Raw genomic sequence first — 288,358 nt, 5'->3', positions numbered from 1 at the left:
CCTCCTGAAAACAACTTTCCATGCCATGAGGGTCCTTGATCTTCCATGTGAATGACAGCTTGAAGTTTGCCCGTGGTCCACTAGGCATTCCAAAAGTTTCAGTTTATCTAGAACATAAGCTCCTACCGGGGATCCAGTTCTGGACCTTTCAACATAAAATACAGGGTGTGATTTTGATGTTAAATCCAATCCCTTCCTCCTAAGAAACAGTAAAATATCTCTGTCCGTGTTCTTTCTTGGAGATTGCCATGCTGATTTTCTATCTTTTGCCAGTCCTCTTGTATTTTCACTCAGATATCAATCTGTTGCAAATTGGTCATTTCCTTAATCTCTGAAATTTTTATATTAATTGCAAAAAAAATTCTCAATCTCTCTGAACTTCAACTCTCTCTGAATTTTGCAGTCTGTGAAAGGTTTTGAAACCTCCTCCTTCACTGGCCAGCAAAGAGCAACTTTTAAGGCTGAATACAACCTGAAAAGAACTTTCCTACTGTTCAAAAATTATAGATCTATGATAAATTCTGAGTCATAACATCAATTATTTCCCAGGGCTGCAGCTCCCTGAGGATTTTCCTGTTTAACTGAAGTAAGTCTCAGGGAGATATGCTCTATATCCTGGTCTTTAAAACTCTGGGTCCAGAGCCATGAGAGTCCAGCTGATGAGACAACTCGATGAGATGTCCTCCTTTTGGAAAAAAAAAAAAAAAAAGAAAAATCCATCACTGAAAGTAACTCACATAAGTCCCTTGCTAAATCCAAGGGTCTGCATACTAGAATCAGTATATATATTTCTTAATTTTTTTCTCATGTTATAAATGTAATTCAGGTTTGTTGTGGGAAATTTAGAAAAAATGAGTTAGCAAAAAAGCCAATAGATGAATAAATAATAATTAATAATAATAATTATTTGTGATTCACCAGATATATTTAATTTTCATATATTCTTGCAGACATTTAAATATATTTTATATAATTATATTTAAATATTTAAATAAAAATAGGATCCTACTATTTGGTAATCTTTTCTCTTCTGTGGAATGAATAGTGTCTTCCTTGGATTTGAACATCAAACCTGAAGGTGAGAATTCTTACATTTTCTCCATAGTAAATAGACTTTTCCTAAAGTCAGATGAGAACATACCAGCAAATGCAATAGCTTATAGCCCAGGTTCTGTGCTTACTGCATTTCTTCCTTTCCTCATTTTGGTAAACAAAAGTGAACATGAGATGACAGAGAAAAAAAGAGGAACCTATGTCTGATCAGGTCATTGTGTTGTCTCTCTCTTTATTAGGTCTTGGGTTATTCATTTTTATTTTTATCAAAAAAGGTGCTTCCTCTGGCTGGCATGACAGGTCTTATGTAGTGTTGAAGAAGGAAAAATTTCTCCCTATTCCTCTTAGTTCTTTTGACTGGTTGAATGGCTAAAATGACAGAAAGTAAATTAAGAACAGAAAAACAAATTTAATTGTGTGTCTGGCAGGGAGCTCCATAAGAACATGAAACCCCCAGGCAGTCAGGCAGTGAGGCTTATATGCTATCCAGAGCTAAAGACAGGAGGGGAGAGGGATGCCTGGGTGGAGCAGCCTTAGGTTCAGCATCTGACTCTTATGGTTTCCCCTCAGGCTGTGATCTCAGGGTTGTGAGATGGAGCCCCACGTCTGGCTCTGCGCCCAGCATGGAGTCTGCTTGAGATTCTCTCTCCCATTCCCTGCCCCTCCTGCTTGCTTACATTCTCTCTCTCTCTCCCTCCCTCTCTCTCTAACAAATAAATAGTTCTCTAAAATTAAAAAAAAAATAAAAATAAAAAAGGAAAAGAGAGGAGGGGTCTGGAACTTCAAAGGGAATGAGACAGTTCACAGAAGTTGAAAAAGAGTAAATTGTTAAACAAATATTTGGGGGGCCATCCAGAAACTATGGGACACAGAGAGTAATTTTAACAAACAGACTTTTCTAGGCCCCTCCCTGTCTACTAGCCTAATTCCTATTGTACTGTAAGTATCTATGGTGTTAGCTTCCATATTGCAGCAGGTCTTCTATGTCAGTTCTTTTAGGCAGTTAGGAGAAGATCAAAGATTCTTTCTGAGCCGTCTATTTCTTAAAAATATCCAGCCTGAAATAATCCAAATGCCAAGGAGATTGGTAGTGGCAAATTTTGCTCTACAGTAACTATGAGTTCTTGGGCAGGCAACAGTTATATCACAGACGTAACTCTGTGATAGGAAGTGGTCCATAAAGTTGCCTTAAGTTGGAGTAACTTTTCTGAACTTGCAAACACTGCAATGAGTATGGTCATGATGGGAAAAGATGACCAGAAGCCCCAGCCAGAATGTGGATCCCATTCTCCAGACCCACTGAAATGGCCACTTCCACTTGCCTGCTCTGTCTGTTAGAACCCAAAACGGACAGAGCTTTTTCGGTAAGTATCTCAGTTTTTTAAATATTCTTTTCTACTATTGTCTTAGGCAGTTTATAGAAGTGAACTCGATATAATTTTTTATTTTATAATCATCACAGGTGATATTAAGAAATATTTCTACAGCTATACTGTATGAGACTGAACTTACCCTTATCTTAAAGGCTAATATTTTTAGGTAAAGTCATGACACATACAAATAAAAAATGAACACATGTCAAAGATTTCATTTAACTCATTAATTAATGAGAAAGGAAAAAAGATGTTACAACTGGTTCAAAGCAAATCCAGGACAGATGTATATATATCGTTTATATATATATATATAAACGATCAGAGAATATTGAAATAAATACATGAAAAACTGGTGAATACTCACCAGGGCAATAATCAACTGCATTCAAGTAGACACAATTTGTTTGTATTTCTATGGATAAGAATCATTTGTGTTGTCATTAGTTTTCTACCTTACAAAACTAGTTTTGTAAGTTTTCTAACTTACGAAAGTTAGTTTTCTAACTTACAAAACTGTAAACTAGCTCAAAGACAATGAAAGATGGAGATGACCCCTAGACAGGACACCCAGGAATCCTTTCTGCCCATTTCAAAATCTTTGACATTTTTAAAAAATATTTTATTTATTTATTCAAGAGAGAGGTAGAGACACAGGCAGAGGGAGAAGCAGGCTCCATGCAGGAAGCCTGATGTGGGACTCGATCCCAGAAATTGGGATCACGCCCTGAGCCAAGGGCAGACGCTCAACCGCTGAGTCACCCAGGCGTCTCTTACATTTCAAATTGAAGCCTGTGTCCCCTTTCTTAGCTGCAAGATTTGCTTCAGGCTAGCTGTGTGCTATTAGGCAACCCTGGTGCCCAGTGGGGAAGTTGCCCTTATGCTTATCCCTAGATAATCAACTATTTCATGGGTACCTCAGGGGAAGAAATAAAAGAAGTTGGCTTCTTGGGTGAGTTCCCTTAGTGGCAGCAAAATACCTGAGCATTCACCTGGGCCTCCAGAGAACATAGGAGACAGGAATCTGAAATGTGTTCCCTTGATCCTCTTGTTCCAACAGCCCTAGGGTTAGGGTCTCTTCTGATGGAGACAACTGTGATATCAGGGTCATCAATGAGACTGACACAGAGGGTGGCTGTGAGGGGAAATTGACCAAATTCACACCATTTCAGTGCACAATTTTTACAGCCTAAACAATTTAAACACTTTAAATATTTAAATCACTCCTGCCAGCATAAGCTTCACTGGGATTGTAACATCATCCAATTTTAACCACTACATTAAAAGTATCTTCAAACAGTCCTACCAATGCTAATTTAAATCATCTTGTGAAAATAATGGGTTCACAGAAGTACCCAGCCCTAATAAGTGGTCCCTGGAAACCATCGAAGGGGGAAGCAAAATGAAATTTCCTGTTAGCTCAAGCAAAGCACCCTCGAGGGAATTTCCCCGCTGGCCTGTTCACACCAGACCTCTGGGACGGAGGCAGAGTCCTCAGAAAGTACACTAGGCATTTGTTTTGGAGATACCCTGGATACTCACTAGGAATTTCCTCTAAGCTAGTTCAAGTCTAGCTTGGTTGAAATAAATCACTCTCTCCTGTATACTTTGCCTGAATGGGACTTAGGGGTCTCCAAGAAAAAGGTGGGGCAGGGAAGAACTCTTTTATGCTTCTGAAACCATGAAGTCCACTTTACCAGGAAGATGTAGGCTTAATGGAAGAGTTGAGCAAAAGCCTGGGTGGAGATATTAGACAGTTTCTCAGCAACCTATGAGTCAGGACATTATTGAGCACTTTCGTCATTTTGTTAGAAGGGAATTCCCAGGCCTCCAGCCCCACTCAAGATTCTTATGGTCACGCAGAATGCACTCCCAAATCAGAAACACGAGCATTGCGACATGGGACTTTCCACCCCTCTGCTTCTCCCTTTCTGCTAGTATCATTATAAGGTGTATGTTAGGCTATGCATTTATATCCTCTCGCATGTGGTTTGGTTCTCATACTAATTCAGTGGCTCAGTTAGGCCACGGGACCCTGGGCAAGTTTCCTCTTGACTCTAAATGTCAATGAACTCATCTGTGCCCTAGGAATAGGGGAACCAGATGCTCTCTCAAATCCTTCTGCCTCTCCATGGACATTTGCAATACTCCAAACTAAGTCAGGGTTCCTCCAGAAAGCTCGTCAAGAGTCCGTGCCTGGCTGAGCCCTTGGAGGACGATGGAATTGCACTTGATCCAGTTACGCAATTAAAACGAACCATTACGTATATAATTATTGATCCAGGGTCTGGTGTCCCTTTGCTAGACGTTAACATTCCAGGAGTCAGTATCTTTCTCACTTAGCACTATCTCCCCAGCACCTAGTACAGGGCCTGGCATAGTCTAAGCACCCGGTAAATATTTGTTGGACAAGTGAATGAGGGCACCAGAATCCAAGCCCCTGGTGCCCTCTGCAAAGGCAGTGAGGAATTAGGCAGGCTGACAAGCGTGGGGTTGGACAAGCGTCCTAAGCTGCTCCGACCTCAGGGGCAGGAGCAGCTTCCAGACAGCTGTCATCACCATGGGGGACCTCTTCCGACAGCCGAGGCCACAAAATCTGCAGTTCTCAGTCCCTACAGCCTGCCTGCCTGGGATGTCACAGTCAGGGATGGACGCGCAGGGCCTCAGGCTGTAGGATGCTGCGAGAGGGCCCGAGTGGGCTCCTCCCAGAATCCGGGGGGCCCAGGATTCAGCAGCCCGCCTCTCACCCCTCTGCTCAGGCTCGGGCCGGCCAGGCCATCCCAGAGCTCACCCTGTCTTCCAGGCGCTGGGTTTGCCCAGCCCCATCCCATGCACCTCAGTGAGTCAGAGGCGTAGGCCGAGGGCGCCCAGCCCGGGGGACAGGTGCGGTCTCCCCTCTGCCCAAGTTCCCCGCACCAGCGCCAGCCCTTCCCACGTGGGCTTTGTCCACCTTGAGGACTGTGGCTCTACCGAGCCGTGACCCAGAGGAGTACATTTTATTTATTTTTATTTCTTAATTTTTTTTGAGGAGTACATTTTAATACTTCACACCAAGGTAGCCCGACCAAGAAGCATCCTTTGTTTTCTTTTAACTCTAAAGAGTTAGGGCAGCCCTGGTGGCCCAGCGGTTTAGCGTCGCCTTCAGCCCAGGGCGTGATGCTGGAGACCGGGGATCGAGTCCCACGTCAGGCTCCCTGTGTGGGCCTGCTTCTCCCTCTGCCTGTGTCTCTGCCTCTCTCTGTGTCTGTCTCTCATGGATAAATAAATAAAAATAAAATTAAAAAAATAAAGAGCTAAATGTCCTGAGGACACTAGCCAGTTACTACCTGTGATCTAAGAGCGCGGGCTTGATCCTCATGAGAAGGGCACGACTTGCTGCGTCTACCTGTGCCGCTGAGTGGCCAGCCAGTTGGCAGGTTGACGTCCCTCCTTCTAGACTCAACTCAGGGGCGAGGGGGGATGGAGAGAAGGCCTGTGGTGGCTCCTTCCCTGTGTCTCGGGACAGCGCTGCACCCCGAGGCTCAGAGGCACAGACAGATCGAGTCCTCCCAGCAGCCCACAAAGCAAGACATTTTTTTTTTTTTTAAGATTCTATTTATTTGCATGTTGGCCATGTCTATGTCTTCCTCTGTGAGATTTCTGTTCATGTCTTTTGCCCATTTCATGATTGGATTGTTTGTTTCTTTGGTGTTGAGTTTAATAAGTTCTTTATAGATCTTGGAAACTAGCCCTTTATCTGATATGTCATTTGCAAATATCTTCTCCCATTCTGTAGGTTGTCTTTTATTCACGAGAGAGGCAGAGACACAGGCAGAGGGAGAAGCAGGCTCCATGCAGGGAGCCCGACATGGGACTCGATCCCAGGTCTCCAGGATCCCACCCGAGGCTGAAGGTGGCGCTAAACCGCTGAGCCACCCAGGCATCCCAAGCAAGACATTTTCATCTAACATCACAGTAGACTTAATATCAGTTTAAGCTGAAAAGCCTCCCTTAAGGTCTCCGCAAGCATTTCGTTTCACTCCTGAGGTCTGTGATCTCTGCAGAGGTTGCTCAATGTAACACTGGGGGTGTAGACTAGCAGCGGCTGGGGGCCTGGGGGGGGTGAGGTGGCAGGGACGAGGCTCAGCTGCACTAGAAACCCTGCCCCCAGATTAGGATCCCAGGCAGTGTGCCCTTACACGAGAAGGTGTGGAGGCAAATGCAGTTTCTTTTTTTTTTTTTTAAAGATTTTATTTATTTATTTATGATAGTCACACACAGAGAGAGAGAGAGAGAGAGAGAGAGAGAGAGGCAGAGACACAGGCAGAGGGAGAAGCAGGCTCCATGCACCGGGAGCCTGACGTGGGATTCGATCCCGGGTCTCCAGGATCGCCCCTGGGCCAAAGGCAGGCGCCAAACTGCTGCGCCACCCAGGGATCCCACAAATGCAGTTTCACCCTTACTTTTACCGACTCTCTTCCTAGACTCATAATCCCATCCCGGGGTAGGTGTGACGAGGTCGGCGGCCGTTTCCCAATGTCCCGCAGTTGACGCCCAGCCCCTGGGTGGGATGGAGGTGAACAAAATACATCTGTTTTGCAAAGTGCAGGACAGATGACTTGTGATTATAACAGGCCTCTGAAATTTGCCTTGAAGAATTTTTAGTCAGAACCTAGAGGGAAAGGAAAAAATCGGATTTTAAATGCACGTGTGTAGTGTGTGTGTGTGTGTGTGTGTGTGCATGCACACCCAGGTACTCACAGGCACGCAAAGTCTAGAAAGGATGAGGGAGGGCCAAAGGCCAAACGTGGCAGCAAGTGCTTCTCCTTTAATGAGAAGCCACGGGGAGATGAGCTGGTCTGGGAAGGCTTACGAGGAGGCCTCTTGCTAAGTCATCTGTCTGTGCGCTGATTTGCATAGTGTTGGGGCCACCGGGTCCCTGCCCGAGGTCCCCAGGGCCCCTTCCAGCCTGCCTTCCACCCCCCGGGACGGTGGCGATCATTAAGCCGGCGGAGAGATACCCAGAACAGAAGACGCAGTGGCAGGCGCTCAAAGTCACCTCTTCCTTTTAACTCTGGAAGGATCTGGGGACAGATGTGCCCTGTCAGCTTCTCAGGAGAAGAGTCAGACGTTATTTTCTCTCTTCCAGAAAGGAAACCCGTCCGAGGCACCGTGAATGTTCCTCTGTGTCTCAGGCTGAAGTTTAAATCTTTGCAAGCGCGCAGTTATTAAGATGCCAAGTTGCCTCATTTAATTGCAACCTTTATTATGGTATTGAATACGTTAAACGCGCGATTTATCACACCTGAAGAGCCGAGCCGGTCTACCTTAATGGACCACTCTCAGTGGGTCATCTATTGATTATCTTCTCTCCTGAATTAATTCCTAGTAATCGCCTAGTGAACAGTCATTAACCGCGCCTCCTGCGAGCGGGGCTGGGGCTGGGGCCTGCGTGGGGCCCTGCAGGCCTGGAGCAGCTCCTGCCCCCCACCCTCAACCCCAGGCCGCGGCTAATGAACACAGGCCTTGGGAGCAAGCTGGGCTCTTCACTGTAGAAAGGCTTGGGGGGCCGGTCGGGGGCAGCTCCAGACAATTCCCTTCTTCCCTCAAGATTGGCTTCTAACTGAGCCAATGGTACTCGAAGACCCCTCCCCACTTGGAAAACGCTGGTCTGTTCCAGAATGTCCAGCCCAGAGGAGCTGCTGCTCCTGGGAGTCTCTTCTGGGGCCTCCTTTCCCTGAATTTGATGCAGTTGTCCTTGGACAGGTGGCTGACGTCAAAGAATGTTTTCTTGGCCCCACATTGGGATGAGGTATGAGGGGTTCGGAGAGGCCGTCCAAGCAAACGAGGGTGGGTAGGTGGCTCGCTGCCTGGTGTCAAAGGGTGTTGAAGAAGACGGCCCGCTGGGAAGAGGGACGGAGCCGTGCCTCTGCCTTTCCCAGGTGGACGAAAGGGTTGCCCGCAGACCCGGCATCTCCTGGTGACCTCCGCTCTCTTGCCCCACACGTAGGGACCACGTACAGCAGTAGGCTGAGCCTGCTGTCACAGGCATGTCAGCCCTTTGTAAATCAACTGTTTCCTGAATTCATTTCCATGGCTGTACGCAGAGGCCAGCGCGGAGGCATGTTGACTAAGCTGAAGAGTGGCCGGCCTGGCTAGGCTCCCCAAACCTCCCTTTCCTGGTCCACACCAGACCCACTAGCGGGTTCCCTTTCTTGACCTCTTCTTCTAGAACCAGGTCACTCAAGGGGGCAGAGTGGGTGGGGCCTACAGTCAAAGATCAGGGCTGGACAAGCCTCCAGGTCGGGTTCTGGTCTACTGGGCCATGCTAGGCCTAACACAAAAGCCAGTGGAGTTGGATTTGGCCGCCCTAGAATGTCTCCAAGTGTGCGTTTATGATCTCCAGTCTCCCCCACTGCATTCCTTTCTCCCTGCGTGGTATCTAATAATAACAGCAATAATGATAATTAAAATAATAATACCTATCATCTATTAAATGCTTATTAAGGACCAAGCTCTATGCCTAGAGCGTACCATATGTTATCTCACACAATCCTGACAATAGGCTAATGAGTTAAGCGTGATAACCTCATTACTAATGAGAGTCTGTGTTTGGCAGCCCTAACTGCATATGGTGAGCACTGGGGAGTTTTTGTAAAATGTGGCCTCATGGAGATTGTTTTAGTTGCCCCGGGGCAGGGAAGGGGGGAGGGAAGCCTGAGAACTATTGGCTCTTAACAGTGGCTATGCATTGAAATCACCTGGAGAGCTTTAAAAGCATACTGATCCTTGGTCCCACCCCTACAGATTCTGATTTGGTTGGTCGGTCTGGCGTGACGCCTAGGTATTGGGATTTTAAAAGTGTCCCCGGATGAATTTAATGCACAGTTAAGGCTGAGATCCACTGCGCTGAGATGAATACTTTGCCCAAGATCTTCAGAGGTTGGGGACTGAAGGGACACCTGGGTGGCTCAGTCGGTTAAGTGTCTGGCTCTTGCTCAGGTCATGATCTCGGGGATGTGAGATCGAGCCCCATGTTGGGCTCCACGCCCAGTGGAAAGTCTGCTTGAGATTCTCTCTCCTTCTTCCTCTGCAGCCCCCCAATCTCTCTCTCTCTCTCTTGCTAAAATAAATAAATTAAAAAAGAAGTTGGGGATTGAAGTTGGGACTTGAACTGGCTGACCTCAATTTGCTCCTGAGGGTTGTACCTCTTCCTTTCATGGACCATTCCAATACCCAGTAGGGAGCCATTTGTTATTATATCTCCCAATGAATGTGCTCTAGGAGCAGTTTAAACTCCCCTTCATCTGTTTGAAGAAGGGAAAATAGCATATTCCATAAGCATTTATGGTCATGGGGGCAGGTGGGAGCACTTTGGAGGTTTGGGGACACAGGAGTCCTGCCTGCTTACTCTCCCAGCCCACATTTTTGCTATCACCGAATCTTAAGGCTTATGTGTCCCCTGGCAACTAGGACCAGAGCAGAGACTCAGTGTGGCCTGAGCCCCTTTCCCCTCCTCTTGTTCCAACATCATAGTTGCTCTCACTTTGCAACTTAATCCTTAGTCAAGGGGGAAAGAAAAGTTATTTTCAGTAGAGTTATACTTTTAAAAAAAGGTAAAAACACTCCAGTCTCAGTGTTTGATCTTTTGAGGCCTCCCCCACTGGGTGTGGATCCCCACTGGGTGTGGATCTGGACTATCTCTTTGGTTCTAAAATTTAGCCCCTGGCAATCGCTACCCTGGCCCCGCCAGGGGCTGTCCCAGTGGAGCTGCCAATCTTCTCCCTAGGTCTGAGTGGAGGGGGGCAGACAGAGAAATCGCCACACCACTGAAGACTCACAGAGTCTGGGCTTCCCTGGTGTTATTTCTAGTGCCAAATATAGGCTCCCTGGCCCAGCGTGCTTGCCATCATGGGTTTCTGGGAGTTCCCAGGGGGTGCCCTGAATTCACTCATAAATGAACCCAGTCTGACTTGTTTTTCTTTTTCTTGGTGGACCCCAGGTAGCCCTGCGGGGTGGTGGGGAGGAGGAGGCCAGTGCCACACCGACAGGAGGGCCCCATTGAGTCCAGCCCAAGTGGGGGGCCCTACAGAGATTTAGTGGAAACCCTTTCAGGCTTTATTCACATCTTTCTCTGTCTCAGGGACCCAGGCAGAAGTCAGTGGAAGTCCAGGCTGGGGAAGAGCGTGGGGGTCAGACATTGTACATGCTGATTCTGAAAGTTTCTCTCTCCCACTATTGGATTGTGGTCACTGCTCCGGTGACACATACTCTCTTTTCTCTCAGGGAAACTGCACTTCTGGGAAAATGCCTCAGTTCCTTACTAGTAATGAGACTCCTGTCTCTTGTCCCAATTCCCAGTGCCTTGGGTGCTCTGCAGGCCCGGGCTCAGGTTGATTGGAGCTTGGTGGTTCTGGGCCACTCTCTAGACACAACCTTGGAATTGCCCTTTTTTAGGACTGCCAGCCCATTGGTCACTGAGACTGTGTCTTTGTAATTCCAGGAAAATGAAAAGCTAGAGAATTCACTGAAAATAAATTAGATGAAAAAGACTTAGAAATGCCACCTTCATTCTCCCAGTTGTTCTTGACCAAATTTTCTCCTTCTCTCCCACCCCTCATTCTCCTGGCCAGCAATTCCCGCTACCTCTACTGCAGTAAGGCACCAGCATCTCTCACAAGAGCTCCTGACAGTTTCTTTTGTCTTCCATCTATGCTGTTTTGTGGTCTAATCAATGCAGCCAAGTGATGCATCTGAAGTTAAATTGGATCATATCACTCCTTTGCTTAAAACCTTCCCTCCAATGACTTCCTACCTCAAGTGGAGTAAAGCCAAAGTCTTCACAGAGGCTTCAAGGCCCTATAAAATCTGGCGCCCTGGGAACTTTCTGTATAATTTGTCTGAAATTTTCTTCTAATTCATTCCACTCTGGCCACAGGGCCTTTGCACTTGTTGCTTTCTTTGCCTGGGAAGCAACTCCCCAAAATACATGCATTAGTCACTGCTTGTTGAGCTTTACTCAAATCATTAATTGTTCAATGACTTTGCATCACATTGGATTCTAAATTCAGGTATTTGACCTTAAGCCTTTGCTTCTCATTAATCAGTTAACCCTATTTGTAAAACACATGGGGAAATTGGCCAGAATCTGCACAGGCAACTTTCTCTTGGCCCCTTTTTAAAAAAAGAAGCCCCCTGTCCTTGAGATCTGACGCTATTTCACACATGCGCACACACACACAATTTTGTATCTGAGCACATGGGGGCTATATATTACAGCATATGGAAGAAATCTGTCTGCTTGCTAATAAGTATATCTCGAAGGAATATCTAGATGAACCCTGGGCAAGTTCTGACAACCATTTATGACCACTGAGAATCAACTGAAGTGGGAATTTTGTTTGAAAAATAGCTATTAGTAATGAAAATGTCAAGGGAACTCTGACTTTCTGTAACCAGAGTAGATGGATTCACCTTTTTACAAAGCTTCAGCATGTAAAACAGGTTCCGATCTTTCACCAGGATAAAAACCTATTCAAGGCTATGGCTGGAAGCCCACGGTAGCAGGAGCTCAGAGAGGAATTTAATGGTTTTTATTTTTTTTTAATTTTTTTAATTTATTTTTATTTATTTACGATAGTCATCACACACAGAGAGAGAGAGAGAGAGAGAGAGGCAGAGACAAAGGCAGAGGGAGAAGCAGGCTCCATGCACTGGGAGCCCGACGTGGGATTCGATCAAGGGTCTCCAGGATCACGCCCTGGGCCAAAGGCAGGCGCCAAACCGCTGCGCCACCCAGGGATCCCTTAATGGTTTTTAAATTATGGTTTTGGGTGCCTCTAAATTATTCTCAGCTCCTGGACAGGGCCAGCCTGACCACTTGAATATACTCCTTTTCAAGTGAGACAATTCACAGGTTGGCTGTAACATGGAAATAAAATATTCATACACGTATGTGAAGTGTGCATTTCTGTGTCACCTCAAGTTGTGACTGTCTATATAGTGCATGGTACATCTATGACCAAGCAAGAAAAATTTAGAAAATACTAACTCACTGCCAGCTTGAATTATAGACTCCCAGTACAGACAGAGTTTAAAACTCAAAGTATCTTGGATCTAACCCACTTTTTACTCGGTAGTTGAATATTCCTGTATGTTTCTTTAATTATTTATGCTCTCTCCACATCTCCACAGACAAGTCTTCAGGAATTGGCGCCCAAATCTGAATCTATGTTGGTTTACTTTTATATACCAGGTGCAATTTAAAAAATAAAACAGTTCTGTATTAGGGTAGCCCGAGGCAATGAATAAACTCTTGAGTTAGCTTGTGCTCACCCAGTGGTACCCCCATGGTCACTCGGGTATTTAATTGTTCTTACAAAACCACAGTTTCAAGAGGAAGAAGATGTAAAAGGTTTCCACATTTGTTTCATATCCTAACTACCACACGGCTGATGTCCTCTGATGCTGCAGTCGTGCTGCCAACAGGGATTTCTTTGAGAAAGAAGTCATGCTGTCCTCTTTTGGATAAACTACATTAAATGAAAGGGCTAGCTGCTTGCCTCTGGAGTGAAGAAATTTAAATTGTAGTTATTTTTCTATTCTTATCTAACTATATTTCATCTCTTTTCTTTCCCCTGTATTTTTGGCTTTTCCCTATCTCTTCCAAATAGGGGTAAAAAACTAGGGAGGCTTGAAATAAGCTGCGAAATCAAAGGTACTGAAAATCTGAAACTTGAAAGGAGATTCTACATGTAAATACTCTTTTTAGTTGATTTCTAAATCATCTCCAGGTCCTTCTGTTTGCTTTTCTGTCAAATTCAGTTAGCATTATCTCATTTTTGTCATCTACTGTGTGGTTTGCCTACTTCTAGTCAGGGGAGATGTTCCAAAGATAGAGACCGGACCCCAGTCTCAAGAGGACTCATCATGACCTGGGGACATACATGTAAGTGATCATTACAACATGGCCAGTCACTGAAGACACACATACACGTGATTAAAACTCAGTTGTATTCCCAAAGCACTAAAAAGATCAATAGTAAGAGGTAAAATGACGATTTCAACCCTCTACTAAAAATTAAAAATCCTCAATGATTCCAGCCTTTTTCCAATGCATATATAAATAAAGCAATGTATTAGTGTGTTGGGGGTCCCCAAGACCACCCTCATGTTCCGTGATTTGCCAGGAGGACTCATGGGACATAGCATACAGTCATATTCACAGGATTTATTTACAGTGAAAAGATTTAGAGCAAGATCAACACAAGGAGAAGGCTCACAGGGTGAACTCTGGGAGGAGCCAGGCACAAGCTTCCCAGGGTCTCCCCTGGCGCACTCATGCAGGACATGTTTACTTCCACCAGCAAGGAGTTATGATGGCACATGTGAAATGTTGTCTGCAGAGGAAGCTCTTTAGAGACTCGGTGTCTAGGGTTATGGGGCTGGTCACACAGAGAGGCTCTAACTGATACATACCAAAATTTCTGACTCCCAGAAGGAAGCAGGAGGTCAGTATAAACCATGTTGGTTGTACAACCAGTTTAGGTGTAGGAAACCGCTTTTATCAGTTGGTATAGCAGGAATTCTCCTAAATTCCAACTTCCCGGATGCCAGCCAAGGCCCAGCCTGATAAGCAGAACTTTCAGAGGATTACAGTCAGGCCTGCTTTGTTAACTCTTTCCTACACAATTCATATTTACACTTTGTACAAAATGCTCCGTCTCTCTATATTCTACTGTGTGGCTTCCTATCTGCAACTTTTCTTTTGAAGGTAACACTATTGGGGACACCCTCCTATGCCAGTTCATGTAGGTCTACCCACTTCTTTGTCATAGTATTCCATTTTAGAGATAATTTATTTAATTTTTATATAGATTGATGTTTGGTTTGTTTGCAATTCTTTTTTGTTTTGAAGTTGGGAGAGAAAGAGGGGGGCAGTGAGAGAGAGCACGTGCTTGGGGGGGAAGGGCAGAGAGAGAGAGGGAGGGAGAGAGAATCTTAAGCAGGCTCCACACCCAGCATGAAGCCCGACGCAGGGCTCAATCTCAGGACCCCAGCTCATGACCTGACCTGAAATCAAGAGTCAGATGCTCAACTGACTGAGCCACCCAGGTGCCCCTGTTCGCAATTCTTCATATTACAAATTATGATGCAACATCATTGTTCATATACTTTTCATATATTCATGCCTGTTGTTTTTGTTACATAGGCTTCTAATTACTATTACCTATGTTTCTAGAAATGTTATTCCTGACGTCATTAGATTTAGAAAGAAAGATCACCAAAAAAAAAAAAAAAAAGAAGAAAGAAAGAAAGAAAGAAAGAAAGAAAGAAAGAAAGAAAGAAGAAAGGTCACTGTGTTGGAATGTTAGTGGATGTATTAAAATGAAGAGAGGATCCCTGGGTGGCGCAGCGGTTTGGCGCCTGCCTTTGGCCCAGGGCGTGATCCTGGAGACCCGGGATCGAATCCCACGTCGGGCTCCCGGTGCATGGAGCCTGCTTCTCCCTCTGCCTGTGTCTCTGCCTCTCTCTCTCTCTCTCTGTGACTATCATTAAAAAAAATAATAATAATAAATTTAAAAAAAATAAATAAAATGAAGAGAGTTTTTGGAAAGATGGCTATTAAAAAGTCCAGGTACAATTGATGAGAGCCGGAACTCAACTGTGGCAGGGAGTTTGGAGAGGGGGAGAAATGCTGTAGATTTAGTTTGAAGGTAACACAACAGCCCCTGACTGTGGATGGCTAGTGAAGCATGAGCTAGGAGTGGTAAAGATGACTCCCAGTTATACGATCTGGGGAACAGCAGCTAGGTGGTATGCAGGGAGAGCAATTAGGAAGCAGTTATAATTCAGGGAAGAAATGATGGGGGCTCAGATTTCCGAGTGTTCTTTCATTCATACATATTGAGCATCTACTAAGTATCCATCACTCCATTAGCTGTTAGCATTAGCGCTTTTCTTTCTTTCTTTCTTTCTTTCTTTCTTTCTTTCTTTCTTTCTTTCTTTCTTTCTTTTTTCCTTCCTTCCTTCCTTCCTTCCTTCCTTCCTTCCTTCCTTCCTTCCTTCCTTTCTTTCTTTCTTTTTTCTTTCTTTCTTCTCTTTCTTTCTTTCTTTCTTTCTTTCTTTTCTTCTTTCTTCTTTCTTTCTTTCTTTCTTTCTTTCTTTCTTTCTTTCTTTCTTTCTTTCTTCTTTTTGGTCAAAAACATTGAGATAGAAACTTGATGCAATCAATATAGATTCCAATAAACTTGGCCATTAATTAACTTCATTGCTATTCTTTTGTGAACAGCACAAAGCTTAATAAAAGCTGTAGAGAGTAATGGTGAATCACGACCCAGATGCTTGAATAATTTGCACACACTTTAGTGTAAAAATATGAAGAGGGAGGGGAAAAGGAATCATGAAAGCAAATAAGATCCCTTTTGTGTCTAGGTTTGTAGACAGACTCTCTCCCACGCTCCCATTTCAGACAAATGCCCTTAGCACGAACGGGAGCGGGTGATCCACCTCCTCACTGTGCCCAGAGAACATTCTCTCCTGCACAGTTCTGAGTATCACTTGTGTGGGCATCAAGTGTGATGTGAAAAAGAGAGACCAGTAAACAGTTCTTTTTATTCTTTTCACTGATTTGCTGTTCCCTTCGCATTTGCCCCTCCTCCCTAGTCCAGGAGCCTACAGTGCAACTTCCTATTGTCTGAAGACCAGACACATATAAATCGCAATTTGAATGACAAGGGGAATTTTATTTTTATAGGATTTTATGCTTCCTTCAATAGAAATTGATGTGCTTTTATGCATTTTGTTTCACAACTTGTTTGAATTTATATTGGAATCTGCTTTCCGATTAAGTCTATTTGACTAGGCAAAGTCCCATCTGCATTCATTTTCACTCAGTATACGTAAGGAATGTGATCTCACATATTCTTTAAAAAATTGTTTTTCATAGTCTCTGAAGCTTATATGGGGAGAGAGGTCCACTTTTTTTCTTTCTTCAGACGTAAGTGTCCTTATTCTCTTTTTAATTCCCGTAAAAAGTCGAGTGACATTCTTCAAAGAAGATATACAAATGGCTAATAGGCACATGAACAGATGTTCAACATCACTAATCATTAGAGAAATGCAAATCAAAAGCACAATGAGATACCACTTCGCACCCAAAAGGATAGCTATTATTTTTTTTAAAAATATAGAAAATAACATGTTAGCAAAGATGTAGAGAGGTTGGAAACTGCATTGCTGGTGGGAACGTCAAATGGAGCAGGTGCTGTGGAAAACTATATGGTGGTCCTTCAAGAAAAATTAAGCCTGGAATAACCACGTGATCCAACAAGTCTATTTTTAGGATTTTTCTACCCAAAAGAGTGGGAAACGGAGACATCTGTACATACAATGTACATACAATGTACATTTGTACATCAATGTTCATAGTGGAATTACTTGAAATAGCCAAAGATGGAAGCAACCAAGTGTCCATTGGCAAATGTGTAGATAAAGAACATAGGGTTCACGCATACAATGGAATATGTTATTTAGCCTGAATGTTGTTATTCAGACTTAACAAGAAGGAATGTCTGACACACGCTACGACATGGATGAACCCTGGCAGACACTGTGCTAAGTGGCAAAAGCCAGACACAAAAAGGCAAATCCTATGTGATCAACTTGTAGGTGGCTCCTAGGGTAGTAAAATTGATACAGACAGAAAGTAGATTCTACATGTAAATACTCTTTTTAGTTGATTTCTAAATCATCTCCATGTCCTTCTGTTTGCTTTTTTGTCAAATTCAGTTAGCATTATCTCATTTTTGTCATTACTGCTGGTCACGAGACATGCTCCAAAGATGGAGACTGGACCCCAGTCCCAGAAGGACTCATGACAGCTGGGGCCTTGGGGAGAGGGGACGGAGAGTCCTCGTATGATGTGGTATGGAGTTTCAGTTCGGTCAGATGTGCAAGTTCTGGAGATGGATGGCGGTGATGCTTTTACAACCACATGAATGTATTTAATGCCACAGAGCTGTGCACTTAAAAATGACTAAAATGATATATGTTATGTTAATGTTATGCATATTTTGCTGCAGCTTAAAAAATGAAAATAAGTCAAACTAGTTAGTACTATAGTATTAGTAGTATTACTACTAAATTTTAGTATTTAGTAGTATTTAGTAATATTACTACTAAATACTATTAATATTTAGTATTAGTATTTAGTATTAGTATTTGCATTACTACTAAATACTATTAGTAGTATTACTACTAAACTTTAGTATTACTACTAAAATTTACATGCTTTTCCCCAATGTTACTTTTTCCTCATTTTGAGGGATTTTCATTCGTTTCCCCGCCTTTGATCCAGCTCCCTCGCTCCGCCTTCATCCTGCTTGCACTCCTCTCCATCGTCCTCATTTACAAGACTCTCTTTAATGACAGATTCGAACACGATCAATGATCCCCCGAAGGTATTTAAGCCGATATGATAGCTCTCCCTGGTGTATTTTCATTTTAAGCCTTCAGTTGGGAATGTCAGGTGGTGTTTCCCATCGAGGAATACCTTCAGGGGACCCTAACATCTCCAAGCTTCAGGCACCTGTGCCCCCACAGAAGACTGATGTTCTGGTGGCAGATTCAGTCGAGAAGGTGGAAGTCATTGTAGGTATTTGGAGCAAAGAGGGATTTCATATGGGGAGTAAAGTTTCCAAGTTGTTGGGAGGGAAGGAGTGAAAGTGGGGGGTGGGAGGAGTCACATGCCCCTGGGGCCCAGCACTGCAGTCGGCCCCCCAGCCTCACGGCCCCCCCTGGGCCCACAGGCCTTGCCCCCCTACGGCCTCCATCCTGCCTGTGGGACCCCGCTGCTGCTAGGGCCGCCTCTACCATTGTTCTTAGACTCCTGCCATGCAAGCTGGAGCCAAAAATAGGATCCCTGCTCTCATGCCTGTGTCTCGCATGGGTGGCATCTGAACTGGAACCACGCCGGCAGGGGGTTCTGAGAGCCACAGTTCGCAGGTTTCTAGCCCTTGTGATTTGGGGAGCTTAGAAAGGTAGGTCCTGAGAACTGCAGGCACGCCCCAGCACGGACGTGGCATTGTGAGTCCTGAGCACCTTCACATGCCCGGCTGAGCCCTGCGTGAGGAGGGGCCTCGGGCTCCTGGGCCCTGAGATCATAGGTGGGGACAGCAACAGCCATCTGGAAGCCCCTCAGGAAGCCAAGCCATGCTTCAAACCTCCCATCAACAAGTCTGTGAGGTAGGTTTCCTCACTTCCATTCTACAGATGAAGAAACTGGAGGCGGGGTGGGAGGGAAGGAGAGGGGGGCTACAGGTACGCGGCCAGTGAATGGGGGAGGTAGGGTTCAAACCCAGGTGGCAGCAACTCCTCTCACAACTAACTCTGGGAGCTTCCATTTCCATCTCCCAGGCTTGCTGGGCTTTGATGAGAGGCTGGATGCGTCTATTCCTTAGCCTCGGGCCTGAGGCCTTCCCCTCTCTCCGGGTCCTGTGGAGAGCATGCGTGGAGTGGTCTCCTCAGCGCTGAAACCCCCCACGGGCTCTGCCCAGGGCGCGGGCTGCTCGCTCCATGCCTCCTGATCTGGCAAATGGACCTAGATCTGGACCAAAGAGGGAGGTCAGAAGAGTTGAAGTTGTTTCCTCCACTGGGTAACTTTGCCCTCTTCCCCCTGCACTAGTTTCCAATGGCTGCTGTAATCGATGGCCCCAATCATGGTGGCTTAAAACCGATAGAAATGGATTGTCTCACGGCTCTGGAGGCCCGGAGTCTGCAATCAAGGTGGCAGCAGGACCACGCGCCCTCCGGAAGCTCTAGGGGAGAATCCTTCCTTGCCTCATCCAGGTATGGAGGGTCCAGGCCTTCCTTTGCTTAAAGCCATGTGACTCCAATCTCTACCACCACCTCTCATGAACTTCTCTTCTGCATGACTCTTTAATCTCCCTTGGCCTCACTCTTGTGATGGCCTCATTCTGTGATGTCCCCCAGATGACCGGGGACAGTGATCTCCTCATCTCAAGATCCTTAACTTAGCCGTGTCCACAAAGACCCTTTTCCCAAATAAGGTAAGATGCACATGTTCCGGGGATTGGGATGTGGCCATATGTTTGAGGACACTGTTCAGCCTACTCTACCCGTCCCAAGGGAGGAAGGAAAAGCAAAGAGATATTTGCTCAGATCTGAGCCCTTCTTCATTCTGTAGCATCTTTCTTCCAGTACCTCCAGCCAGTACATGGAAAAAAATCAGAAATCTTGATGCACACACTAAACAGGTGGATATTTCCAGTTGCAGCTCTGTGGTCCTCTCTGGTTGGGCACAGTTAATAGACTCGATCAGGCCTTATTTCCAGTTCGGGCCAAACAACACCCCCATCAGCTCCATTGTCAAAAATTCACCCATGGTCCTCACCTCAAAGAGACTATTCATATTAGGCTCCCCCCTTTCTGATACTCTGGCCTACAAAAAAACAAAAACAACAAACAAACAAACAAACACAAGAGAGCCTTTTACAGCTAATTTATTCTTCTCTGGTTTCTTTTTCCTGGACTTTTATTTCATCAAAAACTTCTTCAGTACTCCGTGATTTCTGAATTGTGTCACATAAATCCAAGCTTTCTGTTTCTTTCATCCCAGACTGCCCTGCCTTGCCCACCACCCCCAACATTCACCACATTTGCACTTTGCCCTGGTTTCCCGGGCTGTCATGAATAAAAGCATAAAACACAAGCGTCAGACAGCTCGGTGATATGCTGCTGGCCCAGAAGAGAGGAGGTGATTGCTCTTAAATCTCACACAGAAATTGGTGGGATGGGGGTGGGGTGGGGGTGGGGGTCTCCACCCTGACTCTCTGAAAGCTCAGTGGAAAGATGAGCAGCAGGCCCAGCTCTCCGCTGTCACCACCTGGAGCAAAGGACAGGAGGCGGTCGGTCTACCTCTCCCTATGTGGGGTTGATTCCATGTGCAACAAGACCTTCCGGTTCTCACAGGTTGGCTCCCAAGCTGAAGTAGGGGTTCTTTGCTCTGTTCACCCTTTGGTAGATGTTGCCCTTCACTCTCCACTGGGGAGCTGGTCTTCTGATTCTCGTCCAGTCTTTGACCACCATTTGAAGAGCTTCCATTCGTGTAGCACTTCTAATTTTACAGAACTTGGCAACAGATTATTTGATCCTGACAACAAGCCAGTGGAGCAGTTAGCGGGATATTGCTGCTCTCGCTTTACAGATTAAGAGACTGTGGCTATGTGACCTGTACCAGGTCACCAACCTCTAAATGGCAAAGTGACCTGTAAGTGGGACCCCAGCACAGGAAGTCTGGTTATGAATGCAGTTTGCTTTCTGCTCCTGGCCTTTTCTTCTTACTCTTTTTTCTCTTTCTCTTTTTCCTTTCCCTCTTTCTTTTTTCATCTTCTCTATGCCCTCTGACTCAGTTCTCTACTATTCATCTTCTTCTCTATCGTGATTATTTCTGCCATTTTCCTAGACCTGAGTTTCTTTCTTTCTTTTTTTTTTTTTAATATTTTACTTATTTATTCATGAGAGACACATAGAGAGAGGCAGAGACATAGGCAGAGGGCTTCCCACAGGGAGCTTGATGTGGAACTCAATCCCAGGATCCTGGGATCTCGCCCTGAGCAAGATGCTCAACCACTGAGCCACCCAGGTGTCCCTAGACCTGAGTTTCTATACTGTATGATATATATATTTACATATAGATGTGTCTATATATGTATATATGTTTACATGTAAATATATATAAATATATATAAAATACATAAAAATATATAAAGCTCAGTGGAAAGATGAGCAGCAGGCTCAGCTCTCTGCTGTTGCCACCTGGAGCAAAGGACAGGAGGTGGTCGGTCTACCTCTCCCTATGTGGGGTTGATTCCATGTGCAACAAGATCTGGTTCTCACAGATTGGCTCCCAAGCTGAAGTAGGGGTTCTATTTACATGTAAATATATGTATATATATATAGAGAGAGAGAGAGACAGAGACAGAGACAGAAAAGGAGAGAGAGTAACTAATGATCTGACACTTGGTTGGTAGTCAGGAGACATTTTCTTTCTCTTTTTCAATAGTGTGGACACATGGCTGAGAGTGCACACTTTGCCCCCCATTCACCTGTGTCATCCTTATCATAGAGCTGTTGGGTTTGATTTAACAGGAGACCCTGGCTGTGCATCTGTGATGAGCCGTGGCCAAATGAGAAGAGCCTCATAGATGCGGCTGGAGTGATTAATAGCAGCCTGTCTCCAGAGCTCTGAGAGCGGTGAGTGAGACGCATCGCCCTGATTCCACTTCTAATTCTGCATTGTCATGGGCGTCTGTTTGGCCAAGTGGAGGCCCTGTGTCCACAGCACAGCATCTGGTGCGAGCCCTGGATTTCCTGGGTCACCAAGACAGATTCTTCGAGTGGAAAAGAAAAACATACGGGGTAGTGGTATTTATCCAGAGAAGGGTGTGCACGCAGGGTGCACGTCCAGCCCGACTTGCATCCCCAGCTGATCTCCTCGCTGGACAGAGCGTGAGCCACACAGGGTGCGGGAGAGCCATGCCTGGGGGTTTGCCCCCCATTCCTGCAGTGCCATTATCTTGTGCTTTCCCAGTGAGAAATTCATCACTGGGACAGCAGGCCTGTGCGTGGGAGAGCCGAGATAGGACTCGTTTTCAGACGTTCCAGTTACTGACCTTTACCCATCTTCTGCGAATGAGCTAGTGTTATTTTGCAAAGCCGGGTACTTACCTGCTTCGCTCCTGCAGATCTCTAACTGCCCCAGCATAAGGAGGCTTAGACAGAAAAAAATCTTGGGCTGTGTCATCGTTACTGACTGAAGTTAGGATTTTCTTCCCCCACTTACACGTCCTGAACATTGTTGTCAGGCTGGAAATAAATCTCGAGGCAGAGCATCCCCTGATTCCATTCAAGGGGGACACAACAGTGACTATGTCTCATTCTTTCCCGAGCCAGTTGCCAGTTTCTTACACACGATTTCCGGGGCTGCGACGGGCCAGGAAGCAGGAAGCTGGGGTCCCCGTCTGCTGGGCCAGTGTCCCTGATCTCAGCCTCCCTCTGCAGTTGGAGAAAACCCACGGTTCCTATTTGAAATTGGATAGCTGGATGATGTTTTTCTTGGCTCCAACTCTAAAGGCTGGTGCCCAGAGCCAATCCTTGGCAAGAGTGACAAGTATGAAGTTTGTTTTTCCCTCAGACACTCCCAGCATCCTTCTTCCTCCTCTTTGCTCCTGTTCCTTTCCAAGTGCCCAGGACTTTGTTCCTGTTGTACCTCATCCACATGTGGAGTCTGAAAGGATCTGAGGCACAGTTTCTGCATGTGCAGAGCAGAGCCTCATGACTTCAAAGTGTGGGCAAGTCTCCCACATTGTTAACTTGCGTGTTCTGGCTCAGCAGCTCTTGAGTGGGCTCGGAGGTTCTGCACGTCTAACAAGCTCCCCGTGACGCCAACGGGGCTGGTCCGTGGACCACACTTTGAGTACGCGTGGGAACAAACCTCCAGTCTCCCTCCCGTGTTTCTTCCTTACCCTGACACGACGATCACACTGACAATGCTTCTGACACCAGTTGTGTGGGTTTTCCCCACACCACTAAGCAGTTCTGCGATGCCAGCTGGTGTCCTACAGTTTAGCTCAATTCTGATGCTGTCTACCTGAAGATGGTGTTGTGTCCCCCAGGCTAGGAGCTCAGGCCCACGAGACTGTCCCCTCTCCCCACTTGAGATGGCAATCACAAGTAGTGGGTTCCCGGGTTAGCCACAAGTTCTGTCCAACTTGACTACAGACTGGAGATTCCCATGACCTCCTCCCCTTTGGATTCAACACTCTGCTAGAACAGCTCACAGAACTCAAGGAAACACTTACTTAAGTTTTCCACTTTATTAAAGGATTGCTAAAGGATATGAATGAACAGCCAGATGAAGAGATACAGAAGGTGAAGTCTGGGAACTTCTGGAGTGCAGGAGCTTCTGTCTCTGGGAAGCTGGGGGTGTATCACCCTCCTGGTACATAGATGTGTTCACCCACTTGGAAGCTCTCTGAACCCCACGCTTTTGGGTTTTTATGGAGGCTTCATTACATAGACATGATCAGTTATTAACCCCATTTCCAGCCATCCCCCTTTCTGAAGAATGGAGGATGGGGCTGAAAATCCCAAGCTTCTAATCACACCTTGATCTCTGCCGACCAGCCCCCATCCAGGAGCCCACCCAGAGTCACCTCACTAGAACAAGAGATGCTCCTCATGCTCTTGTTGCTTAGGAATTTATAAGGGTTTTGGGAGCTCCTGTCAGGAACTGGGGGCAGATATATATATTTCTTATAATTCTACAAGGAGCAAAGTCTTAAACCAACCCTAAGAGAAGAGAACAGGAATGGAAAAGTTTTCTCCTTTCCTTTCTGGTTTAGGGAAGTGTGTGTGTGTGTGTGTGTGTGTGTGTGTGTGTGTGTGTGTGCACGCAGTTCTCGTATTTCCTGGTCATTAGGTAAATCTTTGTGTTCTCTTTAGATCCTGTACAGTAATTGGTTTGCTTGATCAGAATTTTAAAATTAATTGCTCAGGTCGGTTCTCATTGATTTATACCCACGATGAATTTTTACCTTCAGAAATTTTTCTCAGAATACCCTGATCTCTGCTTTTGGTAAACATCAATCAAATTTAAATTAAGTTCCTTACAAATTTTGTTTCTCCTGTGTGTTCTAGGGGCAGGAGCAGGTAGGGAGCAGTCCAGAGATGGGGCCAGAGAAGATGGCCCAGCTGATGTCTACGTCTTAACCCACCACTGTGAGTCAACGTGTCCATTAATTGCCGGGTTAATGATTTGCCTGAGAAACAAAAGAGCCTGAAGATGGGAACTCATCTTAGAGGGCAGAACCCAGCCGTAAGCCAGACCCAGAACCAGAACCTTAATTCTCAGTAATACAGATGAGTCCTCATCCCAGCCTTTTACTGACTCAGTATTCAAGTCATTGGAGAGAGAAGACTGTGAGCAAACATAAAAAGCTGTTTTCATGAATTATTCTCTAAGAGATTAACTTGCTTAGGGACCCCTTCCCAGAATGGAATGCATAAAGGAGGAAGTCAACCTCAGGATCTCCGAGGGGATCCCCGCCGTCCTAGCAGGGGTACCCCGGAGGTGGAGCAGTGCCTGCGGTGGGCGGTGGAAGTGCCCGGCAGAGGCAGTGGCAATGCCTGTGCGGGTTAGGAGTACCCTGCCTGGAGCCCAGGAGGGCAGCAAGGGCAGGAGAGAGGGGAACAGAGTGGAGACAACACAATGGACTCATTGGGGAGATGAGCGATTTCAGTCTTGATCATATGAGAGAAACTCTCTGGAGCCTTCCAAGAATATTGGGAGAAGTGCCGGTGAACAGGGATTTGGCTGGAGGCCAAGGCTCTGCCCAACAGGAACAAAAGTCCAAGGGCCACTAACCAAATTTATTCAAAACCCCACATGTTTCTGCCTCCACTGTGCCAACTATAAAACCAGAACCTAAGACATGATGAGTGGTTGCGGTCTACACTCATGCTTTTGTCAGAGCAACTCTGTTCTTGTCTGTTCTTTTTTTATGGGGCATTCTGGTATGATTTCATTTGAAAAGGGAGTTCCTAAGCTCAAATCCCTGAACAGGGTGCTTTCCAAGGGCCCAGGCAGCATTAGGACCCTACAGCTCTTCATCTATGAATAAGAAAGGAACAGTGGATGCTGTGATGAGGACTTCTGTGGAGCCAAGGCCAGACCAGGGGAGGTTGTGGTCAGAAGAGATTTCCCAGAGTCTGAGCCATTCTTAGCTTAATGGCTCTACGTGTTGACAAAGTCCAATTCCCTGTAGGTCCGAAGCCATCCAGGACAGTTGTGGCAGTGTTTAGGGCTGGGGGAAGATCCTAGGGACAGGAGCTGAAATCCCTGGAGAAAATGAGGGTGGGCAAAGCCCCAGACCTCATAGGCCATTTTAAACCAAGAATTTAAAAGCTCTTGTTAGGGATCCCTGGGTGGCGCAGCGGTTTGGCGCCTGCCTTTGGCCCAGGGCATGATCCTGGAGACCTGGGATCGAGTCCCACATCGGGCTCCCAGTGCATGGAGCCTGCTTCTCCCTCTGCCTGTGTCTCTGCCTCTCTCCCTCTCTGTGTGACTATCATAAATAAATAAAAATTTAAAAAAAATATTAAAAAAAAAGCTCTTGTTAGGATGGGGGAAGAGGGTAATAGGGTAAGGGGCATAAAGGAGGGCACGTGATGTAATGAGCTTTGGGTGTTATATACAATGGATGAATCACTGAATGCTACCTTTGAAACTAATAATAACACTATATATTAATTAACTGAATTAAAAAAAAAAAAAAAGCTCTTGCTCACATTCCTAACTTTGCAGTGTTCAAATTCAGGCCTCATTGCCAGCTGGCCTCAGAAGCTCTGAATGTCCCCAGGGAAGGAGACCATTTCTAAATTAACAAGGATCCAAATCAGAGACCTTATTCCACCATGATTGAAATGTCCCGAGTAATAGGATTTTGGATAAATTAGTTATTCATCATGGAAGAGGTATTATAGATAAATACCATACCTCATTGCTATTCCAAGCTGTCCACCAGTCATCTCCTTTAAGGAGAGAAATAGAAGAATTAACGTGGTTCTGAACAGTGATCTGCCTAATGATTTCAAGGTTTTTATCTGGAGAGGATTTCAATAAACTAAAAGAAGTGGAAGCCAAAAAAAAAAAAAAAAAAAAAAAACCCAAAAAAGTGTGTGAAGGGCTTGTATAATTGCTGAAAGGTTGGTTCTCTAGGGCTAGAAATCAACGAAAAGGGTGAATGTTATGGAAAGATTTTTAAGTAGTTATTCAGGAGAAACTAAATAGAAAATCAATCAGGAAAATAAAAAATTCATAAATCCAATTGCTTCTAATTGGCTCTGAACATAGTGCAGAATTCAAAATGTTTGCCTATGAACAGCTCTGTCTCTTGAAATTATGACTCTTATCACAGGAAAGAGCATTTGGGTTACTTTTTTTTTTTCCCCATCAAAGAAAATTCATGAAGGCCAAAGCAATCTTGCAAATGGCTCAAGTTGAAAAACTCTTCATTATGGCTATTTATGGAGAAATTTCTACTACAGATTTACTCGAGCTAGGACGAATATATTTTCATTTCAAGTCTTTAAATGTTTATGAAGCCCCTAGAATGTACACAGGACTGAGTTGGGCCCTGTGGGAGATGCGCAAACCGATGAGCTGGGATTCCTGAGAATTTACAATTTCAAAGGGGAAACAGATGAACGCCCAGTTAACTTTAGGACCAGTATTAAGGCAACAAGGGTGTAATAATGGAAATATCACCCCACAGTATGGTGAGAGAGAGGGACACAAATGGTTTCTGACAAAGGAGATCTACAAAGTTTTCTTAAAGGAGACGAAATAAGAATTGAGAAGGTACTTTGCACAGAACACTTTGAACAAATGTCCAGTGGAAATGTGAGCTAGGCTTGCGGACCACAGAGTGTTTTACTATATCTTATAAGAGTTAGTACAAGTTCTGAAGAATATGGTATTTATATTTAGCACTGTATTCTCTCCCTCTCCATCTCAAACTTTGGTGGGTAGCCATAAATTGTATCCTTTCATTTCTCATTTCTTGGATGAAAATTTCCCAATTAACATATACACTCTTAAATGTTACTGACTTAATAGGTTACTCCTCCTGAGGAGTATTTGCTTTTTAAAACAATTTTAATTTTTTATTATGTATTTGTTGAAAGCATAGAAGAACTCAAGATTTGGAAGTATTCGTGATTTAAACAGCAAGAATGACTTTAAGAAGATTCTGGTCCCCTTTTTCTTATCGTGAGCATTTTCAACATTCCAAAGTTTGCTCAGTGTTTGTTTTTAAAATGAGAGCATGGGGAAAGAATCACATTCTCTTCCAAGGTATTATTTTTCCTCTGGTGGAGGAATTTCAGGCATCTGGGTGAAAATGGTATTTTCAGGTGGGAAGATTTACGTAAGATGGCCTCTCTGGGGGTTACCTTAGTATTGTGGTATAAGCACATGTTTTCCAGACAGAAAATCCTGTGTTTCAATTCCAGCTATGCCTCTTGTAATGTTGAGTCTGGGGCAGGCTCTGTTCCTCAGTAACTGAACTTCTACCTGGGCAAACTGGGAGTGATCTCTGGCCATTATCAAGTCCAGAGTGGGACACAACATCCCTGCAAATCACAGCAGCAAAGTCATCCCTATACAGGTGGAGCAGACATGAGGGGCCAAGGGAGCCCCCAGAAGAACTGCAAGTGTAGGCCTCGGGGACCTCGGAAAAGCTCCCATAGCCCTCTCCCACTGTCTTGCTTGAGCAAGTGTCTGTCCTAGCCTTCCTGTCCTAGCCAGTGTCTCCTAGCTGGGCTAGTCATCTTTCAGATCTCAGAGGAACGTTATTTCTTCCAGGAGGCTTTCTCTCATCTCCCAGACTCAGTCTCTTCTCACTCCTATGACAACTTCTAATCTACTGACATTTAGTGTCTACATTCCTTGCTTGACTGGAAGATTCATGAGCCTAAGTATCAGATCAGTATGGTTTACCTAACGCCTGGCCCACGGTAGATGGCCTTAAGTATTCTTTGGTGAATTAAGAAAGGAAAGGGCAAAGGAAAGAAGGAAGGAAAGAAGGAAGGAAGGAAGGAAGGAAGGAAGGAAGGAAGGAAGGAAGGAAGGAAGGATCCTCTTAAAATTCATTCCATTAAAATCAAACCATCTAGAGGACTAGAGGAGAGAGAGTGTGTTCAGGCAGCCACTGAGGAAGAGTTAGGAGTAACTCCTATTAATATGCTATGATCTTTCTGAGAGAACAAAAGGCAGCACTGGGGCCCACTCATTCTTACATATGTCAGCTTTGCTTTCAGTGCTATTCTTGCTAATGTTTAAATGCCAACATCATGACCCTGGGGCCTCGTGAACTGCACATGATAAATTCCCATGAACTGACACTCTTCTACTGCTCAGCAGAGAACTTCATAATGTCTTCTACCTGCTTTGTAAACTGGACCTCCTTTTAAGTACAGTCGAAGAATATTTTAAAAGAGTCTTTCAAGAAAATATAATAGGGCATTCCATCAGAAAACATTCTGCATCTGCTTGCAATTCAAAATATTTTATGGGGTGTAGGAATGGAAAATTTGGATTATTTCTTTCGTTCTTATCTTAACTTCAGCTAGAATTCTGATGATGAGAGTTATGTTAGAGAGAGGTTCGGGTGCAGTGATAAGAGCTTAGTGGGGGATTTAGTATTCAATTCAATGCAAGGAACATCTATTAAGGACTTCGTGGGTTGAGTGTTCAAAATAATACCAAGTGTCAGACGCTGCACTAATAATTAAAATGTTTCATGCAGTTATGATGTCAGATAATGAATTATCTCATTTAATCCTATTGGCTCTATAGTTGGTACTATACTACTGTTATCCCGACTTTATAGATGAAGATAAAGGCACAGATTAAAAATAAAAACAAAAAAATAAAAAAAAAAAAATAAAAATAAAAACAAACAAATATATATATATATATATATATATATATATACACACACATGCCCAGGGATACATAAACACTCAGTGGTGAGGCTAGGAATCCAACAGGGGCAGTTAATGCCTCCGTCTGTGTTCTTCACCACTACGGAAAGGGCCGGGAGTGGGGAGGGGGCGTGAATGAGAAGTGTTGAGGAGGAAAGATTTCACTCTACCCTTCAAGGTTCTTTTGACAGGTCTAAGAATTAAGTTGGCATGAGACAAATTAATGAGAGAAAATAAAATGTAACTGCCTATGTACAGGGTCCATGAGAATATGAAGCCCACAGATAGGCAACTGAGGCTTATATGCCATCCAGAGCTAAAGTGAAGGGAGGAGGAGTTTAGAACTTCGAAGAGAAGGAAGTCTACTCATAAGAAGATGAAAAAGAGTAAATGTTTGGCAAATAGATGCTTGCTGGGCCACTGAGAAACATTGAAATATAGAGAGGACTTGCCAGGTCCCTCCCTGTCTACCACCCCTAGTTCATAGCATAACGCAGGTCTCTATGGTGATAGCTCCCTCCCTGGAGCAGGTCCTCTATCTAAATTCTTTCCGGTGGCTAGGGGGAATGTCAATGGCTCTTCCTGAGCCTTCTGTTTCCTAAAAACTATCTGCATGCCAACCAGATACATTTTGGGGTAGCAAAGGTAGCTCCTTTATAGAGGGCAGAGATATTATGAGGAGACACAATCTCAATCATTGAGAGGCTTCCATCCATCAAGATGCCTCATAACAAAAACCTAGGTTCCAAAAAAAAAAAAAAAAAAAAACCTAGGTTCCATCATTTTTTTTTTTTTTAACACTTCTTTGTTAAAATCTTCCTTCTGGAGTTAGAGAGAAGTCTGCTTTGCAGTGTACCTTCTGTCCACACAGTGGCCTCTGTCCACCCAATCCTGCCACAGTGCCCATGGCTGATCAGAACGCAACTGCAAAGGAAGGGAACCACTTTCTAGGCAGAGAAAAGAGCCTCCGAGAAATCCCTGGTGTAGAATTTTCCAGGAACTGAGAAAAGAGTGATAAATAGAGAAAGAGAGAGGCAGGCAGAAAGAAAAACCAGAGGTGAGCAGGCCTGGACTGAAATGTGTTGTCTAGCCCCGCAGTCCAATACTTGGCACCGTCTAACACTTTGTTCTTTAAATATTTACTCAACATTTGTTTATATGAGAAGCTGAGCACTGGCTGGGAAAAGGGCAGAAGAGGCTGTGCTCATTTGCTCCCCTGTCACAATTTAGCTATGACCCCAAACATCACATCCGATTCAGCTAAACAGAGGTTTTATGGTAACTAGGATCTTCCTACTTCATGTTGTCCCTCTCAGCCAACCTCAGATCTCATTCTAGCCATCATCTGTTATTCCTCTAGCATACTCCTCGGGGGTCTTATCCTCTCCCGACCACCCCAGAGGGTCACAATCCCCCTAATCAGCTCCTGTCTGTTCAAGTATCCTAAGCTTTCCAAAAGCATGTAGTAATCTCTGAGAGGAGATATTTCTCTGGTAACAATTTGGTGCCTGGTTATATTTTGTTGTCTCTTAGAGAGGGTGCTCCAGTGGAATTGTTCCAAGCCTGTCCTTGTTTCTGAGATGAGGATAGTCTACGGCCATACCACCCTGAATGCGCCCGATCTCGTCTGAGATGAGGATAGATAGATTGGAGTGTCAAGTTCATGATCCCATGGGCATTGGTCCTAAGGGTATGGGGAATATGGGAGCATTTTAACTGCAGTGAAGTGGCTTGTGTTCCAAGGAAACTACCCTGGAGACAGTGGACAGAATCCTGTACACACTGTGCTTGGCGGGTCTGGAGAACTGAGGCTGGAGATGGCTGGAGGGGTCCAGATGAGCACTTCTCAATCTCAAGTCTGCCCACGTCCCCCATTCTTTCTTTTTCTTTTCTTAATAGTAGTTATTATTGTCATTGTGATCACCTTCATTATCATGGCCCAGTACAAAATAAAGATGCAGAGTCCCTTGTTTAAAAATTATTAAGAATTTTAAGACAAAGATAGCAAATTGGGGGATTTTCTGAGCCCAAGGCTATGAGACTGTGTAGGTCACACTTCTGTGAACCTGGCTATGCATCTCCTCTGTCTTTGTATTTTCTACAATTCAGCTACTTCCTGTTTCAACTTCTTCTTCGGCTCTTTACTGATTATACTGTTTTTTTTTTCTGTCTTATAGTTCCTATTTGCTGTCTTCTTTTACCTCATTTGGCTGTCTGTCCTGCTGCTGACTGATGATTTTCTCTGAATACCTGGTAGATACTGTCTAGTAGAGATTGTATTTGTTGGGAAGAGACCCATCACTAGTTAATCTCAAGGTCATAGGCTAACCTTGACTCAGGTGTCCACTCCTGGCCAGGCTGGCAGTGATAAGTGGACAGAAGGGAGTCCTGGGTAGGGCAGGCACAAGTGTCTGATAGATTCCCCTCCAATCAAAATGTAGGATTGAGTCCTTGTCCAAGATCTAGAACTATAAAGAATTCTAGGAACCATGCTAGAGTCTCTCTTCCTGCACTCACAGAGCTTATAAACTTATTGGAGGGAGAGGAGGTAAAAATCTAGATCAGGGCACCCGGGTGGCTCAATTCAGTGTCTGCCTCTTGATTTTGGCTCAGGTCATGATCTCAGGATCATGGCATTGAGCCCCATGTCAGCTTCCATGTTCAGTGAGGAGTCAGCTTGAGATTCTCTCTCTCTCCTTCTGCTCCTTCTCCCATTTATGTTCTCTCTCTCTCTCTCAAGTAAACAAATTAATCGTAAAAACAAACATCCAGATCACCTTCCAGGACTGTGATAAGAAATGCACCTCACTGGTTACTTGTGACTCCTTGTCCCTGCCCTCCCAGTGGTAGCAGGGAAGTCAGATTGCCTATATCATGCTCCCGGTCCTGCCACTTGGTTGTCATGTGTCTTTGGGCATGATCTTCTACTTCTCTGTGCTTCAATGTTCTCAATGGAAAAATTAGGACAATAAAAGTGCAGTCCCAATCTTGGAGAGTTCTGCAAGATTATGTAACATCATCTATTCCTGGTAAATAATTTGGCCTAATATTTTCTACCATGCATCTTTCTCTTCTTTTATTTCTAAATTTCTCCTCCCCTTCTTGGGCAGGCAAATCATATCCCTCTCTGTCCAGAGGGCCCAAGCTTTTTCCTGATCCTGTAATTTTGCTCAGAGCATTTCCACCAAGAGATCTATTCTCATAGACCAGCTGAAGTCCCAAGGAATTTTGCAACTTTTCTTGATTATTTCAACCCACATATGGAGACTCACAGAGCAGAACTGAGTGTTGAAAGGCCTTAGAACTGAGTGCGGCCTCTCTTTACAGCTCAGGAAATTGAGGCTGAATGAGCCAACCATTCTCTTTTCTAATCTCCATTACATCACTCCCCTCGGTCATCCATAGTTCTAGGACTTCAGCGTCTACTTCTTCTGCTCTTCCTGCTTCCTGGCTTAGCCTTTAGACTATACAGTGACTCTTCCTCAGCCTTCCTCTCCTCAGAATACATCAAGCCCACTGACTGTCTTTGGCAGAACTTCCTGGTCTTTCTCTTGGAGGTCTTCATCAGAAAGCAATTCAGGAGGTCCCTGGGTGGCTCAGTTGGTTAAGCATCAGACTCTTGATTTCGGCTCAGGTCATGATCTCAGAGCTCATGGGCTCTGAGCTCGGTGTGGAGCCTGCTTGTCCCTCCCCCTGTGCTCCTTCCCCTGCTCTCTCTCAGATAAATATATAAAATCTTTAAAAAAAAAAAAGCAAGCAAGCAATTCAGGAATTACTGCTATAGTTAATGGTTTAATGCCCGTCTCCTTCACTCCCTGGAATAAAAGCTTTTTTGTTTGTTTAATCAAATATTTGTTGTGTGCCTACTATGTGCATAGTAGTAAGCTGGCTGTTGGAGATTCAATGGTGAACCAGACAGATTTGGTCACTGCCTTCACGGGTTTTATATAAAGCTGCCAGACTGAGAAGTGAAAGGAGCTCCTAGAACTTTTGGGAGCTCTTGTGGACTATAAGCAGCTAAAGAAAATGAGCATTACTGGAAATTTTACCCCCACTAAGCCAAAGCAAAATAGCAAAATTATTTTTACAATCCAACTTAAGCTAATAGAAACATCTCAAGTGCTCCAAGTAGCACAACAAAGAACAACATTTTGAAAATGAAATACCACCTTCTTTAGTCTAGAATCCTTTTAAATGGCCAAGAGTCAACATTTACTCCAGTCTTAGTTGTCTAAACTACTCTAATGCTTTGTTTCTTCCAATGTTTGTTTTCTTTTTTTTCCATAAAACTAATCTAGTTCCTTGTTATACAAGAGGCATGAACCCTGAGCACCTGAGCGGTTATCTTTCTTTGTAAACTAATCTGAGTGCAAACAAAGCCCTTCATTTGAAGGTCAAGAGTTTCTTTTGTCCTTTAAATAAAAAGGGAATCAAATGCTTGTGAAATGGCACTGAATTGTAAGGGTGAGACCGGTAATTTCCCAGGCTTCAAATTGTCCACTTACGGAAACTGACTTCCGCTAGCCTGTTTGAAAATACTCGGAATTACAACGTTCACACCATCCTTTGAATGTTAGGTTTCAGTTGCCTAATGGGCATTTCTGCTTCACCATCTCATAGGCAACCCAATATCAACAAGTCCTAAATTGAATTATCATCTAGTAACTCTTTTTCTTAATATCTGTTAATGACATGTCTAAACTAGAAATCTGACATTCAGTCTCTCATTCAAATACAAATTCCCCATGTTTTACCTAAATGCTCCTTGAATTTGCCTCCCAATGCCCTCCGTCCTTGCCCTCCTGCCATCCCTCCTCCTGTTGCTACTGCTGGCTCGGGTCTTCACCTCTTCATCACATCTTCACTGTCCGTGGACTGTGGCCCCCTAATTTTTCTCAGGCCATTGGCCCCATCCTTCTGAATCTGACACTCCCATTGCACCACACGAGCCATCTGCACTTCCTGTCTGTGGTTTTGTATCATCACCAACAGTTTTTCTCAAGATGATATGACTCTTTTGAAAGTTTTGGAGGGACAAGAAATTTTTCATTGTGTTGGACAGTCCACTGACACTGGAGGACGTTAAGTGTCCTGGATGCAGGCTACTAAGTACCAGGAGAAACCCCCTGGTGGTTGTGACAAAGAAGGAATGCACAATGTACAATGCATTCAGACAAGCCCTGGTACTGCCCCAGTTGACAGTCCCCTGTAAGAGAGAAGTCTGCACCTCTTCATGTGGTCTAGAAAGCCTTCAGAGACCTGACCCCTCAAAGACCTAGACTTCTACTGTTCACTGGGTTCTCTGATAGTGATGGCTGTGCTGTGTCACCCATGTGACATCTCCTCAGGCTTCCTTACCCAGCTAATTCCTCATTCTTCAAGACTCGGTTAAGGGCCTCTCCTTCCTGGAGCCTTCCGTGAATATCTTCCTTTACCTGGTCTCTCTTTGCCCCTTCCTTTTGCCCCGCCCCCAAATTCCAGCACCAGTCAGACAAGTGCTTCTCCTGTGAGTACACTGCACACTCTGGGAAAACTATTCCAACACTTACCATTTCAAGTTACAATGAACTTTTCTTGTTTGACTGTTCCACTAATGTTTTTGTGGATGGAGTGGAAAGACATATACACTTTTCAGCTTCCTCTATGTTTGTGTCCTAAGGCTGCTGAGACAAATTCCCAAGGACTGGTTAGCTTACAGCAAGAGACACTTATTCTCTCGGACTACTGGAGGCCTGATGTCTGAAATCAAGGTGGCAGCTGGGCCAGACTCCTTCCAAAGACTCCAGGGGGAATCCTTCCTTGCCTCTTCCCCCTTTGGGGGGCTCCAGGTGTTCCTGGGCCAGTGGCTACATCACTAGCTGCTTCTATCTTTACATGATCTTCTCCTCTTCTCTGTCTCTTCTGCTCTTCTGTCGCTTGAGTGGACACTTGTCATTGGATATAGGGCCTACTGGGTAATCCAGGATGATCTCATCTCAAGGTCATTAACTTAATTACACATGCAAAGACTCTTTTTCCAAAGAAGATCATAACCACAGATTATGGGGTTTAGGAGGTGGTCATACCTCTTTTGGGGGGAGCCATTATTTATCCTACTACACTGTCCAACTTGTAGGAAGTCTGTTCAGCAAATAGCCTCCTGTTGTCAGCCTTTTCAGAGACTGAGGGATCAGCTCCAGAGGAGAATTATGTCAGAACTGATCATTCAAAATTGGGACGGGTCACTGAGAATTAGGCCACCTTGTCATGTGGCACTGATTGGAAATACCCCTAGTGAGACGTTGTTTTCTTTACTATAATTTCCTTATAGGGTAGTTCCCCTCACACCCCACCCTCCTGCAGTTTCACTTTCTGTGGTTTCAGTTACCCTGGTCACCATGGTCCCTAGGCAGATGATCTTCTTCTGAGGGATCATCAGAAGGTCTAGTCGTAGCCTAACACTACGGCAGGATGTCTGTGTCATTCACCTCACTTCACCTCATCATGAGGTGCCTTGTCATCTCATGTCATCATGAGAAGGATGAGTACAATACAATAAGGCATCTTTTTGAGAGAGGCCACATGTTCACAGAACTTTTATTACACTATATTGTTGTAATTGTTCAATTTTATTAGTTATTGTTGTTAATCTCTTGCTGTGCCTGATTTATAAAATCATAGGTGTGTATGTACAAGAAAAAACATAGTGTATACAGGATTGTACTACCTGTGGTTTCAGGCATCCACTGGGGGTCTTGGAATGTGTCCCCTCAGACAAGGGGGCTGCTGTATTTGTACTCACCACAACCCACTTTCTCTGAATGTCTCTCCATGCACGTATTTGTTGAGGACCTTCTATGCCCACCACAGAATGAGATGCGGAGGTTGCTACAGAAAAAACCTAATAGATCCCCTTGTCCTCTTGAGGTCAACCTTCCCATATCAGAGATGGGGAGCAGTAAGCACACAGGCACCTGATGAGTAAGTGCCATGAGGAATGGTAAAGAAAAGTGGTGGCTTCAGAGAGGGAGTGAGGTAGGGCTCCTCCAGCCTCAGTTCCCTGAGCTGTAAGAAGGGCTGCACTCTGAGGCCTAAGTCCTCTCCACACACGTTTCTGCTCTGTGAGTCTCCACATGCTGGTTAATATAATGGAGGACAGTTTTATAAGGGCCTTGGGACTACACTGGGCGGCCAACAATAGGTGGGGTTTAGACAAGGGGCAAGTGAAGGGAGGGCAGCCCAGACTGGATGGAAGGATGAGGGCAGGGGAAGCAGGGACAGGGGGAGGGGAGGCCACGCTTACCCTAGAGGAGGGGGAGACGTGACCTGGGAATGATAGACCAGGGCTTCAGAATGATAGACCAGAGGGCCACAAGGATGGGTATCAGGGCACCTGTGTGGGGGGCCCCAAAGGCCACTTGGCTGACACTGTGGAGCACAGAGCCATTGGAGGGGTTTCAGAAAAGAAAGAAATTGAGGTTAGAAAAGTTTTTTTTTTTCTTTTATGAATTCAGAACATGGGATAGGTGAGAACATGTGAGAGACCGAAACCAAGGCCAACTTAAGACACTGTTGGGGTTGCCCAGGTATATGACACAGGGGCATTTGGAGTTAAGGCAGCGGTCCTATTAGGAACCCAAATGAGTTGTTGGTTTATTCATTGGTATGAACTTCCAGGAGATGGGAATCTCAAACAATTCCAAAGTTAAGATCCTGGGCAACACCCAGAAATAAGAATGCCGGGGAGTCCAGATTTAAAAGACCCTGAGCTTGCTTTGGGACATGTGGAGTTGCGGTAATGTCAGGACATTCAAATAGAAATGTCCGGCTGTTTGTTAGAGATGCCTCCTTGCTGCCCTGTCACTGCTGCAGCATTGTCCTGTCACAGTCTGTCCTTATGGGCTGTCTCTCCATTGCTCCTGGGAAGACGGCCTCCTGTTACCTCCACAAAGGCATTATCTATCTTATCTTGAATGTGACCTTTCCCTTAATTTATGATATCTCCCCCTGCATCTTTTGGTGCTAGCATCCATTTCCCACTCTGTGGTGGCTGAAAAGAGGAAGAAGAAGGGGGGGTCAGGCAGCATCTATTTATTTGGCTGACAGTTATTTGCTGAACACCTACTCCGTGCTAGGCCCTGGGCATCTAAGAGGAGGAAAGCGAACCTGATTCACTTCATGGTGAAAACAGAGGTAAGTGAAGGTGATGAGGACAAGAAGGCAACTGCAGGATTCTTTGAGGTAAACCAGGAAGGCCCAGAGAGCCCTGAGAGGGTTATGAGCCACTTTAAAGGAGCCGCATTGAAGTGAAACCACAAAAGGTCCTTGGAAATTATTCACGCCAGGGCTGCACAACCCCAGGGGGCGTCTTTCACATCGTACTCTGTGTCTGTGGACCCGTGGAGATGTGCAAGGAAATGGCCCAGGATGAAAGTTGGGAGATGTGATGAGGGTGTGGGGCAGGTGGTGTGGCGGGAGTTTTTGGGGGCAGGGGGAAATCTTGGGGAATTTACTGTAGCTCAACTCTTGCAGGGGCCCCTAAGCATCAGATACCGACTCATGCTAACTAAACTCACAAGGCATTAATAAATATAAACCAGCAGAGCTGTTTGCTCATTTCCATGAGAAATGAGAGTGTGTATCTGTCACACAGACTGGAGATTGACAGCTTTGAGGTGCTGATTCATGCTAGCTAAACTCCCAAGGCATTAATATATGCAAGCCAGCATGCCAGTTTGTTAATTTTCTATGAGAAACAGAGTTGATCTGGCAAGCAGACCAGAGATTGACAGCTCATCCTCTCCCTGCGTGGGGGGCTCCCTGGGAAGCCCAATTATCCCAGGGTTTCATGGAGAGCCTAGGATCAGAGGAAAGAGCAGTTAGTTACACAACTTGAGGACTTAAGGGACCTTTGGCCCTGTGTCTGAAGGGTCCATTTCTTGTTGGGGACAGGCTCAATGGGTTTGTCAGGGGAGCGGGGCAAGGTGGGGGATCGGCCTGCCCTGACCTCTTTGTACCTCTCTGCTCCAAAGCTTATTAACCTTCCTGACCCTTACACTCTTCCTTCAAATGTGCGAATGCTAGCCGTAGCTTAGGATTAACCCATTTACTGCATAGCTTCAAAAAAAAATTTTTTTTAATCAACCTATTTTGCTGATCTCAGTAATATAACTATGGCATTCCCATTGTTCAGGCTCTTGGTGTCCCTTTACTGCTGTCCTAGGTCCACGTTTACAAGCTAATTTAGTATCTTGGACTGTTATTATAATAGCTCTAAGGTTTTAGGGTGAGCTGAATGCAAATCAACCTTGAATCAGGTGAAAAGCAGGGTAGCTTTGGCGTATAGTTGAAGTCACCCCTTCGCGATAAGAACGCATACCTGCTGACTTCTGCTCCCCCTCTTGCTGGTGCCTCTGCCATCTGGCTAAGCACTGACTGACACAGGCCCCTTCTCAGTCTGGATCCTCAGTGCAAAAGGCAGAATAATAGTATTCCTTCCCCCCGCCCCCCACCCCCCCCACACACACCAAAGATGTTCCTGTGACCATGGACCTCATACAGCCAGGGGACCGACATGACTGAGGACTTTGAGACAGGTGGTGGGTGGGTTGCTGTGGGTTATCAGAACCCAGTGTAATCACAAGGTCCTTATGGAGAAAATGGAAAGCCAGGGAAGTGAGGGAGAGATGCATTGACAGAGGCAAGGAGTCAGAGAAGGAGAGGGGTGGAAGATGCTACTCTGCAGGCTTTGAAGATGGAGGAAGGAGACACCAACCAAGGCAAGCGGCAGCCTCTAGAAGCTGGAAAAGTCAAGGAAACAGACTGTCCCATGGGGCCTTTAAAAGAAATACAACCCTGCCGACATCTTAATATTAGGATTTCTGACATACAGAACTATCAGATAATAAATTTGTGTGACACCACTAAGGTTGGGGTCATTTGTTGTAGCAGCAATAAGAAACTGATATATTCAGCTTTTCCTGCCTCCAGGACCTACCTGGCAATGTCCATAATATGGGACACCAGAATATGTAATTTTGGCATGTAGATGATTTTAAGCTGAAGGCAATCAAGTCCTGACAGACTCGGAAAGAGTTGGTTTTTTTCTTTCTCTCTCCCTCTCTCCCTCCCTCCCTTCTCTTGTCTTTTCTTCCTTTCTTCTTTCCTTCCTTCCTTCCCCTCTTCCTTGACTGCTTAAAAAATTTATATAGAGGGCCTGTGCCAGGAAGAGAACTATTTATTTCCAATTCTCAGAGAGGACTTATGTCAGAAAGACTCATCTACATGGCATGTGAGCATGTGTGTCCTAAGCATTTGCTCTTCCCAGCTTTCTGTGAATTGTCTTCCACCCCTTTGTTTTTGTTTTTTTTTTTTTTTAAGATTGATTGATTGATTGATTGATAGACAGAGAGAGAGAGGCAGAGACACAGGAGGAGGGAGAAGCAGGCTCCTTGCGGGGGGCCCGACATGGGACTCAATCCCGGGACTTCAGGATTGCGCCCTGGGCCAAAGGCAGGCACTAAACTGCTGAGCCACCCTTGGATCCCCATCTTCCACCCCTTTGAACTACCAGAACCCTAACCCCTTCTTCTTCTTAGGTCAGATTGCATATGAGCCTCAATTGCCTAAGAATCTCACATTTTTGGGGTTCCCATACATATGAAATTAACTTGTTTTTTTTTTTTTTTTTTTTTTCTGTTAATCTGTCAATTTAATTATTTGGCCAGTCAAAGAACCTAGAGGGGAAGAAGGAAAATGTTTTCCTCCCCTACAGCTGCATCAGTCCAGACATATCAGAGAGCCTGTTGGTGAGAGACAAGTACCCAGTGCTTGTGCAGGGTGACGGTTATGCTTCTTACCAAGAGTGGAGCATTGAAACCTCCATCTCCCTGCTGCCTGCGTGGAAGTGGTGGTCCTTGGCCTGGCCCCAAAATACAGCTACGCTGTCCCTGCCTGTGCTGACTCGGCCCTCCTCAGGTGCTGATGAAGACACTGGCTTCCTTTGCAGCTACTTTTTCAAATCAGCTCCATGGGGGCCTCAAGCAACATGAGAAATAGGTCCAAGATTCTCATCATGATGCAGGTTTTGTATCAAAAATGCACAATCAACCGACTGGAACAGGAAATAATTAATCAGGACATTACAGAGCAGTTAAGTATAATTAATTCATACAAAAGAATGTGAGTGTGCAGTTTTAGCTGCCAGAGTGATTTTATTTCCCTGCAAATTTAGTTCAAGATAAACAAACACCAGAATAATCTTTTCAGGTTTTTCATGACTCATGGGTTATTTCCTCATTTCTAGTTACAAAAACTATTATTAAACTCATCCACTAACACCTCTAGGTTGATCATATTCTGGAGAAAGAGCTCCCTGCTCCTAGAAAATAGGAAATTAACCCTGTCATAGAAATCCCTTCCTGCATTTGTGAGAATGTGTGTTGGGAGGTAGTGCTGAATAAAAGCCGGAGGGAAGTTTGATTTCTGCCCAAACATCTTAAAAGCTAAGCAGAATGCCTAAAAAATTTATGTTGTGAAAACACCATCTAAGAAAGTGACTAAATCTCAGGGGTAAACTTATTGATACCATGTGGGCTTTCCTTTCCTCTTATCCATTTTTCCCCTGGCTGGGAGTTCTTTATGAGAAAAGAGGTGAAAAATGTAAGGCAATGGGAGTTGGCTGCATGGAGTGTTATTGCTCTTCCAGTCAGTTCTCTTGTCATCATTGGGACATTAAAAAAGCCAAAAAGACAAGCCCTATAAGCAGGGTTTTATGTCGAGGGGGAAGAATTTATCATGCAGGGATATTGGAGGGAATATTTTCTCCCCCTTTGTGGCTCCAGAGGGCACAGTGTGCCTTGTCGAGCTAGAACAATAGAATTGGGTTCATGTGATGGATGCTTATTGTTTAGAAGTGCAGATCTGTCACAGAAGCAATCAGAAGCTGGGCTCCAGATGCTTGCAGGGGGCGGTGGGTGCTCGCCCTGATGAACTCACTCCCTCGATCAACCGGATCACAAATGACACCCAAAGAGCTGTGTCATCACCTAAGGTTGAAATAGTAGCGCCCTGTTATGAGACAGACATAAACCTGCTCTGGCTTCTGATCTAATTCACAGCGTAATGATACCCCAGTCTCCCAAGAGTCTAAATTCTTACATTTGGAATTGGTCTAGTTCCTGAGATCTTTATTTGTGACCTGCCTTGATTTCTACATTCGCTGCGGGGTATAGCCTTTCGAGATGAAAGTCCTGACCCATCAGCGGGTTTTGAAATAAATGTAATAGGCCACACCCAACGCTTTTTAAACAAAGGAATAGAATTTAAAAAATCAGAATACCTCACACAAAGCAAGGGTGAAGAGTGTGTGCAACTTTAGTCTGAATGATTGTATATGTGCGGAGCGGATGTGTGTGCATCTCTGTATCTAAATCACAGCACACACACCTACCTACACACCTACAGATTTGTGTGTACTTGATTATGATGAAAATTTATTAAATGGTGGTCAAAAAAGTTTGAGTCTGCTGTATGTATTGGCCATTCTAATGCCTGACTCGCTCACAGAGATATGCCGAGAATAAAGCATGACGAATCTAGTCCACACGGGGAAGAAAAGTGTACGGAGCCAAAAAGAACTGAACACATAGATGTGTACACTAATAGTGGCTACTCTGGTCCCAGCAGGTGTCTCGGCCCCAGACGATGCCCTGGGAGGTCTACTCCTACACCTGGCCCTAATCCTAACCCTAACCTGTAAGATCCTTAGGCTTCTTACTGCTTTGTGTGTCCACTGATGAATTTCATACAATATATGGAACACAATGTGACTAACCAGGGGACATATGCAGACTCTTATGACTAATATAGAAGTAGATCTTGTGGGCACAGGCAAGGATCTGTTGCTTAAAGGTCACAACCCTTTTGTTGGGTGACAGCGATGGAAATGTAGAAGTGCTGTGCTGGTGATGGCCTATGGCATGATACGACCAAGAGCTAGATGGAACCCCCTGCTGCATTTTTACCTGTACGTTTAAGTATCCCAGCTCTACACTTAAAGCTACAAACAATGTTCCGTTACAGTGATTTTTGGAATCCCCACCCCACCCCCATTTTTTTTTTTTTTTTAACAGAAACACAACTTTCCATAATGCTGTTTAGTTAAGGGAAATTTGCCTGGGTACACGGCTCTCACATGACTACAGACAACTGTGTTTCTGTTATTCGGGTCAACCATGTAATCCTTCCATGTAATCAGAAGGACCTAAAGCTGAACTGGAGCATATCCAACATCTCAGATTCATTATATTTTATGTAATATTTTTGAGGTAGTTTATGTAAATGGGGCAGTCATTTCAGAAGCACTGGTTTTGACTTAAGCAATCATCATCAATAGCCGATTATATCCAAAGATAGGGACAATCAGGAATTCTGTAACTCCTAATGCAAGTACAGAAAAACAAAACAAAAAATCCCCCCAAAAACCCAGTCAACTCACTAAGTTTGCCCAAACCTCCAGCTCTTTGTACCTCTTTACAGGAAATAGAGAAGAAAGGGAAGGTCATGAGGGTGTCATCAGTGAATCCAAACTGGGGGAAACACTTGGACAAAGAGGACTGGTCCCTTCAACAACAACAACAACACAGTAAATAGGGAAGAACAGCATGCACTTTATTTGGATCTTTAGCAAAGGAAATATGAAGAAATAAAAGAGAGCGAGAGTGAGTACAAGAGAGACTATAGGATAATCGGGGAAATGTAAATACTCAATGAATATTTGATCATATTAAGGACATATTAGTATTGATTTTAAGGGAGTATGATGATTTTTGAAGAGGTGTGATAATGCTGTCATCACTTTTTTTTTTTTTAAAGGGTGATCTTTTACGACATATGTGGGAACATTTAGCAATGAAATGCCCCACCATCTGGGATTTGCCTCAAAATGATCTGGGGCAAGGAGGGATAGAATAGGAAGCAAGACAGACCGGAAGTTGAAAATACTGCGGCTGGGTGATGGGAGTGCATTATAATGCGCTATGCTTTGTTATATGTTTGAAAATTTTCCTATTACTAAAGTCCAGTGCCTCTTTTATTGAGGTATTTGTTCTTTGAACAGCACATATTGAAATCATATCACACACACAGAGTATTAGGGATGTAAGAACAGATTGGTGTTCTTCTGGCCAAACTTCTTATCATTACCCTGTATTTTCTCTTTTCTAAGATGCCGTTGATTTTGAGACACACAATTGTTTGAATTGCAGCTTTTGAATTTGCCTGACTCAAAGGTCAGAGCTCACGTGGGGTGTGGGAGGAGAAGAGAAAAGATTGCCGTGTTAAAATCACACATTGATTTTAAGACCCACCTTGATTTCAGAGTCTCCAAACTATGTATCTTAAAGGTAGAATGGTGACTCTTATTTTCTTTTGCGTCTAGAGTAAATATTTGGTTGTAAAACCTGAAGGTTTCCTTTCTTGAGAGGATATTATTGTGTTCCGTGTAACTGTGGTTTTTGTCTTTTATGGACTTTTTTTTTAAGTGTGTCAGAATCCAGCCATCAAGTTGAAATAGGTTAATCTGGTCTTACCACCAGCAAGCATGTCTCAATCATCTGGAAGAAGAGACTGACACAAGAAGTAAACTACGGGTACTCTCTCTAGAAGCTATGCTGCTGGTTTAAAAGGTTTCCGGTGATTCAAGGTGAATTCAACAGTCTGAGACCAAAAAAGGTCTGTCCCACACGGCCTTCCCGGGCACAGCTGCAGAGACAGAGCTGGGGCTTTGAGCCAGAAAGAACTGGGTTGAAACCTGGCTCTATCAGTTACCAACCGGGTGACCTGGGATTGTTTCTTACCCTCTGTGAGCCTCCCACACCTCAGGAATAAAGTAAGCTGGAGAAACCTACTGTTGAGGGTTTCGAGATTTAAATGAGATAATGGCATATATAAGAGCACCTACGGCAGTGCTAGGACACAGTAGAAACTTAAGCTCTTACTGTTTTTCTAGAACCCAGTTCAGGCTCCACTAGCACACAGTCCAGGTGAAAGCTTTTGCTGCCTTTGATGGTATCTGGTCATCCTGCAAAGCTACCATCTGGTGGGCTCATTGCCAAAGGACTGAGTTTGGGTGATGTCCCATCAGCTGGGGCCGTTAGAACAAAATGCTAGAGACTGGGTGGCTTCACAACAGTTATTTCTCACAGTTCTGGAGGCTGGGAAGCTTAGGTTCTGGCAGCTTAGGTATCCTGCGAAAGCCCTCTTCTGATTTTGCTCTTCTCTTTTTATGAGGGCGTCACTCCTACCACGAGGGCCCCACCCTATTTCCTAATCTAACCCCACTCAGCTCCCAAAGGCCCTGCCTCCCACTACCATCACATCAGGGGGCTTCAGGGCTTCAGTGGATGAATTTGGGGAGCTACATTCAGTCTGTGGCAGCTGAATCAGCTGCTTCCACACTGACTTGGAACTGCAGCCATAAAAACCTCAGAACTTTCTCGGGATTTTCTCCAGATCTGACTCATGCTCAGCAAATATGCTCCTCTGTGGATCATGTGCCCTTGGCCAGGGACGCTGGGGAGCCTCTGTGCCTGTCTAGGAACGTAACACACAGCAGGTGCTTATCAAATACGGATTGAGTGAATGGGTCTGGAGAGTGGGCCCCCAGGATCCACAATCCAGGGCAGGACTTTTGTCCCACCAATGCCAGTGCGGTGGGTTTCTCTTTTTCCAGGGCGTTTCTATACCTTCCATGCCCCATCATATTACTGATCTTGTGTCTCTGCATCCTAGCAGAGTGGTCTCACTTCCATGTCAGAGCTCGGATGAATGTTTACCCCTTTCCCCAGGGAGCCAGGTAGCACTGGGCAGTCCTACTTAGAAAACTGGGGAGACCTTCTGACCCGTCCTTGGCCAGTGGAGCCAGTGCCCTGCTGAGGACTCCAGGTCCCCCGCTCTTCATAGTCAGGCTCGCTTGGCTGTGGCCACCCCCAGGCAGCAGGTCTCTGGCGGGCGGACACCAGCAGGCCCCTCTCCCTGCACTGCCCCATCTGCTAGATGAGGGGGGACTTCGGAGAGGGGTGGGGAGGAGCTGGCCAGCTGACCCCCCGAGGGCTGTGGGTGCATACTGCGCACAGCATGGGAGAGGGGGCAAGGGGCTTGCGGGGAAGGGCACCTTGCTGTCCTGGGGGAAAGGAGCAAGGAAACGTGCCCCCCTCCACATCCCTTCTAGTCCCACTGGTGCTGGCATTTCAGCTTTTCAGCAAGTTCACTATCTGTCTGAGCCCGAGTTTCCTCATCTGTGTGAAAGACAGAGAAGATCATAATAGAAATTCATGTTATCAGAACTTCCAGTAAACAAGCTAAATTAGCTTGCCAAATCCCACCTGCCTTGAGACTGCAGGATGAGGTTTAAGTTTGCTGCAGGTGGTGATGAAGCAAGCAAGGGCTAAGGACAACCGAACTCCTGCCAAGATTAGGAGCCAAGGCAATCCTGCCCTGACCTTGGATAATTCTAGAAGAGGAAAGGCTGGATAGAAGTCACAGGCTATCTGCGGATTTCCTTCTTCCTCATTCTCCAGGGAGAGAATGAGAATAAAACGCCTTTAAGACCCAGGCCAGGCAGTGCCAGGGAGTGGAGCATGCCGGGGATGTGCACGGAGAACCGCACATGCCCTTCCACACAGATGCATTCTCTACTTGCTGATAAAGCAAATGGTCCTCTGGGTACGTTTTATTTTCTCACTTTTCGTGGATTCATGAGCACAGAGCAATTATTTCTCTATTACAAGTAAAATACTAAAATGCAGGCTCAAGTAGCAGCTGCAGAAAGAGCTGTGAAGACCCGGGGAGTGCGAGCCCCACCCGGAAGGGCAGAGGCTGGGCAACCCCGGCTGATCCATGAGGCATCAGCTTGTGCACCCAGTGTGGCCACATCTTCCCCTTTAACAGCAGCCGAAGTCCAGATTTTTGAAAATGTAGACTCTCTGGTTTTTGCTGGAATTTTTTTCTTCTTTTCTTTTAATGGTGCACCTGTTGTTCAAAACTCTATATACACCGAATAAAACCCACCTGCCTGTGGGCCATCTGCATCACACCTTTCACATAGCATCGAATGTTGGAGGGTTCTTTTGTTTTGTTTTCGTTTTTGTTGGAGGGTTCTTGACAAATTAATCCAAATGTGGCATTCCAGGTGACCCTCCCGATGCAGCTGGGAGCCTTTGGAATCCTTGGTCACTGGGAGGGCCATGCCTTTGACCTTGACTTGGGCCTTGTGTCCTCAGGGAATCCCAGGGGGCTGGACAGAGGGGAAATCTCCTTACCTCAGCAGAATTTATTTCCTGGGGTATTTATGTCACCCTGGCATAGTTGTTGGGGCAACGGCTCCTTCTGTAAGCCACCTCCTGACCTCTCTTTGGGTGAAGATTAAAGAAGAAACACCTTGCTGTTGTCCTGACCAACTTCATGGCAGAGATGACAGGCCAGCAGTGCTGGGCCCTTGCAGCCTCTAGGCCAAGCCCCCAATTTTTACATATGTACAAGCTGAGATGCAGAAAGCCCAATCACCTGTTGGGGCCCCCAGTTCCTCAGGGACAGCTAAGGGGTGAGATCCTAGGCTTCCTGCCTCACTGTCAAACACTCCACCTACTAGAGCAAGCCATCTCTGCCCCCCCACTGAGCACACCTAGCTCCTCCAGGCCTTCTCAAGGCCAACTGGGCATTGGAATGGACGAAATGGCCAGACCTCAGAGCTGAGGCTGGGAGAGCTGGGGAAGGCCAGAAGGAAGACAGGTGGGGATTTTTGGAACATTCTCTTGTGGCTCTCTGCATGTGAGCAGCATTTGCCTGAGACCCATCCAGAGAAAAGGTATGTTGCTTATTTTCTCACCAGGATCTGGAGTCCCCCATGCCCCTTCAACCGTGCCAAGCAAATCTGGCTCGAGGGCAGGCCTGGTGGAGGCGGTTCGCGGGGTCTGCACAGGTTTCCACAGAGTTGCTCCCGCAGGTGGGTCAGAGAGGCAGGCTCAAGCTCTGCAGTCTGCGGCCCTCCCTCCATCCTCCACTCAGAGGGCTTCGAGCCTGCATGCTTCTCACTCTGGCCAAGGGTTCACTTCCTCTGATGGAAGGTTTCCTGGAGGGGGTGCGTGGCCTGAAGAGCTGCTCATCCTGTGGTTCCTAACCTATGATCTGCTATTTGATCCTAAATCACTCACTTTTTAAAATCAAGGGCTTAGGGACACCTGAGTGTCATAGTCGGTTAAGCATCTGACTCTTGGTTTCAACTCAAAGCTGATCTCCAGGTCATGAGATCAAGCCCCAGGTCGGAGGCTTTCCCCTTCTCCCCCTCCTCACCACCCCCCCGCAAATAAATAAATCTTTTTAAAAAGGGAAAAAAAACCCCAAGAGTTTCACCTCTATCCAACAACAATCTTTTTTAAAAAGGTATAAATAATCAAGAAATGGGGAATTGTTTGGATTAAGATTTTTTTCTTTAGCTGCTTATGATGGCGTGAGTAACATTAATGAAACCCTAGTTATATTCCAGTAAACACCCCTGTGTACCTTATTTCATGGAGTCCTCAAAACATGTCTGGAGGGAGGGATTCTTATTTTTTGTTTTTATTCTTTTTCCTATGGAACCGTTAGGGGAATCAAAGCTCAGAAACAGTACGAAGCTTACTAAATTACCCACCGCAGCTCAGGGGGTCTGTCTGTCTGATCCTGGCCACATCCCCAGGCCCTCGCATGGTGCCTGCACCGAGCAGGTGCTCATAGATAGTTGCTAATATGTTGTTATTTCCCAGGTTGAAGAGCAAGTGGGTGATGGACCTTTATGAAAGATGAACAAAGACCTCGTGGGATGAAGAAGGAAAGAAAGAGGTTTGCATAATTCATCATGAAGTAAGAAAGGACTTTGATTTATGTGTCACAACTCCTTTCTTCTAAAGGCTTTGAGGGGTCTGAGAGTTACCTGGCTTATCTGTCCACTGATCCTGACAGCATTCCTGGTGTGTGAGGAGACACGAGCCCAGTGTGCAACTCAAGGACCAGATGCAGTGGTCGCCTGCTTCGATTGCTCCCGGGACCCTGGAGTCTTCAGGCGCCCAGAGTGGGGGGGCCTCTGCCTCCCCGACCCCCCTCACTTCCTGGAAGCCGCCCTGACTGAACTCGGCGAGGAAGATGAATGAACTCAAATGTCACTTTGGGCTCTTAGTAGGTGGAGAGAAAACAACTTAAAATTGACCGTGGTAGGGTATGTAGACAAAGGACGAGGGAACAACTCCCCAAACCTGTCTTCCAATCAAAATCTGACCTTTGATGGATACTATGATTCCTAGAACACTGAAGGAAATTGAGCTGAAAAGAAGCAAAACCTCAAGTGCATGCTTTGCTACACATTTCTGTAAGACTTGTATTATCAGAAAAACTACAAACTTAACCATTTTAACCATAGCTATAGAGAGAAGCTTTGCTTATATTAGCCTGATATGGTACCTTTTTCATCAAAATCACAGGGTGAAAACAGGCGATGTGGCTTTAGAGTCACAAGACTCCCAGGAGATTTCTATACCAAATTGGAGATCTAGAGACCTATAGAAGGAAGCCGTGGGAAGTTCACAAGAGACTCCTACAGTCATCCTTGTGACGACCTGTCTTACAAATTTGGATGAGACACAGAAGTCTTGATTAAATGCAGGTGACAAGGTGTCCTGAGTTGGTTTTTCTCATTTAACATTAGACTTCCTTAATTTAAGCAGCTCAGCAAGAAACAAGATATAAGAGAGACTTGCTTTTAATTAAACATACCGATATATATTTATTTATTTACTAGTTTCACTGAGATATTGCTTCATTTCCATTAATGCTGTCAAAATTTTTTTTCTTTCTATAGAACACCATCCTTGTTAATCTTGCTTGGATGCAATTAGTTGTGCTGTGTTTATCTCCCCGGTTCCACAGTTAATTTCAGCGCAGAACCAATTTATTTATATTTTTCGCTGCTCAGAGCATCCTTCCCACTGAAAATTCATTGACCGTGCCACGATCCATGTTGTACTTTTCTTTGGGGTGGAAGGAAGTGAGGGATTGGTTTGGAGGAAGAAATGAGAGGGGGGTGACTGTAAAATGCTCCTCATCGGGTGGCGTGGAATGGCGATGGGCCTAAAGGAGGACACGGGCACCCACTCTTTGGTGTAAGTCTGGTGCTGTGATCGGCTCTCCGCATCACTATCTGTTCCCTCGGAAACAGACGACAGACTAAGAAAAGACTCCAGGATAGTTATTGCATTTCTAAACACCCAACAAACAAAAACAGCGAAGCATCTTTTAACAGACTGTGACATATTGATTCGCCACACATCTCTTGCCAAGTTTGGAGTCAGGAGCTGAAACATCGACATAGGACAGCTCAGATTCCCTCTCTATGGAGAGTGTATAATATTGTAAGCGTTAAAGGCTTAATAAAAAACCAGACCTTCAAATGTATTTGGGGCCTTTAATCAAGCACTCTTTAAAGCAAGGTTTCTGCACCCTGCACACAGGCAGGCCGCGTCACCTCCCCTGGCGTTTGATCCTCCCTTGAACTGGGCATCATCCGTGGCCATACGAGTAGGCGGAGAAGAAGGAAACAGAAGCTTCTTCCAATTCACAGCATATCTCCAGCTGCCTTTCTTTTCTTTCTTCTTTTTTTTTTTTCTTTCTACAGCCACCCAGGATGGAGCAAAGACTCTAATCATTTTAGAGAATGGGCTGATTACAGTATAACCTAAGCCTTATCAAAATCCCCCGACTGCAATACTTCCATTTGTGAAATGCTATTTACCAGGCCTCAATATTTCCAACATCCATCTTCACTCCTATATGTCTGGATTTAGTTTCTACTGGTTATTAGCCTGAAGGCAGCTCTAAGTTCTTAATCTAAGTATTCTATCTAGCGTGATTGGAGGGCCTGCTCTCAACACGTTTTGAGAAGTCTTGAGAAATCAGCCACTGACACGAATGCATAAATGGATGAGCTGAGTAAAGGTGGCAGAAATGGGGCTCCAAGACCCTCCTCATGCTACAAGGACAAGGTCCTCCTCTTCCGTCTTCTTTGCATTGTAGGACAGGGTAAAGAGGAGTATCTGATGCCTTTCTCTACTGTCCCCTCCTGTACTCTGGCTTCATTAGGGGAACCAGAAGGTGTCCTAACAACAAATTTTGCTGGGAATGCACACATAGCTGCACTTGTCATATCATTGTAGACTCCCAGTCCCATTCTATTTGCTTCTTTGGCAATAACCCTGCATAGGAAAATACATACATCACTTGATGTTACGTTCATCTCTAGACTGTCACACCAAGTTATTTTTTCCCCCCTCCTTCGCCAATGTTTATTAAAGAAGAGGAAAAAGAGAAATGGCTTATAGTTCCTGAGTGTTTACATTGGGTCAGGCGCTGTGCTGAGAACCTCAGGTGCTGGATCTCTTTCAATCCTCACGTTTAATCTTCATTTTACGGATGAAGACCCAGAGGCACAGAGAAAGTAGTTCACTTGCACGGGGTCACACAGCTGGGGTGCTCTGACTCTGTAATGCTGCCGCTCGTCTAAGTGTCTGCACTGAGAAGGCTCCAGGAGTTCCAGCAGCTGCTCAGATGAGATGGCATGTAGAAGCAGAGGAAGCATCTCTGCCCCATAGAAAAAGAAACTACCAGAAAGACTGAAACCTCTGTGGCCTTGTTTCAGGAGTAAGAATAAATGTGCTGAACTATGTACTTGAAGGCCCTAATAACTGGGCTGCTGAACAACGCCATGGCAAGTACTGTTTTCCAGGCTGACATGTGGCTGGTTCTCTCTCTTCTTTACTTTCAGGCTACTAATTAGATTTAAATCCCTGACAGGACTCTAACTTTAGTCACCCTGGGGGGTTCTAGATTTCTTTACTATTGCTTGCGAAGATTTCATTTTTAAAAAGCCCTTTGAAACCATAAGTAAGTTACATTCAGCAACAGCTTTAAAAAAAAAAATCTATTATCTGGTTGGGTCTTTTGAAGAACACATGCTGCTCTGTCTCTCCTCACCTTGAGATGTCAACCCTTATTTTTATCTCCAATTTGAAGAATAAAAATACCCGGGAGGACCAGGGAAGGCAGACTCCTAAAACGCTGCTTTCATCCACACCTGTATCTCTGCCAGGTTCATTTGGACTGCATCCAGGCACTTGGAATCTGTTGACTCAGGAATTTGGTTTTTTTTTCTATTGTGTTTTTTTTTTTTATAAATTCTGCATAGAGTACAAATTATTGTGGTGGCTTTGCTTCCCCGGGGGGAAAAAGAAAGAACTGCTCTTTACATGAATGAATTAGTCTCTTGGCCTCTGTGCCCACTTGCTTTGAGCAAGGCATTTAGAGGCACGGTCTTGCATAGAGCTGTTTACCCACCACCCGACACCCACGGCAATTTGTGGCAGCACCAAAGTGTGTGTGATCATAAAAGCAGCTTTTCTCTGCGTAGGGGTACCTGACCCAAGCGGGCATTCTGAGTCCTTTGAGGAGCAAGATGGAATCATAGAAGTAACTGGCTCAGGTGGGGATCGCCAGCCTCATTAACACACGTTAAAGCAACTGAGTAGCCTCCCCAGGGATCCGGTCACTCAGCAAAAACCTGTTCTGAGACCTTCCTGTTGTCACTGGATTATGGCTCCTTTGGAGGCTCCCAGCTGCTTTTGAGGAGAGAGCCTGTTGGGTCTCTCTACTAAGTCTAGTCCATTCGTACAACAAAGAAAAATAATTCTAGCCAGAGGGCCCAAGGATGAGGTTTGGTCATTCTTCCAGTCAAACCCTTCAGCCAAATGTTTTCCAAGGGATTGTATTTAATTCTTTGCCAGAAACATAAAAATACAAGAACATTCAATTTTTTTACTGTGATGTCTTTGAAAAAACAACTGAAAAATTGTGTGTAATTTCATTCACAATTTCCTTTAGGCAATTAAAAAATGCCCTACAATCAGCTCAAAGCATAAAGAAAAATTCCATGATTTTTTGACAACGGTTTCTGAGTGAAAGTGAGGACAATTTACACTTGTTGATGTTTTCAAATATATCTCTACGGAGGATCCAGAGTCATATTTTCTATTCCATTTAGTAATAGTTGTTACCAGAACCATCCCTGTTGATAGCCAGGCAGACAGCTAAAGATATGAGGAGATGTGGACTCTACTGAATCCAGGATAATCACATTTTTAAAAAATCCAAGATAGATACCCAACCAGTTCAACTGTGAGAATTAAATACTCGATAACATTGCAATAAAAAAAGGATTTTTCAGGTAACCAAATATATATGCACCCTCTCGCTTGCAAAAATGGGCCTTATGAACATTACATTCTAAAAATGTCTGGTTGAATTGGGGGTGGAAATTCCCTGGAGAGTGAGAAGCATTCCTTGGGGGTGGGTGTGGTAGGCCTGCCACCACAGGACTCTCACCCAAGGCAGTGAGGAACTGAGTCCTACGACGGTTAGGGAACGAGGTGTAGCAGTGGGAGGAGCAGAGTCAAGTACTTTCCAGTTGTCCTCAGCGTGAGAGAGATCTCCCCCCACAACCTTTTACATATCCCAAAAATGGCTAAATTACTATATATCTAAAAAGTAAATACGTAGAGAGGTTCCATGGAAGATATATTCCATATTTTAAGCAAATTACACTTAAATTTTACCGATGATCCATTTGTTTACGATGTCGATCAGCTTATGTATATTGTCGGTTTAATCTTGAGGAATTTTGCAGGCCCTCAAAGAAAATCAGAAAGTAAAACAATAGTTGTCTTTTCTGGAAGGCAGGTCTAAGATCCAAGAAGACTGTGTTGGGAGGAGGATCCTCGAGCCCCAACATCTAGAAGGGAACCGTAGCAGTTCCGCAGACCTGCTCATCTAGCACGCTCCCTGGCATCAACACTGACATCAGACTGCAGTTTTCAGACCTCTAAATCATTTCTCTCCAAACTGGACTCCTCAACAAGCATGTTTCATCATCCAGACCAGGAAGAGCTACTCGGTCCTCCAGAACTGCCTATTATCAGAGCTGAAATGCTGCCTTCGAGTCAAATGACTGCCAACAGGAACAGGGGGCTTCGAAAGTGCGGTTCCAAGGAGCAAGTCCACTGTCCCTTCCATGCAGTCAGCAGCGCTGTCTTCCCATTAACAATCATCCAATGATCTGTAACTCAGGGTTAAGCACCCACCACCCCCTCCCCTGCCACTTTGGGTGGATGGGTGCTTGAGCTTGAAGCTTAGCTACACCAAGTAAACGCTGGCTGGAGAGTCCTGGCACAGCCTCGCTGCTGCCACCAACAGTGTCAGGGGTGCTCAAGTCTCGGAGCTACTGGTGAAATCATGTCCTACATAGATGGTGTTACCATAATCCAGTGTTTTCTAAAGCTGTCAAACTTGAAGCCTTGAGCTGGAAAGGCGCCTCACAGAAATGAAATCCAGTTGCATCTGGAAGCCGCCGCCTCCGTGGGGGTCCTAATCAGGTTGAGTACAGCTCCGTGCTGCCCAGAGCAGCCTTCAGCGGAGGTAGGCCATTTAAATGCTTTCTGAACTCCATTAGTTACTCCTGCTGAGAGTGAAAAAGTCCTCATAAATGCATAAAAAACTAAATTGCCTATGTGGTAAGAAATGAGGTGGTACCTTGCTGCCAAATATTATTTTCCATCCAAATAGTCTACAATCACACATATAACACAGAATCACAGAGCACATACCTGCGAGGCATGCAGCGCTGACTGGGAATGCTGTGCTCGAAAATCTAATGACATCTCATCATCTGCTAACAATCCCGACTTGGCTTCAAGTTTACTTCTCCTCGGCTCCCACCCCCACCCGGGATGGCACCCACAATCTCCATTCCAGGCTAGATGAGGGCATCAGGCCAGCTCAGTGGGAGCAGAGAGATGCCTGGCATCGGTGAGTGAGACAGAGAGGCCCAGGGCCCAGTCACAGCACTGAGGTGCATATGGGGTGAACAGGACTACTGAGAGAGAGAGATGCACTCTTTTTTTCCTCCCATGTTTCCTGACCTTGGCAGCAGGTGCGCCTGGGACCGCAATTGTCTATTTTGCCATCACAGGCAACCTCAGAAGGCAGGCAAGAGCTAGCTTGAGAGCTGGGGAGACAATGGATCCTTAGGACACCGTTTTGAGGCCCAGGATCCAGTCATGCACCTGAATTTTCAGTTATATTAGCCACTAAATTCCATTTTTCTTAGATACAAGTTTTCTTTCACTCGTAATCAAAATAGTCCTAATTGACAACCAATTAAAATGGAGAACTATTTTAATTTACATTTTGGTCTTGGAAGAGGTTTCTCTTTACAGGTGAGGAGGGGCACCGAGATGCGGGGAGGTGCTGCTTGCCGAGGTTCTCTGCTAGTCAGCAGTATAGCCAGGACCAGAAACCCAGGGCTCTTGCCTTCTCATGTGATGTTGACATGAGACCATGGGAAAATTCAACACAACACGACGGACTTGTTTAAAACTTTGAGTTAAAACTTTGCTTCAATTTAAAGTTTACTTATTGGCTAATATACTTTAAAAAATAATTTACAAGTTAATATTTTTAGTGATGTTTTGCATTGTTACCTAGAATACGGACAACATGAAAATGAACTAAATTTCTTAGAAATGTGTTTGTGGTCTGCTTTGACAGCAATAGAAATAGCCCAACAAAATAGCTTAAAATGTTTTATTAAGTATATATAATATTACAGGGTAATATTTACAAAGTTATGTTTTTAAATAAAAAAAGTATCTTGGCAAAGATTGCAGATATTCAAAGCTTCAAACAGTGATAAATTGATTTAATACATATAAAAAAAACCTTTAACGGTAACACAGCTGTAAAACAACTTTGGTCTTTAAATCACTGCAAAAAATGGCTACTGACAAATAGCACACCTTTAATTGCTATGGAAAAAAGCCCCAAGAGAGGATCTTGCACATAGCAACACTGGAGTTTTCTTTATTTAGAATGGTTAATGGATATTTATATGATGTAGGACCTAAATCTCAACAATGGCTTTTTGTAAATAATGCTCCATTTAATAAAAACAGAAATGTTTCCTTCTCTCACCAACCCTGATAACAACACTTTTAAGATTCCACTGATGTTGCCTTATAGAGAAGCTTGTTGCAAATGCTTTTTTTTTTCAAAAGGCTAAATTTATGGGAAAGCTGGTCTTAAATGATAAGTAAGAGCTGTCAAAAGCCAAAGGCAGGAAACTTCCTATTCACTGCTTATCTCTTAAAAGTTACCTGGATTATCCCTATTAGCCATGGAAAATGACTAAACAAAGGACCCCAGTGGGTGATGGCAGTTAGTGATTTTGAAAATTTGACACATGTGAAACTAACATCTCTAAACAAACTCTCCATTAAATAAAACATAATAAAAAGATAAAGGGTTGCCCAACAATCATTTTTCCAGTTTCCGACGGTAGGTAAATAAAGGAGTATGTATTTCCATGAACACATTCCACAGATCTGTTTTTGAATATCCCTTTTAGGAAAAAAAATATCTAGAAGGTGATATAGACCTTGATTCTTAATTAATGAGATGGAGGAGTAGTAAACTTATCACTTTTGGAGCTTTAGTAACTCAAATCACAACTCGGCTGGCCATTTATTAAATTGACTGTAACATCCTGGAATGAGCAATACTCTCAAATTTTGGGATAGCCCTATTATTTTCGTTTTGACCTCAGAAATTTAAACAAAATGGACCTGGAGTTTCCAGGTGAAAAAAATCACCTTTTAAAGTTTTCAAATTTACATGAAATTTGCCAAAAAAGAAATCTAGATCACTCTACTGAAAATAGTGGGGAATCTGCATACAGTCAACTCTCAATCATCCAACTTATGTACCGAACACCTCATGTATGCAAAACACTGCAGGAAGAGAAAGATGGGGGGAGAAAAGCTCTTGCCATAACAGAATTTCAAAATTGAGAGAAGACAAGAAAACAAAAAAACAAAGCTGACAGAAGTCAGCAGACACACATGGTGGACTGAGTGAGAAAGGTGTTTGTAAGAGATGAGAGAGGCAGCTGCATGGGTGGGGGCAGGGCTACAGATGACAGCCAGGACGGGATGGAGGGATGGAGGGCAAGATTTTGTAGGAGATGGAAAATCGGATTTGGCCAAAAATGTAAAGATTGCTGCAAAAATGACAAGTGGCACCAGCAGATGTACCATAAATAGAATCCAGTGGGAGAGTTAATGGCAAAAATTGGGAGTAAACAGCAGGTTGTTGGAAGCTGGGGGGCAGAGACATGATGCTCAAGACATTGTTAACAGTTCTAATTTGATGTGACAAGAGACTGGGAGCCACTGCAAGTCTGATTTAGAGAGAAGGAACTGGCCCAGTGATGCCCAAGAAAGGGGGCTCCTGCTGATATGATCCCTTTTCCAGAGTAGCTGACAGCTTATAAGAGCAAGAGCTGATGTCACCTGGCATCTCACCTGCCATCTCTGTGCGTCGTCTAGGGCAGTGAGTGCCTCAAAAGACAGGCAGCATTAGAACACAAAGGGTGATGGGCAGGTCCCAAGCCTGAACCCCAAATAAATGAGAGCTTAATACATATTAAAAGGTACAACTTTAGTATATATAAAAAAGTTTACTATAAAGATTTTCATGCCTGACTTTTTTCTTAATAGAGAATAGGTATCTGGATCTTTTTCAAGTTCATCTGCTTTTCTCCTCCTTTCATCAAAATTGATTTCTAAAGTAACAAACAATATTAGTAAAATATAAATATTTTCAGAGGGAAAAAGAGCAGCAAGAGCCATCAGATTTATATAAAGGAATACAGTTCCCTCGACATAGGATAATATTTTGGACAGCAACACAATTAGGAAAGAAAATGTGTATTTTTTTTCCCAAGAAGGGCTGTCTTCATGGTTTGCTTAGTTTTCTGAGAAGCATCAGCAGGTCATAAATTGAGGCTTGCCACAGGCAAACCACTTGGTCCCAACATGAAATATGACAGTTAATTTGGCATAAAAGAGGCACATGGGAACATTCAGTGGACTAAGAAGTAACTATTAGTAATTTAACTACAGGTACAAAGGTCTTATTATTACACAGACAGGAAGAGTTACTAGTATTTTTAGAGGGTACTGTGAGCAGTCAAAAAGCTTGACAAATTACCTAGAAGTTTTTGAGGTTTTAAGTGATCAAATATTTGCATCAAATATAATCCCACTCAATAAAGATCTTTTTTAATGTTGTTACTAAAAGCATGAAATTACCATTTGCTCTCCTGTAGGTACCCCACTGTTGTCCATACAGAAGATGCATGTGCCTATCTTATACATGTGCACACACACACATACACACACACACACACACACAAAGGAGGAAAATGAGAGCTAATAATCTAAAAGTACTCCAGGCGATCACGACTGTCAGAATGTTAATTTTCTTCTAACAGGGATAGGAAATGGGGGGGGGAGGTTGTTTTACTTTCCAATCTTAGAGTAAGGGGTTTACGGAGGCAGGACTACAGGAGGGAGGGGATGAGTGTTTATCATGCAACACAGATACAACGCTAACGAAACCACCAACAAGGCGGGCTTGTTGGCCTGACGGTGACACACAGTATGTTGCCATGCAGGAGACTCATAGTTCAAATCTCAATCTTGGTTTTTCATGCCCCAGATCAGAAAAGAAGTGAAGAAACACTGTAGATTGTGCCTTCAAATCCGAGGAAGGAAATACATATGTTACAACCATCGCTATTTTTGCTGAAAAGTGTGAACATAGTTCTCTGAGAATAAGTCTGGCTCCTTTCTGCAATGATGTACCGTGTCACTGGACCATGTTCAAAGAGGAGAAAAGGTGCTACATCTTGTACAGCAGAAGCAAATAACAGGAGGACAAGACAGGGCTTAAAGGGTTGTGTGAATAAAAGAAAAACACATCCATCAGTAAAATTACCCTAAATCTGAAAAGGATTCATTACACTGTATGTCGAAGGAAGAATGTGTGAATGGCAACCCCCAAGAATGAAGACCATGATCTCCTACCGTATCGCATCACATGTAGGCGGCATTCAAGATGTTCCCAAGTAAATTCCTGTCTGTACTTAAATTTGCTATTTCCTTGACCCAGAACTGGTAGAAACTGTATTCAGCTAACACCAGCAGCTGTAACTGCCAAAGTGGCTGCGAACCTAACTTTGCTAAGGTTCAATGGAAGCCACTGTTGTTCCCAGACCTCTCTGGGAAACCACGAGGGCGTAGCACCAGGTAAGTCTCACCTGGAACCAATTTAAACTGGTGACCTAAAGTCAAGAGGCCCTAGGATCTGAAAGGCATCATTCTTGGAAGTTGGCCACTCTACTCTTGCCCCTAATTGACTAAAAATAACAACAAAAAACTGGATCTCAATTGGGCACACAACACAGATAATAATTCTTTTATTAACTAAGTTACAAATGCTTTGAATAAAAACTTAACTGTAACAATAATCATTTCAGGGTCAATGATTTACTTTCTCCCACAGAAGAGAACCAGTTATTTTTCTTGTTTTCTTCTCCTGAACAGTGAATCAAGGCCATGGTGCTCAAACACAATTGTATTCCTTTCACGTCTTACTACTTTCCAAATCAGAGTCCATCACTTCACTTCAGTTACTCTGGAAAATTGAAAACGAACATATAATTGTAATTTACGTCTATTTTCTATGCATTAACAAGTTGATGTATTTTTTTTTAAAAAACTGGAATTGTCACATATAAGGTATCTAAAAATAAAGAAAAAGTATTTAATCTTCGATTTGCAAAGGTCACAGACATAAAACTGGCAACTCATTAGCCCTTTTAGTTGTAGTAAGTAAAAGGCTAATGCCAAGTGAAAATAAAAGTCAACAGAGTCTGATAATCTCAGTTTGCTGGGTTAGCTGAGAAGCCAAGAGAAATTGATTTTTCAAAGCAAATGATACTGATCGCAGAATAATATTCTATCACATTCATTTCAGACCCGTATCATTCATTTGATATAAGTGAAATAAACACGTTGACTTGGTGTGAGTGGAAGAGAAAATGGCACTGTGATCACTAGAGTGGTAGTCTGAAACTTACTGACGAGGCAGATACACCGTGAGCATCAAGCCCACCAGAGACACAGGTTTTTGTTTTCTTTTTAAACCAACAAATTCTAAACAGCTAAATATTAGCAAAATTAAGGGAATTTTAAAGGTCGTCATAGATTTTGTGTGCTACAAACACACAAAAACTACTATATCTACTGATACAGTGGTTCCAAAAAGAAGAGGCATTCAAGGTTCTTACACCAGTTTTCTGAAAACAGAGAAAAGGAGTTTCATTTCTTCAAACTACTACAGAAGAGTGACACCACAGTAAGAAAAGGGCAAAGAAATTAAAAAATAAAACATGAGAATGTAAACATGGACAAACCCTGCGACAATTCCAGGTACCAGTTCTTTTTTTAAATGTCACTTAATTTATTCCTACCAACCACAGTTTTTTTTTTATTTTATTTCTTCTTTTAGGAGGGTTGTGGTGTGGTCAGCAAACAAAGCATACATTTTTGTGATAAACGCTGTGGCTACGACACAAACTTACAAAAGTGGAATTGTTCTGTGATTCCTCGTGAAATTTGGCCTAAGCATTGTTTTAAACTTTGTCCATCAACATATGATTGGTTATTTTTTAATCTTATGCAAAAACTAATTGCACTCAGGGGAATATAGCCTCTTGCACTCTGCCATTGAGGTGAGGAGGTGGGTCACAGATGTTACAACAGTAAAACAGCAAACTACATGATCAAAGAATAACTGCAAATATCACAGGTATGAAGAAATTTTTGATAAGATAAAAACATAGTTATTAAAATGTTAACAGAACTGAAGTATCGCAGCATCTTAAAGTAAAATCAAAATGAATACTTATAGTACTCAGTGTCTCAGGCTTTTAAAAATTAACAAACATGTCTTTGAAATATTCAGTAAAAATTAGAAATTAGCCCAGAGTTCCAAAACAAGAAGCAAAAGCTCGAGTGACAGAACATTTCTCTCTTTTAAAACTGCCCCCCAAAAGAACTGAATCCTGCTTTAGAAAAGCAGATAGTAAGTCCCTATGAATTAAATGCAACAAATTCCCAACACAAGCACCAGAGAAACTCTGTCACGATGATCAAGGTTGGTGCCAGATTATCTATGTGTCTTATAAAAAGCATTTAAAAGTTACAGTCACCAGATGCTGCTGCTGAAAAATGTTTTTTAAAAAGCACTAATTTCTCTTTGCTATGAGCAATGTGACTGGAGGGTCTGATTAGTGACACCCTACAGCTTTTAGAGCACTTGTTTTGAAACTCTTAAGAGTAGATTTAAGTTTTATAAATCAAGACATGCAGACCTTTAGAATTTTACAGTGTCCCTTTTACATATAAAAAAGAGCATACTTTCAAGAAGCCATTTGATTTCTTTTCAACGTTCATATTTTAACCAATCTATAATGTAGGTGCATTTTATACTTACCATCATTCATCATTCCTTTTGATTCTTTAAATGCTAAGAATTAGTAACAAGCCAAGCAGGCAGTTAGTAAGGTTCCACAATTAGAAATCATTTCTAAATAAATAAATATGCAGTAATATCATGCTAACTATTCCACAGCTATAAAGCCAAATTAATTTTAAGTCTATTACTTTATTACAGAAGCCTTCCTGTGGATCATACCCACAGACTCCACAAAGGAAACAAATTCAGTTGGGAACATAGATCTAGATTTAGGGAGAAAGAAAGTGAGATGCTTGGGTCTCACTCTGTGGTAACAGCCTGAATCTGAAACTTATAAATGAGAAACTGAAATTAATTGAGATTCTTCTCTCCTGGGGGTGTTATGCTTCATCTTGGCTAGTACAAGGCAATGGTCCCCTTGCTCAAATACTGCTTAGCCGGTGCAAACAACTACTGGAGGGATACTGAACAGTGCATTTTTCTCAGAGGTAAGAACATTACAATAGCAATACTCTGAACAATCAAGAAAAGAGGGGTCAAGGCAAGGGACAACATTCTAACTGCTTTGGGAGCCTGTTCAAATTATGATCTGGTAATGGATCAAGAAGAATATATAAGTTTGTAGTAACCACATACCATTAAGGGGCTCCTCTACAGCTTTCTGGAAAATATTTAAAATACATTTACATAAAATGGAACTTAGTTCATGTGCTCTTATACTAAAATTTATATACGCTAACATTTAAACTATAAAGAGTGAATCTTACAGTCTAAAAGCAAGGCAACAAAGATTAGAAAAACAAAACTTGCCAAGTTTACCTAATAGTTTAATAATAGCTGTATTAGTCTTAATATTTTTTCTATGCAGAAATTCCCATCCATTCTGCCTCTTTTAGTTCAAGAAATTCTAACTTCTCAAAAAAGTGCAAACATAAATAGCAACACAATAACAAATAAAAGAGTTAAGCAAGAGATGTGACCAAAACAGAATCATTTTCAAATCATGCAAAGTGAATTCAGTAACAAGGAAAGAAAATGTGTTAAGATTTAAGGGTTCAATGGTTGGATTATTTCCAACAGAGGCACTTTTAATACTGCTGGCTGTTGGTGACCACTGTAGCTATAGCACCAATCTTTTTAGGAAAAAAGGCATGTCTGCTGAGGCTCGTCAGGACTCAGGAGTATATGTAATCTCCACTTCCTGCCACAGACAGGAGTCTCCATTTTGGCATTCAGATAGAGCTACCATTATTCCTTTCTAGAAAGGTGACCTCTCCAGATCTTCTTTTTCTTTTTTTTTTTTTTAAGATTTTATTTATTTATTCATGAGAGACATGGAGAGAGAGAGGCAGAGACACAGGCAGAGGGAGAAGCAGGCTCCATGCGAGGAGCCTGACGTGGGACTCAATCCGGGGTCTCCAGGATCAGGCCCTGGACTGAAGGCGGCACTAAACCGCTGAGTCACCGGGTCTGCCCAACCTCTCCAGATCTTCTTTCCAGAAAATAGTTCTTACGCCTGTCACATGACGAGTCTCTACACAGGTTTTTTTTTTCATGTGCTCATTCATCCATTTCAGTGTATCTCCTAAATTTGCTCCTTTTCTTGGAATTTTCTTAGATAGCTTATTAAGGAATCCAAGGCAGAGTGAAAACTATAGTACTGTTTGGAGGAAGAAAAATACTTATAAAATGAGGGAAGAAGGGAAATAAATTATAATTCAGAACAGATATGTTTCAGTGAGATCTACATTCATTTTATAAATTATTTTCAATGAAATCAATTTCATATAAATCTCTCTCCCTCATTTTAAAGACTGAAATACCATTTTGTATATGCACATCAAATGGAGCCAACAGGTGAGGCAGTATATTGCAATCCGCTTCCTTCAGCAGAGATAATAACCATTATTCTTACACATGAACTTTCCAGTTCTGAGAAAGTAAGAAGTCACTTGAGGTATCAGCACAATCTTAAGGAATCACAGATTCTATCCTATTGCAACTAAAATGACCAAACATACGTTTTAAAATAGAGTTGGAACTATTCATGCAAAGTCATGAAATGACTTCCGTATTCTCTCAATCTGTGTTATGCCACTAAACAGAGAGCAAAAGGCTTCAATATCTCAATTACCATTCCTTACTCAAAACCATCAAGTGATCATTCCCAATTCATTTTAAGAAAGTTTAACTTACCCTAGGAGGTTGTATAGTCTTCTGATTGGAAGCTGATATAATTAAAAATTGAGAAAATGAACTGAATAAATTAAACAAATCAAGGCAATACAATGTTTCATTTCAATGACTACATAATGATTAATTTCAAATAATTATATGCACTGATAGAAAAAAATGATCAAATAATCCACCTACATAAAATAATAAACAGCTACATTCTCTCATTTGTATATGCTATATTTCCACCAAATCAGCCATCTGTTACATTTCTTAGTGAAATATGTTATGTATTCACCCCTCACTGTGGACTCTACACCCCTCCCTATTCAGCCCAATCAGAATGTAAACAGAATGTGGCAATGACCAATCTCCACCCTACTCCGTTGTCTGTCCTTAGCTGACTGTTCTGGTTCCTTGCAGCCCAGTCTTTTCTTTTGCTTCCATCTTTCCAGTTTTCAAAGCTTCAAATAGCTAACACACTAAAGAAAATATTCAGATCCTTCTGAGTTTAATGAATTATTCTAAGCAGCTAGTTTTAGCCACAATCACCCTCTTCTCTATGTATTCCTTCTCAGCTTTCCAAGTTACCCTTGGCACTGCTTCTGAATGGACTGGTTAATGGAGATTAAGGAATGTAGGGCATGAAGAAAGTGGCAAAGGGAAAAAATAGTACTGTAGTTGCATAGAAAAAAGAGAGAACTTCCTTACAAAAACCAAGGGAGGTCCCAGAGCAGCTCAAGCCAGTCTTAAATACAGAATGAGTCCTACATACACAAAAGCATCAACCAGCAACATTGTGTGAGCCGGTTGATAGGAGGGTGATGCTACAGGAGAGTCAATTATGCTGTCCTGTGGGTTGGAAGGAAGCCTCGGTTTGCTTGAGAGTAGACTCAGGCAAGCCCCTAGAACTGCTCTAGTGTTCTGTGTTCTTTACTTACTGCTACTCCTCCCCACCCACCCCTATCAAGTTTCCAAAGCTGATGGGCAATGGGAATGAGATCCTACACAAGGGCAGCCAATGTACAAACTAGTCAGAAACTGACAGGCTCTCTCAAACAGAGACCATAGTGACTGACTAGCCTGCAAAGTTTCTCTCCCCTTCTGGAGCCTGAAGGGGAGAAACCAAAAGAAGACCAGAAAGTTGGTGATAGAAAGGTGACCAGGAGACAGCAAACTGGGAGAAAAGCTCAAGGCTTAAAGACAAAGGTAAGACAAACTATCAGTGAGAAGACAAGAATAAAATACAAGATGAAGGCATAAAGAGGAGGATAAGCTTGTAGGGGAAGAACCAGAGAGGAATTCAATAACCAGCAGATGGGCACTGAGTAAAACTCCTATTAGAGGCAAGAAGATGGCTCAGTTCTTAGGCATTGGATCCTTCTGATTCCCAAACTGCTTACTGTTCCAGCCCCCATGAGGCCTGGCTGTGTCCCAGCTCTCAGGAGAGTCCCACCTCTGTTAGTGTCATGTGTGGCTTTAAAGGAAATCTCCCTTCCTAGAAGCACTTGGGGAGTGGTATAGTCCTGGCAGCCAAATAAGGAAAGCACTTTTTAAAGTAGCATGGAATGGGGCGCCTGGCTGGCTCAGTCAGTGTAGCTAGCATGTGATTCTTGATCTCAGGACTGTGAGTTTGAGCCCCATGTTGGGTGTAGAGATGACTTAAAAAATAAATAAGGTCTTAAAAACATAAGTAGTATGGAGTGAAATGGTTTGGGAATATGGGTGGGTTACATTTAGCAGCCTCCCAAAGAAGCCAAGGAACTACATTTCTGTCTTAATAACATGTAAAAAGAATAGTTTCTGAGTTCCAATTCTTAGGTCCAAGGAACACCACAGTTTGGCTAGACCATTCTGAAAAAGAGCTCCAGAAAGAACAACGATTTAGAGGGATATCAATCAGCTGTGCTCCCTATAATAGTATAAAACCCAAAAGTGCACAAGTTAATATCACTTGAGTTAATCTTCTTCCATATGGGCATATGATCTATGTGATAAAATAACTGGTTTATCTGCTGCTACCATGGGCCTAAGGCACCGACAACTACACATATATAGTTTAAAATATATATAAAACATATTACAAATATATATGTTAAATATGGTTTTATAATATATATTTGACAATCTAAATATATTTTATATATCTTATATAACATAAATATATATTTATATGCATAAAATATTTTATATATTATACAAATGTATGTTTATATATAATACACATTTTATACAATATATTTTATAGAACATATATTGCATGAAATATATATTTTATATAAAATATATATTATATAAAATTATACCTATATACTTATTATTATATAAAGAATATTTATATAATATATATTTATTTATTTTTAAACCACAAGCCTTAAGGATTCCATATGAGCTCCCTATAAAGTTTCATTTTGATTTTTACTCCCTGAAACATCTGACCACATTGCATCAATGTATTTCTAGGTTCTGAATTTTCAGGAATATTTTTCCTACCGGTATCAGACTCACTTCTCCCTAACAATGGGCTACAAAATATCACTGAATTTTATATATACATTCCATGTCATTCTAAAATAACTAGGATGTTGTGATAAATATGGTTTCTGATTACTGGTAAGTTGATCTGTAACAAAATATTTTATATGCACTTATGTTGAAGTGATAATGGCTTAAAAAAATGAACAAGTATTGACTTTTATAAATAATGGATATAAATGCCCCATACAAACAACAAGCCTAACACTAGTGAGTTAGTTAGTCCTATTTAATTTTCTGTATGATCTCACATTGTTACTGTTTCTAGCCCCCATTTTATTTTGCAAAACTTAAATGCTTCCAGTAACAAAATGAAATCCAACATGGTTTAAAAAGGCCACAGAAAATGAAATTTAAAATCTTATTTCTAAAGTAACGATTAAGGCTACAAATTTAAACTTGGAAATAATAAAAACAACAAAAGTTAAAATTCTCATAGGGCCATTAACTTACTCTTACAGAGATAGCTTGAATTTTAACAACAATGACAAAAAACCCCTCACAGAACGCCCCGAGGATTTTATTGCATTTAAGTCAAGACACATTCATTAAGCTTTTCCAAAACAGAGATGAGTAAAATATATTTTGGAAACATTTACAATTTTTACCTCCTGATAAAAATGCTACAGTTTGCAACCTTAATGTTACATATACTTGTATTTACACATTCAGATTATCTAAGGAAAACACAACAATTTTCCCATTCTACCACATTATCTAAAGAGCAACTTTCCTGTACCTTTTCTCTTCTTGCCCTTCAACTGACCGAAGGTGTGTCTCTGAATTCTGGCATTAGACAAGTTGATTTCGAAAGTTAATTTAGAATATTCTCAAAATGTCAATAAAACTGGACTAAATTATTTACTTACATGATATATTTACATGTTAAACCATGATAAATAAAAAATAATATTGAGAACTTTTCAGGATTTCACTTTCACTTTGATTTTTAAGGTGAGAACAGTATGTGTATAATTGAAGTAGTTTCACAGGCTGCTCTGGGATGTAAACTATGGAGAAGAGAGAGTAAGGCCAAGGAGGTGGTACTTAGATGACGCCTATTTCCACCTGTGTCAGCACTCCAGACCCACTGGTGACTCTACTGAATATCATTCTTCAGTCATGGAAGGCATGGGGGAACATGGGAATAAAAAGGGAGGATGATGCAGATAATGAGGAATATGAAGAACAAGAGCTGACCATTAGTCAACGATATCTCATACTACATCATGTTGCAGGTCACATGCTGTTCTCATGCATTTAGGGAGCAACATAACCAGCAGTGTCATCTTCAACTACACAAATACACAAATGGTGACAGAATACTCAACAAAAATAGAGTATGTATCGGCATTCATAATGTGAGGCTTCTGACAGCTACCAAATGAACACCATTCTGCTGAGAAGTCTTCATTGTGTTTTATGGACTTATATGAGTCACGAACTAAGAAAATTTCACTGAGGAAACGACTCTGACTTATGAACACGTGAACCAAAGATAGGGAGATTTAGTTAAGTATTTTAATGGTTTCTCTAATAAAAATTAACTAAATAGAGACAAAGAGTATGCAACGAAATTAGACTCATCAATCAGTCAGCCAAAGCTGCGGTTCAGAAACAAAGGTAAAATTTCTTTGAGAGTATTATGTAAGTCATATGGAAAACTGACTGTAACAACTCAAGGCTTATATTAATTTCTGGAAACACAGTAAAGTCCACCTAAAGCAGAAACTTGGGATTTTTTTTTACTCCATTATTTGGCAACTTTTGATTACTTTGCCAACTGTTTAAGAGCTTGCTTTACCTCTTAAATAAAAAACAAATTTTTCTAAAAGATACTAATGTAAACCGATTATAGGGAACATTTTTAGCTTAAGTAAGACAACATATGAGGTAAAAGCACCTACCGCTATATACAAAAAATTAGAACTTACATAGAAATATGTTATTTGAAAATTGGCAGATTAAATATGAAGTTCAGAAACAATTAGCTAATTTCAGTTACTAACAATTGATTTTAAAAGTAGTAAAAACAATATGGATGGCTCTAGAGTGTATAATGCTAAGTGAAGTCAGTCTGAGAAAGACAGATACCATATGATTTCACTCATATGCAGAATTTAAGAAACAAAACCAAAAAGGAAAAAAAGAGACAAAAAACAAGATTCTTAAATGTAGCGAACAAACTGGTGGTTGCCAAAGGAGCTGCGTAATACAGGTGATAGGGATTAAATGAAAGAGTACACGCATCATAATGAGCACTGAGCAATGTACAGAATTGCTGAATCACTATATTGTACACGTGAAACTAACATAACACTGTATGTTAACTATACTGGATTTTAAAAACAAATCAATAAATATATTTTTTAAAAGATAGGAAGAGCCTATATTTTAAAACTTCGTGTTTTTATTATATTAGTTATAACTAAAAATATTTGAAAGTCAAGTGAAAATCAGAGGACATTGTTCTTTAACAAAAGTCACAGATTTTGAATTTCAACCTGTCTACTTAGGGGAGTCAAGGTCTGTAAACAGTCTGCAAGAACAGCAAGTAACAAATAGGTCTCTGTGAAAGAACTCTCTCATAGAACAAATGGAACAATTAAACATGTTTTTCTATTAAAATGAATCCTCAACATTCTCTCCTTTTAGTTAGTATAAAAAAGTCCATACCTTCTAAAACAAAGCCATTTTCTTTTAAACTAGTTTATAATCTAAACTTTTCATTAATTCGTATTACTCTTACCCCCTTACATCACCACCAAATCACTCCAACTTTATTATATTTTATTATTTAAAAAATACAGCTGCTGCATTCACAGTATTTTCTCATTTCTGGAAATACTGATAAACTTCTTTAGTCATAAGTTTTAAGAGCCCATCAATAGAATTTTCCAAATAATGTATTTGAAATTCTTGGCACAGGCTAACAAAAATAAGATTGACTTACCAACAAGTTTCATATAAACTAATCCAAGTAATTCTGCTAGAGCTATAATACCCAAACCTGAAATCAGAAGAGGGCCATGCACTGGGGTGCACTCTGTAAAAACAAGTGAAATTTTATATTAGAAATCTGTAGGAAATAAGTGAACTTTTCAAAAGAATCAATGATAACAGTAATAATATCAAGTTTTAAGGAGAATAATTTTTTTCTAATTATTAAGAAATAAAAGTTATCTACATATATTCATTATTAACTCAATCAGTGAAATTACTCCAAATTATTAGAAAAAAAAGTTTTCATTTGCATAACATGTACCTATCACATCAAGACTAATGCAAAATAGCATGTAAAGCCTATAGTTCCAACCAATTGGAGCCTGGTTATTCAAAAAATTCTCCCATGAATTTAGGCAAAGCAGTTTGGCTGCTAGGATAATCAGTCCACATACAGCCATATACAGCCAATATTCTCATGGAAATATGGAAAGCACTATTCTCAGAGAGAAAAAAATGAGAGTTAAAAAAAGAAAAGCTCACAAAGCTCACAACACCAAATGCTGGCAAGATGCAGAGCAACAGGAACTCTCATTCACTGATGGTGGGAATGCAAAATGGCACAGCCACTTTGGAAGACAGTTTGGCAATTTGTTGCAAAACTAAATATATTCTTAACAATCCAGCAATCACACTACTTGGTATTTACTTAAATGAAGTTGAAAACTTATGTCCGCACAAAAAACATGCACATGGATGTTTATAGTAGCTTTATTCTTAATCATCGAAAACTGAAAGCAGCCAGGCTAGGCTGTCCTTCAGTAGGTGAATGGATAAAAAGGAAGAAGGAGGAGGAGGAGGAGAACTCTGTCCTAGAGAAATTCCTAATAAGATAAATTGGGACTAGAGAAGAATGTGACTCTTACCTGAGACACAGAGGCTTAGTCCAACCACAGAGAGCACATAGCCCAGTACCTGAAGGATTAATATGGCAATGGTGAAAGGAGACATCCAAACACCTGGAGGAAGAAAGAGTGAGTTGAGAGCATTTAAGAAGCAATCACACCCACTTGTATTCTGTGCAACCAAAAATTACATCCAGTGACTAAAGACCGACTCTGGATTTCCTTGTCAGATGGTAGATTCCTTCCCAATGATCTAAATTTCACCTTTTCACACAAGTAGTTAGTTTCAGATTCATACACCCAGCAGTCTTTTATATTCACAGTGAGCTCAGCTGGACTGGTGCTTTTCACCCAAAATCTTAGAACAGTGCTGCTTTTACCACACTTGTGCATTTTACAGTATGAATGGCTATTATGCATGACTCTGCCACATGCACATAAAATTGTTCTGTTGGAGAGAACAGTGATACAAACATGTAAACATCACAATCTTTGTCTTGTATGTCTAGAGCGTGATTTCATAACAAGTTAATAACTTTCCAGTGTACATCAAGCCAGGGATAAGCTCTAAGACCAAGAGTTAAATCCACAAATAGAAAAAAAACATAGACTGTGATAATGACAAAAATACATTAGTGATTGACTCCAAAAAAAGCAGTAATGATTATATCAACTACAGGCTGGGTATCTGTATCATCTTTTAAAACTAAAATGCTAAGATCTGCCAGTAATTAAAAATGATATACATTTCCACTATTTTAAATTGAAAACCTTATTTTGTATAATTACTTTTCTTTTGCCTATGTTTAATATCTACTTATAACTTGAAAAACTGAAATATAAATATGAAGATAATCATTAAGAAATTATATAACACAATTTGAAAAATCCACTGTCTAGCATCAAATATATATGAAAATTGCTTTCTACAAAATAACAGAATGCCTTGAAAACTGAAGCTCAACTTAAAATTAATCCACATGGGGAAAATGTCACTAAGAATAGCTTGGAAAATCTTTTAATAAGCCAACTTTTATTGAGTTGCCAAAAAAAAATCATATAAGAACTATTGTTTTTTTGGTTGTTCTTAAAAAGAAAAAGGTGGGCAAAAACTCATGCTATAACAAATACTCACCTATCATAAACACACAGTACTGAAGTAATGTTAATATTACTGTAGGAATTACAATTAAACCAAGTCCACAAGAATTCTTTGTTGAATATTCACCTGTTAATAAAAAACATATTTAAAATATTAGCCTACATACTTCCTACTCTATAGGAAGTTAACGTACTTAAACTTACTGAATGTATTAGTCTCAATACTCCTCTTAAAAATATATTTCCCCCAAAGCTTCATATAAAAAATGACTATGTTTGGATTAAGACACTTCAGGCATCTAAATGCCAACATCTAAGTCTCAACATGTCAAATCCTTGAATTGGCTTTATCTCCTCAACTACCTTATAGAATTTCAGTGAGAAACTCTGGAGTCACTTCTTAGCATTCCCTTCACTTGCTATGTTCAATATGTCCCATACATAGTCAAAAATGTTATTCTCTCAAGTTATCTTTAGAATTCATCTTCTTCTTCCCTGTGTCCTAACTCAAGAGGCAAAAGGAGTTGCCAAATTTATGTTCCTAAACGTTACTCTATTACACTATCCTCTATTCAGCCCCAAAATAACAATGGCTCTCTCCAGTCTATACTGTAGGTCCCAGGCTATTTCTGCTGTCTTTCCATGTGCCACACAGACTTTCTCTCCACTCCCATCCCCATCCTCCAAATGCAAGCAGTTTCAGACAAACTTCCCACATTCATTCCCACTTCCATGTCTTGGCAAATGAAATCTGCCTCTGTAGTAGGTTGAATGATGGCCCTAAAGATATGTCCACCTTCAAATCCCTGGAATCTGTGAATATTAACTTATATGGCAGAAGAGTATTACATTATATAGCAAAGGATGATTGAGTTAAGTAAGGATCCTGAAAGGAGGAGTTTAATCCTGGATTATCCAGGTGGGCCCTAAATGCAATGACAACTGTCTTTGTAAGACAAAGGCAGAGGGAGATTTGACAAAGACACCATGGAGAAAGAAACTGGAATTATGGTGCCACAAGCCAAGGAGTTGCAGACTGCCAGCAAACGCCAGAAGCTAGAAGAGTCTAAAAATGGATTTCCTCCTAGAGCCTCAGGAGGGATTACAGCACTGATGACATCCTTACTTCAGATTTATGGCCTCCAGATCTGTGAGAAAATTTCTACTGTTTTAAGACACCCACTTAGTGGTAATGTGTTACAGCAGCCCTAGGAAACTAACACATGCCCCCACCCCCACCAAGCCCTCATCTACATCAATCCTGTCTTCCTCATATATCTCTGTATCTTACCTGGGACGAAAAGAATGGCTCCGACAATGACAACTATAGTGAGCACTAGTCCACCAACAAATAAAAAAATGGTTTTCTCCTTCATAATACTGGATTTATATTTAATTGCTTAAAAAGAAAACAAAGAATTAAATGAACCCAATCGCAGAAAGTAAAGCCATTTCTGTAACTTATAAAGTGCACAAACTGATAACTTACTATAATTTAATAATCTTTGAGGAACAACTCCTTTGTATGTCAAACCACCTCAAATCTTTCTCATAATAAGTCAAACTCTAAATATTATCCTGTCAGTATAAATATGGATACTGAATTTAAAGGTAATGCTTTGTTCCCTTATACTTTAAGAAATATCAGGCTTTCTCAATTAAGGCCTTATTAATAACATTTTGGGCCAGATAACTGCTTGAGGGGTGGGATTGTTCTGTGCATTATACAATGTTTAGTAGTATCCCTGGCTTCTACTAACTATATGCCATTAACAGCTCCTCAGTGGTGTCAATCAAAAATGTCTCCAGACATTGCCAAATGTTCCCTGAGGGGCAAAACTGCCTCAGGTTTACAAGTGACATATATAACACTGATGAAAAATAACTGGCTACTTAGTAATATTGAGAAAAAGAGAACTTTATTTCATCTTATAGAAAATTAGGGAAGCATATGGAATTCTAGGCAATTTTATTTTGAATTAGAATAAACACTGGACAAATCATACCTTCTTGATATCCTGGCAGTAAAAGTGCTCAACTTGTTCAATTAAAATAATTTCATGAAATTAAACTATAAACAATAGCATTCATCATACATGTTACTGTTTTTGATGCTAGCTCTACTGACAAGTATCTGGTACCTTCCCTGAAAGAATAGAATAAGCTTAAAAATATTATAGTTGCTCCTTAAATAACATGGGCTAGGGGCACTGATCTCCTCTACCCTGAACAGCTAAAAATCTGAGTATAACTTTTGACTCCTCAAAAATTTCAGTACTAGCCAATGTTGACCAGAATTTTGCTTTACCAGTAACATAAAGTCGATTAACACATATTTTGTATGTTACATGTATTACATACTGTATTCTTATAATAAAGTAAGCTAGAGAAAAGAAAATGTTATTAAGAAAATCATAAGGAAGGGAAAATACATTTATAGTATTGATCCATAAAAAAGATCCATGTATAAGCAGACCCAGAGTTCAAACCATGTTGTTCAAGGGTTAACTGTATTTCTTTTCCTATATATTTACCTTTTGGGTTTTGTTTTGGCTAATATTAAAATTAATTTTTCACCAGGAAATTTGACAAGAGTAACCTAAAAGCAGACTGAGTAGCAAACGTATTACTGAAATTCTGCTGTGTTTCAGACAGATGATATTTTTCATGTCATTAACCAAGGAGTGTCCTGAGGGGAAGATTTTTAAAAATGTTATATTTAGCATTTAATTGGCTCCATTAAAATGACAAATAGGTCAAATATACTAAAAAGAATAAGTAAACCTTTAAATGACCATAATAAAATCTATGTATAAGGTATTAAAACCTAGGATCCATTATAACCTATGGTTAAGATGTTAAAGTACAATGCAGGCACCTGAAGATTTTTTAAATCTCTATCTGTTTTAGGTTGCATTCATACTTTAGATTGTAACCTCAAATTTATTCTCTTTAGGGGCAGATGGAGGGTTAAGCAATAATCGGTCCTGAAGCTGAGTAATCGAATTCACATTCACCAGAAAAGAGTGAGAATCAATCTGGCAAGTTCCCCAAGCTTTCATTTGATCCATCCAGCCTTGAAACTTATAGGACTAGACTCAGTTATGCTCCTGACTTATTATAAGGCAGATTTTCACATCTTCCTTATTTTCTAGGCTCAAACATGGTCTAGGATGCAATTCCACATGTAGTCACAAAAGGCACAAATACAGTTAAGAAAAAAAAGAAGCTTTCTCTAGACATGTGTCAGGTTTTCCATTTAATCCTATGCATACTGCTAACTAAATAGAACTTGAGAGTTCTGCAAAGAGGTCATAAAATAGGAGCTGTGTTTCAAATGTACTTCACAGTCAATCAAACATTCATAAGAAACTCTTCCAGGTTTAGTTCAACGTATAAAAGAGCTGCTAAGATCAAGCAGCAAGAATTCACCATAGAGTACAGTAGAAGTTCATGCAAAAAGGCAGACATATTACTCTTAACAAAAATCAGAGTGTGAATCTCATATAAAATTCCACCGTCACTCACCAGAACGGTCATCTTCTACCAAGGATGACCTGTACTGCACGTCATAATCATCCAAAGTCCCTGGTTTGTCTTAGGGTTCACTCTTGGTGCTGTACACTCTTAGATTTGGACAAATGTGTAATAACAGCCATCCATCATTATGATACCATACAGAGTATTTTCACTGCCCTAAAAATCCTCTGTGCTTTGCACCCCTGTCAACCACTGATCTTTTTATGGTCCCCACTGATGTGCTTTTTCCAAAGTGCCACATAGAGTCATACAGTATGTAGCCTTTCAGATTGATTTCTCTGACTGAGTAATATGTATTTAAGGCTCCTCCATGTCTTTTCATGGCTTAACAGCTCATTTCTTTTCACTGCTCAATAATATTCCATTGTATCGATGTGCCACAGTTTGTTTATCCATTCACCTACTGTAGAGGAATAAAGCGGCTATAAGTATCTGTGTGTAGGTTTCTATGTGGATATAAGTTTTAAATTTCATTTGGATAAATACCAAGGAGCGCAAGTGCCAGGTCATATGGTAAGAATATGTTTAGTTTTGTAAGAAGCTGCCAAGCTGTCTCCAGAGTAGCTGTACCATTTTGAATTCCCATTAGCAATGCATGACAGTTCCTGCTGTCCTGCATCCTCATCGGCATTTGGTGTTGTCAGTGTGTATATTTTTAACACAAACTTATAACCCTAGTCCCACCACAAAGGAATACCAAATATATGGGTAAACTATCACATTTCTGACAACAAATTAGGAATTCTAAAATTTTCCTCTTTTACATCTTCTGTAACTATATAGCAAACTACTTCTCAGAAATGAGCTAGATTGATTAATTCATTTGTTTTAGGAATATTTACCATGTACCTACAATGTAGCAAGCCCTTTTCTTAGCCCAAATCATGCCAACTGAAGGAAGGTAAAAGTAGAAGATTATGCAATGATAACTGATTGTGCACCTATGTGCATATTACCTATGTGATAATCACTATTCTAAATGCTGGCACTGAACAAAAAAACTAAATACTCCTGCCTTAAGGCCCTTATACCTTACATTTCAGTGTGTGTGCGTGTGTGTGTGCGTGTGCATGTGTTGGGAGGAAGCAGCAGGAGTGAGGATAGAATGTTACTCCCTGATCTTCTTTCCCAATTCAAGAAATAAAAGGTATGGGTCTACTCTAGACTAAAAAAAGCCCCAAATTAATGTTAATAAAAAATGACATGTCCCTCTAGCCAACTGACGCAACAGCTAATGTTATGAATAGATACTCCATTTAAGTTTTCCTGTCTCCTTGTGACTGCTATAAAGGACATATAACACAAAATGTAGGTTGTGGTTGATAAAATCTAGTGCAATTACCATATCAACCTAGAGATCAAATAAAATCTACCATCTTAGTTTTCATGATACTCCAAAGATGGGATTCAATATGCCCATATAGGTCTATGCAGACCTCAATCTATCCAATCAACAAAACCTAAAAATCTAGTAATTCAATATCTGCTTACAGACAGGACATTTAAATGGTCCCTTACTGAGAAGAAATGTGTGGGAAATATCAGAAAGGGAAACAGAACATAGAGACTCCTAACTCTGGGAAACGAACTAGGGGTGGTGGAAGGGGAGGAGGGCGAGGGGTGGGGGTGAATGGGTGACAGGCACTGAGGGGGGCACTTGAGGGGATGAGCACTGGGTGTTATTCTTTTTGTTGGCAAAGTGAACACCAATAAAAAATAAATTTATTATAAAAATAAATAAATAAATGGTCCCTTACTGAGTGATTAGTGAGTCAGATAAAAAGGCTAACCAGTAAAGGGTAATGCATACCAGATTAAGAATAAATCATAAAGGGAGACATGTTTGATTTCATTATTACAGTGCTATTTTCTGCCATCTCCAGGAGAGTAATTGTAGGATATTTTTGGTATCTGTTAAGTTGCAAATCGATATTATCTTTGAATCAGGATAAAGCACATCTGATTGCTTTTAAATGAAATTACAATTTCAAAATTTTTAATTTAAATTTAAACTTAAATTACTATTTTATAAATGTTTAACATACTCATTTAAAAAATAATGAAGGCTATGAATCTGGTGCTGGAGAAAAAGAAATATTAATGCCAATTAAAAACTGATTACTGTCAAAAGGCAAGTAAATGAATCTTACAATAAACTCCATATACTATCCAACTGGCTTTAATGAAACAATTTTGTAAACATGAATACCGACACATTCCTGATCTATAGGAACCAGAAATAAAAAATGTCAAGCCATTGTGCAGTAAGTACTTTGAATACAAAAGATTAAAGAAGTGCTCGCTTCGGCAGCACATATACTAAAAAAGATTAAAGAAGATGTCCAACATGCTAACTGCCTTTCCTTGGTTCCAAATGTTCCCTGGTCCTGTGGATGGTGCCATAACTTTAGAACGTATGTAGTAAGTTGGGACGTTTGAATTTGGAAAGGGTCAAAGGAATAACAACTACATTTCTACAAGATTTACACTGCTGAGCTGTAGTTTTGTTCAGTTCCACCTACAACAAAACCAGGGCATAGAAACATTTAATAACAGAACTGTGATAATTATGTGGAGAGGACTACTGGAAGTTCAAGATTATTGAACAGAATTGAGTAAACTTAATAACAAAGTCCTATTAATAGAATCCATCAACCAGGTCACAGAATGATTCTTTGTAATACTATTTATTGTGATGATATTTTTTACCTTCCTGGACAGAAGTTTTCTAGTGCAAGTTAGTAGATGTCCTCACTTCTTCAAAAACGATTTTTCGAATCTACAAAGAAATTCTCTGTTCCATTACATTCTTATTATGCATGCTCATGACCTAATTACTTTCAGTGTTAATAAGCTAGTCCTAAAAATTGGATTCAAGGACTTAGTAGGATCTCAAAGCTGTTCTGAGGATTTTTTTTCCTTGAACTTCCCAATAATGATTTCTACAGGAACATATAACCAAATACTTCTGAGCAGTAACCAAAATCTTTGTGGAATAATCTTGAGCAAGGATTAGAAAAGTTAGAAAAGGACACAAGGATGCCTAGAATGCATGAATCTGAAATAAATTAACAGCAGTCCTCACTTGGCCTACTTCCGATAATCATGAATTTCAGTTACCATGGTTTAAATAACACAAATGCCCCCAAATCACAGTACAAATTTCAGCCATCACAATATATTAACTGAGTACTTGCATGAGGTGCAAACTTCACTGCCATCTCTTCAGTCCATAAATCACCCTGTTAATATCAGATGCATATCTTGATCAATGACCAATCATGTCACTTCTTTCAAAGACTGTTGGTGACTACTCACTGAATATGTGTTACTCAGTTCATGCACAGACAGCAAAGCATGTGTTGTATAACTTCCTTGTCTCCCAGTAACAAATCAATGTGGTATTTTATAATGGATTATCAAAGGAGGAAATTGGGCAGCAAGGAAGAAAGAATAAAGAAATAGAAAGGAATAATGTTGGAAGAAGGATTCAAATAAAACGTAAATGATATCACAAAATAGCTGAATGTGGGAATGTCAACATTACTGCCATTCAAGAGACTCTAAATAGTCAGAGAAACTCGTAAAAGCGAACTTGTTGACATAAACGAGGACAGTGAGTAGGTTGTGACAAAAGGAATGCAGATGTCCCAGAAGTGGTGACTCTGGCAAAAAAACTTTACATACAAGAAATTCTTGGGAGATATTGTATAACACTATAAATGCAAAGGATAAAATGCTGGAATCTGATCCAAACTTAAAAAGGAGTATGACAATTCACTGAGGCATAAAAAAAGATGCTTGCTCTGTATTCAAAGTTATATAACGAGGAAGGCAAGCACTGTTCAAACTACTCTTGATGAAACATTTTAATTCTCAGTGTTTTTAATGTTTCAATTTGCAATGTATTAAATATCTTTACTTTTTTTCCATTTCCTAGTAGTGTTATTACTAACAGTAAGGAGTTTTTGTCTTAACAAAAATTTTAAAGGGCATGGAGCAACAGTCATGTTTTGCATTTATTTTAGATTGCTCTTGCAGAGCTTCAGCTTACATGATCATGTTTATGGTCTCATAGTTTTGCGTAAAGACAAGTTCAAAGGAAGGAATGGTAAAATTGATATGCCTAACTCAGAGAATTTCAGAATGTTGTAAGTCCCTGGGATGGAACTGAATCTTCACCCTAATGGAACCAGAGATCTTGGTGGGCAACACTTGAAATCACTTATCAAGCATCTTAATGATAGAAATGACCTGGTGTACTGCCAAAGACCAAAGAAGAAGAGCCCTGGAAATCAGCTAGGAACTTAACTGCCAGTGACATGGGGAACGGGGAGTTGGTATAGCTTTCAGAACAAAAACAAAGTGCCCCTGAAATGTAATACTACTAGAGATTTGTGACTTTAGTTAAGACTCAGTGTTTGATTCTAGTTATCTCTGAGTGGTTTGCTAAGCATTAAGATTCTGCTTAAAAGTTTGTAAGTTACAGATAAAGGCAAAGGTATTTAGGAACATTTCCCTGTAAGAAACCTTTGTCTTCAAAACATAGTCTAGGGCTCACCAAGTCCTGGCTTGGCTTCAGGAATTTAAAAGTCTTCTCAGGCTTCTTCCTCAGTAGGATCAATGGCATCCCGAAATACAGTTCAAGACACATTTCTGGTAGAAAGTAATTCTTTCTCCTAAAAATGAAGGCATAACCTGTTCTTTACCACACATTTAGCCTATGGAAAGTCCAAGTTGAATCCTGGACCACCAAAAGATTGACATGCAGAATCAGAGAAACCACTAAGGGAAACTTCCTTTTGTAAATTATAGACCATAAATGGTAATCTGAAATAGTTAAGGACAACTAGAAATCTAGAAAGTGAAAGTCATGGGTATGAGTTAGTATGAATAACTCAGGGGCTACACGACACCACACTCTAAAAAAACACATAACTGAGCAGCAAATGGAAAACAGAGGGGCTTTCCTGTTTGGTGGAATCCCCAGGCCATACATAGGAGTCCTCATAGAAAGGGTACCAAAAAAAAAAAAGGGGGGGGGATTGAATTATATCCATGACTCCCAAAAATGGGACAAAAGGCATATAATATGCACACTTAACATGTCTCAACTGAAATGTGAGTGCTACAAAGCCAGGGACGATATGCATTTCACTTCCACATCTCGAGCCTATAAGCTGGTGCCTAACAACTACTAGGCATCCTGTCAACAGATGAATAAATTAAACAAAGTAGGTCTACATTCTGCTCTGTCAATAACAGTTTCATTTACCCAGATATAGGTTCACTCAAAAGAAGTTCAAGACAGGGAGGTAGTATAGTGTAGTGGTAAAAAGTACTGTTTCAAATCCCAGTAGTACTAGAGAGGATCTGGGCGATTGTGGGCAAACTGTCTAAACTACCTGCACCTCAGTTTTTTATCTACAAAACAGGAATGGTAACAATGGCACCTATCCCCACTGAGTTCCTGCGAGATGTAAATGTGACTGCAGATGCTAGTGCTTTCCAACATCTATCATACGTAGCAAGGGTTCCACAAATACTTAGGTACTCTTATCAAAAACACTTTTACATGTGAGTCCAGACCAGGTGAATCAAGTATAAGGCCCTCTTCCACATCCACCTCCCACATTTACTTGTTTTAAGGAGAGCCTACATAAAAAATTGCCACCAAAATATTTTTTAGCTTCATAACCATGTTCTTTAAAATATTATCAGTGAAATAAATATTTAAAAAGAGCTTTCAACCTAACAACTGAAAATTAAAACAAGATTTTTTTCACCCATCAAATTATTAGCAAAGATTTTAGAATTATGTCAGGATTATGAGGTGAAAAACAGATATTCTCATCTGCAGTAACTGATACAAAGTTTTGAGAAAACATTTTGGCAGTATGTATCAAGAGCCTTAAAATATCTCTACCATTTCCAGTCTTATATATCTTTAACAGAATTCCATAGTATCAAAAAAAAAATTGGAAACATCCTTAATATCCATCAAGATGAGAATTGAGTAAATTAGAGTGCATCTATAAAAGTGGAGCAGAGGCAGCTATAAAAAGATTTCTGAAAACAAGGAGGGAAATCAGGATATAAGTATGTAAGTTATATGAGTCCATTTATGGCTTTCTTTTTTAAAGGAAGATAACAAAAAAATGCACAGAAAAAAGAAAGTGAAGGAGGAAATTCACTAGAATACATTATTTCTAGGTTGCAGGACTTCAGATTTTTGTTTTTTCTCTATAATTTCCTATATTGTATATGGGTTTCTAAAGCATATTTATTATTTTTTAAGTCAGAAAAAAACTGTAAAGCCTATTTTGTAAAAATATGGCTGATAGTGAACAGACTAACTCCTGGTTCAGTCAATAAAAATAATGTCACTAATGATAATGCCATGATCAGCAAACTTCAACCACTTCCATGCAACAAATCACACTACTGTGAAATAATTTCATAATCCTAAAAAAAAAAAAAAAAGCTATTCTCTACCTCAATCATATGACATAGGCCTAAGTCTGCCAATAAAGATAAAGGCTTTCCCTAACATCAGGAAAGCCTGAATAGGTCTTGATGGTCTATCAGTCTTTTTCGTGATATAAAAGGCTTACCAAAATTCTAAGAAAATTTCCACAAGAAGTCTAGACACTTTTTTGAAAATAAAAGTTGTGAAATATCTTGACAGTTGTCACTGTTAGCCCTTTTTTCCCTTTCTTTGCTTTTAGACAAAAGTTGAGAACACCTTTGAAATCACAAAGCATTTTTCAGAGTGCCATACATTGAGAAGAGCCCACAGAATACATAATCGGTCATCTCTCTTCCATTTTCATATCACTTTAGATTTCTGAGTAAAACTCATGAAATATACAATAGACCAATCCACTACCACATTTTACTAGCTTTCACTTTTTTAAAGGTTGCAGAATGAAATAAATGAGATTACCATTATTCACACCTTGCCTTGTATAAATGCTAACTGGCCTTCAATGACTGACCATTTCATTGTACAATAGAGAGATAAAGAATAAATCTTACATGTTAAAAGTTTAAATATTTAGACTGTCACCTCAGAACTTCGCCAATTTAGTAAATTTCTGTTACCAATCTGGTAGGGAAATAAAGTATAAGTATCAACCAGAATACATAATACCTTTTCACCTAGGAGTGACAACTCCACATCGTAGATGCTAAATCTGAAATAGCACCAAGATTTACCCTGAGAAGTTCAGTCACATGATTATTATAGCAAAACATGATCAAAAACCACAATTCACCTGTGGCTACTTCCTTAGAGGCTGCAGACTCCTAGTGAAGATGACGAAACACAGTTCAAATGAGGCTTTTCCTAAAATGAACACATGTACATAGACAAGTGCAAACTGGGAAAATAAAGAGACAGAAATCTTAATGCTCAAAAGTGCAATATCCTATCCTAATACTAATGTAGGGCTATGATCATCTCTTGGCCAAAATAATGTGTGTGTGTAAATGCTCTGAAAACACCATAAATGAGTTTAAGGTATTGTTATTATTAGGATTCCTACTATTCATTCTTAAGAAGTTAAAAAAAAAAAAGTGTAGGAATTAAAAGTAAACTGCAGCAAACTGTGGGGGACAATAAACACTTCAAGAAGAATACTGAGACTGTATATTATTATTTATCACATTATCACACTTCCTAATACAACTTACATAAAATATTTCACTAATATTACTTCCCAGAAATAACCTTTTCATCATTAAAACATAAATGAAAAATAGAAATACTTACTCACAATACCAAACTGTCCCCAAGACAGAAGTACAGCCAAAATTGGGAAAATAACAATGAGGATATTTTCATTTGGAGAAAACCATGAAACTGGGAAGAGAACAAAAATCACAATTAATATTTACTATAATCATGTTAAGTCCTGCCACTGAATAGTCAACAATACTTTTATTGTGAAGATAGAAAATAAAAATAATTTATTAAAGCTGTGGCCTTAAAATAATTACAAATTACACAGTTTACTTTCACAACAAATTCTATTTATGAAACAAGAAGCTAGTTTGTTTTTTCCCACATTTTTCCTAACCTATGATTTATGGAAGCAAACAGTATGGCAGAGGGGCTGAGAACAGGGCTCTGCAGTCACACGGCCTGGATGGATACCTAACTCTACGTTATAAGCTTTCTGAGATTGGACAAAGTGTTAACACTTCTCTGTTTTCAGTGATCTCAACTGTTACACCAATTCAACATAGTTCCTATGCCTTGAAGGACTATTGTGACTATTAATGAGCTACTACATGAAAAGAGCTTAAAACAAAGCTTGGCTCTGTACCACATACTCAGTCAACCTTCACTACAATGATTATAACCTTAGGTATTGAGGAAACTTCTGTTAAGTGAGTCACATGTTACCTAGTGAAAACAGCCACACGGTCTACATGACGGAAACTGTGACATTAAGACTTCACATAATTTGAGAACTTTTAAAAACTTAAGTTTCACTACATCTTAAGGCACTGATTTTATCTATGAAATTTCTTAACAATAAAGCCAAATAAATGCACCAAAGACATTTCAAAGTTTGCGTGTATGAAGGGCATTTGCTGTTTGAAAAACATTCCTAAACACTGCCCAGAGCAAGCATTCCTCTGAAATCAACCCTATTCATTCAAATCTTCTCCAGCTCTGCCATTCCATATTAGCAGGTAGAGAACCTTGTGGGCTTTCATACCACAATGATGCATTTCTTGTATTAACTTTATGCTAAAACCTGGTCAATGTTCACAATAATATAACAACAGAATATAATTACATTATAAATTCTGTCTTAGAGATACCAGCTTTTCAGAATCCAGCATTTTGTCCTGTACACAGCAGAGACTCAATAGGTTTGCTGTTGAAGGTTCTAATGGTCATGAGACAGTTCAGTGAATGAATGGAAGACGGTTTCATTTTTTGCAGATCTCTACCAAGAGACAGATTTTTCAGATACTTTGAATCAATACCTTAATTTCCAACTGTATTACCGAGTATCTTCCTGCGCCAAAGAAAACCTATTTTAATTTGGCCTCAAATCCTACCAGGGAAAAATTTTGTAAATAATGCTTAGGTTTTCATATCTAATGCCCAAAGGATTTGATAAAAGCTCTATGATCTAATGACTAGTCCTAATCAATTTATTTTCTCTATCCACTTTCTCTATTATTTTGTTTTGTCTACATTAACTCCTCAAATTCTCGCAATTATTATGTGAGGAATTATTAACTCCTCCTTAATGCTGAGGAAACAGAGGCACAGTGAACCAAGGATCTCAGGTATCTTAAGTTTTCATGTCCCAATCAGACTTCTGATACCCCTCCACCTACTCCTCCACCAAATTTCCCCTCTCGGGTTTCTTCATTTTGGTAGTGCTGAATTTTCCAATTATTCAGACCAAAAACCTTAGAGTCATCCTTGACTCTTTGGTCTCTCACACCCCATGCCCAGTCTCAAAGCAAATCTTGTGGGCTCTACATTCAAAATGTAGCCATTATCTGATCTACATGATCAGTAGATGTTTAAGATGAGCTGACAATGAAATGTTCTTTCACAGACCTCTCTTCCTATGCACCAAAACAATCTCAGGATATATTGGTTGAAACCTATTAAAATGAAGTGTGTTTGACCATAGTCTGACCACTCATTTTTCACTTCACAAATACTTATTGAAATCACACCATGGATAGGGTATTCTAGATACTTAAGGTCTGAGACAGTGAACATGGTAGGTGGGGCCATGGGTTTGAACAGGGGAGGAATTGAAGGTCAGATTTTTGTGGGTAGTAAGGAGAGGTCTCTGGGGTGTGAAACTGGATCTGAGCCACATGAAGACAGGGAAGAAGAGATACCAAAGGAATAGTTCAAGCAACTAAATGGTGGCCACTGTGGCTAGAATTTAGTGATACAAGAGGAGATGGGAAGAATCTTGCTAGGGCAAGATCATGCTGGGTCTTAATAGCTTGTTATGAGAGTTTGGATTTTATCGTAAAAGCAATGGTAAGTGATTGGGAAGCTCCAAACAGGAGAAAAATGACCATGATTCATCTAAAATCTTTGCCAGCCAGGTGGAGAATGGAATACAGAAGCAGGATTCATCAGAAAGTTGCTGCAGCAATCGGGTAGTAGCAGGAAGGTAGGATGCAATCCACAAACAAAGCCTTGAGTATAGTGTTACTCATCACATTTAAAGACGTAACAGGGCATTGTTCCAAAGAAGGTGACTAGAATGGGAATCCTGAAACCATAAGCAATGGCTGAAAGAACTGGGGATTTCAACTTCATAGAATAAGAAGCTTGGGAGAGAAATAGCACAGCTCTCCTCTTGAGAGAGCAACTACAGGACTGCAAATTCTAGCCTGACTTCAGTTAGAACTGGAACTCCCTACTAATAGATCAAGATCCATTGGGAAGAGAGTTTCCCCATATCAAGCGTTCAGGTAAAAAGGTCTGAATAACTTCCTGGGGCATGATAGAAGTAATTCATGAATTAGACCATGAGAGAGACTAAATGCCTACTGGAGGACTCCAAACCTCTCTGTGGAAATAGTAAGTGTGAGAGACATTTCCATGACATACAAAGGGTGGGATTATAGAGCAAAAAGTACTATGGCCTAAGTGATTCTTAACTGAAACTTATCAGAAGGTTTAGTCAAACTTGAAACACTCTCCCCTCTCAGCCCCCACCCTGAGATTTTAATAAATTCTCCATGGTGAGTGTGTGTGTGTGTGTGTGTGTGTGCGCACGCGCATGTGTATGTGCATGCATGGACGGAGTGTTCAGTCATTCTTTCAGTTCAATATCACTGGTGTACACCTCTGGCATCGTTTATTTCCTTTCACTGCCATGAATGTGTTCCTTCTCCCTAATTTGTTAAGGTGGAGAGTCTGAGGATCACCAAATTGGATATTCAAGAACCAAATGAGATGCTAGGAGAAAAAAAGGGATGTTTTATATAAAACCACTTATATGCCCATTAAGGTATTGATTTGTTTTGGTACTATTGTCAGATGACTTTAACTCTTGTTCCTCAAAGTGAGAAAGGAGACAAGATACTTCTCCGAGGTCCTTCTCAATTATGAATGTTTATGGCACTACGAAATAAACTTAAAATGGACTAAGAACAATATCAGATATTTTTCCACCTTAGGATTAAGAAAGATCATCCAAAGGCAATGTTCTTCCATTGAAGCTTTGTGGCTGACAACTCTTCCCATTACTCTTCCCCAATTCCTGTTCAGGTAGCGTGGGTCTCAGGAAGATGAACTCATTAGTGGAAAAGCAAAGAAATGATATTAAGAGGGTATGGTCTATGAATGAGTGTTTAAATTTTGTTTCCTAGACTAAGTAAAAACCCAGTACTTCATTTCCTTTATCACTGTGTACAAAATGGGATAATTGGAAAAAGTGAAAAGATCATTCTAATCCATATAAGTGTGCCTTTCCTTCAGATAGACATGTGGTAAACCTTCACAAACACCAGTTTCCATAAAAGAAGATCACAATAAAATATACAACACTAAAATTCGAGCCAAAATTTTACTTGATATTTCAGGATTGTGATGATTTTTTTGATGTGTTGATTTGACTCAGCTATAGTCCCTGGTTACTTAAACAACCCAAAATTCTAAGGTGGTTTCCCAAATCCCTGCTCCCTGCAATCAGCCTTTTGTAATTTCCTCCCCTTGAAGAAAGCATGGGATAGTGAACATGATGGATTTCATTCCCATGATTACTTTGTGTCATACGTCAAATGGGATTTTGATGATGTGATGAAGATGCCCAATCTGTTGGCTTTACAAAAGAGCAACTGCCTTTGGGAGAGAGGGGGCATCTAATCAAATGAGCCCTTAAAAGGGTCTGTGCTATTCCTGGAAAAGAACATATGAAAGGGATTCTATAAGAGGATGGATCTTCTCTGCTGGTGATACATATGGAAGAGGCCGTGTGGCAAGGAATGAGGCCACCTCCAGGAACTGAGAGAAGCCTCTAGAGGACATCCAGCAAAGAAACAGAGACCTTGGGATGCCTGCGTGGCTCAATGGTTGAGCAGCTGCCTTCAGCTCAGGGCATGGTCCTGGGGTCCCAGGATCGAGTCTCACATTAGGCTCCCTACATGGAGTCTGCTTCTCCCTCTGCCCATGTCTCTGCCTCTCTCTGTCTCTCATGAATTAATAAATAAAATCTTAAAAACAACAACAATAACAACAACAACACAGAGACCTCTGTCCTATAATCACAAGGAACTAAATTCTGCCACAATCATGTGAACTTAGAACAGGACCCTGAACTCCATATGAGAGTCTAGCCAACACCTTGATTTTAGCCTCATTAAGACTTGTGTGGGGAACCTAGTTACACCATGACCAGAACTGTGGTCTACAAAACTGTGAGCTCCTAAGTGGGTGCTGTTTGTTACACAGCACTAGAAAACTAATACAAGGATCTTGCAATGCCCTCATGTCAACATTATGAGCATAATGTGTATCATGTTGATGGATGATGGAAATGGCAACCCTACTGAACTTGAACTTACCTTTTTAAACAAAACCTTAATAACTTACTTGGAGAAATGTAAGATTTTAAGCCTCCAAGTTTGTATATTATTAATATAGATATCAATAACAAATTTTTAGAACTATTATTTACATTTAGTATTTTATTATTTACAAGGTGTTTTCAAAGAAACCATAACTGAGGTGGTAAAAATCTTGGGTTTTGAAGACAGATCTAGGTTAAAATCCCGGCTGTGACTCAAACCTTGAACAAGTAGTTTAAATCTCATCTGTTTGCTCATCTGTTAAATGGTAGGACCTATATCTACCTCCTAGAATTCTTGACAAGATCACATGACATGACAGACATATGTGGTATGTGCTCAAATAAATATTAGGTTATTTTATTGCTCTTATTTATATTGTTATCATTTCCTTGAAAGTCGGGTCATATCTTAGTTATCACTGAATCCATAGTGTCTCGTACAGTGTCTGGCACATGGTAGGTACTCAATGAATCTTTTTAAGAAAGAGAGATATTAACTTATATACATCCCAAACAATTCTGTCATGGAAATGGTATCTTCATTTTACAGATAAAAAACTGAGGACCAGATAGGCTGTTTTCTCAACCAAGTTTTCTTAAACTATAAAATGGTGAAATAAAGGAAAAGCTTTCTAAATTCAAGTCCTGTGCTTCTTCCATGGTATGATACTATACACAGATACCAGAGGTATATAAAACTCTAATTCATATATGATGTTTCCATATATTCAGTCCTAGTGATCGAAAAAAGGAACACAAATGGTCACTATTACTCCATATTCCACCAAGTAGATTCTCTATGAAATACTTTCTATTCCTTCTTTATGCCTACATTTGCAAAAAAGCACAATATAGTAAAAATGGATTCTATTGCCTAAGTCCCCAAAGTCCATATGATGGGTAAGTATCACTACTACAGTAACTCTGTTTTCTACAGTAAGAGTCCTGCCTCAAATTAACATTTTTGAGCAGAGGAGGTTTATTTCTTCTTCTAGTCAAAAATGGGTATAAAATAGAGACAACACCAGATGCTGGCAAGGATGTGGGGAAACTAGATCGTTCATATGCTGCTGATAAGAATGTAAAATGAAAAAACCACTCTGGAAAACAGTTTGGCAGTTTCTTTAAAAACTAAGCATATACTTACATATAACCCAGTAATCGTACTTCTGGGCATTTATCCAGAGAAATGAAGAAGACTATGTCCACATAGAAACCTGTACACGATTGTTCACAGCAGCTTCATTTGTAATAGCCAAAAGCTGGAAACAACCAAAATGTCCTACAATAGGTGAATGGTTAAACAAGCTGTGATATACCCATACCATGGAATACTAGTACTTAGTCAAAAGAGAGAGACAGAGAGAAAGAGAGAGAGAGAAAGAGAATGAACTATTGATACACACAACTTGGATAGTTTTCAAGGGCACTGTGCTGAGTGAAAAAAGCCAATCTCAAAATACTGTATGATTCCACTTCTACAACATTGTTGAAATGACAAAAATCACAGCTACAGAGAACACATTAATGTTTGCCAGGTCAGGGGTAGTTGGGGGGAAGTGACTATCAAGAGGCTGCACAAGGGAGATCTTTGTGTCAATGGAGTAGTAGTTCTGTATCTTGACAGTGGGGCTACTTACTTAAATATACACATGTGATAAACGACAAAAAAATATACACACATCGTACCACTGTGAACCTGCTAGTTTTGATATTTTACTACAGCTACATAAGAAATCATCATTGGGGGAAACTGGGCAAAGAGTAGACAGCACCTTTCTGTCCTATCTTTGTAATTTTCTATGAATCTTCAATTATTTCAAAAAATAAAACTCAGTACAAGGCCCAACGTCTGAGACTTCTGGTAGAGTTTTCTATTTTCTCTGCAACAAAACAATACCTTCTCATTTTAATGGCCCGAAAGGTAAGCACACCTCATTTTTTTCATAGAGTACTTTGAAAATAAGCCAAAAACAAGATAAAATAATCACACTTTTATAAAATTATAAGCTTCATCTTACATATTGATATTTCTTTCCTATCTTCATTCCATGATCTAGCTTTTCAAATTTCATATATAGAGTTTAGCAGTCTGCCTCTCAGTGACTGACACTACACTCCAAAATTACTGCTCCCCGTCTTATTTCTTCGATCTCATGAAAGTATTCCTTCAGAAAAATTTCAGCTAGGTATTAGATTATCTAATTCCAGCCACTCACAGTGCAAACACTGTGATTAGACCCTGCTGAAAGGTATATGTTTTTTTTAAAAAAGCTCCTTAGTCCAAATTAATATCAAATTAATTAAAGTTACAATATAAGAGGAATAATAATAATATAATAATAATATATATAATATAATAATAATAATAATATAAGAGGAATAAGCAGAAACACCTTCCACATTCTGCTAGCTAGCTCTAAGCTACCTCCTGCCATTCGTCATTGCACAAAAATCCCTCTCACAATATCCCAGGCAAGCTTCAACAACTTGATATCTTACTTTATAAAATAAACATCCCAGGAACACAACCAATATCTGCAAAGCATTCTGGTTTACATAGAACTTACAAGAAAACTCAGTTGATGCTCATTACATTGTAGAACACATAAGAGCAGGTATCTATTTTCATCCCCATCCCAGAGATAAGGTAATTTGAACTCAGAAAAGAAACTTTTCAAGATCATATAGGCAAATAATTAAATTGCAGAATAGGGGATAGAATTCAGATCTCCTGATTCCTAATCCTAAACCATGTCAAAATATTCCATCAAACTAAACAGCCCATCTCAATCTAGTAACAGACATTTTATAACTATGAACACTAGAACAATAGAGGGCAAAGAGTTGATCCAATTAAATTGTTCTGGTCCCATCTAAAGCAGAGGTTCTCAATGTATGGTCTAATCCTAAAATCATGTCTAGTGACTGTAAACAAATATTTCAAAACAGAGAGTCATAATGCACTTGTATGTGGTTGAAGAAATCAGCTGGCACAGAAAGAATAGAAAAGAAAGCAGGCTGTTTACTTCAGCTAACTATTGCTTTATACAACTCACCAAGCCAACTTTGTGAAGAAAGGGCAGACTCATGGTGCTATAATCAAGGCTGAATTCAAATACACTGAATTGGAACTCTAGTTCTTCTGAATCTTAGCCAATGAAAAAAACACCAAAACAAAGCTAAGCATAGGAAACCTCAAGGACTCATCCATGATAATCTGATTTTTTAATCTCCTGATTCTTCTATTCTATTCTTTGCAAAGGGGACATGTCTGGGACTTGTCAACCCTTGATCAAAGTAAAAGGTTTTTTAAAAAGGCCAAATAATAGGTAAGAGGCTGGAAAATAAATCACATGAAAGAAAGTACTTCAATGACCTCAAGACTGCTCACCCCAACAGAATAGTCCTTGGACTAAAAGTTTGAGAACCACACAATATACAAATTAACAACAAAAGTTTTACTCTGGAAGACAGAAGGCAAATACAGTAAACCTCATGATCTTAAAGGTCCTAAACATCACATCAACATTTATTATTAATAGCCTGCTTTTTGATTCAAAGGAGTATCCAGCCCTATTTTGCCCCCTTTCTAACAGGATCAGGATGCTACAGGACAAATAAATGGAAAGGTTTTATAGAGATCTTACCAATTCGATATTTTAATTCTATGATGGTTTCGCCTTCTCTGCTTAATTCAGTAACTTCACAAGTATAGTTTCCTACAACAGCTTCTTCCTTACTCATCTCCAAAGAGGCAATGCCATTCAGTAATTTCTGTGGTACGATTTTTGTACTCTTAAACTTATCACCGTGAGTGGTCTTTTGTACAGCTCCATCAAAGGTGAAGATGTCTTTTCCTCTAAATTTCCACTTTACATACATCTCATTAATGTTTGTGGCCTCCACATTATTAACAAAGCATGGGATGATAACACTTTCATTGCAAGCAGTGTATTCTACAGATTTGGTTATGTTAAATATTAGCTGAGCCGAACCTGAAAAAGAAAAAGAAAATTGTTTAATTTCATTATAGGATTCTATACTTTAAGTTGTTACAGATACTTAAGATAAAGAGCAATATTTCACTTGTTCATTTAAGCAAACAGTAAAACTATAGGGAAGACAGGCAAGGTGAAAAGAAATCCAAATTATTTTAATATTAATGTGCACAGCTGGTAGACAACATTTTAACTTTTCCTTATTCAATCTCAGTAATACAAAGTATACATTGCCATGCATCTTGGGAATAAATTCAGCAACTCTGTTGGAACATGCAGGTGTAGTATCTGGCTTTGGAAGCTTTGAAATAATCATTACTGCTTACTGATATATGTAGAAAAATACCGTCCTTACCATGGGAAAATTTTGAACAGAAAATCAAACCAATATTATATTCAGTCTCAACTTTGTATACTTCCTCCAAATAGAACTTGCTGAACTGATAGGAAGTTTATCTCTATCCTTATGTTGCATTTCCAAAAAAGATGACTGGGTCTACTAGACTTTAATACAAAAAAGTAAACCAAATGAATCACATCACATCTCTCCAGAAGGAAGGAAAGTCTTAGAATGCTAAGGAGAAAAAACATTCTCTGTGCCTATTTTCCCATTGCAAAATACAGACAGCAATAGTCATTTTGTATGTAAGTATTAGAAAGGATTATAGACAATAGAAAGGCATTTTCCCACCCCTATATTTCACTGCAACTACGGAACAATAATTTCCAAATATATATTACAGGTATTCTTTCCTCCTAGAAACCATAAACCACTGGAACAAAAACTAAGAAACGAGTTACTACCAAGAGCAGATACTGCTAATAAATAGGGTATACAGTAGTCCTCTCTTACCCATGGTTATGCTTCTTGTGATTTTAGTTACCTGTGGCCAACCTCAGTGTGGAAGCAGATTATCCTCCTTCTGACACACGGTCAGACAATCTATAGTAGCCTAAGTCTAGGTCACATCACATTGCCTACATCCTTCATCTCACCATGTAGGCATTTTATCTCCTCACATCATCACAAGAAGAAGGGTAAATACAGCATAATAAGTAAGTACATTGTAAATAAGTACAATGAAAGAGAGAGACCACATTCACGTAACTATTATTACAGTGCACTGTTATAATTGTTCTATTTTATTATGTTATTGTTTATCTCTTACTGTCTCTAATTTACAAATTAAGTGTTATTATAGATACATATACAGTATATTTTGGATTGGTACTGTCTATGGCTTCAGGCATCCACTGGTGGTCTTGGAACGCATCCCCTACCAAGAAGGTGGGCTACTGTATTCCTTCAACTCTTCCCTCTAGAATGAACTATCGTCGCCTTATAAAAGAGGGATTGGAAAAGTAAATCCAATCACTTACCTTTCATCTAATGTACGAGAATATGGAGAAATTATAGCTGTCTTCCATACTGTTCAGCCATTTATCAACTCTTTTACCTAAGTAGTTAGCTGGCTCTTCCCTCAAAAATAAAGCGCTAACAAATACAAATAAAACATCAACTTCAATAGTTCGTCCTTAAGATTTCTTCTTTCCACATTTATAAAATGGGAATAAAAATCAAGGGCATAGGATGTTATTATCCTAGGAACATAATTATTATTCAGTAACTGAGATGAATGCTAGGATGCATAGTAGAATAGGACTTGGACAATCAGAAAGCCTGAGTACAAATTAATGAGTTTATTTAACTTTTCTATGCCTTAGTTTCCTCTCTGTGAGTGAGGGTCAAAAACGAACACTGGGCTACTTCATGGAATTGTGATGAGCATCAAGAAGAAAATACCTGGGCAAGTGCTAACAATATTATGCTATAAAAATGAGGATCAATACTGTTAAGTTAGGTGATATAGCATTTTAATGTAATGATCTGGACTTTCTCTGACTGGCAGGTCCAAACTGTTTTATTTCTGGGGATTTGCAGTTTGAACTAGCCATGGGGATGCCCACAGCTCACCTCTTCCCACTTCTCTACATTTCTTGCCATCAAAATATTAGGAAGTGTCAGGCAAAAACTGGACTTCCAGCTGCATTTTTCAAAGTCTTGGGCTTGTGAATTATCTTCCCTGAGAAAGAAGCACTGGGGGTGGGTGGGTGGGGGGAACTAGTGTGTACAATAAAGGAGAGAAGTCAGGGCACCTGGGTGGCTCCGTTGAGTATCCCACTCTTGATTTTGCCTCAGGTCATGATCTCAAGGTTGTGGGATCCAGCCTCGAGGCAGGCTCCACACTAAGCCAGAGTCAGCTTGAGAGTCTCCCTCTCCCTCTGCCCTACCCTGCCCCCCAGCCCTCAGCCTAAGGCTCTCTCTTAAAAAAAAAAAAAAGAATAAATCTTTAAATAAAAGGGAAGGGAGAAAAAGTAAGATGTTGGAATCAGAAAGAAAGGGAAGTGTCAGAAAATATAGTGAAAGCTTTTGCAATGGACAAAAAGATTACTGAGTGTCCTTTCAATGGAGTGCTGGGAATTGTGTGACAAATTCCTTAGGAATATCTCATTCTGTAGGGCCCTGTGCCTTTCACTGTGTTTATCTGTCTGAGCTATTTTATAATTTTGGGAGGATTAATGGTAATGCAAATGATTTCCGTCCACAGAGATGCAAATAAACTTTGTTCCACAATTCACTCCTCCCTGGTGGAAGAAGAGACTTCAAAAAATCATGTTTTATTGCCATGAGGATAATATTGCATCTATTTGAAAATTCATTTCAGCATTCCTGATTGCCTATAATTGTGTCTGGTCTCTCAATTTTCTTTTAAAACTGAGAAAGTTTTACCATCTTCCTTGTTTACTTGTTAATTAATGTGTAAAATAAAATCTTTGATACATGGTCATTTTGTGTCTGAGTCAAGATTAAAAAAATTATTTCTAAAAACCACCTTTTAATAAAATAGATACAAGTGAAGAGCTCAGTTATCCTAGCAAACTTTTTTAGAAGGCTCCAAGTAAGGAAGTGGTTGGTGAAATCTCCACAATTTCATTTTTTGTTTAGAGAATGAATTTTCTAAAGAGTACAGAAAGCACTAATTGCACTACATTATCTGTTGCAATAAAAGAATCTTATAGCTGAAGCAATTTAAGTAGAATAAATGCTATCAATAAAATTCAAAGTAAAATTGACCTAGATAAGCTGTAACTTGAATAACCCTTGCACTAATTAATATAGTCCAAAAATGTCACTCCACCAGCTGTTAACTACAACTTCATCCTCTATAAACATTTATCAAAACAAACAAAACAAAACAATTAAGTAGTAAAATTATCTGATTTGAGTTTTCTCTCTTTTGCCTACTGCTTTCTGTTGAAACATCAAAGTGAAAAAAAGATTTAAAATATAGAGAGCAAATAAAAGCACATAGATAATTAATACAGATAAGGAAACTGAATAATCAAAATATGCCTATGGCTCCATGACGCAAGAGCTACACATAAATTAATAAATGAGGAAATAATTTTATATAAAATGCCAAAAATAGAAGACTTCACAACTTCTGTAAATACAGACCACCAACAAACCACTTCAGACTGCAGTCCTGAAAACAGCTACTGTATGTTGCAGAGAAGGCTCAATAATACATGGTAGTCACAGCAAACAAACCTAGCTCAGAAATGTACAGATGCAACATTTATTGAGGATAACCTGATCTGAAACATTGTGATATGATGAGGGGATACAATGATGGAAAAAAGGGATCCCTGGGTGGCGCAGTGGTTTGGCGCCTGCCTTTGGCCCAGGGCGTGATCCTGGAGACCCGGGATCGAATCTCACATCGGGCTCCCGGTGCATGGAGCCTGCTTCTCCCTCTGCCTGGGTCTCTGCCTCTCTCTCTCTCTGTGACTATCATAAATAAAAAAAAATAAAAAAAAAAACCAAAAAGAAAACAATGATGTTTTTAGCTTTCAATTCTCATTTTGAACAATGATATATACTTTTTATAACAGGAGGTCGTAAGTGCTATCCAATGGCATGAGCAAAGTGCTAAAGATGGGCAGGAGGGTAATCAGTCTTATAGATTTCTAAGAAAATTTGCATTGCTATTAGGGGAACAAGAGAAGATTGTCATAGCACCCATCCATTTGGGTCTTGAATCATTTATCTTTTTACATGTTCCATGCAAAACCTATCTCTCCTTCATAACCCTTAAATCACTGCCCTTTTGCAAAAGCTTATCCTATACTCTCCAAAGAAGCTATATTTCTTACTTTGAGTCCTTTAGATGAAAAGCCAGAAGCTTCCAATACTTCCCACCTATAAATTTACCTGCAATCCCCATTATCCATATCCCTCTCACCTTCCTCCTTTTTACAACTGCATCCCTTCACCAGTTTGTTCTCATTTCCACACCCACTAATCTCCCCAAAGACTTTCCCTAGTTCATGATCAGCTCCCTACATCCCCCATACATTCATAGGTGTTTTTTTAACATATAAATAAAAATGCTTATTAGTCAACTTAAAAAAATCACTCATACTTGTTTCCTCCCTAGCATCCTAAAATAATAATCTAAATGCATTTCTTCACCTGATTCACTTCTTAAATATCTGCTTCCCAGCCTCTATCTCTTCTTCACTGCAATAGTTCTTACCGAAGCCCCCAATAATCCCTTGGGAAAAACTGAATGTGCAGTTTACTCTCTTATCTTGACTACTCTATAGGTCCTGAACCAGTAGGCAGCTCCTTTCTTGCTCTTATCTCTTGGCCTCTGTTACAGCTCTTGATTCTGAATTTCCTCTGCTTTGTCCACCTCATTACAGCTTTCCTTCTTTATTGAAATCTATTCCTTGATTTACAGTTAATATTAGGGTTCCCCTTAGAACTTCATATCCAGCACCGACCTCCCAACTCCCAATTCCCCTGGGGCTCAGCATTCTCTCTTACTCCACAGTTTTAACAACCTATACACTTTTAAACTAGGCCCCAATAACTGCAGACCTAGACAGCCAACTGTCTGCTGTGTACTTCCACTTCAATGTACTACAGTTAATTCAAAGTCAACATGTCCAAAAATCAACTTACCCTCCACGTAACCTCCTCCCAAATCTTCACCATCCCAAGTATTTTTTTATTATCAGTTAACCAGACCTGGACCTAATAAGAGTCATGCTAGATTCCTCCCTTTCCTTAGCTATGAGAATTCTTAATAGGCTTAATCTACTTAATGGTTCCTCAATGTCTGTTGTATGAATTAATTTATCATCTCTCTTTTAGGATATTGCCATAACCTCCTAACTAGCTCCCTAACTCCAGCCTCAATGTTTTCCCATCTCAGCCCCAATATATTTTCCACAGTTCTCAAAATAACTGTTCTAAATGCAAATGTGCACTCTTTTGCCTAATATACTTTAACAACTCCCCCCTCCCTGTTTCAAGCTAAATTCTAAGTGCATTAGCATGGAATACAAACTAGGTCTTTCATGATCCTGTCCAGTTCCACCTCCTGTACTCCCTCATTTCCAAACCAAGCTCCAACCCTAATGACCTCCCGCAATTACATGAATATGCAATGCTCTCTCATCTCCATGCCTTTGGACAGGCTGGCAAACACTTCTTCACCAAGTGTCCAGGTAAGAGCACACATGTGGAATCAGACTTTGGCTCAGAACTTACCACTTTCTAGTTGTATAACCTTTGACAAGTTATTTGACCTCTGTAGTTCAGTTTCCCCAACCATAAAATGTGAACTGAGGTAGTGTACACCTCACCAAGATTTTGTTGAGACTTAATGAGATAATTAATATTAAGGTCTTAATGCAGTGCTTTCACATACATAGGAAATGTTCAATAAATGGCAGCTATAGTTTACTAACTTTGGTTCTTCCCGCTAGAACATAATGGAGATGTTCAGTCCTATTCCCCTTTCCTACCAATGCTCATATTCATTCCCTGCTCATTGACCCTCCCATTGTTCCCTGTTCAAGGGTTGTCACAGACCTACTACTGAATCTTGCAATTACTGTTTTACTTAACTGATCTCTCCATTAGGCTCAAAAGGTAGACAAACAAGGACAATCTCTTCAATTGGTATCCTATGGATCCAGGGTCCAGCAAGTATGAATCAATACATTCCTTATAAGTGAAAAAAATTTAAAGTATGAATCCCAAGGAAGGAAAACTGTGAACTGTATCAGAGAAGACTTGCTCTTCTTCCATATGTCAAAAGAATCCACCACTGCTTCTCACTTCAATAGACCTGATTATGGAATCCAGAAACTACGTATTTTAATGAAAAATCTTGATCAAGTCAGTTGCAGACTGCATGGAAGAGTTTCTTAAAAATTACACAAATGTGTCTAGAATGATCTTCCTAGAGGATGATGTTTAAACTAGGTCTTGAAGGATGAGTAGGAATGATATAGAAAAGGAAAGGCTTTCTAGGCAGAGTACATAACACGTGCAGAGGAATGAGGAAAGTGAATAATTGGAGGCAGAAAATTCTTCAAGTGTGCTCTAGGAAAAAGGGATGGTTAAGAAATATTGTAAAGGCTTCCTTGAATGTCATTCTGAGGAACTGGGACTTGATATTACAAGCCATAGCAAACCATGCAGATTTACTTGTATTTAAGCAGCATGAAAGGTGAACTGAGGACAAGAAGGGAGAAGGGAAAGGGAGATACATTAAGAAATCACTGCAATGGTCCAGATAATTGACACCTGGAGAGATGGCCGAAACATTACAGTAAAAATTACAATATCAACGTAAGTTGGATGTGGGAAATAAGGGAGAAGAGAAGGAATGAACTAAAATTGTTTACTAGAAGTATGTGTAACTAGTTAGATTGTGGATTTTATAGAAAAAAGAGATTTTGCGGATTTACAGGGGAATATTCTTTCAACATTTAATAGGCTGAGTATCAAAATACCTGTGGTACAATGAAATGAAGATGCCCAGTAGATCCCAGGACATATGGATCTGGATTTAAGAAGAAAGGTCAGAGCTACGAAGACTTCGGAATCACTAAGATCATAGCTAGTAAGTGAAATTGTGAACATAAACAAGATTGCCCAGAGAGTCCCTGCAAAGCAAGCAGAGCAGGAATCAGAGAATAAAACATTGGGGAACACCAATATTTATAGAAAAATCATTAAAGAAGAATAAATCAAGGAAGTGAGAAAAAGTGAGAGACGCAAAAAAGCACCACTGTGGACATGAAAAAGAGAGTCTTCATGTGGACTGAACAGATGGTTAGTTTTTACTAAATGGTATTAGTAAAAAACGGCCTGTAGATTGAAAACTTTATCATTAGCTTTTTTATCTACAATGTCAATAGACTAGCAGGATCAAAAGTCACACTGCATTTGGGAATGAATGGGAAGGAAGAATGAAGAAGCATTCTCCTTCAATACACTTTGCAGTGTAAAAAAGCATAGAGGAAAGACAATAGAAAAAGTGTAGAGACAGGGACTAGGGCAAGGGTTTTTTTTTTTTTTTTTTTTTTTGGTTCTTCTTATTTATAATTTGGGGTAAAACCTGAGCATGTGTGCAAGCTAGAGTGAAGGAGCCACTGGAGAGGGAAAGATCTAAGGTGAAAGGCTGAAGAAGAATTAAACTGATTGGGCAGGTCTCCAAAATGGTGGAAGTGAAAGAGCTGTAGACAGATGAACCCTTCCTTGGAAAGGTGAATAGGTATACTTCTGAAACTGGGAGAGGGAGGAGAATGAGATGGTTGCTTAAGATATTGTAGATAAGTTTAGTAATGGTGGGAGGGAAGCTGAGAGAGTCCACACCACACATCACTATTTTTTGCAATAGAGTAGGAAGTTAATTATCTGCTTGAAATGGATGTTCAGGAATGGGGAAGGAGCCCAACAGTTACTAAGGTAAAGGAAGCAAAGCTCGTGAGTAAAGATACCTGCTTAAAATGAATCCTACCAGTCTGGCCATCAGATCAAGCCCCTGGTATGAAGAACTAGAGTCTCAAACCAGATCGGGTTAGAATTAGGGTCAAAAAGGAGGATTTAGACAGATCTCTCCTCAATAGAGACAAAATAAGGTCTGGGGTAAGGTAGGCATGTCCATAAGGTGTTTAGTTCTCACTCAAAGTAATCCCCCACTAGATTTAAAGTGGCCTTTTTAGAACAGAAGTGATAAACCTGGAATTACAAGGGAGAGAGCAGTTTCAAGTCAGTAACATCCAGAATCATGGGCTTATTGAGCACTTAAAACATATTGAATGTCATCAAGAGATTAAAACAAAGATCGCCACTCTTTACAAACTACATTTTAAGTTATTGAGAGGCATAGTCTGAAAATGTATGTTTTACCCAAGAGGGCCTTGCAAAGTACTTAGAACATGGCATGGGCTCATACACGATTGCAATGGAAATAGTTTTGACAGACCCTGCACTTGCCAAATGCCTTGCCTTTAACCCATTAAGTGTGACATGTATTCAAATATGCACATTTATTCTCTTAATGTGAATTTCAAACACTGGGGTTGACCAGATTCTGAGTCTTATATAACTGTCCCATAGATAATGAATGTAATATTCAGAGGAGAGTGTAATTTATAGTTTCTGTTTCAACTCCACGTAACTAAGAAAAGGAAAATACCTAGGTTCTATATTGCTTTAGTTTAAGTATATCAGGATCAAATTTCTTGAGCTTTATGTATTTTTTGCTTTAGCACTACAATGAGTTTAAAAAATTCATCCTACACTATTATTCTTGTTCTTTTAACATGGAAGAACTATCTGTACTAGGACACAAAGTAAAAGCTACCTTATGACAACCCAAGACTGCATTATATTAGGCTGAAACACGAATATCAAAATACACAGATTTTTATCTTGTATAAAAAACTTACAGCAAAAACCTAAAAGGTGCTAAAATAGTTATATGAAAACTGTATCACAAAAAGGACATTAAAGTTTTAAAAACAATGCTTTTACAGCTATAGGTAAATTAACATTAAGAAATGCAAACTTGGTTTTAATAACATGAGTAATTATTGTGAACTTAGAATATTTATCACACTTGGGGAAAAAAAAAAACACCTATTTTTCTTCTTTAGAACCTGGCCTTTCAAATCTCCATTAACAACTCAGTGGCAAAGATAAAACATCTGCCAAAATACAGATGACAGCATGAGCAAGTGTCCTAATGGCAGGCATTTAGTGTAATGCTTTAACACACTGCTTCTAGACTGCTGAGGTGGCCCCATTAATAAATACTTTTAAATAGGCATTTACTTCCTTAAAATGGCAACTTGTGTTTAAAAGTAATATTCTTTAAAAGAAAACATTTTCGTTTAAGCAAGACAAATTACTACTCGATTTAGACAATAAGACTGTTTTTTAATCATGTGTACCCTCGATTTTAAAAACTCATTGTGAACAAGGAAAAATCATTCAACCACTAAAAAGACCGTCCATGTCACTGTCATTATTTGAGTCAAGTTTTGTTTGCCAGTTACTAAAAACTACTGGAACTGCTGATGTGCTTTTAAACAAAGTACAATTGGATTTGCAGGGGAGGGGGGAGGAAAGGAGCATAGTAATTCATTCTGTGTCTTATAAACCAATAGGGGAGTTGCAGTTTGCCTTTAAGTAGAGGGAAGGAGCATGTCAGGTAGTTTCTTTTACCACACAGGTCAACTGAAACTGAGTGGCAAAGGCAAAAAATGACTTTATCAATCATCTATAAATGAAACTGAAAGCAAAATCAAACTTAAGTACAAATAAATGTACAAATCTGTGACTTTTTTACTCATTTTGAATTCTAAATTCAGTCTCAAATACGCTGGTCGATAATGACTGGTGTTCTGAGACTATTATATCTTCATACATGTGCTTTTAAAACTACATATTAAACACACACGAAACCTATTGTAGCTTATGACAAACACTATCACTTCCTCTTTTATATTCAACACTTAACAGAAGTCAAACGTATAATGCCTCTATTTTTTTTTTCAGGTTATTATTAACTAAGTACAATAAAGTACTATAAATTACGAATTCTGTGACTCTGTAGGGGCTTGAGCACATTAATATTGCATGTAAATGAGTGCTAATTATATGACTTAACTATTATTAAATAAGGCCTAGCAGAAATCCTATTCCCCAAAGTACTATTATAGCAATTCTTTTCCATCTGCTTGGAAACAGGACCACTGCTTTTTAAAATAGTAAATGATTTACATTTTTTATTCTTTAGCTTTTGTTGCCAGTGGTCTGAGTGATACTTTATTAAAATGTGTAATTTGGTTCAATATGAAGCTTTCTGATCATATAACAGGTTTCCGAGAGTACTATTTTCGCTATACTAATAGTAATGGCAATAAGCCATTAATGATGATGACAAAAACTACCTTATCTAATTATCAACACTTCAGATAATAAGGATGTCATCAACAGCTCCAACAACCCAGGATGTTTCAGAGATTGGAGAAAGTGGCAAGCGAGGACCTAAAGGAATACCTGAAATGGCTTGAAATCACAAGCGTTTACAAATGGCACAGTGAGGCTAATAATCAGTTTAAAACGTAATTAACTTAGCTTTCTAGAATTAAATGTAACAACTGTATTTTACCGTTACTCAAATTCAATACTGGATCTTACAAGTTCGCAGAAGACTATACAGCTGTAAAGTGTGACAGGCACCGCAGAACCACGAAAATTCCCATTCCTCACTTTTTACACACGAATCACACGTTTTGTTTTGTTTTGTTTTTAAAAAAAAGCATAATGGATTCCAAAAGCCTGGGGGGGGGGACGGGGAGGGGGGGGGGAAGCAAACGCCTTTGGCATTGAGAGACACCAAAGCCCACTCTGCTGCAAATGTGTTTTGACTGGAGGTTAGAGTCTTCATATTTCAAGCGAAATCCGGGTTGCTATTAAAATGGCTCACCCAAATAAAGCGGAAAAACTTGAACGTACGATTTGAACTGTACTAAGTGGCTGATAGGGCGTGGGGGTAGCGAGAGTTTGCCAGGTAGCTTATTTCTAGGGTTTAAATAAAATAAAATAAAATAAAATAAAATAAAATAAAATAAAATAAAAAGGCGGCCAGAAGATTTTTCTGATTAAATGCTGGGCTGGAAATGCAACTTAACTGCTCCTTTAGGTCTCCTTTAAGTCCTCTGCTGCTGTGGGAGGGCAAGCGGGAGAAATCCCGTCTTGCAGACTTCGCCAAAATGCGCACTTGTATCGCAGGAGGCCCGGGCCCTCCCACTCTCCCTCCTTCGCCCCCAAATACGCTCACGCACCGAGGAAGAAGAGGGGCGCGAGGAGGGGGCCCTCGCCGCTCACGGTTGCCGCCCCTCGCCTGCCGTCGCGCCCTCCCCCGAACAGTCCAGCGGGGCGCGGGGCGCGGGGCCCGGGGCGCGCGGCTCGGCGGCGGCTTCCTCGGGGCGAGCCCGGGCGGCGCAGGGCGCAGGGCGCGGGGCGCGGGGGGCGGGCATCCCGGCCGCCAGCCCCGGGCCGCCGAAGCCCCGCGGAGGGGAGGAGGGGACGGGGGGAGGAGGGGAGCCCGGGCCCGCCGCCTCCCACGCTCGCAGCCGGGCGCGCAGCCCGCACAGCCGCGGGGCCGCCGCGCCGGGGGACAGGGGCCACTCACCGCAGCTCGCCGAGCCCAGCAGCAGCAGCGCCGCCAGGGGCCACATCTCCGCGGCCGCCGCGGGGTCGCCGCCGGCGCCGCCGCAGGTGTCTGGAGCAGCCGCGGCAGCTGGGAGAGGCAGGATCGGCCGCCGCCACCGCCGCCACCACCGCCACGGGCAGGACCGGACGCCGCCGTCCGTCACGAGCAGGACCCGCCGCCCAGGCTGCCTGGCCGCGCGCGCGCACGCGCGCTCCCGCCGCCCCACGCCCGCTCCCCTCCCTCCTCCCTCCCTCCCTCCCTCCCTCCGTCTCCCGCCGTGCGCGCCGCGCACGCGCACTCGCCCCCGCCCCCGCCCCCGCCGCCGCCCCCGCCGCCGGGATTGTTGACGCGACGCGCTCCTGCTCCTGCTCCGCGGGGCTCCGGTCCCCACTCCAGTCCGCTCCGACGAGGCCTGGAGCCCACGCCCACGCGCCGCGGCCCCGCGGCCCCCGGAGGCTGAGTGTGCCCCCCCCCGCCCCTCCGCGGTTCTCCCCCTCAGGCCCGCCCCCCTCACGCTTCAGGAGCGCCGCCAGGGGCCGCTCCCCGCTCCCCTCCCGGCCCCGCGTCCGCCCGCGCGCCGCGCCCCCGCGGTGCCCCCGCCCCTCCCCCTCGGCCCACGTCGCGTGGGGGCGTCGCGACGCTGCCCGGCGCTCTGGGAGCCCGGGGCGGGGGGCCCGCGGGGGCGGGGGCGGGGGCGGGCTCGGGGCGCCTTCCCGCCTCGTCGGCAGCGGCTTCCCCCTCGCCCCGGCACCTCAGACAGCGCGGCCGCGGGGGCGAGCGCCTCCAGGTGTGGCCCCCGCCGGCCCCGGGCGGGCAGGCAGGCGGGGTGGGACGCGACGCCCGAGACTTCCCGCCCAGGACCCCTGGAGCCCGGTGAGTGACCCGCCGACCCGCGCAGCCCTGACCGCTGTCGGGGGGCAGCGTGCTTGCAAGGTGGGTTCCAGAGGTGGACGGGGACTTCGGCCGTCGCACCGAGTCACGCAGGACGCATCGTCCATCCCGGAGCAGACGCTCCGCCTTGAACACTTTACCCGAAATGATGAACTCTCTTGTCAAAAAGTCAGGCTCTGGCGGCTACTCTAATGGAGCGCCTCCCTGTCGGCTCCCCTGGCCGTACCTGAGGGAGAAGAATGCAGTTTCCCACCACAACAACCCACTCCTCCCAAATCCTCTCAATCCGTGTGACTCCTTCATTGCACCCCATCCCCACTGTAAAAAAAAAAAAAATAAATAAAAAAAAAAAATAAAATTGCCCCTCTCTGACACTGTAGCGGTCTATTGTATACTTGTGTGACTTTTTCCTATAGATTTTGTGTGTGTGTGTGCGCGTATGGACCTCTTCTTCAGGTTTGAAAGAATCCTCAATTCTTTCAAATCACAGAATATTTTAAGCGTTCCCTCCTCCACGACTTCCTGTAGAACTGGGAAAACAGAAGGGGCTTAATAAATGTGTTGATGTGACTTGAGGCAAGCGTTGTTCCAGGGAAGTGTGATTGTTTTTTAATGATGAGGAAAAGAAAGAAAGACAATTGCCTAGCAGATATCTCACTAAAACAATGGTTAATAATTATGGTGGTAATGATTTGAATGGCAGCCTTGACACCCTGAGGCTACCAAAGGGACTGATGGATTCTCCTCCAACTGCTGCTTATATGGATACAAAAGAATCATCCACCAGACTTTGAGCATTCAGGACATCGTGTATCACAGAGCAGCTGGTTGGCTAAATAAGGCTGTCAGCTGTCCCTGAGACCAACCGACCCCCCTAAAGCTGAAGAGTGACTGGGAAGGACTGTCCCCAATCTTCAGAGGTAGAGATTGAGGGATGCTCCATTTCATCCCGAGAGCTGCTGAGGCTGTGTGCTTAATGTAGCTCTGTGCAGAAAATGCAGTAGATTTAAGTCCCTGAAAGACAGGCCACCTGCGTGACCATCTCTACTCTTGGGAATGTGTTTCGATGGAGCAAGAGGAGGCCTATTCCCGGAGAGAGAACCCAAGTCTCTCTTAGATAACCTTGGGCTCCTTCATCCAGTATTTAAGCACCTTACATTTATGTTTCCCTCTTAATGCCCCCAGGCCTTTTTATTTGGATTTTGAACTCATCTGATCTTTATATAAGGGTTTTTTTTTTTTTTTTTTTTTTTTTAGTGGGTTGTGGGGGGCAGTGGTGGAAGGCAAGGGAGTAATATATTTTAGAATGTTTCAAGCAGAGGTAATTCACATTAGATTTATCATCTAAATGAATCTTTGTAACAGCTTGGAAATGGGTATTATGATCTCCATTTTAGCAATGAGGAAACCAAGGGAAAGAGGGATAATGAGCATTTTGCCCACACTTATATGTCATACTTCTCTCTCTGTCTCTCATTTATGTCTGTGTCCCTTCTCTTTTTATCTCCTCCAAAAAGCCTTTCTCAATCCTACTTTTCTTCTTTCCTAGAAATCTCCACCACGTAGGCAGTCTAATTACTTCTTCCATTATACTTTGGTCATGTTACTAATGTGTCAATACATATTTCTTTCTGCATATCTGTCTCCTATCATGTCGGCTAGGAGAAAACGAATGTTTTCCCCAGGTATATTTGCATCTCCAGGGGCTGGCACAATGCCTGGTCAAGACCTAAAGGCTCTATGTATGTTGGCTCAATCAAGAGAAATCCGTGCGGGATGTAGTATACAGAAAACTTTAGCCTAGGTTTGAGTTACAGCTCTAGCCATATACTACCAGGTGACCTTCGACAAGTTATTTAACCTCTCTTGAGTCCTGGTTTCCTCATCTGTAAAGCTAGATGATAATAATAGACGTTAACTCTTCAAATTGCCTCGAGAGTGTAAGTTAACACTTTTATAGTTACATGGGACAGAGCGCAGTATATGCTAAGCACCCAATATTAGCTCTTATTATTACAATCTCCTTATAGTGAGGTGGTTTTCCTAGAATGGCAGTGAAAATTATTATTAAAACAATCACCGGTTGCTGGTCTGGAGCCTTAAAGAAGTACTGGGACTTGGCAAAATTTCTACAGTTTGATTCAAGCTAGAGGCACATGTCTGTACCCAGTGGGTAGCCCTTAATCCTCTTGCTTTTCTGCACACTTTGTTAGTGACTGAATGCTGAGTGGCCCACATCTCCGACACCTGGCTCAGGGCCCAGTGTCCCAGGGTGTTATTTCAACTTGACCTAGTTATTAAAGCATAGGAGCTTCAGTCATCAAATAAAGCAGTTATATCAAGGAGGGTCTGTGCTCTCTGGTTAAGGACTAGGTTTGGTTGGTTAGGCAGCTGGAAGATCTGCCATGTGGTTGGAGAGATGGAGTTGGTTGGTGCAGGGAAACAGAAGGAAGGCTTTAGCAGCAGGAAATGACCTGCCTAGACTGTGCTTCAATTAGAAGCAGTTATTAGAAACTGCCTCCAGGTAGGAGGACGGCAGGACTTGAGGGTTCCAGGTAAGGAATATCCTACCAGAGACATGACAGTCAGCTCTAGGGTGAGTTTCCTTCTGGATGTCAGATGTGCACAGGTTTGTTTTGCCTAAGTCGGGGGAAGCACAGCATTTCCTGCCCCACCTCCTGGTCCTCCTGCAGCTGGAGGCTCATCATGTAGGCGCCCACACTCAAGACAGCTGGAAAGCACTAGAGAAAGCCAGCTTCGAGGTTAGATTGCAGAATCACAGCAGGCTTACATCTTTGAGAGCACATAATGTTTAGGGTCCTGGGATGGCCCCTCTGTATCTTGGCTCCTCTGTGAGTGCAGATAACACACATGTAGTGGGCACACACTATGCACCAAGACCTCACTGTACTAGTGTATTTATTTTCTATTGCTGCCAGAACAAATTACCAGAGATTTAGGAGCTTAGGGCAACACCCATTTATTATCTTACAGTTCTGTAGGTCAGAAGTCCACTGGACTCAGCTGGTTTCTTTGCTTCTGGTCTCAGAAGCTTGCTGCTTTCCCTTCTGGAGGTGCTAGGGGAGAATCCATTTCCAGGTTTATTCAGGTGGTTGCCAGAATTCAGTGTCTGAGGTCCCCATTTTCTTGCCGGCTGCTGCCTGGGGGTTGGGGGTGCTGCTTAGCATCTAGAGGCCTCTTTTCGGGTCATTGTGTTTTTAGTTGCATGTGGTCTCTGAACATCTCAGAGCTAGCAGTGGTATGTTAAATCCTTCTTATGTAGTCATGTCTCTTCTGCCTCCCCTTCTTCTGCCACATTTGTGTGAGGGACTCTTCTGCCTTCCTCTCCTCTCCTACTTTTAAGTGCTCGAGTGATTAGATTGGGCCCCTTGGGTAATCCAGGATAATCTCCCTATTTTAAGGCCTGTAGCCTTAATCACATCTGCAAACTCTCTTTTGCCATGGAAAGCAACATATTCACAGGTTTGCAGGAATTAGGGCTTGACAATCTTTGGGAGGCATTATTCTGTGTACCACAGTGAGGTTCTTTGAGGTTCTTTTCATATTTATTCCCTTAATCTTCGTAACAGCCCAATAAGGGAAAAAGCATTGTTCATACCCACTGTGTATGAGGTTCAGAGAGGTTTACATCACCTGCAGAAATGCTGGACTAGAGTTTGAATCTTGCTTCAGAGCTCATGCTCCTTCTTCTGGAGACAAGAAGTATAGGAAGCAAAGCAGATGTGTGATCTGTCATTCTCACTGCAGTTCCCACTACTGGTCCGGTAGTGCTGCTTCTCAATTTAGTGAGGGTGTCACCAACGTGTCCGCCAGATTTCCAGCTCTCCTCCTAGGCACAGAGATGTGTAACCACTGGGTCTCAGAGAAAACAGATGGCATGCTCAAATAGAGTTAGAGGAGATTAATAAAGGGACTGTTTACCAGGGTGTAGGCAGGGTTAAGGGAAACCAGTAAGGAATGGCCAAGTGCCGTTAGCTAACAACAGCTGTTCTCCCCTCCTCCACACCCCAGGTGTCTGGTCTGGAAGAAGTGGTTACCAGAACCCTGAGAGAAAGGAGGGCTGTCTGGCAGGACAGCTTTGGTGGAGGAACCCAGCTACTACCAGCCTTGAGGAGAGGAAGGATGGCAAAGTAAGTACTCCAACTTGACTCTCCTCCTACCTCTGAACTCCTGCTGTGGGTCAGTCTCAACCAGAAACCTAGAGGGAAATGAGGCTGTTCATACAATTCTCAAAGCTTAGCTTCCCAGGCTCAGAGCAGAGGAGAACTGACCTGAGGGGAGTACCCAGCACAGCTGCACTGTCTCTTCCTGTACCCTTGAGCTTGGGTGTGATGATGTGACTTACTTTGCCAAGTGTATTAGCACCTTAGAACTATCTTAACAACTACAAACGAGGGGACTTAAAACAAGAGAAATGTATTCTCTCATAGTTCTAGAGACTAGAAGTCTGAAAATAAGGTATCAATAGAGCCATGCTTCCTCTGAAAGCTCAGATAAGAATCCTTCCTTGCCTCTTCCTAGCTTTTAGTGGATCCTGATGATGTGGTTATGGAATGTGATTGGGGTCCAGAGCCAACCGCCAAGAAAGAATTCTTGAGATGTCTCATGTTCGGTGAAAAAAAAAAAAAAAAAAGTGGTTTTATTAAAACCCAGGGACAGGACCCAAAGGCAGAAAGAACTACTGCACCAAGGTTGTGAGGAGTGGCTGATTACAAACTTGGGAGTTGGGGGAGGTAAGGACAAAGAGAAGTATCTAAAAGGACTTTCATATGCTAAAGAAGATTCTCAGGATACTGGAGGCCTGGCTGTAGCCTAGCAAAAGTGTCCCCCGCCCCCCTCCCCTCCCCTCCTCCCCCATCCCCAAGGCATTAACATTAGGATAGTTGGAAGTTTCAAAGGAGAAATGTTATATACTCTTCCTATTTCAACTATTTGTCAATGAGCTGCAGGTTATAAAGAAATTTAATTTGGGGGTTCCTGAGTGGCTCAGTCGGTTACATGTCTGCCTTCAGCTCAGGTCATGATCTCTGGGGCTTGAAATCAAGCCCCACATCAGGCCCCTGCTCAGTGGGGAGTCTGTTTCTCCCTCTCCCTCTGCTGCTCTTCCTGCTGGTGCTTCCTCTCTCTCTCTCTCTCTCTCTGTCAAATAAATAAAACCTTAAAAAAAAAGAAATTTAATTTTAATTTTATTTACATTCCTTTTTGACTTTGTTTCCTACATCACTGTGGAAGGGATGGTGATGTTAGGGCCCCAGGGAATTGAGTCAATGGGTTTCCGAAAGTTAGGCTATTGATAAGAATGCTTTTTCCTTATAAATCACTAAGACATTTGTAAACTGATGGAGACTAATGTCCTGTGGGACTGTGATCTCTATCAGTTAACCATTCATTTTTTTCCCCATTCCCTTAGTTTTAGGGCAGCCAGAAGTGCCAGAAGAATGTCACACATAGCCCACCTGATTGTGTATGTATAGGGGGCAAGGGAGGGTTAATGGGTGCTTTGCCCTCAGCTTGCCTTCTGCTCCCTCATCACTGGTAATCCTTGGAGTTCCTTGGTTTCACCTGTAACATTCTAATCTTTGCCTCTATTTTCCCATAGCCTTCTCTGTCTCTATGGCCGCCTTCTTCTTCTTATAAGGATACCAGTCATTTGATTCAGGGCCCACCCTAAATACAGTGTGATATCACTTCCAAATAGTTTCCAATTAAATACATTGGCAAAGATCCTCTTGTAAAATAAGGTCACAGTCTGAGGATCTGGGAATGGACATGAATTTGTGAGGGATAGTGTTCAACCCATTGTAGCCAGTAAAGTGTGTTACTTTCGGACAAAGCATAAAACCTAGCATGTAATTTGCCATTCTTTCTTTCCCTCCACCATGGCAATCAGCAATGTTCCAGACAGTGGCTGCTCCCTCAGCCTGGGTCCTAGAGTAAGGATGAGGCAAATCATAACCCTAGCTGACCTACAAAAAATACACAAGAATAGAAATAAATGTGTCATGTCTCCTGACAGATTATCTACAGTATTTAATGACACAGTCTAGCCCTTCAGAAATATTCCCACAGCTAAGGCAGCTCCCCACTCCCTTTTTTACATACAAAAACACCCTTGAATACTGGCATCAGCCAAAACCACTCTGTGGCCTTGCTGTTCCTCTTAGTCCCTACTTCATTGGCAACATTTTACTGCACTATTGTTCCTCTATGGAGCAAGGTGTAGAAAGAAATAGATTTCAAAGCCTTCCTTTTGTATCCTTAGAGGGGCAAGTTTTCTAGGAAAAAAAAAAAAAGAGTGAAGGCTACAGCATATGAGTGTCCTTTGAAATTAGCTACAGAGTAGCTGCCTGCATTTCAGGCTGATAGTCTCATCTCCATTTTCAAAAGAGTTCCCCACCTGCAACACCCAGGAAGTCTGCTGATAGAACTTTCTTCTCTGCCTAAACCAGGGCTCTCTAGGTGTGCTCTCCCTTGCCTGTACATGGCCACTTGTGCAAAATCACTCAAGACACCGTCGTGCCTCATGAAGTTTGCTTATTGATGCTACATGAGTTCTCCGGCTACATCTGCCAATCTGCTCTTCTCTAATACTGGTCTAATTGCTATGGGTGTGGGCCAGCGGACTCCAACTATCATCAGATGGGCTTTAAAAGTGGAGTGGATAAACTAGGATCAAACTGCCAGACAAGACAGATGTACATATTTGGAATCATGAGAAAGGTTGCCTGATTCCATGTGCCTGTAACCCCACTTATTTGTCTGTCGTGAATGGCAGCCTGGACTTGAAGGCTCCCATGTGCCAAGTGCTTCTGTGGCAGCTGTGACTTCTACCCCATCTTCCCCAACAACAGGCCCCATGAGCCCCAACGGTAGGAGGAAAGGAAAAAGTTACAGAAATGTTACGCTTATAGGGGTAGCTCTCTCAAAGATCTCCTTAGATCGGCAGCAGTTGTAGCTCTTGGGAGAGTTAGATGCGAGTTCTTGGCTCTAGCCCAAACCTACTAAACCAGAAATTCTGGAGTGGGACCTAGCAATCACTGTTTCAGGGAGTCTTCCAGGCCATTCTGGTTTGTGCTAAAGAATAAGAGCCACTGGTTTAAGGCCTGACCTAGGAAGTCAGGTGGTCCTCCTAGAAGGTAATCCATCTTGGTAAAAATACTATCAGTTCCTCGGTCTCCTTGGATTTGGTAGGAAAGACTCACCTATGTATGGTACAGTGAGGAATCCCTGGAAACCCTGGTTATCTCCTTCCTGGTCCACAGGGCATTTTGTATTAGCTGTGGGTCATAAGCACTGGTCTGGCTGTGGCCAAGCCCAGGAGACAACTCAGCAGCTAGCAGAGAAGCATCTCATGTGGAACAGCTCATACAACAGCTCATACTGAAAGAGCACCCATTCTACATCTGTTCTGATAAAAAACCAACGTCTACTTCACAGTGACTTGTGAATCACCTTAGTCCTATAGTTAGTGGGTTTATAAGTAGTTTGAGAAACTGATTTCATGGTAGTTTACAAACTGCCTTTTTGTGTGTCCTTCAAGGTACTTAGTATCTGAAACCTGGGTTAATCTTTTGTGAGTTTCCACTTATAAGATGCCATTTTGATAAAACGTAGAAATCTTCCATGTGGCCACATAAATGTGTCTCTTTGTCTAGAGAAGGAAGTAAACGAAACTGGGGATTCCCTGGAGGAATGACAGATCAATACCCATTTCACCAGATGACAAATTCAGAGACACCTACGGGCAGTATGTGGAGTAGGGGAGAAACAAGTCATACTCTATCATAATTCAAAAGAAAATTATTTGTTCATTTTCGACAGCCATATGGGCTAGACCACCTGGAGTTGGTTCTGATGAACTAAGGTAAAGGGATCATCTTAATCTGCTCTATCCTAGAAAGGTAAGCGGCATTCTTGCCTATGGAGTATACATGAATGCTCTTTCCTCTGGATGGAAGAAGGGCTCCTGGTGGACAAATCAGTCAGATTTCCTAATGGATGTATTCCTCCTCTTCAGTTGTTTAGAAGATTCTCTTAATTTTCTCTGGCAGTTCTGGATGACCTGAGAAAGTCTACTGCTTTCCTTGCGTAGCACAAATTCTTATGAACCAAAAATTTATTGTTGTTGGTATTATTTTTTGGTGTAAAGGTTGCATCTCTCAATCTTTTCCTTCTTTCTACTCTGAACTTTCACTGTGTTTTGGAACATTGTAAATATGGCCCCAGAAGACCAATGGAGCATGCTTGTAATTTGTGCTCCAATAGTCATCTCCTTTCCATGTCTCGCCTCTTTGGGGGCTGAATATTATGCCTATCCAGCTTCCTTTTCCTTCCCAAGCGGTGGCTTTGTGCTAGTGGGACCGCAAGCTAGATGAAAAGCTATCAAAGCGCTAAGGGAAGGAATCAATATAATATATGTAAGTGTGTACATATATCACAAGTGACAGGTTCATTTCCATGCAAGTTAAGATGTTCTCGCTGCCTCTAATTGACACCCTGTGTATCTGTGTGCACACATAGTCCAAAGGGGATATACATGGCTGGATTCATCCTATAGAGGCAAAGTGGACAGCTGCTGATGGGCTGTGATTTGATTTTGCTAGAGGGACCTTTCCATGACTACCCCAGCTGGCCCAGGCCTTTTGCCTGCTGGGAATTCCCACATCACTGGCCTCTTTGGATTGAGGCACTGAAAGTTGTTTAAATGCAAATTATTTTCTAGGAGGTAGAGACATTATTATTCATTAATATTTGGGCTTTAATGAATTTATAAGCTTAGAAGAGGACAGGCCAGAGTCTTTTGGTAATAGAAGCCAGAGAGATATGCTTTAATGATGATAGGCCAAAAAGAAAAGAGTGGAATCTAAAATACTACAGAAACTATAGCCATAGACTCAAGGAATAGGGCAAGTCCACTAGTTACATGGTAAGAAATAAGATGGAAAAAGGAAAGTGGGCAAGTGGGAAATAAAATGCCCCCACAAGTATAGAAGTCATTTCTGCCTGGAGCTCCCTAGTCAGTCTTTCCTAAGCAGGAATGTTGGTAGAAACCCTGACTGAGACACTGATGCATTTCACATTCGCTGTAGCATCACTACTTGTAAGGATTTATTTATTCAAAAACAGCTGTTGAACACCTAATACATGCCTAGGCACTGTGGGTATATCAGGGAAACAAACCAGAAAAAAAAAAAAAAACTTAACCTCACAGAGTTTGTGTCTTAGTGGGAAGGTGGGGAGAGACAACACGAAATAAATAAGAGATGTGTGGTACGTTAAAGGGTGGTAGAAACTGTGGAGAAAAATTAAGCCATGAGAAGGAAGTGGGGAGGAAATAAATAAGAGATGTGTAATACGTTAAAGGGTGGTAGAAACTGTGGAGAAAAATTAAGCCGTGAGAAGGAAGTGGGGAGGAAGTGCCATTTTAAATACGGCAGTCAGAGAAGGCTCACTAGAAGGTGACATTTGAATAAAAAGTGAGTAAAGAGTGAGCAAGCCAGGCAGATGTCAACATGGATATAATTTCTGGCAGAGGGGACAGTATGTGAAAGGTCCTGCATTAAGATCCGGTCTGGCTTATTTGAGGAAGAGTGGGGGGTGAGGAGAAGAAGAGAGGCCTACGGGCAGGGAGAAGTGTGGTCAGGTCAGAGTGAACACAGGGCAGAGCAATAGGAGATAAGGTCAGGAGATCATGGCAGGGGCAGTTCACAGGGCTCTATAAGACTTGTAGTCTGTAGTCTGGGGGCACCTGGGTGGCTCAGTGGTTGAGGGTCTACCTTTGGCTCAGGTCGTGATCCTGGAGGTCGTGATCCCACATGGAATCTCCTTCTCCCTTTGCCTGTGTCTCTGCCTCTCTCTCTCTCTCTCTCTCTCTCTCATGAATAAATAAATAAAATCTTAAAAAAAAAAAAAAGACTTGTAGTGTGAGTGAGAGGGTTTGGAGCAGGGCATTGATATTATCCAACTTTCTATTTAATAGGCTATTTCAGGGATTGGCCAGAGACAGTAAATATCTTCAGCAGGCCACCAGAGTATCAAGGCCAACTCCTTGATACTACTATTGGAGCATAAGGTAGACCAATGAATATGGCTGTGTTTCTATAAAACTTTATTTACAAAAGCTAATAGCAGGCCAGATTTGGTACAAGCTGAACTTGGGCTATTGCAGGAGTCCATTGGAGAGAGGAAGGTGGCCCAGACCAGGGTTGTAGCAATGGAGGTGGCGAGGAAGATAGTAGCTATATTTGGAAGGAAGAGCCCAGGAGATTTACCATGGGGCCAGATGTTGGGTGTGGCCAGACAACTCCGGGGGTTTTTGGCCCCAAGCAACTAGAGAAATGAAGTTGCCACGACTGAAGTGAGCAAACTGACAGGTTTGGTGGGGGAGGGGGGGAAAGAGGGGGGAGGGGCATCAGGAGTCCAGTGGAATATGAAAATTGAAGTTCCTTTAGGATAAAGGAATTGGACTAGATGTTCCCTAATGTTCCTTCTAGCTCTAATACTCTGTGATTCCACAACTGTGAGAGAATAAGCATCTACCCTCGTGGCTTCTGCTGTGAATGTGTTCTTTGGGGAGACCCTCCACGCTGCATTACTCCATCTTTCCCAAATGCAATTGGTGATTGTGCTGGCTAGAGATCAGTTGCTGGAAGGAAGAAACACTGAAAGGGAGGCAACTGGCAGCTGAAACTAGCAGGGGGACTTGGAAGAGCAGCTTAAATGGTGTATGTGCCCGAGGAGGCTTTAAAGGGCTGGAGGCAAATTCCTGTGAATCTTAGTTTCCTGGAGGTTATTCATAATGGAGTGTTGTCAGCCGACCAGACTAAGAATGTTCAACTCATTTTCATAGAAAAAGCAAAGCCTCGTCTTCAGCTTCATCTCTGCTGCTCTCTCAGAATGCCTGCACTCCAGACCTGCTGGCCCCTGCATAGATAGCCCCGGCCGGGCAGGCCCGTCCTGGTGGTCCCCCCAGGAGACCTGCAAGCCACAGACAGGGTCTTTGTCATTGGCTTGCCCAGGCCATTGCCCCCTCTTCTCTTTCACCTCTCCTCACCGGGAAGTATATCTTCTGTCTGCCCAAATTCTTTCTACCCAAGAAGTGGCTCCGTGCCAGTGGGGTTGTTTGCTGCGTGGAGAACCAGCAAGCCACTTTGGGAGTGAGCTGATAGTAATATATTTAGAATATGAGCATTTATCAGAAGCAGCAGATGGAGGCAGCAGAGTGGAGCTCCCAGAACCGAGGGCAGGGAGCGTTTCATTCAAGTGTAAAGCGCGTGCCATCTAGACTCAGCTGGCACCAGCTCACGAAACCAGTGAAGAGAAGGAGGAAAACAAAGAAAGGCCACCTTTGTGCTAGGTTTGAGAGGTTGCAGCGTTCCCTGACCATGAATCTTCGGTGCCTCAAAGACTGCATTCAGTCTGGGTTAGGAAGGAAAACCCTTGGCGGTGCTTTCCCTAACATTTGTTACTTCCCTAAAGCTGAGTGATTTTAATAAAAAATTCTGAAGCTCAGAATAAATGGAAATATAGACCGTTTACTTATGTATGCATAGATTAATTCATTTGACAAACATTTGCTACATGCCTCAGACATGCCAGGAGCTGTGGAATATTCTGGGATGGAGAAGAACCAGGCAGATATATATGTTGTAATTCTTAACTATTAGAATTGTCAAAAGTATTTTAGTTTTAATTTTTTATCACCATTCCCACAGCCAACCCTTAAAAATACAAATATATTCAAGACCTGTTCTATTAACTATTTGAACTAGAAAAGTATATTTTTTAATGGTAAATCTCCTCAGGGCATAAGTATCAAATTCAACATATTAGTGGGAGAAAAAAAATCATATTAATTCCAAATCGCCTGTTTGAGCAGAGTACTGTGATGAAGCCATCCCATTTGGAGAGGCCAATTTTAACGGTGGATGTCAGGTCTGAGGAAGGGCCACAAGTCACCCAACAGGGGGCAGATAGGTATACCCTTAACAATGAACCTTTAAGGAAATGCCTGTCATCAAGTTTTGGTTTGAGGGTTGGGTTTTTGTTGTTGTTGTTGTTGTTGTGTTGTGTGTGGTTTTTTTTTTTTTGAGACATTTTGAGAAGGATCATCAGTGAATAAATCACATATTTCTTTATATTGCCTTTATATGAGAATCCTAAAATGTGAACCATTGCACGATGATAGATGGAAAATGTGGATCCCAAATCACCTAGTCAGAATTCATCACTCCTCTTGGTGCCACCAGGGAAGCAAAACATCACATTTAAACACACCAAATTGTGTACTTAGTTCTTTCTCAAGATATATCATAGATTCCTCAAAGGAATGAGCAGTTCAGTGCCTGACATACAATTGGTACTGAATACATCAAATGAAAGAATAAAGACTACAGAAATACTTGTAATTATGAAGAAGAAGGAAAAAAAGATTACCAAATGTCCATTTTTATCCTGTTATCCTAAGGGTAAAATCAGTATATTAGAGAACATTCAGTTGTTATAGGTGGGAATGTCTCTAATCTACATACTCTCAGAGTCATTCTTTTATTTTGTTTTTTAAGCTATTTATTCAACAACGTTTGAGCATTTACTCCGTTTCAGATTGCGCGATTCCCTGGAAGGTATAAAGGTGATTAAGTGACATTCCTCCCTCCACACTTGCCCACCTGCACTTCAAAGACTGGACCAGAACTATTCTTAGGGGAGCTAAGAGAGCACCATTGAAGGATAGAGCCAGGGTAACACCAGTGATGGAAAGGGAGACCGGGTAAACTGAGGGTTGAAGAAAGTCTTAGAGTGCATCTGACAGACCAGCAGTTCAGAGCAGGAGAGGTATTGTCCCGTCAGGAACTTTGGAAATCTCAAGGGCATACTGATGGTCACTGATGGGAGGATGCCTCTAACATTTAGTGGAGGTGGAGGCCAGAGATGCTAGATGTCCTGCTATGCATGGGTTAGTCCTGTGTAACAAAGAATTGCCCTGCATCCAACATGACACCTGAATGTCCCACCAGACATTCATGTAGGTGAAAATCTGGCTATAATTATCTGAGCCTAAAACCCAAGTTTATTGTGTATAAACAAAGTATGTTTTGCATAGTTTTAATAAAAACTGAATTTTCCAAGAATATGACCCCATTGTGCGTCAAAGGAAGATTGTGCCCTTTGGAATTTTGCCACGAGTTGTTCGCCATCCTGAAAAGTACATCATTGACTGCCTCATTGCTCATGGTATCTGTGTCACCAATACAATATAACTGAATTGGTCCTCGTTTGTGTCTGTCAATCGCCAGTGATTCTAGGCAAACATTTCATTATTTTGTTATGTCTTTGAGTACAATTGTGCCCCACCATTAACATACAGAAATACATGTTTTAGCCCATATGACTTGCCTTTTTTTCATATGATTGTTAAAGTACTATATTGGGTTTTTAAAATTATGAGCATAGACACATTATCATAACATATATTTCAAGATGATAAAGGACAGGTTAATTTTTTTTTAATATATAAAAAGTGTCCATTGTGTCTCCAAGCCTGAGAACCAGTGAGATGAACAAAGTAGGTGGAAAGGATATTCTATGCAGTACTCTAGAACTTTGATGTATATAAGAATCACCTGGCATCTTGTTAAAATGTGGATTCTGCTTCAGTAGATCTGGGTGAAGCCTGAGAACCTACATTATTAAGAAGCTCCCAGGTTGATGTTTCTGGTCCATGGACCACACTTTGAGTAGCAAAGTTCTAGACAAAGGGATTTGTAGGTATAAAAGTATGGAGCCTTGGAAGAGCTTTTTTGGGAAACAACCAGTAATTTGATATAATCAGAACACAGAATGCAAAGTGTTATGTGGTGGGAGATGAGGTTAGAGAGGAAGGCAGAGTCAGAGCAGTCAAGACCTTATCCACCCTATTAGTATTTCATTTTGTAGATAAAAGAGTACCTCAAAAGGATTTTAAGTAGGGTAGGTAATATTAGATCTCTGCCACCTTGTGGGATGGCTTGGCTGGATTCAGGGAGTCCAGTGAGAAGGCTTTTACAATTATGTTGGAAGAAGGAGAAACAAGTGAGAGGAGGAAGACAGGCTTGTTATTTGGAGTTAGGTCTACTGAGACTTAGTAATTGATTGAATGTGGGTAGTGCAGGAGCAGTGGGATCAAGGAAGACTTGCAAGTTCCTGGCATGAGCGCTGGATATATAGTGATACCATTGACCAGCATAGGGAGCAAAGGAGGAGGTGTAAGTTTAGAGGCAAGGTTCAGGGAAACTGGCTTTCAGGTAAATGAAATCAAGTTGCCCGTCATACTGAAAAACAGAAAGACATTCAATTGGACTTTGATGTGAGGACTTTTTTTTTTTTTAAAAGATTTTATTTATTTATTCATGAGAGACATAGAGAGAGAGAGAGAAGCAGAGACACAGGCAGAGGGAGAAGCAGGCACCATGCAGGGAGCCCGACGTGGGACTTGATCCCAGGTCTCCAGGATCACGCCCTGGACTGAAGGCAGTTCTAAACCGCTGAGCCCCCGGGCTGCCCTGAGGACTTTTTTTTAAGAGTGTATTTTGTTGTAGATAAAAGGGAACCCTTGTGCATTGTTAGTGGGCATGTAAATTTGTGCAGCCACTATGGAAAACAGTTTGGAATTTCCTCAAAAGATGAGGGGCAGCCCTGGTGGCTCAGCGGTTTAGCACCATCTTCAGCTCAGGGCCTGATCCTGGAGACCTGGGATCGAGTCCCACCTCAGGCTCCCTGCATGGAGTCTGCTTCTCCCTCTGCCTGTATCTCTGCCTCTGTGTGTGTGTGTGCCTCTCATGAATAAATAAAATCTTTTTTAAAAAATGAAAAATACAACTACCATATGATCTAGCTATTCCACTTCTGGATATATTCTCAAAGAAATAAAGATAAGAAGCTCAAAGAGATATCGACACTGGCATGTTCATTGCAGTGTTATTCGCAATAGCCAAGGCATGATACACACTCAGTGTCCATTGATGGATGACTAGATTGTAAAAAAAACTGTGGTATAAACATACAATGGAATATTTTTCAGCCTTAAAAAAGAAGGGAGTGCTGCCACTATGACAACATGAATGAACCTGGAGGGCATTATGCTAAACAAAGTAAGCTAGATATGGAAGACAAATAATACATGAAACTATTTACATGAGGAATCTAAAATAGTTAAACTCATAAAACAGAGAACGGTAGCTGCCGGGGCTGGGAGGAGGCTGAAACAGAGAGGCATTAGTCAAAGGCCCAAAGTTTTGGTTATGCAAGATGAATAAGTCCTGGAGATGTACTGTATAGCCAAGTGCTTATAGTTAATGATAATGTATTATACATTTAAAAATTTGCTGAGAGGATAGCTATTAACTGTTCTTATCACAAAGAAAGATAATTATAAGAGGGCCGGAGGAAACTTTTAGAGGTAATGGATATGTTTATGACATTGATGGTTTCATGGATATATACCTATCTCCGTCATCATGTGATATACATTAATTATGGACAACTCTTTGTATGTCAGGCATACTAGAAAAAAGTGGTTTAGAACGGTGTATTATATTTCACCCTAACAGACAGGCATCAGTTGGACAGGTATATTCATTTGCCATATTCCAGTGGATTATGGAGAGGGATAGAGGAGGAACGTGGGCAATTTCTCCAAGCTCCACAGTTGTCCAAGCCAGGTGTTAGGATGAGAAGAAAGGGGGCAGTTTGAACATATTTGTTTTATTATGGAAAGTGGCTTAAATATTATCATCTGGGTGTCAGAGAGTAGTAGACACAGGTGGAATGAATTTACTACTCCCAGGGTTAATCTTTCTTTTTCTTCCCCCCGCCCCCCCCCCCCCCCCCCCCCCGGCCACATACACACCCAGTTCATAGGTATTGGTATGGCAGTGAGGTTGAGGTGGTCCTGCGAGGTCATGGGCCTGGCGTTCCCTTTCTTACACATTTAATTGTGTCAAACCCTGCAAACACCGTGAGCAGCTAGCTAGCTAGTCTTCATTGACTGGCTTGGGGCCAGTCCTTATGTAAAATCTTCAATATACTCCATTCTGTTTTCACAATAATCCTAGGAAGAAATGTTATAAATGAGGAAACTGAGCTTATGGAGGTCAGGTCGTTTGCCTAAGGTCACACAGAGAGAAGAAATGACAAATCTAACTTTGACCCCCATTTCTTTTCTCATTCATGCTACAGTTCATTTCCTTTAACCTTTCCCAGTCCCACTGAAGTAATAGCTGTCCCTGTAACACCCCATGCTGCATCACACCTCCTCACATAATGAGTAGCTCTGCTTGGAACCTTCCTTTTGGATATTTGGCTGTTAAAGCCCTACCTGGTTTTCTGTCAAAATCCTACCCAAGGGCCATTATATCTGTGAAGACTCTTCTGAGCCTCCTGACCAGGTGCCCTATACACATTTCCCCTCTTGCATGTGTCGTGCTGCACTGCGATTATGTGTTTATACCTCCCTTCCTCTGCAGGCTGTGGGCTCCTGAAGGACAGGACCATATCTTAGTGGTCTTCCCTCACTGTGTGTGATACCCATGGCTGTCGGCTAAGGGCTTTTGAACCGAACTGGTGGATGTGTACAGTTATTACTGGATTCTCAGTAAATATAACTGGATGTCTATAGTGCCTGGGAAGTACAAACCAGTTACTAAAGAAAGTAGACACTAGCAATGGGCAAAAAAGGTGACCTGGAAAGTCATAATCTCTTAACATTATTTATGTATAAAAATTTTTGTAAAAAGTGGGTTTTACAATGGATTTCCTCCTCTCCTGTAATCTCTCACCATTAACATTAGGCTCAATTATTTAGGGACACCTGCTTTGGCTCAGTGGGAAGAGCATGCAACTTTTGATCTGGGGATCATGAGTTTCAGCCCCACATTGGGTGTAGAGATTATTAAATAAATAAATAAATAAATAAATAAATAAATAAATAAATAAATAAATAAAATTTAAAAATCGTAAGCTTGATTTAAATTTAGTTTATAAGAAGCCAGTATTTAATTTAAAATATGATTTTTATTAGTTTTAATAAATGATAGCATTTAGTAGCTGCAAATGACAATTTAAAAGCACTTTTTAACATAATTTTTATTATGGAATAATATGTGAAAGTGGAAGATTTACTCTACCTACAACTCCACACTTTGACCAAAATTTAGGTCTAATCCTTATCCTTGATTTTCTTTGTACTGCTCATATCCTCAGATCTTCTTCTTCCCATTATTTCTTCAGTGAGGCTATATCAAAGAAGGTAGATTTTCTTCAGGCTTATGGTAAAGCGGGGGAAATCATCACTGATTTTCCCCACCTGATAAAAAAAATCAAGTAACATATAATTACTTTTAATACACAGAAAGATATAAAAAATTCCTACAAATGAACATATTTGGGTTTGAACATTAAATTCCATATTCTTTAGCATGTTTATTATAAATTAACAAGTATTTGAAACATCTGGAATGCTGTCTGTTCTGGCTTTTGTGATTAAGAAGAGGTTCTAGAATGGGACACACACATACACACATTTATATCTCCCTGAAACTGCTGCATTAGTTAGAATCTTCAGGGAACATTCAGATAACCTCAACTAATATAAGTTTATTGTAAGACCATGTTTCTCCAACTGAGGTAGCCATACCTTAGAGGATTACATGAGTTATTGGCTAGGAATTATGGGAAGGAACCGAAAAATAAGAAGTGGTATATCTCCCTAAGTTGTTAATTTGAATCAATGGGTTAAACATTTGTTGATATAGAAACTGGTACAGATCTCTTAAGGAGGGGAATGCAAATTTCTCATGAAATTTTAAAGATAAAAATACCACGGGACGGCAAAGAAATGTTGAACTGGTGATAAACTGCTTGGGCTGTGTCCCAGACTGCTAGTAGTACACATTATTTTCTTTTCTGTTTCTTTGGTTAAATAGGAAAGTGAGAGAAGTATTGTATAGGATTTACATGAAATAAGGACAATAGTAAGAGCTGCACAACAGTTATTGTTAGAGATTAGAATGTTATTCAAAGAACAGAGTTAGCTAAAAACATCCAAGACAGCTCTGGCAAATGAATTATCTTGACATCACCTCAACAGTTGAATGCTTCCACCTCTGCTCTTATGTTAACTCTGGCAAGAGTCAATATGTGTGCTTCAGCAGTTCCTACTCCCACCAGCCAACCACACTCCTTGCTCCTTGTCATATCTTTTCATTTCTACTTCCTTATGACTTCTGCCTACTAATAATTTAAGCATATCCAGTGGTCTTTCATAGCTTACACAGTTTATTTTCTGTATGTCTTCTTCCTCTGCTCCATCTTCCAAATGCCCAGACTGGTGTATTAATATAAAACTCTTCAAAAGAGAGAATATAATCCCTTTGATTAATCACCATAATCTCTATTTTAACATAGATTTTGTGACAAGCTGCCACCTAGAACACCAGCCAATCTCCATGTTTTTTTCCCTGAGTCCAGTTTCCACTTCTGATGAGGTTGGCTGTTGTGTTGGTGGAGTAGCGCATTATGGGGATTAAAGTTATGTCAGGTTAAGGATACACCATGGTTGAGTCTTCTCTGCAGGACTCTAGAAGTGTGTCATGGGCATTCTGACTCTCCCATTTTCCAAAACAGTCCTGCTAAAAGATGTCAGAAATGGATTCCTTTGGAAGGATGAACACCTGATATAACCAGATGAAAGTCTAAAGGCTTTTCATGGCAACCATAATGCTGGGTAAACTTATATAGAAATTTAAAGAATGGAATCTTTGAAGGGACTACCTACATAATGCAAGTATCCTTTCTTATTTACTTTCCTTTAACTTAAAAAAATATTATTTCAATTACAGAAGGTTGAGTTAAATCTACTCCTTACTTCCAAGCCAACCACCACCATTGTCCATGCCTGCCCTCCTGTAATGGATTTATTAATTGGAATCCTCAGTTTTAAACTGCTGCTAGAACTCCTCTCTACAGGGAACAGCCCATACCACATTTAGAGGTTTGATTCTTAGATTAATTTTTTCTTACATTAAACTAAAAATGACTTTCCTAGAACTTTGTCCCAATATCCTCAGGTCTGTCCTATGAAACCACACAGAATAATCAATTCCTTCCTCAACAACTCAGTAGCTTTTTAGTCTCGTAAAGTCAGGTCTCATGACATATGCATGTTCACTTTTCTATGTGAAACATATTCTGTTCCTTAATTCTTCATAGGATGTGGGTTAAAGACACTGTACTACCTAGTTACCTTCCCTTGGACACATGGTAGTTTGACAATGTCTTTTTAAAAATTTAAATATTTTAAAATAGATGTGCCCTGCCGATGCAAAATATGACGAGTGCAACCTTGCCGCTCCATTCCTTAATTTCAGTTTCTATTAATGCACCCTAAAATTTGTATAAGTTTTTTTAAAAATAATATCACATTTTTGACTCTCATTGAACTTTAAATCTTTTTCAAGTGAACTGCTGTCAGTCCAGAGCTTTCCTACCTTGTATTTAAGTAGTTGATTCTTTGAACTTAGATGTAGAACTTAACATTTAACCCTATTAAGTTGTATATTGTTAATTTTCGTTTCATCCTTCTCCTTTGTCAAGGTCTTTTTCAAGTTTGATTCTTTAATACAGTTTATCAGGTTTTCCTCCAACTATCCATCATCTACAAACTTGATAGGCAAAATTTATGTTGGAATTCACCTAATTCACTGATTAAATGTTTAAGATTTCAGATCAGAGGGTAGAGAACTTTAGTGTGGTTCTCAAACTTTAGTGTATAACAGGATTATCTGGGACATTTGTTAAACATGCAGATTCCCAAGTCTCGTTTCCAGAAATTTTGATTCAGTAAATGTGGGATGGGACTCCAGGAATGTGCATTGATGCATTTGGTCCCAGGTCAACTTTAGAGGGATTTTTAGAAATGCCCTTTGAGTCTAAGTTGACAATAATGTGTTAATTCCAATACAGTGGTTGTCTAGCACAGTGCTAGACACATAGACACATGATTGATACTGAATGAGTAAAGGGTTAAAAGAACGATGGACGGGAAGGAAAGCTCAGCTAACAACCCAGCTTATATTTCTCCATTTTAATCACATAGCCAATCTGATGGGCTTTTTCAAATACTTCGTTGTAATTAAATTATATCTTTTGATGTTCCCCACTGGGAAAGGTATATTATGCATCACCTATTCTTCATGAACATATGTTGTCTCCTAGTGATCATTGCTTTCCTTTCTAAGTGCTCACAGACTATGGCTTTCTCTCCAGAATTTTATTGAAAATTAAGGAGTGTTTTATATTAAAAGACAGAGATCTCCTTCCACTACTTCCTGCTTGACTTATAAGAAATTAGGGCATGGTTTTTAGTGTCTAACTTATTTGCTCCCCTTTAGGCCATGTCAGTTGGCTTTTCTGTTTGTTTTCTTTTAAGATTTTATTTACTTACTGACAGCACAAGCAGGAGGAGTGAGTGGCAGGCAGAAGAAGAGGGAGAAGCAGGCTCCTCCAGGAGTTGGGAGGCCAATGTAGGCACCATCCCAGGACCCTGGGATCATGATCTGAGCTCTAGGAAGACGCTTAACCTCTTAATTGACTGAGCTACCCAGGAACCCCTGAATTTTCTGTTTTAACATGTTTGCAAATAAATAAGAACCCAAGCAATAGACATTTCAACAAGGAGAGATTTGTTTCTTTCCCCTGACTTTATATTTTTGAAAACTTTATATTTCAAAATCACAGTAACACTTGAATGTTCTTTACTTAGATCAACAATTATTAGCATTTTGCCATATTGGTCTTTTGTGTCAAGCTATACCTGGATAGATTTTTTTCCTCCTGAACCAGTTGGTCACGATGTTTCTTTAGTCTGTTAGAACAATTCCTCTACCCTGTTTCTGCCTTTCAAGATGGGCATCTGAATTCTCTAAGTATACTTTATTTTTTTGTATTTGTTTGCTATTTTGTTTTTTTGTTTTGTTTTTTTTGTTTTTTATAAATTTATTTTTTATTGGTGTTCAATTGGCCAACATATAGAATAACACCCAGTGCTCATCCCATCAAGTGCCCCCCTCAGTGCCCATCACCCAGTCACCCCCACCCCCCGCCCACCTCCCCTTCCACCATCCCTAGTTCGTTTCCCAGAGTTAGGAGTCTTCCATGTTCTGTCTCCCTTTCTGATATTTCCCACTCATTTTTTCTCCTTTCCCCTTTATTCCCTGTCACTATTTTTTATATTCCCCAAATGAATGAGACCATATAATGTTTGTCCTTCTCCGATTGACTTATTTCACTCAGCATAATACCCTCCAGTTCCATCCACGTCAAAGCAAATGGTGGGTATTTGTCATTTCTAATGGTTGAGTAATATTCCATTGTATACATAAACCACATCTTCTTTATCCATTCATCTTTCGATGGACACCGAGGCTCCTTCCACAGTTTAGCTATTGTGGACATTGTTTGCTATTTTGAGTTTTGGCTTTTGAATCACTTAAAGTTTTACATATTCAAAAAATAAAGAGTATTGGAAAAGCAAACTTTAGAATTTGTCTCTAATGAGAGGTTAGAGCACATTACAGTGTTCACCACAAATTTTAAGGACTCATATCCTAAGTAAAAGTGAAGGAAACAAAAGGCTGGGTGGAAGTATCCTAGATCACTATAAAATTTAAGGACGGTTCAGCAAGCTGTGGGAGATTTCTTCAGATAAGATCAGCTACAAGATCAGTCCCCAACCTCTGAGGAAGGGATATAGTATCCCTGGAGACATAAACACAGTGATGGATTTCAGATCCCAGCACCTGGTCTGTGGGAGGAGACCTGAGAGTAGACTTGCAGCTGCCACACCAGGGTCATGACCCCTTTCCCAGTTGCCATCACCCGATTGATTGCAGAATATCAAGGCCAGCTCCCCAGCTCAGGGCAGATCTGGAGCTAACCCCACTGAGGCTCTGTCAAGACTTTGTCACAGCTCATCCTCTTCCTCTGCTCAGTGCTGCTTCCTTCCTCCTGCTATACCAGGTACTGATTTTAAGAGCACTCCCTATGAAAGCACTTGTGTGCCCATCTCCCAGCACTGCTCCAAGCTCTTCTTATCTATGAATGTATGTAATCCTCACAACGCAATGAGGTGGGTGTTACTGGCATCCCCATTTTACATGTGAGGAAACTGAGGCACAGTGAGTGGCTATGTGACTGGCCAGTGATACAGTGGCAAGGCTTGACATAGGCATCTAACATCCCTGCTACCCCCTGACTAGCCATCACAGCTCTCCTCTGACACAGATTGCTGTTAGCGTACTCAGTATTATAGTTCTGTTATAGTTTCAAGGTTTTCCTAAGTAAAGATAAAGAAAAACTTCTGTAGATTTGGCATGGGAGAGGATTTGTCCTGATGGTATAAGAAAGGCAGGTAAAAAAAGCAGTTCAAACCTGATTCTTTGTTCTTCTACAGAGCTTTAGCTCTAACCAGGAGGTTTGCTTCACCCTGTAAGCGGATTCCCCAGAGCTCACTTTTCCTCTGGTGACATGATACACCTGCCACTCCCACTGTTGCAGAGGGAAAGAATATGTACAGCACAAAAAACGAAATGAGAGATAAATAGGCTTCTCTTCCCTAAGACAAGGGGTAGTTCTTGTTTCCTGACCTATTTGAGTACACATTCAGAGCTTGTATAATGTCGCTTAACCAACCTATTTAGCATTTATGCAATCTGCTTTGCTTTCAAGCTCTTTAAGATGTGACTTATTTAAAAAGCTTCATAAATCTGCAAGGTCAAAATAGACAGTTCTATAGGGAGACTGAAGGAATTATCAAGACTACTGTCAAAATTTACAGTTGGGAAATCTTTCTACTTCAGTGATTCTTTTAGGCCTAATGGTAGGAATGACCCAACTGTCCTGGCTCTCCCTGTGGCGGAGAGGGTTCCCAGGATGTGACCCTTTCATTGCTGAAACTGGGAGAAAGCCATGCAAAATAGATGAGGTGAGCAATCCCCAGTACACACTTTGGGACCCAGCACCAGTGGGTCACAGGAAATGTCAGCCCCTCTATTACAGATACTTTTTATTATCTCAAAAAATACTTACATTTTATTGTTAAGTTAGAAAATTTAGAAATTTTGGAAGAAAATAAAGGAGAAACTAAAGACCACACATGAGCTCTTATTGCATAGATCACTGTTTTGATCTTTCAACATCCTTCATGAGTTTTTCTCGTGTGTGTGTGTATACATGTATTTTACAAATCTAAAATTGTGCCATATAAATAATTCTGTATCCTGATTTTCATTTAGTGTGAGCATTCTCTCATTTCAATAAACACCTTTTGAAAACACCATTGCTAATGGTTGCCTAATTTCCTTTTCTTTTTTTAATTTTTTTAATTTTTATTTATTTATGATAGAGAGAGAGAGAGAGAGGCAGAGACATAGGCAGAAGGAGAAGCAGGCTCCATGCACCGGGAGCCCGACGTGGGATTCAATCCTGGGTCTCCAGGATCGCGCCCTGGGCCAAAGGCAGGCGCTAAACCGCTGCGCCACCCAGGGTTGCCTAATTTCCATTGAGGATGCACCATACTGTATTTAACGATTCTCCTATTGTTCAGCGTTTGGCTCATGTTTGCTCTTAAAGATAATGTTGTTGTGAACATCTTTAGGTTTCTAATTATTTCTTTTGGAAAAGTTTCCAGGACCTCATTGTGTGAAAAGTTATGGGCTTTGTTAGAGCTACTGAATCCTATCTCCAAAATGCTTCTGGAAAAGTTGTATATTAGCATTGTTCATGCTGGCTCCACTGAACTGCCAGCAGTGAATACTTTTTTAATCTTCAAAATTGTTATAGGTTAAAAGAAAGTTACCATAAATAATGTATATTTCTTTGTTTACTAATGAAGTGCAGATCTCTTTTATGTCTTTCTCTTTTGAACTTTCCTATAAATTGTTCATTTATTTTCCCAGATTTTATATTGAGTTTGTGTCTACTCAATTTACACAAATTCTTTATAAACTATAATAACTCTTTAATGTCATGCTTGTTTCAAATACTTCTCTTGTTTTTTTTGTTGGATAGTTGTTTTTCAAGTAGTGACCCTTAAAAGTTTTGATGTTTCTGTTTCTGTTTAAGTATATTAAACTGCACACATGTGTGCACACAACCCTGTGGGTAGGCCTATGCTTTCCTTTAAGTCTTTTTTCTTTCACTCTTAGCTCATCAGACTTAACACTATTTTGTAATATTTGAAGAGAATATGTGTAATATATATGTATTTGAAGAAAAATTGGTAAAGAAATCATATGAATCCACCATCCAATCTAAGAACTAAAACATACCAACTACGTTGTGTTTCTCCCTGTAATGACTAATTCTATGTCAACCTGATTGTACTATGGGATGCCCCAGATTAAATGTTTTTCCTGAGTGTGTCTGTGAAGGTGTTTCTGGATGAGATTAGCATTTGAATAGGTGAACTCAATAAAGTAGATTGCTCTCCTCAATGTGGGTGGGCATCATCCAATCTGTTGAGGGCCCAAATAGAACAAAAAGGAGGAGAAAGGAAAAATTGGCCCATTTTGCTTCCTGCCTGCCTACTGAGCTGGCACATTGGTCTCCTGCCCTTGGCTGGGATCTGCACCATCAGCTCCTCTGGTTCTCAGACCTTTGGAATAGAATTACAGCACTGGCTTTCCTGGGTACCCAGTTTGCAGATGGCAGATCTTGGGACTTCGCAGCCTCCCTGATCACATGAGCTAATTCCTTATAATCAGTCTCTTCCCATACATACCCTATTGGTTCTGTTTTTCTGCAGAATCCTGACTAAAAACTCCACAATCTCAGGTCTCTGCCTTTCCTGAGATGTAGCTACCATCCTGCTTTTGCCTTTATCATTCGCTTTTTTTTTTTTTTAGATTTTATTTATTTATTCATGAGAGACACACACAGAGAGAGGCAGAGACATAGGCAGAGGGAGGAGCAGGCTCCCTGCAGGATGTGAGAATCAATCCTGGGACCCCGGGATCACACCCTGAGCCAAAGGCAGACGTATAACCACTTAGCCACCCAGGCATCCCCCCTTGTTTTTAAAAACCATTTTTATCCTGTGTATGTTTGTACCTCTGAGCATATGTTTGGTTTTCATATTTTTGAGCTTTATAAAAATAGATTAATCTTTTATCTCATCTGCTCAGTCTTGCTTTTTTTATTAAGTACTATATATAAGATTTATCCATATTTTATGTGAAGATATAATTCATTCATTGCCACCTCAGATAATAATTCCTTTCAGGAATCTATCTATATATATGTATATAGATACATATATACATACATGCACATATATACATGGGAATGAAATTACTAGGTTGAAGTATATGTGCCCATTCAAATTTACAAGCTATTGCTAAATTGTTTTCCTGAGTGGTTGTACTAATTACATTCCCAACTGCAGAGTCTAAGTCTCCTGTTGCTTGACTTCCTTGCCAGTACTTTGATATTTTCATGTATTGAAATCTGGTAACCATTTTTCATTCGGGAGATTTGCACTAACTCTTTTGGTTTATTTGGCCAAGTTCTTAAAGACTGAAAAGTAGTGCTCAAAAACAAGCAAACCTTTTTATTTAGGCTTCCAGTTTCTCCTTCAGGTCAGTCACCTTGGCATGGCATCTTTACAGTGCAACACTTAACAAGCTGCTCATAATGTGTCGTGCTGGGCCCAATGTTCAGCCCTTGGAAGAAGAGGCCACATCAGTGAGGACAGGTGAAGAGTAGACTGGGTTGGGAATTAGGAAGCTTGGGCTCTAACCTGGTTCTGCCCTTGGAGCTTTTCAAGGCGCGCGTCTAAGTCACGTCACCTCTCGGCATCCCATCTGCTCACGAGGCATGATAGCGCTGACCTTCCTCCCTGGCCTGCAGTGAGGATGAAATCCTGTTGTGGAGCACTTTGAAATCTTTGGATGAAAAGCACGACAGAAGTGCCAAGTATGATTGTTACCTGTGCCAGCAACACTATAAGACAGCATAAAAATAGGAAGCAAAGAAAATTTCGTTTTACAAAAGCTTCAATGAGAAAATTGGCTGGTCAGAGCGTCATTCCCTGTTTTTGGTTCACATAGATATTGGCTTTTATAAAATTAAAAAAAAAATGTACACATTTTTGTCTTTGCCAGGCAGAAATCCTTTGATCCTCACTATCCCTGTGACATTAGGTAAGTCACTGATGCAGAGGGAAGATTAATACCTTAGGAAACCCTGTGAAATCAGTTCTTTGTAGTTACGCCCCAAATCTTAGCTCTCGATACAAGGCACCGAAGCTGTCAAGTCGGAGAGGATGTTACAGATTGAGGCGTGGGGAGAGCCTAAGTCTCAATATTGTTAACAATATAGGATCTAAGACCATTTCAGCTGAAATAGAGACTGGGCCTCTAATCAGGTTCTGTTAGATCCTCCATCCTGCTCTTAATATGAAAACACAAGAGATGCAGCTTTAAAATCTGAGAGGGGACCTTTGCACTCACCTTTGATATATTAGGAACCTCACAATTAGGTGCGTCATGCTGCTTAATGTGAAGGTTCATTCTCAAAATGATTTTGCCATAGTTTTGGTAGCTCATACTCATCCAGGTATGAAGCTGTAAATGAGTTGCCATGAGCTGTAATCAGCTTTCCTTGTGAATTAAATGGGCTGCAGAGACAGTTCCAAGCCACAGAAAAGACGTTTCAAACCCTGATCTTGCCACCTGATATGACATTCAAAGCATTTAGAACAGGAACTTTTGATTCTTTTGCCATGTCTTTACCACTCAACTTTTTTATAGTGGGGTTTCACAAAGTCTGTCCCCCACAGGGTGGTTTGTTTGCTGCATCCCACTGAGAAGCTGAGAAAGTAGAAGGTGAGGAGGTGTAGCCTGGGTGTAAAGGGGAATGTGGGTGATACGAGTCCACCCACGGCAACCGTTCCCTGAAGTTATGAATCATATTGAACTTGACTCTTGATTTCTACCCAGGAAAGCAAAACTACTGAGCACTATAGAAATGTTTTGTTCAGAAGTTTCTCAGAGCGAGGGTCCTTATACTGTTTTGTGGAACAATTTGCATTCTAATTGGCATAATTAAATTATTGCCATAGAATTGGCATTGTGGGACTCCAGTAGGAATACTTTCCATTAGGAAATACTCCTTAGGGAAAAAAATGTCCACTGTAGTACCCAGTCACACAGCAATCTCTATTTATTCTATTCAGTAACCCCACGAGAAAGGTCATTCACACTGGATTTTCAATTGCTTAACCGAAGAAATTAGTTGAAAAGTGGAAATCCAACCTGCTGATAGTTTCTTTCTCTGCCCACACCTAGTAATTGGTTTGACGGATTTTTTTTCTTTAGATTGACAGATTATTTACGCTTCTGTGAATTGCAATGTGGCTAGAGTCTCTGTTTCTTTCTTAATTTTTTTTTTAAGTTGGTGGTTGAAATTGTCCATAGTCAGGCTAAAATTCTGTTCCTATCTTCAGAATTCTCATTTACATAATACAAATTTCTAACAACGGCAGGATAGTGGATTATTATGCAGCCTTGAAATATCACATTGATTAAGACAATGGAGCATCATAGAGAAATGGTAGCATGTTGAGTGAAAAAGAATATGAAATTATGTCTGTACCATGATTTCAAGTACATAAATTATGTGTATATGAACACAGACTGAAAAAGGAATATGGAAGAGGAAACAGATGGTTGGGTAAGGTGGTGGGATTATGGGAGCCTTCCCCTTTTTTTAGTTTTCCACTAACACTATGACAGTACTACTTGTGTAAGAAGTATAATTGTAAAAGCATTTAGATTTAGTTAGGTGCAGGAGAAGATATACCATGAAACTAATAAATTGTAAGCTACAAATCCCCTCACTTGCAGGGCCCTGTGAGTGCCCAAATTGCTAAGAGTTATGGAGGGTTCCAGGTGGGAGAGAGGATTGTGTTACAATCAGAAACATTTCCATGTCAGCATTTCTAGTAAATTGCTTGAAGAGATCTCAGAAGAAAGGGACCTAATTCTCCAGCACTCTGGTAATCTGTCATGATCTATTTTCTCGTTCTAAGTAAATATTCACTTTCATGCCTAATTTTGTATTTGTATATCCGCATTCTTTTTTAAAAAGAGGGCTCCCATAATTGTCTAAGCTTCATGCCTCACAAAACCTGAAGGTGCCTTTGATTAGGCAGGTCATCAGAACCCCAAATGAGTACTGGGAAGTGTGAAATCTACCCCAGGGCCTCATCCCTGACTTTTCCTAAGAACTACCTTGCATGTGTTAGACAAACTGCTGCTGTGCTCAGTGATTTGTAAGATCACCATCCATTTCACTTATGCCTCCTTCTTAGCTGATGTCAGTTCTTGGTCATGAGAAAAGCAGCTTGAGATATCAGTTCAGAATCCCAGGGTGAGAAGGGACTTACCTGATGGTCATGTCCAGCCATTCCTTGGACACTTGATTCTCCTCTTCAAAGTGTCTGGGCCAAAATGTGAAATTAATTTGTGTTTGGAGAAGAACTACCAAAGTGTCACACATTTTACAAGGCAACTCCATTATTATGGAGTTAGCCCATTATTAGCCCATTTTAGAGCTAAGGAAACCAGAGTTCAGAGCTTGGCAGGTGGCAGCACTGGAATCCAAGCCCTGGTCTTTGACTTTAAAGCTCAGTTTTCCCAGTCACTATATGATACAGTTATATAATATCTCCCTCTGACCCAAGCAAAATGTGGAATTAATTTCTCAAGAGAACTCCTAAAGCTATTCAAACAAAAAAATGAAACCAACAAACAAAAAAATACCAAACATACTCTCAGCTAAGAGAGGAAATCCCCAGGAACTACTACTCGTCTATTTATTTGACATTGTAAGCAGAATTCCTGGTGAGAAACTCGAAAGAACTTTAGCTGAGCGTGAACACTGGAGGTGTGAGGTGACCCTGAGAAAGAGATGAGAACAGTGGGCTGAGGGCCCCTGCCGTTAGAGCAGCTGTTTCCAAAGGCCTCTGCAAAGCAGCCTCCTTTGTCAAAGCAGCAATGGGAAAGGGGAGGCTGGGACCCTGCTGCACAACCCCTCCACCTGGGTGTCACTGAAACCTGATGTCCTAATCATATTTCGCTGTCACCTCTCAGCGCTGATTTACTTTCTCCTCCCATTCTACATGCTGCAGAACTAATTGCCTGCCTAATTGCCAAAACTAATTGCTGTGACATTCATTGTTCATCTGCTCTCTTCTCTGGCTTGAGCTCAGGCAGGTGGCTCGTACGAAGGCAAGGATGGAATTATTCCTGGGTTGCTTTGGGGACAGTGATGTCCCCCAGCAGTTGCTCTTCTCATGAAGGTGGACCAAGGAGCTAACTTTCTCACTTCAAAGAGAATAGTGACTCTTGGCAGAGGTTTACCATCTTCTGGCTTGAGATGGGGCTGTTTGGACTGGTTTAGCGTCTGTTAAATTGTACTTCTCAGGAAGTCCCTCTCTCCCAGGTAGAGATTAGTATTTGACTTGCTGACTAAGGAATTGAGAATCAAAGAGATGAGCCTGCTTCTTGTTGGCCACAGAACTCATTAGTGGCAGAGTTGGGTCTGGTGCTCTGATTTCCCAGTTTCTAGACCAGGATGATTTCTACTGCATCACCGTGAAATTGTTACAGTTGCAGTAATTACTCTTTTACATTTCTTGGTAAATTTGTATTAAAACACTGTCAAAGAGTGTTTCCTTATTGGTAGGTAGGATAATCATCATTAGTATTTATTGAGTTGTTAGAAATATCAAGCTCTTTCCATGCATTATCTCCTTTAATCCTCAAAAATAGTAGCACGAGCAGGTGCTACCAGTAACGTTGTTTTATATATGGGGAAACTGAGGCAGAGGGAGGTGAATAACTTGCCTAGGTTTGATGCCAGAGCCCTTCTTCTGGCAACCACAAGGTCAGACGCATGATCCTGCTGACAGCTTCTGGATCCTGATACATGAAAGAACTTCTGAAGACTGGTTGAAGGCTGGAGTTGGAGCAACTTGAAACTAGCCAAGCAGACTATGCAAATTCTTATGTAAATTCATGTTGCTGAGGAAGAAGTCGTGACATTCTCTTTTCCTCATGCTGCTGAGATAAACACAGATAGATTGCAGTACTTCTTTGGGATGAACCTGAGGACCTCATCAGGAATTCCTGGGGCTTACTGGGCAGTGGCAAAGACAGCACGTTGGGCATGAGGCCTGAGGTTTAGTTCTAGATCTGCTGCTAGGCCACTAGCTATAGCTGTATGGTCCCAGGATGACCTGATTGCCTTGGTTTCTTCCATGAAGTGAAGGGATGAGGCTCCATGGTCCTGAGGGTCACTGCCATTCGGTGCCTCTCAGATGGTGCCCAAGGTGAAGCACACAATGGCAGAAGCTTGCTGTGATTTTCAAGACAGCTCTGCAGTGACTGTAAATAAAAGTCTTATTGTTTGGTTCTCGATCTTTTCCCCCTCAGTGATAGGAATAAAAGCAATGGCACTATTGTGTGAAATAAGAGTTTTCTCATTCAGAAGAAAACTATGACACATACAATAGCAAACCATTTGGAAGCTGAAAAAAATAATTGTATAATTCATTGAATAGGATAGGAAGAGTGATTTAGGATATGGGAGTACTAAGGGTTAAAAAATTATTTTAAAAAGGTTTGGAATTTTATTACTAAAAAAGGGAGCATTGTAGGGTGATTAGTTACACAGAAAGAAATAATTATTTCAAACTGTTTTAAGGAGGGAGGGCTAAACATAATTAGAAGAAAATAAGGGAAAAGAGAAAATTATAATTTCATCTGAGGGGGAAAAAGTCGTCTTTATGAAAAAACAGAATTTGAAATAAGGATGTCTGTCATCAATTGTCTTTTCAATTCTTGTGGGTAATTTTATGAGGCCCTTGTGACCTTTCAACTTCTAAAAGAATGTTTGAGGGAAAGGTGGTTGGTTAGGCATGAATTTTAAAAATTAATTTATTTCTTTTAGTTTAATTTTAATTCCAGGATTGTTAACACACAGTATTATATTAATTTCAGGTTAAAAAAGTTAATTTCTGTGTTGTGGATATTATAGTAAAACCCCCTTAGCAGGTAGTAAGAGAGAGAGAGAGAGAGAGAAACTGCTGGAGAAGAAGACAGGATTTGAAGCCTCAGTCTGCTCCTTTCTCCTGTGTGACTGTGAGCAAGTCCCATCCCCTCTTAGGGTCTCACTGTCCTCCTGTCTGCACAAGTCATAGGCTTGAATGCATTCAAGGCCGTATCCTATATGTTTGCGTTTCTTACTGTAAAGCATGGTAAAGGGATCCCTGGGTGGCGCAGCAGTTTAGCGCCTGCCTTTGGCCCAGGGCGCGATCCTGGAGACCCGGGATCGAATCCCACGTCGGCTCCCGGTGCATGGAGCCTGCTTCTCCCTCTGCCTGTGTCTCTGCCTCTCTCTCTCTCTCTCTGTGACTATCATAAATAAATTAAAAAATTAAAAAAAATAATAAAGCATGGTAAAAAAACAAACAATTAAAAAAATATAAAAACCAAAACCAAACCAAAATAAAAACAACCCAACATTTTATAGTCATCTATGGGCTCCTGACAGTGGGATAAAACCTAGAAAATCTATTTTTAAGATGATGAGTATTAGGTATAGTGAAACATTCATATTTTAGAAAAGAAAGTTCTGTTGATAGAATGATTCTAGAGTAGTTTGACTTGTTCTTATGACAAAAAGGAGGTGGATGCAGATCCTTCTTTTTCCACTACTTCCTTCTTTGTTCATGGGAGTGTATAAATGTTTGTGGGAAACCATAGTAGTCAACTGTGTGAGAAGGTACTGGCATAATTCATTATGGCAGTAACTGTATTTCCTCCCAGTGCCCCGTCACTGAGCTGCTCTGGGTTGGGGTACAGTGTGTTCAGCAGGGCACCATAAGCCAAGTTAGAGCTGCAGCTGCAGGCTGGGAGTGACACCCAGAGTGACTCCTTGCGGTGGAAGGCAGAGCCACCGATCAAAGGGAAACAGCTGCCATGAAAGATTTACTGAAACTAGAGAAAATAAAGGTGAAAGGCTCTGGGTGTCCTACCACCAGTCTCCACCATTACTGTAGGGCAGAGTGCACCTGTTGGATCACGGTGCTATGAAGGGGACCGCGACAGCCCCAACTGTGAACACTGGCCTCCAGAGATAATGAGCCATTGAAATAGTTCTGAGGGGGGAGTCAGAGGGGTAGGGACAGAGGAGGCAGTCAGAGATGAACTAGGGAGATAGAAGAGGCTAGACACAGTGGTCTAGTGCTTTGTCTCATTCCACATATGTGGCCTGAAGATCTGCTTGTGCATAGGGTAGTGGCCAGAGGTGTGACTGGAACGGGAAACATTGGGAAAGGAAGCAAAAAGAGAACGTTCAAGTCTTGACAGGATGGGGGCATTTGGGTGGCTCAGTGGTTGAGCATCTGCCTTTAGCTCAGGTCGTGATCCTGGGGCCCTGGGATCGAGTCCTGCATCAGGCTTCCTGGAGGGAGCTTCCTTTTCCCTCTGCCTGTGTCTCTGCCTCTCTCTGTGTGTCTGTTATGAATAAATAAACAAAATCTTAAAAGAAAGAAAAAAGAAGTCATGACAGGATCATAAACATCTGAGATATTTAATTGTCGTAAAGTGTTCTGAGCCTTTATCTACAGCTATACTTTCCAAAATACAAGTCGTGGCTCAGTTGGTTGTGAAATCATTTTAGTCATGTAGGAATTCTTAACCGGGGGTCCATGAAGATGGTTCTCCCTCCTCTCAAAGGTTCAAGGATGGGAACTGTATTTCAAAATAATTGATTTTTTTTTTTGTAATCCTAGGAGTTTTTTTTTTTACGCATTTAAAAACATTAGTCCAAGAAGGTATCCTTTACCAAAATGAGTAGAAATGGCACCAAGAACTAAAAAAAATCCCAGGGTCAAGACCAGCATTTTTATTATGATAGGCTAAAGAGAGACAGAACAATTTTAGTTCCACATGTAATAAGGATTAAGTATGGGTTCGTGAAAATTTTGTTTCAGATATTTAAATACGTGTGTGTACAAATACACATATGTGTGTGTTTATACATATATATGTTGATTTCTAATAGTCCCACATGGCCAAAAAATTTGACAGCCACTGATCTATAGGCTTCCAGACATTAAGGTAAAAACTAAAAAATCCATTTAAAAAGTTATGGGTGTAGAATATGGTGACATACTCATAATTTGGACCAGAGGAATCTGCTTTTATGCAGACGTTTGACACTGTACACTCAGCATCGCTACATTCTGGCCAGCCTCTCAGTAGATGGTGACCAGCTGGCTCTGACCACAGCCTGTAATGGATAGCCACATTCATCTTTGCCTTGTTGAGCCCTGAGTTAATTTGAAGTGGACAGACCCTCTCAGAGACACATGTTGATTCCTGTGGCTACAAGGCTACAGGAAATGTTAGAAGCAGAGGTCTTATTTCCAGAGAAGTGTATCTTCCTGTTTTTCTGCCAGGAGATTTGCTTTCTAACCAAATGACAAGGCCACGGGAAGAAATAGAGCCTCTCCCACTGAGGGTGACAGCAAAGGAGAAATGCAAAAGTGAGGAAAAGAGAAATAGGAGCAGAAAGGTGAGATGTAGCAAATACTCAGGCAAAGGGAATTAGAGCTATAAAAAAAGAGAAAGGCAGAGAGAAAAATAGCAAGTGTATAAGGCAAGTAGCTGGGCCAGCTGAAACGTGGGTGTGGTAAGAAGCTATTGCTGGCCCGTTAGCCTCCTGCAGGATTCACAGCATCCAGGATGGTGAAACTAAAAGAAAGAAAGGCAGCAGGAAACATCAACAAAGTCAAATCCTGGGACAAGACCAAGTCGCAATTAGACCTGAACCAATACAGAGATATGGCCTCCCATTAGTGAACTGTTGCTCACTTATTAATATTTTTTAAATGAAACGTGTATGTATTTGGTTCATTTAGAAAGTGTAAGCTTCACTAGAGCAGGGACTTTACCAACCTCATTTTCTAGGTCAGCACCAGTGTTATGGTAAGGGCACAATAAAGATTTGTAAAGAAATGGTAATTGCTTAGCTGGTAACTGATAGTAAAGATTACTTGGAATAATAATAGTGATAACTAAAATGTATGCACTGCTTAATAGTTTAGAAATCAATTTCTTGGCTATCATCTCACTTGGCCCTCATACAGTCCTACAAGTATCCATTAGCATCCTTATTTTAAAGATGACATTAATTAATTAAGATTTTATTTACTTATTTTAGAGAGATAGAGTGAGCAAAGCTGGGAGAGGGGCAGAGGGAGAGGGAAAGAGCGAGAATCTCAAGCAGACTCCCTGCTGAGTGCAGAGTCCAACCCAGGGCTCTATTTCACACCCTGAGATCATGACCTGAGCTGAAACCAAGAGTTCAACACTCAACCAACTGAGTCACCTAGGCATCCTGATGAGGACACTAATTTGATTCCATTCAGTGATAAGTGTCTAGGATTTTAATCTGCACTTTCTAATGCCAAAGCCAGTAGAGCACATTGCCTCTTCTGGAATGTTGTATATTTAATTTAGATGTCTTGTAAATCTAAGTCATATCTATAGTAGGTATGTGTATTAGGTTAGGTCCTTTAGGAAGCAGGTACTCTGATGGAATTTGGAATGTGTGAAGAGGAGGGAGTACCACTTGTGAAAGATAAAGGGAGAGGGAGCAGAGTAGGGCAGGGTTACTGGAAAGGCACTTGTGAGAGGAGAGACAGAAGAAGGCAGAATCAAGCCAGGAGTGCCCCAGACTATGATGCAAATCTTACAAAGACTTAGCCATACAACAGGAGTCCCAGAGCAAAGCTTGCCTGTATTGGGTATAAATGGCCAGGTTGCAACCTCCCTGTCTCCACCATGCTCGGTGTCTGGGTCTGCCTAGGAAGCACGTAGCCTTGACTTGAAAGTTGAGGTGAGTTTTGCAGGAACTGTCGTTGGGTGCTGTCAGCTAACTGCGCTTCTTGCAGCCAAATGACAGACTCTTTTTTGAAGGCAAAAGCAAATGGTGCAGCCCCATGGCCAGCACAGCATATATTAAAGTTTTCTTAAGTTGGAATTTCCTTACAATTCCAACTTAAGTACACTAGCTGGATATTATTTTATTTAGGATACCCTCACTTTCTAGTTAGTAAACTAGAGCCCATATAAGGACTAAACATGCCAATTTGAAATACTAAATTCCTATCTGCAGGATTATGAGAAGAAAGAGGATTATAGTAAGTTGAGCAATTAAAATGTGATAAACTGGATCAGGTCAACTATTAGAAAATACAGGTGCTCCCAGTCCATTTTTCACATTCATGGCAGACTTGGCCAATTGATCACAACACTCTTCCTCATGAGTTGTGTTGTCTGCCTCAAAATTATTCTCAGCATAGTGATCCAGACAGCCACTACCAATCTATCAGTGTTGGCACCTGAGATGAAACCAATTTATCATCTCAGCACTAAGTAATAGGGGCAAATATAGGTCTTTGAGCAGGTGCATGTGTGCACAAATGTGTGTGTGAGTGCTACTAAGAGCATGGAGTTAAGGGAGACACAATGAACACTTGGACTTTTTTATCCATTAGGGAGTTGATGTTTCAAATTTTTATTTATAAGTCTGTTTCAACTCAGAACACTCCCCTCACCCAAAAGCAATGCTATAAATAAGAATTATACACAAATTCAGTGCTTAAATTCTACGAACTTGTACATAAGTGTTAGTGAAGATGCTTTTGGATCCTAACACAAAACAACACCCATTGGCCTTAATAAATAGTGGTTATTTTTTTCTCCCATAATAAGAAATTTGCAGGTAAGCAACTGCCTGCATAGGTTCAGGGTTTTAACAATGCATCCCCATAATCCTGTTGCTGTTTTACTCATGGTTGCAGAATGGCTCTTGTTACAAGCATTATTATCAGTGGCAGGAGAATTGTGGAGGTGGGGTACCTCCATTCATCAGGAAAGAAAAGCTGTCTAAGTAACCTCCCCCAGAAGACTTCCATTTACATCTCATGTGCAGACAGTATTGCATGACTCTCTCTGGTCTGGCTTTAAGAAAAATGAAGAAAGAACATACTTCATTTTTCCAGCCTCTGTGGTGGGAAGCAGCAAGAGAAAAAGAATTGGGAGCAGCTCTGAATAGGTAACCAGTAGTCAACAGCACTTAAACACCTAAAGGTTAGTAATAATCATATTTTAGAGGTTGAAGCAACTCTCAGATGTTTTTGAGGAAAGGTGTAAAATACTCTGTGTTCATTCTTCTACTTATTCCTACTTTCCAATAAAAAAAAAACTTGATAAAAAGAATAAAGTGTCTCTTTACAAGAACTTTTGTTGGGTGAGGGTAGGTTCTACCTATATGAGCTTTAGCAAAATAAATTCGTACCTTGACCTTCAGTTGACCTAAGTCTTAATATCTAGTCATTGGATAATTGGGAACCAAGATACTGTTAATACATTACTATTCACAATAGGATTAACACAACTCAATGCAAACTAAAATGAGGATTCTAAAATTAAATGAGCAATAAATTATACTTATAGGTGAGAAGGTCATAAGTTAAAATCTCCAGGCTACTCATGATGACAACACTCAAGATGTACAGCATAATTACTAAAATATGAGAAGTTCCAAACCATCTCCATGTCTTTAAGTAGGTCACATGCCAAAGTTGACAATCCTTTGGTGCTATTCAAGCTTCTTAGTAAAATACAGAAACAAGTCCTTGGTAAACTCTAATAATGTGTTAATTTTAGATCATGATACCATATTTTAATAATCCTTAGTAAAGTAACATACTTTGTAGGTCACTAGAAAGTTTGTCTCGTCATATGTAAAAAAGACAATCTAGGGCATTACATGCCATTTGCTTCTAAGAACTAAAAGAGGAAAATTTGGGGGATCAGTTTTTGGTCCAAATGTTCAACCACGTTTTAAAGAGTTATGATGGAGTAGAAGAGAGCTCTGGTTTGAAGTCAATAGCTGAATTTGAATTTTCATTCTACCTCTGACTGCTAGGGCAAGTCTGTTGACCTCTCCAAAACTCACTTTCCTTATCAGTAGGCTAGAAATACTAATATAGAAACTCCTCTACTTACAATCAAGTTGTAAGTGAGTCTATTTGTTGAAAAGTCCAAAGTGACTAAGCTTGCAGTCCCAGATACATTTCCAAGAATAGGAGCATGAATCAGTTTCTCAAAGCTTTAATTAAGACTAGTGTTCTTGTTCATACATCTCTTATGCCATGTGGGCCTAGTTAAGAGAATAATGCTTGGCACAGAGAAGGCATTGAGTGAGTGAATGATATCGTTTCCCCAAATCATCCTTGTTTGTATCTACTGGAAGTCTGTGGAGGAAGATAACTACCCTACTTGGGGATCTCCGAGTGTCCTGGGCTGTCCTGTAGTAGCCAAGGTTTCTGTTTCTACCATCTCACCCCTCATGCGGATGGAAACCACATCGGAAGAGGCTAGAAATAAGAGTTGTAGCAGCAGGGCCCCATCTGCTAATCCTCAGACTTCTCTGATGCTTAGCCCTTTCTGGAATTAACATGACTCTCCAGCAGTATCCCTCTTTCCATCTCTTGTTGGTATTGTCCATTGGCAAAGGGACAGCACTTTTGTACATTGCATGATTTGTTCTTTGTTCTTCAGAATCATTTCTACACTTGAATAATTCATTCTATCTTCACCTGAAACATTCTTCCTTTTCTGACCACTTGTAATTTTTTTTAAATCTCTTCTGTTTCCATGGTAATTGTATATCTTGACAAGGGCTTTTAACAGTATCACTGCTCTTGGACTTATTAGACCTGATGTGGTTAATGATGTTTGGAAAAATGTCTCAAAGTAAAAACAAACACGCAAAATGCATGGATGGCAAAAATTGCATTTTTATGATCCAAAGGCAGCAGAACACATTCCAATATTATCTGCTGGTACCATAGTGTATTCTCACAGGAGAGCTTTGTTTTTATCTGTGACCATCCGTAGGGTGAAAGTCTGTAAGCAGAAAAGCATCTGTAACTAACCTACTTTCCACACAGGTTTGTTGTTGGGATAAAATAAAAGTGAAAGTGTAAAATGTTATTCAGATCTTTGTTATCATTTCCATGAAGCTTGCCTCATTTCCATACTTTCATGTTGGAACACCAGAGACAAATCTTTCTCCCGTGGCAAAAGTAGGAACTCTAAGCATAATCTCTCTTCATCCCAAACATACAAGCATGTATGCATGAATGCACCCACCTATGCGCATGCACACGTACACATCACTATCAGGAGGAGAAATAGGGATCTTGGCTCATAGAGTTCACATCTCTCCCAGTAGGAAAAGGAGTAGAGTCAAAATTCTTAGTTGCTGATCACTTCTCTTCATTTTCACAAAACAAAACTTGCCATTGTTTCCTTAATAAAAGGAAACAAATCATTTGAAAAATGTTTTGAATTGGATTAAAATAAGACACTGGTTGAGATTATGGTTAGAGATTTTATTATATCCTGGAGTGCCTGTATAAATTGTGTTGCAGTGATGTTTAATTGAAAGCTTTTCTAGATAATAAATAGGAAACTCATTTACTGGCACTTCTAAAATGCTATAGGAATGAGAAAATGTAGATGCCAGCACATGTTCATGTAATTAAATAATGAACGACCAATTTTTAAGTTGAGTTTTAGAATCACACAGTTATAAACAATTTACATAGAAGGAGGGGTCATAGAGATAGCCTTTGGGAAAACAAGATGGATTTTTCCAGCCAAACTTGTCTTGGCGCACAACTACCTTAGACATATTGTTGGATTTTATGAAGATATTTTTCCTCTCACACTTCACTTTCACTATCTAGAAGCCAAGTTGAGGCATTTTCCTTGATGAGTGGGACTTGTAAGGACTAGCTCAAAAGTGGAGTAGGCTTTTAGCAAAACTTTAATGTAGGGGAAATTATTGCTTTAGCCTGCATCTTGTTTCAGTGTCTTGAATCTAAGCCCTATCCTCACCCTCAGGCACCCAATTCTCTACAGACACAAAATTTCTCACAGAAGCAGCACCCTGAGGAAATAAATATTAAAATTGTTAAATTTTAGATGGCTGCAAAAGGGAAATTAAGCCCCGGGCTTCAGTTTGTGGACATTAATCTCTGCTAATATCCACATTTTTTTTTCTTTTTATCTGAAAGTGTTTTTCTTCTGACTAAGTAGTTTGCATTCTAACGAGGGTAAATAAATGCCTTGGCTCAAAAGAATGGCACCATAGGATTTTTAAAATGCCTTTCTTCCAGGAAGTATCTCCAGGTTTCCTCCATCCCCACAGGCTGGGTGTTCCCAGTAAGACTTCTAAGCAAACTGTACTTTTCTTGTTATGGCACTTAGCACCCATTATTGTGACTATTTGTTTAATTGTCCCTCCTCCAGTTCAACTGAGAGCTCTTTGAGTCTTATGTATATTCCTATACGTATACCATTATATGAATCCCACCACCTAGCTCCATGATTAAATACTTGGAGGACCTCAGGGCACCTGGCTCACTCAGTTGGAAGGGCATGCAACTCTAACTCTTGATCTTGGGGTCATGAGTTCAAGCCCCACGTTGGGTATAGAGATTATTTAAATAAATAAAGTTAAAAAAATACTTGAAGGACCTTGATAAATACTTGTGGATTGAAGAATGAATGAACGACACTAGGAGTTTCAGAAGTTCTAGAAAAATGATAGGGTGAGGGAAAAAGAATGCAATATTTTGGAGGTCAGATGGCTTTCATTAATGCCTCCTACTTAGTTACTTTATAAGGCTAGAGGACCTTGCTGACAAACCTCTGAAAATGCCACCTCAAGATAACAGATACAGATTTCAATATCAGTTAAGTGCTTTTCGAAACCCACTCAGCATTGAATGTAAATAATTAAGGAGTATAGCTTTGATCTTCTAGAGCCACAGTTACCTTTAATATACAGAACTTATACAGAAAGTGTCATAGCATCCTTGTTTTACTCAACAAGGGAATTCATTGAGTTGAAACCTATATGGAAACTACTCCTTCCACCAACAAAAGCAGAGAATGAAAAGAAAAAAAAAAAAGTAAAATCTCCCCATATCCACAGTATGACATAGAATAGTTCTATAAAAAGAGAAAGAAGGCTTCTGGGAAACACAAATAAAAAAAGAATTATTTTAGTGATAGTCTAAGAATGTAAATAGTGGCTAGCATTTGACTCATTTTCTAGAGGATACGAAGTCACCCCCCCCCCCCCTTAGCAACACAGTGATAAGAGCTCTTCTCCAAGTAAAGTGAACTTGGAACAAGTGAATGAGAAAACACTGAGAATAGGGGGCAGCTAGAAGAATGCAACCTCTCAGAGCATGCCGGGAGGTTCAGCTGAATTAATACAAGGAGAGAAGACAAATTCTAGACCAGAGACTATAAATACTCTGGGAGTCTTCAGTTCTTAGTGAGGAGCAAGTGTAACTGTTGGGGAAGAACTTCAAAGTTCTTGTGGCTGATCTAAGAATTTAAGTGGCATGAGACACATTAACAGGAGAAAATAAAATTTAATTATATAGGTACAGGGACTCCACCAGAATATGAGGCCCACCACAGTTTAGCACTTGAGGTTTATATGCCATTCAGTGCTAAGAAGGAGGTTGGTGAGGGTCTAGGATTTCAAAGGGAAGAAAGACAATTCACAGGAAAATGGAAAAGAGTAAATATTTGTTAAATATATGTTTGCTGGGCTACACAGAAACAATGGGACACAGAGAGGAATTATAACAGACTTTGCTAAATTTCTCCCTACCATACTTAGTTCATATTATCCTGTAGGTATCTATGGTGATAACTCCCTTCTTGGAGCTGGTCCTCTATATTCTTTTAGGCATTTGGGTGGGGGGAGGTGGCAAAAAAAATCTTCTTGAGTCTTCTGTTTCTTAAAAATAATCAGCCCAAAATAATTCACATGCCAAGGAGACACATTTTGGGGTGGAAAATTTTACTCATCTTCAGTCCTGCATTTAAAACTGGAAGTTTCAAAGTCCAGAAGTTGAGTTTATAGACTGTTCCCTCTCATTGAATCAGTCTCTTAGTTCTGATAGTAGGTCAGTTCAGTTAAATTCATCTCAGGAGGCAGTGATGGAGGTATGCTCCCAAAATTAGGTCCATGGTTCAAGTAATCAGGTATTAAATAAGAGCTATTTCTATGGATTTTTTTTTTTTAAAGAAAGAAAACAATGGTTAATGATTGGAGCAAACAATTAACCCAGTTGCTGAGTTCTGAAGACAGCCAGCCAAGAAGATTTTTAGATGGAATGAAGGCAGGCAGTGGCAATCTTACATATTTTCCTGGTTTGTAGTTTGAATGTCTCTGATGATCTTTCTGAGTGGCTACACAACTGCTATGAACATTATAAATACATGAGTTGTTATGGTAATTTCTCTGAAGTTTATATCAAGTCATTCATATTCAGTCTGTAGGGCTTCCGGAAAAGGCAGTTTTCGTTCTCAATGATTCCAAGTCAGAGGGTGGGAGAAAAATTGAAAATGTTAGTTTGGAGACTTGTAGCCAGGTGTTAGAAGAAACTAGAAGAATTCAAGATTGAGTCCAGTTTAAAATGAACAGTATTAGAATTTAATCCACGAAGACTTGCTATTGAACATCATTTTTCTCTTTACAATCAGCCTCCTTTCTACAAAAGATAGCCAAAGTTAGACTAATCCGTTTGCAAAATAAGTCTAGTTTTAATAAGTCTGGTCTGATTATCTGCCTAAGTGCAGCAGGAATAGTGATTGATCATATAGGTTTTTATATTTATTAATTCATTTTTTTCATATAAATCTGCTTTGGTGAGACTTCATAAAGAATCTCAAGACTGAACTTTTAACAGCCTCTTGAGCCTAAGAAGCCAAGCCAAATATTTACCATAAGACTTTGCCTCAATACCTATAGATTTGGGTTAATTCCTCTCTTCTTGAGGTTCCCAAGTATCCTGAGGCTCCTGTACCTGCCAGGAAGTAATCTTTTTTACTCACCTGGGAATGCTACTGGAAACTCCATAAGCAAGGTATCAGGCTCATATTTCCAAAGGGCTCTGTTGGCTTCATAAAGTCAGCCTTAGTTTGTTAAAGCTGTCTGGTCATGTCCGAGTCTATGCTCATCTCTCACAGCTATGATGTTTCAGTCAAAGTCTTGGTAATATAACCAATGTTTCCAATTGTGTCCTCTTACAAGGAGAATAGATTCTTATTGAACATATGCAAATAAATATAAATATATTGCCATAAAAATAAGAATACTCACTAATTTTCTGAATTCTGGAGGGATCAGGTAAGGAGAAAAAGATAAATGTGTCAATTTGTTCACAAAGATATACTTTATCAAATTGCTATAAGTTATAGTTAGCTCAGGAGAAAAACTGTGCTTAAATCTAGAAAACAAAACATTAAAAAAATCAGCAATAAACATCACAAAAATTATAATCATCCTCATCACTTCATTCAGCCCCACATTATTAATTTTTGTTCTACTTGAATCCAGTTTTTCCATTAGTTCTGAAAATTTTTGTCCACAGAAGTTTAATGGTCTTAAGGTTATCCGAAACTTGTATTCTAGAGGCTTTTCAATAACTTTAAGATGAGCATTTTTGCAGAAATTCTTTTTGTAAAAGCATCTGAGTAGATGAATACCTAAATTAAAAAGGCTTAAAAACAGCATGGTTAGGGCACCTGAGTGGCTCAGTTGGTTAAGTGTCTGCCTTCATCTCAGGTCATGATCCCAGGGTCCTGGGATCAAGCTGCGTGTTGGGCTCCCTGCTCAGCAGAGAGTCTGCTTCTCCCTCTGCCCCTCCTCTGCTTATGCTCTTTCTCTCTCTTTTCCACTCTCTCTCAGATAAACAAATAAAATATTTTTTAAAATAGCATGGTTAAGGGTCTGATTAGAGTTCATTACAATGTGATCGACAAGGAAGTTTGGTTATTTCTGTGACATACAACATTTTAAGATAACTAGAATTATGACTGATAACATCATACCAGGATATATCAGAATTTCAGGAATTTTGTACAATTTATAGAACTTATATTAATAATATTTATCTACTACAATATAACCACTGGTTACCCCTTCCTATATAATTTAACATATCAATCCCAATTAGTTAAATATCTCTCTTTTATAAGGAAAAGGACAAATCTTTTGTAATTTCTCAGGAACTATCTGAAAAATCCCAAAGTTATTTTGAGTCAAAAAGACTTTATTTAGAATTTTGTTTTTGGGAAGTTTGTCAAAAATATCAAAAAGTTTGTAAAACACTTTGTCAAATAGAGTCATTGATCTATGTGAAACAATACTTATCCGTTTAACCATGATGACAATTGAAGACTTTGCAGGCAACTACAGAATGTTAAATGGCCCATAAAGGAAAAACTTAGCTAATTTTAATATTGAGAACATTCATTTTCTTAAGTAATCGAGGACCTGATTAAAAAAAACATGAAGCACAGGACAGTATTTTAAAAAAAGACAGCATTTTTGTTTCCACAGATTAAGAGAAAGAGAAACCCTTTATAAGCTGTTATTATAAAGATCAGATCAAGAGTTCAAGAAGACCTTATACTTTTAACAGACAGGAAAACCAAATTCTAATTGTGTACTAGTGTACTCTCGATATTAAAACTCATTCTTAAATAGGTTTATTTTAATCTTAGCCAGCTTGACTACATATTAAAACTCCTTTTCAGAGATTCCATTTCCATAAACTTTGTATGACTTTCTTTTTTACATTTAGATTTTGTCCTTTCCTCTTTTCCATAACCAGTTTTACTTTAGGACAAATTTATTTTTATTTCCTTTAACAAAAGCATCTTTACCTCATACTTTTTCTTACTCAAAGTACATCCTTCTTTCCTTGTATATACATTCTACTTCCCTGATTATTTTTAATAGCTTTAACTACATACATTAATTAGAATTCCTAATTTTTTAAAGATTTTATTTATTTATTCATTAGAATTCACAGAGAGGAGAGAGAGAGAACGAGAGAGAGAGAGAGAGAGAGGCAGAGACACAGGCAGAGGAAGAAGCAGGCTCCATGCAGGGAGCCTGACGTGGGACTCGATCCTGGGTCTCCAGGATCACACCCTGGGCTGCAGGCGGCACTAAACCGCTGGGCCACCTGGGTTGCCCAAAATTCCTAATTCTTAGAAATTTTTTATTTTTAGTGAAAACTAAGTAGTAATCAATTGTGAACTATCTGTTATGTCAGCATTCTTTAGGTTGGCAAATTTATGAATACATTGCATAATTTCTAGCAATGTGTATCTTCAAAGGACAACCTTTTACTAACAGACCCACCTAAATTTATCTTTAGTTTCTTTGTAATAAGGATGCCAAAAATAAATAAACCTATTTTCAGTAGCTGATGTTTCATTATTCATTCATTTTATCCTATTTGGAGATGATCTAGGTATTCAGTGACTTTCCATTATTTAACTTAACTAAGCAAAACTCTTTAAGTTTCAGGTTGCCAAAAAGATTTTGGAAATTATTTTTAAGTACGCATACCATAATGCATAACTTTTGCTAAGAAGTTTACCTAAAAAGTCTTATCTCACATCTCTCTGAATAATTTGCCCCCAACAATTATGTTTATATTACCCATGAAAACTTCATGAGATGTTAGACAAAGTCAGCCATCATTCTAAGTTATTTTTTGCTGACAAATTATGCAACAGAGATAACATTTATTTGACTAATAAACCCAATAGAATAAAAAGTTTTATGCCTGCATTATAGTCAATGTTGATTACTCTAAGATATGCCTATTTTAATCAAACCAACAACTGAACATTATGTTGGATATTAAATATTTTTTATTTATTTATAAATATATTTATTTGTAGGTTCAATTCCATGACCCATGACTCAAGCCAAAACCAAGAGTTGAATGCTTAACTGACTGAGCCACCCAGGCACTCCAGTATATCTAGTTTCTGTTCTTTCATCTTATTAAAGGAGTCCCTAAGGCTAGCCACTATACCAATAGGACTATTGTTGAGGATGAGAGCTCTCCAAAATTTTTTCTTTCAAATAAAGCCAACTTAAGGGGTCCATTGTCTGGCCATTGATGAATAGAACTTATATTAAACTCAATAGTGACTTATTTACTTATATTAAACTAATATTTACTTATATTAAACTCAATAGTGACTCAATAGTGACTCAATTGCTCCTGGAGTGAGCAATAAACTTTTTTATGGCTTAACTGTAGATACAAGAGATATCCTCAAAGGAGAGTGCAAAAAAAAAAAAAAAAAAAAAAAAAGGCAATCCTCCCAAGATCCAGAAAGTTTACTCCCAAAGTTAGCCTAAGAAAGATCTAGCCACAAACGGAGTGATACTTCCATTTCTGTCCAGCCATATATCTAGCTGCAAATAAAGAGCAACCCACATTTCTGTCTGGCCAAATTAGTGATGGTGAAGGTTGAGATAATAAAGGACCTTTATGAACTGGAAGACCTTATGACAAATTCTTCTAAGAGCTGGCACAGTTGGACAAAGAGAATGCTGACTATTGGATCCATAACCTATCAGGCTTCCTGCCAGATGTTGCCAGTATAAGCATCCTCCAGGTGGTAGAGACCAGAGAGAATATTCTCACTGATCATAAAGCTAAGCTCTCAAGACATAGAACAAGGTGACAGGAAAACTTAATCAGAACTATGGTTCACCATTTCTTATGACAAATGACACAAAAGACAGAGAAGGGGCACCTGGGTAGCTCAGTGGTTGAGTGTCTACCTTTGGCTCAGGAAATGATCCTGGAGTCCTGTGATCAAGCCTCACATCAGGCTCCCCGTGGGGAGCCTGCTTCTCCCTCTGCCTGCCTATATCTCTGCTTCTCTCTGTGTCTTTCATGAATAAATAAATAAATAAAATCTTTTTAAAAAAAAGACAGACACAAAAGAAAACAATGACCATCTCTGGGAGAAAAAGGAGCAATAGAAAACAACAGTACTCATAATAAATTTTTACCAAAGTCACTTTATCCAAGGAAATAGTTCCATGAATATTTTCTCCTGCTAACCTAAATTTAGTTAAAGAAAAGGACTCTTAAACTACTCTTGCTTCCATTAGATCCTGCAGGCAAAGATGGGGAGACTGGTATGGTAGGAATTCTTACCTTCTTTGAGCTTTTTGTTGCAAGTCCCAGGATCTCTCAGCTGCAGCTGTCCTGGAGTGAGCAGCATCCAGCCAGTTAAAGTTTATCCTGCTGGCTATATCAACGCTTGGGGAGGGAAAATTTTCTCTACCCTTCAAGATTCTTTTGGCTGGTCTAAAAATTAAATTGACATGAGACCAATTAACAAGGGAAAATCAAATTTAATTACATATGTCTGGGGGCTCCATAAGAATATGAGGCCCATTGGCAGTTAGGTAATTGAGGCTTAATATGCCATGAAGAGCTGAGAAGAAGGGGGTATGTGGCAGCTTGTCTCAGAGGGGGCTGAGACAATTGACAGGAAAGATGAAAGGGAAGAAAGTTCACGGGAAGACTAAATGTTTGGTAAACAAACGTTTGCTGGGCTATACAGAAACCAAGGAACCCCGGAAGGAATTCTAGCAAACAGATATTGCTAGTTTCCTTCCAGTCTACCACCCCTAGCTCATATTACACTGTAGGTATTTATGGTGATATCTCCCTTCCTGGAAAAGGTCCTCTATCTATATTCTTTTAGGCAGTTAAGGGAGTGGCAAAAAAGATAAACTTTTTTTTTTTTTTTTTAGATTTTATTTATTTATTCATGAGAGAGAGAGAGAGAGAGGCAGAGACAGGCAGAGGGAGAAGCAAGCTCCATGCAGGGAGCCCAATGTGGGACTCGATCCCGGGATACCAGGATTATGCCCTGAGCTGAAGGCAGAAGCCCAAATGCTGAGCCACCCAGGAGTCCCAAGATAGTCCCAGATTGAGCCTGTTTCTTAAAAATGATCAGCCTAAAATAATCCGAGTGCCAAGAAGACACACTTCAGGGTGGCAAATTTTGCTCCCCTACATAAATTATATCAGAACTGCACTACACATATGTATATGTATGTATATGTGGTTTATTAATGTAACCGTAGTTCATAGTAATATGGCATTTGGTCATTTATAATTCTTTCTTTTTTTCCTCCTCTTTTTTCTTTTTCTCTCTCCTTCTTTCTCCCTCTCCCTAATTTCTTTTGTCTTTATGATATTTCAACTTAAAGAACCACTTTTAACACTGTTATAGATTAATATATATGGACAAGGTAGACCAATACATAAGTTATTATATAAAGTGGCCAAAACCCAGTAAAAGTGTCTAAATTCTATGGGCTTATTTCAATCCAAATGTGTTACATATTTTATTTACACACATACACACACACACAACACAGAGCCACTTATTTAATTCCCCAGAACATCCCTACTCTATAATAATTTTATTGCTATTTTTTTTTGATAAATAAAATGAATTCAAGTAAGTTAAGTAGTTTGGCCAATGACAACTAAAATGTAGAGCATGAATTTAAAGCTAAATTATCTGGCTCCAAAGCCTATAGTCTGTTCCCTGCATATCTTGGGAGATAATAGGTACAATGTAGGACAAAATCAATGTTGTGCTTATTGTTTAGCTTAGATAAAGATGTAATGTCCTCATTCATAATGGAGTACTCATTCCTACTCTGGAAGAGGAGATTTTTTTAAAGCTGCAAGATACTAGTAAGGACTCAGAAGGTATCCATGCACAAGTTTGAAAACCCAGTCATTCCATAGTTTCCTTTTCCTTTGGCTGGGCCAGTGGATACAATGATCACATTCCTAGCATGAAGATCTCACCTGTGATGGGTATTCCTGAATTGATGCCTGAGGCTCCAAGGCTTAGGTGGTTTCTGCAAGATGCTGCATACCTTACACTCTTCCACAGGGTGCCTGCCCAGGTGAACAGCATGCTGATGGCACCAGCGAGACTCTATTGCTCCTACTTCTCCATACTTTACTTACAATATGACTTGGTACAGGATCAGAATGTTGATATATTTTAATTTGCTCATATGCCAAATCACAGGGTTTGTATTTGCAACTCTGAGAATTAATGGAGAGAATAAATAGAGTTAGAATTCATATTCCATGAAGTACTTTGAGCTTTACTAAAAAGGGAGACATACAAGACATTACATTTAGAAATTGTTTAGGAGCAGCAAATGGAAAGAAGCAACATTTTGCTTTAAAAAAAAAAGAACACATCACAACCCCTTCATTATGTGCAGCACACAATTTAACAGGTGTGTGATTTATTCATTTATTCACAGATTCATGGACTAACCATTCCATCACAGCACTATTGTCTGTGAAGCAAAACACATTTACAACAAACTATATCAGCTTCTTCAGAGTGACTGAATTAGCTGATCTCTAGAAATCCTTCACTGCCAGTTGAAAAAGAGGGTTAATAATCACCAAAATGGTGATCAAGGATAATTAAGCTTTATCTCATTAAAGTCCTTTCCTTTATTTCTGGGTCACCTATAACTGGCAGTTGATATGAAAGGGAAAAAATTGTGTATTATTTCCATTGGAGAAATAATAAAATATATATAAGAGTTTCTTCACATGCATGGTCAGTGGTCCTCTCAGAAAAGGTGCTATAGCCTGTCCTTTACTGCTTCCTTAGTTCTTCTCTTGAGAAAAAGATGATTTCCCTGATCGGTGAGTGACAGCAGCCATCTACTTGGCCACATTTCTTTACTGGCAAAGTTAAGTGTTGAAGGTCATTGTTCTTTTTCTCTTGGCCTCTCTGACTCACGTGTTCCTAGGAGCTGCATGTGCCTGTCTCAGGTCTCCACATGGTTAGCTTATCACTGGTGGAGCCAGGCTGTTTCTTGTTTTTGCTTCTCCACTTGTGGCAGGATAAGAAGTTATGGCCCAGTGGGTGTCCTGGTGTAAATGTGGAGCAGAGAACTAGAAGGTTGGGGCTGCACTTTCTGCACAGTTTAATAAAGTACCCTGTGATCTTTGGCCCATAACATAAAGCTGATACTGCGCTTGGACTGTGCAATGTTACTCAATCTAGCTTTACTGCTGGTAAAGCTGATAACTGTGCTATGATCCTCCGCTTACTCCTTTTGCCAGATTTTCAACTGTGTGGAAATAGAAGGTAAGGATTGGATGAGTGATTTTTATCCTGCCCCTAAATTCCAAGAAACACCAAAGGTTCCCGAGAGAACTAAAGGGCTTAGCAAAGTGGAAATAAGTCAATCAAAGAAAGACAATTATCATACAGTTTTACTCATCTGTAGAATTTAAGAAACAAAACAGAGGAGCATAGAAGAAGGGAAGGAAAAATAAAACAAGATGAACTCAGGGAGACAAACCATAAGAGACTCAACCATAGGAAACAAACTGAAGGCTGCTGGAGGGGTGGTGGGTGGGGGGATGGGGGGATGGGGTAATAGGATGATGAACATTAAGGAGGGCACGTGATATAATGAGCACTGTTATATGCAACTGATGAATCACTGACCTCTACCTCTGAAACTAATCATACACTATGTGCTAAATAATTTAATTTAAACAAACAAAAGAAACCAAATATTCCCAAAGACAGGGCAGCAAGAGGGAGATGAGAAGGGGGTGAGGATGGGGAAGAGAGATTATTGTTGGATGTATGCATGCCTATGGATGTGTGTGGGGAGATAGCTACTTTTCACTCTCTGCCTGCCTTTAATGCATTATAATGCCCTTGCTAAAAAAATTTAGAAGCTGCATTCAAAAGTGATTCCCGGGACTATAATGCTGAAGACACAGTGGGAAACATACAATCAATAAGTAAACAGTGTCAGCCTGAAGACCTTTCAGAACAACATTCCTACACAGGAAAAAAAAATAAGATTTGACCTATTTAAATATTTCCCAAGGTATTTGTTAAATTTCAGGTAATAGTGTTCCTTCTTTTGAGTAAGCTTGCTTACTTGTCATTGGACTAGCCTAGGCTAGAGACCATTTGGTATTCAATCTGTGACTATTTTAGTATTGGGGTTGGACCCAAAGAAATTTATACTCAGTCAAATGATTTTCACTTACTGAGACAAATTCACTTTTTCTCCTTCAGCAATTCATCAATCTAATGGGAGAAATAGAAGCTATCATAATAATGAGAATAGACTTCTAGGAGCATGAGCCAATATCAATACTTTATTTAATAATGCAAATTCTATTGCTATATATTTGATCTCAATCCAAATTTGCTTTTAATTAAGTTTTCTTGCCATTTCATGCTTCTCTCTCTCACTCTATCTCCAGACCTCCAACTCCCCCCCACTCCCACCACACATATACATATGTATCTTTTTTCATAATACCGGTATCACATTTGGCCAGATCCTATTGTCACTGGCAAGATTTTAACGACACTGATGGCATCACTATTACCATCATCATTGTCATCACGTTGGAGAACATTTTTAGAACATTTTGAATGTGGCTGTGATTGGGTTTTGGATAAAGTAAATACTTCCTGTCTGGTATATTATATCCCCAAACAAGAACACTAATTGAAAATACCATAGAATATATATTTTTAAAAGTAATGTAGTAATATGATATGTAAGCATCAAGGTGTCATACTATGTCATGACTCAACTTATGTAAGACAGGATACTCTTAAACACTTGAACAAGAAGGGCTACCAAATTCTGTTATTTTGTTGTTTATATTTAAGACAATTAAAAATATTTTGGTGGTAGATGACTCTGAGCAGCAGACATCTATCTACTTAAGAATGTAATGAAATACTATGGCTTCTCCCATCCTGTCTATCTACCTTTAGTAGGATGCTCTGGGCATCCCATGGTTAGCATCCATTTCCCAGCCCCTAACTCCCTGGTTTCTAACCTGCTCCTAACCTATTTCCAGCTTGTTCCTGACTCTGCATTGCTATCTCTCTTTATTCTTTAGACCTATTTAGGCCTTTGACTTTGGGCTCCTTTTGAGGACTTTTGGCTCCCTTTCTAGTTACTTTGAAAGGATTAACCCATCCTAGCAGCTTCTACCTAGGGCTGCTGACCTAGTTTCTCTGGTGGGTAGATTTGGACAGCACAGTTTCAGACCATGACTTGGTTGTTCTTCATCCTTCTTTATCCCACCATTAAGTTTTGGATTTCATTAAGGCTTAGTTCTGGGTCCTACTTTCTAACTTCATGTGCTCTCTGGAAGAACTAAAGTCCACATTTAATGACTGGTTAATAAAATAATTACTAGATTCTAAGAACCATTTTAGGCTTTTTAAATGTATCATGCCATTTAATACACCCACCAGTGTTGTAAGGTGGAATATTATTGTCTCTGCTTTATAGATAGGAACATTTGAGTATTTGAGTAATTTCTTCATGGTTGAACAGCTAGAAAGTCACAAAGCTGAGCTATAAATCAAAACAGTTTTAACCCAAGACCTCTGCTTTCCATCCATCCCCAAACCCCTTCCCAAGTCTCATTAACTTTTATGCATTAAGTTTTTAGGTCACGTGTCAATTCTTCAGAGACAACTTCCTGGCCCCCCTTCCCAGAGTGGGCCAGGTTCTCCTATAATATGTAACACCATGAGCCTCATTGTTATACCACTTAGCTCAGTTTGTAATTATGCTTTTGTTTATGTAGTTAATCGTTCCATGACTCTCTTCCATAGTGGAGTATAAACTCCATAAGGGTAGGGACCAAGTCAGTTTTTGCTGAACATTGTATCCCTTGCAGGAATTGATAAATATGCATTGAATGAATAAGGTGAATGATTCTGAAAACAGGGATTTTAAATGTAACAGATTGAATAGTAAGAACTAAATCTTTGTTGAGTGATAGACCATATATTAAATTTTAAGGCAATGTGGGTTTTTTTTTTTTTTTTTGGTTTTTTGATTTTTTAAACATTTTATTTATTTATTCATGAGAGACACAGAGAGAGAGAGGCAGAGACACAGGCAGAGAGAGAAGCAGGCTTCTCACAGGGATCCTGATGTGGGACTTGATCCCTGAACTGGGATCATGCCCTGAGCCAAAGGCAGACGCTCAATGGCTGAGCCACCCAGGTGTCCCTAAGGCAATGTTTTGTTGACTCAAAACTTCCCTCTTTTATTATAAGCTTCTTAACACAATCTGAATATCTCAATGTAGAATCCTTTTAATTTTCTCAGTAGCATGTAACAAAAAGGTATGATCTGGTCTTGAAACCCATACCTGGATGTTGAAACTTGGCCCCACTACAGTGCGTGGAAGCCAGAGCATGCTGCTCTGGGATATTGGCCTGACTGTTCACCTTCTCACCACACTATTCATACTTCCCTGCATCTGTGACCTTCTGGTCTTTCCAACTAATTGCCTTCAAGTCAGAGTTTACCACTGGCCTTCAGGCCCTTTTTTTTTTTTTTTTTTTTTGCTCCACCCTTGGATTTTCAGCAGGGCTAGGGAATAGAGAATGGTGGTGATACTGATGTCTGGGCTAATTCCTAGTCCCTGGCAAGAGGGGAATTTACGTAGTTCTGATCTGGAATCCAAAATGCCTAGAAGAAAGAACAGGTTGTGGTGGAGCTGTGTGGAAGGATAAGGTGCTAGTATTATTATCAGTGTGTTTTGGAGGAAGTGGTTATTTTTAAAAAGATTTTTATTTCTTTATTTGAGGGAGAGAGCAGAAGCCAGAGGCCTGGGGTAGAGAGAAAAGTGGACTCCCCACTGAGCAAGGGAGCCCATCATGACCTGAGCTGAAGGCAGATGCTTACCCAACTGAGCCACCCAGTCGGCCCTGAGGAAGTCGTTAAATGCCAGGCCTACTTACTCTGAATCTCTGAAACTGGCCCAGAAATATGTAACTTAATATGCAGCCCAAATAATTTTGATGCATGTCATCCCTGTATAGCACTTTGAAAAAAGTACTGGCATAAAGACATAATTTATTAAGAGCAATGTTAACACTTACTTAAAAAAAAACCCCAATAAACTACATATCTCAGCTGTACTGATTTGCTTGGAAACAGAATCCATACATGCCATCATGTAGGCTGACCCTCCGGTCTCTTCCATTGAAGTATATTAATGGATATCATTGTGTTTTTATGCTAAGAAAAATAGAGGTACAGTTACCTGTTTTTCTTTGTGAAATCCGGGAACATCTGTTGCCTAACACCTGGCAGTCTCTGTAACAGGTGTATGCTCAAGATAGCAATGATAAAAAATCATATGATGTTGGCTCAGATCACAATTTGCAGCCTGTTACTCCTGCCAAATGGGTCAGTTGAGATGGAAACCACAATCTGAGCAGCTGTGTATTAATAATTTAGGGAAGTGTCACAATTTAAAACAAAGATTATAAGAATATGGAATATCTTGAGGAATGGGAGAGGCAATTTTCAACTCCCAGGAACCTCATTTTCTTTCTTGCCCTCTCCCCCTCCTTACTCATATCCCAAAGCATTGGCTACTTTTATGACTTTATGAAGGAGATGAAAATTAGAAAGTTGTTTGAACAAAATAAAGCAGTTGTGTAAATGGTAGAGACCTCAGTTGGGATGTCCTCAAATTGTCTGGTTCAGACCTTCCATTATGTAGACAAGGAAATGGGGGCCCAGGGATATTATGTGGATGAGCCAGGTGACAGGCTATATTATCTTTTATCTGTTTGGAACCCATAGCACAGATAGAGTCCAAGTGCCAGATGTAGTTCATTATTCTTCCCACACTACCACAACATGTTAGCTCAGAGTTCTGGGCAAGGGAAATGGCCAATGATATTCCCTCTACTACAGTGGACTTTGCCTTTCTTTTTCTCCATTGTAACCTCAGCATTTAAAGCCATGCAAGGCACTATGTGAGTACTTGGTAAAGCCCAGTAACTTCTACTTTTGTGTGTCTGGGGAACATAGGTGCCTCTAAGAAATCCAGCTACTCAGATGGAGCCAATATGGAGAGATCATGTATACGTTTGCAACCCATGAAAGAGACTTATTTGGAAATAGGGTCTTTGCAGATGTCATCAAGTTAAAATGAGGTCATATTGGGTCCGAAGGAACATAAGTGCAATAGATGGTATCCTCATAAGAGGGCCAGGGGAAACAGAGACGCATACAGGAAGAACACTGTGTGAGGACAGAGGCAGAGACTGTGGTGATACAGCTTGCAATCCAAGGAATATGACCAATTGGCAGCAACCACCAGAAGCCAGATAGAGATGAGGAAGAATTCTTCCCTAGAGGCTTCAGTATTACCATGGCCCCACAATACCTTGATTTTGAGTTTCTAGCCTCCAAGACTGTAGAGAATAAATGCCTACTGTTGTAAGCCACCAGCTTGTGGTTACTTTGGTATGGCAGCTCTAGGAGAGGCCTTGAAACTTCATGGGAAGGGAATGAATCTCACCAAGCAGCCTTCTAGTTGATCCTTCCAATGACTCTAGCCTCAGCTGGCATCTGACCACAAGCACATGAGAGATCCCAAGTGTACTCAGTACTGAGTAGTACTGTCAAGGGGCCTCAGACACGTGTGTGTCGATGGCATGGGACATCTCGGACATTCCAGCCCACTAGAGCACTCCAATGACTGCAGCCCCAGCTGCTGTAATGGGGAATAGAAGAACTACCCAGCTGAGCCCAGTTAACCCACCAAATTGTGAGATAATCAAATGGTTGTTTTAACCATAACATTTTGGGGTGGTTTACCACACAGAGATAGCCCAAAATATTTGGGCTCCCTAGAAACAAACTGTGAGACAAGGAAGTGTTCCCAGGAAACAAATGGCAGTGGCCTGGGCAAGTTGGGCAGTAAAGGGAAGATAACCAAGAAAGGATGTGATACCAAGCAAAGGCCCATGGAGGAGAAGTATGACCTAATCCTGCAAGGAGCTCTGGAGACCATGTAATTCGTAACTCAGTATTGTCTCCACCAAGGGCATAGATACTGGTGTGCCAAAACTCTCTCACCCTTTGGTCACTGACTAAGAGATCCCTCAGGGGTATGTAAACTGTCAGTCACTTCTGGCTCTTGAGGGGAGTAGGTTAGGGGGTGTTAGCAGCCTGCGGGGTGCGGGTGAGGAGATGTTAGCAGCCTGAGGGCAGCCCTCCAACAGGCATACCTAGTGCTGGCCTTTGGGAGTGAAGATGCACACAGAAGCAGTGTGTGTGGAGTGGTACAAGTAGGGGGACCAGTTTGTCTCAGTTTGCTAGAGACTGTCTGCATTTAAAGTGGAAAGGCCCACATCTTAGGGACCCCCTCAATCCTAGGCAAACCTAAATAGTTGGTCACTCTAGAAAGGGATTACAGGATCCGTGGGTTAGAGCCTGATGCTTCTACTCTAGTAGATGCGTGAATATCCCCAAGTTGGGGTAAGTGGGGTACACAGGGCCCTCCAGAAGCATCTTTGCTAGGGGCTAGGGATGCTGGAGGTCAACTAGCTGCTGAGGACCCTTTTAGTGTTAAGAGCCTGTGACCTGTAACAGGTATAAATGGTTTCAAACACTGTGAAGGGGCTGAGGATGATCAGAATGGGGACCATCTCCTAGTTTGGTAGTGAAAGGCGTGAGTGAGACGAGGGGCAGAAAGTGCATTGGTATGACTAGGAGCTGGGCTGGAATGTGAAACTCAACACAGAGCACACCGACACAGCATCTTCTACGGTTCTAAAGGGAATGAGAGGCAGACTGAAGACTAGGAGTTAGAGGAAGGCTGCAGACAGGCAGAGATGAATTTACTGTTAGCTGGGATTTAAAAAAAAAAAAAGATTTTTTGTCCAGAATCATCATTTTTTTAGATGTTTTCTAAAGCAAAGGAGTTGATGGATAAAAATAAAGGTGAAGGGTAGTCGTGGGAATAGTGAGGCTGGTGACTCTTGTGGCGGAAGAAATGAGTCCCAGTCACCTCAATTATAAGAAGAGAAGCTGACGCATGTAATAGAGTTGAAAAAAGGAGGTTATTAGCAAGAATGAGAAGTCTTCAATGAGAGAAGGCAAGATAATGGGGGAGACTTCATTAAGTCTTATAGATTAATGAATGGTTTGAGGACAATAAACATAAATATGTTCATTTAATCTCAGAATATTAGATAAAAGGGATGTTTTGAAACCAAGAAAGAAATGCCTATAGGATAAACAAAGGGAATGATATTTTATTTAAATTCCACAAGTAAATGTATGGAAGAGGCTTACAAGAGGGGGTATTACTTAGCCTATATTGATAAAGAGGTTTGAGACAGGTTTAGGATAGTTTAGTGAGTGCAAATTCACCTCTGATCAATAGGGAAAGGTGCGTAAGATTTTCCTGCTTATTTTTTCATTTTTACTTTATTTTGATTTAATATTTAGAAAATAGAAAAGACCATATGGTGAAAACTTGCTCTCTTGCACCTGTTCCATATCTGCCCAGTCCCTGCCTCTCCCAACAGGCATGGGTTTCTTATGTGTCTTTAAACATATTTTGTAAAGTGCACATAAAAGCAAATAAGTTCGTTGAAGGCAAGGACTTTGGTCTGTTTTTTTCACTGACATACAGATATATGTCACGCCTAGAAAAGTACCTGGAATACCAGAGGTGTTCCCGAAATGATCAAATATATTCACTTTCACAATTTCTAAACAAATGGTGGTAGTGGCATCGTATACTCACTCACTTGTATGCATCTTGCTTTATTTATTTGATACTATGTCCTCAAGATTTTTCCATATCAGTACATAAGGACCTCTTTCATCCTGTTTTTTTAGAGCCAAGTTCTGTTCCATTGTATGGATATACCATAATTTATTCGACCAGTCTCTTATTAATGGCCACTTAGTTTGTTTCCAAGTTTTTGTTATTAAAACATCATGGCAACAGATAATCTTGTGTGATTTTAACATTTGTAGGATAAGCTACCCAGAAGTGTAACACCAGTTTTTAAGAAGTCATGTCCTCCCCAAAATGTCTCAGATATTGGTGATAAAATTCTCAATCAAATAGAGCACTGATCTACCTGGCATGACATTTCTTGTGTTCTTTTCAGTGTCATTGGAGTTGCTAATACCAGGTGTCGTTAGCCTGCTTTTTTGAAAAAAACAAACACAGATTTGCAGAAAGAGAAACAGTGAGCAGTGTCGGGAGCAGTGAAATTGACACATGGATGCTCAAGATCGAAAGATCATAGGGGGATCAAATCTAAAATCCCCCAAATCCCACACAAATCTTGTGTGGCCACTGCTTAGGTCTCTAAGCTGGCTGTCTCCACTGCAGGTATAGGCTTTAATTGCAATTGTCTGATAATACACATCTGTGTGGCTTCAGTATTTTTCTAGGGATATTTGAGAACCCAGGCCAATACATAATGGCTTCTTGCCAATCTTGCTTCATCATTGCCTTTCGTTTTCCTCATAGCCTTGGGGCTTTGATTTTATTATTTTGGTCAGACTGTGACACTGGGGACATCGGGCTGAAATGACAGCTGCCCACTTGCTTTATCTCAGTGTTGCTTCTTACAGGGGAATCGGACATGGATGAGAGTGCTGTAAGAAAACAGTTTCTGAATCCTTAACCCAGGCACACGTGGCTATGCTTCTTTTCACTGCCATATTTCCATCTGAGACGTGAAGATAATGATACATGCCCCGCACCCTGTGAGGATGTGGTGGAGAATATTAATGAGATAAGCTTCAGAGTGCAGTTTGAGCTCTTCAGGCCTGAGGTCCTTGATAAAAATTGGGTTATAGAATTAGGGAGATAAAGGAGCACAGTCCAACCATGACCATTTTTCATTATAGAGTACCTTGACAACGGCTGTGCCTCTGACTCCAGTACAATACCTAGGAACTGTCAGTACAGTGCATATGTATTTTTAATATTTTCCCTTATCTTCTCATGTCCTAACTGCCAGGGACTGTGGGTAGTTTATTCAATCAGCAGATATGTGTTAAATATCCACTGGATTCTGAGGGAGGCGTCAGTCTCAGGAAGAACTCTGGGCTGTGGGCCAGGAGGGCTGCTTTGCTCAGACCCCACCCCATCCACCTGGATGCTGTGAGCAGCCCACCTCACCTGAGCCTCTGCTACCTTTTCATTAGACCAGAGTGATGATCTCTGCCCTGTGCCTCTCTGTGTATGAACGGAAATATTCAGTGAGAATAGAAGTACAAGCGTGTTCAGTAGAATAAGGCCCATTAAAGATGAATATTAATCTCCATACTGGGTACTTCCTCAAGTTGGAAAGAAAACTGAGATGTCAGGAAACAAAGATGACATACTCTAAGCCAGGGCTTCCCACCCACAACTGAGCTATAAAACAGGAACACATCTACATTTTCTAGTGTGATATGTCAAAATCATATATGTCTATATATGTATAAAATCTGTACATAGGATATTTGTAAAATATGCATATACAGATTATAAAATATAGAGATATCATTGCTTGAGTGACAACAACAAAAAGAATCTTCCTTTCAGTTAGTTCACACTGAACTGGCCAATGAGGGGAGTTGGTTTTCTGTCTCCTGAAAAAACTAGGAAATGTCGAAAGGCGCAATGCCAAACTCAGAGCCCTGCCAGCATGCATTCCAGTCCTGGCAACAGTCCTGTGGCCTTGGGATGGCCTTAGGAGCCTGGTACAGATTCTATTCCAAGAGCTCTAAGGGCTCAGTGAGAGGAAAAATAGCTGTTGATGTTGTTTTTCTTTCCTGAAAGTGGATGGCTAACCAGGGGCTGGTGACACTGGTGGATGTGGTGGTGATTAGAGCCTAGAGGCACCAAAAATGTATTGCTTCCACTTCTGGGCTGGGTGGGGGGTGGAGGCAAGGGGTGGGGGTGCAGGGGCGGGTATGGGCAATGCAGACGAGAGGGGCAGGCAAAGTAAGAATTCTGATAATCCAGTAGTGTTATATCTCACATTCAGAACTACCTCATTTCAGGAACACAGTTGGGACTGGTGAGGACTGAGGTACTATAGAGAACATTACTCCACTTGATTGTCATAGGTACCAATTCAGGCTTCGAGTTGGGACATCTTCTAATCTTCAGTTAAAGTCTGCAGTCGATCATTATGCGAAATTCTCATTTTTGAATGTTGGTGTGTGTACAGACAAGCTCAGACATACATCCACGGATAATTATGTGAGAGGAACTGGAGTGGTCTCCATGGGGATCCTTGGACCTCCTGGTGTTGGAGAGGAGAGAATAGTGCCAGCGAAGAGGAGCAGATGTGATTAGAAACTAGCCCTGGGGCAACATTATGATGTTCTCTCCTTCTGGAGCTCAGCCTGGCCACCAAGGAGGGGCTCAAGAGGCTTCTGGGCCACAGTGTAAACATCTGTCTCCTTCCTAGGGACTGGTGGCAAAGGAAGGCCACTTTAGCACTATTTTGGATTCCCCATTTGGTTCATCAAAGTTCATGGGTCCTCCAGGCCATAAGGGAGTTAACAGGGGGATCACGGAACTGTTCTCTGAAAGCCATGTGAGTTTCTCAGATCAATTACAGGAGCCATATTACAAGAAAGGTGGACCCATGAAGTGGAACTAATGGTGACCCCTATAATCATAAACCTAGCTACTTCACATAAGGGGAAAAGGTAACAGGCTGATGATTTCCGTCTTTGCATGTGTAAAATGGCAGTGCTGAGATCCAATAGCTAAGCAACAGACTTCCTATAAGTGAAGATTCTTCCTGTAGGACTGAGTCACCTTCCTATAAGGTGATTCTGAGGAACTTATTTGCTCCAGAATTGGAAGGATAGGGATGAATAATACCAAATAATTCGTGGTATTGCCTCTTTGGACTCCCTGGAATTTCCCAAACACTAACAGGCAAGAAAGTGTCTGCCAGGGCACAGGCTACAACTATGAATTTGGAGAGAGCACTTCTGTTCAGCTATTTCAGTTTTCTCACCCATAAAAGGATATGGCCAAACAACACTTCTCCCATACTCTGCAAAAGCCAATTTGGAAACCAAAGGCTTAATTCTTTTCTTTTCTTTCACCGTTAAGCCTATATGTAGAAATCAACCACATCTAATGTAATCACACCTGCTTCTATTTTGATGATAAGATCAAAGGATTCATAAGCTAAAGAATATAGGCCCAGGGAAGGAAGGAGGTGGGCCAGACGTGGTGAGTATGAGCACACGCTGAGCACCTAATAGATGCAATTGCGAACATTATCCTATTTAATACTCAGAACCTCCCCGGAGGGAGGCCATATTACCCATCCTTTTATGATGAAGTGAGTTTTCTTCTTGAAGGTTTGTTCCAATTACAAATAAGTGTATAAAATAAAAATCATACACAGGAAATGAAGGAGAAAGACAAAAAGGCAAACATTAGAAACTACATTCTCTTCTCTTGCCTTTAATTTATCTGACTAATCCTTAGTTTCCTTCCTCTGGCCAGTTCTTACAGGTAAGCATTTCTAATCCTTGGTCCTTTCCCCAGCCTCAGCTTCTGCAAGCTCCTACCCACTCCAGACATAGAATAGTGTAGTTGCCAACCACAGCTGCCAAACCTCCTTGCTTTTCTCCACTGATACCTCTCTAGAAAGTCATGACTGGCATCCTCTCTCCTTCCTCTCCTCAACTCCCTCTGCACATTTTGTGTGGCAAGAATTTCTAAGTTTGCCACTAGTTAGTTGATTTGGGTCAATATTCTCTTCAAGGTATTGTGATAATATAATACATATGCCATTTATTGAGCTTGTGACACAGTAACTGCTCAATAAATGGTAATTATGATTTAAAAATTACGCTATAACCAACTTGATTTACTCTTGTCCTTCTGTGTCATACCATATATCTTTATATTTCTCAGATTGAAGGTTTATGGTATAATGAGTTCAAATCCTGAGGCCACTATTATGTGGTTTTGGGCCTTTTACTTTGCTTCTCTGGACCTCAGTTTCATATCTGCAAAAGGGAAATAATACCTCCCCTACTGAGGTGCAAAATAAAACGTGGTATTATATTGATGCTTAGCACAGTGCTTGGCATAACATAGTGATTATAACGATCATTATTATCTGTGCCTTTTGCTCATGTTAGTCCCTCTTTCTGGAATGCTGCTTCTCCTCTTTCCATTTTGCAAAATTCTGAAAGACCTGGCTGGAACATCCTTTCCTCCCAGTGGATTCATGTCTCCTCAGCTGTGTTCTACTGTATCTGAGTCCGCTATTATATTTTATTGTATTATGTCTGATTTACCACCTCTCCTTCTTGACTCCTTATCTTGGCATTCACAATCTTCCATTTGATCTTCCGTTTTATCCTCCCAGTTTACCTAAATTTCTTCCTCTCCACCATCTGATCCCTTAATGCCTCTCTCCACTCCAATGACTTCGTATCTTTCCCTCTGCCTGGAATGGCCATTCCTGTTTTTCTTTGCTACCAGAATCTTACTCATCCATCAAGGACCGACTCTAGGAATTCTTGTCTATTTCCTCTGAGTTAGAATAACTTCTTCACCCAACTCATTACTCTTCAGTTTATTTCTCTATTATGAAACTTACCATTATAATGTTTTAATTAAGGCACATGTCTTTGCCGTTAGATTCTGAGCTCTTGAAGGGAGAGATTATATCTGATTATTTATTTCCTTCAGCACCTACTACTGTGCTCAAAATATAGTAGTTATCCATTACATTTTTGCTGTATTTGTACTACATAAGTGTACTAAATGGCGTCTGCCTAAACCAAGAGGTCAGAAATATGAATGAAGATGGTACTTCTAAATCAGCAGCAACTTCTATAAAGCTCGTGGATTGCTGGATGGTTTCCAAGAGTCAAATGAACAGGGAGTTTAAAATCTGTCACAATCTCTATCTGAAATAAAATATCCAGTCATGAACATGAGTATAGGCTAATATTTAATGACTAACGAAGCCCAGGAAGCGTAAGAGAAATTGGGTCATATTCAAGGGAAATATGTCAGAAAAAGTAAGAAAAATGTAATAAACTCTGGCTACGGTTTTTAGTCCCTGTGTATTATATAGACTCATTATTGAAATTTATGGTTGTGGAAAACTGGCCAGTTTCAGTTTCAGCATGGTTGAGTCAGGGACATTTCCTGTTATCAATAGGAAGCTGCTATACAATTAAATGGATCAATGATGCAGTGAACTGAATTAGTTGTTTTTTTTATAGCAAGTAATTGGACTAGTTGTGCATTCTACATTTTTTCAGTTGTACAAGCATGATGATCTTTGAATCTATCGTGAGGGAAGATGCTTGGGCTGCTTTAGCCTATTGATTTGAGAGGCAGTAAAAGGAACTGGGTTTAGTTAGAAAGGCAGTAAAGTTACATCAATAAAATGGTACAGGGGATGCACATTTGACACACTGAGTGGCTTTATGGAGACTTAATGATTTTTTAGAACAATTTGCAAATCTGATCTAATTCAATTAGTACTATAATAATCTACCTTAAAATATGGTGAAACATTCTGTTATATATTTGCTGCATTTGGTTCTGCTCTACAGAACATAATAATACTTCTTATCAGTGGTGTGCTGGTTAACTGACTTTTTGTTTTGTTTTTGTTTTCTTAAAGCCCTAATTTTTAGTGTTTTCCTATTTCCATGGTATAAATACTCCCATTATGTGCCAGCTTAAAGCGACCAACAGTTTAACAAGTGCTCTCAAAGTTTCTAAATATCTGACAATCAACTCTTAGGAACTGGTACGCCATTGCAAATTATTTAAATAGTTTAGGAGAGCCTGCTAAAGATTTTAAATCATGCAATTTTAGAATGAGAAGGATTCAGAATATTCTAGTCCTACTCCTAACTTTCCAGAAAAAGAAATATTGACACTGAGGATAAGTGATGCCCTGAACGTCATGCAGAAACTTACTAGCAGACTTGGAATCACAACCACAGGCCAAACTTTAAGAAACACTAGTTGAGATCTTTTTAAAGAGCTCTTCTGATCAAGGTGCTTTATCTGTTTGCTGGTAGGCAGGGATTCTAGAGTGGTAACTTCCCAAAGTGATTCTTTGATTAGCTGCATCAGGGTCATCTGAGCAGCTTTTTGGTATTTCTGACTTCTCAGTCACACCCAAGAACTATCAAGTAAGAATTGAGGGGTTAGAGGGCTGGGAAATTGTCATGTTATTGTTAAAGTCACCTATTTGATTTTGATGTCCAAGCAGAGGTAGGAACTTCAGATGTTGCTAGCCTGGAGAATGTTTTTCAGGGTAAGAAAATGGTAACTAGTTGAGAACTGCTGACCCACAGAGAAGGGGCTATGCACAGGAGCTTTAAGCCTATGCCATAGCATCTCAAGTGGGGGATGGGAAAGAAAGGTGATGGGTTCTAGGGCACTGCCTGATGGTGAGCTGGAAAGTGTCCTTGTAGTACTTAGCAGTACAAGGACAAAGTGTGGAGGGGTCCACACTTTGTGGAGGGGTCCATGCTTTGTGGAGGGGTCCACGCTTTGTGGAGGGATGAAATAAGGCACTGATGATCAATCAGCGAATCACAAGCTTGAATTTTGCATGTCTGTATCAAATACACACAATTATGTAAATCTAACAGTTGAGAACTGTTATTTAGGACACATTTAGATGAGCATGGTTCTTGTCTTCCTCTCCTATATTTTAAAAAAGTCTTGTCAAAAAAAAAAAGACTAGTGAATGAAAACTTGTTTTCACTCTTTAAAATGCTATTTCTCCTTCTAAAATATAAAGTTTTAGGATTTATGCCTGTGTTGTTAGGCACACTAAGTTTTGGAAAAGGTAAAGCTATGACAGTGGTTGCTATTTGACCACAAAATAGGGCAGTGCATTCTAACTACTATAATTACATTATTATTAAAGACTGCCTTAAAGGAAAAACAAAAAGCCTTTTTGGCAGGCATAGAAGAAAGAGTTTTAAGAAGAGAAGCATTTGGCCATGTCATCCTAGGTTCTCTACAAAGTCTCCCAAATCCTCAAAGTCTACGGACAAAGAGCATTGCATGCATGTTAATTATCCATGCAGGAGAGTTATGAACCAGAGTGACACATGTCTCCTCATCTTCCTCCACAGATCCCTGGTTCTAATAAAAGGTTGAAAATAATCTCAAATTTGTACACTGATTTTCACATGTGCATTCCTAAACCTAAATCTATATTCTCTGAGTGTGGTCTTGGATGGAAGGAATCTGTGATTACATATTTGTAAAAAAAAAAAAAAAAAAAAGGAACTATATTCACTATTTGCAGAATCACAATGGAGAGATGAGAAATCCTCAAAAAAATGAAGCTTGAACTCATGGTTTTGCTGACCTAGATAAGCTAGAGGGCAGTAGAAAAAAAACCTCCTTTAGAATTGTTAGAAATTTTGTTCCTATTTGGTCAATGAATCGATGATTATAAGAATAGAAGATGTGTTCAGTGGGTCATATAATTTTATTGAGGAGGTCATATTATTTGAACAAGTTGATTTCCTGTTTGATTCAGAGGGAGGATGACTTCTATTTAGAGCATATAATTTCCAAGAACCATCATTTCTTAAACTTTGTATTTTGAGATAATTTCAGTGTTACAGAATAATTAGTAAAAAATATAATGGAAAAGGGTTAATATCCAAAATATATAAAGAACTTAAATAATTCAATACCAAAAAAAAGCCCTAAAAATGGGCAGAGGACCTGATTAGATATTTTTCCAGAGAAGACATACAGATGACCAACAGATACATGAAAAGATGTTCAACATCACTAATCACCAAAGAAATGCAAATGAGATACCACCTTCAACCTGTCAGAATGGCTAAAATAAAAAACATATGAAATAACAAGTATTAGTGAGGATACGGAGAAAAAAGAACACTTGTGCACTGTTGGTGAGAATGTAAATTGGTACAGCCACTGTGCAGAACAGTACAGAGGTTCCTCAAAAAGTAAAAAAAATTGAATTACCACATGATCCAGTAATTCTAGCACTGGGTATTTTCCCAAAGAATACAAAGACATTAATTTAAAAAGATTGTGCACGTTTATGTTTATTGCAGCAGTATTTATAATAGGCAAGATATGGAAGCAATCCAAGTATCCACAGATAGATGACTGGACAAAGAAGATGTGATATATATATATATATATATATATATATATATATAACTTTGGAATATTACTCAGCCATAAAAATGAATGAGATCTTGTTGTTTGCAGCAATATGGATGGACCTAGAGGGTATCATGCTAAATGAAATAAGTCAGGTAGGAAAGACAAATACCTAGGATTTCACTCATATGTGGAATTTGAGAAACAACAAAAAACCAAGCACAGAAAATAGGAGACAAACTAAAGAACATACTCTCAAATATAGAGAACAAACTGGTATTTGCCAGTGGAGAGGCAGAGAGAAGGGCTGGGTGAAATACATAAACGGGATTAAGAGTACACTTATTTTGATTAGCACTGAGTAATGTATAGAACTGAATCATTATATTGTATACCTATAACTAATGTAACACTATATGTTAATTATACTGCAATAAAAAAAGCTGCACCTCCTTAAAAAAATACAATGGATTTCTATATGACCTTCCTTCAGATTTCCAAAATATTAACAATTCACCAAATTTTATTATCATTATTCTCTTTACATATATGTAAATATACAAACACATACACATTCACATATTTCTCCCCCAAATCATTTGAGAGCAAGTTACTGATAGGATACTCCTCCAAATACTCATGTGTATTGGTAAAAACAAGGATATTCCTCTATATAACTATAGTATAAATAGTTTAAAAATTAACATTAATACTATTATTCAGTCTACAGAATTTATTCAAATTTTACCTGTCTCAATAATGTCCTTTTCTAACAACAACAAAAAGTCTTTCTTGCTCCAGGATCCAAACTGGAATCACTTGTTGCATGTGATTGTCTCCTTAGTCTCTAATTTGGAGGAGTTCCTCACTGTTTCTTGTTTTTCATGCTCTTACCATTTTTGCAGAATATAGGCCATTTTGTACAATGCCCCTCTACTGGATTCGTCTGATGTTTCCTCACGATAGATTCAAATTATGCACTTTCAGAAGGAACCCCATAGATGTTTGCCTTCTCAGGAGACACATGATGTCTATTTGTTCCATTACTAGTGACGTTAACTCTTGATCATTTAAAGTGTCTGCCAGGTTTTTCTTCTGTAATCATTTTTTTCTCTTCATGGAATAGTTTACTTAGTTTGAGACGATGTAAATATTCAGATTTTCATTAAATTTTCACCTAGTGGTTTTAGCATTTGTCAACCTAAATAAAGAAGTAAACTGAGGCAAACTTGAATTACTGGAAATTGAGTTTATTCAGAGGAATAAATCTTGGTCTTCTATAAATCAGGCATTTATGAAAAATCAGTCTCTCAGTTCTCAAATTCTGTTCTGAGAGCTACATGGATGGGAGTCCCCATTTCATAGCCTCCGGTTCCATTTTGGATTGAAATCCTTTCATATATCTTTTGATGACTCTTGCCCCAAACAATTACTACTATGGTTAATTGCCAGATGGCAATTTCTAAATGCAATATTCTTTTTACATTAGCTGTCATTCTATTGTAAGGAAGACCTCTCTCTTCGTCCATTGATTCACTTATTTTGTCAACATTAAAAATAAAATACTAAGTTATTTTTACTAGCAAGATGAGTTTATTTAGAAATAGCAGAGGAATTGCAATATGGGACAGGCAAGCTATTGTGAACCATAGTCAAGTCTGAAGAGACAAAAGGAAAGTTAGCTTTTACTAGGTTTTAGGAGGAAATTGGGGAGGGTTGTTTTTTATAGAAGTTCACGGGAGAAGAGCAAGAGTTGAAGGTTGTGGCAGTTTCTCATTGGCTGCGAGTGATGGTTAGTGCTTTGTTGCTGGGGCAAGAAGGGAATCTTCCTTTTTTTTCTTAAAAGCAGAAAATGAAATTCCTATGTGAAAAATGTCTTTCCTTGTCAAGATAATTCTTATCTTCCTTCTCTCTGCTGGTTATGCAGGCTGCAACAAGTGGTTTGTGCATGAGAGCTCCCCCTCAGGGCTTTCTGACTCCATTTTTTTTTTTTTAATTTATTTATGATAGTCACAGAGAGAGAGAGAGAGAGAGAGAGAGAGGCAGAGACAAGAGACATAGGCAGAGGGAGAAGCAGGCTCCAGGCACCGGGAGCCCGACGTGGGATTCGATCCCGGGTCTCCAGGATCGCGCCCTGGGCCAAAGGCAGGCGCCAAACTGCTGCGCCACCCAGGGATCCCTGACTCCATTTTTTAAAGTGAGGGTTCCTTCATTAATTTTAACAATTTCTACCTGTATGGACTCATGGTTTCTTGTTTTATTCTGTAGGTTATAATTCATTACTATCATTATTTATTTTAATGTTCAATTGTTCCAGATTGGCTGGTTGGGACGTCCCTCAGTCTGTGTCCTTTAACGAGTTTCCCATCATTCTTTGAGTACTTCTTCGCTTTCTGGCGGAACAAGATATTCCGGCTCATATTGTGCTTTCCCTGTCCCAGCCCAGGAATCATTCTCCTAAGAAACCTGTTTTTTTGTTTTTAAGTAGAAGATTTAAAAACCAAGATCTGAGTGTGAGGCATTCTCACTGTCCCTGAGGTGTCACTGCTCTAGGCCCTCTTAGAGGACAGAAATAGTAAATACGTGCACATATGTATGCATGTATTTCTATATGTTTATTTCTATTAATCTGAATATATTGAAGAACCGTGTGCCCATACTGATGCTTCCAATTCCAAAGCAATACCACAGGGGGAAAAACATAATTTACAATTACTGTCTCGAAACTGTGTCAAAACTCAGACTTGAAGTCATTAAGTTCGCCATGCTGAAGAATAGGAACTATGAGACATTCTGGAACTGGGTAATGCCAGTCATCCAAACATCCTCTTAGAAACTCATGCTCTGTGTGCTAGGTACTTGGCTAGAAATATGGAGATGAAAAAAACTTTTTCCCTATTCTCAAGCAGCTTAGTCTATGAAAGAGGGTAGAAGAAAATAGATAATTACAATGCAATATATTCTGTATTAGAGGTATTCAGTGTTCTGTGGGAACAGAGAAGAGGGGTACCAAGCCCAAACTGAGTAAATTGATTACTTCGGAGAAGAAAATAAAAATAGGTTGCCCATACTACTCTCTAGAAGAGTTGTTAGATTAGTGCATGTTTCCACAAAGTAAAGAGTGTACTTTGCTTCTGAGCAAAAGTACATTTTATGGAAAGCTCTGATTTATTTAGAAGGATTCTCTGCATTGATGGAATTCATCAAAAAACTGTGCGGCCATGACAACACCTATGCAAGTAAGTTCCAAGAGAATCAGTGTTCGCTTGTGGGACCCAAGTTTGGGTTTCCCTCTTCTAGGCCCCAATCAATGGACATAAAATAAAGGAAAGAAAATATTGGATTTTTTTCAAACTATTATCCCAAACTAAATGAAATGACTTGTTTGCCATTGCACTTATTGTCATCCTCTTGAGCCACAGAATAGTTTATGCATACTGATTTTATCTGAGCTTAAACTCAAGAAGAGTATAAAGGAGGGAAAAAATTTGTGTGTGTGTGTGTGTGTGTGTGTGTGTGTGTGTCATCTACAAAGGAAGGACTAAGGCAAAAAATTGGGGGGAGAAAATATTAGGATAAAATTTGAGAAAGGGATTTTATTATTTTTGTTGTCCTATGTATATATAGTATTCTCATAAAAAGCTACTACTAGATTTCTTTTTCTTCTTCTTTTTAAAGATTTTACTTGAGAGAGAGAAACGAGTGCATGAGTGGGAGGAGGGGCAGAGGCAGTGGTAGAAGCAGACTCTCCATTGAGCAGGGAACTCGACTTGGGGCTCGATCCCAGAGTTCTGAGCTGAAGGCAGATGCTTAACTGGCTGAGCCACCTAGGCACCCCTTTTTTCTTCTTTTTAAAGCATAAATGTGGGCTATCTTCTGGTTTGTGCTCTCCTTACCAGTCTCCCCCAGTGTTTAAGTCTGGTCACTCTAATATTGCTTATTTCACCAGTTTAAAGTCCCAGACTAGGGGATCCTTGGGTGGCTCAGTGGTTCAACGCCTGCCTTTGGCCCAGAGTGTAATCCTGGAGTCCTGGGATCGAGTCCCGTCCGGCTCCCAGCATGGAGCCGCCTGCTTCTCCCTCTGCCTGTGTCTCTGCCTCTGTGTGTGTGTGTCTATCATGAATAAATAAATAAAAATCTTTAAAAAAAAAAAAAGTCCCAGACTAGAAGGTTGTTCAGTAAGATGTGTAAGTAAAGATTATCAGCACTGGGAAGCTGATCTTCACTTGTCTTGCTGTCTCCTGTTGTGCTGCAAAATGATTCTTCAGTACAGCCGATACAACAGAAAAAAATAGAACTGAGACATGTATGTGCCTTTTTTGTCACTACAGAGTCAAACATGACTGAAATGTTTGTTTATTTATTTATTTATTTATTTATTTATTTATTTATTTGGTGGCCTTAGAGAAAAAAATAAAATTTTAGTCATGAAATACAATAGTTAATAAACTTCAAATGTTAGTAAAGACACTAGAGTTTTTCATATTTTTTCTAAAGAAATATAATTCTAGGTAATAAAGCTGAGGCAAGGGTAATTCGGATTCTTAAAAGGATCCTCATCCCTCATTAGCTGCCTCTGGGCACAGAAGCACTTGAGATCACTGCAGAGGTGGACCAAACTGAAGGAGCCAGGCTGGTGCAAAGGTCCATGTGGTGACAGCAACAGCAGCCCCTACAGACAGCATGGGTCATGAACACTGACTTACACAAGAACAATAAGAAAAATATGCCACCAGGTGGGGGTTTTAACATCTGTAATGATAGGTGAAAGCTTCTTTGAAAGTGAGAATTTTTAATTACTTTATTAAATATTATATTCAATTTAAAGGCTTTAACTATCCATAATCACCATGATACAATATGTATGCATATATATGTAAAAAAATACCCACTGAACATGCTTTAGGAGGTATAATTGTGTTTTGAAATCTATGTGACATGAAATACACTTTGATATAAAAAAACAACTAATCAAAAGCATGAAAATCAGTATGTTTTAATAAGAGCCTACTGAAGATTCTGGAATGATTGTTGCATGCATGTCCCTAGTCATGTTGGACTTCTCCTTGAGTTTTGATTGGAGTAATGTGTGTTCCACAACACCAATTCTGATGTCCATCTGAACGGTTTCTTGCTTCAGCTTTGTTAAGCTCTGTTTAATCTTTACCAAGGGAGCTGCAGAATGAAAATAAGATGCAATAAAAATGTTCATTTGGAGTATCAGTGTATTACAGAATTGCATGACATTTTCCTCACTTTGTCTTAAGCCAAAAATAGGGTTAAAAACACAGCCAACAACACACTGACATTCACACAATTTTGCTGTGGTATTTTAAACACCTGAGATTTTTAGGATGGGAAATGATGCAGAGTTTGATGTACTGAGGTTGAATTTCTTTCCTTTTCTCAGGGAAGAGCTGCTAGCTAAAGGGATATTTAAGGATGTCTTTAATAACTTTTGTGGGCTAGAATATTTGTCTGAAGGAAGGGGACATGATGGGAAAAAAAGGAAGAAAAAATTACCTGCAAGATATAGATAATGGGCTCATTTAAACATACTGCAAAACCTCTATACGTTCCCTTTTGAAGGAGCATTCAGTATGTATCATCAGAACTCTGGAAAATCTTTCTAGAACACAGAAGGGCCTTAGGCAATCACCCAAGGCCATGTCAAAGTAAGTAGCTCACAACGGACCATGAATACTAGAGGGTTATTAATTCTTCTCTATTTGACCCCTCTGCCCAGTCAGGTCCACTGCAGGGAGAGGAAAAAAACAAAGGTCGTCCCATCGCTGCCTTCGTGCCATTGGGGCACACACTTAGTGCTCTTCTGCACATAAAATGGAATAATGAAGCTCATTTGATGAAAACAGAAAATATCATTTTTTAAAAATTTGAATAACAAAGTATATATTTAAGTATTTCCTACTCTATCTCTGAATCAATGCAGTCCAAATCAAAAAATCCTAAATAAGGGTAAAAAAAAAAAAAAAAAGTAGGACTCGTCTCAGCTGATTGATAAGGAAAATAGTACATGGATTATCAGACATCATTTTGCACCACTTTCCTACCTCTCCTCAAATTCATTTTAAAAAGCAGATTCCTTGTTTATAATAGCACTTTGTTAAATAGATTTCTTAAGAAATACTCTCGCTAGTTTTCCCCTTAGGATGGGTGTGTACTCACCACCATCAGTCATGCTGCTGCCTTTTTCTTCCATTTCTTGCTTTACCTTTTCTAGTTCTTCTGTCACCTTTAATTGAAAAAAATTTTTTTTTCATGAGCTCTAGATTTTAATAAGCTTTCAAAATTATTGAATGGTATATTAAAAAAATATAGATCTAATACATCCATAAAGGGACATAAACATATTAGGAGTGTTCTGGACATAATTTGAATAATAAAAGAGACAGAGAGACAAAGCTTTTTATCTTCTGAGAGTGCTCCTAACATTAAACTTCACCAAATGATGTTTTCAGGTTGTCACATGACAATAAAAACTGATCTAAGTTGTTGTTTTAGGCATCAGACATGCAAACCTTGTAGTTATCTCCTAGCATCTACCATGCCAATCCTTTTTTTTTTTTTTTTTTCTTTTTAGAGAGAAAAAGAGAGCAGGGAGGTGGGGTGGGATAGAGAGGGGCAGAGGGAGAGTGAGAGAATCTCCACGCCTGACTTGGAGCTCTGTCTCACAACCTTAAGATCATGACCTGAGCTGAAATCAAGTCAGACACTCAATGGACTGAGCCATCCAGGCATCCCAACCTTGCCAGTCTTTAATAATGAGTTATTAATTAAAACAGTATATACATTCTGAGAAGATTTTGGATTTCTAAGGCTTAGTAGGTATCTTTCTTAATATTATAGTTTTATAAGAGAAGATGCCATCTTTTCCTGTATAGGATGCTAAAAATAACGTTTATACCATATGGCTGTATATAAAAATATTCCAACTGCTCTATCCAAACCGTGAACTCCAAGAGGCATATTGTGCTGTCATATTGGCTCTTAGCTGTATTCTACGTCATATTCAAAATTATACTACTATAGCCTCTATTAGTAAAATTCCAACCTAGAATATTAGCTTTAAAAGTTTTTTTAAAAAATTATATGACCTAGAACTAAGCCATAATTATTGTAACTTACTAGGCTTTATTTTTATCATACTGGTGAGTAAAAACTTCCTTGGGAATAAAGTGCTCATCCAAGTAAAGCAAATTAATTTTTTTTTAGGCACCTGCAATGTTACAACTGGGGATAACTACCTCCTCCAAAAGAACTAAATGGGTCCCTGGACTCCCTTCAAGTGTTAATTTACCTAACGTAAGTGAGCACTTTACTTCTACATAATGTTCTATTTGCCTAGAAGCACCACAGGATTAGAGTCTAAATATTTCTAAAGTTACACTTTTAGTATTCTAAAATAACTATTTATGCCTCAAATAATCTCTATAAAAGAAGCTTAATTCTATTATATAGAAAATGTCTGTGACAATTACACTGGATTATAACCAAAGACACTCTTGTACATTGGCTATTGACCTTGTAAGAATTTTTTTTCTCCCGGCCCTTCAGTAAAAAATTGGAATATATATTAGATTGTACCCCCTTGTGTGATGATGAAAATCAATGCAACAATATATGCAAATATTTCAGAAGTTCTCAGAAGGATAGCCACTTCCAGTTTGTAGACAGAAATACTTAGGATCACATACATCAGCAGCAATCACTAAAAACAGATCTTATATCTTACAGACTAACATTAAAATTAATTATAAGACATTTAAGCCAGTGCTTTACCTACTCTTCTATGTATTAATCATGACTACTCTGCTTTTAAAAAGATTAAGGAAGGTTATAAATGTGCTAATATTATCAACAGGTTCTATGTTGAATTTAATAAAACAACTTCAGGCATTTTATGGGAATAAGAAGTATATAAATACATAATTGATTCATTGATAAGAAAACTAGGGATTTTCTCCTAAAGAAAAGGACTCAGAGCCACGGGAAGCAGTTGCTGAAATAAAGAGTGCCCGGTTGGAGCAGTATTAAACCACAATGACTCTGCATGGCTGGGGCCAGGGTGCAGCTGAGGGTGAGGAGAGGGCGAGAGCGTGGTGTGCACCTCAGACAGGAGCTTGGTCCTTTCCGTTACTCCGCCATTACCCTGCTGGTATCGCTCCCGTGCCTAAGGGAGAAAACATTTTGTTTAATGACAAATTCACAACAGAAGCAGATTACTTAAATGTGACCTCTTTGTGTTTGCGATTTCTGCATATCATTTTATGACAGCCCCCTCCATTTGTGAATACATTTGTGAAAGTGACATTTAACTGTAGCTTTTTTATGTCCCTAATAGGCGCGATGTATTTAAACTAAGGCACTATAAAATGATAAACTACCTTAACCTTCATATACTGACTGTGTAACTCACACGGGCATGGTTCACAATAAAAACTGTCCTCAGCTATTCCTACACAGTTTAGGAGAGCAGCTCTTGGTCGATGTAATTTGCATGCTATGCAGAGAAAACCAGTTCAAAAAATCAATCATAACAGAGCATCAGGATGAGCAATTAATAAGGATTAACAAATGGTATGACAGTACGGAATATGTTCTTGGGAACTAATCTAACAATTATTTAGTATCAGTGTTTGACAGTGGTTTTAATCAGACTTTTTACAGCATTTTGAAAGTAAAAACATCCATGAGTATATATGTATATGAGGGAATAATTTGTTAAATAAATAACATAATAAAACAGTGAAGATTGTTTTCTGTTTGGTCTTTGAGAACTTCTGAAAGTACAGAAGTATCTTAAGTTGATTTCCATTTTTTCCCTTCTTCTAACCTTATTTACTGAAAGAAAAATAAAAAACTCTTCAACTAGCATTTCTAAGTGTTCTTACTAGCCTTCCTCAACATCAGGAAAGAGGGGGCATAACTCCCAAGGAAAGCCTTTAGATCCCTACTGGGGTACAAAGAACCACTGCTTCCAAAGGCTGAAGGTTTTATTTTTTTGGTTGAAATTCTAAAACCTTGAAAGGATTAAAAAATTTGCTCATTAAATTAATTAAACTGCTTGTCTCTGAACGTGTCTTGCTTTCATATTCTTTATTATGTGGCTGTAAGCCATTAAGGCAATGATGTCTTTTCCCTCTGACACATGTAAATGCATACTATTCTTTTTCCTCCTACTCACAGGGTAAATTAACGGCAGACTAAGAAACAAAACCAGGTGTCCTGACACTCTGTTCCTGTTCTAAGCAATGTTCCCCAACAATACATGTCTTCATTTATTTAAATCAAAAGAAGAAATGCATTTAAAGACTTCTAGGAGATAATTTCTATTGCATGTAACATGGAGATGACAAGTTCTACTGCCTCACGTGGCTTCCTAAAGTGGGCAGAGTATCCATGTGTTGCTGTTTGGGAGAAGCATTTCATGATTCTCAAATGAAAAGTGCTGTGTCAAGTTTGGGAATTAAGGTCATTAACTGAAATAAATCCCTGAATATCATTCCTAAGTTACCTCACTCAGTTGGGCTTGGGCTGCACGATATTCTTGAACCAAATGCTCAAGCTGGTTGTTGATGTACTTTTCTCGGCTGCCGATCTTTTCCAGAGTTCTACTAATTTCATTATGAAGTTTATCCAAAAATCCCTAGAAATTCCATAGGATTTTAGTAGATAAAAGAACTCACAAATACATTTTTCAAAAATAGTATAAAATGGGCTAAATTTCCTTCAATCCATCCCACAAATTCCCAACCACTTGTGAAAAAGAAGATAGCTTGAAATTTTCAATAGCAAAAGAAGTCTGTAATGAGAAATATTTTAGTCACACTTGGCAGAATGTTAAAATAAAAAAGCACCTGGAAGTGTTAGTCAATTCATTAGTCCTTATGCATATCTAAATTGTACGTGAGTGGAATTTACTTTTATATAAAGTTTGCAATCAAAGTAGGTAACAGAATAACACGACTTTCTTGTAGCACAGTTCAAAGATGACTAGAATGTTCCAGTTGGAGGTAAGTCATTAAATTTCTAGCTCTAGCCTGGGACCCATAACTTCTCTTTCTACCTTTGCTTCCTTGTGGCATCCTCCAAAAAGTCCTTATTTCTGGCAGAGCAGCAAGCCTGGGGAAGTTGTAGGTTCTAAGCATGCTGGCCTGATGCTCTATTATCCCTTGGGATTCAGAAGGAAAGAATGATGCAATGTTTCTCTAATATATATATATATATATTTGCATATAGTATAACTGTATGTATATAGTATATATATTATACAGTATACATGTTTTATATAGATAATTGTATAATTTGTACACATATTGTATAATTGTAAAATATATACATATTAGAGATATGTGTCTCTCTCTATATCAGATATATATTATACTGCTTTGATATAAAATTATCTTTCTTTAGTTAGTTAAGTGTTAGAGCTGTTGAAATTTAATATGGTACATTCAATCTGTAAGCTCCTCAAAAGCAAGGACTGTCTCATTTTTTTCTTTCATGTTCTCCTTTAACAGGTGTTCAATAGATGAGTAAATGTACATTGATCCACCTGAAGTAATTCACATACCTTGGTCTCCTTTAGAGCAGATTCTATTCCACTTTTGTGTTGGTGCATTTGGTCAACATGGATTCTCCAATCCTATAGGCATAAAAGCATAGAGGAACAAGTAAAATATACATTTCCTTCTTTCCTCTACTTTTTTGAAGCTGTATCCTTTATTTTAACTACTTTGGTTGCTGTCCTATTTCAGGTAGGAAAGTACTATATATAGCTTGCAATCAGATTATAAAGAAATATATGTAGAGCACTTTAGGATAAAAGGTTCTAAATAAATGTAAATTATTTTATGTGTTCACAGAGCGATGTCTGACAATTTGAATATAAATTATTTCCTGCACTGCTGGTGGTTAATATTTATGACTACCCATCAAAATGAAAAAAAAAATCTAATTACTAGAAAAGAAATACTTGTTTAAATAGTAACAATTGCCAGAAGCAACTCTGGAATCAAGTATCATATATCAAGTATTAGTTTGTCCTCTGAAAATTAAAATGAGGCCCTCTTCTTCAGGAAGAATTCTCTTAAAAAGAAAAAAAAAAGAAATCTATAATGATTATTAAAGTTCAGATATTTTAAGATAAATCGTATTACTAGTAGGCTAACTCAAATCAGTGTGGATATTTGAAACCTATGCCAACATTTTAATTTCTGAAAAAGATATCCTCAAATTTTTTTGGTTTACATTATTAAAGTTAACAATTTTAAGACTGGAGACATATACATGATGACAGAAAATATTATGGTAAGTTGAAGTGATGGAACCAGGATAATCCTCAATTATACCTATCTGTTTGCATACCGTGACGCTCTGCTTTACTATCTATACTATTCTATGAAGAGAAAAATATATTGGGAATTGTCCTATTCTACTGATTTCTTAACTTTGAAACATGAGCTATTGATTACAGGAGGGAAAATCCTTGGGTACTTCACACATACCAATTATCAAATTACAATATATTAAAGAACCTTAAAGAGCTTCTAGCCTCACCTTTATCATTTTACAGATAAGCAAAAAGAGGCCCAGTGACAGAAAGGGGCACACCCAAAGCGACACAGGTAGTGGTGCACCTGGATCAGAAGCTAAATGCATTAATTCCCACAGGATATATTTTGGCAGTTCAGAGTTAATAAAAGGAGCAATTGGCTACTTGACACCAGTGAAGGTGCTAGAGCAGAGAACAAATCAGCACTTTGTCCTTTAGCATTTTTCTGTCTCATGAGCAAAAAATATCTCAGAATGAGAGCTGAGAAGGACCTTAAAGATCATCTACTCATCCATTTAACAGTCATCTGGTGCAACGTTTTCATTTTACAGTTGAGGGGACTGTTCATCACCCGTGACTATGACTAGACAGATTGGCAAAGGAAACCGGCCTCTCCAACTCAGTCGGTCAACACTGGACCGGGGAGGAGAGGCGGCTGGCTGGCTGCTGCAACTGGACCATATATGGTTCAGCCTCAAAATGGAAACCTGTTTAAGCCCAAGCAAGCATCCTTATGGAAGAAAATGAACCTGAGAAGTATCATTATATTAGTAATTTTTCCAAAAAAGTACTCATCCTACCTGGTTCCCAAAATAATTTCATAAGCTTAATAAATAACAAGTGTATTTCTACAGTCTCTGTGTCTGTAGATATACACATGTAGAAGCATATACATATATACATACATTTACTTTATATACATAATTTATAGTAATTGATCTGTTTAATATGGTCTGTGTTCTGCTTTTTCTATTCAGCATTATTTTCTACCCAGCAAATGTAAAAACTCTTTTTTTCAAGTTCTGACAAAATATTTCAACAGAAGCAAACATGCCTGACTCATCTATGTATAACTATGATAACTTACATTGATGTTAAACTCCATGGAGGAGCTGGCATTTCAGTGGAAGCTTGAAGCATGAGTAGCATTTCAACAGGCTGGAAAGGAGTGGGAGAGGAAGGGTATTTTAGGCTGAGGGAGTAACAAGAACAAGGAAAAACAGGAAAATATATAGGGAACAAGTAGCCCAGGCTGGCTAGAATATAAACACAAAGTTCTTGGGTGGGGTGGGCTGGGGTGGGGAGGATGAATCATGAGGAAGCAAAGTTGGAGAGGTAGATTAAGTTAGATTGGGGGTTTAACTGAGGACCATGGATTTTATTACATGGACAAATGGAGAGCTATTAAAGATTTTTGGTTTCAGTTTTAAGATATATTTGTGTTTTGAGAAAGTAACAGAGGAAAGGACTAGAAGGCAAGGAAGGATTAGAAAGGCAAGAGACTGAAGGTGGGTAGGCAACCAGTTAAAAGGCTCTGTAATGGGCCACGTAATACATGAGCAGGGTTCACAGTAGAGCAGTGCCTGTGAGAATGAAAGGGAAGGGATGGATTGAAGGGACATCGTAGAGATAGAACCAGCAGGACCTGAGGACTAAGGGCAAATGTGGGGTGGCTGAAATGGAAGTGGGGTAGTAGAGAGAAGGTGTCTTTAAGGTTTCTAGCCTTAGGAACTAAGATATTAGTAATATCACAGTGTGACAAGAACAGAATAGATTTCAGGGAGTCAGAAATATTGAGGAATTTAGTTTGGGGCTTTTAAATGCAATAAACCACTGGGACATATTTGTGCATTCTTATTGCTTTTTAAAGTGGAAAGCTAGGGTAGCCCTGGTGGTGCAGCGGTTTGGCGCCGCCTGCAGCCCAGGGTGTAATCCTGGAGACCCGGGATCGAGTTCCACGTCGGGCTCCCTGTGTGGAGCCTGCTTCTCCCTCTGCCTGTGTCTCTGCCTCTCTCTCTGTCTCTCATGAATAAATAAATAAAATCTTAAAAAAAAATAAGTAAAGTCGAAAGCTAGAAATGATTTATAATTATCTGCCACATAATTCTGAATATTTATTAAAATCTAGATGGACACATTTCCTGATGTACAGTTATTTTAAAAAAGCCTCAAAACTGTTCTAACCTTTTAACCCAGCAATTTCACCTCTAGAAATTATTCCCAAAGAAATACCTGGGGATACACACGAAGATGAATGTACAAGTTCTTTGTAAAACAGCTCTCTAAATATTTAACTCTTTAAATATTTATCAGTAAAGTTTAAACTAATTTTGTGATATCCATTTCACCACTAAAAATAATGCAGTATGATACCATTTTTATAATGCTCAAAATGAAGCAAAGCTCCACAATACATTATTTGGAGACAGACACAAAGATACACTGTTTGGAGATAGACACATACGTGAAAACACTGCAAAAAAAAAAAAAAAAAAAAAAAGGAAAAGGAAGAGGAAGAAGAGGTAGAGGAAAAAGAGGAAGCAGCAGCTAATGACAATATATAGCATACAAACTTGAGGAGAGGGGTTACCCATGGGAGGGAAAAAGCAGCAGAGGAGCAGAGGAGAGTTACACAGGTAACTTCAAGGGCATGTAAGAATCTAGTTCTTAAGTTGAGTCGTGGGCTCATGAGTGTTTGTTTTATTATTGGGCTTCATGATTATATATGTACTGCATATCAAAATGTTAGATTAAAAAAAATTTACTTGGCAAAAATGCACACAAACATCATATAGTAAAGTGGAAAAACATTCCCCAAAGAATATACTATTAAGTGTCCAATTTAGTAAAGATTAGTATTTGTAGGTCTAGGTGTATATTAAGGAATTTGAATGCTGATGTTTAAAACGTCTTCTTTATCCTTCCAAAATTCTCCAAATTTCCTACAAGAGAATTTTTAACTATCACTTTAATCATCAGGGAAAAAAAAGTAAAAAATCCTCTGGATGCCCAAGTAGTTCTTGAAAGGGGTTTAATACAGTTACAGCAGAAAATATAAGTGATCATACTTGTAACATTTTAAAAACATGAAAAAGGCAAGATATGGAACTCTTAAAAAACTGTAACTGAAATGGTTAAAAAGTTTACAGAAGTTTGTGGTAAGAATGAAGAAGCAATGGGTTTTAATGGTATGTAAGGACTTTATCCCCAAAGTAAAACAGTCTGTCCAACAATGCTAGCAATCCTTACATTGGTAGAGACTCCGTTAGGTTACAACCTTTCCTTTTTGAGGCTCACAAAGGTTTGGAATGCTAACTAGATCTCTCCTCTCTTCTTTTTCACTTCTCCCCTTCTCTGTAAGAGGGTTATGCGATTTGCAGGCTGGTTGGGGAGGAGTATATACTTTCCTGGTCCATGGATGCTGGCCTTGGCCATGGGATTCTCTTCGGCCAGTGGAATAGTGGTGGGCATGGCCTATGCCAGGACTGTGCAGATGCTGTAAGAGGCATCCATCAGCCCCTTTGCCCTTTCTTTCAGCCATGACAATAGACATGCCCAGCACAGGGGTGATCCTTTCAGCCTTGGTCTGGGAATAAGAAATATGGGACCCTGCAGTAGAGCCATCGCTGCTGCACCATCAGCAGACATGTATCTTGAGTGATAGTAAATGTGTTGTTATTATTATTATAAGCCACTGTGATTTGGGCTTGTTTTTGATACAGAAAAACGGACTATCCATACATATTATATAGGAGAAAAACCAAGAATCAGGTAGGTTAAATGACCTTTCCAGAGTTTCATGTCTGAGAAATGGAAAGCACTCCAAACCAGTACATTTTCCACATACTATACACTACTTTTCTTTATGATAAAATGAACTACTGAAGAGTATCTAAGGTAAACCCATTTTTTTTTCTTTTATATGAAGTGAGACCATATGGGCCTCTGGAGTTTACTGGTCACCTGTTCCAAAGTGCTCTGCGTTCATTAAGCTCATTTTTCCTCTCTATTGAAGTTGAGTTTTTCACTAATCCAGCACATTTCCTCTCTCTGAGGAAATGAAAAGACTAATAATGGTGCAGTATATTACTTCTTTAGATTTTCAATTTTTAAAAATCCTTTCATACAAAATCTTTTATAATTCTGTCACTTTTGAGGTAGACAGCAAAGGTACTGTTGTAACCATAACCTATTCCCCACTCCAAATTCTTTAGTGCCAAATAAGATCTCTCCTTTTATAAAAAACCAGAGAATTGCAATGACATGTCTACAGATGGTGAGTCACAGCATACCACAAAATCAAAATGTAGGAGATCGAGCTGCAGCCGTTAAGGTGACCAGCAAGAATACATGGATCTCTGGGTTTGACTTCAACAGCACAACCCTTGAAATGATTTCCTTTGCATATGCACAGACATTTGGTTATTTTGTCTGGATCTCCAACTCAATGCTTCAAGCTCCTCTCTGAAACTGCTGTAGAGAGAGAGATGGAAACATGAGCTAGGGATGGCAAATGGAAATTTTATCTGTGTATATGTTTCACTAATTTACGACTTGTAAAATGTCAAGTTTTCCCCCAAGTTTGAGCTTCCCCCCATAGAGAGGCAGGGTGCCAAAGGACTCTTAGAACAAAGCTAAGGAAGGCACCTTGGTGTATCCTGGGATATTTTTTCATGGGCTCAGGAAAAGTCCATGCCAGAGCACAACTGAGCCTCATGGTCCATGGATGTAGTAGCACCTTTGTTCTAGCCTGATGGAGCAGGAGCAGGGCCCCAAGGCTCAGATGTATTTTGAATTGCTCTCCATCACAAAAATGTTACTTCTGCCATCTAACCTCCCTTTTCCCTCTATTCTTACAGGTTCTTCCTCAATTGTGTTATGAGTAATTACCAATAGAATTTTAATTTAATGTTCTGTTTTTGCAGTTGTATTTTAGATGATGATATTTATGAGGTAGTTTTTACGGGCTTCCTGCATTTAAGGGGTCTCACCATATTTTTCTCATTAGGCCTCTGTTTCACCCCTGAATTGCCCTGTGGATTTTTGAGATCACTCTGGGGAGGAAATCCTGTACCTCCATTTCACAGATTGGGCAACAAATTGAGGTGGTATGATTTTTACCATGTCAATTACAAAATGAATAGGAAACCAAATGTCCTTTCTCTCACTCACAGATTTTTCCATTACACTGAGCTGCTTCTTTCATTTCCTTGCTTTGTCACCCAATTTCAATAAGGAGCACAAGAAACTGACAACTTTCAATTCAGGCTTGCACATAATAAATGTTTCTTAGCTCGATTGTTTTGCTAAAGCTTAGATGCTACAGGAGGTTTGCTGCTTCTAATCTGCTGTGGATGAACAATCTGTTTAACCAACCTTGTTAGAATAATCTCTGAAACAACTATATGTTGGTTTCAAAGAAAGATTTATCAGACTCTCCTATAAATAAAACGCATGAGCTTCAGTACATAGTTTTTTGTGATTTCTATTTTGGCTACTTAGAATACTTTTCTATTTTCTTCCTTGAGTATAGAGTAGATCCCCAATAGTCACATCCATTCCGAGATCCTTTTACATCTAATAATAGCTTCAATGTTAACATTCAAGGAATGTCTAGTATGTGTCAGGCACTATGTTAAGCACTATCCATACATCATCACATACAATTCTTTTAAAAACACTCATAAGATGAGGAAATTGAGACATAGCTACTTTAAAGTAGACCTCTCAATCTTACAGGCAAGTCAACAGTACAGAGCAAACTTGCAGAGACCATATCATTACTTCTCATTTGCCTGATGAAATGTAGTAAAATATAACTAAAAATTTTAAGGGGGTAATGGTTAAAGGAGACTTCAGTTTTACCTGTACTATTTGAATATTTCCAAACTGGTATTTATATATCAATCGTATAATAAAAAAATGAATTTAAAACAGTTTTAGCATAAACGTACGCAATTAAAAACTTTCTCACAAAGAAATATCCAGACCCAGATGGCTTCATTGGTGAATTTTCTCAAACATTTAAGGAATAACAACAACTTTATACAAATACCAGAGAACAACAACAAAAAAAGCAATTGCCAACTTATTTTATGAGGCCTGCATAGCATTACATTAAAACCTGACAAAGACACCTAAAAAAACAGGAAAAATTACAGATCAGTATCTTTTATAAACATTGATATAAAAATTCTCAACAATATACCAGCAAGTCGAATCCAGTAATATGCAAAAAGGATAATATATCATGATTAAGTTGCATTTATTCCAAAATGCAAGGTTAGTCTAATACCCCAAAATCAATCAATATAATCCATTGTAGTAAGAGAAAAAAAAAAGGAAATAAATCATATGATCCTCTTAATAGATGAAGAAAAACATCATTTGAAAAAATGTAACATCCATTCATAATAACTCTTAGCAAACTAGGAACAAAAGGGAGACTCCTTACTCTAGTAAAGGGTGTTCATAAAAGTCATAAAGTTGGGGAAGCACTGGGAGCCTTTCCCCTAAGATCAGAAACAAGACAGGGATGGCCCTCTCACCACTGCTATTCAACATAGTACTGGAAGTCCTAGCCTCAGCAATCAGACAACAAAAAGACATGAAAGGCATTCAAATTGGCAAAGAAGAGGTCAAACTCTCTCTCTTCACCGATGACATGATACTCTACATAGAAAACCCAAAAGCCTCCACCCCAAGATTGCTAGAACTCATACAGCAATTTGGTAGCGTGGCAGGATACAAAATCAATGCCCAGAAATCAGTGGCATTTCTATACACTAACAATGAGACTGAAGAAAGAGAAATTAAGGAGTCACTCCCATTTACAATTTCACCCAAAAGCATAAGATACCTAGGAATAAACCTAACCAAAGAGATAAAGGATCTATACCCTAAAAACTACAGAACACTTCTGAAAGAAATTGAGGAAGACACAAAGAGATGGAAAAATATTCCATGCTCATGGATTGGCAGAATTAATATTGTGAAAATGTCAATGTTACCCAGGGCAATTTACACGTTTAATGCAATCCCTATCAAAATACCATGGACTTTCTTCAGAGAGTTAGAACAAATTATTTTAAGATTTGTGTGGAATCAGAGAAGACCCCGAATAGCCAGGGGAATTTTAAAAAAGAAAACCATAGCTGGGGGCATCACAATGCCAGATTTCAGGTTGTACTACAAAGCTGTGGTCATCAAGACAGTGTGGTACTGGCACAAAAACAGACACATAGATCAATGGAACACAATAGAGAACCCAGAAGTGGACCCTGAACTTTATGGTCAACTAATATTCGATAAAGGAGGAAAGACTATCCATTGGAAGAAAGACAGTCTCTTCAATAAATGGTGCTGGGAAAATTGGACATCCACATGCAGAAGAATGAAACTAGATCACTCTCTTTCACCATACACAAAGATAAACTCAAAATGGATGAAAGATCTAAATGTAAGACAAGATTCCATCAAAATCCTAGAGGAGAACACAGGCAACACCCTTTTTGAACTTGGCCACAGTAACTTCTTGCAAGACACATCCACGAAGGCAAAAGAAACAAAAGCAAAAATGAACTATTGGGACTTCATCAAGATAAGAAGCTTTTGTACAGCAAAGGATACAGTCAACAAAACTAAAAGACAACCTACAGAATGGGAGAAGATATTTGCAAATGACGTATCAGATAAAGGGCTAGTTTCCAAGATCTATAAAGAACTTCTTAAACTCAACACCAAAGAAACAAACAATCCAATCATGAAATGGGCAAAAGACATGAAGAGAAATCTCACAGAGGAAGACATAGACATGGCCAACATGCACATGAGAAAATGCTCCGCATCACTTGCCATCAGGGAAATACAAATCAAAACCACAATGAGATACCACCTCACACCAGTGAGAATGGGGAAAATTAACAAGGCAGGAAACAACAAATGTTGGAGAGGATGCAGAGAAAAGGGAACCCTCTTACACTGTTGGTGGGAATGGGAACTGGTGCAGCCACTCTGGAAAACTGTGTGGAGGTTCCTCAAAGAGTTAAAAATAGACCGGCCCTACGACCCAGCAATTGCACTGCTGGGGATTTACCCCAAAGATTCAGATGCAATGAAACACCGGGACACCTGCACCCCATGTTTATAGCAGCAATGTCCACAATAGCCAACTGTGGAAGGAGCCTCGGTGTCCATCGAAAGATGAATGGATAAAGAAGATGTGGTCTATGTATACAATGGAATATTCCTCAGCCATTAGAAACGACAAATACCCACCATTTGCTTCAACGTGGATGGAACTGGAGGGTATTATGCTGAGTGAAGTAAGTCAGTCGGAGAAGGACAAACAGTGTATGTTCTCATTCATTTGGGGAATATAAATAATAGTGAAAGGGAATTTAAGGGAAGGGAGAAGAAATGTGTGGGAAATATCAGAAAGGGAGACAGAACATAAAGACTCCTAACTCTGGGAAAGGAACTAGGGGTGGTGGAAGGGGAGGAGGGCGGGGGGTGAGGGTGAGTGGGTGACGGGCACTGAGGGGGACACTTGACGGGATAAGCACTGGGTGTTATTCTGTATGTTGGCAAATTGAACACCAATTAAAAATTATTTTTTTTAAAAAAAAAGCCATAAAGTTAACATCATACTTAATGGCAAAACTGAAATATTGAAAGCTTTCTCCCTGCTAATACCACCTATATCCACCATAGACTAGAGTTCTTAACTGCTATACAAGGAAAGATAAAAGAAATAAAAGGGTAAGGCTTGTAAAGAAAAAAATAAAACTGATGTTATTTGCAGATGATATATACACTGAGGATGCAAAATAACCCTTAGGCCTATCGTTAAAATGAATAAGTGAATTTAGCCTGTTTGCTACAGATGTGTCTGTATATACACACACAGAACAGTATTTTTTAAAGATTTTGTTTGTTTGTTTGTTTGTTTGTTTGTTGGGGAGGTGCGGAGGGAGAAAGAAAGAATCTCCAGTAGACTCCACACTGAGCACAGAACCCAACACAGAGTTTGATTCCATGACCCTAAGATCATGACCTGAGCTGAAATCAAGAGTTGGCCACTCAGCTGACTAAGCCATTCAGGTGCCCCCATAATTATTTTTATATACCAGCAATAAACAGAAAATAAAAATCTAAAAAGATACCATTTTCAGTAGTATGAAAGAATAGGCTAGTGCAATAAAATATATATATATTTTATATATTAAATACATATATGAAACATACATATATGAAAACCAAATAAATCTTGGGTTCTACCTCACACCAGACATCAGGATAATGCTAGATGAATCACAGAACTCAATGCAAAAAGTAAAGCAATAAAGCTTCAAAAAGAAAACATAGGAGAATAACTTCATAGCATTGGGGTAAGCAAAGATTCTTAAATAAAACATAAATATTAGCCATACTCCTTTCTCCTAAAAAAGATCACTTTGAGTATATTAAAATAGGCCACTGTTTATCATAACATACCAGTAAGAGTGAAAAGAAAAGTTAAAGAGTATATATTTGCAATACATATATCTGACAAAGGACTCATATCCAGGGTATAAAAATAATTTCTATAAATCTAAAGAAAAAGCAGATAACCCAATAGCAAAAGACAAGATAGCCAAAGGTCACATAAACATATGGAAAGGGGCCCAACCTCAGCAGTCATCAGGGAAATGCCAATTAAAATGGCAATAAGACCACAGCATATCTATTATGATGACAAAATGTGAAAAAGACTCGATATTTAATGTTGATAAAGACGTGGAGCAACTGGAGCTTTCACACACCTGCTGGGAGGAGTATACATCTGTACAAGCATCTTCAAATATTATTTGGCAGGATCTGCTAAAGCTGAACATACACATACAGTATGACCTAGCAATTCCACGCCTAGTAGAAATGCCAGTAGAAATGTGTACAGATGTTTACAAAAAGACATGTGCCAGAATTTTCAAAGTAGTATTATTTATAATACTATCAACAATTCACATAAGCCCAGACGTGGGCTAGCCTGGAAGGGCATGAGCTGGGCTAGGAAGTTCTCTGCCATCAAGGGAGCAGACAGCCACAGGTTATCTGTGGACCACACTCTCTGTGGCTAGGCACCAAGTCCTTACTTGTAAAGGGGATCTGGACATTTCATCTCTGTTTCAGCCACAGGGAGAGAGATTCAGTTATTAAAACTGTAACTGTAGCTGCAGCAGTAGAGAGGGAGGGCCATGTGTGAGCGGCAGTCCAAAAGTGATCAGTCTCAAGATTTCAATGTGGAATACTGCTGTTCCTGACATGTTTAATACCCCATCCATGGTCAATGATAAAATTCTTTGGAAATCTGATGGCAGGGAATCAGGTTAAGTGAAAAAAGCAGAGAAGACAGCTTGATAGAAGTGGTTGCATATGTCTTAAGTTCACTGTAGCAAATGTTGCTGGGACAGGTCGATAATCCATCATGTTTGCAGTGCAAGGAAAAGAGCAGCGGATTTCCCTCCTCCACCCAGAACACTCCCTTCTCTAATAACAGAATATTATCTATATTCTCTTTATGCCACTTTGCACAAGCAGTTTTGCAATCTCTTCTTCTTGTTCTAATTGTTAGATTAATTTTCAGCTTCGTCATGGCTCATGTTTGTGCACCTATTTGTGTATGTGTGTGAGAGAGAAAGAGAGACATTGTCCATAATATTTTTTTACATGAGACTGAATTTCTTTCTTAATGAAAAATGCCTGTCAGGTTGTAAGATGATTACAGAATGTGGCTTTTCTGAAATTTTTAATGTGACATTTTTCTTTCATCACCAGCAGCTTAAAGTCTTCTGTGATAAACATTTGTGGTGTGAAAACATGATTTTTCTTTGTAAGTGTTCAAAGAACTAAACATATGACTTAAGAGAAGTTGAGTACGTATGTGTGGTATATGTTGTACGTATATATTTGTTGCAGGGAATACAGAAATCCACTAGTGCTGGAAATACGAGTTTCCTCAGGAAAGTTCCTGCTTTCTAGATATCCTCTTGATGTAGAGAAGAATAAGACAGTGTGCATAGAGGGTAAGCTAAAGCTAACAATCACTAGTATTCTCACACCTGCCTGTAGTTGAACTGAAACTAGAGACCTATAATCTCTAAATAAAATACCTTGTTAGTTAAATAATTACATTTCTAATGTGTGCTCAGAGATTATCTTTACTGACTACCATCTGTTACTAAAGTGTTTTCGTATGTTGACTCTGACTTATTATTCATGCTTACTCCATCCACACCCCTTCTATATGGCCATAGAAATCTCCCAAGTGAGGGTTTCTAGACTTTAGGAGTTACAAGCTCAGAGAAGAGATCTGGCAAGGCAGACAGGGAGTGAGTGGGGCCTTTCTGCCAATGCAGGAGCACTCAAGTCAAATCAGAACATAATTACTTCACAGGGTGCTGAGTAACCACAATGCATAGCCAGAAGAGACAACCTTGACAATCCCTCAAGAATCTACTAACCAGGGATCCCTGGGTGGCGCAGCGGTTTGGCGCCTGCCTTTGGCCCAGGGTGCGATCCTGGAGACCTGGGATCGAATCCCACATCAGGCTCCCGGTGCATGGGGCCTGCTTCTCCCTCTGCCTATGTCTCTCCCCCCCCCACACACTCTCTCTCTCTCTCTCTCTCTCTCTCTCTCTCTCTCTCTGTGACTATCATAAATAAATAAAAAAAATAACTATTAAAAAAAAAAAAAAGAATCTACTAACCAAAACCTTGATCTCATATGATACTAAAAAAATAAGTAGAGCCATCTGCATATTTGAAGAACCAAGAAACAAATCATTATCTTCGCATAAGGAAACAGAGTAAAATATAATGGGATAAAGGCTATGGAAGTAAATTTTGACCACATAATAAGAAATTTAATAATAAAACAGTGATAGTGAGAACTACTCTAATATCATTGATTGGAACAATGAATCAAACCTATTAAAAAGTACATTTCATAGGGAGGCCCATATGACAAATGGTTTCTGTTTCAATTCATATTTTTACATTAAGTAATTTAAAGGAAACATTAAATCATACTTTGCAATAATGAAATATTTAGGCAGTCTAGAAATTTTAATTATAATCAATATATATTAATTCACTGCTCTCAATCACAAAGGTCTATTTGAGGTATCTCTGCTGTGAGGCCTTAGTAATGTCCCTCTGCAGTGTTTATATAACATGCAGTCTTTATTGGTTATTTCCTTAAAATCTGCTACCACTGCTGATGCTCTTTAGTTAGAGCTGATGGTAATCTCTAAAGCAAAAACACTTGTTCTCCTATTTCGACTTGTGATAAATGAAACCTTTCCTTGATCCAGTTGAAACATTTATCATAGGGTAAATAGGAAGGAAGGCATCATCAACTATCTTTAAACAAAATATCCTGAATGTTCAACAAGACTGTGACAGAAGCAGCTAAAAATCGTTTTCAGTTGCTTAAGGATGGCTGGATTTTTCTCCACCCCTTTGCAGTAGCTTTACATATATAATTTTAAGCACAGTATTCTTTTCCACAATCCAGATATTTGCACATGACCCATATGCTAAAAGAAAAAAAAAATAGTTGACCAGCTTAAGAAAAAGAAAAGAAACAGTGAATAAAACTTTAAGTCCACAAAATAACACCATGCTTTAAAAATAACACAATCCAAAGCAATACTGTTTTTTGTTGTCTCCTTTAAAGAAAGCTTGCTTGTAAACGTCCATCAGTGAATATTTCCCCTCATTCTTTGAGACAACGTGGCAGTTGAGTAATCATGCAGGCTGCTCTAAAAATGTATGTGTGTCTAGTTAATTTAGGCAGTTTATTTTGATAGCATTCACCTCTTTTTGATTATAGCAGGTGTTTCAAGGATAAATTTGCTGAAAATTGTATTTTGTTTAAACAACAGCAGCATGTACATTTATGGCCTTACTATATTAAAAAGCATTTATTGTCTGGCAGCAATAGATACAATTACAAACATTTGTGACAGTAATTGGAGCTATTACTCCTGCATGGAGCCTCATGGAGACCAACTTATTGCCACCTGTATTTACATTTGTTACTGGTAATTGTAAAAGCTGATTTTTTTTTTATTTGGTGCCTTATTTTTTTTTAATTATGTGAGTATTTCTCAGCAAAAGGTCTGTCTACCAGAAAAATCTTTAAGAATTATAAATGTAGTATCTCCATTATTCAAAGAGGCAGAATCACATTTTAATGACTACTATATACATAAACTGTATTCTTGTATCCTAGCCCACAGAATATATTATACCTTTTTGCTCATGGATGCAAGAATCCTATCAATATAGCCTGTCTAACAACCAGAACACAAGTCTTAAGAAACGCTCCTTATTTCCAAACTATAACAATTCATAAATCCTTGCAGGTCAGAAACATTTAGAAAGCTCAATTTTATTAACATTCTTCTTATACCGCATCAAAACACAGCAATGGCAGAAGGTCAAAGCAAGTTACTCTCTGCATTGCTTTGGAATGAGAAAAATACCCTCTTCTCTTGCTTCCAGATACAGATGTGTCTATAATAGTAAAAAGAGAAAGCCTACTATTGTACATTTTCTGCAGGATTTGGCTTCCAATTTGAAGAGACTTAAATCTAATATAGTAATTCTGTGGTTCCTCTAGGTTCATTTAAATGGAATTCCACCTGCTGATTAATAAAGGCCTCTCTCCTCCCTCTTAGGTTTTAGCTCTTACAGTGACTAGAAAGCCCAAGGGCTCAAGACTATTGCAATGATTCTGTCCTTAGCACAATGACTCTTCCAGAAAGGTTTCTTGCTGTGAATTACCCAAGGCAACACCTGTATGGTTTATTTACGTTAAAACAAAATCCAGTTGTTTGGAGTTGAAATTTAAAGTTTAAAGTCCTTTTTACAACTGCACCCTAAGAAAGCCAGACACTGATAAACAGGTAAGGATGTAAAAAAGCAGTTCAGTGAATCAAAGGCTTGAAATAATTAGAAACACATGCTGTAATACTTCCAAAGCCTTTAAAAAAATATATAATCTCTTTATCTAAATTCTTGTAATGAACCTGAAGATTTACATAATGAGTAGGAGACATTTTGGAGGAATGAAGGGGGGTACTTAGCCAACTATCTTTTAAAACAACAAAGCAGGAAATATTTAATTATAATTTGGAAAAAAATCAATTTAAGTCATTAATCAAAATTTTAATTACAATATCCACAGGGCATTAAAGCATGATAGAACATTTGTTCATTGCATTAAACACCTCATATTAAATCATTATAATATACAATTGTTTAGGAATAAATACTGTATAATTGAAGAAAAGGGCCTATGTAAGGTTTAGTTGAAAACTGATTTCACACTTTCTGCTCTTCCTTATTTCTGGGAACAGGAATAAATATTATTAATGTTTACTTGGTTTCCATTTTGGTAAAAACCCTTGTCTTGAAAAAAAAGTCATTCTACTGATAAAGACTGGTAAGACTGATCATTTTAAGAAGCCACTTTCCTTTGGTTAGATGGATGAAGCTGAGAGACTGAATATATGAATGGACAGCAGACAATGCCCAGGCCATTATATAAAATAGAATTCTGACCCACAATCTGAAGCAACTAGTCCAGGAAGTCAAACCATAACCTCTGAGAGAAATTGGCTGAAAATGGTAAGGATTTAGTAACTGCTGGTTTCCTCAGTTTTTCTCCTCACCAACCTGCTTCCAATGTAGGACCAACCAGACAAAGCCACATATCCTCCCCTAACCAGTCACATAGAAAGCCCTGCTTCTAGTTAGCCTGCCTCCAAATCTCCAGTCTTATCTGAACATTTCTGAAGGCTTCCCCTTTTTCTCACAATAAATCTTTCATATACTCCTGCCTGCCCTATGTCTGCCAAATGCAGGTGATGGTGACTAACTCCTTTGTTACAGCAAGCTGTGAATACATAGTCTTTGTTCTCATGTAGATGGTCTCTTTTTTTCCACAAAGTCAAATATGGCTTGTTTTTTATTTAAAAAAAAGAAAAAGAAAACTAAAAAAGAATAATTTTCTTCAAGAAACATTAGTTAGTGATTCAAAATTAATAAAAAATACAGAAAGTGAAATCTATATGAATAGGCAACCACATCTTTTATTTCCCCAGAAATTATGGAACATGTAGAATTCTTTGGCAGCTCAGTCTCAACTACCATTATTATTCTAGGCAGCAACTGTCAACTGATTCACTTTAAAGTTTTTAAAAAATTACTATTATGGAATTAAAAATATTTCAGTCATGATGGAAAATATTATTTTTCAATGAATTTCACAAAGTACCTCCACCTTCAACAAACACTTGTTTCTCTAAAATGACTCACTGGTGGGCTTCCCTTCTTGCTATTGGTCTATATTCTCAGATCTTCTGGTCCTTATGCTTGCCCATATTCTAACCATCCACTGTTACATGACTCTGGCTGGCTGGCCATTCCCCCAGCAAGATCTTAGACCTCCTGGTTTCACCCCAACCTGCTAAGCTTGGCCAAGCCATCTCTGCCCCCTGCCACTCAGCTAAAGTTATGGCTTATCAGTGCTAAGGATGTGTGGAACTGCTCATGATGTACTATCATGTTTTTTTTAAAAAAAGAGGTGTAATCTCAACTGTATGCACATAAAACTACGCAGAAATGGTGGTCAATATATATTAAGTGATTCTCCTGACAGCATTCTAAGTGTTTAAGATATGTGAATTCATTTAATCCCTTTAATAACTCTTTGAGATCAGTTTTATAAGGCACTCCATTGTGCAGATGAGGAAACTGAGACAGAGTGGTTGGAACTTGCCCACAGGGTCCAACAGCTAGTAAGTATTAGAGCCAGGATTTGGACTCAAGTAACCTGGATTTAGAATTCATGCAATATTGTCACTAATCAAATAGGTAAGGGCTTGGGTTGTAGGCTCAAATCTTATCTGTCACTAGGCAAAAGCAAATTGCTTCATTTCACTGTGGTTCAGTTTCTTCTCCTGCAGTAAAAGGTACCTGTAGCTAATAGGGCAGTGGAAAGGATTAAATGAATTAATATAAGTGAAGTGTTAAGAACTGTACTTGGGGGATCCCTGGGTGGCGCAGCGGTTTGGCGCCTGCCTTTGGCCCAGGGTGCGATCCTGGAGACCCGGGATCGAATCCCACGTCGGGCTCCCGGTGCATGGAGCCTGCTTCTCCCTCTGTCTGTGTCCCTGCGCCACCCAGGGATCCCCAAAAGTGTATTTTAAAAAGACTCAGATTACGATAATTCTTGACCAGTTGTAGATTTAAGTCTAGTCTGATTATAATCACAGATGTTTGCTCTTAGTTCTAAATTTCACCAGACAACTTTTGTAACACTTGTGGGCACCACTGATGGTCTAACAAAAAAAAAAAAAAACAATAAAAGAAGAGATAAAAACACACAAGAAGACAGGGAAAGAGCTATAAAGAGAAAAAATGAGGAGGTAAAGAACAAAAGTATAAGATACATAGTCACAGTGTACAAATAATACGCACAGATAATTTGATTAGATGGCACTGACGTCTACTCTAGTTTAGCTGTCCTCAGACTGCCCTTCTAAGGAATTGACTCCAGAGCCTTACTCACTTGGTCATAACTGAAAAATTAACTAGAAAGCAGTAACCCAGGATTTGGCTGAATCTATTCACTCTTGGCAGAACTTCTGACTATGTGTTTAGACACATTATTCCAAGTTAGGGCAGATCTGAGTTGGTCACTGGGTATATAACACTCTAGAATTAATCATCAGGAGCATTCTCTATAACCAGCTCTAAAAAGGGAACTACTAATATGGTCCATTCAAGCTATGACAAAAGTCCTTCATCTTCAGTTGTGGAACATATTATTTTTGGCAACATATGTATTTTCCCAATTGTAATTTGCTTAAGCTAATATTAAAATTTGTTTGCATTCTTTGAAAACTGTCAACAGTAACAAATGGTGCCAGAAAAAAAGGATAAGCTAGCCTACTAATAAAAACCTAATTACAACATTATGGAGGATATAAAATAAAATATTAGTATATGAGAGGATCTCATCAAAGCATATATACTATAATATACAAAAACAACAGAAAAGGAGAGTTACTTTTTTCTTTTTCTTTTGGTAATTACCTGGCAAGAAGCATACAAGGAATATACTTTTGTGGGAAAAGAAAGCAAAACAAACATTTGATCCAGTGCTAAATAAAGATGGGACTTATTTACAACTAACACAAGTTTCTCTTCAGATCGTATAAATCTTTCTCCTTTTACAACTAACACAAGGTCATTTTCAAGAACTTTATAATGGATTTAAATAATTGAGGCCCTGTATTACTTATTTCCCACATCTCTATGCTACTTAAAAATTAATCTAACAGTGATCAGTAAAGCACATTGATCTGAAAAAAAACTCATTTTCCCTCAGACACAAAGCTAAATTCTCTAAATGTCCTAAATAGCCTGTGTTGAGTGAAAGATAATTGTTTTGGCCAAAAGAAAGTAGAGGGCTTGTTTTTCGTAGAGTCAGGAGTTAAGGAAGAATGGGATCTATCATGATGCAGGAGTCAACTTCTTCAGATGGAGGAGCATAGTGAGCCCTTGAGAAACCTCATCCATGACCAGATTATTTTTATTTCTGAGGCATGAAAAACATTTTTTTTATTCATTAGCCCCTTATTTTCTCAAGTCAGTGTATAATTTTGTTTTTCTTAAGTAAAGCTGAGTAAAGAATTGACCCCAAACCTGTATTTCCCATTTGATACCTCTGAAATACTTAGAGTTTGTGAAATACTAGATATAAAGACCACATGACATAGAGAAGAATTCTGAAAAAGCACTCAAATATTATTTAGGTCAGTATATTTTACCACAAAAATCTAAATTCAAAATGATATTCATATAAAGAAAAAAACCTCAAAATTTTATCTGGTATTTCAGAATGTTGCTTATAAAATTTAGCTATATAATTAATTTGGCACAGTATATCCTCATAAGATCAAGGCTGGTCATATATGGCATGAGACTAAGAGGCCAACTTTCACCTCGCTAATTCTTCCCCAGATAAGGAAATCATCGACCCTGTAAGAACCCAGGATTCTGATTACTATAATACAGGTTTGTAGTAGAATTTGACTTGTACTCAGTTTTGTAAACTGTATGTTAGAAGTTACATTTGTATTCTTTCTTTACTCAGTTACTCCCATTATGTAGAAATCAATGGCCATACTTTAAAAAACACTCCTGTGTGAACCTATTAGGTTCTAAATGAGATGCTGAATTTCCAGTTTACTTAGCTTGAAAGTAAACTAAACTTGCTTCCTTGTGGGATTAAGATGTACCTGAGAATTCCTAACTACATGGTTATTTTAACATGTCATTCTAACTAGAATCACAATAATACTGATTTTTAATTTTACCAGATTTCTTATAAAATTAAAGAATTAGAAATTGCATTTTTACCAAAAAATCATATATTTGCAAATTATGACTTCCAGCAGGAATTGAATCAATGAAGAAATCCGTATTAATATATATCTACATATAAGATATATGCAAACAAAGAATTCACTCCTACCTAATGTAGTCAAATAATGGAGATCCATTATGTTTAGGTAAATAAATAGGCTGCAGGATCTGCCCACTTACCTTTAAGCTTATTCCACAGCTGCTCAGTCTAGTAAGATCTTTGCTGCCTTTACCCTATTGTAGGACTGCCCTAGGAGTCTAGGCTACTTCGTACCCTCTCTAGGACACAGTTTTACAAGCTCAAGTTCAGACATCCTGAGAATGAATTTGTTTCCAAGGCACTCTGAAAACAGCAATCTTTGGGGATAGATAAGGACCATATTTTTCCTAGAACCTTGATCCATAACACTGGTGCTTTTCTCCAGCCTCAAGGATAAAAACCCTTTAGTTTCTTTACTAGACATCTCTCAAGTCCCTTCTGTAGACATTATTATAGTATCAATGAGAATAGTATTGACCAGTTTGTTCTAAAGTTCTTGCAAATTGTAAGTAAAAAGGAAGCAGGAACTTGATTAAATGGGTCAGTTCATCTGGCCCAATCTGCAAATCTTAATGCAAATGCTTTGATTACTTGCTTACTATTTGACTTTTAATCATATGTACCAAATAGATTATGTAAGGCAACTTCCAGAATATCTTCCATTCTACCATCCAGCAGGATTCCAAAACCATTTTCTAACTATATTCTGTTGGTATACAGTCATGAAATTCCAATTTTGTTCATTATTCATCTAAACAAGATACAATTTCTAAGAAAATACATCAAAATGTATTGAGAAAATGCTCCTCAAGCCCAGGGAAACATGACAAGTGTTCCAAAACACTTTAAAGATCTATTCCTTTCTTTTTCCTTCTTTACATTGTGGATTCACTCAATAACAATTTACTAAATCTTAGTTAAGACAAAACAATGGAAACTGAATCCCACCACTTTAAATCATTCATATAATCAGGAGTACCCCTGACCCTGAAATTGCCTTATGAAGCTCGATATGAACAAAATGTGTTGTATCCTCTCTACCTTATTGTCAGTCCTAATCGTGACTTTCAGTTGTGGTAGTACACGTTCCACTTCGAGACTCCATTCTGCAGCATCTGTTGTGGATTCCAAAATATCTTCTTGTTTGGCAGACTCGTTCATATCCTAAGAAAGGAAAGATATCACAAGATTGAGAGTTTATAAAAAGAAACAGTAAAATTTTGAGGCATTTTAGCAGGACTGCACAATTTATATCAAGCATGGTAGTGTTAAAATTACAGTGGCAGAAGTTCTTATCTGTCCTTCTATCCACATTGAAGGAAAACAATGCACAAACCTGCTAGGATAGCAAAATTAGCATTTTTAAAAAGAAGCAAATATATGATTTCAACCATTCTGACAAAAAAAAAAAAACACACAATGCTTTTGAGATATCAGAGTGAACTCAATGGGAATACTATCAAGTGAACAAGTCATTTAGTTATGTTAATTGGTAACAGTAAAGGAGTACAAACATTCACACATTTGGTAAGAAAACATTGTCTCAGTTTGAGTTTTCTATACTGAAACACAGACCTCCAATCTGAAAGACAAAAAAGACAAGATCCCAGAAGCCAAGAAGTCACTACTTACAAATTTTTTATCCATAATTAAAGTGATATTTGTTAGGTCAAACTATAACATAGCTTTAAAATGTGGTTTAACACAGACCTATTTGAACTCAGATAGGGTGGAGGCCACATTTCTGCATTTGATTTCCACTGTTGAGAAATAAAATCAATTCAAGCCTGTTTTTGAATTACAAAAGGAAAATTTTTTCTCTCTTCTTTTTCATTTTCCCAGCCTTTCAGCATTAAGTATATCTAGATCTGAAAATGTGAAGAATATACAAATTAATGATTTAACAATATAGCCTAACACATTAATTTTAGTAGCAATTTTTTCTTTAAGCTTCCTTGATAAAAGAAAATGTACAGAAAACATGTACAAATTTATTAATATAGAAAAAAAGAGACCTGAGAAACATAAACAGCCAGATACAACGTAGACGGAGTCTAGTTTGAACAATCCATAAAAAGATGTTTTTGAGACAATCAGGGAAATTTGAATGTGGAAGAGTATTAGATGATATAAGGAATTATTACTAATTTTGTAGGTATTATAATGGCATGATGGGTTATCATGCCAAGGCCTTATAGAGACAAATGCTGAAATATTTACAGGTAAATGGACATGATGTCTTAAATTTACTTTAAGATTCTACAAGGCAAAGGAAAAAAGAGATTGTATAAATAAGCTCATGGTGAAATTTCATTCTCAGTGTGAATTTATGTCACTAAAAGACATTTATGAAACAGAAGTTCATTAGACTAGTCTTTCCAATCCAGTCTAACGCTAAGAAAAACCTTATATTGAGATTTGTATTTTGGTGGGAGATTGAGGTGTTTAGGGGCTTTAAACTCCCAACTGAGTCTCTAGAGCACCACTGGCATGAGAAAGCCTCTCTCTCCTACCTCCTAGCTCATATTAGCAAGTCCTGAACAGACTCAGAACCTTAAAAGGAGCATATGTTGCTTTCTGTTCAGAAATTCAGGGAGCTGTATAGTTCTAACCATGCAATTAGAGGATGGATAAGTAATACAATGCTTTCACATTCTACAATATGTGATCTGAATTTTTTCAGGTATATTCTACTTAAAAAAACAGAAGCATAAAAAATATAAGCATTAATATAAGTAAAATGTGGAAATTCTAAGTGGAAAATGTTTAAGATTCCGCTTTAAGCATTAAGGTGCTCACTTTAATATAGAAACATTGTATTATTTTGAGTACTAACAGAATACACTACGTACATCTATGTGAACTGAATCAGGGTAGCACAAGAGCACCATGGCTGGAGAGAGGTGGCAAGTGGCAGTATGCACAAGACAGACATGGGTGAAGTTTTATGAGACATGTGACAGCAGGAGAAGAGATACTGAGTCTCCCAGTTGAAACCTAAAGACATGGGGAAAGTTTTCTCTCATGTCACCCCACCCTGGCACCCACAGCATGCATATACTTGGAAGAACTAGGTGCTTGCTCACTCGTTGGCACATCCCAGTACCTGTCCCTAGTTCGAGGAGGCCCAATTCTGACTGGCTTATTTTCTGTACCAAACAGAGTAGACTGATGGGGATGGGGTGGGGTGGAGTGGGAGGAGGTATGCACTGCTAGTGGTATGTAAGTCCCGACATTTGGGGGCTGTGTGTGTGGCTTGCTCCTGCCATGGTGATGGGCCCCCACACCCCAATCCCACAGAGCCAGGCTGAACCAAAGGGGCATGTCCTTTGTCCTCTCAGCAGCAGTTTTGAATGATTCTTAATAGAATGCCGATGTTCTGGTCACTGATTTAAAAATAAGTTTGGTTTATGGAACCACCATTTGAGTGAACTGCAGTTAGGTACTGCTGATTAAATCCTGGAGCCAATTCTCAACTCCATTCCCCTCATTCCCATTCCTTCTTCTTCCCTTTCCCTACAGGAAGGTGGAGTCCAGAATCACCAAACAAGGCTGGTGAGGGTACTCGTCCAAAGTCCCACTTTCTTCAGGGCTGAATTCATTGGATTGTTCAAGTTGTGCAGAACATACTCAAAAATTTTCCTCAAGGAAGGGCACATTTTTCTAGTTTTCCCAAAGGAATACAGGTTAGCAGTGGCCCTATCTGAATCAGATCAGAATCAAAGAGTTACTAAAGTACATGGAAATCACACACTGCATTAAGACATCCCAGGACAAAAGCTACTGTTTGGCTTATATTGGGCCCTTTAGTAAGTTGCATTTACTCTTCTTAAGTTCTTATTTGGTTCCCTTAAGCAATGATTTGCAAATTCCTATTCCCAATATCCTAAAGTGATTTAATATAGCAGCTTAAATGTTTTCACTCACTCCTAGGCCACAGTTAATATATTGGGGGGAAATGGCCCAATTACTAAATGAGGAAGGGCAAAAAGAGATCATTAGGCTTGGTAGAGCAGCATTAACTTATTCAAACTATACAGTCTCTTTCTGTTTCTATGTTTGCACATCTATTTCCTAACCTTGTTCCTCAGTCAAAATTTCCTAATGCCTAATAACTGGATACATTAACTGAGCAAGCCCTACATATGAAGTAGAAATCACTTTAAAATTATATCATGTCTTAGTTATAATAACTTGAGAAAACCTTTCCTTCCCAATTGTATCTCCATTTAACAAATGGTACTTTATGTGGATATATTAGAAAACAGAAATAAACTGCTGTTTTCTCTTAATCAAAATTTTATATCAGCATGACAAAGTCCCAGTCCTTCTCTAAAAACACATTAACTAAGTAAGATAAAACATAGCTCCTGGGAAATTGTGTTTTCTAGCTAATGCTGCTGAAGAAACAATTAGAAGCTCAATAAGACACAGGCTATCCAGAAGTCTTTACTTATACTTAATTAATTTACCAGTAAGCCATTTGTAAAGCTTCTATAACATGCAAGGTAAGAATCCAGGCACTGTGTTTGGTGTGGGAAGATAAAAGGATTTAATCCCTGCCTGCAGAGTTTATAGCCTGTTAGGGAGAGTCTTGGGCTAGTTTATGGAGGTAATAAAAGGACCTAAGGAAAAAAAAATATGAAAACTGACCCTAAGACTGCCAAAGGAAGAACTAAAGACAACAGTCTAAACCATCCTATAATATAAACCTGGGCAAAAAGAGTGGGGATCAAACATGCAATGTAAAAAGCCTGCTTAGAATCCTGTTGCAAGTAGTAATCTCTTTTCCCAAGAAATATTAATGGGAGAGTTAAGCATCTGAATACTATATTCTGTATATGTTTAAACATATAAACACATACAGTTGGATGTCTGTGTGTGTGTATCTGTGTATATATGTGTGTGTGTGTGTGTGTGTGTGTATAAAATTGGATGTGGCTAGTCTTATGGTTACAGGATTAGAATAAGGGGAGGCTTCACATATCAGCAGGGGAGGGTAAATAAAGCCCTTTGCAGTCTCTGAGCTGTTGGATAACCTACGTAGTGCTGTGAAGCTGTCACTCTAGGTTAAATGCAATACAAAATTTGATACAACCTCAAAATATTTTCACCTCTTAACACTGAAGATTCCAGGTAGGCCATGACTACCAGTAGGGGAAGTAATAGATCTGACACTAACAGAAGGAGACTAGCCCATTAATAAGTATTTTTTTTAACTTAAATTCAATTAACATATAATGTATTATTAGTTTCAGAGGTAGATTCAGTGATTCACCAGTCTTATTTAACACTCACTGCTCATTACATCATGTGCCCTCCTTGATGTCCATCACTCAGTTACCCCATCCCCCCACTTCCCTCCTTTCCAGCAACCCTCAGTTTGTTTCCTATGGTTAAGAGTCTCTTACAAAAAAAAAAAAAGAGTCTCTTACAATTTGTCTCCCTCTCTGATTTTGTCTTGTTTTATTTTTCCCTCCCTTCCCCTATGATCCTCTGTTTTGTTTCTTAAATTCCACATGAGTAAAATGTTATAATTGAATGAATAAAGATGTGCTATATATATATGTATATATGTGTGTATACACACACACATATATAATGGAATATTACACAGCCATCAAAAACGAAATCTTGCCATTTGCATTGATGTGGATGGAAATAGAGGGTATTATACTAAGCAAAATAAGTCAATCAGAGAAAGACAATTACCATTAACAAGTATTAATACAGAAAACTGTTACAAGTGATACAGTAGAAACACTGATCACATTTTTGTATACCTGACGAATTACCATCTTAAAGAATTAAAAAAAAATCTCTTTGGACTGAAACTATTTCTAGTATGTAGTACATACTCATTATTGGGAAACCCCATAAGGGAAAGGGGACTAAACATTATTGGACAAAGCAAAGTTGACTATGACTTCCTGATACCAGCAACAGTTACGCATTCATTTCAGTTCTGCTATAATAACAAAAATTTAGTACCAGAGGATCTTTTGATCCCAAGAGTCCAAATCAGGTTGGACAGTTAGCTCTAGTTAAGACATTCCATTGGGAATGAAGAAGGAAGAAAGCTAGAAGTAGGGTGAAGTAGACTTTTAAAAACCTGACTAATCATGGATACCCTACAGTACTTCCCCTTATTATTTTTTTTAAAGATTTATTTATTTATTCATTCAGAGAGAGCGAGAGAGAGGCAGAGACACAGGCAGAGGGAGAAGCAGGCCCCATGCAGGAAGCCCAATGTGGGACTCGATCCTGGGTCTCCAGGATCACACCCCAGGCTGCAGGCGGCACTAAACCACTGCGCCACCGGGGCTGCCCACTTCCCCTTATTATTATTTTATTTTTTTAAATTTTTTATTTATTTATGATAGTCACAGAGAGAGAGAGAGGCAGAGACACAGGCAGAGGGAGAAGCAGGCTCCATGCACCGGGAGCCCGACGTGGGATTCGATCCCGGGTCTCCAGGATCGCGCCCTGGGCCAAAGGCAGGCGCCAAACCACTGCGCCACCCAGGGATCCCCTACTTCCCCTTATTATTGATGGAGAAACACCTTGTCTGGTAAAGGGAACACATATGGATACATGGGCATACCCAAGAGTGAAGCTCAAGAGTCAGGGATCCGTGAGAAGATATTTCCTTGGGAATGGAGACCTTGCATCAAAAGTTGCAGAGAGATCTTAAGTTCAGATAGGAGGCTGGCCAAGAAAACCTAGATTGCATGAGGGCCTGGGCAGAAACTGGATTCACAGACCTCCAGGTGAAAGTGAGAGATAAAGGAAGCTTCAGAAGATCCTAACACTGAACTAATGAAGCAAGAGCAAGCAGAGGTTCTTGAATCTTCAATTACCAAGCCCAAATCCCTATGTCTTGTAAGAATGAGATACCACTGTTAGAATGGATTCTGGAAACTGGTAAATGCTGACATTTACTCACCATAAATTAATCTTTTTATGATGTGCCTTATTATACTAGTTCTCTAATACAGTGATGCTCTCAGGACTGAGAAACCTGGGTATTGATTAAATGTTCCCAGGTAGCTATAATTTTTGCATTTTTATGTCTGCTTTTAAAGTTTTCCTGTAGCCTCCTGGTATCAAATGCCAATGATCACCTCTGGCTGTCTACTTGACTGCCTGTAATACCTCTTCCTCCTCCTAAACTTCTGTGGGCTTAGAAACCTAATATCTAAGTTTGTTAGAATTTGGGCAAAGTAAGAATACAGGAGAAATATGTGAGAGATGCTAAGAGTGGTGGTGGTGGTGATGGTGGTGATGAGGTTGGGATCCTTCAGAGGTTTTTTTTTTTTTAATTTTTTTGTTTATTTGAGAGAGAGAGACAGAGAGGCACATGTGAGTAGGGGAGAGGGGCCAAGGGGGAAGGAGAGGGACAGACTCCAAACTGAGTGCAGAGCCCTACACTGGGGCTCTATCTCACCACCCTGAGATCAAGACCTGAGCCTAAACCAAGAGACTGATGCTCAGTGGACTGAGCCACCCAGGTGCCCCTTCATAGATATTTTTTTTAATGGAAGTAGTTATACTTATTTTGGCTGCTCAGAGGCCTTTTTTGCAATCTTCCTCATTTGATGTTTTGTTGCAGATAGGTAATAGGACAGGTGGCCAACAAGCTAAGTACTGCATTTATATGGTATTGCTATTATTTTTTTAAAAATTTATTTCATTGTGAGAGAGTGCGATTGTGAGGGGGAAGGGTAGAGGGAGAGGATCTCAAGCAGACTCTGTGCTGAGCAAGGAGCCCATCTTGGGGCTCAACCCCAGGACCCTGAGATCATGACCTGAGCTGAAATCAAGAGTTGGAAGCTTAACCAACAGAGCCACCCAAGTAGACCTAGAATTTCTGTGTATTAAACAGGGTTTTCTAGTGTCCCTCTTTCTTTATCATCGATCAATAAAAAGCTAGAGGGATAAAGACATTTCAATCAAGAAAAGTGTTCCCTTAAAATCCAGTGATTTTTTAACAAATCATATTTAAAGCACAGAGTTAAAACTTTTCATGTTCCTACAAGTCAATTCTTCTTCATGATTAAAGAAGCATAAATCATAAGTATGATTCACTATTTTCTTTTCAAATTAGGTTTTAAATGATTTAACACTGTATTACGATGAAGAAAAATGTTTAATATGATATAAAACGTATTTTCAGATTTGTTCAGAATAACAAAATTAAACCCTGGCTATAACCCATCAAAAGGAATAGATAGATGGTAGCCTCTGTCTTTAAATATATGGAGTTCATAAAAGTTTTCAATTCAATTTTAAAACTATCAAAAGAAATTTTATTCTGTTATAATGTGGACTAGGATTTCAATAAATTATGCTCACAAATCAAAAAAGTTAAAAAGCTTCCTAAACACAAAATCAATTTAATTTTCTAATAAGAAATCTGAAATTATTTTTGAATGAGAATATAACTTCCAGTAATTATTTCTGTTTAATATCTCAAACACCTGTCTTTGCTACTGCTTTAAGCTACTTTAATGTGCATAAGTGCTAAGGTAAAACCATCCCTGATTTTTTATTTTCTCAAGATAAAAACCAAAAGAAAGTACTCCAAGAAGTTTGTAGGAAAAACTACCATAGATATGAGAGTTGGTGTTATAGAGTATGCCAAAGTAAGTTTAATTCTTTATGTAATGAAAAAAAATGAAAAAAAAATTATTTATGTAATGAATTTCTTTTTTTTTTTTTTAAAGATTTTATTTATTTATTCATGATAGTCACAGAGAGAGAGAGAGAGGCAGAGACACAGGCAGAGGGAGAAGCAGGCTCCATGCACCGGGAGCCCGATGTGGGATTCGATCCCGGGTCTCCAGGATCGCGCCCTGGGCCAAAGGCAGGCGTCAAACCGCTGCGCCACCCAGGGATCCTATGTAATGAATTTCTATAAGGCTTTTTTTTTCTCTGAAATGGCAACCTTATGGATATACCAGTAACCAAATACATTTGGAGAGTTCAATTCATATATCTACTAAGAGGGACATGAAAATCCAATTAACTGTCAAGATTACATAGTCCCAATACTCAAGGAAAAGGGAACTAAATTGTCTTGAGAACTGCCATAGTTTGGTGTAAATGTCAAGACAATGGATCTGGAATCCCATCTCTCTTCAAATCCTCTCTCTATCATTTATTAGCTGTTGGTCAAATTACATAATCTCTCTAAATCTCAGGGTTCCCATCTGTAAGATGGGGAGAATAGTACCCTCCTTATTGGGAGGGTTGTGGTGAGGATTAAATCATATAACGTATTTAAAGGCATAGTTCCTGGCACATAATTAAGCCCCAATATATTTTAGCAGTTACTATTACTATTTTTATATGCCAAGCATGGTATTAGATGCTTTGCTATGTTAAATGCCTATAATAGCACCATGAATCAAGAAGTCTTATCCCCATTTTGCAAATGAAAAAAGTGATGTATAGAGCAGTTAGCTAATTTTCCCTATGTCACATCATTAGTAGAGTCACAAGGCCCAAGGAATGTTCCTCTAGAAACAAGCTTTTAGATACTTTACCAAGTGCCTATCAATCCTTTGTCATATAGGTTACAACTATGTTCCCCCCAGTTTATTACCCATCTTTTTAACTTTATAGTGTTCCCCATTCCAACCTTTGATATATATAGGCTTTAATTTTTATGCATTCAGATTTATCAGTGCTTTTCTTTTGTGATTTTTAGTTTTCTTCCCAGGCTTTATCATGCCAATTTCAACCCGTGAATATAACGCTTATCACTCATGTTTTTGTTTTTGAACCTCATCATTTTCTAATTTGTTGATCCACGAGGAGTTTATTTGGGTGTATGATATGAGGGAAGAGCCCATCTTTTGTTGCCTATTGGACAGCCTGTTATTCCATCATCCTTTAACTGAACAGTCCTGTTTTCCCCACTTATTTGCATTACTTCCTATATTATTAATATCACTATATATTTGGGCTATTTTATGAATTCTGTACTACTTCATCAATCTATTTCTGTGTCAGTATAATTTCAGACTTACAAAAGAATTACACAAATAGTACAAAGAATTCCCATATACCCTTCATCCAGATTCACCAAACCTTAGCATCTAAATTATGCTGGTAAATTATGCATAAAGTGATCTAGTGTTTACAGTATAGTGCTGAGATTTAGGGTGTTTTCAAATTTTTTTTGTACCTTTGTGCCTTCATTTAAAAAAAAAACAAGGAATATATTTCACTTTTAAAAAGAATAAGGTATTTTTAATAAAAGCAGGTAAAAATAATAAGTTTGATTAACTTCCAGAAGTTAATCATCATAGCTGGTATGGGTGTATACTTTAGGAATTTGAATGAGGGACAGAAGTGTGTTTTAATGGAGATGGTGAGATCCAAGTTTAACCTTATAAGGATGTATGGAATGCAAATAGGCAGAAAAGAGACAAGCCAAGTGTTTATAGTCAGGAAAGCACCATAAGCTAAGATACTGAAATAGAAAGGCACATGGCTTGTGAAGATCATATTAAGAGCGACTAGGGGCTTAGAAAGGCAAATGCTGGGGAGCTAAAAAAGAGTTAACTACTTTATGAAAGACCTCAGAAGCTAAGCTGAGGAATATGAATTTTGTCCTCTCAGCCAGAAGGGAAATCAGAAGAGTTACAAGCAAGGTCAAATGACTTTTAGAAATCTTTATTTAGCACCTACTGTATGCCAGGTACTATTCTATATCAGGTACAGTTAATAAAATGATAAAAATCCTCCTGAAAGAACATTCTAATTATGTTTTATGAAGAGTTATGGATTACAGATTTGTGGGTCATAGAATTGAATGAGGCTGGGATAGTTGGAAAGCTGTCACTAAAAAGGCAGAATTTGAGCTCAACTTTGAAGGCTTAAGAGTAAGGTAGAGAGATGATGAGAAGGCATTTCAGGTAGGAGACAAAGATGAGAGATCTGCTCATAAGGTGTTTGAAAACCTATGAGAGGATCCATTTATCTAAAATAAAGTTATTCCAGCAGAATAAAATAGGGTTGGCTATATGGACAGTTGTCAAATTGCTAAGAGTCTGGACATCCGACCAAAACATTGTTTTATAATCTACATAAATTGGCCTGTAGTCAGTGAAAAGCCATCAAAAGTTACTGAGCTCAGAATGACCTTATAAAAGTCATTTTGGTAAGTACGATAAAAGCTTATGGTGAAAAACATTGTGCAAAAGAGTGAGGGTGGGATTGAAGGATGAGGATCAAAGACCATTCACGCCATTATTTTACATAATCCAGACAGGAGATGAAGAGGAAGTAACCTTGAAAGATAGCTGAAAGGATACAAATAAGAGATATTTCAAAAGCATCATTTGCGGGTCTTAGTGACCAACTAGATGTCTAGATTAAAATGAATCATTAGACAAATATTCAGAGTACTAACACAGCTAGAGTGGATGGGTGGGGTTGGGTGGATTTAAAGAATATAGGTTTATACAGGACAGAGAGAAACACACATTCTGGGTACCCATATAACATACTAAATTACATAATAAATATCTGCTATTGGCATTGATTCCGGAAATATAATCTATCCACTTATAAAATGACAGCTCTCAAATGAATCTTAAAAAATATATTACTTTTCATCAAATTCTCCTTAGTCATCTCTATAGGGGAGACCTTATGTGATAGCAGATTTAGTTTAGTGGGCCTTCAATAGGAATCCATGTGACATATTATAAAAATAAAGATGTAACATCACCAAGCCTTCCTGATTTACATAAAAATGTAAGATTCTTGATAACTTATATCCTATCTAAGCTTCTTACTCAAAAATACAGCAATCTAGAAACTTACTTATATTGAAAGATTGGGGCTTTTCCTACTTTCCTACAGTACATAAGAATGTTGATAACATTCCAATCTCTTAGTTCCAAACTCTAGGAAAGGTGAAAAATTATATGAAATAAGAAATGCATCAAGCTACATGCTGTCCACAAGTTAGGTTATATTAACCTCAAAGCAACCCAGGGAAGAATTGTGTCACCACTGTACAGATAAAGCAGAGTCACAGGTTAATTTACTAAGGCTAAGTGTCTAGTGACATGCAGTCACTATTTGATCCAAGGATTATTTTCCACCATGATGTCGATGCTGGAGATATGGACTCAGATCTGGAAAGGACCTTGAGAAGTCCTTACTTCCTACTTTTTAGGTTCACAATAAAAAACCAGGATGGAAATAAGGATCTTCCCTATTCCAAGTGTGGATTCAAAAGCTACGCTAAAGATCAAGCAAAACTCCCTTTTACACCCAGCAAGAACTGCCATTTGAGGTTCTTCTGAGCAGGGCAAAGTACGGCTTTTTTTCTCTAACCTACATTTTCTATTCACCTCCAGATGTAAAACTGATGAGGTGGTACAGGTTAGTTACCAGAGAAATAAAAGCATTTACTCAGTCATAATGTGTTCCATCAGGCTCAGACATGTGATACTGTGTTTCTCCTGTGAAATACCAACCACAGACTTCTCAGTTACAACACAGGAGGACAAACACTCAAATGTTTTAGGAAAGGAGAGGAAAAAACATTTTCCTCATGCAGGAATCAAAACCAATGGTGACTTAGGGAGCAAGTTATATTGCAGAACAGTACTATTCCCCCCTATGTTACCCAGAAAGGACATTTTGTCAAGAAGTGAAATGTAAATCAAAAGTAAAATGAAAATTTAAAGTATTTAAAATATTAACCAAAGTAGATCCATCTTCTTCCCTTTTTTGAAAACAATCTTGCAGACTTGCTACAATGACACTCTAAAACTGAGATGACATTTTTATTCTAAGCTCAGATTTTTGCTTCCTTACAGCTTTTGCTTTTTAAGCTAAAAATTCTCTCATTCTTGGTACAATGAATTTTTTGCTAAGTAATTAAAAACCAATTGTGTTTAAACCTTTTGAGATAGTTGGTTTTATGCTGTCTAACTCAGAATTTGGTTTCTAAAACCTCAAATTTAGCATCTCAAGGAAGAATGGTATCTATGGCATGTTTGAAAAAAATGTTTTGAAATGAAGTGATGGACATTTAAAAATAGAACTCAGAGCGCACAGCTTCCCTCCCATCTTTTTTCCACTGGGGGAGGAGAAGGACACATCTGCGTTATGCTGCCACAACAGTGCTGCTATGATTCTACTGAGCTTCAGAATGGAGGGGAGCTACAAAGACCACTTGTAATTACAGTGTATAGCTGCCACAACCATGCAGGCAGTTTCCAATTAACATTCTCGAGATAAAACTAGAAATGGTCTCAACACCTGCCCCTAACACCTCACCACCAGAGCCCTCCTTTCCTGCTCCCACCTCTCACATCTCTGAAATTCTACTGTACCCCTCCATCAGGAGCTCTGCCCAATTGTGAGAGCTTTAATACAGCACCAGTGTCTTCCCTCATGACCACTCTCAAGGAGTCTCTGGCTAAATTTTGGATTTCAAGAATATTCAGGAATCAGAGGGACAGAGAGAATGTGGAATTGTGTGGGCTAGACTAATATTTATCCATTATTTTTTTTCCTTCTAAGAAAAGCTCTATCAAAATTCAAATAACTAACCTACAAATAAAAATTCAGAAGATAAAACAATCCCCCACTAATTGCAAAGGTTATTTTCTTGACAATATTATATTTGGCAAAACTGTAATTGTGGTAAGAGAATTATAAAGGGCATCATACAATGGCAAGAAAACTAATGGCAAGAAAACATACTTTTAAACGGTTTCAGAGTATGTAATACATGTTCTGAAAAACAACTGCTTCCAAAATAAACTGATTTCTTCCCAGAAGCATTCAACCATTTTCTTAGAACACCATTTTCAGTGTTCATGAAACACTACTGCCATGTCATGGCCCTAGTAGGCAGACACTTCAAACTTTAGTCCAGAGGCACATGGTATCTCCTTATGAATTCTTCAGATTAGCAGTTACAGGATTCATATAGGTTGTGGTCGTCAGGAAGATGGACCACCGGGTCTCCTTCCAAGGAAAGATGTGCTGCCTACCTGCAGGCAATGTGGCCAGCAGATAGCTTCCTGCTGTGGCTACCTCAGGCTGTCTTACCTACAGAGGGTCACCCCAACCTGGCAGTATGACCTTCCCAGGGCAGCCTGCCTCCAGTGACTGAGCTAAGCTGGCAACACTTGCTTCAGAGCTCTTCAGGAGGTTGCTCCAAGCTTTGTCAGGGCTGAGTCACAGCTACACTTCTCCCTTGGCCCAGTTTTTTAGCCCCTTCCTTTTACAATGAACATCCTGCACCCAAACTCTGGTGTCCATGTCCACTTCCAGAGAACATACTCTGCAGCACATCTTTTCCATTTATATTCTCTCTCACTCCATTTACCACAAATCTCAAGAAAATGCTGTGTATGCTCATCTTCTTGCATTATCATGATACTTAAGAGCAAGCCCACTTTTTAGGATCTAGACATCACTTTATTTAATCAAAGAAAGGAATATAAGTAGACTCTTCCTTGCATTATCCTACTCGGTACATAGAAGAGGACATAATTGTTGAGCCATCCTTTTCTCTATGAAGATTAAACTATACCTTGCTTATAAAATTAAAAATATAAAATAGTATTCATTCATGCATGTATTCATTCAATATTATTCAATACTTAGCACTTTCTACAGACCAGGCACAGGTGAAAAAATATTGAAGAAAGCTCCCACTCTAGAAGAGAATGCATTCTAGTGATTGAGTTGGATAATAGATAGAAATTAATACATTGCCAGGGTATGTAAGGAAAAATAAAGCCCGGTGAGAGAATAAAGAATGATTGGAGAAGCATCTCTTGTTTTAAAACCACAAGTAGAGAGGGACTGCTGTAATCCATAAATGGCTGGGGTAGCACAGTCACATCTACATATAGTATATCAATTTTCTAGATAGTACATATCATTTTTGTTCTAGTGAAAAACTCATTGCATGAAACTTCGCTAAAATAATATTTCCTCTGCATTGTGAGTCCACCTGCTGCATAAAACATAAAATCTTAAATCTCTATTACTAACTTATATAGCAGTTTTGTCTTGGGGATAGAGCAGCGTAAGCCATCATAAGCTAGAGTCAGATACAGCTGTCTCAGGCAGATGGCTTTAGTGGGCAACATCATAAGCTTGCCAGATTTTTTAAAATATGAAAGGGTTTTCTGCCTCATTAGTACTTCATGGCTGACCATCCACAAACACCTGGTGTTCAGACTTCTTCCTCTTGTGAAAATGCAACAATATATAGGCTTAGCTCAAAGGGGTTTATGTTATATAATCTTTGTCCAAAGGATATAATACCTAGATAATTTATAAAGGCACACAGGTAGGGGAAAACTTATATAGATCAATTAAGGTGAAAAATTGAAATCAGAACCAATAGGAACTTAGAGTAGTGGTAGAGGCAAATTAAATTACTTTAAATCCTTCCCAATTCTCAAACCATTGTGCAGAGGGAATCCCAGGTGGCCTTTAGAGGTCTCTATTTATACCATCAATGAAAGAATAAATAACATATATTGACAGTTTTGTTCTAAGAACAACTGTACATTCATTTTGTTTTCTTCTCTTATACTGCAGGAGAACTTTGCCGATATCTTCAACACATACAGGAACATAGAGTACCACAGTGGCCTTCCTTAACACAGGATTCAAACCATACCTATCCTGCTGAACTCTTATATAAGGGAAAGCAAAAAAAGCAATAGACTTAAGAGTTTAGAGAACACATAATTCAAATTCAGCTACTATAATTTTATTAGTTTTTAAAGAGTGTACTGTCCCAAGGTTACAAATTTAAGTTTTTGTATCTGTAAAAGGGAGATAACATCTACCCAAATACTTCACAAGGTCCATAAAGAATGTGTTTCAAAGTACAAATGACCCTTGAGCAATGCAAGTGTTAGGGGTGCTGACCCCCACAAAACCGAAAACCTGGGTATAACTTTTGACTCCCTTAAAACTTCTTTATTTTTTTAAATTACAAAAAAATTTCCTTGAAGAGAGAGTGTGCATGTGCAAGTAGGGGAGGAGGGTCAGAGGGAGAAGGAGAGACAGAGAGAGAGAGAGACTCAAGAAGACTCCTCACTGAGCACGAGCCAAAGTGGGACTTGATCTCACGACCCTGAGATCATGTCCTGAGCCAATAATCAACAGTGGAATGCTCCACTAACTGAGCCACCCAGGCACCTCCCAAAAACTTAACTTCTAATAGCCTACTGTTGACTGGAAGCCTTACTGATTAATTAATACATATTTTGCATGCGATATATACCGTATTCTTACAATAAAGACAAAAGAAAATGTTATTGAAAAAATCATAAGAAAATATATTTACAGTATTGTGCTGTATTTATCAGAAAAAAATCCACGTGTAAGTGCACCTGTGCAGTTCAAACCCATATTGTTAAGGGCCAACTGTACTTTGAAAACTACAAAGCGATTTGCAAACGCACTGCTACAAATGGAGTTTGGATTAAAATGTCAACACATTATCCTGATAAACTGTATCAGATGATCTCAATTTCAATTGAGCAATAAGAATACATTCAATCTTTTAAGAATGAATGAATGAATTCATTTATTTGGCATCTTCTGTGTTACACTATGGAGAATATAAAAAATGATAATTATCTCCTATAATCAAAGAACTTATACAAATCAGAATTGAGAAGGGGAATGTGGGAAGAAGGTGTGGTTTTGGTTTTTGCCAACACTTACTGAGCACTTTCTACGTGTCAGATATCATTATAAATACTTTATATGGAGTAACTCCTTTAATCTTTAAAAATTTAACATTTCTATCCTCATTTTACAGATGAAGAAGATAAGGCACAAGAATTTTGGAAACCTGTGCAAGATCAGACATCCAGTAAGTATTAAATGTATTAAAGTCAACTCACACATTCAAGCAGCTTAGCTACAATAATACTCATTATATTTTATTGCACTCAAGTTGAGCAGGAAACAACAAACATATCATTAACAATAACAAATAATGCTGACTAACAATTCTAATGCAGTAAATGATAAAAGAGGAGATCATCCTGGGATGGGATGGGATGGCCAACCAAGTCTTCATGATATGTGCCTAAAACTATATCTAAATTTGTTTATAGAATTTTCACAAGAAAGGGCAGCCCGGGTGGCTCAGCAGTTTAGCGCCGCCTTCGGCCTGGGGCGTGATCCTGGAGATCTGGATCTGGGATCGAGTCCCATGTCGGGCTCCCTGCATGGAGCCTGCTTCTCCCTCTGCCTGTCTCTCTCTCTCTCTCTATGTGTCTCATGAATAAATAAATAAAATCTTAAAATAAAAGAAAAAAGAATTTTCACAAGAAAAATCAAATTAAGGGCAAATGAGAATATTATATTCCATATATATACCTTTTTGAGCAAGCAATAGTTATCACTTTATTGAAATATACATACAGGAAAACATAAAAATCCCTTATGTACTTTTGAAATATCTCACTGAGTTGGTTCTCATTTATAGAGTAGATTTATTTCCTAATTATAACAGAGCAAACACTGACTTAAAGCAATGTCTGACTACTTATCCATGTATCAGTCTTAAAAGAGTCTAATTTATTTCAAAGAATTACCATTGAAGTATTTTCCTATAATCAAGACCATTCAATACTACCCAATTATAATGGAAAATAACTTGAAATCAAATAATGTCTTTCTATAATAAAAAATGACAAGTTATTTTCGGTTTACATGAGGAGCACTGTGTTGATTTTCCATGGTACAGACAGGAGGCTGACCCACTTGGCCCTCTGGATTTTAATATTTGCTGTAATTATAACATTTTATATATAGGAAACAATTTTTAAGAGCTACTTTTCACATGATGCACAAAACTATGGCAAACAATGGTTTCTATTTGTTTCAATTCCCAGTGGTACAAGTGTACTGATTGCTTGTTGGTCCTATGCGTATCCCATGTTACTTACCAAGCGATATGTCTGGGCCTTTAAAACGTTGAGATCAATAAAGTTTTCTTCATTGTCTGTCTCCTCTTCCTTAGAAAAATAAGGATTTTAAAAGTTAATAATTATAAAAAGTTATTATTTTAAAAATGTATTTATAGTTTTTACATACATAATATACTAAGCTCGATACAAAGACTAATGCAGGAAAGAGTATTTAAAAGCCCAGTGGTGTGCATAAAGTAGGGCATAATGTTATTAGCAGCTCATCTGTTTTTTTGAGGTTTTGATGATACCTTTTAAAATAGGGCCTTTTTATAGTCACTGAAAAAAAGAAAAAAAAAAAGATGGAAGAACTATTGCTATAAAACTAGGGCTAAATAAACAGAAGAAGACAAAAGAAACAGTGCACAGTGGCAAATCTGAAATAGGAGAGATAATGGAAGGAGTTAATGGCAATTTTGAGAAAACAATGAAAATGGACAACAATGAGGTTGACAGAATATTTTCACCTGCTCCAGGGACCAATCCCATTAATGCATATTTTTGACATCTCGTCTTTTATATGCTCAAGTTTAATAAATTAATAAGGTTAGTCATTAGTACTGCTTGGCCCATGGCCCCTAAAACTATTTAAAGATATTAAGGGCAGCCCGGGTGGCTCAGCAGTTTAGTGCTGCCTTTAGCCCAGGGCGTGATCCTGGAGACCGGAGATCGAGTCCCACGTCGGGCTCCCTGCATGGAGCCTGCTTCTCCCTCTGCCTGTGTCTCTGCCTCTCTCTCTCTCTCTCTCTCTGTGTCTCTCATGGATAAATAAATAAATCTTTAAAAAAAGCAAAGATATTAAAATATTAAATCTATTTAAAGATATGGAATATATATTTTAGATACTAACCTTGTATCTCAGATATTAACTATCTTAAAACATACTTCAGGTAGATTCCAAGCTGGTCCTGATCTCTGAACCAATTGGAGTGGGGGGTAGGGTCAAAAGTGACCCTTTGAGAGGCAATCCCTTTCCCAAAATACAGCAAAAAATGGAGTCTGAGCAGGTTTTAAAGCATGTAGAACAAAAAATATCTCCCCTTTCTCTTCAAATGTCTTCATGGTGACAAGTGACAAAGTGGGTAAAAAACTGAACAAGAGGTTTAACCACATGCTAAGACAGTGAATGGAGTGTAGGCCTCAAAGGAAAAAAACAAAACAACATAGTAAGTGTGTGTTATTTAGTGGACACTTCCACATATCCAGTTCTACAAAGCTGCAGTGAGAGAGTTCAAAAATAATCTTTATCTTCAAGGACTCAGAAGATGTAAGACAGTGGTTCCCAAAATGTGGTTCTAAGACAGTCAGCGTCAGCGTCAGCATCACCTGGGAGCTTGTTAGGGTGCAGATTCTAAGGGTCCCTCCCAGAACTACTCTGATACTCAGGGTGGGCCCACTAAGTAAGCTATGAGAACTATGTTAATCTTTGGGAAATTGGAAAGATTTTTTTATATATATAAAATATGAAGCAATATAAATGCAGAGCATAAATATACTCAAGTGACATTTACTTTTTTTATGTTTACATTTTTTTACATTTACTTTTTAGGGAAGATGGGCAGTGGAGCACAGACATATAGACAAAATTGATGTAACTGTTTACATTTTAAATCTTAACCATAAATGCAGATACACACCTTTGAGATGAAGCTCAGTTTATTCTGTGTTTGCACTGACAATGACCTACTTAACAACCAGAGTAAATGATTTAAATGCCAATGACAATGCCCATGGGAGAAGAGACAAGTTTATTATGCTTTTACAATAACCTAATCAGTACTGTTTACATAGGGAATCAATAAATACTTGTTGAATTAGTACTGGATTAAATGCTAATAGGTAAAAAGCTTTAATAGTAGGCAGTCAAAAAAAAAAAGGATTTAACTTACTACGTATTAGTAAGAGAGCATTCAAAAGGAATCCAAATATAAACAGACTTAGAAAAAAGTTTTAAAATAAACTAAAAGGATTCTGATTTCAGTAATTCAGAAGACACTCAACAATTTCCTACCATTTCTTTGTCTAATATGTACTATGTACCCTCTTAATTCTGTGCCAATTAATAAGTATATGATTATATAGAGCAGGTGAAAATATTGTTTTGTGACCAATAAATGTTTTTTAAGTTATCAATGTGTCCTATCTTGATTTGACAAGTTTAAAACTGAAGGATTCTAGTTTCTAGACGATTATAGCAGAACTTTGTCAGAAATTATCTTTTCCACCGTTGAGCCAACCTGCAATCTCTGGCAACAAAATAATGTAACATCCCACTACCCAAACACTTTTTGGCACTCATCTCCTTACTAAAAGGAATGGGAGAGGTAATGGGAGGGCTCCTTAAAATGACAGTAAGAAAGAAAAGGAAAAAATTCAAGAGACTTGACATAAGGGAACCAGCAGCCTCAGAAGCAACCTTTGAGTAAGTCCTTCAGGAGGTCTTTACCTTACAGTTGGGAAGAAATGTGAAAAGAGGCTACTTTCTAGTTTGTTTCTCTAATTTACACACCTAATGATGCTGCTTTGGACTTTAAAAGGTTCTCAGAAAAAACTAGCTATATTTCTAAAAGTTATGTAACAATTTGCTGACAGCTGATTGTGTAGTCAAATAGTTAATGAACGCCCACTTTGCACCAGACACTGCACAATAACGTGGAGATATAAAAAAAAGTGCAAAATTATAGTCTGACTAGTAGGTTTTTGTACTTTTTTTTTCCTGACTGACAGTTTTGAGTTATGTCTCTGAAGCTAAATGTTGATGCACTAGGGCCAGGTGTCTGTCTATAAACCGTTAACTAATAAATAGTTACTAAAGAGAGAAGATGAGGAAAATACCTGAGTAAAATAAATGAGATGAACAAATGGGAATATATGAGAACTTAGCATTTCCTGAGCCTGAATGGAAAGATCTATTACACAAAGATAAGTCAAAACTCCTTAAAATGGCCAAAATGATCTGGACCTGGTCTATCTTTCCTATCAATCCTAAACCACACACATGCACATACCCGCCTCACTGAGGAAATCTGGCCCCAATGGTCTTCTCTCAGTTCCTGGATCAAGCTAAGCTCTTTCCTGCTTCAGAGCTTTTGTACATGTAGTTCCACCAGGGTCTTGCCCAACAGGTGCTCAATAAAATGCATGCAGAATGAATGAATATATATTTACCTTAACTTTTAAAATGTACATTTTTAAAAGGTATTTTTTAAGTTGATTAGTTTTACAATGGTGTTTTTCCTTCTATAAGTAACAGTCTTCTTTTTTCTATTTATGGTTTAAAATATTTACACTACTGATACATGTTAAAAAAACTTTGACAATACAAAGCAGCATAAAAAAGGAAATAATCATCCATGATCTTTCTACCCATATATAACTAATGTTAACATTATTATTTTTCCTTTTTTGTATATTTTATATACTTGGGTTTATGTGTACAGCATAAGTTATCATCCCTATGTCACTAACATTTCTTTGTAAACAATTTTAATGGCTATATAATATTCTACTATTTGAATATAGTCTAATTTATTTAATGGTTAGTTTTAGCATTTGCTATAAAACAATGCAGTGATTTTTAAGCATATAATAGCTTAATAAATTAAGATGAAATACATAATATACTTATTATCTATTGATTTAAAAATTCACTTGGAAAATGTAATTGGTCTATGACAATAAAATACACTTCAAAAAAGGGTCTTTTTCCTGCTATTTCAGTTCCAGATCATAGGTATACTTCCTAAAACACCAGGGTCATTCCATCTCTGGATCTGAGAAAGTGTTCTTTTTCTCTACCATTTTATTAGTTTAATCTGTTATACACACTTGATCATTTACTTTCACAATATGAATAGAATGTTAAGAATTGTAAAGGCCCAGATGCTGCCAAAATATTTAAATAATGTTGGTATTTATAACTATTTTTAAAAATTCCTAAAGGGTAGCATTTACCCTAATTTTAGAAGCATACAGGAGTTCCTGAGAAATGAATAGTGTTCTTACGAAGTAGAATATATTAATCCTAAATCTTATTATTCTTTTTCAAGTTCTTTATTATTTATGGCCCATTTCAAATCATGAATGGTGCTAATAAAATATTTACTCATATAACCAGTAGTCCACAATTTCCTGTCTACAGTTTAAGAACCTCTGCTATAATTCAGACCTCAATCATTAGAAAACATGAGCATTAACTTAACCAAAGGTCTAAACAACTGATGTGTGGTGCTCTATTTAAAAGCTTTTTTACTCTAGAAACAATGAAATGAAATATATTACTAAAAATAGAAGTCTGGGGGAATTAAGAGAAGGGAAACGAATTCAAAGGTAGAAAGAAACAAAATGTTCAGCAATACACATACCACAAATTCTTCATCCACTTTATTTAATGTTAATTCTGCATCATCTTCTGGGACAGTTTCTTCTTCTAATTCTTCCACTGGGTATGTTGGTCTAAAATAATAAGGCTTAGTATGAGATGAGAGTTAAAAACAAAACATTTTAACAAGATAAAAGGGCATAATGTGAATATCAAGAATTTCCTCTACACTGGATCTTGTCCTTTCTTAGCCCCCTTCCATAATCACTATTACATGTCTACCAATATTGTAAACAAACATTAATCTTTGCCAACCATATAAGTGAAAAATCTCTTGTTTTAATTGCATTTCCTTCAGAGAGTGGGTGAATACTTTTTCATGTTTTAATTGGTTATTTTGTATCTTAAGAAGTTTAATGCTTTGCCTAACTTGTGTTAGAAACAATTTTCCTAGTTTATCACTTACAATTTTGGCTATTAAGGACTGTTACAATTCTTATTACACACACTTGGCAACCTTTTCTTGCATGGATCCTAGTAGCTTTAACATCATATACAAGGCTTTTCCCTCATATGACACGTCCCACCCTTCTTTGACCTTTTAGTACGCCTATGGTTTCATTTTTTACATTTACATTTTTGACAGATCTGAAATTTATTTTGATAAAATAAGAAGGGTCCCAGCTTTCTAGCTTCCAAAATCTACTCAATGGTCCTAAGTATTGAATGACCATTTCCCCAGCAAGATTAATGACATATATTTTCCATATTAAAAATATCTGAAAGTATTTAAGTTTATTTCTAGAAACCTATTGAAAAATCCATACCTCAGAGAGATTAACAAAATACAAAAATCAACATTTAATATTAAGGAAAGAAAGTACTGAGAACCAAATCAATCTTCTTAAGGAATAAATTTTCTATTTTATTAATTAGAATTAGATAATATCTCAAAAGCAGTGTTCTTCTAGGATTTGCTTTGACATATTTAATATGTAAAATAATCATCTATAAATATGTAATTTCTATGTAATTTACATGTTATGTAGCTGACATATTATCTGATGCCTACTTTTAATATTTTCCCCCTTTTCTCCCCATGTATTCACAATCCTTATAAATTATCCAAATCACAATACATGGTCAAGAATTAAATATGCCTAGAAACAAAGGAGGTACAAAATTGAATAGTGGTTGAGATACCAATCACTTCAGGTGAATTTAGAACACATTGTGCAATAAATTTAATGATATTTAAAAAATCCCAAATGGGGTAGCACATCTCATAACTTTTCTTGGAGTCTAATAAAGAAGTAATGTGAATCATGTAGTTTATTCCTTATATTGCACTAACTGGTAATATTTAGGTTGAAGCATATGAAACTGACATTTTTTAGTTCAGTGATAGGTTAATATCAGTAATTTCATATGGTTCAAGTTGATGATGACCTAAGTCAAGTACATTTTTTAAGTACTTATTAATAAGGGAATAGATTATTTACATGAGAATATAATTAAATATACATTAAAATATTAACAGGGAACAATATATACACCTTTCCAAAGAAATTTTTTCTCATCCCAAAGCACTGCTTGCTCATGTCTTACCTGAATAATGATTTTCACAATCTCTAACCTGTCAATAATTCCAATCTTCAAAGAACCAAATTTATGTATTTCCTAACTATACCTTATATAAATTGATAGTTTCTGAATATTTTATTCTCTTACCCACAAGATCGACATTTATTGAGTATCTATGATATACAAAGTGCTATGCTAACTGCCATACAGTACATATGAAGAGTTCATAGTTTCTGGCAAGAAATCCACACCTGTAAACAAATGTCTTTAATACCAAGGGATAAATACAATATTAGAAGCATAAACAAATCACTATCAGGATAGAGAAAGAAGCAATGAACAATGTCTAAGAGAGTGTCACATGGCTTTTTCAGGTGGCTATTATTTTTGCCAGTATCTATAAGCAAAAGAGAAAATTCCACTTAAAGTACTATATTAATTTCCATTTTTTCCTTAAATCTACAGCTATCAGTTACCCCCACGAATATACTATCCTTGTGTGTATAAATAAAGAGACCCTGAAAAAATTTCCTACATTGATGAAGATATTCAGTTACAGTTAAACCTTTAATAATTTATATATTTGAACTGGGAAGGGACATGATAAAATCAGAACTAGTGTGAATATACTAGATATTCCAATTTTGTCTATGCAGACATTTCTATGCATTTTCAGCTTAGAATAGTCAAGAGGAAATACTTTTTGTCAGTTCAATTAAATAGCTCTGAACCCACAGAGGAAAAAGCTATCCACATAAAATTACTATTGCCAGATTGGGTAATTTTTACCTTTTCCAAGTGAAACCAATATATTTTAATGCTTCTTCTGCTAAACAGTCAAGAACATAGCATACGTGTTCTCCATAACCTGACTTTAATTTTGAAGGAGGAAAATCTGCAGTTCTGCCCTGAAATACAAAAGATAAACAGGGTATTATTTGTTATTTATATTCCAAATGTCAAAATATTTTAAGCAAAGTACTGCTGAATAAATGTATCACTTCTCTACTTTTCAGATATGATTTAAAATAACTGTAATTATGTTGCTTCTCAGAAATCCATCTTTCAATCCATTGATACATAAAAAACTAAAGGAAAATGAAGATGTTTTATTGTCAAAGGTATCAAATTGAAAGGCAATAACCTCATGACAGAACAAGTAATTGATCCTGGTAGGGTGAAAAAACAGTAAACCTACTAGCTTGGTATCCCATCATTAAGCAACCATAGGAAAGACAGAGTGAATCAGTTGTCAAAAATTAATAACATGTGTGCCAAAAATTCTTACTGCATGTCCCCCAGGAAAAGTCAGAAATGAAAAGTACAACTGCTATCATGGTCTATTAAATCAAAGCTCCCTTTCAAAATACAGTGTTTCAGCTTCCTACTATCATTTTTTAGAAGGAGAACTAAGTATCCATAAATTTACCTCTGAGACATAACAAGATTAAGAAAAATATTATTACTTTGGGCTATAAAGAATACACTGAACATTTTTAGAAGTAGCATCAATATTGTAATATCAACCATTCTGAGGTTTTATCTGAAAAAAATCCAGACATAATTTTATATATGTATGTATGGGTGTGTATAGGCATATTCATAGAAAATTCATCTAAAAGGGTTGCATCTACATTGAATTATCAGTATTAAAATTTATAACTTGATAACATTCTGAAAAAAGAGTTATTTACACTTACAAATAATCGAAGCTCAGACAATATGTTAGATATAGTTGCATTGGGGTCATCATATTCTTGATGTTGCTCAAAAGGGCGTCCTGCTTTGTTAATCAACCAAGCAGCAAGAGTGCAAAACATGTAGAACTGTTCACCAGGGTTGGTAGGCAGTGCAAAATAATGTCTGTTTCAAAACAAGGCAGGGAGGATGAAATATGAAGTATTGCAAACAACTTTATGGTAACTAAAGAGACTAAGCCCAAAATTGCTAAAGAACTATTTTTTAACGGCTTTAAAATCAAAAGACATTTATAAATCACTCTGAAGTTTCCAGTAATCCACAATACTCATATTAAAGTTTTTAACCAATAGGACTAGGGCAACTACTACTATACACAAAATATTAGATCAAATATCTTAGACCCAGTAAATTCAGGGCATGTTAAAAAACTGATCATGTACAACTTTTGCCAAAATCATTTACATGTCAGGAATAATGAATAAGAGAGTATCTCTTGAAAATGGTAATTGGGAATTAAGAGAATTTCAGAGTTAAAAAAAAGACTTTAATGATTATTCGCTATGCATTTTTACAGTTTTTACAATGTCACTGGTATCTTTACATACTGTTCCCAACCTATCAGGTATGTTAAACAGTTGTCCTCATCTTAGCTGCATATTTGAAGCACCTGAGGAGCTCATCGAACTATTGCTACCAGACCAAACCTTGCTTCTTCCCTTATGAATTATATCAGAACTTCTGGGAATAAAGCCCCAGTACAAGTATGTTTCAAAAACTTCCTAGATGGTTTTAAGGTGGCAGGATTAAGAACCATGGAGTATCACATCCACAGTCTAACAAACATTTGCTGACTTTTGCTAAATACTCTAGCTTACTAAAAACAGTCCTATGAAGATCAATATGATTTATACTTAAATAGGTTAAGAATAAACTTGCTCACAACATTCAAGTCAGTTTGATCAAAGTTCTTAGTTTGTCTTCGCAGTTATTAATTTTATGTGCAGCTTTAATTGTATTTGTGGCTATTACAACTGTTTTTCCTTAGAATCATCAGTCTGCTCTTTCATGCTTCCCAAACTTTTTCCTGCAGGTACATGCAAATGTTCTGATAACAGCTGAGAAGAAAAAGGTCAGGAGGTCCTTCCAGGTGTACGTTCACAACACTTTCAAGGTGAGATTTTCCTTACAGATTGATGATAACTCCAGGACAGAGGACTGGATATTGATAAATCCTCCAGACTAGGACAGTGTTTCTCAAACTTAAGCATGTATCAGAATCACTGGAAAGGCTTGTTAAACAGACCTGTAGGCTCCACCCCTAGAATTTCTGATGCAGTAGACCTGGGAAAGGGCTTGTGGAATTGCATTTCTAACAAGTTCCAAAGTGATGCTGCTGCTTGGTCTGATGACCACACTCTGGGAACCATTAAATTGGGATATTGCCACGCAAATCCATGATTCACAATATCCTGCAGAACTCCTTAGGAAGTTGTACAGAGGGTTATATCACTAGAACCTTAAAACCATTTTCTTTTATTTTGAAAAATATACTTGGGAACAAAAATGCATTTTTATCATAGAAAATGTTGGTTGTTTAGATTATCCTGATTCATTGAAGCAGTAATTCCCAATCCCAGAATTTCTTTTTTTTTTTTTTTAAAGATTTTATTTATTTATTCATGAGAGACACAGAAAAAGAAGCAGAGACACAGAGGGAGAAGTAGGCTCCATGCAGGGAGCCCAACGTAGGACCTGATCCTGAGTCTCCAGGATCACACCCTGGGCGGAAGGCAGGCACTAAACTGCTGAGCCACCCGGGGCTGCCCCCAATTCCCAAAACTTCTATCATGGATCAAGCAACACCAGTTTTCCCTCTAACTTTTCTCCTATTATGGACGGCCTTGATCATATGGGCAGTTTACACAGAGCCTATGTATCTCTTAAAATTCAAGTCCTTGGAAGAGAGCAAGGAATGAGATCAAAACTGTCCAGGGAAATTACCTTCGGCCAGGTATAGCCATTAAAAGCAAGCATTACAGATTCTCCATCTAAATTGCATTTTAGACCATAAACAAATGTTAAGTACTAACTTATTTATCCGGCCGTCACTAAGCTGTGGATTGAAAGATGGAGTGCTAGCCATGCATCACCCTCAACAACTCCTGGCCCTGACTTCAGGATGCGATGGGCTTTTCCCCACCAGGAGCAAGGGCAGAATTCTCGGTCGTCTGCTACACACGGTTCTAACAGTCGTTGGGGTCACTGGCCTTTCCCACGGCCTAGTTTCTGGGAGCACGGTTATTGCCAAGGCTTTTCAACCAGAGCAGCGAGTCAACAAGTTTCCTGACTGCATGTAGAGTCAGGGGAGGCCCTGGGTACTCACAGTTACCAGTCGCAGAGGAAACACCAAAACTAGAGCTGGAGCCAAGACGGTGACGGGGCTCACCTGTGGGCCGAGGGGGCTTAGGGGTGAGGTCAGTATTCCCCCCCACACACACACTTTCTTGTGTTTTTCTGAGTCCTCTACACTAGGTACTTTTATGACTTTTATAAACAGAAAAAAACAAACAGTTTTGTGGAGGTGCGTGTGTGCTTTCAGGACCAGGAGAGCCAGGCCGTCTTCTGAAACTTTCCTCTACCAACCAACCAAGGCTAACCGGGGGCTCCGCGGCCTCTGCCGCCAGGTTCGGGGAGAGGTGCCCCTCCTGGCTAGCAGGTGGCGGCAGGTGCTACCTGGCGCTCCAGGCTCCCGGAGGCCGGAGGCGGCCTGTCCCGGGGGCCCGGTCGGCACCCGGCGCTGGAGGACGGGGGCACCCACCTGGACGGGGGCTTCAGGTTGTGCTTCCGGAGGAGGTCCTCCTCGTAGTGGAGCAGCTTCAGCTTCTCCACCAGGTCCTCCATCACCACGAACATGTGGTAGGCCGCGCCGGGCCCCCGCTCCACGACCGCCTCCCCTGCCCCTTCGCCGCGGGACCGAGGCACTCCATCCTCCACACCTGCCGGCGCGGCCACCGCCGCCGCGGCCGCCATCACGGAGCCGGCAGGAAGCGCCCGGCGTGGGCTCGGGCCCACACACCTCGGCGGCCGCCGCCGCCGGGACCGCCGCGACCCGTTACCAGGGAAACTAGACCCCGCCCCCTTCCCGCCCTGGTTTCTTCTGAAGTCCCTCCAACCAGGGCGGGCCTTGCGGGTGACGTCATGCCGGGCCCGCCTCCGAGGAGGAGGTGGCTGGGAGGTAGCCCCGCCCCTGGGGGGGAGGCGGGGCGGATGGTTCGCCTCCGCGTCAGGCCACGCCTCCTGGCGCCGGGGGGCGGAGCGCGTTTGTGCTGAGCGCTCCGGTTGGCTGTGGACGGGCGGGGGCGGGGCCGGGGGCGGGGCCGGGGGCGGGGCCGGGGCTGCGGTTACGGACCGCCCCGAGCGGGTTAGGGTAGCGCGCGGACAAAATTAAAGGGGAAGGAGGACGCGGAATGTGGCAGGCTAAGCCGGCGCGCTGCTGTGTTTTCGTTTCTTGTCTCAAAATTGGAAGTTTTCACGGTTGCACCAATAGTCGACGTCGTAGGTTTCCCTTTACCTCAGGAACTTTCCAACAAGAGGTTTCTGTATTTCAAAGACTATTATAAACCTATAAAAGTCTCCTAATTCCCCCGTTACTCGGGCGCTGGGAAAGGGAAGGGGTGAGGAAAGGAAAGGCAGAGGGGCCCCCCGGGAAGGATTGGTTTTGCCTCGGGAACAAGAATTCTAAGTTCACATCCTGTCGATTCATTGGTTTCGAGCCCGTTACATGGAGCCTAAAAGTTGGGGGTTCCTAGTTAAGAATAAAAAAAAGGGGGGGGGGAGTTATCCTGAATTTCTCTGCACGACAGCTCTCAGGGGGCCAAGGGGGGTACTGCTGCATCTGCAGCTCTTGACTTAGGAAGTCAGGAAAGGTCACGTAACTGACCACCGCTTTACAGTTCTCAAAAGGGTCTTGCGTGTCAAGCAGCTTTCCAAAAAGCTGCATAAAATACTAGATAAGCGGTAGATGTGTGTAGGTTTCCTGGGAGAAGAAACGTGTGGGAAGAGGTGGAAAATGTGTTTGTGTTTATAATGTGGTTTGGGGGAGATCTCTGATGTTTTATACCTGCTCCTAGAGAATACAGAAGTCACTTTTTTTTTTTTTGACATAACTGGAGTTTTGAAATTTACCTAATATATTTTTGTTTTTGTTAGAAAATGAGTGGAGGAGCACTTTTTCATTTTAATATCAGTTTAGATCTAACTTTCAGACATTAAGAAAGTTATTAAAGTGGGATATCAGGAAGGCAAATACCTTTTTCCATTCACCAGAGAAATACATAAAATAATTTAGAAAATAACCAAAAGGGAAGGGCCATAGAGAATTGCTTTTTATTTTTTTTTTATTTTTTTTATTTTTTTTTTGAGAATTGCTTTTTAAATAAATAACATTCCTTTCCTACTGCAAGTCATTAACCAGCTGCTTTTAATAAAGGTAGGTTGGAAAATTGGATTTGGCTGTACCCCACTGTAGATTTGTTTTTTGGGTTTTTTGTTTTGTTTTGTTTGCTTCCTTAGAAAAGTGTTTCTCATCCATACATCCCCACCGCAGCTACCATATTTGTGGGTGAGGGATATTGTGGTATGTCTGTATAACTTTCAGAGTACAAAAAGGATGTATAGCTTTTTACAATTGGAAAAGAAAAATGAAAGTTCAGACACATGCTTTGAGATGCTTGGTTAGTCAACAAGCAACCTGTGGCTGTTTATATGACACTCAAAAATGTTTCAGACTTTACAGGTAAATTGGTTCCACCCAAGGACGTAGATGTTCTCTGCTGTCTGCATAAGATGTTCTGACATTTTCAGAAAGTTATATATAGCACTCAAGATGAAATAGCCAAACATTGTATTTGGCAGAGAAATACCTCCAACAACATATGTATTTTCACTAGGGGGAAAAAAATCCCACCTGTCCCAGAACCTAGCCATTTTCTTCCCAGGTACAATACTGCTGCATCCTGGCTTGAAAGCAGTATGAAGAATTATTTTTCCTCTTCATTGTTGTGAAGAAAAAAGACTAAACTATAAAGTGTGCCACAGTAACTGTGGCACAGAGAGAATGAAAGAAACAAAAAGCCAACTGTTCAACATTGTGTGATTTCCCATAGGAAAAAAAAAAAAAAAAAAGATGAGAACGCTGAAATGTCATTTCATTCTTATAAGGTCCAGGGATGAGTTTGCTGAATCTTTGTTTACCCATCGTGGCTGAGAACACTTCTCTTTCCCTGCTGGAAGTAGTTTCCTTCACATGTCTGAGAATGCGCACCTAAATCCTCTTCCAGCTGTTTCAGCCACTTGGAAGCTTTAGGGTACGTTTTTGTTAGTAATTTTGCAGGACTAGCTCCTATATTGACCAAGGAGTTAGAGAAGAGCTTGAAGGGGAAGGAATATTGAGGCATGTGCTTACTTCCTTTTGAGAATCTTAAGGGATTTATCCCTGGCTCTATATGTTGACTGCAATTAATAGCCAGGCTTTTCCCTTGGACTTTTATCTCTTGCAAACCATGAAATGATTGGAGGTAATTTTTAAGGCCCTTAAGATCTTTTTGTGAGTAAATGGGCTAATCTCTGGAAACTGAACAGTATTCTGATCAAAGAGGGATTTAAACTAAATGGATTTCCCTGAAAGATGCTGCGCAAGGCCGGTGATGAAAAGGAGGCAGGTTCAAAGATGGAGGAAGGCTTTCCAGCTGCATCTCTAACTGGAAGACAAGACTGGGCATACTTAAAGAACCAACCTGCTTTGTGTTATAAATGGCTTAGTACCACCCATTCAAGATGTTAAAAACTTAGAAAGCGACTAATTGAATAAAACTTTCTTAGGCTAATAGAAAGTACCTGCCAGAAATCTAAAAAGAAAAAAGTCATGTTTAAATGTGAAGCATTGGAGGCAATGCCTTTTATTTTTATTTTATCTTTTTAAAGATGTTATTTATTTATTCATCAGAGACACAGAAAGAAGCAGAGACATACACAGAGGGAGAAGCAGGTTCCCTGCAGGGAGCCTGATGTGGGACCTCATCAGAATCAAGTCCCCCTCAGGATCAAGTCCTGAGCCAAAGGCAGATGCTCAACCACTGAGCCACCCAGGTGTCCCGACAATGCCTTTTAAAGTCAAGAACAAGATGAAGACACTCACTATTGGAAACTGTACTACTAGAAATCAGAGCCAGTACACTGGATGAAAATTAGTAAATATTGCAGAAGAAACTGTTGCAGGTGATACAATTAAGTAAAAAAGTCCAAGAGAATTTATAGACAAGCTATTAAGACAGCTCAGCAAGTTTGCCTTATATGACAAGATCCAAACTAAAGAAAAGTTACTAGAAAAACAAAAACTTCAAAAAAAAAAAAAAAAAGAGCAATATATAGCATGCAAGAATAAGTCTAAAATTATCATCATGGTGAAATTGTTAAACTTTACTGAAAGTCGTGGAAATATCCAAACAGGGATATGATGTTCATGAATGAGAAAAATTAGTTCTCTTTGCCCAATCTTTAAATTCAATGAATTTTGGATAAAATTGCAAGAGGGCTGATACTGAAAAATCATACATAAGAATAAATTCAAAGAAGATTGGAGAAGGAATCATTATCAGATAGTGGTTTCCTAATCAAAGTGTAACTTCAAATAATAACATCACAGGAATAAATAGAAGATGGCCTGGAAACAGGTGAGTTTATTTGGAAACTCAGTATATGGCAAAATTTGTGTTACCAATTAGTGGAGAAAGATGAACTAGTCAGTAAATGCTCTTGCAGTTATGGGTTATCCATGTGGAAACAAATCTACATCTCTTGATTCCAACACATAAATTTCAGTTGGATTGAAGACATAAACGTGAAATACTTATAGGAAGTTTAGAAGGGAACAAAAGAATATCTTCAACCTTAATGTAGGGAAGGATTTCTCAAAGGAAATAAAAAACAAATTTTAAAGGAAAGAAAAACTCATTAAAATTTACGAACTTAGATACAAAAGAGGAACATAAACAATGAAGAAAAAAGATATTTGTGAGCCATATAATGTCAATGAATTCGTCTCCAGAATATACAAAGGTCATCGCAAGGCCTCTGGGCCATGTTGAAGGAAGTTTTTAGAAGTTTTCTTTTGGGTCAGGCTTTCTTGGCTTTTAAGACTATTGACATTTTAGTCTGGATAATTCTTTGTTATTGAATACAGTTCTGTACATCGTAGGATGTTTAACATCCCAAACACCGGTGGGACACACTGAGTCCTAAGTTGCTAGCTTAGAAGGAGAAGTGGCTTTGTAACCCGTTCCCCTGGGTTTACTTCATTTTCTAGGTCTTCTCTACTAATGGAAGTCTTCTAACTCCATTAAGATTGTAGTTAACTGCTTTACTTGACTTTGGTCCTCAAGACAGATAAATGCCATATAATTATATCGTACATATTTCAAGGCTTTGCTTTGCTTCCTCGTCTCATTTTCTTGGGTGAGAAACATAGTGCATGTGTGGACTGAGTACAGTTTACTGTCCCTGTGTAAGTGATGGGGGATAGTTATTGAAGGGTGTAAGTATGGGTATTTGTGTTGGAGGAAGAAGAGCAGAAGATTAGATTTGTATTTTCAAATGTTTCGGCAATACTGTAGAGAAAGGACTATAGGGAGGTGAATATTGATTCAGAAGGCAATTTGAATAATCAGGTGAGAGATGGTCCTGAACTGAGATGAGTGGCAATTGAAATAGTGAAAAAAAAATGATACATAGATATAAGGAAAGAGATTCAATAGCACTTTGTAACAGGCACCATAAGATGTTCTCTAGGGCATGAATGGCACCACAAAGATGCCCCCACTTTAGGACAAGAAAACCGGCCTTTATATCCCTGTCTCACTGAGTCATTGGCTGTGAGATATCCCAGATATTTCTGGGTGAGGTAGCTTCTGTTGGCCAAGGGTAATTTTCTGGAGAAGGATACAGCTGTGAACACAGAGTGGTTAATATTTATAGCAACTGGTGGATGGGAACATCAGCTTGGTAAAAAGGGATCTGGGTAGGCATCAGCTGCTTTTACTATAATAGTTGACATTAAAATGCAACACTTCTGAATTTCTTTATGTGGAATATGAACTGAAGTAGTAAAGATGGTCTTAAGCTAAGGTTTTAAAAAAATGTAGGCTGCTACAGATATAACTTATTGATCAGCTGTAGTATAAATGGTCAGAAAAATAGCAGATAAGTAGCTGAAAGTATGTAAACAGTCTAGTTTTTTGAAGAGACTTCTATTCCGTCATATATGATAGTAACATTTTGATTTGATATATACTGGGTACTAACAAGAAGGATTGATCTGATTTTTCAGAATTTTGAAGGTTAAATAGAAATGGGTTTATTCTTTAAGGGCTAGATTCAGAAAATTCAATTTATTTTACAGGCAGAGATGGCATTTTTCCCCCAAGGAAAAATTAAATTCAAGCAGAGAGTAAACAATAAATGTCCTAACAACAAGCTTCCTTAATGCGGCTCTCTCTGGAGCCTAATAAAAGCAAAATCTACTAGATGCTACACCTTCATGGAACAACTCTGAATCTCAATGCATAGTACGCCAGCCTTTCTGACAACCAGTTTCTCAAATGGTTATTGGCACCTTGTCATGGGTTTTTGGGACCCGGTGCCCAAACCATTGCGTGATAATAAAACATTAAATCCAATTGCCTTATTTTTATTCCTAGCTATTTAGTAGACGTGATTTCTACTCCATATCTACATATTTTGCTACATGAATATAACAAGAAATCCATCTGTCTTTGCATCTAGTAAGATTTTGATAATAAGAGAACATTCTTTTCTTTCTTAAACTTTGAATGTGAAAGCCCAAACTAATAGATCCAAAGATCAGTGTTTTGCTTTTGACAGCCACAAAGAGTATTTTCTAGAATTTTTTTGCACATCAAATATTTAAGTACATATAATATTGTGTTAGGCATAATGTGTTAGGCACTATGTGTGGGAGTAGCAATATACAGGCTTACAAGCCTGGTGTCTGTGCTGAAATATCTCATACCCTAATGTGGGATACACATGTCAACTGACAAGGGCAGCCTATGATATAGAGAAGTGTGCTTTGGGAAAAGGCTTTCCAGACTTCTTTCATCTTGCCCCTCCATAAGACAGAGTTGGGTGGGCCTCCTCTCTACCTCCACAGCCTATGATGCTTTCTCTCTAGTACCACTTTTCTCCTAGGATCTGAAGGATTGGGAAGAATTAGTAAGGGGACAATAGTACCAATATGACTGCGATAGATCTGTGGCCTGGGGAGCCAAACTGCTGAGTAAAGGTGACGGCTCTTCTCCTTTGTGTCTAATGTGGAGGTTGATACCGGTTAAGCTTTTGCTTACGTGTGCAGGGGTATGAGCTAACTCTGCCTAGGAACTTCAGCAAGGGGTCTGTAATATATAATCAGATATTTTCAGAATCTGGAGAATATGCACCTGTGGCCCATTTGCTAAGAATTCAAATTGGGATGTGTTTAAGTAAATTCCAAAGAACTCATCCCAAAATAGTCCCGAATCAAGAGCATATACTGAAGACTCTATGACTTTCTAACAACTTAAAATTTTCAGTAAGTCTTTGTGCTTGATCTACATGCCCAGTGTGTGTGTGTGTGTGTGTGTGTGTGTGTGTGTCTGTAGCTATGGAACTCAGTGTGTATGTGTGTGTGTATGTGTGTGTGTGTGTGTGTCTGTAGCTATGGAACTCAGTGTGTGTGTGTGTGTGTATGTGTGTGTGTCTGTAGCTGTGGAACTCAGTGTGTGTATGTGTGTGTGTGTGTGTGTGTGTGTCTGTAGCTGTGGAACTCAAAGGACTACTCATAAAGTTAGTGTAAAACTTTTTTTCTTCTCCCCAATGCGCCAAGGCAGAGAATGGATTTTTCATAGTATCTTCTTGAGAAAAAGTAGACCAAGATGGTACCAAGACTGTGTGGTTGTCTGGCCCCCAGGAAGAAGGGTAGATTTTCCTCACAATCTCTCCATAGAATGGAGTTGACGGTTTCCCCTTCACTCCATAGCACTGTGAAAACAAATAATTAACCACCTACCAACCCATTCTTTTCCTTATTAAAATGATATGTTTATACTTTTTTGATCCATTTCCAGACTCCAAACTTTGAACAGACTTCACAGACTTCTCTTTACTTATTCTTGTGCCTCTAAAACTGTTTTTGTTTTCCTGGCTTTAAAATACGATTTACTCTCTAGTAGAACAACTCACCTTTCTCAATCTTGATTATCATATATTTATTCTTCTGGATAAATGCTAAGCCTGTTTAATGTTAAAATGTGTACTCTTAGGATATTTTTTATAAGACTGAGTTTACCATTCAAGAGTATAACATATACTCTACTTGAGTCTCTTATTAAACAGGTTTCTGGGTTGTTGTTTTTTTTTAAGATTTTATTTATTTATTTATTTATTTATTTATTTATTTATTTATTTATTTATTTTTATTTAAATTCAATTAGTCAATGCATAATACATCATTCATTTCAGATGTAGTGTTCAGTAATTCATCAGTTGCGTATAACACCCAGTGCTCTGTTCTATTTTCAATTTTTAAACTGACAGTCAATTTTAAAACACAAATTCTTGCTATTTTCCTTATTCTAGTAATTTAGCAGTATTGAATATGAAAATTCCATATTTTACTTTCTGAAGGCAAGGACAGATTGTTACACTGCAGAAGATTTGAATCTCCTCAGCTTCTTGGAGGAAGAATAATACTTCTGAAATGGGAGGCAGAAGCTTTTATAAGTAAAATTAGAAATGCCCCAGAGGGTCTTGTTCTTTCAAAGGAAACACCAAGTCCTTTTATAAAATAAAAAGAGAAAGGTCTTTATTCCTGCTTGGAATACAATGATGGCTTCCTTATAGTTTTCCCTGCAGATCTGGTCCTTTTTCACACTTTTGTCTACATTGTTCTCAGAGTAATCTTTCTAAAATGCAAATGTGGACATGTCACTGTCTTACCTGATATCTGTATATGGATCCCCACTTGTGACAGTATCCAAATTTCTCATCCTGCTATACAAGCCTCCTGGGACAGATCCAGGCTTTGTGGGACCTGAAGTTTATGCAATTCATGGGGACTGGTGGTCCCTTTTAAAAAATATGAAATTCTGAATTCAAAATCAGCCATGGGACCTTAAAAGGGGCAATGCAAGTGAGGTTCCCTGAGCATAAATTTTACTCTTTTCCTAGTGTATCTGCCTCTACTAAGGGAATGATTTTATCATCTCAAACAAGTCGAGGTTACTGGCTCAATAAATAATGACCAAAATAAAGCATCTAATGAGTTGAAATTGAAAAAAAAAAAAACATTTTCTTTACCTTCTAGATTCTCTGAAGGTGGCCCTACAAATTAGACTGACAAAAGGCAGATTAACAAGAGAAAAACGGTTTATTAACATGTGTTGTCAGCAAACATGAGAGAGAAACTCAGTAATGAGTAACTCAAAGAGGTGATTAGAACTTGGGTTTATGTAGCATCCTAATAAAGAACAACAAATCTGTAGAGAAATGACAAAACAAAGGAAAAGGGTTTTAGGCTTCCAAGGTAAAGAATGGGGGAAACTAATGGAGGGTAAGGGTTGTTTTGGTAGGCATGTTATATAGATTTCTCTCAGTGCTGTCTCTGGGCTTGTGAGAATGTTCAGTGATTGAGGGTATCAGTTTGATTTTAGGCAAATGTGAGGGAAAGCAGAGAGCTGTTTTTGGGCATCTGCTATTTCTTGATTGTCTTCAGCTCAAAATAATCCTATGCCAAAGTTGCATATTTTTGTGTGTCCTATTCTGATCACCTATTATCTTTGATTAGAACTTGAAACCAGGTGGCTGCATGTGGCCAGGATGGCTCTTCCTAACCTGGGACAGGCACGGTGAGCCCTACAGTCATCACAATAAGGAGAATATTAAGCCCATAGTTTTCAGACTAGGCTGTTTATGATTAGGTTCAAGTTTGAGTCTTAAATTACTAAATTAAATAAAGTTAACTAAATTATTTCCCTGTGATTTGAAATTGTACCTCTCTACCTGGTAGTGACTAACTTCCTTCACTAACACTTTACTACCTAGTGGAAAATCTATTTAATAGTCTTCCTGTCTGGCTGAGCCACAGTTCTTAATATCTGACAAATGTTTGATTGGATTCTCTATCTCTTATGCCTCTGTCTGGCTCTGTAGTCAACATCACCAAAGTTATGCTAATGACACCTATTGTTAACTCTTCTTCACACCAGCCAATGGTCTGGTCTCTTTCAGTTGAGGGTAGAGAAGATGGAATGATGAGAACTGCTTGCCCATACTCTCTCATTTTTTTCTTACCCAAGTACCCATCCTCTCCTCACACTTTAAATTTGGTTTTCCCCCTTTTATTTCCTCTAGAGCCTCTTCTAGTATGCAATAATTCCTTATTCTTTAGGTGACTTTTCTCTAAAACACTTGTGTTAGTCCAAATCTTCCAAGAATCAGAGGCTGAGTGGGAGTAGACATGATAAAATTTTATTACTCTGAATGCCTGGGCATTTAGTAATGAGAACTGGGCAAAGACTGGGCCAACAGTCAGATCTTGGTACAAGACTAACCTCAAGTGAAGAATAAAGGGAAGGAAGGTTGTGTGGAAACAGTCATTCTACACTGCTTTGCAGTTGAAGGGCCCCACTTAAAGCTGACAGCCTTTTGTATCACTGCAGGATGGGCAGGATGAATATTCTGAAGTTTGGAATATATAGTCTCCAGAAGCCCAAGAGGCCTTTGAAGTGCTTTCCTTCCTTTTTTGTTTAAGGAATGCAAGATACAGTACTTTGTCTTTGCTTTGGAGCATGTCCCAGCATGCCTCTGATCACTGGGTTCCCAAAACTTCACTGAAAAGACTGGCACCTGAATCTTTGATCTTTCATCCTCTAGAGTGCATGCATCTGCCCAAGGTCTCCAGCATACTAATCACCTCTTGCTCCTACTCAGTCAGTATCATATAATGGCTAGGCGTGATGGTCTGTGGGGTGTTTGGACTATGACCGAGAACAGGAGAGTTAACATAGCCCTGAGGGGAAAAAAAATATTGTGTCCATCCATGTGAATGCCAACTGTTTCTGATCCTCTTTCCTGATTGGGATTGAATGGAATAAATACATTCACTAGATTGGTGACTCATATGGTATACCTGGACCTCACCTTGATTTTCTCTATCAACAACACCAGTCTTGGCACAGTAGCTACAATTTAGAATCTTGGTTGTGATAGTCTACAGTTATTCTCCAGGATCCATCTGATTTTTGAAGGGGCCAGAGTATCAAATGAAATGGAAATTTGATAAGAGCAACTTTTCCTGCATCCTTCAAATACGTAATGCTGATGCTTATCTTTGCAACACCCACTCATGGGATATTATTATGTTTTAAACTTACTGTGTGTGAGGAGGGTTGGTTTCAGAGGTTTCCATTTGACTATCCTGCTATGATAGCTCTTATTCCAGAGCCCAGGGACATAATGTGGGAATTACTCCAACTCCCAAAAGTAACAATTCAAATCATGCGTACGGGCACTGTATTGTCATGGTACTTACTCGCTGTGGTGCAGCAGAGTTCTTTCTCCTAGGAACTTAGCTCCTTCTTTAGCAAATTGGTTATAAATGTGAAAATTTATTCTGATCTGGGAGCTGAGCAAGTGATTGTGACTTTTTTGGGCAACCACTCTCAGCATCCTGCTCCGCTGTTCTTATTTGATTGTAATGTTAAGCAACACCCTTGTTAGCTGTCCATCTGTTTTGCCCCTAGAGACACTATGCTCTATTAACCATCTCTGCAACTCCCTGTGGGTCAAGCAGCCTTGGCTGCCCTGCGGTCTTGCCAGTCATTATGGTAATTACAGCCTCCTAGCTCCTGATAGACAAGTGCTGCCATCTGGCCTCTATTACTTCAAGGCCCCATCATTTCCGGGGATGTTACCCAGCCCAGTTATGCAACTGTTTCTAGTACCAACGTTTCTGGCCTCTAGAGTATAGCTGTCACAGAATTTCGTAGTGTTGCTGGTTCCCTTCTTACCAGTGTGTTCCTGAATGGCCATTCATGGTGTGCTATCTGGACGTTCCAGTGGAACATAATCTTCTGGTGGGTCTTCTGGCCTTATGTATCCATACCACATTGTTCACTTCCTTCAGCTACTTCATTGCTTCACTTGCCTTCTGCTAGGGCAATTTGGGCATTTCTACTTTACTGAGAGTTATCCAAGCTTCTAGGAGCTACCCCAGCTGTGAGTTTACCTATCTTCTGGGTTCTGACTGGGCTTTTAAATCCTGAGTCTTTATAAAATGTCCACAAGTCCATGAATTCTGGCTTATGCAGTTGCGCATTCTGTCCCCATTAATCAAGAACTTTCAAATCAGGGCAGGTGGGTGGCTCAATCCGTTGAGTGTCCGACTTTTGGGTTTGGCTCAGGTCATGATCTCATGGGTTTTGGGATCGAGCCCCATGCTGGGTTCTGTAATCAATGTGGAGTCTGTATGGGATTCTTTCCCTCTTCTCTCTCCTTCTTCTGCTCCTCCCCCTGTTGGCACTCACTCTCTCTCAAATAAATTAAATAAATAAATAAATATATTTTTAAAAAGAAAGAACTTTCAAAATCTACTTCCAGAAGTAATTTCCTGATTCTTCCTATCATTTGCAAGCTCATTCATATAATTCTTTAGGGGTGTAGTCTCTTTCATCCCTTGTAGGGCTCAGTGCATATCCAGCTGTGTTAAGCTGAGATTTAATGCTAATTGTTATCCTGACAACTAAGAAAGATAGCAGCAGTAGCTCTTATCATTACTTCTCCCAACCCCAAAGTATATAATTACTTGCTCCTCAAAATCCTGGGGCAGCAGGGAGCAGCAGGCAGTAGCTCTTTCTGCCAACGGGTCCTGTCCCCTGTGCTTTAATAAAACCACCATTTTCTGCTGAAGACATCTCAATAATTCTTTTTTTGGCCATCAGCTCCAGACTCCACCAACCTCAGCAACATACCGACATTCAAAGATTACATCGTTTGGTGCCCAATGTGGCACCCAACATGGTGCCAAATGATGTAGTTTTTGGTTTTGTATATTTTTTTATTGGAGTTCGATTTGCCAACATATAGTTTAACACCCAGTGCTCATCCCATCAAGTGCCCCCCTCAGTGCCTGTCACCCAGTCACCCCATCCCCCTGCCTACCTCCCCTTCCACTACCCCCTGTTCGTTTCCCAGAGTTAGGAGTCTCTCATGTTTTGTCTCCCTCTCTGATTTTTCCCACTCTTTTTCTCTCCTTTCCCCTATAATCCCTTTCATTATTTTTTATATTCCCCGAATGAATGAAACCATATAATGTTTGTCCTTCTCCGATTGACTTCACTCAGCATAATACCCTCCAGTTCCATCCACGTCGAAGCAAATGGTGGGTATTTGTCATCTCTAATGGCTGAGGAATATTCCATTGTACACATAGACCACATCTTCTTTATCCATTCATCTTTTGATGGACACCGAGACTCCTTCCACAGTTTGGCTATTGTGGACATTGCTGCTAGAAACATCGGGGTGCAGGTGTCCCAGCATTTCACTGCATCTGTATCTTTGGGGTAAATCCCCAGCAGTGCAATTGCTGGGTCATAGGGCAGGTCTATTTTTAACTCTTTGAGGAACCTCCACACAGTTTTCCAGAGTGGCTGCACCATTTCCCATTCCCACCAACAGTGCAAGAGGGCTCCCCTTTCTCCACATCCTCTCCAACACTTGTTGTTTCCCGTCTTGTTAATTTTCACCATTCTCATTGGTGTGAGGTGATGTAGTTTTTGAATGTTGGTGTGTTGCTGAGGTGCAAAAGGGTGGCTTTATTAAAGGAAAGTTCCAAAAGGACTTTCATATGCTAAAGAAGACTTCAGAGGATCCTGGAGGAATGTTACAATCTGCCTGTTCAAGTATTTGTCAATGGGCTGCAGGTTATAAGGACATTTCGTTTTATTTACATTCCCTTCTGTCTTTGTTTCCCACATGACTGACTCTGACCTTAAACTTTCTAACAGAACTTAAGCTTTCTTCAGCTTCCAATGAGTGAAAATTAGTAAGATTATAGGGTTCTTCCACCCTAAATGGAGTGTAAGTTGCAAGTAACCAATCACAACAGGAAACAATGTACGTTCTCACTCAAGCTTTGTAACCTGAGCTGTAACTCTGAGACTGTTACTGGTGCGGCCTGTGAATGGGGGTTTTCAGTCCACGTTGGAATAAAGACAGCCGGAAGCAAAGTAGCAGCACAAAGCAGTTTATTAAGGACAGTACACTCTCAAGGTAGGAGAGCAGGGGCAGGCTCAGAGGTGGCAACTGTCCTGGGGCTATAGGGTGTTGTGCCCAAGATTGCAAATCCGAGAAACCACCAAGGAGCCAACGCGGTTGCAAGTCAAGTGCACGAGGGTTTATTTGCAAGCTCGAGCTTGGGTCCAAGTATACCCGACACAGCGGAGCAGGGACTTGGACCCCAAAGTGGGTTACAGCTGGGTTTTTTATGGGCTGGTCTAGGGGATTTTCAGAAGGGGTGGAGGAATTTCTCAAGTTCTGTTTACATTCTGATATGGGGCTTTCAAGGGCATTGGACTCTGTTCTCATTCTAATATGGGACTTTCTGCCACAGGTGTTGGCTCTGTTGTCTTTCTGATACGGGATTCCCTGCCGAGGACATTCTGCAGTTTTTCCTGTGAAGTTCAGCTTATTCACAGGGGCCTAAGATGGCTGTACTTGTGCTAATGCTACACTTGAGGTGGAATGGCCTTAATTTTTCTCGGCCCCCACATTGGGATCCTCTTATGTGAATGGGGTCTTGCATCATGAACAGGGTGGTCTTTAATGGAGGCTGCTTCCAACCCTTTGGGAGCTCTTCCCACAGGTTGGGAGAGTAGTTTTTGACTCTAAGCTTTGTAACACAACTGTCATGGCAGCCTCTTCCCATGGGGTGGGGGGCTGTAACTGCAATGCAAACGTATGATAATGAGCCTAAGAGTTACCCTGGGGCAGAGGTGGAAGGGGAGAGAGCAAGCTCTGCCTCTGTGGCTCTTGATCTGTTAGCCCCAAGGCCTGAGAAGCTGCAAGGGCAGGATGCTGTGCCCTCGGGCTTCTAATGCGTAACCTGTTTATCACTGTCCTTGCCTCCAGCTCCTGTCTAACCAGCTGCCTACTCTAATCATTCTCCCTGCCAGGACTTGGGACTCTCTAATCTTTCAGGTCAAGGAATGAAGTTCCTCAGGGCATCCCTTCCAGGCTCAGATCTAGCTTTTACCTAACAATACCACTTTCGTTTTTTAACATCTCCCTGTTTGCTGAACGGTTTATTTCTCATGCAATAAAATATTCATATAAGGTAAAACTCTGATTTTTCTTTTGATACTAGATTCTATGACCCAGGAACTCAAATACAGTGTGTCAAGCATGGCTTATCTTTGTAAGGTTTAGGGATTCAGCTAGGAAGACTCTGATGCAGGATAGTTGGGTAAAAAGGCAGGCAGGGATGAGGGGCCCCACCCTAAGAGGAATTGATTTTACACCTCCCTGGAAGGAGCCACCACCCTTTCCCACATGACAGGTAGGTGACAAAAACCTGATTGGATGACAGGTGTAGGGAGGGTTAATCAGGTTCAAACAGCCTGCCAACAAGTCCATAAAAACCCCTGGGCTTAGAATCTCTGGTGGCAACCCTCTCGGGTCCTTTTCCCCTATGGGAGCTTTGTACTATCACTCAGTAAACTTTGCTTTGCTGCCCGCCATTCTTATCTGTAGCTTGGCTTTCTCACATGATATCAGGATAGTCAGACTTCTTATAGGGTAGCTTAGGGCTCCAAGTGTTAAGTGTTATAGTGAACAAAAAACACTTTTTATGATCCAGCCTTCGCTGTATTGTATTGGTCAAAGTAGTCACAACCTCACCCAGTGCCATGGGAAGGGGACAAACCACCTCACCTTTTGATGGGAGGAGTGACACAATTTTGCAGCTGCCTATTTCCTTCCTTCCTTCCTTCCTTCCTTCCCTCTTTCTTTTTTCTTTTCTTTCTTTTCTTCTTTCTTTCTTTCTTTCTTCTTTCTTTCTTTCTTTCTTTCTTTCTTTCTTTCTTTCTTTCTTTCTTTCTTCCTCTGTTTCTTTCTCTCTTCTTTCTTTCACAAGTCAACAAGTTCCTATAAGGAAGACTGTAGAAAACCTGACCCTTAATTTGTTGCCATTTCTAGCTTCCTGGATTTCTGCTCACCAAAACACCCCTCACCTTGTGTTGTAACTGCCTGTTTACTTCCATTTCAGTCTTCCTTGTTCCCTGGCACCTGGCACACAGGTGCTTAATAGGCACTCAATTAACTATTCCTCCCTTAAACCTACTCTAAGAGCGAAACAAACCTATATAATAGTGTACAATGTAGAACAATACAATTACAAGTTCATATGGTTCAAGCTGTACTAGAAGAGTTTTCTTTGTTCCCTCATCTGAATTAAGTCCGGGTTGATGAAAACCAGGAATTATCCAAATAAGCCATAGGGAACTATTTCAGGATTCTTTTTTTTTCTGAGGTGGTTGATACACATTTTGACTTTGGCCTGACATATAATTCTGAAATAATAAAATCCTAACTTGCCTCCTGAAAATGGCCTTTCTAAACTGGGAATTAGGGAATGAGTTTGTATCCAAAAGCAATTACACGGCGTTAATAAGTAATGAATGACTTCTTTAGGACATTCTCGGTGTATTCAACCCGGTGTATTCAAGTGCAGTGTGTTTACCACTATAAGAGAACTATGAGAGAATTGGGAAGAATGGCAGCATTTTTTCCAGAAGGACATTAAGAACAATTCTCTAACTTTTCCCTACTCCTAGCTCCCTTTAAAAATATTACTAAAAAGTAAATGAAGAATATTAGATAATAAAATTGATTAAAATAGCTAATCTGTATCTACACACTAGTTAAAATACAAAGTATCAGAAGAAGCAAGAGGGAAATGAATGAGACCAAACTGAAATACATTTTATGGCTGTGTGTCAAATTACCCTGGAGTTCCTTTAATCTCTCTGTGATTTATACATCAAGAGCTAGCTAATTTGTGATATTGTTTGGAGAACTCAGAGGTATCAGAGTGCAGGCAGTTTTTCCAAACTAAAATGAGTTGGGAAGATAAGAAAATCCACCATTTAAAATAAATTGGCTAAGGGACTAGCAAAACTCGGTACAAAGCTATATCACAAATGAAATCCTTATTGGAAACTTAGCTGTGACCTATCAGTAAATATAAAATTCTTATTTTGGTCTTGTGCAGCAATAGATATCATTTACTTATAATCTTGGTTTTGCTTGTGACAATTTGCATGGCTTGGTAACTTAAGAAATTTAGAGTTTTGAAGAAAAAAACAAAGATCCATTGAAATCAGAAAAATACCTTTCCTAACAATCCATGCTCTTCACCATTGTATAGAATCTAATTATTGGTCTTGGGACTCTCTTTCTTGAAGATCAGTAGGATTACACTGTGATCTTTCTTGTAGTCCCCCTTGGATTTTGCAGGCAGACTAGAATGGTACAAAGTGGACTCCTTCTCTCACAGCCTTCCTGTCTTACTTCTGGCAGGCCTGACCAGAGAAAGAATATGTATGTGGAGATGAGAGAGAACTCTTTCACTTTGCTTTAGCATAAATTCTCTTCAGTTGAAAGCTTAGAATAATAGTGAACAGTACCATGAATCCAGAAAGATCTGGTTAGGTAACTATATCCTAATTAGTGATCAATTATAAGAGTCTTGGAGAAGTGGAGCACCAATATCTGACATCAGTTAAGACAACAAAACTAAAGAGAAGGTTCTTCTATTTTGAGGAATTAACAGAACTTATCCGAGTCTTAAGAGAATACAATCATTCAATATACATCAGTGATACACATATTTTGTGATACCTATTTGTCATTGATAGTTTCTGGCTATAAAGTCAAGGTAATTAACTAAAGATTAATCCTTTGAGATACCAAAGCTAACATTTGATGGGACTCTTCTTAAATGTGTGGGGGTCATGATTCCAGTCAATTAGAACTAGTGTTCTAGTTCACTGAACAGCAGTTGGGCCGCTAATATGCAGATGCCTATCCCCAAACCAATAAGGACATTCTAATTTACTGTGCTAGGATGGAGCCTGTACATCTAGGTGTTTAAAATTGCCACAGATAAATCTGAAATGCAGCTAGTAGTTATATCATCCTCCCAGCAAAGTTACTGCCTCTATGCATCATGTTTGCTACATATAAAAATTCAGAACTACCTTCTTTCTTCCTCACAAAATACTGCTTGTTGGATTAACTACCTTATTCTGTGACATTTTGCAATGTGAATTTTCCTTCCTTGGTTATCACTTCACTCCATCCATCATAGACTTCAACTTCCTATTAATAGTGTTTTACCTTATGGTAAAGATTTTTCTCCTTTGTAAAGAAGAAAAAACAAAAATCAAGCAGTTCTGCCTCCTTTCACTGGCTGATTTTTCTTAAAAAATCATATTCTTCAAGCAGTGGGGTCTTATCCAGTCTTTTGGCTCTCTTCTTTTGTAAACCTAATTTTGACTGACTTCCTGATGCAATCCCTTATTGTTTTTGATTATACACCTGTTCCCTGAATCTATAGTCTGAGTTGTTGAATTTATGTGCATGTTTCGCCTTTTTCTTTCCTCTCAAATGGTTCGGGTGCCAGAGTTCAGTCTGAGCTTGCTACCAGCCCCAGCCGTCTTGCACAATAATAGACGGTGTGACATTTGAATGCTCTGACTGCTTTGAAATAAACCTTCCTAATGTCTGGCATACTTTTCAATGTGCTTGACATGCTTTTCTTTGCTTGTAATAGATTTTGGGGGGGTTTTACTTTCTCCCAAAGTTTCCATTACTTCTACTTCAAAAAACATTAATTTATGTTGGTCAGAATGAAATTAATTCAAGGAGAGCAAATGCTTCCTTCCAGAAAAGCAACTTCTTAAAAATCCTGCTTCATTCTTTTCTGAGGCATTTGGCAGGCAAATCAAGAATTTTACAGTATATTCTATTTCTCAACATCCCCTCTATAGACTATTGACTATATCAATAGTCAACTTAGAGTTTTATGTAAATAGATTTTTTCTATTAGTTTCTACAATGGAAAGAATTTGGAATTTACTAACATATCCAGTGGCACATAGTTAATATTCCACTGTATATATGGGCTCTAATTTTTTTATAAATTTATTTTTTTATTGGTGTTCAATTTGCCAACATATAGAATAACACCCAGTGCTCATCCCATCAAGTGCCCCTCTCAGTGCCCATCACCAGTCACCCCTACCCCCCACCCATCTCCTCTTCCACCACCCCTAGTTCATTTCCCAGAGTTAGGAGTCTCTTATGTTCTGTCTCCCTTTCTGATATTTCCCACTCATCTTTTCTCCTTTCCCCTTTATTCCCTTTCACTATTTTTTTTATATTCCCCAAATGAATGAGACCATATGTTTGTCCTTCGCCGATTGACTTATTTCACTCAGCATAATACCCTGCAGTTCCATCCATGTTGAAGCAAATGGTGGGTTTTTGTCATTTCTAATGGCTGAGTAATATTCTATATGGGCTCTAATTAAAGCAACACTGAAAAAATATTTCAAGGTATTTAATGACATGGAAAAATAGACATGCAATCACAAAGTAGGTTTGAAAGTTGTGTATAAACAGCATAGTATCAGCATTCTAAAAAATATACACATATATAAATAAGATTAGTCATCATGTTAACAAAGTTATTCTGTAATCATAATTGTATTATCTGTATTTCTTTTTACATTTTTCAGTCCCTTTAATCATATACTACTTTGAAAATGAAGAAAAGTTATGAGACCATTTTAAAAAATCACATATACACTTTTGTTAATGGCTTAGTTGGGGTTCTACATCCCATTTATACCTTATTTTAGATTTGTTTCATAATCACCTACCGAGTTTAATATGGGGACAGAAGACACAGTTGCTTGCTAGATAATTGTACTGATTCTTTCTATTTCACAATAGGTAGCATCTGAATACTTACTCGGCGGAAAGCACAGCACCGAGGGTGCTGGTGAAGTGCATGGTGTTTTATGCATCTAATTTAGATAATACCTCACTGGAGTCTTAAAAAACATTTGGTGTCTTGTAGGTGAGAACACATAAACTCAGACTGCCCAAGGTCACACAGCCAACATGTGATAAGAAGCTTTATTTGATTCAAGGCTTCCAATGACAAAGCCCATAGTCTTTCCACTGCACAGTGAACACTATCATGCTTTTTCCATGGTCCCTGTGTACTATAGCAGCTCCTAACAGAATTATTTGAATATGCAATAAAAGTTCTCCTTGCCCTGCTTTTCAATTAGATTTCTTTTTTAAAGATTTATTTATTTATTTATTTATTTATTTATTTATTTATTTATTTAAGAGAGAAACAGAGACAGTGGCAGAGAGAACGAGAGAGAGCACAAGTGGGGAGGAGAGAGAGAAGCAGACTCCTCACTGAGCTGGGAGCCCAATATGGGGCTTGATCAGAGGACTCTGAGATCATGACCTGAGCTGAAGGCAGACACTTAACTGACTGAGCCATCCAGGCGCCCCTAATTAAATTTCTTTTTATTAATTAAATCCTATTTTGAGATAATTGTGGATTCCCATACAGTTGTAAAAAATAATGCAGAAAGATGCTTTGTATCTTGTACCTAGGACACTCCATTGGTAACATCCTCTAAAACTATGGTATAATATCATCATCAGCCCATTAACATTGGTTCAGTCAAGACACATCACAAAAATCATTCATGCTGACCTTTTGTAGCCACATCCACATCTCTCCCCACCCCATTTAACCTCTGGCAACTACTATACTGTTCTCTGTTTATGTAATTTGTCATTTCAAGAATGTTATATAAATAGAATCAAACAGTATGTAACCTTTTGGAATTGGCTTTTTAAACTCAGCACAATTCTATGGAGATTTATCCTAGTTGTGTGTATCAATAGTTTTTTTTTTTTCTTCTCTTTATTCTTTCTCTCTTTCTTTCTCTTTTTTTTTTTTTTTTTTTTTTTTTTGTTGAGTAGTAGACTATGGTATAGTTGTACTACAGTTTAACCATTTACCCATTGAAGGATATCTGGATCATTTCCGGTGTATTACAAATAAAGCTGCTATGAACATTATTGTATAGGCTTTTGTGTGAATGTAAGTTTTCTTTTTTTTCCAAAGATTTTATTTATTTATTCACGAGAGAGAGAGAGAGAGAGAGAGAAAGAGATAAGCAGAGACACAGGCAGAGGAGGAAGCAGGCTCCATGCAGGGAGCCCAACGCAGGTCTCCATCCCGGGTCTCCAGGATCAGGGCCTGGACTGAAGGCGGCACTAAATTGCTGAGCCACCCGGGCTGCCCTGAATGTAAGTTTTCATTTCTCTGTGATAGATGTTCGGGGGTACAAATGTTTTAAAAAGAAACTACCAAACCGTTTCTCCAGATTGGCTTTCTCATTTTATATTCCCATCAGCAACGTATGGGTAATACAGTTTCTCTACATCCCCATCAGCGTTTGATGTCATCATTTTTTTAGTTGTCATTCTTTATTTTGCAATTTTATTTTATTAATTCCATTTTTAAATTTCTTATTATGATAGATGTGTTATTACAGCTTTAATTTACATTACCCTAAAATCTAATGATATTGAATATCTTTTCATGGGCTTATTTGCCATCTATATGTCCTCTTGGATGCAATGTTTCTTCATATCTTTTGCCAATCTTCTTATTGAAAATTCTTTGCTTTTTCACTGCTGAGCTTTGAGAATGCTTCAAATATTCTAGATACTAGTCCTTTGCCAGATATTTGGCTTACAAATATTTAATCTCAGTCTGTGATTTGTCTTTTTATTCTCTTAACAGTGTTTTTCATTAAACAGTTTCAAGTTTTGATGAGTCCATTTTATAAAGTTTTTCCTTTTATAGATTATACTTTTAAAGTTGAATCTCAGAACTTTTTGCCTAACCCTGGTTTCCAAAGATTTTCTTTTACCTTTATTCTAAAAGCTTCATAGTTTTATATTTTGTATTTAAGTCCAGGTTCATTTTGGATATTTCCTGCCCAGTTCTAGAATCAACAATTTTGCCAAGGAGCTCTTGTTCCTTTTATTGGAGAATGGTTTCAGAAACCAAGATCTAGGCACTAGATACACTTTTTGTTCCTGGAGTGTCCTTGGTTTTAGGTTCTCTCAGCTTACAGAGCAAGGAAATGTGTGTTACACTAACACATACACTAAAATTTGCATATACCTATAAATATTTTTAAAAATATTTTTAGAGAGGGTTGGGAGGGGGAGAGGGAGAGAGAGAATCTTAAGCAGGCTCCATGCCCAGTGCATGGACCCATATGCCGCACGATATCACAATCCTGAGATCATGATCTGAGCTAAAATCGAGTCAGATGCTTAACCCACTGAGCCACTCAGGCACCCCTATATACTTATATACTTATATACTTATAGGGGTGCCATCTATATCTATATTAAGTTAAGCTTGAGTTAATACCGATGTCTCCAACCCTATTAGCATATGGATTATCTGGCTTCCTCTCTTTCCTTATCTGTCAATTCCCAATGGTGAGACACGGGTCCCATCATCTGCCATCTATTGATTTAATTGTTCAATTCCAGTATGCATTAATAATGGTATCAGAATTAAATGATTTTTATTATTAAATGGTATCAGAATTAACCTGTACCTGCATAGGAAACAACTTTATCAACTAGAGTATAGTGCTTAGTAAGATTGTTTCCTACAGTAAGATTTATTACTACATTGTACAGTTGGATTGTTTTGTCACAGTCTGCATTTCATCCTGGAATTCTCTGACCCCTTAAATGACTTTTTTAAAGATTTGCATAATCTTTGTTCTATGAAGTTCTCTTTGTGCTATGAAGGTCTATAGGATTTTGACAAATGTGTAATCTCATGAATCCGCAAATATGTACAAAATACATGCCTTAAAACTATCCTTCACCTGTTCAGCCTTCCCTCTTCCCCCTCCTCCTTGGCAAACGCTAATCTTTTTATGGTCTCTATAGTTATATATTTTCCAAAATGTCACATCATTGGTATCATATAGTATATAATATGCATTTAATTAATTAATGCATTAAATACATTAATCCATGTATTTTCCGGTTTGCTAGCTTTTTTCTTTTTCTTTTTTTATTCCTAATATTCCATTGTATAGATGTACCACAGCTTGTTTATCTATTCACTTATTGAGGGACACCTTGGTTGGTTTCAGTTTCTTATAACCAGGAATAAAATTGCAACAAACATTCAGATACAGATTCTTGTGTGGACATAAATTTTCAGATCAGTTGGGTAAATATCTAGGAGTATGCTTGCTGGATTGTATGGAATACAGTTGTATATATGGTAACACAATTTTATGGTAACTATGTTTAGTTGTGTAAGAAGCTTCCAAACTGTCATCTAAAGTGACTATCTTTTTCATCCCCATCTGCAATGAATGAGAATTCCTGATGCTTGACATATTCACCAGAAATTAGTATTGTGTTTTTTGTTTGTTTTTAGTTTTAGTTATTATGATAGATGTAGTCAATTATATTTATTCTTAAGGCTGGAGACATTATTTTTCAATGTAGGGTAATTAATAAAAGGCAGTGATACTGTTTAAAGGCACATAGCCATTGGCTTTGCCTCCTCTTCACAGAATGAGGATTGGCCTCACTGCTAAGGAGTCCCCTTCAAGACCCAGGAGAACTCATGGTTGTAAATGTTACCATAAATCAATGATTCTTAGTCCTATCACACCCAATGCTACCTTACACCAAAGTTTGTAATGTTTTCTTTTTCTATGCCAAAGTGAAATTAATCAGCAATAGAACCTAACTACATAGTTTTTAAACATCAATATATTCTGTTACATAAAGGAAAGTTTTAAACAATAAGTTACACATTTCAGAATATAAATGTATAGTTATAACTATATTAAAAGACAGTGAAGTAGTCAAGTATTAGTACCTTCTTGAATAATAGATTGAGAAGATCAGAAGCCATTCCATACAAGATGTATAAGGAAATTGAAGCAGTGGTATGGGTGGACACTAAAATAAAGTCTAGTATTACTCTTGTGTATAAAAGAAAGAGAGCTCATTTGTATATGATGGAAAGGAACAACCCCAGTTGAAATAGGAATAATATGCCAAGATAAATTACAGACTGTTGAAATGGAAACAATGGTGATTTATGATTCTTGCAAATGAGCTCAGCACTACAAGCATGGTGTTAATTTCCTATATTATGACATAAGGTGTGATAGTGACAAAGTGTCACATCTCCTCCTATTTTGAAATCCCATTATGTGTTGGGCATATGTTCAGTCTCAGCTAAAAAGGCCTGGGAGGCTATATTCTTCAATAAGCAATAGGGACTATAGAACAGATTGGAAAGAAGCCATAAAATAAGAGGCTATAGAGAAATTGTGTGATGATCCATTAGGGACAGAATGGTAGTAAGAGCTGAAAGCAGGCAACCCCCAAAACAATTTCAATGCTATTTTCACAACATAACTTTTTGTGTAAGATAGTAAGAATGTGAAATGTGAAATTTTAAAAACATTTTTATAAGGAAATGTAGTGAGATCCCCATAAGTTCCACTAACTTAATAATATTTGGTATTAAGTGGCTTAAAAGGAGTCCTAAAGCTGTGATATATTTGCAATATGCCTTTTGCCTTGTCATTTTTATAGTAACTGCACTTCTTATAATATGAAACCCTTTTTAACTAATACACATTTGAAAATGCTATGCAATGTTAAGTAGCTAGAGAGTACAAAGTAACTTAGTTTTAAAATTGGGTTTACCTAATTTAAGCCGTTCTGTCTATAACATCTTTCTCTTCAATTATGTTGACTTTTTGCATAAATTTATGTAAAGTCTTTTCAGCATCTCATTAATAAAGTATCGTTAGTTTATACTTATACTAGATTTGGCAACCTGGGATATTAAAAAATTGTTCAGGAAGATAACTTCCTGTATGGGATTGTCTTGTTTGTTTTATTTTTATTTTTTAATTTAAATTCAATTAGCCAACATATAGTACATCATTGGTTTCAGATGTAGAGTTCAATAACTGATCAGTTGTATATAACACCCAGTGCTCATCACATCACATGCCCTCCCTAATGCCCATCACCCAATTACCCCATCCCCTCGATCCACCTCCCTTGCAGCAACCCTCAGTTTGTTTCCTATACTTAAGAGTCTCTCATGGTTTTTCTCCCTCTCCGATGACTTCCCATTCAGTTTTCCCTCCCTCCTCCTACGATCCTCTGCTCTATTTCTTATATTCCACATATGAGTAAAACCATATGATAATTGTCATTCTCTGATTGAGTTATTTAGCTCAGCATAATACCCTCCAGGTCTATCCATGTTGATGAAATGGTTAGTAGTCATCCTTTCTAATGGCTGAGTAATATTCCATTGTATATGCAGACCACATCTTCTTTATTCATTCATCTGTCAATGGACATCTCAGCTCTTTCCACAGTTTGGCTATTGTGGACATTGCTACTATAAACATTGGGGTGCAGGTGCCCCTTCAGGTCAATACATTTGTATCTTTGGTAAATACTTAGCTGTGTAATTGCTGGGTCATAGGGTAGCTCTATGTTTAACTTCTTGAGGAACTTCCATACTGTTTTCCAGAGTGGCTGCACCAGCTTGAAATGCAAGGGTTCCCCTTTCTCCACATCCTCATCAACATTTGTTGTTTCCTGACTTTTTAACTTAAGCCATCCTCCTGGTGTGAGGTGGTATCTCATTGTGGTTTTGATCTGTATTTCCCTGATGCCAAGTGATATGAAACATTTTTTCATGTGTCTGTTGGCCATTTGTATATCTTCTTTGAAGAAATATCTGTTCATGTCTTCTGTCCATTTCTTGACTGGATTATTTGTTTTTGGGTGTCGAGTTTGATGAGTTCTTTATAGATCTCAGATACTAGCCCTTTATCTGATATTTCATTTGCAGATATTTTCTCCCATTCCATAGATTGCCTTTTAGTTTTGTTGACTGTTTCCTTTGCTGTGCAGAACATTTTTATCTTGATGAAATCCCAATAGTTCATTTTTGCTTTTGTTTCCCTTGCCATTGGAGATGTGTCTAGCAAGAATCTGCTGCAGCTGATGTCTAAGAGGTTGTTGCCTGTGTTCTCTTCTAGGATTTTGATGGATTCCTGTCCACATTTAGGTTTTTCATCCATTTTGAGTTTACCTTAGTGTAGGTGTTAGGAGAATGGTCTAGTTTTATTTTTCTATGTGTGGCTGTCCAATTTTCTCAACACCATTTGTTGAAGAGATGGTCCTTTTGCCATTGGATATTCTTTCCTGCTTTTTGAAGATGAGTTGACCATAGAGTTGAGGGCCCATTTCTGGCTTCTCTATTCTATTCCATTGATCTATGCATCTGTTTTTGTGCCAGTACCACACTGTTTTGATTATCACAGCTTTGTAATATAGCTTGAAGTCTGGCATTGTGATGCCACAAGCTTTGGTGTTCTTTTTCAACATTCCTCTGGCTATTTTTTTTTTCTTGTTCCATACAAATTTTAGGATTTTTTGTTCCAGCTCTGTGAAAAATGTCAATTACCATTGATAGAGATTGCACTGGTTATGCAGATTGCTCTGGGTAGCATAGACATTTTAACAATATTTATTCTTCCAATCCATGAACATGGAACATTTTTCCATTTCTTTATGTCTTCCTCAATTTTTTTCATAAGTGTTCTGTAGTTTTTAGAGTACAGATCTTTTACCTCTTCGGTTAGGTTTATTCCTAGGTATCTTAGGATTTTAGGTGCAGTCGTAAATGGGATCAATTCCTTATTTTCTCTTTCTCCTGTCTCATTGTTAGTGTGTAGAAATGCAACTGATTTCTGTGAATTGATTTTATTTCCTGCCAGATTGCTGAATTCTTTTATGAGTTCTAGCAGTTTGGGGGTAGGGTCTTGGGGGTTTTCCACATAAAGTATTATGTCATCTGTGAAAAGTGAGAGTTTGACTTCTTTGCCAATTTGAATGCCTTTTATTTCTTTTTGTTGTCTGATTGCTGAGGCTAGGAATTTTAGCCCTATGCTGAACAACACTGGTGAGACTGGGCATGCCTGTCGTGTTCCTGACCTTTGGGGAAAAGCTCTCAGTTTTTCCCCACTGAGAATGATATTCACTGGGCTTTTTGTATATGGCTTTTACGATATAAAGGTATGTTCTCTCTATCCCTACACTGTGGAGAGTTTTAATCAAGAAAGGATGCTGTATTTTGTCAAATGCTTTCTCTGCATCGATTGAGAGGATCATACGGTTCTTGTCCTTTTTTTATATTAATGTGATGTATCATGTTGATTGATTTGCAAATGTTGAACCACACTTGCAGCCCAAGAATAAATCCCACTTGGTCATGGTGAATAATCCTTTTAGTGTACTGTTGGTATCTGGGTGAGAATTTTAGCATCCATGTTCATCAGGAATATTAGTCTGTAATTTTCCTTTTTGATGGGGTCTTTTTCTGGTTTTGGGATCAAGGTAATACTGGCTTAATTAGAATAAATTTGGAACTTTTCCTTCCATTTCTGTTTTGAAACATCTTCAGAAAAATAAGTATTAGTTCTTCTTTAAATGTTCAGTAGAATTCCCCTGGGAAGCCATCGGGCCCTGAACTCTTGTTTGTTGGGAGATTTTTGATTACTGCTTCAATTTCCTTCCTTGCTGGTAATTGGCCCATTCAGGTTTTCTATTTCTTCCTGTTTCAGTTTTGGTAGTTTATAATTCTTTTTAGGAATGCATCCATTTCTTCCAGATTGCCTAATGTGCTGGTCTATAGTTGCTCATAATATGTTCTTAAAACTGTATTTCCTTGGTGTTGGTTGTGATCTCTCTTCTTTTATTCATGATTTTATTAATTTAGGTCCTTTATCTTTTCTTTTTGAAAAGTCTGGCTAGGGGTTTATTGATCTGATTAATTCTTTCAAAGAACCAGCTTTTAGTTTCACTTATCTGTTCTACTATTCTTTCAGTTTCTATTTCATTGATTTCTGCTCTAATCTTTACTATTTCTCTTCTGCTTGGTTTAGGCTTTTCTTTCTCCAGCTTCTTTAGGTGTAAGTTTAGCTTGTGTATTTGAGACTTTTCTAATTTTTTGAGAAAGGCTTTAGTTGCTATGTATTTCCCTCTTAGGACTGTCTTTGTTGCATCCCAAAGGTTTTGAACAGTTGTATTTTCATTTTCATTTGTTACCATAATTTTTAAAAATTCTTCTTTAATTTCTGGTTGACCCATTCATTCTTTAGTTGGATACTCTTTAACCTTCAAGTATTTGAGTTCCTTCCAAATTTCCTCTTGTGAATGAATTCAAGATTCAAAGCATTGTGGCCTAAAATTATGCAGGGAATAATTCCAACCTTTTGGTACTGGTTAAGACCTGACTTGTCACTCAGTATGTAATATACTCTGGAGAATGTTCCATGTGCACTCGAGAAGAATGTGTATTCTGTTGCTTTAAGATGAAATGCTCTGTAAATATCTGTGAAGTCTATCTGGTCCAGTGTGTCATTTAAAGCTTTTATTTCCTTATTGATTTTCTGCTTAGTTAATCTGTCATTGCTGTGAGTGGGGTGTTAAATTCCCCTATTATTATTGTATTATTATCAATGTATTTCTCTAATTTTGTTATTAATTGGTTTATATAATTGGCTGCTCCCAAGTTAGGAGCATAAATATTTATAATTTTTTTATCTTGTTGGATAGACCCTTTAAATATGACATATTGTCCATCTTCATTCCTTACTACAGTCGTTGGTTTAAAATCTAACTTGTCTAATATAAAGATTGCTACCCTAGCTTTACTTTGATGTCCATTAGCATGATAAATGGTTCTCCTTCCATCCCCCCCCCCCCCCACTTTCAATTTGGAGATGTCTTCAAGTCTAAAATGAATCTCTTGTAGACAGCATATGGATGGGTCTTGCTTTTTTATCCAATCTGATACCCTGTGTCTTTTGATTGGAGCATTTAGCCCATTTACATTCAGAGTAACTATTGAAAGATATGAATTTAGTGTCATTGTATTACCTGCAAAGTCATTGTTTCTGTATATTGTCTCTGTTTCTTTCTGGTCTGTTACTTTTGCTTATAGGATCCCCTTTAATATTTCTTGAAGGGCTGATTTAGTGATCACAAATTCTTTTAGTTTCTGTTTGTCCTGGAAGATTTTTACCTTTCTTTCCACTCTGAATGACAGCCTTGCTGGATAAAGTATTCCTGGTTGCCTATTTTTCTCATTTAGTACCCTAAATGTATCATGCCAGCCCTTTCTGGCCTTCCAGGTCTCTGTGAATAGGTCTGCTGCCAGTCTAATGTTCCTACTCTTGTATATTAAGGATCTTTTGTCTCGAGCTGCTTTCAGAATTTTCTGTTTGTCCCTGAAATTTGCAAGCTTCACTATTATATGTTGGGGTGTTGATCTATTTTTATTGATTTCTAGGGGGATTCTCTGTACCTCCTGGACTTGAATGCCTATTTCCTCCCCCCAGATTAGGGAAGTTCAGAGCTATAATTTTGCTCAAATATACTTTCTGGCCCCCTCTCTCTCTTTCTTCTTCCCCTGGGGCCCCAATAATTCTACTATTGTTTTGCTTTACAGTATTGCTGATCTCTCAAAGCCTTCCCTCATTGTCCATTAGTTGTTTTTCCCTCTTTTCCTCAGCTTCCTTTCTTTCTACCGTTTTGTTTTCTATGTCACTGACTCTCTCTTCTGCCTCATTTATGCTACTGTTAGAGCATCCACTTCAGACTACATCTCAGTTAAAGTATTTTTAATTTTGGCCTGATTAGGTTTTATTTCTGCACTGAGATTCTCTAGTGTCTTTTATGCTTTTTTCAAGCCCAGCTAGTAACTTTATAATCATTATTCTGAATTTTATTTCTGACATTTTACTTATATCCATATCAATTAGATCTATGGCAGAGAATATTACCTCTGGTTCTTTTGCTGTGAATTTCTCCTTCTATTCATTTCGTCCAGAGAGGAATAGATGACTGAGAGAACAAAATCAAAAATATCAACCACAACCTAAGTGAAATACACACCAGACAAATCTGAAGAGATCAAAAACCAAAAAAGAAAATTATGCAAATCAAAAAATACTGAGCCTCTATTATGGCCAAGCACTGCTGGAAATTTAGTAATGAATAAAATAATTTCTGCTCTATACCCCCTTTATTACTACCAATGAAGAAAATATATTAAATGTCAGTTATAAGGTGGTGACTGCCTTGCACAATTCATGTACATTTATTTTATGTAATTCACCCAACCCCTAAAGCAGGCATTGCCATCTTCATCCTATAGATGAGGAAGCTGAAGCTTACTTTACATAATTGGCATGTGGCTACTTTGTTAATTAGTGCGGTCTTGGAACTACGATTTGAAGACCATCTATCTGATTCCATTACATTACTTTTAATGGCAATTTAAAACATGTTATTTTAAAGGCAATGCTGTTGATATAAAATGTCCTGAACAAGCTGAGAAAATAAGTCTAGTTTCAGAAGCACAGATATTATTTATTTTTAAAAGGTCTATTATTTTTTTATTTGAGAGAGAGAGAGAAAGGCATATGGAGAGAGAGAGAATAAGGGAAGGGTAGAGGAAGAGAGAAAAGCAGACTGCCCACTGAGTAGGGAGCCTATCCCAGGACCCTGAGATCATGACCTGCCAAAGGCATACACCTAACCCACTGAGCCACCCAGGCACCTCAAGCACAGATATTATTTTAATCTGTTCATATGTTGTTATACAACAACTGACTGATTTAGTCCATTTTGACTGTGATTAAGCAGACTTTTTATTTCTTTGTTTTAAACCATCAATCCCCAAAGCTGTGATTTACACAAACAGAAACAACACAGAATACACACACTCTCAGACACATAGACAAAACCTGTGAAACTGACAGGTTCTCTATTACTTTGTAATGTCAAAGATGTTATAAAAATGAAAAACATATTGTACCATGAAATAAAGCCATCATTTTATAAAAGAAATTTAAAAAACCCTTTAATAATGGGGTCTGTGTTTCTGCAGCAATTAAATGCAACAAATTGAAAGATGGAAGAAGGTCTCCTTAGCTCAAACTAAAGAAGATTCATTGCAGGTGAAATGAGTTGCTTTCTGAGAGATGATGGACAGAAAGCCGCTAAGCGTTTATTTTCTGTGACATCTTTGGCAAGATCTACATTTAAATCAATGGGTCTTGTGCTTTTGTTCTGGAGTCTTAAAGGCAGTGTGCCGGAACATGCTCTTACTAGCTCATGGGGGCCAATTGGTACATTTTGAGGAGTTTTGCCATCTGTTTGTTAAATCATTGATAGTTTGAAATTAGCTCTGATGGGAATATTTACATCACAGAAGTCAGCAAACGCTATAAATCAAGCAAATGCTCCCCCCTTCCAGGACTAACTGTTAAACATTTACCAGCATACTATTGTTTAAAGATTACAAAATGCTTGCACTTTGGTTATTGGCATTTTCTTGTGCTGAAGGGATCTTGGCTTTCTCAGGGTGTCTTTCTATGGATTAAAATCATTGGCCATATGACATATTGAAAAAAAATATTTTTCCCTTTGTATTAATTCACTTTGGGTTGGGATGAGAAAAGTAAGTTACTTATTTGGGGGGAGCTGTCTTGTGCAGATGGTCCTGTTAATTAGTTTGTGACTCATTATCATTAAGGCTTTTATTATTTCCATTTATCCTTATTCTTCACTCCCATTACCCTCTGCTGTTACTGGCAAACATTCTAATTGATACAATATTTATACTTTTGTGTATGTTCTTGTAAAACATGTACTGCTCTGCAAACATATATTAAGTTATAGAAGTGGTTTATCTCATTCTATTTTATTCTATTTTGAATTTTTACATCCTGAACTAGTATTAAGCATTCTTAATTTGATTGTGTTGTGACCAGCTGTCCTCTGGAAAGACTTCACTAGACACTTTCCCATCAACTATTCTTGAGGATTTCCATGTTCCCACATTCTTGTCAATACTTTACAACTACCTAGCTTTGTATTTCCAGGGTAATAGGTGTAAAGTGATATCTTTTCTTCATTTACATTTCTCTGATTGTTAAATGAGTCAAGCATTTTGTTATATATTTGCTAGCCTTTGGGTTTTCTTTTATGTAAATAGCCTGTGGATATATACTTTGCACAACTTTTTTCCCCATGGAGTTCCTGCCTCTTTATTGTACATTCTAGATATTAATTTCTTATCAGTTTCAGATCCTAGAAAAATCTTTGGAGAAACAAATTTAATTACCCCTAGTGTCTAGGCCCTAAAACTAGAAGCCCATACTTTTATATTGTTTGGTGATAGTCTTCCAGGAGGAAAATTGTGCCCATTGCCCCCCTCCCCTTTGTTCTTTTATCAGGAAAGATAGATTATATTATGCTGCAGTATCAAACATTCCCTAGATCTTTGTGGCTTGAAACACGCAGAATGCCTGAGTGAGAAATGAACATGTCAGCTATGGATCAGCAGAATGGTTCTGCTTGTCACAGTGTCTCAGGGACTGATGGATCAGTCACCACCTCAAGCATTGCCGGCTGCTGAGACAAAGGATAAGAGAATTCTGGAGGTCTGGCATCAGCAATTGTATGCTTGGTCTGGAAGTGACACCAGTTGTCCACAACTCATTGACCAAATGTGGTCATGTGGCCTTATCCATTTCCAAGAGGGCCAGGAAGTATGATCCTGCCATTTTACTAGAATTAAGAGAGATGCAAACTGTCAACAAACTTCACTAATATCTGCCCTTCGGGCTAAAACCGCTATTTAAATGTAAAGATGGATAGAAGTGAAGACGGACACACTAGTGCTTCAGTAAGGTGTGACTTTAAAGTGAACAAATTTTCTCTTCCTTATTCTTGAAGTCTCTCTTTCCCTTTACTTTTTCTGTAGAATCCTTTGTTCCAAGAACTCAGTATTAATATTGACATCTCGTTGACCTCAATGTGTACTTATTTTGAGTACATTGAAACTTGGATGGTTGGCACCAGTGTTTGGCCATCTTGAGACCACCTTGAAGACATGACAAATGTTGCTGGCAGCATGTACCAGATCCCTATTGAAACCACCCAGAGCCTGCATTTTCCTATAAAAGCCCTCAATCTTTTACCCCAGGAGGGTCTGCGGTTTGGAAGACATTAACCTGCTGCAGCCTCCTTTGCCTGGCGAAGTAATAAAACTATCATTCCTCTTTATGTCCAAACTGCCTTGGTGATGTTATGTTTTGACTCTGGAGGAAAGAGATTGGTTTTTGACAGCACGGCCACCAAATATGCTGGTCACCACTTCCTTTCCTGCAGCCAAAGCATACTGGACGTTGCTTGAAAGATATAACCCAAAAGTCACTTCAGTCAGTGCATCAAACTTAAAGCCCAGCATCTCTGAGTGATAAGTAGAATTCTTTACATCAAGTCCAGGCACTGTTCTCCATTATCTGGAAACTATGAAATAAGATGACAAGTTATTAGTTTTTTACACACTGATATACATTGGTGAGATAAGAAAAAGATAACTCAAACAAACAATCCTTTTCAGACTGGAAAAAGAATGGGATGCTCAGGAGTCACTGGCAATTTTAAAACCACCCTGGGAATGTGTTGTTGAGGGTCCTTTATGTTGTGGGTGAGGATGTTTCTAATTAGGGCTCAATTCTGTTTCCTGGGAGGGACTCCCAATTCCACTGTTTGATAAGATCTTTAGTATTAGCTTTGAGGAATTTCTCCCTTTTCCATTATCTTCCTTGGCTACCTCTGAGGAAAAAATTGGAGAATATATCCTCTTTAGAAGTTGAAAGGCTTTCTTAGCCTGTGCTTTAGGGAATAAAGATCATTTTAAATTTCAAATAGTCAATTTAAGTTTCAAATTTTGATTTAGTCTCGTAGTTCTTTGAACTACAACTACAAATGTAACTACAAATCCAAATACAACTTGGATTCTCATCAGTTTGATTCCAATCATTAGCACATGCCAATAGACACATCCACAATTATTTCCAGGACTGCGCTAAGTTCAATCAAGTGTACAAGCATTAAACCTACAAGGATTTGGTGGGAGAATCATAGCCTTTGTCTCTTCTCATCAAGCCATTTTGTCCTCTTAAAAATGATGCTCTGGATGCTATAACCTTAACTAGATCTATGCTCCAAGATAGCTGGAACCATTCAGAGGTTTTAAACTTCAGGGATGCCTTTGATTTGGTTCTTTCTGTAAGGCTGAATTCTTTTCTTTTCTTTCTTTCTCTCTTTCTTTCTTTCTTTCTTTCTTTCTTTCTTCTTTCTTTCTTTCTTTCTTTCTTTCTTTCTTTCTTTCTTCTTTCTTTCTCTTTCTTTTTCTTTTCTTTCTTTCTTTTTTTTTTTTTTGTAAGGCTGAATTCTAATAAGACTTTTTTTTTCTCAAAAGACTTCTCATTTTTATCTTTTACCAGTTGAGTATGAGAAGCAGTGCCTCTCCCAATCCTGCAAGTCCTGGACTTTCCGGATCTTCTGTTTCCTTTCACTGTTGAAAGGAAAGATAGTTGCAAATTAGCCAACTCTTTCCTAAATTGATCTATTTTTTTTTTGTTGACAGATATATCCAATGGTAATTAAAGCTCTCTTTTTTCATTCTCTTTCCTCAGAGATGCAAGTTTATCAAGCATATATACTTCATACCTTCCAAAGTGTCACAGGGGACAATTTTACCAAATGCTTCACCACTGTATAACATGGAGCATTATTTTTCTAGCCTCTGAAGTTTATTTTCTTGCTACCTAGCCCTTAGGCCAATGCCATATAATTTGAGATTTTTGTTATAGTGACACCTTCTTTTCTAAGTAATTGTTTGTATAATGATCCAGGCGTCCTTCTTTCCAAAGGGGATGATTAATGTAGCAGTTAACTGTGAGGTCCTGCTGCTTACTGGAATTTCTTCCTTTGTGTTACTGAGTTAGAAGAGGAAGACAATTGATTCATTTTCTATTAAGGTTTCATATATCTAAGTCGGTTACCGAAGATTACATGTTAAAGTAACACTAAATGAATATCAAAATCTAAATCATCAGTGTCTAAAAGTAATATATTGAATCTCTCTTTCCCCCTTGCTACAATTATAGCAATCTCGAAGATATTCCTCTTATAGTTTGCCTCCTTGCCTGACCCTCCCACACAGTTATAAAGAATAAATAACTTGGTAATACTTGTCTTTTGTCAAAATATACTTACATAATCAGAAATTTTCAGAGAATTGAAAAGTATTGAGGCCACTCAGTCTCCAGCTTCATGGGTTTGCCCTTTCAAAGGTCTTTTTGTAATTTCAGACACTAAAATATTGGAATACAGAGTACAGATTTTGGGGAGATAGAGAAATGAATGATGCTCCTCTACCATGGAGTAACAGCCTCTTCCATAAGGTTGAGTGAACTGATGCCAGCTTCATGTTCAGAGTTTAAGTAATAGGTCTCAGATTCATCCAGCACTGCCAGGGCATAGGAGGTGGATGGAGACAGTAGACATCTGGATAGATGAGAGAGAGCCAAGATGACCCTTAACTAACCACAGCACTGGGCTTGGCATTCAAACTCCCCATAAACCAGATGGTCAACACCTGATCATTGGGTGAGAGAGTACTAACTCCATAAAATTGGTAGATAGAGGAAAATGACAGCATCAAAGAGAAACTCATGAGATCTGTACCTAGAGTAGAGGTTGGCAATTTTTTCCTCTAAAAAGCCAGACAGTAAACATTTTAGGCTTTGCAGGCCATATGTGTTCTCTGTCTCATGTTATTTTTCCCATCTTCCTCCTTCCTACCCTTTCTCTTTCTTCTCCTTTTCCTCCTTTTTTCCTACTCCTTTTCTTCCCCCTTTTCTTTTACAACTCTTTAAAAATGTAAGAACCATTCTTAATTCCTGAATCATACAAAACCAGGATGAAGACTTTGGTGCAAGGGCTGTAGTTTGCCAATCTCTGGTGTAGAGGAATTAGGCCAAATCTCTGTAGGACCGTGGATACTGGGAAGCTACAGGCAAGGTAGGGGACATCTGTAGGAAGAACTAATGTTATAAGATGAAGTCCTTATTGGTTAATGTGTGTGCTAAAAAAAACCAACTGAGGCACCAGCAGTTATGCGGAGAAAGATATGGATATGCCCCCTTTCCCCTTACCGCTGAGTGGACATAATTTCTAAGAAAGGATAAGAAAGAAGCCTAAAAAAGGATTTTTAAATAGAAATGTAATTAAATGATTTTGAACTTGGCTAGAAATAATCATGGAATTGGACCACTTTTTCTACTGCTGAGCAGAAGTGGGGCTCCAGAGCTAAGATGAAATTGGTTATAGAGATAGAGTTTCAATTGTGTTCTTTCCATTTTGATTTTCAAATCTATGCCTGGTTTAAAAAGATGTTTGAACAATCACTAGTGAATTAGAGACAATTAAATATGTCTGTCTGCCAGTTCTCATGTTGAGCAGTCAAGTTTGCACACTGCGTATTCCAGACCTTTTTCATTCTGTGAATATAGTTTTTGTACTACTTTCTCTCTATATATGTCCAAACCACTGATAGATGATAAAGTTATTTATCTTGGAATGCCCAATTATTTTTAACTACTTTATACAAAGAAGATAAAATGTAATTTTTAAATAGTTTATTTCTTTGAGAAATTTTCTAGACTGAAAATTGGGTACTTTTCAAACCAACTCTGGCATCACCAAACCCACCAAAACTTTGAGATACTATAGAAGTTTACTTGATTAGAAAATAAAATTAACACTACCTAGACTACCAGAAAAAATTGAGAATATTATTCTAATTATTAGAGACATTTAGTTTTTTTAATGTACCAAATGTTCAATTATAAAAATAAATATCAAAATGACCCCTATAGTTGTTCTTTGTAATTCCTAATTGGAAGATCTACAAGACAAACAGAGTAGTCCTCAAATCTTGAGCTGATATCTAGACTGGGTTATTTAGTTCTTTCAATGCCTTCGATATTTTAACCTAAGAAGTAGCAGCAATCATGTTCACCTTTGGGCAGTTCATCTTTTGCACTATAATCCCAGGAAAAGGCCTCTTATGGTTTTGAGAAAGTCTAGTCCATGTGCCTTTGGTCTTTATATCTCTCCTTTTGAAGTTCTTTTATTCTACTGGAAGGCACATGTCAGAACAGAGTTGTATGGTTGAGTCAGGCTAGTACATGGTGGTATAAACCAGACTAGGTCTCGTGGGATCCCCAGGGCCAAGACAGACAGGAGCTCCAAGGCTATGTCTGTCAAGAGAGTGTGTTTACACCAACTTCTTGATGACTTGATGCTTTCACTGTCTTTAATTCTAAACCAGCTCAGGTCCCCTTGCCCAGTTCTATCCTACCTCTATAGTACCTTAAAAACTGGACATAAGGAGGTTTAAGGAGTTTATAATTCACTTCTTAGTTTAATGTCCATCAAGACTGTATTGGAATGACATGGGAGCCTTCAGAAAGATTTGAGTCAACCATTTCTCAGAGGGGGTTATTGTCTTAGCAGCATCTCTGTCTATGGGAGGTGCAGCTGGGAACAATTCTGTCCTGGTATGTCCCCAGTCTATTCAGTTATCTTTTGTTTGCCCAATCGTCCGGCAATGGAGAATATGGCAATTAATGGCTCTGGATATCTTGTTCAGATGATTTGGGGCTGAAATTGCTACTTCATTTCATTATCTGCTTTATCTGAGGATCTTGAATCAGCAACTGGCCTGCAATTGAATGTCATCTTAAGTTCTCTAATGGTTGGGCAGCCCAGGTAGCCCAGCGATTTAGCGCCGCCTTCAGCCCAGGGCGTGATCCTGGAGATCCAGGATGGAGTCCCACGTCAGGCTCCCTGAATGGAGCCTGCTTCTCCCTCTGCCTGTGTCTCTGCCTCTCTAGTTCTGTGTCTCTCATGAATAAATGATAAAGTCTCTTTTTAAAAAAAAGGAAAAAAAAAGATCTCTAATGGTTGTAACTTTCTAATTCTGTTAAGAATTTTTTCACTTTTTCAGAGGTTTGGAGATTAATAAGGACAGTGAAGTTTTTGACTAATGGATAAAGCCTTTCATAAACCGTGAATAATTGTTCCTGCTCTTGTCTTTCTCTATCAGTGGATAGAATAGATATGCTAGGATTGCTTAGGTAGAAATCATGAAGTCTTAGCATCTCTCTTTTTAAATTATGCCATTATTATTGCTATGGCTTCAACCATTCCAGAAAATAAATGTCCTATTACTATTATATATTCATTGTCTAGGCAGACAATTTTATAAAATTTATTTAGAGATGCTCAACTAATCCTGTCATTTATGTTTTGGCATGTATCAGCTTTATAGTTTTTTCAGTATTATGTTAATTATAGTGAAGCATGAACTGGGCATATCATCTCTTATTCTAGAAAAGTTTTCCTACTACTATTTAATGTCAGAGGCAATCTGTCCCAATTGTAATGATGTATATCATGGAGGATTTTAGCAAGGTCCATTTGAAGTCTGGAAACATTATACATCCTTCCTGGATTTGACAGACCTTATCCTCATGAATTTTAAAACTCGTTGATTTCCATTTTTTCCCAGAATTTGGGGTCTAATTTTATGTTCCTGTTTATGGACTCTTTGAACTTCTTCATGGATTTTTCCTTTCTGTTTTGTAAATAGGTATTTGTATTAGAACAGTCTGATTAACAGGGTGATCTGCTATTGCAGTCTCTTTTACTGTAAGGCCTCTCTCTCTTGATGACAGCAACTTTCTAGGGTAGAAACCTTTGTGCTTCTTCTTCTTCTTTTTTTTTTTTTTAGATGAAAGACACACAGAGAGAGGCAGAGACATAGGCAGAGGGAGAAGCATGCTCCCTGCAGGAAGCCCGATGTGGGACTCAATCCCAGGACCCCAGGATCACAACCTGAGACGAAGGCAGATGCTCAACCATGGAGCCGCACAGGTGCCCCAACCTCTGTGTTTCTATAGCATTTCAAAATCATGAACTACTAAGCTACTAATGAACTATTCAAAAGCATATTGGTGATCAGTGATAATTTCATTTATTGGCAACTTAATATGCCTTTTGTATGACCACAACTTCAACCACTTGAGCTGATTTGGCTTCTGTTAAGGGATAGGGTTCTACAAGAGAATCTAGAGTAGTTATTGCATGTCCATACTAGTATTACTACTTTTCACTTTTAAGATAAAACCCATCAATTACAAAAAAAGTCAGAATCTGGAATGAGTATGTCCAAAAGATATTTTCTAGGATGGATACTTCTCAAAATACAGAAAAATAACTATGAGATTCTTTCTCTTTCATTAGATCAAGTTAATCATGTTTTTGGATTAAGAATGTTAAATCAGTATTTCTGAATGACTATGAAGAGGAGAAAACAACTGTATTTGATCATTAGTTCAGCCTCAACAGAAAATGCTGGATGTTTTCAGTTAGGAATAGGGACTATGCTGCTTGTGGTACCTCAGATTTGTAGATGATCATGTTAGTTCAGAGCCTCTGAGAAAACAGATGTCAAGAAGAAATTGGAAGTACAAGAGCTTTATCGGAAGCAATGATCCTATGAAATATAAAAGTGAGAGAGATGGGGGATACTCAGGTCAAATCCTTAGTCTATGAAGCAGGGCCAATACTTGTGAAAGAAGAGAAGGAAGGAGACTTGAGAATGAAGCACCTCAGACTGATGTAAATGTCAGAGAAAGTCATTTGCTCTTCTCAAGGGGGAGCTCCAGAACAAAGACTGCCCTTTAAGGAAAGCCCATGTTGGAGCAAATGACAGGGACCTTATACCAGGGTGACTGAACACAATCTGCCTGGGGAGATTGTGTTCTTGACTTGAACACTGTGGCAAATCTCAAAAGCACAGTCCTTGGAGGCTGTCAGTTAACTGCACTCCTTATGGCATGTTTTCTCTCTCTCTCTCTCTCTCTCTCTCTCTTTTTTTTTAAGATTTTATTTATTCATGAGACACACACACACACACACAAAGAGAGAGAGAGAGAGAGAGAGAGGCAGAGACACTGGGAGAGGGAGAAGCAGGCTCCATGCAGGGAGCCCGACGTGGGACTCGATCCCGGGACACCAGGATCACGCCCTGGGCTGAAGGCAGCACTAAATCGCTAAGCCACCTGGGCTGCCTATGGTTTTCTCTTTAAAGGAGGTCCTAGTGAAACATTCCCCTGCCATCACAGCCCACACTTACACTCTGTAGATCCATTGAACACAACAGAAGCAGATTCTCCAGGGTTACTTTACACCTCTCTTCCTGAGTAGGACCTCAGGTGGGAGGGTGGTTGGAATCACCACAATTTTGCTATAGGTGTTGGTCTTGGGGAGATAACTGACATGATGTGTACTTGTTGACAGGGGACCCGATTGTTAACTGTCCCTGATGCAAAACTGTAAAGGAATTTTGTCTTTACAAAATGCAAATGTGAATGAAAGTTTTCTGATTCTCATTTCTGATTGGGACAAAAAAAAAAAAAGATAACATTGTTAAATCTGTAGTTGCATACCATGTACCTGAGGCCTTATCAATCTGCTAGCAATGCTACCAATCACTAGGATCCACTCAATATCTCTAAGGAAGGGACCACCACCCTTGTATCCTTTTTTAGAATGTGATATTGTTTTATATTTTCTATCATATTTGGGGTGACGGTATTTCAGAGACTTCCACTTGGCCTTCTGCTCTACAATAGATCTTATCAACAGGACCATGACCCAATGAGAAGGTTATGTCAACTGGCAAGTATGTCAATCCCAGCTATACATTTGAGGACAAGGGAAATGATGACCACATGCAGAACGGATGTAGAACAGACTGCACTGATGCACTGTAAGTCAATGTGATCTATTTGTTACCTGGGTTTTGATGCCCCATCTCAGCAGTGGAGCCTTTATTCCATTCTATGGATATCAGTATTAATGAAGAACCCATGTCCAAAGGCCCTGAAAGTGTCTGGGTGTTCCCCTTTCCCATATATTCAAGTAAATGGCTATCAATCTTGTTGGGAAAGGACTAGTGGAGCTATTATTAGATGCCTAGGTTTTGCAAAGTTCTTCTTGAGGACCCAGTCACCTTTTCAATCAGTGATTTCCAGATTTTAAAACTATTCAGGACAAGGAACTAAGCAAAATAATATGACTTTAAAATGAGATGACCACCTTCAGCCTCTTGCTCTTTTATTCTTAACTGCTTCTGTGTGCATGTACTAAGCAGTGCTCTTACTATTTTGTCCACTGTAATTCCTTGCAGGCTAAGCCCCCTTAGCTGCCCGTCCAAACTTGCTGGTTGTTAGATTTGGCCTCCTGGCATCCCCATCTCTCTCCTATTATGCTCCATTAACCCCAGTGTTTTTATGTTCTTACTCTTAGTCCTGACTTGAAGAGGAAAGCAAACACTTTTTATAGATGCTGGCATACCTCTCTCCAGCACATTCCTAATGACATTGCTGAATGGTGGTGCATTCTGGACCCTCCTATGGAACAGAATCCTGTGGTGGGTATTCCGGCCTCATAGTCTGGCCAGCAAGCCTACTTCCCTGAGCCTTTTAATCCCTTTTTCCACTGTCTGTCTCAGCAACTCGTGCCTTTTTACTTGGCACAATGTGGTCCAGTACTTTCTAAGAACCATCTAGCAGCATGCTACTGCAACCTTAGGATCCCTGCCATACCCCAGTTAGAGCTCCCAAGTAAATAAATTCTCATTGATAAATGAGAGAGTTTGATCAAACTCTCAAAATCTGTTACAATGGATATGCCCCATATTCTTGTTAATACAAGCTAGATAATTCTTGCAATTCCTTTGGGATCTAATATTGACTCTGTAGGGGTAGAGAGTACAGGGCTGTAGGGGCCAAGGGCAGGTAGCCCAAAGATAGGCTACTTTGGCATGAACATTATTTTGAGTTGAAAGCAATAAAAACCCAGCAGATTAAGGAAAAGCTATTTACCTCCATCCCTCTCCCCCCAACTGCCTGATTATTCCAGGAAGAGAGCTATTAACAGAGATTCCTCTTTACTAAGAAACTTCTCTGCATAACAGGGTGTTTGTTTTCCAAACATTTCCTTTCATTTTCCTGCTAATATTCTCCCTCCCTTTTGTACCTTTGGACCCTACCCCTCTCCTTAGCTCCTGTGTTATGTTGCTTCACTGTCCTTGGAATTTCCAGATCTGTGTGGACTCCCCATATTTCTGTTATTAAATCTGATTTTCTCCTGTTAATGGGTCTCATGTCAATTTGATTCTTAGTTCACCTAGAAGGACCTCGAAGGGTATAGAAAATTCTTCCTCCCAACAAGACAAAATGAGGGCATTTCTTGAGGTGGGAACCCAATGCCCTATGAGGGAGAAAGCTTCTAAGTGTCTTGCTGTATGAAAATCAACTTTCGACTTCAATGGGGAGGGCTGGACCACCTTCTAGGCTCTGGTTCAGAGTATCCACAGAGACACTGTCCTCAGGACACCCACCCATGTTTTTCCCAACATGGACCTATCCTTAATGTACTAGACCCTGTGTGGGATGAGCTTTCAATGGTCTTTAAACCCTCCTGACCTTAACTGTCAGATTAGGTGTTTGTTCCTTAGTTGTATTTGCTCTCCCTCTGAAGAATATAAGGGCCTCTTTGTAAACTAGTGGTTCTCATACTTAGTTTTGAATTTTTAACTGTTTAAGTGTATCAGTTGCCCTCTGTGGTTCATCAATGAAACAGCAATAACCAGCCAATTCTACTTTTCTTGTATGTCTTGTTATCCTTATTATCTTATAAATGCTGAATAGTCCCACTGGCAAGGGTATACATCCATTGAGATGTTTTTCTTGTCCCAGCTAGTGAAATATTTAGTAATCAGGCTTCCTTTTGTCTTGTGTCAGCCTTGCCTCACATACCACTTAGAAGGAAGTCCTTACCACCCAGCCGGTGACTGAATCAGTTCCTGAACCCCATATCACCACCTCCATTCTTGGGCCACTCTAGGTACCAATCGTGTCAGGCTGTGTCTTCTAGGAAGCAGTCACTCATAGCACTCCAACCAGTCTTAAGAGTTAACTTGCTTCAAGCTTATGAACTCCTTGCTTACTGACCTAATTCCCTTTATCCATAGCAGAATTGACTTACTTTCCTTGAGACTTGTAGACTACTGGTCTCAATGAATGAAGGACCACTTTCCCAGAAAATAAGGGCTGACTATACTTGAAAACAGTCACCACAGATGCCTGAACAGAGTTGCAGGGTCATGGGACATATGACTAACTACCTGGGCACTTACTGCTCCTGCATGCAGTCCCCTTCCCTTTCCCCATGCCTTCCCTTTTAAAACCCTCTGGCTTCACCAGGATGAGGAAGATGGTCTTTGCAATGTTTGTCTATCATCTTCCCAGGTTGCTGCCTTTCTGAATAAAGCAACCTTTCCTCTCCCACATCACTTGTCTCCCAAGTATTGATTTTTGAGTTAGAGCAAACAGCTCAAAGTTTGGAAATGATTCTGCATCCAGTAACATCACCAAGACAGACATAAAAATGCATTAATTTTATTGCCGGTAATGGCTATGAGACATAAAGGAGAAAGCAGGAATAGGGAAAGCCTTCAGACTACAACTCAAGTCTGACACTTTATGAAATAAAGCCAGGAAGGAAAGGGGATTGGATAGAAATAGCATGCAATTGAGGTGCAGCGTTGAATCTCTGGGATCCCAAGAGAGAGATCCAGAGCTAAGATTGCCAATCATAGGAGGCTTGCACCAGACAAAATAATCATACATTCATATCCCTGTTTCTCTGTGTCATTGGCTGGGAGCCATTCGGAAGGGCTTTCTTCAGCTCAAACAGCAGCAGATCCTAAAGATGCTTCAAGAATAGGTTTTCAGTGATCTGTACCCCTCATTACAGGTTCTCTCTTAAAGGGAGATCTGAGCCATGCACTTTTGTACTTTCCAACTGCCAAATTAGGTATAGACTAGAAGCTAGGCATTACTTTTTACATTTCAGATTCTTTATCTGGGATCATTTCTCTTCTGTTTGAATAACATTTATTAGAATTTACTTAGTGATGTTATTCTGATTATAAAACAGTTTTTTAAAGATTTTATTTATTTATTCATGAGAGACACACACACACAGAGAGGCAGAGACACAGGCAGAGGGAGAAGCAGGCTCCATGCAGGGAGCCTGATGTGGGACTCGAACCCAGGTCTCCAGGATCAGGCCCTGGGCTGAAGGTGGCGCTAAACCACTGAGCCACCTGGGCTGCCCGTATAAAACAGTTTTTAATGCTTTTTTTCTTGAGCATGTCTCTAGGTATAGAATGATAAGTTGTCTTTTCTCCCCACTTTAAATATATTATTTCACTCTCTACTACCTTCTATGATACTCTTAAGAGTTCAACCATCATTCTAATGGCCTTTATTTTGTAGACTATCTTTCATTTCTAAGTACTTTTACAATCCATCTTACTTCAACATTTATGATGTGTCAAGGTGTGGTTTTATTTTTATTGCTTTGGACTTCTTGGGAGTCATGGCTTTTTAATAATTACAAAAAAGTATCATCTAGTCTTTGTTTCTTCCTCATGCTTTCAAGTCCTTCTAGAACTCCAATCAGACAAATGTTAGGCTTTTCTATTCTCCATGTCTCTCCTCTATTATATTTATACATCAGTCCTTCTTGAATGCATTTTGGAAATTGTCTTCAAATTATACTTCCAGTGTAGAGGGAGCAAAAATATAATTAATCATCTTTTTAACTCATACACTGAATTTTACATTTTATGTACTGTATTATTTTTCATATTCTCTTTGGTTACATTTTACATTTCTTGGTTGCTCTTTAAAATCTAATATTTCTAGCACATTTTCAAGGATCTCATTTCTTTAAACATATTTTCTTTTTAATCTGATTGATAATTCTGATATCTGAAATCCTTGTGAGTCTATTCCTGCCAGTTCTTAGTCATAATATGTTTTCATTATGATTGTGTGGTTCATATTTTGGAGTGTGTATGCAGATATGCAATTTCCTGTAATTCTTAGAATTCTGGATTGCTAAATTCCTCTAAGAGGATTGATGTTTTCTTTTCTCATATCCTGGAAGTATGATTAATCTCAAAGCAGATTAAATTCTGCCGTGTTTGGGGTTTCCTTAAACCACACAAAGAACTTGAATGTAGACCGTAAACTTGAGGATGGACTAGTTTATGTTTATGTATTCTCAGGGAAGAATTCATCTTCTCTCTTCTTCACTTAGCACCAAGTTTGAGAAAGCATGTTTCCTTGATGTCATCTTTTCTGGCAATGTTTTATTTTGTTTTGTTTCTTATATCCTAAAGAAGTCAAAATTTTGTGCAGGGATATATTAGATTCCCTAAGTGGATGGGCCATACATTTATTTCTTCCTCATATTAGCTCACACAGAAGCAGCTAAAGAATCTCCATGGTTCCATAGAAACTGACAAGTCAAGAGATTCATTTGATAGCTGCTTATCTAGCATTTCTGGTTTTAAATAATTTGAGGAATATTTCATATTCCTTAATTTTGTATCAACCTATTGATACTTTACAAAAGATATTTTTATATTTCTATTTATTCTATTAGATTAAATATCCTCTCCTTAGAGAAACATTGTTTAGGATATTTAATATACCATACTTCTGGAATATAAATACTGATAACTCTTTATCTGTTATGTGTTTCATGGAATCCCAATTTTTTTCCCCAACTGTTCTCACCGGAAAGTAAGATTGCATATTTTGGTAACTGGATACTTTCAAATCAATTTTAATACAACTCTAACTTACCCAAAAATATTCTTGTGAAGAAAGCTTCCTGTTGAGGAGAAGGGAAAAAAGGTAACATATGCTAGGAAGACAAACCTGTTTGTCATGAAAGAGGTTTTTTGTGTATTTTTGTTTTCAAGCCAACTTGCTACTTGCCTTTGTACCTCATTCAATCTTGATGTGAACAAAATGTTTACCTCTTTCTGATTTATCCATATTCTGTTCTTCTATAGCTCTGTGTTTCTTTCTATTGATCTTTTCTGATCTTCTCCCCTACCATCCCCTAGAGTCAAAATTCTAAGCTCTCTCTTTAATGCTCTTGTATTAGGGGAGCATTCAGTCCTTTGGAAAATAGAAACATGCATTTGTAAGGTTCCCATTTGCATTATTTTTCCTGCGAAAGATGCTGAAGGACAAAAAATTTTCTACTGACCCTTGAAAGACTTAGCCCCAACTCCTCCCCTCCACCTTTTAGTCCCACCAATGGCTGCTACACCACAACCCCGATTTTGTTGCCCCTGCATCTTGTCCCATGATTAACATAGCCTCAGTTTCTCATATTTTTCAAGGTTTGAATAATGAAATCTTTTTTTAAGAAAAGATTTTGTTTATTTATTCATGAGGGACACACAGAGAAAGGCAGAGACATAGGCAGAAGGTGAAGAAGGCTCCATGAGGGGAGCCTGATGAGGAACTCCATCACAGGACCCCAGGATCATGACCTTAGCCAAAGGCAAACGCTCAACCACTGAGCCACCCAGGTGCTCCTGAACAATGAAATCTGATCTTCCTTAAAATAGTCTATAAAATCTTTATATGTCTTGCTCCCTTAGAACATTCAACTTGAGCACTTACCAGATTGCAACTTTTTTTTTTTTAAGATTTTACTTATTTAATCATGAGAGACACACAGAGAGAAAGAGGCAGAGACACAGGCAGAGGGAGAAGCAGCCCCCATGCAGGGGGCCCGACGTGGGACTCAATCCCGGGTCTCCAAGATCACGCCCTGGGCTGAAGGCGGCGCTAAACCGCTGAGCCACCCGGGCTGCCCTCACATTGCAACTTTTAAAGCAATTGTTTGAGTTACTCCTTTTGCTTGTTTTCCTTCTTTCACACTCCTTTTGTTTTTTGTTTTTTTTTTTTTTTTAATTTTTATTTATTTATGATAGTCACAGAGAGAGAGAGGCAGAGACATAGGCAGAGGGAGAAGCAGGCTCCGTGCACCAGGAGCCTGACGTGGGATTTGATCCCGGGTCTCCAGAATCGCGCCCTGGGCCAAAGGCAGGCGCCAAACCGCTGCGCCACCCAGGGATCCCCACACTCCTTTTGTTTGGTAAATGCTTATTAGTTACCAGGCAATGAGTATCCTTGGTGGTAGAGTGACAGAGTGAAATAGGACTCCTGTCCTCAAGGAAATTTTTGTTTTATTTTGTTTTTAATAGAGAGGTAAATAGTTCCTATGTGATTTGAGACATTCGTCACATTTCTTGGTAACTGAAGTAATATAATCCAAGATTGAGTAAACTTGAGCTCTACAAATGATAGGAGAAAAGAATAAATGTGGGTGCATCTGATTCATGTGGAGATGGTAAGCCATGGAAGTTCCTTCTACAACATGCAGAAACAAAACACATTTCCAATAAGGAAGACATCTGATCTTCATGTAAAATAGGCTGCTCTTAAGGAATCTTATCCTTCAACTCTCTTCCAAAGTGGGGAAGGAGATTCTGACAAATTTATATCTTCCAGAAAAATGGGCATGTGAAAGTTAGGTGGGCTCATTTGCTGTATTTTAGGAAATGTAAATATTTTAAACAGATCACTGGGGTAGCAATCAAATCACCATATTTGAAGTTCCTCAAAATATCTGAGAAAATCTTTACCTTCAGATGACTTTGACTTGTGAGGCGCTCAAAGCTGAACCTAAATTAACCTCAGGGTTTGACTGCATACCTTGCAATTGTCACCAGCTCTAAAACTGCAATTATTTAATAAGGTAAAGAAATTATCATTGTGTACTACATTGTTATAAAGGTCTAAAATTAATTAAAAGTTAGAGTTCTTCACCCAATAAGTTATATCCTTTTGGAAAGTTGTAGATTTGCTTATGCATACCTCTCATCCAAGAATCTAATGTAAGTGAAATAAGACTGTACACTACCCTAGCTATGTACCTATATTGCTATCTTATAGTCAAGGGAAATGTGCTTTGTGACTACTAGGGTCTTATCTTTTCCTTGGGAGTGGCTGTAATTCCCTTGTGCTATCATCCTTGGCTCTGCTGACAGTTATCTCCACTTCTGTTCTGCTGGCCTCACTATAATTCTAGTTTACTCTGCTTTGGAATAGAGAAAAAGGGGGGCAGCCCGGGTGGCAGCCCGGGTGGCTCAGTGGTTGAGCACTGCCTTCGGCCCCGGGCCTAACCCTGGGGTCACAGGATCAAGTCCCGTGTCGGGCTCCCTGTGTGGAGCCTGCTTCTCCCTCTGCCTGTGTCTCTGCCTCTCTCTCTCCCTCTCTCTCTGTTTCTCATAAATAAATAAATAAATAAATAAATAAATAAATAAATAAATAAATAAAATCAATCTTAAAAAAATAGAGAAAAAGGGGGTAAAGACGGGGCAATACTGGTAATAATGACAGGATATTATTGTATTATTGCAGTTAGTATGCCCTCTATTTCTTTGGTACCAGGTGAGGGTATCACTTAGAAGAGGTGTTTGTATATGTAACCACTCTGTTCCTATGAGGGAGATATCAAGTGTTATCCCTATTCTATTACTGAGGAAATGGCCCTGTTGCTGAGGATTGGCCCAAAGACATAGTGTAAAATCACAAAAATCACAAAAATATAGCGGGGTGGGGGGTAGCTTGCATTTGAGTAGACATTTGAGTGTCTCTATGCTAGGAGCTTTGCTAGCAAAATCAAATGTCTTTATAGGGCAAAATTGCCAACTCCAAGGGGGAGTCAGGAATGGCATTAAGAGAATATAAAGGTCTAGCAGATACTGAGTCTCCTCGGAACCAGAAGATTCAGAGGAAGTCTTGTAACATGCACTTGAAAGATCAGATGACTGGTAGCACAGTTTCATTTAAAAAAGAAGCAGTGTCTGTAATGAGTCAAGCACCTTACAAATGGTCTTATTTACTCTCCTGTACTGCCCATGAGGTAGATGTTTTCCATGTCTCAGAGATAAGGAAACTGTGATAAAATGATCAAATAGCTAAAGTGACGGTGAAGAATTTCTGCTTCCAGGAAGATCAAGTGGAAATACTTATCTCTTTTCCTCCCACAAAGCACGAGAAAACCCCTGAACACTTTATATAAAACAAATAGAAGGCTCTGAAAAATAGAAAGAAGAAGGACAATAGACTAGGAACCCTAGGACCCACAGAGTGACAGTATGGAAAATTCTCTGGGTTTTCTTTTAGCCTCATATACCCTACACTTGAACCTTAAGAGGTTGGCGACCCAGAAATGCCAACAGTCCTAGACCAAAAGGCCCAAAGGAAAGCCTTTTCTCTCCACTAAAAAGACCAGGAAAGAAGAAACCTGGCAAAACAGACAACTTTGGACAATAACCTCTCTTATCCATGTCAAACATTACAGAAAAACTGTAGTGGAGAGGCTAGACTTCTATTTTCTAGAGGCTGTAAGAAAATGCCACACCCTCCCACTGGGCTTGTGTCAGGGAAAGCTGAATGGTCTACAGACTTGCATCCCTTCTAGGCAGTAACCAGAAACGTGCCCACACGCGTGGCAGTAGAGACTATGTGGGAGCATGGACTTTCACCTCTACTTGGTAGTAATGAAATGGCATCCCCTACCTTCCCTTGCTGGATCTGTGTCAGAAAAAGCCAACTAAAATACAACGTAAAAATAAGATCCAGAGTCTTATAAATTATAGAGATGGAGAACAGATTAGTGAATGTCAGGGATTAGATAGGATGAGAGAAGGTGAGGTGCATGTGGCTATAGAAATTCAGTATGAGAGATCCTTGTGGTGATTGACATGTTCTGTATCCTGACTGTATGAATGCCAATACCCTAGCTGTCATAGGACTGAACTGTGTTCCCCCACAACCCATCAAATTCTTATGTTGGAGTTCTAACCCCAGTACCTCAGAATTTAACTGCACTACCTCAGATGTAACCCTATTTGGAGATCAAGTCTCTAAAGAGTTACTAAATTTGAAATGAGGTCATTAGGGTTGGTCCTAATATAATATGACTAGTTTCCTTAAGAAAAAAGGAAATTTGAACACAGACACATATAGAATGAAGATACTATGAAGACACAGGGAGAGGATAGCCATTTACAAGCAAAGAGAAACTGTCCCTGCCAACACCTTAAGGTGTTCTGCTCACCTGAACTTTAGCTTCTGAGGCTAAGAGGCTTAGAAGAAACCAACTCTGTGGACAGCTTGTTTTCAGACTTCAGCTTCCAGAACTGAGAGGAAATAAATTTCTGTTTAAAACCACCAAACCTGTAGTACTTTGTTATGGCAGCCCTAGCAAACTAATATGCTAGTTATGATATTGTGCTTTAGTTTTGCAAGATGTTCCAGGAAAATTGGGTAAAGGGTACATGGGATCTTACTGTATTGTTTCTTATAACTGCATGATGATCTCAATGTAAGGTTTTTTTTTAAAAAAAGTGATTCTGAGATCCACATTTCGATCTCTCTGTTGCTAAAGTTTATACTCAAAATTGACTCAAACTTTTGACTCAGTTCGATGTCAGAGGACCATCAATTCTGAGGCTGAGTTAAAAATTCAAACTATGAATTCAAATTTAGGTGATTGGCATGGCCACTGACCTAGAGTATTCGTAGCAATAAGTCAATATGTAGCACTTTGCCATGGGTTTTTCTTTATTGTAGAGCAATATTCCAACTACTTTCTTCCTTACAGTAATAACCATATCTCATTGGTGAGTAAAAATACCTCACCAAGCCTTAAAGGTAATTGATTTGCCCCAGGTTCTGTGACTTTCCAAAATTGTCATATGGCATAATTTTGAGTGCAACTATTTCATAGTGACTAGGAAAAAAATTGCTTTTAAATAGATATTTTTGGTACCATGTAGACCCTAAATGCAAGCTACTTATGTTGGGTACTCAACTGAAAAATAGTAATCTGAATAAAGAAATAATAATCCATTTCCATACTTAAACAATAAAAATCCAAAAGGTAAAAACTTTGAGCTCGGGATTGTCTCTGTTTCTTATGTGGTAAGGGATTTTCATAAGGAGTTTTTAGAGGTAATTTTCATTTTGTGAGTGTTTTGCTTTATATGCTGACTTTAGAAATTAACCTCCTCATAAAATCCAATCCCACTTCGGTATTTTGACACTTCTTTTGTCTGAAAGCATTCATTAACATTTCGCATAATTGCCCCATTTCCAGAGCAAGTATATAATTTCCTGCAGAGTGAAGACTTCGTGATGCATATCCAATAAAGTCCATCCTGTCTGCTAGTGGTTGATGCCTTAGTCTTACCATGGGCTTGAAAGAGATTTTTCTGTCATGGATCATATTGGATTCTATTGAATCTTGTTGGCCATCTGCACCATTAAAATGTGGCCACCAGTAGTGGCCATTTGATTTTTTTAAAAAGATTTTATTTATTTATTCATGAGACACACACACACACACACACAGAGAGAGAGAGAGAGAGAGAGAGAGAGAGGCAGAGACACAGGCAGAGAGAGAAGCAGGCTCCATACAAGGAGCCTGATGTGGGACTCGATCCTGGATCTCCAGGATCATGCCCTGGGCCAAGGCAAGCTCCCAACCACTGAGCCACCCAGGTGTCCCTGGCCATTTGACTTGTAAGTTAACTAGTCTTCACTCATTGTTGCTCTCCAATGACTTACTGGCTCTTTTCTGACTATATACTGTTAGTGGTTATTGTAAATTCAACATCTAGAATTTCAAGCAAAATTAATTAAAATATTTTCACAACCTTTTTTTTACCAAGATAATAATGAAAATATGAAACTAATTTTGATAATAATATTAGAGGACAGAGAAAGCCATGGTAATGTACCTATGAGAACTTATATTCTCGTGAAATAGGAAGTCAAAGAATGGGCTTATGGAAATGAAGATATTTTACTTTCTGACTAAAAAGTAAATTGTTCAGAGCTTCAAGAAGAATTTTTAGAAATTGGATATGCATATTTCTTCCTAAGTATTACGAGCAATTATGGAAACAGTTTTCATGTTATTTTTCAACTGATGTGACTTATTATTTTTTATGTTCAAACAAACTGCAACTTATAAATTCTCTAATACTTAGATCATATGGATAACTCTGGTAGTGAGTCTGTAGAATAGCAACTGATAACTTTTTATAGGTAATTCTATTTTAGGCCTTGAAAGAAATGGATTCCTTGGCGACTCATGTAGACTGTACATATGTGCTTTAGGAAGGGCATGACAAAACCTCCATCAGTTGTTCTGCAGTGACAGATATTTCAGTTGATAGATCTAAATTCCAGAAGCTATGTCTTAGCTTCCTTTCTTCATATTTATAACTCAACACACGGCATCTCAGTTTTTAGTGACCAGCAATCAGAGTGATATTTACATTCGGGCTACTTGGTTTCTGGCATCTGCCAAATATTATAAAATAACCTTTGCTGGCTCTTAAATCAAAAGCACTGTGATCAGTTGATCTGATAGTCTGCACAAGCTGAGCAGAATTGTTCCTTTTGTACTATTATTTATCCTTAAATTTATCCTTTTCTAATCAAGAATAGCCTGACATTCAGCAGTTGGTTTTTCTTGATCCCGTGCTGATATGTGATGCACCAGAAACAAGCAAATATGAATAATCATATTACATCTTTATAAAATTCATGAGAGGCAAACCCCCATTAACACATATATGGGTATATAATTAAAAATGGTAAATATCTATATTATTGCTTCATAGCTCAAAGCTATAAAGACATCATTCTATTTTCTCCATTAAGTAAGACTATTTAAAGTAGGCCATCAATATATCTAAAAGAAGAAGCCACAGAAATTAAAATTTTACTTTTTATTAGAAAACATAGGGTGAAAGGAAGCCAGCCCGGAAGCTTTATAGACATGGAACCCTTGTAAACTGACCCTAGAAATATCACTGAATAAAGATAGCTACTTCCAGCTCTTTTAAGTCATCTGTAGAAGAGCATCTTATCTATTTCTCTTCATATTTACATATGCATCATTTTTCTTTCTTTAATAGTCATTACCTTCAAGGTAACTACAATATCCTCCTATTACTAAGCACCTAATGTGTGTAGGTCTCTACAGAGCTTAAAAAGGTTTTATGTGGTATTCAAATCTTAAATCTATAGCCTTGTTTCTAATTAGAAAAAAAAAGATGAGTCTTGAACTTGAGGTCTGGCGATTTAATAGGGTAATAAGAAGAAGGTACTAGAAAATAAAAACAGTTGAATTGGGCAGCCTGGGTGGCTCAGTGGTTTAGCGCCTGCCTTTGACCCAGGGCGTGATCCTGGAGACCCTGGATTGAGTCCCAGGAGCCTGCTTCTCCCTCTGCCTGTGTCTCTGCCTCTCTCTCTCTCTGTGTCTCTCATGAATAAATAAATAAAATCTTTAAAAAAAAAAAAAAAAAGAAAAGAAAAACAATGCATTTAGAGCCTGTTGTAACTTAGATTCTTCCAGGAAGCAGAACCTGAGATAAGTTTTTTATGCAAATGGTTGACTTTGGGAAGTGAGCCCAGGGAGTAGGGGAGGGCCCCCTCAGAAAAGTGAAACAAGGGAGGAAGGAGAGGTGACCCAAGGGTATGAGCTTGAGTTGGCTATCCCGGTGGGCAACTCAGGCTTAGTCCTGGTGGGGAGATCCTTCAGAATTGTTAGTCATAGATGCAGGAGAGAGGAACAACTCAACCTCTATAGGCTACGATTAACACCAGAGGGTGTTATTTTCTCTCCTTCAGGATTCTCACCAGGAAGCAGAGAATCTCTGAAACAAACAAGACAGAAACACACTATAGCTGAAATGCAGTGCTGTCAAGAGCATCTGTGCACAGCCAGTGGTTGAGTCAGCCACGGCCAGAGCCAAAATGTGGGTTGATGAGATATGGCAGGCGAATGGCAGGTATCTAGTGTGATGCCCATCTTTGACATTTATTCATTAGGTGCATCACTTGTCCACTCTTAAGACCTGTTTCCTCATCCTAAAAGAGGCAGGGGGTAACTTACCCTGCCTGTTTCCCTGAGTGATCGGTAAGGATTTGTAAAAGCACTTGGAAGCAATTTAAAGAACAAGTCATTATAGGGCACCTGGGTGGCTCAGTGGTTGAGCGTCTGCCTTCAGCTCAGGTCATGATCCCAGGGTCCTGCAACTGAGTCCTGCATCAGGCTCCCCACAGGGAGCCTGCTTCTCCCTCTGCCTATGTCTCTGCCTCTCTCTGTGTGTCCCTCATGAATAAATAAATATAATCTTAAAAAAAAGAAGTCTCTATAAAACTAAAGGTAGTTGAGGCTATTTCTAGATCAAAGATAGGTAGAAATATAGAGAAAACAGAACAAGGAGGAGGTCACAGAAAGCATCTAGAGGGCCATCAGAAGCCCCTGCATATGATGTTTCAGCTCTGTAGCAACCATAGACCAAGAAAGGAAGACACGCACGAATGATGACAAATATCACATTTAGCATTTCAGAAAATAAATGTGTGAATTTAACAGATCAAATTATCTACCAGCTGGGATATTGGGAAGATTGTTTCTTGTTAGGAATAAATATTGATTGAACTGATTTAGCAAATGCCTAATATATGAAGACCATAAGCCTCGTCTGCTTCTCAGGCCAATTTAAGATCTTTTACATTGCAGTCATGTCTGTCTACCCCTCAGCTTTAGAGATCAAATTCACTTTCTTCTGCAGTGTTTTGACAATTGAAAGTCTCCAGTTGGGTTATTAATTTCAGCCCTATTTGATCTCTAAGGATTCAGCCAGCAGCTACTCTCCCATCCTCAAATTACATGACAGTTATACTTTTATTTTTTCAGAACTTTTTTGCAAATTTAATGAGTGTTAAATGCCAACATTACTTTAAATTTTCTCTGAGCCTCAGTGGAGGTGCATATGCATGATAGATATAATCAAGGCTAACAGTGTTCCGTATGCCAGCTCTCCTCCCAGAAACTTGAAGACATTATGGAAGAACTTTGCAGTGGAGAGCCCAAACAGGTACCTGGTGTGCAAGCAGATCTCAAAGCTTAATAGCTAAACTTCTTTGAGCAGTGGCCCTCTGGGCTTCCCTATCTAGGATCCTAATGGCTCATCCTGCTTCCTTTTGGTGACCCTTGTCTGGAGAGGTTGTGACACATACACCACAAGGGAGAGGTACGTGACCTAAATCTGTCCATTTAGTCTTCAATTGTGGTATAAATGTTGTAGTAACCTTCTCTGTGACACAAACCTTAGAGCAACCTTCAGCTGTTGATATTCTTAAAAACCTTGATTCTATTTTTGCTTCAGCCTCAACAATCTCTGCATAATAAATATCTTTTTGTGTATATGGTGTTTCATCCTAAAACTTCAAAAATGTTCAAAGAATATCAAGTTCTTCTATTTTGAGATTCTGTGAAACCTTGTTCTCCCCATGTGTATGCTTTGGGATTTTAGCTATTCCTTAGCCTAACATTAGAGTGCCTCTAATGTACCAGGAGCTACATGGCCCTGGGGGCTGAGAAGTAAAAGCTGGGATCACCGGCATCTTTATTTATTTTTTGAAGATTTTATTTATTTATGAGAGACACACAGAAAGAGGCAGAGACACAGGCAGAGGGAGGAGCAGGCTCCTTGTGGGGAGCATGTTGTGGGACTCGATCCCAGGACCCCAGGATCATGACCTGAGCCAAAGTCAGACACTTAGCCATTGAGCCACTCAGGCATCACGCCCACATCTTTAAAGGAAGTCCCAGTTTGATCTTATGTCACAATAGATCTTACTAAATAATGATAAAAATTGGCCTGGGTGACTTTGGGGGTTCTGGGAGGGAACGCCAAATCAACTTGCAGTGGGTAGTAAGGCAGTGAAAGTCTCACCAAAGACAAGTCCTAAGTAAAAGGTGAGCAAGAAACAGGGAAGAGGTGGAGGGGAGCTCTCTAAATGTACCCTGTCCTCTGCTTCAAGTGTCTCCATGTGGCAGAAGGACAAAGTAGATGTGGGGAGTAATGCACAAAAGCTTGAAGCTTTTTTGAAGCCATCTGATCAAGGGCTTTGAGTATCCTGCTAAGGCTCAGATGGTATCCTTTGATCCAGACAGAAGAATTCTGTTGAAGTCCTGATGAAGAGTCTGTTGCCTTCATAAATTATCTTTTTGCTTACTTTGTAACTTTTGTGTCCATGTATTCAACAAGCAAATTTTGACCACCTAGTGGTCAATGTGCTAGTATGTAGTAGGTACAGTGTGCTAGTTGGGGATACAGGAGTAAGTAAAGCATGGATCCTGGCATCTACTGCATGTGTCTGTATGTATGAGAGAGAGAGAGAGAGAGAGAGAGAGAGAGAGAGAGAGAGAGAAACACCCAATAATTTTGATAACAATATGATATGATAACAAAGGAGGAACATTATTTAGCTCTCTTCCACAGAGTGCAAGGAAGTCTTTACAAAGAAGGCTTGGACTTCTTGGACTTTGTTAAGCTCGGGTGTTCTAGCAACCAGAACCACAATGTGAATTGTAGCTGCAGTTAAGCTATGACTTTGTGTAGGGTTATGGTTCTTTTTCATAGAACTGACACTGCAGCCAAAAATACACATTTCTTTATTATTCTGGAGGAAACTAGACTAGGTTTGCTCTGGATATGGAGGTCATAGGGCAGCCTTGCTCCAGTGAGTAAGGAAAGGTTTAAGGCATAGGCAGGGAGAAATAAGAGGCCCCTGATTAGGCTCTGAGACTCTTCCTGGCAGGCAAAAGAGCTAAGCCAGAGTGAGCAAGAGATAAGAGGATAGACCAGACCACCCAGCCCCAATGTTAGGGAGTATTTTTCTTTGGTTTCTACATTGTAATCACAGAAAAATGACCAGATCTCAAAGAAGTAAGTTATTAAGGGTGTTATCAATTGTCCTTACTCAAACCAAGACAGCCCTTCAAGAATCTCAAGGCCACAAGCTCCCTGGTCAAGTTCTCAATAAAAGAACAGCCCTAAAAACCTTCAGTGGCAACCCATTCTGGACTCCTCTCACTCTAGAGAACTTTTTCTTTCTTTTCTGCTCTCACCTTCACTTAATCAACTTTCACTTCACTTCACCCTTTTTGTGTCCTCAAGATTCATTCTTTGACTCTGTGAGACAAGAGTCCTGCAATCCTGTAACACCATGAGGCTGCATGAATCATGATTCTTGCTGATGTGACCGCTGGCATGCATAGCATAGAGATCAGAGGAGTGTATTACTTCCACAGATAAGGGTTTTGCTGCTCCATTACATTATCTGTAACGGAGCATTCTGATTTCTGGAGTTTTAAAATATACTGATCCTGATCTGGGTTGGGTTTAATTTGAAAGAAGGAATCTTACATAACATCTTTGGTTTCTTTGATCTGTTATAGATAATTAACCAAACATACACTTTACTCTGCCTTATACTGCATTCCTAATCCCCCCCTCTCCTAAGTACCTGAATTCAACCTTTATTCTTATGGACTACTTAGCATTCAACTGCAAGGCACAGATGTCTAAGTAAGGTAAGAATTTCTTTCCAAGTTGTTTATACTTAGATTTTAAAATTGGTCGTGAATGAATCAAAAATATATGTTTTTACCTAATGCTTTATTTTTCCATTAGGAAAAAAGTTGTGACTGGTTATTTAAGTTGATTTTCATGCAAATACCTCTAGTACATATTGCAAAATAAATGCTTAATAAAAGGAGAATCAAGCTGAGATGTTTCAGATAAAAGAATGTACCAAAAATGATAAAATGCCAAAGATGAAGTTCCTAGTGTTCTGATAAGATAGTGAAGAAAGGATGAAAAATGTCTGTTTTGAAAAGTGGGGAAATTTACGTCTGAGGGTATATTCTTATTTACACTCTTAACTATTCATCTAGTTACACTAAGGAGGCTTGTTAGCTGCCCCAAGGATATACTTCCCCCGCTCCATGGGAAGAAAAGGACTGTGCTAATGGTTTTCTAGCACAATCAAGTGATCTTGGAATTCTAAAATAAGAAACTGAAGTCTGCTAGATATTTACAGTGTCTCAGGAGGGTCATTAAGTTATCTCATTATTAATGCCTAAGAAAGGATACAAGTTAAGATTTAATTCTCAGTAAGTTCCTATTACTTGGGACTTTGGACAATAGAAGAAAGATTACTGAAAGATACTTTGGATTTTCTGTGAGAAGCACACTTGAGTTTCCTCATTTCCCAGAAACGTGGAGGAAATCATTTCTGTCAAGAACAGTGAACTGGTATCATCTCACACATTTATAAGCATATTTTAATTAAAGGATGTAATAAGCTGTAATGATCAAAATCATAGTCTCCACGGTCAAATAATTCTTGATGTGAATTCACCATTAGCAGTTGTGTATTTTTATCTGAGCCTTAGTTTCCTAATCTGTAGAATGGGATAGATAGGACCTCCTAGGTTTGTTGAGAAGATTAAGTACAATGTAGTCAAGTGCTTGGCAAGGTACTTGGTACATAGAAAGTGTTCAATAAATATTGATGACCATTACTTCAGAATACAGATATAAAAGACAATTTCCTAATCTTATCATAATTTGATATATCTTGTAACACTTAGTGTCCTGAAAGTCTGATGGGTCTTAAAGTAAATTAAAGTCCCTAGTTGAGGACTCTCCCTGGTTTCAATGTACAGCGCAACAGCATGCTCTAGCATTCAACCTAAACTGGAGAAGGGACTGATTCCTGGATTTAGTTTCTCTTCCAGATGCTTTGAGGAGACCACAGTTGTATGAATATTTTGATCAATAACCAGCATCCTGGGGGGCTCCTCCTCGCTGTAATCAGCAACCAGATGGACATTGTACACTAAGGTGTTAAAGATGTTTTTCTTCCTGTGACTGCCAGCCAACTGGGAATTCCCAGAGACTTGTCTAGGAGTGGAAACTTTGTTCTAAACTGTCATATGACAGCACCCTCTTCTTTGAGACTGAGAGAATCTCTGTAACTGACTTCCAACCTCAAGCATGCAAATGTTTTACTGCACCTCATGGGAATGATTATCTCTTCTCTAGGAGGTCTCCCCCCAACCCCCGACTCCTCAACAGCCACTTAGGGGCCACCGAAGAGCCCTGTTAATTTCTGACTTATTTTTGGTTCTGGGAAAGCCAAGCTTCCTACTCTGGTTTCTCAACCTCTCCCAGTTGAGAGGAGGGCTCTGACCTGACTCCCCTATAAAAGAAAACTGAGATCTAAGTTTGTTCCATGTAATTGTAGTTAAAAACGTATGTCACTAAAAATCCTGCTATCCTGGTTTTCTTTAACTTTGGGTTCTTGTTTCCAACATGATACTATCTTCCTAAAATATGTCCAGCTTTCATTCGAATTCAATTGGGGTATTTATGTATTAAAAATCCCTCTAATTTGGCCAAAACTAAAGTTCCCAATACATATTTTAAGGCCTCTTTTACACCACAATCTTCAAAAATATGTGTATTTTTTTCTTTTGAGATAGACCTCACCCTTGGAGGCTTTCTTTTCTCCAGGTATTCATTTCTGGCAGGTCTCTGTGACAATGCAGTCTATTCCATCCCTCTCTGTTAAAGAATGAGATGTGGCTAGCAGGGGAAGTTTCTCATCTGTTCAATGTCAGAATTTTTCTCTGTAAAACCCATTAAACGACTCTGCAGAGGTTTACCCTTACATTCTGGGTAATGGGGGTTGCTCTGTCTTTGCTCTTGCAGTCTTGTAATCTTAAATTGCACACCACTCCGTAGTAGCCATTTCGAGTCCAAACTCCTAATCCCCAGCCCACAGGATATCAAGATTACTGGAAATAGCTAAGCAAATATATATTTACAACTTTATTACTTTATTATTTTTTTTAACTTTATTACTTTAATACTTTCTCATTTCACTCAGCATGTTTTCTCCATGGACAACTAGGTTCTGTCCTAACACCATCTTTGGCAAATGAGGTCCTTTTAAAATAATTTAACCTAGATTTCTTTTTAAAAATTTTTAAAAGAATTTATTTATTTGAGAATTTGAGAGAGAGAACAAGTGGGAGGAGTGCAGAGGGGGAGAGAGAATGAGAGTTAGAGCACGTGAGATAGAGAGAGAGAGAGAGAGAAAGAAAGAAAGACTCCCTGCTGAGCAGGAAGCCTGATGGGGCTCCATCCCAGGATCCAGAGATCATGCATGACCTGAGCCAAAGGCAGATGCTTAACCCACTGAGCCACCCAGGCACCTCTAACCTAGATTTCTAAGAAGGATTACAGAGAATACCTTCTGAAGAGGAAAACCTTCTTGCCTTACCTTTCTGTCCCATCCTCTATTTGCCTTAGCTGTAATCACTAGAATGTCATGACAATTATAGCAAATCAATGTTACTAAGCCTGATTTTAGTAATATTTCTCTCAATAGGATGTTAAGGCTTAATATCATTTCAAATTGTGGTTTAACATCATTTCTTCTCTTGGAAAATACCACTGTCTTATAAAAAGTTCAGTACTTTATTGAAAATTCTATTCCTAGTTATATATTTAGAATTTTACTTTTTGTTTTAAGACTACTTTAGTTATATTTTTTCTTTTAAACCAATTATGTTTAAGTTGGGCCCTCCTTTCTATGCTATCCCAGCCCACACCATCCCCACGAAAGTATACATTTGAAATATTTTAAAAAACATGTTCCCATAAATAGGAGATCCCTGGGTGGCTCAGCGGTTTAGCGCCTGCCTTCGGTCCAGGGCGTGATCCTGGAGTCCCGGGATCGAGTCCCACATCAGGCTCCCTGCATGGAGCCTGCTTCTCCCTCTGCCTGTGTCTCTTCCCCATTCTCTCTCTATGTCTATCATGAATAAATAAATAAAATCTTTAGAAAAAATTTTCCCATAGACTTCCTTAATTTACATATTCTTTGAACTAGTTCATCTAATCATCCGATCTCTAAAAAATTTGTTAGACCTTTTTTAAAGCTGTGCTATATATTTTTAAAAGCCTAAAACACTTAATGATCATTTACCTATAATTAGGTTAAGTGCTTTTTACCATAACTTTTGATGTAACCTCAAAAATCCCCTCATGCTATGTTTCTAAGTAACAAGGCAGCAAGCTAAAATATTTACCAAAGCTGTCTCATTTTTTAAAAGCATTATAATGTGAATTAATATAAGACAAAGATGCCCCTTTATATTAGCAAAATATTTAAAATATCTAATGCTGCTGATGTTGAGGTATGATAAACACTTCCAAACATCACTAGTGGCAATATATATTACAAACCCCTTTCAAAAGCAGGATCTCAGTAATATAAAGCATGTATGAATCTAGAGTTAATACAAAATTCACAAAATGCTAAGACACAATATGCAAAGCACCCTATTTTCAGACCTGGTGGGTTACTGGAAAGATCATCTCTTGGGGGGTAGATTGGAATAGGGCTAAGGTAGTATTGGTTATTAACTTTTTCGTTTAAGGTACATTATTTGCCTGTGGGAACTGTAGACAATACAAAAATAAATATTTCTTATTCCCAAGATTTTTATCCCTTTTTACTATAAGGCAGAAAGCCTTTGGCAACTTCTGAAATTCCATCTTGTAATTATTGGTAAGAGAGCTTCATTTCTGAGTTCCAAGTCTTTTATGCTAGCTAAAGCTTACTGTGTACATATTATATGCTAGCTATTGTTTTGTTTTTAAAAGATTTTATTTATTTACTTGGGAGAGTGGTGAGGGAGAGAGAGAAAGAGAGAGAGCACAGATGGAGAGGGAGAACCAGACTCCCTGCTAAGTAGAGAGCCTGATGCTAGGCTCGATTCCAGGACTCTGAGACCATGAACTGAGCCGAAGGTAGATGCTTAACTGACTGAGCCACCCAGATGCCCTCAGATATCGTTTTTAAAACTTTTATATATATTAATTTGTTTAATCCTCCAAACCACCTAAGGTTTTATTCTCATTTGTGTTAAATACCATAGATTTGAATATAAGAACTAAGTCTATATCCCAACAATCTTATACCTTAGTGGTCTTTCTAAACAAGATCATTGATGGTATGCTTATATCCCTTCCAGTCAGATGTTATCAGATGTAGATAGGTATGGTCTCTGCTGTACTCTCAGTTGCCATAACTTCTGAAGAGTCAAATTCCAGGATTAGCTTTCATCTACAAAGTATAGATTTCATATTTATCCATGAATGAGAGTATAGTCAAAATATTTATCAGCCCTTAAGGTAAGGGTACTAGCCAGTCAGTGGAGACACCACCTAATCAGAATGCACCACAAACAACCAGTGAGATCATATGGATGTGAAATGACTGGGTATAAATCCCCTCTATGACTAACTCATTCAGGGATGTCTGTGTGACTCAAGAAAATTAGCAGCTAAGTTTATCATTAACAATGTATATTGTTTAAAGATAGCCTATGGGGATCAGAAGATGGTGGTGGTGTAGGAGGACTCTAGGCTTGCCTTGTCCCATGAATACAACTAGATAACTATCAAATAATTCTAAATAGCCCAGAAATAGACCTAAAGACCGACAAAACAACTCCACAACTAAACATAGAGAAGAGGCCACATTTAAGAAGGTAAGAAGTACAGAAATGTGGCTTAAGAGAGAAACAGACTGTGGCCCTGTGGTGGTGAGGGAGCCACAGTCACAGAGAAGGGTGAGGGAGACTAGCACACAGAGGAGTGCATGGAAACACTGAATCCCTATAGCAATTGGGCTGGGAAAGCAAGAGGGCTTCGATTTCAAGAGTTCTTGCAACCGGTGGGGCTTAAAGCCCAGAGTTTTAAAAGTCAGCATGCTTGGCTCTGAGAGACCTCCGAGGACA

At 39.4% G+C, this 288,358-nt stretch overlaps 2 protein-coding genes and 2 long non-coding RNA genes across 9 annotated transcripts; 2 read left to right on the top strand and 2 right to left on the bottom strand.

Annotated features, from left to right (window-relative positions):
* The first annotated feature begins 17,641 nt into the window (after nt 1–17,641).
* Nucleotides 17,642–25,551, top strand: LOC144305307 (uncharacterized). Its single transcript, XR_013372362.1, has 4 exons — nt 17,642–18,650; nt 19,090–19,253; nt 21,576–21,680; nt 24,126–25,551. It is a non-coding gene; the product is annotated as an uncharacterized LOC144305307 (long non-coding RNA).
* Nucleotides 25,552–58,375: 32,824 nt separating this feature from the next.
* Nucleotides 58,376–102,085, bottom strand: CD47 (CD47 molecule). 3 transcript variants are annotated; one of them, XM_077883888.1, is made up of 11 exons: nt 101,816–102,085; nt 89,892–90,239; nt 81,441–81,530; nt 71,418–71,525; nt 70,161–70,253; nt 69,047–69,139; nt 68,131–68,223; nt 62,664–62,695; nt 61,104–61,128; nt 60,486–60,518; nt 58,376–58,622 (listed from the first exon to the last, which is right to left on the bottom strand). In XM_077883888.1, the coding sequence occupies exons 1-11, from the start codon at nt 101,859–101,861 to the stop codon at nt 58,618–58,620; spliced, it is 966 nt and encodes a 321-aa protein (XP_077740014.1). In that variant the 5' UTR covers nt 101,862–102,085; the 3' UTR covers nt 58,376–58,617. The 3 variants fall into 3 exon arrangements, with proteins under 3 accessions (XP_077740014.1, XP_077740015.1, XP_077740016.1); XM_077883889.1 differs by lacking the exon at nt 60,486–60,518; XM_077883890.1 differs by lacking the exons at nt 60,486–60,518; nt 61,104–61,128.
* A 442-nt stretch (nt 102,086–102,527) lies between these two features.
* LOC144305372 (uncharacterized) lies at nt 102,528–267,792 on the top strand. Of its 4 annotated transcripts, XR_013372396.1 has the most exons (10): nt 102,528–102,709; nt 106,760–106,878; nt 107,270–107,481; nt 175,098–175,187; nt 190,177–190,283; nt 214,578–214,631; nt 224,433–224,513; nt 264,381–264,523; nt 266,287–266,423; nt 266,963–267,792. It is a non-coding gene; the product is annotated as an uncharacterized LOC144305372 (long non-coding RNA). The 4 variants fall into 4 exon arrangements; XR_013372395.1 differs by lacking the exon at nt 190,177–190,283; XR_013372397.1 differs by lacking the exons at nt 190,177–190,283; nt 214,578–214,631; nt 224,433–224,513; ... (1 more) ...; nt 266,287–266,423; nt 266,963–267,792 and adding an exon at nt 178,406–180,213.
* On the bottom strand, nt 172,845–226,441 carry IFT57 (intraflagellar transport 57). Its single transcript, XM_077884154.1, has 11 exons — nt 226,161–226,441; nt 223,342–223,504; nt 222,431–222,549; nt 220,101–220,191; nt 215,716–215,784; nt 198,785–198,907; nt 178,459–178,530; nt 177,400–177,531; nt 175,993–176,055; nt 174,051–174,117; nt 172,845–173,039 (listed from the first exon to the last, which is right to left on the bottom strand). The coding sequence occupies exons 1-11, from the start codon at nt 226,370–226,372 to the stop codon at nt 172,861–172,863; spliced, it is 1,290 nt and encodes a 429-aa protein (XP_077740280.1). The 5' UTR covers nt 226,373–226,441; the 3' UTR covers nt 172,845–172,860.
* Nucleotides 267,793–288,358: the final 20,566 nt, after the last annotated feature.

Source organism: Canis aureus, chromosome 35 (assembly GCF_053574225.1).
Source record: "Canis aureus isolate CA01 chromosome 35, VMU_Caureus_v.1.0, whole genome shotgun sequence".
NCBI classification, from domain to species: Eukaryota; Metazoa; Chordata; class Mammalia; order Carnivora; family Canidae; genus Canis; species Canis aureus.
Note: the sequence above shows the minus strand (reverse complement) of the source record. Positions and strands in the feature narration are given on the sequence as shown.

Excerpts from the sequence above, each read along its gene's own strand:
- CD47 (XM_077883888.1), bottom strand. The coding sequence starts at position 101,861 with ATGTGGCCCCTGGCGGCGCTGCTGCTGCTGGGCTCGGCGAGCTGCG. Across the intron at positions 90,240-101,815 it reads GCTGGGCTCGGCGAGCTGCG|GTTCGGCTCAGCTAATATTT; the intron begins GTGAGTGGCCCC and ends TTTCTTTTTCAG. Across the intron at positions 60,519-61,103 it reads TGTAGAGGAGCCCCTTAATG|CATTTAAAGAATCAAAAGGA; the intron begins GTATGTGGTTAC and ends ACTAATTCTTAG.
- IFT57 (XM_077884154.1), bottom strand. The coding sequence starts at position 226,372 with ATGGCGGCCGCGGCGGCGGTGGCCGCGCCGGCAGGTGTGGAGGATGGA. Across the intron at positions 198,908-215,715 it reads AGGCCCAGACATATCGCTTG|GATATGAACGAGTCTGCCAA; the intron begins GTAAGTAACATG and ends TTCCTTTCTTAG. Across the intron at positions 176,056-177,399 it reads CCCAAGCCCAACTGAGTGAG|GCACGGGAGCGATACCAGCA; the intron begins GTAACTTAGGAA and ends TTTCTCCCTTAG.